The 288,358-nt window shown below is 41.4% G+C and overlaps 1 pseudogene; it reads right to left on the reverse strand.

Annotated features, from left to right (window-relative positions):
- Positions 1 to 63,181: 63,181 nt before the first annotated feature.
- Positions 63,182 to 192,546, reverse strand: LOC148022722 (autophagy-related protein 16 pseudogene; annotated as a pseudogene).
- Positions 192,547 to 288,358: the final 95,812 nt, after the last annotated feature.

Consider the following 288,358-nt stretch of genomic DNA (forward strand, 5'->3'; position numbering starts at 1 on the left):
AATAGTCCGTTGACAATAATAATATAGTCCATTGTAAAAAATAACAATGAACTAAAAATATTTTCTTACAAATGTATGATAGTTTACAAGGGATTACTATACAAGTGAGCCTCAAGTGAGCATGCTTGGTTATAAGAGCAAAGGTCATAAAGTACATAATGGTCAATTATATGCAACTAATAAGAATGCACAGGGGACTTGGACATTGAAGGAGAAGAGATGCATGTAGCTGTAGCAGGTGAAGCTATGCCTTCAACACCTAAGGCAACCAAAGCATGAAAGAAAGGAAAAAGGACTTCTAGAAAGGATGTCCCTTCTCTTAAGAAAATCTCCCAAAAAAAGAATTAGCTTTATGCCATTTCTTGTAAGCCCTCGTGTGTATAAATCATGGAGATGATTGACAAAAATTTGCCACAAAATTTGTACATGTATTTTATATTGATAGTAAATAGATATTTTCTTTAGTATCATTGCATTGTATATTCTTCTCTCTCCTGGTTGATATATGCATTTGTTATTATGATATAAAAAAATACTAATTTGTTCTTAAGTTGGAACACAAATGAGCGTGGTAGTTCAATATCTTCATTATGTAAATCCATCCTCACTTGATGTAGTATACTTGATGATCTAACCTTTAGGATTGCAATAATTTTCTAATTGAAATTAACATCAAGATCCACTATAGGATCTTTGCTAAAATTATTAAGATTTTGTTATAAAGCAACCAACCTGCCACCAACATAATACCATCTACTATAATAAAATCCATGAATGAAATTTGGAGTAGCATTTGTATATTTACAAGCTATAGAGTCTTGATCTATCTTACACATAATTTCTCCTTCTATCCTAGTATCCCATCCCTCATCATCAAATTATGTGACATAATCATATGTCAATCACTTCATTGAAAGCATGGCCTTTGATCTTCTTATCTTAGCATTAGAAAAGAAGTCAACAAATATATTCATAGGCATGAAGAAAGTAACTTTTCTTAGCCTATGTGAGATATTATCTCAAAAAATATTTTACATCTATAGCCCTCATTAGTAGCTGGACTTGGCAAAGGCCACTCAAACCTTGAAACATTAGGCAAAGCAAGGGGGGGTATTAATACCCATTGGCTCCATTACATGGAGACAATATAAGAATGGTGATAAAAGAAATATCCCATTCTCTGCAAAGCTCTGTCTTCTTTCTATTTTTGTACCTTTCTTCTCCAATTGAACCATGAAACACATCAATAATATCAATAATAGACTCAATCGATTACCATTCCTCAAGATGAGAGGGATAGATATCTACATTTCTTCTTTAATTGAACCATGCAACACATCAGTAACATCAATAATAGACTCGATTGACTGCCATTCCTCAAGATGAGAGGGATAGACATCTACAAGACAAACAAATAAATGTTATAATGGAATATATTAAACCATGTTTAAGGAAAGAAAAACTTTTAAAGTCAAATGCTTACAATTTGGTCTATGTTGTAATGTGTCCACTTGTTATCTTCAGGACACGTCTTAGCAGTCCATCGGAAATGACATCTAGAAAGCTCTACCAGCACTCGCATGGAATGTTACGGGTTTGCGATCTAGGGCTTTTTGCGTCTGCCACGTAGTGGAAGTATTCCAGCCGTTCCCACTTAGGATTGACCTAAATTAGGGTTTTCCTATTGGTCATTTCCTAACGGCAACTAACGTCAAACCCAAGCGAACTACTTTACACAGAAACGCCAAGTTCGAAGTGGATTCACGCTGCAGTTGGTTCAAGGAGAATGGGAAACAAGAGGGATGCGAAGTTCAACATCTCTGCCATAAGGCATAGTCCCATTCCGTTCCCCTAAAACAGTGTAAATCGGGATCAATTATAACTCCAGGTCGATGCTTTTGTTGTTCGTATTCTTTCACGATCTTCTTGCTGTCCATCGTGATTTTGAGAAAAGTTCCCGGCCAACCGGGACCCCCCCATCCGTAGGACGGACCTATGGCCACATCCACCGCACTTTCCTTGGGTTGTTTTAGTTATTTAATTACCTAACACATTTAGTTGGACATGTAACAATCAGATTCTGCTACTTCTTCAAGAAATTGACATCAACAGCTATTTGCCGATATTGTTCGGAAATCATGTCGGTGTAGTGCTTTATCATATCCTTAACTTCGCCAAGGACATTAGATGCACTCAACTCATAGCCTTGATCATCTATCCGTCGTTCCATTGGCCTAACAATTTAATTGGGCATTGGTTGTTGACTCACAGGAACAATATTAGGGTTTGAAACTTGTCCTCCAACATTCGGTAGAACCAACTGACTAGCCATAGGCATAATCACACTGGGAGGAGCTGGCAGCAAAGGTACATTTTGAACCATGCTTCCTCTCCCATTAGGCTTATTCATAGGCATCCCTTGACTTCCATTTATCAATGGTAAATTGCCTCGAGGTACTAAACCCGCATTGAGATTTATTCAAGAGGAGTAGGCCATTTGTAATTGTGACTCTACTCCTTCTGTGTGCGCGATGGCGGTGTCTATATCAGCCAAAGCCACACTGCTCAATTGTATCTAAATATTGAAATCCAATCTATGCAAGAAGTATTGCGATTGGGCAATCGGTGGAATAGGAATATAAGTTTGTAACTTACGAAACACTTCCTTAAGCTTCTTGGCATAGGCTTACACATTCTCATGGGGGTCTTGGCATGTTACATTCAAAACAAGTAACCAGTATTGGCTACCTCTTTCAGGGGTATATTCTCCTCGAAAAGCTGCATAAAATTGGTTGATTGCAGTTATGGTTCCAGTCTCTATGCTATGATACCATACCGCAGCCCTTCCTTTTAACGTCATGTTAAAGAACATCGTAAGATGTCCCTCATCTTGGATACAGTAATTAAACATTAATCTTTGAAATTCACAAATGTGAAACTCCCCATCTTCTTCAGCTAACCCATTAAAAATGGGCAAAGGAACTCTTAAAGATGGCAAATCCGGCGTCCCTGCAGGAATTGCAATGGGTTGTGCCATGGCGACAATCGGATTGACAATAGGAGTTTGGACTGATAGAATCACATCCCCACTTGAATTGGGTTGACTTGGTGGAAGAAAGGAGGAACTTACACTTCCTCCTGTACTTTAAGGACTATGTGCAGCAGTTGGGTTACTAAGACCACTGCCTCTTATGCGTATCAGGCTACTCCTTTGAGGAGAATAGCAGTTGGGTTACTAAGGCCACTGCCTCTTATGCGTATCGGGCTACTCCTTTGAGGATAATAGCAACTTACAATCTCCAATCGCCGTCTAGCCCTCTCAGCACGTTGTGCTTTTGGTATTTCGGCTTGACGGTCCTTGTCAGAGGACATAAACCAACTTTTTGGGTCCCTAGAAACCCTAGATTCAAGAACCACCACTTATTGGTAGCTCCCAGCAGACGCACCATTGATGGGACCTCAAATGGGCCGGCACTGGCTATGGCACTAGATGGACCTCATACTCATAACAGACAAACACACCCTCACGGCCTCGCGGACCAAGAGCGCCAATCTACTACTAAAAGACAAACTGCCCTAAAGCCTAATCTATGCATTTATAGTTTTATAGTTTTGTAGTCCAACGTTTCCCTTTTTATAAACTCCAGAGAGGGAGAACCCATACACATTAGCAATAAATACCACGATAATCACATACATGGGAGCAATCTCTTAGTAGAAACACCGCGGCCCCACTGCAGCTCTCCTACATCACTGGGATTGGCCCCTTGATGCGCTACTGAACATATAAAACAAACGAACAAACTCCACTCTTTGATTTCAAATCCAAGAGATATATCATGTTTCCTCCCACAAGAAACGAACGTCTATTCTACAGCCTAGGATGCCTTTCCACACTCAAACATGGGTCATTGTCCTTGAAAACAGGTGCTATGCATCTAGGGTTCTTTTTATTTCGATACCATGATTGTCATGCACATGCAAAGTGAATGATTCTAAAGTTCTCAAACATCATTTTAAAATCAGCAACGTGCTTGTGCACAAACAGGCATTTAATGCTTATTCACTAATGCATTGCGGCGATGAAAGGATAGCACCGAGATACCTCTCATGCACTATCCTCTTAATTAACACAACACGGAATCTATGACATGATGTGCATAAGAAAATCAGCAACAATCAGCACGCAAATCACACCATTCAAACATCCCAACCCCCTATGTTTAGGTATTGCTTTCGTTGCATAGGTGTAGAGGTTCATTTTGTCATGTTTTGATGTATAAAAAGCAATAAATCACAAACTTTAACAAGGAGATAAGGCAAACTGAGGCCAAACCTCATGCTATACCACTACCATACATCCACAAATAATAATTATATTTTTTCTTATTTTTCCAAGATATATTTCTATATTTTCCCTTATTTTTTCCATTTTCTTGATTTATTGGGCAGTAAAATACACTATTTTCTGGTTTTTGTTATTCCCATCACTTCAGCATACTAACATTCAGTTTATCTTCCATATTCCCCCCATGGGAACACCTTTCCCCCACCTGAAACAGAAAAACTACAATTTTACCACTTAAAAACTACATTTCAGGTTTTCGAGAATTAAATAAAGCATGTAAATCAATGCAAAATCAATATTTTCTTTAGTATCATTGCATTGTATATTCTCCAAAAGGCTCCAAAAGCCACCCCCCTTTTGGTCCTCTTAATGTCCACCTCTTCATATCTTGCCCAATTTGTGGCCCTGTCCTTGTCCTGCATCCGATTCGAGCTCTGAAAAATCTTGGGCGTTTGGCTTGACATCCCGCACTGACTGGCAACTCCTGGCATCCTGCACGGTAGTCAAAAAAATTATCAAAAATCCACAAGTGTCGCTCAGGCGCCTTTTAAAAGTTGTCTTTCACTTGGTGCTTAAAATCGTCCAAGCTGCAACCGCCGCCTTCGATGTTAAATATTTTTCCCCTAAATTTTGGATTTTTTGGCGAATTTTAGGCACATCCTGGGCTGAAAACTCCGCTCTCACCAAAAAATTAAAAAAAATAATATTTGTATTTGTGAATGTGTGCTAAGACTGAGTCATGAGGTCTAGCCTAAGCTCACTCATATCTCTATGTTAAAATGGGGTTTTATTGCTTTTATATAAATGAAAAATACATTTTAAAAATGCTCTAAACCTACCATCGAATGCACAATCTTAAGCAGTAGGCAGAAGGGGAATGTTACGTACTTAAAAAAAGCTAAAATTTGAAGTTTTTTTTATGCATGGTATACAGGATACATGTGGTTTAAAATTGAGAGGGTCCAGAAGCATAAGAATGCTCTGTACTGGCCCTAAGCAATGCAACAATCTCGATTAGAAGAAAGGCATAAAAAGAATTTTTCTTGCACCTTCGGATTGCTCATTGTTAACGAATATACTTGTTTGAGCACTATACATCATACACAATTACATTGCATGCACCATATGGTATCATCCTTGATGCAGAGCAATTTGTTTCATGAATGATAACCTACATTGATTATGAGGTACCCTAAGCTATAGCATGAGTAGTTTGTTTCCTTTCGAAATATTCAGTGAGGACTATCCATTACCTCCTAGATTGGTTCATTAAAAGAGTGCAGTATGTGTCAAATGTGCTTTATGTGTTCATGGTGCATCGTGGGGCCAATCCTCTAGGTGTAGGAGAGCCATAGTGGGGTCACAACAATTAGCCGAGGGATGCTTCCTTTTTTTGTGCTTACATGGTCTATAACACTGATATGGACTCTGTCTGGGGAGTGTGGAAAAGATTATCCATTGGATTACAATCCATACAAATGCAAAGTTCTGTATTCGAGGTTAGGGTAGTATACTCCTAGACACCCTTGGCCATGAGGCCATGTGGGATGGTTTGATGTGTGTAGTAGAGGCCCACGACTAGTGCCATAGAGCCAATGTGGGCCTTTTTTTAGGTCCCAACACTAGATCTCTCGTGGTAGTAGTGATATTGCATGGCTATCAAATGCAAGGGGCATGAAAATAGATTATTAAGGCATTATACCAATGAGATCAATGATTGAGATACCTGGAAAATAAACAACTAAAACTTACTATTGGAGGGCAAGAAGGATAGAGTCAGTAAACTCCTCATTGTTAGGGCAAGCAAGCACTTCAATATCCACCGCATTTCGCTACACAACCTATGGTCACTATCCTTTCAAAGATACAACTGCCCTGGGGGGGTCACTACATCACCCATCATCACCAAGTACTCGTTTAGGATGAGGTTGAGCTCATTATTGAAGGCAAGTTCATCCTCCATTAGAATCCGTGGATGTCAAGAAGCTAAGGTGGAGGCAAAGGTGCAAGAAGGTGTTAGTGAAGAGGGGGAAATTACAAATTTGGGGCCCACACTCGTCAAGGACGATTGTAGATGGTGGGGCTCAACTTGAAGTGACTTGTCTTTGGGGGGACTCCTCCTTGGGGGATTATCTTGAAGGGGCTCCTCCTTGGGGGACTTGTCATGGAGGGGCTCCTCCTTGGTGGACTTGGCATGGCAGGGCTTGTCCTTGGGGGACTTGATGTGGAGGGTCTCCTCCTAGAGAGGCTCATCCTGAAGGGAATCGAGAGACTCAAGGTGGTGGGGCTAGGGCTTGTGGGCATGGAGGAGATCAACATGATGGGGCTTTGTGTAGAGAAACTTGGCCTCAATGTGGGAGGACCCATCCTTGAGGGGTTCCTCTTAAAGGGGCTTTTCTTGGAGGGCCTCTAGGGGTAAGACCTAGAGGGGCTTGGAGTGGTGGGACAAGACCTAGAGGGGCTTCGAGTGGTGGGGCTTGTCATAGAGGGGCTGAGAGGCTGAGAGTAGTGGGGCTTGTCCTGAAGGGTGTGAAGGGGCTCAGCAGCGTCATGGGAATCAGGGTGGGCAATTCTTGAGGCAATTAGGCTAGTGGGGTCACATCTGAGTCTTGGCCTATTGAGCCACCGTTCTTGCTCTCTCTAAGCACATATCCCTCTCATGCAGGATGAGGGATCTTGACTTCGATCGCCAAAAGTGAACAGGTAGGACAACAAGAATTTTTTGCATGCGTTAGTGTGAGATATAAACAGTGTGAGATATAAACTAGATTTAGTTGTCTATCATATATCGTAGTTGCATGTGGTGCAAACTATTGAAACCTCTTAGCATGATAGTCACCTTGTGAGCATGGGGCTACAAAAAATATGTGCCCTTAAAAAATTCCACCGGGAAGTTCTTTGAAATCTCCTAAAGATATAGAATTGTAGATATGCTTCATCTCATGTTAGTGCCCAATTCCTCACAAATTTTGCAAGCCAATCTTTGGAAGTACAAGCATGGTATTATAAGCTGCATGCAATTTTCTATCTTTCGTAGCTCTCCAAGCACTGTCGAATGAGCCTAGTATCTTATGCACCTCGAGCGAGATGGAGGGATCAGGCCTAAACCAAAGACCAAAGAGAGTCACTATCAAGCAAGAGAGGCTGCTAACTTACACTTACAAACTACACACTACTTGGTGTTGACTCTCAAAGACAATAACACCGGATGAGGGCCACCATCAAGGGATATAGGCTTTTCCTTGCAATAGATAGCCACGTATCACTTGGTGGTGACTCTTGAGGACAATAACATCATACGAGGGTCACCAGCAAAGCAATGGATACTTTCCTTAATAGTGGGTAGCCACACAGTGCTTCGTGATGACCCTCAAGAATAATTATAGGGGAAAAAGACTACCATCATGGGATAAAGGCTTCCCCTTGCAAATTATGGCCAGTGGTAGCAACCATGAAGAGATTTCATGGGCCACCATTGAACAAGAGGCTTCTCCTTGAAATGGGTTGTGAGGGAGGCTTCCATTGTGGCAATGGTTGGCCACACACTACTTGGTGGGAACCATCAAAGTCAAAAACAAGGGATGAGGACCACCATATCAAACAAGGGACGTAGCCCATGGAAAATGGGTTACCGTTGCTTTCTCGGTGATGTCTCTGAAAGACCATCTACCAATGTGAAAACATATTGTGAGGACCATTACCATGGGGGGGGAGAGGGGGAAAAATATCAAATATGAAGTGCTTGAGGATGTTTCGTAAAATCAAAAGATGGCCTTACTAGCAAATAGATCATCACAAAATTAGTGCTATAGTGGCAGAATCTCTTTATTAGGAGGTCGATTCTCAGTGACCTAGTGCTCCTTTTTGAGGCAAGCTCAATACAAGGGCTTAGGTGAGAGGTAGAGTAGAGGAGCAATGAAGGTGAGAGTAACAAGTCTATAAAATACATACAGAGTCCAATTTGGAGGAGCTATTGTAATAACTAGTTTATGAGGTGAGAATAGAGTATTTACATTAGTATGTTAAGGGTGTGGGAAGCTTATAATGAGTATTTTTGCATTAATAGAGAATTTTTTTAGTAGGGACATGATGCAGGGCACTGTCAAAACACGTGCATATATTTGGGTCATTGATCCCCACTCTTTATGATGCCAGGAGGCATATTCCACAGTGGATTCCGTGAGGTTTTGCAGTGGATTCTGTAAAATTATATTTGTTGCCGGGGCTCATACACAAGATGGATTCCTTGTACAAAAAGTTGATTGGGATGCTTGTCCTTTTCAAGCGTCTTGTTAATTTAATGTGCAAGTGGGTGATTCCATAGCCGGTGATTCCACAAAATACATATTTAAATTAATGGATGTTTATGAGTTTAGAGTGCGCACTCATAATAAATTAAGGTTAGGATTAAGTTCCAACCAATTTATTTATTTTTTAGCTGAAGACTGCTAGATATTCACTTTTGTTGATTTAATTTTATTATTTTCTAACAATTTTGAATGCTTCAGTTGATGTGTAGAGCAGGTAGCGGTGGTGTTGGGAAGTATTGGGCGATAATGTGTATTCAAGTTATTTAGAAGAAATTATCATTTTAATGGGCGCGCATCTTAGGCGTGGTGCTAATACTTATTTTGACGTGCTTATTTATTGAAGCGCCTGACATTTATTTATTATTTTGTATGTGCATGGATGCACGATTTAAATATTTGTTATTGGACATTGTATTTGGGCACAGCTCAACTCTTTGGGCGCCCAATCGCTTTAATTCAACTAAAGCGTGCTAATTGTAAATTGGGCTATTTTTTGAGCTTGGAGATGAATAATATATCAAATACATGCTTTGTGGAGCTCTCACATAAGGCATGAGGGGAGATTGTACCCAATTAGTCTTTTGCTTCATGTTGTGCAAGTCTTCTCTCTTGTTTTTTGTGAAAAAATAGAGTTCTTTTGTTCTTGGGGACCTTCTAGCGCTCACTACGTATGCATACAACATCCGATCTGTGCACCACTTTATTGATCAATTTGAGTTGTTGATCCTTGTGAGAGATAGTATTGTGACCCACTACTGCCATCATTGAGAGAAAGGGAGATAGAAATTAGAATCCTAAAAAGAGGTGCCCCTATCATTATAAGTGTCATTTAAAGAGGGACCATTGATCGTATATGTGTGAACAATTTATGGTTTAGGGTATGCCTCACACTTGTGCTTTCTTGACCTCCTTTGATCATGTCTAATCTTTTGCACTTGGTGCATCTACTTTCATATTGCTTCTGCTTCATGCTTGCTCCATTTTCCTTGCTTCCTCAACATAGTAGATCAAGGAACCAATCCATCAAGTGATGAAGGTTGGATCTTTGTGCAAGGTGCCATTTAACAATGTAGCAAGTGTGGGCTACTTCTAACTTTATGCTATTTCTAATTTTGAGTGTACTAAGTTAGAGGTTATTCTACAAATTCTAGGGGTTAGGGGATCCCCATGCATCAAGATTGCATGGATCACTTGTTTTTGACCTATGGATGCACTGAACACTGCATGGGTTAACCCTCAAGTGCACTTGAACACAATATGGAACACCACCAAGCGAGGGAGGATTCTCTTTAGGCTTGAGAACTCCAACATCACTTCGTTTTGACCCTCCTATGTAGTAAATGCAATATGGGTCACCATCAAGCAATGGGGGCACCTCCCTAGGCTCAAGAATCCCTACATTACTTGGTGTTGACCCTCATGTATACTTGAATAAAGATGTTGATTATAGAACTGGAGGAAAATAGAAGGTTTTCATTGTTTCCCGGATTCCTTGTTGTGGATGAAGGCAATACAATCCATGTTTTTGGGACTTGTGTTGCTTGTGGAGAATCGTTAGTCTTTGCCTATGTGTTAGGTTCTTTCATCCTAGTTTGCAAGGATCGGTACCACCCCCCTATATTTCACTATCTATGTGGTGGATTCTTTCATCTTGGCTTGCAAGCACATTGGTACCACCCTATATTTCATTGCCACTCTCATAACAAATGACACTTGTATGAAAGATAGAAACAATCATCAAATCTCAAAAGTGGCCAATAGTTGGGATCACCAGGGATATATTCAGGAGAGTAAGTAAACATTTTCTTCTTTCTCATACTGTCTGCCTTATTCATCTATTCCTTCTTTTCTATGGGTCATCTTCTTGAACTTTTTAGATTGCAAGGCTAATATGGTGTATGTAGAAAATCATGCTGTGAACAAGGACCCAAAGGGTCTTGGACATGACTTTGGTGATGTCAAGGAAGAGGTGCTTGGAGACCCAAAGCAAGCAATGATTTGGGTGATGCAAAAATGCATGCAAAAATACCCACTAAGCATGCTATCTATGAAGAGTAGAAGGGGAAGCTAGAAGAAGTGAAGGGACCGTACATGGTTCCTATCTTTGGAGAGCGTACAAAAATGCCCACTAATCTTATTGTTTTTGAAGAGGAAAAGGGGGATTTGGAAGGAGAGGAGGAGCCTACTACAATTCCTATCTCTAAAGAGAAAAAGTGGAAGAAGGGGGAGCCCACCATGGTTCTTGAAAATGAGGAGAGAATAGGTGAAGTTAATATGTAACTTTGCCACTTTTGAGTTCAGTTATTTGTTTAGTCTCTTGCATGTACATAATTTTAAAACTTATTTTGTAGCCCTAAGATCTGGGTGGCTGATAGGAAAACTAGGCTTCCAGTGATGTTCTTGCAACCAAGGGTAGATTAATAATCATTGATTTCAATGTGGTTCTCTTAAAGAAATCAAAAGAACCTTCTAAATAGGACTAATTGTTGGAGGGTCCAAACTAATCCGGATTAATGAGGATTATTACTGTATGGTGACGCCTAGAGCCAAACAACTCTTGTTTTCATTGGGAGCCAAAGGAAGTATCATGGTTTGGAAATGTTGCAGCCAAAGCTAATGCAGATTTAGTCTCTATGCATCCCCTACACATTGGAAAATGATAAAATTATTATAGATAAAGCTACTTGGAGGCCCTCAATATTTTTGTGTCATTCTATAGTCTTCCTATTGATTCAATCTTATGTTCCTATTTTCATATGAGAAAACGTATTCTCTCCAGAAGATTGTGAAGTGTGGCCAAAGAGTTTTTGCCAAATCCCTCATGTTGTTGCTAAACATTGGAAAGAGCTTACCAAAAGTGTGAAAAAATAATCCTCAGTTCAATGCTAGCAACACCATAGTCTTGGAGGATTGTCGCCACAAGTCTCTAAAGAATGAATATGAAAAATCTTTAACTATCCATTCCTATGTGCTAGAGGTTGAGCCCTATAGCACTCCACCATATCTAATGGATACTATTAAGCCCTAGCTTCAAGGGTCGATCGAAGATCCCTACCCACTAGCCTATAGTAGGAAATATCCCATGTATGACATCAAAGATGACTTGTCTCTAGAGGTGACAAATTACTTCATTCAGAAGGAGGGCTATTTATATCAGCTTGAAAGGAAAAATGTATGAGTTTTTCTAGGTGGTTCTATGGTCATTAGTGTGAGATCTCTTCCTTGGTCAAAATTGGCTAAGGTGCTAGTTGCCAATCCCAACCAGGTCTTTAGTTCTTGTACTGCATCCACTACATTTCTAGAAGATAGAGTGTAGATAGCATGTCAATAGGACTCTTGTTGTAGTAAAAGTGCTTTGTTGTATGATGTTATATGGAGTTTAAGTTAACTTTCCCTGTGAAGAGAGTGTGCCAAGCATATAGTCAATTGTTAGAATACTTCCTCATAGGTTCTATTGGCTCCTTCCTCCATTCGATCGACTGTAGTATTTAGACTTGTCCCAATTGTATTATAATCCCATGAAGGCTACCTTCATCTATGCTTGCGTTTTATGAGTTGATATCCTTACCTTTTTCTCATCTAGCTAATCCATAAGATCTATGATCTAGGCTTGGCTAATTTCGTTCCTTTTTCTTATGACCTCAATTTCTTGGTGATGATTATCTGGTGATTCAATATTATGGGTGAGAATACATGGTGATCTCCAAGATTTTATAAATTTAAATGTTGATTACGGTATTGTAATATATACTACAATAAATATCAGGCACTATGAGATAATTAGAGAATTAAAAATCCACATTCTCCATGTAGGCACTAGATTGTGTGATTATATTGTGATTATGTGGTGATACAATGTTATGTGTGGCGATAGGTTTGTGATCTTAGGGTTTTTAAAAATGTTAATATTACATGCGGTATCTTGGGGAGTTATGTTGAGAAGGTAACCATCGTATTGATATCGCATGTTGTCGTTTGTTTGGTGGTGAGCTATGTATGTTAGCTATGTATGTTGTGATCCCCGCATGGGTCACCATCAAGTGAGATGGCTCCATCATAGTAGTGGAGGTTTTTCCTACCACTTGGTGGTGACTCTTGTGGGTGGCGAGGGGATGAGAATCATAAGTATCAAGTGTGATATGATGTTGTGGGTGGCTATAGGTGATGATCTCCTAGTTTTTAAAAATATCAATTTCGACTATGGTATCTTAGGGAATTATGTTGAGGAGGTAACCATCATGTTGATATGACCCATTATTGCTTAGTGGTGACCTTCATGTGCTGTGAACCTCGCACAGGTCACCACCAAGTGAGAGAGCTCCATCGCAATAGTGAAGTTTCCTTCTATTGCTTGATGGTGATTCTCATGGTGGGTGGCAAGGGTGAGAACTAGAAGTGCCGAGTGTGATACGATGTTGCAGTGTCAAAGGGTTTTTTTTCAAAAGGTTGTACCCATTGGGGATCAGAGATAGAAGGAAGTAGAGATAGGAGATGGAAGAAAAGAAAAAGAATAGACAAGAGATAAACACGACAAAGACAAAGCATAATGAATTTAATCAATATGTATTGATAGAGCCTTAAATCCTTTGTCTGGCACTACTTGGAAGTAATCTCTAGGCATTAGATCTGTTGAAGCTCCTTCATAGACCAAAAGTGTGCATCAAAATATTAGCTTCTTCTCTACTACTCGGAACCCAAATCTGATGGCTTCGTTAGCTTTGAAAGGGGGTAAAACCCCAAGACACCTGATCAGGGATCTCCTAGATCACTCATTTTTCCTCTCCCAGTTCAAAGTGAAGTTTCTAGCCTGCCAACAATGATCGTGACACGCATGATTTTGCCCATTTGTCTTTTTTTATGAAAAATCCAATAGCTAGCTTAAAAAGTAACTTACTTTTTGCATGCCATCCTAATCTAGAATTTTTTCTAAAATTTTCAAATTTTTACAATAAATAATATAAAGAATAGGTTAAAATGATCCAAAAATCTAGTATTTTTGGACCATTCATGCCACTCACACTAGTACTAATGACTCAGATCACATTGACTCTCTTGATCAATAAGAAAGTCAGATGATGATACACTTCAGGGTTTTTCACACTATGTCCGTGTAGTGGCACGACATCCACCCCCTCTCAATCTATACATCCTCTGATATGTGCCAAAATCCTAGTTGTCATCAGATTTTGAGTTCTCCTCATCCTCTATAACCATATCCTTTGCTTTGTCATCTTCCATATCTTCTTATATTAGCCCTATATCTTGGCAATTATTTTCTTCCAATCTTGGCAACTCATAGGCATTAGATTCCTGCCTCTTGAATAATTTGATTCTTTTCCCTACTACTGAAAGTTTATGGGTGTCCCATCCAGCTCATTCAATGCATAAGTAGCATTATCAAATACTTGTCTTACCGTGTAGGGTCCAAACCATCTTTTGGAAACTTTACACATGGTACTATGTTGGTTGTCTAAACTAATATCATAAAAAAATACCCAATCCCCATCTTGTATAGTTCTTAGTCTTGGTCTATGTCTTTTGTCAAACGGTTTCTTCTTCTATATCCTTGCTGCCCTTAATTTTGCAACTGTTGCCTCTATGTCTTCTAACTTTCTTTCGAGTTGTCTAATGAACACCATATTGGGAAATATAGGAATTTCCGATAAGTTTGGTACACATGGTCAAATCTTGGATTTGTCATAACTTGAACACTATAACTCCAAATTAAGCACTCTATAGCTCAATAGATTCAATTTTTCAAGCTCTTTCCAATTATATAGGTCACATCACATGGTTTTGAGGAACTTATGGACATGTTATCCGTGTGCCACCTTTTTATTATTCAAAAAATGAAAATTGGGAGATTCCCAAACTCACTAATATTGTATTAATGCGCAAGACCAAAAACTCCTCTTGATTCAACTCCTCCAAGGTAGCACACTCCATGTGACTGTCATCTCTTCTATCGGAATGATAGGTTTTTGACCATACATCAATTCTGCAAGCATATATCGTATAACAACACTATGAGTTGTTTTGTTAGCCCACAATGCATGAGGGAGCAATTGTGGCCACTCTTTTACCTTCTCTCCATATGCTTTTTCCAATGCCTTCTCATTTGACACAAAGACTTGTAGGCATTGTGACTAAATCCACCACCCACTTAAAATGAAGAGGCAATGGATATGTGGGCTGCAATCCATCTCGATGTCTCACAGATGAATACATTTGACATGTCGTAAATGTTTCCACAAAGTGAGCAACATCGTTATGCATACCCTTCTACCAATATCTTCCTTTGATCTTTGCAAAAGTACCACAAACACCTCTATGGCTAGCCCACAAGCTTTCATGAAATTCTTGCATAACATTTACTTGTGAAGCTCTATTGCCCAAAACTCGCAACCGCATACCCTGTTTCTTTTTATCATGTTTCCATAAGTATCCATCCTTTAAGAAAAACTCATAGGCTTTCCTCTTGATCTTCATAAACTCCTCATCTGAGCATTCATCTCTCTTTGTTAATGTATTGAGGCATTAACCAATTCTCAGCCACTTTCCTGCATATTCGTCTTCCAAAAACACTTCTACACAAGATGAAAAACATCTAAAGTGTCTTCTCTTTGTTGTCCAATATTCTGTTAATGTTGTAGCAACACCTTGCTTTGCTAAATTCACTCTTACAACATTTTTAGATGCAAGAAAGTCATCTTCTTCCTCCTCATCCATCATCCCATCTTCATTCTCATAGCTGCTCGAGATAACATGTTTGCTACTAGGTTATCTCTTCTTGAAATTTAGGGTTCAAAGATTTGGTGTACTCAATCCAATGGAGTATAGCAATGTCCGGGGTAGTACAACTAGTAACCATACCCAATACCAGCAAACAATGAGTCTCAATGACTACAAGAGTACCCATAAAATACTCCTTATTGCATTTAAGGACTGTCACAATTTCCCATAATTCTCTTTTTACCGATGGATACCTTCTCTATCGTTTAGTCAATACTTTAGTACCAAAGCGTATTGCATATCTTTTCCCTTCCTCATTATCTTGCCCAATTGCCCATCCAATCCCGATTGGATTCTATTAATAGTAATAATGATAGGCTTTCCATGTGAATAGTTAGCCTTTCTCAATATAGGAGTAGATTTTAAGAGCTACTTCAATTTCTTCATTACTTTCTGATGCTTCCTTTCCGAATGAAATCTCTAACCTTTCCATAGAAGGTGATATAGAGCATTAGCTACATGTGCAAAGTGAGGAATCCATATCAAATAGAATACACATGCACCCAAAAATCTACGCACCTCTGATACATTCATGCATACATCTTGCATTCTATCAATCCCATCTATTTTTGCTGGTGATGGTCTATGCCCATAGGGCCCACACATATGCTAACAATCAAAACCTCTTCAACTCCAAAGACAGACTTTTTTCCAAAAAGAGTTAAATGCACCTCTTCTAGACACGTCAAAATCCTCTCACAATCCAAAATATGGTATGCAACAAATTGTCTACATCCATGAGCATCCATCTCTTCATTCTTTTCATCCACTGCACACCCTCTGATTGGAACATCATCCAAGAAGGGCATTGTCAATTGTGGTATAAAATCCCTGAGTACCCTATTCATACCATTTTTCATGTGTGCCACTGAGTTTGTTGCACCTTGTGGGAGAGTACACATCCGTACTAACTCCAAGGGAGTCTTCATGGTTGTGATATCCCTGCTTTCAACTGCAAGCTTAAACTGATCATATCTTGGGTAAAGATCACCCAAAGAATAGATCACTCTTCCTACAAAAGCCCCTCCAAATTCATCAACCACAGGACACGCACCCATATTTCTTATGGTTACTTTATTGACCGGTTGCATGTCTTGAATAAATCTCAAAGCCCCATTCTTTTTGGACATAGTAAACCAACATTTTGAGTATGGGACTGAAGAGGGCTCCAAGATCTTCATGCAAATGTTTTCATTTACTAAATCCATTAGCTTTGGCAAGTAAGCTTTAGGCACTAGAATAGGCCTCAAGTTCCATGGTACATGTGCCATAGTAAATATTACCATAGGAGAGACAACATTTGGATCCACACAACCTATTTCAGTTGCTTGAAATGCAAATTCCTTTCCATGCCTAGCCAACATCAGCATAAAACAGTCTCTTTCATCAGCAGGCAAAAGAAGCCCTTCTGCACCAACTTTCAATTTGTGTAATGTTTCAGATGTAAACTGATGACCCATATCTTTAGGATCCCATAAGCTTGGCTGCCTTGACACTTTTTCATACATACCCTCACATTGGTGGAAGTGGCAAAGCAATTGGTTTCAAATTTTTTTCAATTGTCTTATACTTTGTCTCCACAAGTTCTTCAACCTATTGTAATTCTTCTTGCTGAGCAAACAATGCTATAACATCATACATGTCCAAAGAACATACTGACAACACTCTGTTTTTAGCCTCATTTTCTATATGTATAGTTGCTGAAATTTAAGTCATAGTGTCATTATTAATCAGCCCATAAAAGATCCTTGAAATGCCCTCATTTTTAGCTAATAGTCTCAATGCTCTCAATTCCTTAGTAGCCCGTTTCATAGATATGCGTTCAGCCTTGCACATAGCTTCCATAGGCTTAAACCAACACGAAGTGTTTGGTGTAAAATGACAATAACCACTAGTAAATACATGCTTCATTCCATCAAGAGGCGAGTACATCCTTTGAACAACACTACTATAGCCCCGCATTACAAAAGTGATTAATAAAAATCCAGGTCTTTGAATTCCCTTGCATTTGGAGCCAAAGGAGACTCTCAAAGCGTATCCTGATTTTTAGGATAATTAACACAAATAGTAAAAAATTGGACTACTTTCCTCCCATCCTTGCTTCTGACTCTTGCATAAGCAGAACCATCATCAAGCACCTTTGCTTCCATATGCACTCTTGTAATATAGGGCTGTCCCAAAATCACTGCATACGTGGAATTATCTTGCACAAAAAAGTATTGCTCTTCTTGCACATCACCAATCGTCACTTTTACATTAGGACATGCATCATAGAGCTCTCCTGAAGAATTATTAGCAGCCCTCATATGCCAGCCATGATCAGTGTCCACATGCCATGCACCATTTTCATACAATCTACGCTCAATGACATTTATCTCAGACCCATGGTCAAGTAAAGCAACACAAGGAGTTTCACATTCCCCTATTTTCACTATCATTTCAATGGTATCCCTGGCCCAATGATTTCTTGTGTAGGAATAAATCCTAGAGTCTCTTCCCCATATGTTGCATCTGCCTTACTCCACCATGAATATTGCTACAAGGCAATGCAGTTTCAACCACTTTCTTCTCTTTTTCAAATGCTCTCCACTGCTGATTAGTAGCATCCTGCATAGATAATAATCCCATACTTACTTCATGCTCATATTCACTCCGAATACCTAACAAACCAATTTCCTCTTCAAATTCCAGCAATGCACTAGTGGTACCACTAAGAAACTAGCACTTCCTCTTAATTATGTCAATGATCTCATTATGAAATTCTTGCTTGGCAATGCCGAGTATCTCTGCCAAGGTGAATTCCACCCGACTGTTTAAGATCCCTTCTTCAAGAACCTTCTTAAGATCTATGGTTGTATCAATGTTAGATTGCAATGTATACCCTGGCTACTTGCCCTTCTTTTTGCCCTCTTGTTTGCCATCTTGCTTTTGCTCTTGACTGACCTCTTCCATAACATGCTCAGGAGGTGGCTAATTTGTAGGATTAGGTTGATCCAAACTTCTTCTTGTCACTCTTTTAGATGTCCCTACATTATCTTCATCTCTCTCTCATTTCTCTTCCACAAGTACATCTGTGTTTTGTACCTTTGCTGAATATGCATACACTGAATATGCATATACCGGTGATTCCTAGCCAGTTATGTCATGAATGTCTTGCCTTGCATGAAACTTTTCACTATCAGTAACCTTTCTCTTTTCAGTTGCATTGTAATGAAGGAGACCTAGGAGAGAGAAGGAGAGAAGGGAGAGACTGCAGAAAGGAGAGAGAAAGAGGGTGATGAGGAGAGAGAAAGACTAGGAGTAGAGAAAGAAAGAAAGAAACAAAGTTATATTAATGTCTTCTAAAGACCAAAACTGGCCTATGAGACAAACTGTGATACAACTGATGAGGTCCAGCCATCCAAAATAAAAGTGCTGAATGAAAAGCTAAAAACTGGAAACTGAAAATACGGTGCTGTGAGTGCGATAAGTGTCGTATATGTGTATGTGCGTATGTAGCTCTAGTACTCCAGATAATGGCTACAAAAGGGGAACAAATGTCGGCTGTGATAGGGGAACAACTGTTGGCTGTGATAAAGTGGTGCAATGTGTATATGTAACAGATGCAGGGAGATATACTATCCTAGGATGTAGTAGCAGTCGTCGAAGTCACTAATAGCAGGTGATCCCTCCTAGATGCAGGATGTGGTACATCGACGGTGGAGAAAGAGCAAACTGGAGATCTGAGATCCAATGTGTCGAGTGTCGTCGGATCTCAGTCTGCTGTCGATGTAGATCAAGAATCCTCCGGATCTCTTGTCGGTGTGGCCATGGGGTTCGAAACCCCCGGATCCTCGTGCGGCGTCGGGTACGCTGGTCCTCATCCTGCTGTAGTGTGAGCCCGGAGGTCTGACTGGAGGCTGGTATAGTAGCTCTCACTCTGTCTGTCTAAAAGAACTGTGTAATAGTCGTCTGGGTGGGCCCCTCTCTGACTGGGACCCGCTGTGTGCTCTGCTCTCTGATGTGCCATGCCTCTCCCAAAAAACGGCCAAATGATCTCTGATCCATATCAGTCATACATCCTTGAAGTGAGCTGCTCAATGTGTATCTAGATCTCAACTCTGAGTATGCCGGGCATCTGAGAACAAAATGCTCCTCATTCTCCACCTCTGATCTGCAAAGGGGGCATATCCTCTCCTCCCGTGGGATGCCACTGGCTCTGCCACTCTCAATCATAAGCTGATGTGATGATACCCTGAGCTGTCCAATAAGAACTCTCAATCGATGTGGCATATAGATCTGCATATATCTCAGAATATCTATGAATCCCTGCTCTGATATGCTCAAGAACTGTGTATAATAATGTGCCATCTTCGATGGCAGTGGCTGTGTAGGGCTGACCCATGTCCTCTGTATATAAATATGCCATATCTCCTGTCTGATGACTCTGTTCCTCTCAGAGAGAGAGAGGGTGTAAGTGGGAGCCTGAGTATCATATAGAAGAGGTGGGAGTCTATCAATGTCCATCCCATGTCTGTCAAACCAAGCTCTAGTCTGTGCATACCGTGATGTGGTATCCCCCGCTCGAGCCATCTCCTGAGATGCCATATATGCTCTATATGCAATGCGATCTCTGTCCATATCCTGAAATCTGTGTAGGAAGCAGACTGTCTGAAATAATGCCTCGACTAGCATGGGCGGTGTGGCAAGCTCTGCTCGCACAATGTCATGTGGGACTGAGGCCTTGCTGCGAATCAATCTAGATATCATGATCACTTGAGGTCTCTCCATCAATGTTCATACATAATCGGCAAGGCCTGGCCCCCATATAGCTGCTCCATACATCAGTGCTGGAGTGACTAGAGTATCAAAGAGCCACCCCTTGGTGCGGGGCTCCTGGAAATGTGCCTGATGACACTGTCGCTGCATAAGAGCCAATGCTGAGTATCCTCTAGTGAGGCGGTCATGAGCTGCTTGTGTCATCGAGAAAGTCCCTGAAGCTGCTGTAAAGGTGACTCCCAAATATGCATATGATCCAGTGACCTCAATACTCCCTCCTGCTGCCATGAAAATACTCTGTCTGCGTATCTGAGCTGATGTATAGAATATAAGAACCTTGGTTTTACCAAGGTTCACTGTCATGCCTCTCTGTATGCAAAAATCATCCAATGCTAATAAATGTTGTTGTAATCCCTAAGCTGAGTCTGAGACCAACACAATGTCATCTGCATATAGTAAGATATGAACTGTGGCTCCACTGAGATCTATACCTCCACCGGCTCGCTGTTGAATAAACTCTGCTATCTCATCAATGTATAGCCCAAATAGAGTCGGTGAGAGTGGGCATTATTTTTTCACACCAATAGTGCTCACAAGGGGATCTGATATACCTCCCGGACATCTAACTCTGCCAGTAACCCGCTCATATAGTGCATAAATACCCCACATCATGTCATCATCCACCCCCAGATCAAGTAGGCGTCTGAAAAGCCTCTCTCTCGGAACCATGTCAAAGGCTTTGCGGAAATCCACAAAGCAATAGAGAGAAAGACAAGAAGAGGAGAGAGAAATGGCTGGCAGCCATTGAACAGCCCAAGGACAACACCTAGTCTACCAAGAGAGCAGGCCTCATGGTGGCATCTACAATGCCCGTGCCCTCAAAAATCTGCAAGTAACACCTTCCTCTCAACAAGAAACCATGCTCACACACAAGAATCCAGCACACAAGAAATATAACCATAATCTTCATTCTCACTCTCTCCTTCTTCCATGGAAGAGATAAAGCAAGAGAGCACAAGAAAGGAAAGAGAGCAAGAGTTGTGCCAATGGAAGAGAGAAAAGAAGATACGTGCAAGAAGCTAGATAAAGGAGAGGAAGAGAAGTTGTAACTCCCCAAACCACCTTTTTCCACAAATTGCATGGCTCTTCATTTCCACCTTTTCATATTCCTTTAAGGGTTTTTTTTACATGAGCATTCTTAGACCTTAGAAATGAGGTCTATGAACATTGAAACATTAAAACCTTTCAACTTTTGCAAACACACACACTACTTCTCATTCTCATGGCTTTACAATGCGGACCCACTAAAATACCATGGCAAATTACAAAGAATATTATCAATGATAGTTGCTTGATTTTTCTTTTTGCCGATGTAGACCACATTTTGTGCCTTTTTCTTGCATAAATTTTGGGTTATCAGCCATGGAAGGACACGGAAGAAGGTGAAAGGACAGATGTATATTTAACAAAATGGTACCATGCCAGTGTCCTTCACACCTTTTATACCTAGGTCAGTGTGACACTAGGTATTTCCCTCCATTACAATCCATCCTTGCTTGGATCTTTTTGTCCCAAAAACAAAGGGATTTATTATATGGGTAAGGAAATTGTAGTGGAGAGGATATGGGACTCTATGTAGGTGTACAAAGATATTACAATCTCCAAATCTTCATATGGTGGGTTATGTATATGGCTGCAAGCATACTATGAGATGAATACATCAATTGTGGAACCATAGGATGATGACTTGATGCATTCTTCTGCAATCATGAATTGCAACCTGATAGAATAACCATGCTGTCCTATAGACCCTGCTGTAGAAAAACTGCCATAAGTTTTGGTAGGCTGAACCAAACCAAGCGTTTAATAGCTCTATAGAAAGCTCTTTCAGTGTACTATTAGCTGATGTAAGTGGTATACATATGTAAGCAATTCAGAATTTTCAAGAGCTCAAAACAAAGAGCTGGTAGGAAGCAGACTGCAGTGAGACAGGGCACTTAACTTGCATCCTTTGCATCCAAAGATCATCATGAAGATATGAGGATTAGCCAAGATGCTTACTAACCTACATAGAGTTTTGTGTCTCATACTAACTCCTTACTACATTCCAAGCCTCTGACGCTTTGGTTGTTTGCTGAATCAAAGTCAAAACACTATCAGAACAGCTTGTAACTAAGGCACACAATGCATCTACATTCCTTCGTTTCCAAGCTCGTAGAAGATCTGCATTCGGAGGAATCATCACACTAGGATTTGATGGGTCGGGGGTAGGCTATGGTTCTGCATCAGTCCCTAGCACACTCTCCAGAAGCTCATAAGAATCAAGGATAGTTGTAATTTTGAACTTCCACAAGGTGTAGTTTGTACCATCTAACTTGCCTTCGCTGAAGGTTGATGGACGAATCCTCAGTGTTTGAATAGCCGGTACAGCAACACTACCTCTTGCACCGCTTCCGAAAGTCGACATATTTTCTCTTTGCTGTTGAAGCCTTTGCCTCTTGCACGCTCTCCGATCTCTAGAGCCCCTTGGGCTATGATACCATGTAAAATATTACACGTTGCAGCGAACAAAATCTGAGAAAGAGATAGAGAGTACACAATAGATAAGAGGAGAATCAGTAAATTCTTTAACTTCAAACAACTCATACAAAGATGGCTCTGTCCACCCGTGCACTTCCACTGTGTGAAGCTTAGATGGCGATCTAGACAGAAGATAGGTGAAGAGCTTAAGGCTAGCTGGAACAACAACTCTGACTGGGTGAAAGATGAGTGAGTGATGGCTACGAAGGGGTTTAGCTTTTATAGCCTGCGAAGGTCGTTAGGTCCCAACCTACCATATGAGCCTCCACTACTCGGCCAAGGAATATTCCAGGGAATATTCCCTTTACCATCGGGCCGGGGGGGCTGCCCCCAGACCCTTGCCAGGGGGGCCGCTGGCCCCCCTGGGACCCCCCAGCCAAGGGCCTTACCACACAACTCAATGCAATGTGCCTCGAGTTGCTACCAACTTAACCTCTCCATCTAACACAAAGATTAGACCCACAATGGTCACCTTTTTGCCATCCGGTCACATAGACCTCATCTGATATACAAGTCAGGACTCCACCAATGTCTGGGCTCACACTTGGCTTCTCCTCATAATGGGGGCCTTACAACTTTGAGCACCATGGATCATTGGTAGCACCTAATGAGGGTGGGGCATTGATCATATCTAACACTATCTATTCACAGAACCATCTGTATTGTGTTTCACCTTATAAACCCACTTACAGCCAATTGCACTCTTACCTTTAGGCAAAGGTACCAATTTCCATGTAGCATTTTCTTCCAAGGCATCCATTTCTTCATCCATGGCTTTCTCCCATTTTTCTTTTCCCATGGCTTGCTCAAAAGAAGTGGGTTCTGGTTCCTGTATCACTTTGACCATATAGGCATAGTGAATGGCTATAAATCCATCATATTTCAACCTATCCATAGGATACCTAGCTTTGGTAGACCTACGCAAAGTAGGTTCACTCCTAGGTGCTCTCAAAACATCCCTGGTTTTCCTTACTCCAGGTGTAACAATAGAAGGAATACCCAACTCATCATCAATGCTCTGTTCTGAGCCATTGGATTCACCATCCACATAAGAATGACCTGCATTCACATCAAACATGGGCTGATCTACCTTCTCTTTTCCTTTTCGTGATACTTGAATACCACTATCTGCATTGCTTTGAGAAGATTCTCCTGATCTCAATCTGCCTGTCCATGGCGAAGAATGTGAACCACTGCTAGAGGACGTTCCAGGTCCACTAATATTTTGTGACTGCTGCTGTGAATTCTTGCAGCATTACCATTTTGTGCATCTACATCATCAATCACATTTACTGGTTTATACCAGCTACTCATCTCATCAAAAACAACATCTCTGCTCAATGTAAACTTACGAGTAGAAGGGTTATAGCATCTATACCCTTTCTGCAGAGAGTAACCGATAAATATGCACTTCTCAGCTTTTGGATCCAACTTGGATCTCAACTCATCTGGCACATGAACATAGACAATGCAACCAAAAATATTCAAATGAGAAATATCTACTTTCCTACCAGTATACCTCTCCTCTGGAGTCATCCCATGTATTGCTGCAGTGGGAGTCCTGTTTATTATGTAGACTGCTGTAGCAACTGCTTCAGCCCATAAAAATATGGCAAGTCTTTTTCGTTGAGCATGGCACGAGATACCTCTCCAATATGCCTGTTTTTCCTTTCTGCAATTCCATTTTGTTGTGGGGTATGACTGCATGAATATTGCTGCTTTATGCCATGCTCCTGCAAGAACCTTGCAAACTCATTTGAGAGATACACTCCCCCTCCATCTGACCTTACGCATTTTATTTGCAGGCATGTTTCTTTTTCAACCATAGCTTTAAGAGTTTTGAAATGCCCAAAAACTTCACTTTTCTTTTTTATAAAATACACCCAAACTTTTCTGCTATAGTCATCAATAAAAGTGATAAAATAATGACAGCCTCCAAGAGATGCAACTTTAGTAGTCCACACATCAGAGTGGATTAATTCCAATGGCTTCTTACTCTCTTGAACATGTCTAGGAAATGGTTTCCTTGCCTATTTTTCAAATTGACAGGCTTCACATACCTTATGCATTTCTGCAACCTTGAATTTAGGCAATCCTGCAACAATATTTTGGGCCTGCATTGATTTAAGTCGATGTACATTAACATGACCAATGCGTTTATGCCAGATATTAATATCTGCAACTACACCGGTCCCATTTGCAAACATTGCTGCACTCAATTCAGGCATGTCTGCATCCAACGTAAACATTCTGCCCTTCTTCTTTCCTTTTTCTTATCAAGTGACCTTTATTTTTCATATCCTCAACAAAGCATCCATGAGGATTAAATCTGACCTGCAAGCCCTGCTCAACCATTTGACCAATAGAAACCAGATTCTTGGCGATATTCGGGATATGAAATACATCGGACAGGTATTTCTTTTTCCCATCCTTCATAGACAAAGGAGTTTTTCCAATCTGCACAATAAGATGTGCAGTATCATCACCAGTCTCTACAAATCCTGGTTTTTCCATTTTCCTTGCAGCCTCCATCCATTCTGCATGACCTGTCATGTGGTTTGATGCACCTGAGTCAACATACCATATATCATTTCTTTCTTCTGCACTTGTCACATAATTGTTCATGTGCTGCACCATAAACAAATGCTCATTTCTATCATCACCCTGTCTACTAGAAGATGCATAATTCCCTTGTTGCAATTTTCCATTCATGATGTCATTCTGCTTTCTATAGCAGCTTTTAGCCATATGACCCATTTTACCACAGTAGTAGCATTCAACATTACTGTTTGCATTTTGGCCTCTTTGCCATCCACCGGGACCTCTTTGGCTCCCCCTGCCTCTAGAGTTACCACGTCCTCCTCCATAGGACTGGTTTTCTTGAGTTTGCTGCATATTCTGATTTCTACCACGGCCTCCAGATCGGCCTCTTCTACCTCTGCCTCTACCTCTTCCACCATTTGAGTAGAAGACAGCTTCTTTTGAAGTTCCTCCTGAAGAAGATGCACCACCATTTCTCAGCTCCTCAGAAATTAGAAGAGCAATCAACTCCTCAAAATCAGAAAATCTTTCACGGATGGAAATGAATGTTCGGAACTGTGCATAATCCTTTCCTAGACCATTCAAGGTCATCGAAACTAAATCATCATCTTCCACTCGCGACCCAATGGAAGCAAATGCATCTGCAATCTTCTTCACCTTCATGTGGTAGTCATTGATGCTCATATTTTCTCTTTGCACATTGTGCAACTCTTGCTTGAGTTGCATTTTCTTGGCTTGCGTATTTGTGCTATACATTTTTGACAAAGTATCCCATGCCTCCTTTGGCGTACTTGCATCTTGAATATGCACAATCATAGAGTCTGAAATGCTAATAGACAGCCAGTATATAACTTTCCTGGCTCTCTCATGCCATGCTTTAAATGCCTGCATTTGCTGTTGATTGGGAACATCAGGAAAAACTGGTTCTTCTTCATTTCCTGCAACAAATTCCCAATATCCTTTTCCCATAAGGAAATTCGTCATTCTGAACTTCCATGCTTGGAAGTTCTTCTTGTCAAGCTTTTCAGTGACAATCTATGAAAGAGAATCAGACGCCATTACAGAACACTGCAAAAAATTCTGTCACTGCAAAGAACACAGCTTCAGTCTCACAAGGGCAAATCTGCAAAACTGACGAAAGTGGTATTTGACCACACAGTCACTTCCTAGTGATGATTTTGCATCAATAGGCAACAAGGATGATTTTGTAACTCCCAATGTCTTTGCGCACAGGCATATGATGCAATTTCTATAGTAACTTTTCACCGAGCTGTAGAACAGTGGTCGCACAGCATAAAACTGGGCCTTTTCCTGAGTGCATGAAGAAAACTTCCGCCTCCAAAATAGGCCCCGAAATGGCCTCAAATCAAAAAAACAGAGCATATACTGCCCTCTTGCTACACCGCGAAGGGCGTCTCAATCTGAGACAATGCACTCTTGCACTTTCCGGTTGTGCTACCTACAGAGACTTGCTCCCAAAACAGAAAAATGAAAGCAACACTGGTCCTCTTACTAGAACACCGAGAACTTGGTTTGCTTTCTTGAGCTCCTTACTACGAACAAGGCTCTGATACCATGTCAAGATTGTGGGAGAGAAGGAAGGAGTCTCACTTGTAGCTTTCTTGCTTGCACAATGGGGGAATACACACATAGGTGGAGGCTGAAAACAGTTTTCCTCTTCTTAGTTGTGTAAGCCAAAAAAACTCGAGTACATAGAAATAGAAGAACCCTATATATGGGTCTCAGACCAAACTCAACTAACTAAGGTGGCATACTAACTGAGCCACGAACTAGAGTAGATAAGGATAGCTGTCATCTAGCTATTATTCATGGGCGGTGTACCAACCGCATCTACAATTGACAAGTCAGTGACATAAATGCATAATGGTCACCCTGGCATATCACGAGTGGAGCTCGATATCTCAACAGTTCGGTCCTAGGGTTTCCAAACTCCATTCGAGTTTTAGCATTGGGTCGAATGATCCTTAGGGTAGAAACCCTAGATCGTTGTTTGCATGAGCGTCCAATTGACCCAAACATTCCGTGAATGTGGGTAGGACCTTTGGGTTTGAGGGTTTTGACTTGGCAACTAAGTGCGAAACTAAGCCAAATCCTTAATGTGCTAAACCGTACTTAGCACTTGGGGTGTTTATCGTATCGACTGAACCATGCCTATACGAATCACTTTCGGGTTAGGTGATTTAGATAATTTGATCTACTTGTCTTGCGACAAGGACGAGCCTTTCCTAGAGATGATAAACTTGATCTAAAGGAGAAAAATAGTTGCAAAATGTCACAATACATGTAAACATGCGATTCATTGCTTCTACGCATCATAAGATCCACAATAACCCTATCTTTTCTTACTAAAGTCAAGATGCATGATAACTTGAAGAGTAACTTACATAGGGCCTACTAGGATTTTCATCAAGGAATAATGCCTACAACCTTTTGTCTAAGTATTTGAGTTTCATGCTTTGATAAACCATGCAACCTTTCCTAAATGCAACTCTTGATGAATGAATTTTTTCACATGATGAATATGCAACAAGCAACCCTTTCCTAGCTACAATGTAGTTGATGAAGTTCATGCAAAGTGAATATTATAGGACTAGTGTTGACTTATTCCATTTCCAAGCATCTTTTTCATGCAACTTGCAATGACCATTGTTTCATTTTCATGCCGTGCAACGGACGTTAACAATTCCTTCCATGCGAGTCATAAATAAGAAAGTTATTGACCAAATGCAAGATACCCTTTTCCTTCATGGCCAATGTACTTAACAATTTCCTAGGCAATATGCGTTATAGACTTCCACTTTGAAAATGCACGACAAGGCAATTTGCGATTAAGTTCATAGGGCGAGTAAGTGATAAATTTGGAGATGTAAATGATCCAATTGCATGATATGCACCAATCCCTATCCATCGTTTACAGAGATACTTTTGCAAATGTACTTTTATCACTCCTACATGAATTAACGATAAGCATAAAAATGCATTTTTCCCTATGGAATTAAATGTGTTTAAAGCCTTTCTTATACGTGGGATTAAATTCATAAAACCTAGACTTGTGGATCCGTGGTGATGTCCACGTGTAAGTTCGGGGAAGAACCTCTCACGAGTGCACCTTGCGACTTCTTGGGAGCCATCGTTATGCAGCATACTTTTGTTGCAACTGCTTCCCTTGAGTTATACGTGCGTCCCGAAGACTTATGGTCTGTGAATTTATTCTCCTTCGTGGGATCAAACCCTTGAAAGCTTGGATTTTGAACCCCGGGAATGAGATGTATGCACAAGGCCTAAGGAGGCTGGGATTTTTTCCCTCGGGGTCAATTTGTGTGCACAAGGCCTTAAGCCTTGCCTTTAGAAGCTTCCAAGAGGCTTCTAGGAAGCTTCTGCTTCCCTACGAACCATGTGGGAAAAAAAAATCCAATGATTGGGGAAGGAAATTTTTTACAACGTAGGGGGTATTGATCGATGGTGATGGTGGCGGGAGTATGTGCAGCAGCTGGCATAGCAGGGCGGCCTGTACCTCAACGGTGAATTTAGATGTGGTGGCAGTCATGACGCCTCTCCCTCACTCTGTTCGTCTCAGCTCTCTAGCATGGCAGCCTTCTCCTCCAACAGCACAGCCACCTCCTCTTTTCTCCCTCTTGAGCACAACGCACAGCCTTTCCCTCTCTATCCTCCTGTGTCCAGAGCTAAGGGGGGGAAAGGGAAGCCACCACGTGGCTGGTGCATGGCTCTCCCCCCATACACCAACTTCACCTCATCACCTCCTTCTCCCACTCCCTTCCCTCTAGCCATGCATCGGCTAGGGGAATTAAAAAAATTTGCTTAATTTGCATCATTATCCATTTTTCCCCCTTCAAAAAGGGTGTTTCCTCGTGGCTTTCATGGTCTTAAACCCTGGCCTCGATTTCACAATGCGGAGGCCTTTTTTTTTGCACGTGCGGGGTATGGATTAAGCTACTGGTAATTGCGATGTGGGAGCTAACCTTGCAAGGTTTTTATGTGGCGTGCAAGGAGTCAAGTTTAACATTATTTTTGAGCGGAAATATTACATTCTCTCCCCCTTGGAGGAATCGATATGTCCTCATCTCGAGAAGAACTGGGGGTATTGTTGGTTGAGAGTACCTTCATCTATCCAAGTGGCATGCTCCTCGTGATAATCTTTCCACTGGATGAGACATTCCCTCAAGGTTCTGGATCTCAACTATCTCTCCCTAACATCTAAGATCCTGTCAGGCCGTAGCTCAAGGACTTCTTGGCTAGGCATTACAACTTGTTGGTCATCAAGTACATGGCTACGATTAGGAACATACTTCTTTAGTAGGCTGATATGAAATACACTATGAACCTTTAGGTTCTCAGGGAGTTGTAGTCTATAAGCATTGGGTCCTAGGCACTTGAGGATCTTGTAGGGTCCACAATACCTTGGACTTAGCTTCTTGCAATATCCTAAGGATAGGGAACTCTTCTTTGGGTGTACGCAAATTAAGACCATGTCTCCTTCCTCGAAGGTTCTACCTTGACTTTTCAAATCCGCATATGCCTTCTGTCTATCCTTGGCAGCTTGGATGTCCTACCTTATTAACTTCATTTGATCATCCATATCTTCTAGCATCTACCTTGAAGCTTCAACCCTCAAGGTTGGATTTGAGAAGTTTAAATGACTTCAATAGTCATGCCCATACAATTCTTGAAAAGGGATCATCTGAATGCTTAGTTGGTAAGAAGCATTGTAGGCAAACTCAACTAGTGGGCAAGTATTGAATCCACCTTTTTGGTTCAGGGCAGCAGTGTGCCCTTAACATATCCTCAATGACTTGGTTGACTCGCTCCATTTGACCATCGGTTTGGGGATGGTAAGATGTACTAAAACAGAGTTGAGTCCCAATGGCTTCAAAGATAGCTCTCCAGAAGTGTGATGTGAAGAGAGAATCACAATCACTAATGATTTTTCTAGGCAACCCATGTAGCTTGAATATCTCCTCGATAAATAATCTTGCAATGTGTGAGACTTTATAGTTTGTCTTAATAGGAATAAGGTGTGCAACCTTAGTGAGCATATCCACCACAACCATAATGGAGTTGTATCCTCCCTGAACTTGGGGTAGGCCAATAACAAAGTCCATATTGATGAATTCCCATTTTATTTGGGGAATGTCAAGTGGTTGCAACTTTCCTGGCATTTTGACATGTTCGGATTTAATACGTTGACAAGACAAACACTTAGTGACATATTTGAGAACATCATCTTTAAGCCTCTCCCAATCGTAGCTCTTCCTGACTGCATTGAGGGTCTTGGTATAGCCAGGATGTCCTGAGAAAGGGAAATCATGAGCATATCCACCACAACCATAATGGAGTTTTATCCTCCCTAAACTTGGGGTAGGCCAATAACAAAGTCCATATTGATGAATTCCCATTTTATTTGGGGAATGTCAAGTGGTTGCAACTTTTCTGGCATTTTGACATGTTCGGCTTTAATATGTTGACAAGACAAACACTTAGTGACATATTTGAGAACATCATTTTTAAGCCTCTCCTAATCATAGCTCTTCCTGACTACATTGAGGGTCTTGGTATAGCCAGGATGTCTTGAGAAAGGGAAATCATGAGCTTCCCAAAGTATCTTTTGCTTGAGTGACTGGCTTGCCGATATACATTATCTCGTTCTATAGTAGACAAGTCCACTATTGATAGAGAATTCGTGATATTTAGCATGTAGTTTTGGGTCTTGATCCTTGATAGGGATATCCCTTAACATCTTCTGATAGGTTGGATCATGGCAAGCTTCTTCTCTAGCTAGCTCAAGTATTGGGTTGTTTGGCATGGATACCTTTGTGGCTAGAGATCTAGCTGTTGATGGGTTTTGCAAGATTAGAGAATTAAGGAATGCCTTGCGACTAAGTGCATCAGAAACTACATTCTCCTTTCCAGGTCGGTATTTGATTTCAAAATCATACTCCTCCAGCACTTCAATCCACCGACGTTGCCTCATGTTGAGTTCATTTTGGGTAAAGATCCACTTGAGACTTTTATGATCCGTCACTAGGGTAAACTTGTTACCTAGCAGGTAGTGTCTCCAAAGCTTGAGAGCATGGATGACAGCTAAGAGCTCTAGATCATGGGTAGCATAATTCCTCTCATGGGTCTTTAGTTTCCTTGAAGACTATGCTACAGGATGACCTTCTTGCATAAGCACACATCCTAGGGCAAGTGTGCTAGTATCAGTTACTACTTCGAACTCCTTACTAAGGTCCAAAAGTTTGAGGATAAGTGTTGATACCAAACTTTGCTTTAATCTATCAAAGCTAGATTGTTCGGCAGTTGACCATGCAATCGATGTTTTCTTCTTCAGTAGATCGGTCAGAGGTGCTACAATCAAAGCATAGTTTTTGATAAATACCTTGTACCATCCTGTCAATCCAAGAAAACTACGTATTTCTTTGACAGTTGTTGGAATTGGCCATTCCAGAACATCTCTGACTTTGGCTGGATCCACTGAGATTCCTTCTATTGACACAATGAATGCCATATATTCAATCTGACATTTGAAGAATGCACACTTCTTCATCTTGGCATAAAGTTTGTGTGCCCTCATTGTCTCAAGGAAAATCCAAAGCTGGGGTTCATGATCTTCTTCTTGTTTGGAGTAGACTAAGGTAACGTCGAAGAAGATGAGTATGAAGTCATCAAGATATGGCCTAAAGATATCTTGCATTAACTTGTTGAAGGTGGCAAGTGTGTTTGTCAGCCCAAATGACATGACTAGGAACTCAAAGTGTCCATATCTTTTGTTGAATGCCGTCTTTGGGATATCTTCTTCCTTGATCCTTATCTGATAGTCACCAGACCTGAGATCAATCTTGGAGAAGATCTTTGCACCTTGAAGACGGTCAAGAAGTTTATCTATTCTTGGAATAGGGTACTTGTTCTTAATGGTTGATTGATTCAACCCTCTGTAATCAATACACAGTCAAAGTGTTCCATCCTTCTTCTTTTGGAATAGCATTGGAGCTCCCCATGGCGAACTACTGGGATAGATGTAGCCCTGATCTAACAGCTGCTTGAGTTGCTCCTTCAGCTCAATTGCTTTTGGGATGGACATCCTATATGGCCTCTTTGCGATTGGCGCAGCTCCCAGCACTAGCTTAATCTCATGATCAACTTCCCTTTGAGACGCAAGTTCTATCAGCTCTTCAGAAAATACGTCAGCATACTCCTTTAGCCAAGAAGGTTCTTCACTAGACTCCTGACTCTGATCTAGCTTATTGAGCTTAATGAAGTAGACAGGTAGTCCCTTCCTAACTCCCTTTATCATCCGAGATGCTTTGGCCAATTGAATTTTTGGCTTTCCAGCCTCTCCTTGAGTTGTGACCAATTCCCCTTCAGAGTTTCGAAAGGAAACTTGGCCCTTTCCACAATGAATGTGGGCGTCATTGGGTTTAAGTCAATCCATTCTGAGCAAACACTCATGGATACCTAAGTTCATAACCCTGAATCTGACCGAAGTCGACTTTCCTCCCAGTAGGAATTTCACATGAGGTTATGCTTGGGCAATAAGTTTCCTTACGTTAAAACTTGCTAAGCGTTTCTCTTAATAGTTTAGCATGCCCAATTCAGCTTTTAGCCAAGTGACCTAGTCACTGAACCTTTTTTATCATTACTTAGAATCAAGACAATCATTGATTAAAAAAAGTCTTATTTCCATTCATATGGGCATAGCCCTTTCGGATTACAATTATCCTTGGGGCGATGGAACAAGCTAATACATTAATCCAAGGAGAATAAGATGTTGTTGCATTCATGTTTGCGTGAGCCTCAACAAAGAAGAATAGCTTCAAGATCTTTAAGTCCTCCATCCACTTGATTCTCTTCAAGTTAATTTGAAGATATGCAAGTCAGTGGGCAACTATGTAATAGATCCCTGAAACACCCATCCATCTCCGTTCCATATACAAGGGTGAAGGATTGTAAATGCAGTCTAGGATATTCATCATATCGAGCCTTCGTCAATAATCCGAAGCATGCATCGTGGTCATAAACATGACCTGGAACACCACGAACCTGTTCCATGCTTCATGACTCTGCAAGACAGCATCTCGATAAGTAAGGAATGTTCTTAACAGTAACATTTGCTTTACTTCTTCTTATTAAGTTTTCTTATAAAGAAAGATCCTTTGTTGGTTCGCTCTAATACTGTAACGTCTCCACCTGTTCCCTTACAGGACACGATTTAACAGCCCATCGTAAAGAGGGTCTAGAAGGCTCCGCCCGACACTCCCATGGAATGTTACGGGGTTTGGGATCTAGGTCTTTCCGAGTCAGCCACATAGTGGAAGTATTCCGGCCATTCCCACTTAGGATCGTCGACCTGAGTCAGGGTTTCTCCTAATGGTCAATTTTCTAAAACGACAGCTAGCGTTGAACCCCAGGCGAACTACTTTATGCAGAAACGTCAGGGTCGAAGTGGATTCATACTACACTTGGTTCAAGGAGAATGGGAAACGAGAGGGATGCAAAGCTCGACCTCTCTGCGTGTAAGGCATTGTCCCATTCCGTTCCCCTAAAACAACATAAATTGGGTTCTAGTAACCTAGATTCTAGGTAAATGTTCCTTGCTGTTTATTTCCTTCGAGTGAAGTTCCCTGTTGTCCATTTCGTTGAGAAAAGTTCCCAGCCAACCGAGACCACCCATCCGTAGGATGGACCTATGGCCACATCCACCGCACTTTCCTCAAGGTTGCTTTAGTTGTCAAATTACCTACCACATTTAGTTGGACATGCATAAAAAATCTTCCTTAATCAGCTAGTTAGACACTGGTTCCTTCACGTAATCTTAGCACTTGACATAGAAAAACAATGTCAAACAAGTTCCTTTTCAACAGGTTATCTTATTTATCTTTGGAATACATCCATAAAGTCTAGCCCGTAGGCTAATCCATAATCTACCCAAAGGCCATTCCATAATCCGCCCGAAGGCTATCCAGCAATCCACAGGAATTTCTAATCCAAGATTCCACTCGTAGACTAGTATACGGGCCTCGATATCCAATCCTGAGTCACATTGGCCTCTTGTGCAGGGTCTTGAAGGCAAGGGATCTACGGCCAAAGCCCCCACTGGCACCCAAGCGTCCTCCTGCTCCAAGTAGTGTCCAACAGAGAGACTTCTCGCGGTGGGCTCGGTCCACATTCCCGCCGTGGCTAACAACCCCCTTGGTTAGGGTCAGGCAGAGAGTCGTGGGTAACTAATGCTGCCTCTCCCTTCAGGCCTTCAACCTGAAGCATTAATTAACTTTCCATCTTTTAGTTCTTTGAGCAAACAATGCAAATAGTGCTCCTAAACTATTACAAGCACAATCAATCCAGTGGTTGTTTATTTGGCCAACTGCTAAGGAGTTGAATCCTTCTTTCCAAATGCATCCAACATTCGATCTGGGATCAATTGCAACTTGGCAAGATCCCCCAAGGGTTTGTTTGTTCGCCCTTATGTCCTTGGGTTAGGGCCATACCCTATTAACCCAAATTAACCAACACCTTAATGTTTCTTAAATTAAGACGGTGAATCCTGGCGACCATGTCGCTCTAACTTGAATGATCCTTTGCTTACCAACTTCCCTTAACTTGGCAAATCAGCCCAAGAAAGGTGATGTAGCAGGATGACTACTCATCCTCTTGCAAGTTAGACTTGCGCTAGCACTTGCCAACCTTATTTCAAGGAATGGCAAAATCTATCTTGTGATTAAACTACAAGGTTGTGCGATGTTGCAATTTGTTGCACAAGTGTCGCTCTTATCTCACGGGATAATTTCACCCATTGAACGGCATTTCCTGGTCAAGGAATTTTGTTTAGACAAGATGCATGGTTTGGGGTATCTTATTACCCAACCCTAGTGGTACTAGGCCGACTAGGGTTTCCAAACTCAATTTGAGTTTTAACATTGGGTCAAACGATTTGCGATTAAGTTCATAGGGTGAGTAAGTGATAAATTTGGAGATGCAAATGATCCAATTGCATGATATGCACCAATCCCTATCCATCATTTACAGAGATACTTTTGCAAATGTACTTTTATCACTCCTACGTGAATTAATGATAAGCATAAAAATGCATTTTCCCCTATGGAATTAAATGTGTTTAAAGCCTTTCTTATACGTGGGATTAAATTCATAAAACCTGGACTTGTGGATCCGTGGTGATGTCCACGTGTAAGTTCGGGGAAGAATCTCCCACGGGTGTACCTTGTGACTTCTTGGGAGCCATCGTTATGCAGCGTACTTTTGTTCCAACGGCTTCCCTTGAGTTATACACGCATCTCAAAGACATGGTCTGCGAATTTCCTCTCCTTGGTGGGATCAGACCCTTGGAAGCTTGGATCTTGAACCCCAAGAATGAGATGCATGCACAGGGCCTAAGGCTGGGATTTTTTCCCTCAGGGTCAATCCATGTGCACAAGGCCTTAAGCCTTGCCTTTAGAATCTTCCAAGAGGCTTCTAGGATGCTTCTGCTTCCCCACGAACCACGTGGGAGAAAAAAAGCCAATGATTGGGGAAGGAAATTTTTGACGACGTAGGGGGTATTGATCGATGGTGATGGTGGCGAGAGTATGTGCAGCAGCTGGCACAGCAGGGCGGCCTATAGCTCAGCAGTGGATTTAGACGTGATGATGGTCATGGTGCCTCTCCCTCACTCTGTTCGTCTCAAATCTCCAGCGTGGCAACCTTCTCCTCCAACAGCATAGCCGCCTCCTCTTTTCTCCCTCTCGAGCACAGCGCGTAGCCTTTCCCTCTCTATCCTCCTGTGTCTAGAGCTAAGGGGGGGTTCTTATAGCTCAAGGGGGGGAAAGGGAAGCCACCATGTGGCTGGTGCATGGCTCTCCCCCCATACACCAACTTCACCTCATCATCTCCTTCTCCCACTCCCTTCCCTCCAGCTATGCATCGACTGGGGGAATTAGAAAAATTTGCTTAATTTGCATCATTATCCATTTTCCCCCCTTCAAAAAGGGTGTCTCCCCGTGGCTTTCACGCTCTTAAACCTCGGCCTCAATTTCACAATGTGGAGGCCTAAATTTTTTTGCACGTGGAGGGTATTGATTAAGCTGCTGGTAATTACGATGCGGGAGATAATCTTGGACATGTTTTTACGTGGCATACGAGGAGTCAGGTTTAACATTATTTTTTAGCAGAAATATTACACCTTCCTCCACATGTGTGGATCCCCCCCCTTAAAGGCTTATATAACATCAACCTTAATCTTGGGGGGAGGAGCCAGAGGAGCTGCCACCCTACATCGTGCTGCCACCATCATCCCCATGTCACAGGCTACTGCCACTTGCCACGTTGCGCCACGCCCCCTCCGTCCTCACCACCATCATCATCATTGTCTTCTTCGTCGTCATCCTCCTCCCTTTCCAATCATTTCCCCCCTCCACGTCATTCTGTTGTGGAATAGAAGCTTATTGGAAGCTATTTTAGAAGCTTCTAAAATAAGGCTTCTATAAGCCTTGTACACACGGCCTTCCCCAGGTTTCTTAAAATCACTTCTTGTAAAGGCAATTCCTGCGCGAGGGGGAGTAGGCGGTTTTTTGAGGCTGATTTGCCAAAGCTTGGAGGAAGTTTGGAGATCGCATAAAGGGAAGGACAAGTTTGCGAAGTCAAGGATCTACGTCATCGATGGCTCCAAAGCTAAAGACGCGAGGCGCACACGTGGGAGCCTACAACCCAAGTTCACGTGTGGACAACACCTCGAACCTCAATACCTAGGTTTTTTAAAATTGATTCTCACATGAAAAATAATGCATTTAAGCATGTCTTTAATTCACAAGTTAAAATACATTGGGAAATTTATTCCCTTGGATGATTTACAAGAGTTAGTGTGTGTCGTGCATTTAGGTTTGCTTGCATTTCCAAGTTGCAATCCCAAATGCATATTGCATAGGTTAAAAAGATGGAATTTTCTAAAAGCATCCTTGGTTTCCTCGCAAAAAGAAACAGCGCATAATGAATTTAGATAATAATCTCCTGGTTGTGATTTGTACAAGATAATCATTCACGTCCATTAGATGATGTCCAAGCAGTTGCATGCATGAAGGGATCTATGTACCTTGCAAGTTGCATGTGATGTTAATTACATCCTAGGCTGGGTTAAGTGCTATAGCACGGATTAAGTCAATAATAGTCATATGACATTCATCATGCATGGACTTCTTTATCGAATGTTGTATTGAAGAAAGAATGCATTTCATATTAAAACTTGAATTCAATGCATTAAGCGAAGGGTTATGAGTATAGTTCTTGATGAAATTCAACGTAGGTTTTATACGAGTTAGCCCTAATCTTGTCAATCATTATGATTTAGGAAAGGAGAAGAAATGATTCTTATACATCTTATAGTTGCATGAAAGGAAAAGTTCATGAATGGCATACTTGCATGGAATGTTGTATCTTGAATTTATTTATGTACATCTCTTAGGAAAAGTATTTATATCTCTTCTAAGGAAATATCACCTCTTGTCACAAGACAATTAGATCGATTAGGTAATTTTCTTGCAATAATGCAACTCAAACGATGATTACCTCAATGCACTAGGTAGAGTTAAGTCGCGATAAAATTCTGCTTAGTATCACAGTCGGGAAACCGACTTAATATTTCCAACCTCAAAGGTCCTACCCACATTCACAGAATGTTAGGGTTAGCTGAACGCCTATACAAGAACGATCTAGGGTTTTACCCTAAGGATCAATTAGTCAAATACTAGACCTCCATATGAATTAGAAACCCTAGGGGCAAACGTTGTCGGTCTAGTAGGGTTAGGGTTGGGTTGGGTCAAGAGGACTCCCAAACCCTACGACTTGACTAAAGGTATTCTTGACCAAGGATCTGTGCGATGGGAGAAAGGATCCCACAAGTTAGGTGCGACACTTGTCTCCTATGCAATAAGTTGCAACGTCACATGGCTTTGTGTTTAAATCACAAGATAGATTTGCCACTCCTTGGAACAAGGTTGGAAAGTCCTAAGTAAAAGTTTAATTTGCAAGAGGATGAGTAGTCATCCTACTACATCACCCTTCCTTGGGCTGATTTGCCAAGTTAGGGAAGTTATGTATTGCCTAGCAAGCAATTGACAAATCAAGTTAGACAAACCCTTAGGGATCTTGCCAAGTCGTAATTGATCCCGGATCAAATGCTAGATGCATTCCAAGAGAAGAATTCACACCTTAGCAGTTGGCCAAATAAACGACCACTAGATTGATTGTGTTTGTACAGTTAGGAGCATTGTTTGTACTTCTTTGCTCAATGAACTAAAGCTGGAAAAATAAATAATGCTTCAAGTTGAAGGCATGGAGGGAGAGGCAGCATAAGTTACCCCCAACTGTCTTCTTGACCGTATCCAAGGGGGTTGTTATCCACGCCAGGTACGTGGACTGAACCCACCATGAGAGGTCTCTCCGTGGGTGCTACTTGGAGCAGGAGGACGCTTGGGTGCCAAGGGGGATCTAGCCGTAAATCCCTAACCTTTGGGTCCTGCACAAGAGGCCGACGTGACTCAGGATGCCCGCATACTAGTCTGTGGGTGGAAACTTGGAATAGCGATCCCTGAGGATTGCTGGAATAGCCTTCGGGCCGGATTATGAAATTGCCTTTGGGTGGATTATGGATTAGCCTTCGAGTTGGATTATATGATGTATTCCAAAGACGGATAAATAAAGATCAAATGTTGAAAAGGAACTTGTTTGACATTGTTTTTCTATGTCTGTGCTTAAGTTACGTGAAGGAACCGGTGATTAATAGGCTAATTAAGGAAGCTATTTTTTCTTGTCAAACTAAATGTGGTAGGTAATTAGACAAGTAAAGCAACCCTAAGGAAAGTGCGGTGGATGTGGCCATGGGTCCGTCCTACGGATGGGTGGTCCTAGTTGGCCGAGAACTTTTCTGGAAGGAAATTGATAGCAAGGAATGATGACCTAGAATCTAGGATACTAGAGTCCCGATTTATGATGTTTTAGGGGAACAGAATGGGACTATGCCTTACGGGCAGAGAGGTCAAGCTTTGCATCCCTCTCATTTCCCATTCTTTTTGAACCAAGTGCAATAGGAATTCGCTTCGACCCTGACGTTTCTGCGTAAAGTAGTTCGCCTGGGGTTCGACACTAGCTACCGTTCTAGGAATTTGACCACTACGAAAACCCTAATTCAGGTCGATCCTAAGTGGGAATGGCCACAATGCTTCCGCTTCGTGGCAGACTCGGGAAGACCTAGATCGCAAACCCCGTGACTTTCCGTGGGAGTGTCGGGCGGTGCTTTTTGGATTCTCTTCGTGATGGGCTGCTAGGAGTGTCCTTCAAGTAGACAGGTGGACACGTTACATTTCTGAAGTTTCTTGTCCCAAAGGTTGCAGAAAAAAAAACTAATGTCTAGATGATACCTCCTTCTTTCTATGACCTGGAGCCTTGAATGTTGCACAACTCTCCATAGTTTGTACATCAAACAAATTATGTAGGTCAGCCTTGCCACTTCTTAAGACCATTTGACTAGTGCGTGACAATGAAACAAAGGTTACTCCTTGTGCATGTGTTGCAATTTCATTGGCTAGTTTTTCTATCCATATGTCCCACAAAGGAAAGTTTCCATCCACGTGGCCAGAGCATATCAAAGATGCATTAGAGGTCAAGCACAATGCATTGCAATTATTGTGATAAAATATAGTATTAAAACCATAGCCTTTGTGAAGATCCCAAAGTTTTATGGTCCTGTCATGAGCTGCACTGATAGCTCTTTTACTTGAAAGTTTGTTAATATCTAGTACACAAACTTTCTCAATGTGACTAGTTAGTAAATGTCAGATTCCTCCCGACAAATGGATGTCCCATAAATAGAGCTTGTGATCACTACTAGCTCCAAGGACAAACTTGTTGTCAATAGGAAAAGAAATATCAAGCACAATGCCTAAATAGCCTAAAAGAGTGGTAAGTAAGATGCCTGAGTTTGTAATGACCATTAGGGGAAACCCTGATTCAGGTCGGTCCTAAGGGGGAACGACCAAAATACTTCCACTAAGTGGCAGATGTGGGAAGTCCTAGATCACAAACCCCATAACATTCCATGAGAGTGCCGAGAGGAGCCTTCTAGATCTTCTTTCCGATGGACCGCTAAGACATGTCCTGAAGGAAACAGGTGGACACATTACAGTTGGTATCAGAGCAAACCAACGAAGGATTCGTTTTTAAGAAATCTTAATAAGAAAAAGTAAAGCAAATGTTGTTGTTCCAAACATTTCCTTACTTTCGATGCTATCTTGTAGAATTATGAAGCATGGAACAGGTTCTTAGTGTTTCGACTCATGTTTATGACCGCGATGCATTCCCCGTTTTATCGACAAAGGGTTGAGATGATGAACATCCTAGAGCGTATTTATAATCCATCGCCTTTGTACATGGAATGAAGATGGACGGGTGACTCATGAATCTACTATATAGCTACCCACCGGTTTGCATACCTTCAAACCAACCTAAAGAGGATCAAGTGGTTGGAAGACCTGAAGATTGTGAAGCTATTCATTTTTGTGGAGGCTCACATAAACTCAACTTTACACATTCAAGGTCGAAGGGTTGAGATGAACTCATATGTAAAGAAAACTTTATCCAGGCGCAACCCCAGGTACAGATTCCCAATTCGCCTCCTACATCAAGTACTATCGTAATCCAAAAGAAGAAGTTTCTTCTCAAGAAGATTAAGCCGCCTGAATTTGATGGGAAAGGCAGGTCTATCCAAGCGGATGCTGAAATTTGGATAGAGTCTATGGAGGATTACTTTGAAGCAACCGGTACTACACCCACTAACTAGGCTATGCTGGCCAAGCTGAAGCTCACTGGTGAATCCAGGCTTTGGTGGAAGCAATGGTGCAGAGATCAAGGGATCGCAAAAGGATCCGTTACCTGAGAAAAACTGAAGAAAGCTGTGCAAGGAAGATACTTACCACCTGCATATCGCACGCAGAAAATGAATGAATTCTACGAGTTAAAACAGTTGGGACTCACTCTTGACTCATACTACTCTAAATTTGTCTCACTTCTTGAGTATGCACCACAAATGGACATGACACAGCAGGTGTCAAAATTTTGTGCTGGTTTAAACACACCAGTGAATACCCATCTTGAATCTATGCGTCTATCAGATCTACACGATGCACTCATTCGAGCCACACATATAATTCAAGAAGTGCATGCTAGGCCAAGAAGTAACAAAACTTGGTCTTATAATGACCCAAACAGAGGAGCATTTAGGCCTTAAATGAAGAGAGTTCAAGGTCAGAATCAGGGACAAAGAAAGAAAGCAAGGACTAATAATGTCAACAACTTTGTCCCTACCCAAAGCAATGGCCGAAACCTCCGTTGTTTCCACTGCAACGATCCCGGTCATTTCAAGGGGCAATGTCCCAAGCTTGGAGGAGGACATCGTCAAGCACCTTTCCAAGGAATGGGCCGCGGCCAGGGAGCCACTACCTAAGGCAAAGGAAGAACCGCCTATGTTTCCAACAAGGAAATGTGCAAAGAAGAATATCTGACAATGGAAGCAGAGTTTGAAAGGGCGACAGTCCCAGCCGCTCTTCACAAGAAAGGGCCAAATTGCCAGTTCTCGGTGATTCAGACACCGTGCGGACTATCAAGTTAAAGGTTTCAAGACCTTGATTGATTGTGGTAGTACACATTCCTTTATCTCACTAGCTTGTGCAAGAAAATCAGGAATAGCCACAGTAGAAGCACCTACCTTGCTTGTGGAGTTAGCAAATGGTCGTGAAGTCATTTGTACCAGGCAAACTGCTAAGGTGGAATTCTTTCTGGGAGGAAAGATGACTTTGGTCAAATTCAGAGTCATGAAAATAGGCATCCATGAGTGTCTACTCGGAATGGATTGGCTTAAACCTAATGACACCCAAATTCATTGTGGAAAGGGCCAAATTTTCTTTTGAAACTCTAAAGGGGAATTGGTCACAACTCAAGGTGAGGCTGGAAAGCCAAAAATTCAATTGGCCAAAGCATCTTGGATTATAAAGGGAGTCAGAAAGGGACTACCTGTCTACTTGATTAAGCTCAAAAAGTTAGATTAGAAGTAGAAGTCTAGTGAAGGACCTTCTTAGCTAAAGGAATACGTGGATGTATTTCCTAAAGAGTTAATAGAACTCCCACCTCAAAGAGAAGTGGATCATGAGATCAAGTTAGTGCTAGGAGCTGCGCCAATTGCAAAGAGACCTTATAGAATGTCCATCCCGAAAGCAATTGAGCTGAAGGAACAACTCAAGCAACTACTAGATCAGGGCTACATCCATCCTAGCAGTTCACCATGGGGAGATCTAGTACTATTCCAGAAAAAGAAAGATGGAATGCTTCGACTGTGTATTGATTACAGAGGGTTGAATCAATCAACAGTCAAGAACAAGTACCCTATTCCTAGAATAGATGAGATTCTTGATTGTCTTCAGGGTGCGAAGATCTTTTCCAAGATTGATCTCAGTTCTGGTTACTATCAGATAAGGATAAAGGAAGAAGATATCCCAAAGATGGCCTTTAACACAAGATATGGACACTTTGAGTTCCTAGTTATGTCATTCGGGCTTACAAATGCACCTGCCACCTTCAACAAGTTAATGAAGGATATCTTAAGGCCATATCTTGATGACTTCATGCTCATCTTCTTCGACGACACTCTAGTCTATTCCAAACACGAAAAAGATCGTGAACCCCAACTTCGTATTGTCCTTGAGACAATGAGAGCACATAATCTCTATGCTAAGATGAAGAAGTGTGCATTCTTCAAGTGTCAGATTGAATATCTAGGATTCATCGTATTAGCGGAGGGAATATGAGTGGACCCAGCCAAAGTCAGAGATGTGCTAGAATGGCCAATACGAACAACTGTTAAAGAAATACGCAGTTTTCTTGGATTGACAGGACGGTATAGGGTCTTCATCAATAACTACGCTTTGATTGCAGCACCTTTGATGGACTTACTGAAGAAGAAAACATCGATTGCATGGTCAACTGCCGAACAAACCAGGTTTGATAAATTGAAGCAAAGTTTGGTACCAGAACCTATCCTAAAACTTCCACACCTCAGTAAGGAGTTCGAGGTAGTATTTGATGCTAGCACACTTACCTTAGGATTTGTGCTCATGCAAGAAGGTCACCCTGTAGCATACTCTTCAAGGAAAATGAAGAGCCATGAGAAGAATTATGCTACCCATGATCTAGAATTGTTAGCTGTCATCCATGCTCTAAAGCTTTTGAGACACTACCTGTTGGGTAACAAGTTTACTCTAGTGACTGATCATGAAAGTGTGAAGTGGATCTTTACCCAGAACAAGCTCAACATGAGGCAACGTCGGTGGATTGAAGTGCTTGAACAGTATGACTTTGAAATCAAATACCGACCTGGATAGGAGAATGTAGTTGCCGATGCACTCGGTCACAAGGCATTCCTTAATTCTCTAATCTTGCAAAACCCATCAACAGCTAGATCTCTAGCCACAAAGGTGTCCATGCCAAACAACCCAATACTTGAGCTAGCTAGAGAGGAAGCATGCCATGATCCATCCTATCAAAAGATGCTAAGGGAGATCCCTATCAAGGACCAGGATCAAAAGCTAAATGCTAAGTATCATGAATTCTCTATCAATAGTGGACTTGTCTACTATAGAACGAGATTATGTATACCGGCAAGCCAGTCACTTAAGCAGAAGATATTGTGGGAAGCTCATGATTCCCCTTTCTTAGGACATCCTGGCTATGCCAAGACTCTCAATGTGGTTAGGAAGAGCTACTATTGGGAGAGGCTTAAAGGTGACGTTCTCAAATATGTCACTGAGTGTTTGTCTTGTCAACGTATCAAAGCTGAACATGTCAAAATGCTAGGAAAGCTACAACCACTTGACATTCCCAAAATGAAATGGGAATTCATCAATATGGACTTTGTCGTTGGCCTACCCCCAGTTCAGGGAGGATACATCTCGATCATGTTTGTGGTTGACATGCTTGCTAAGGTTGCACAACTTATTCCAGTAAAAACAAACTATAGAGCCTCAGACATTGCAAGGTTGTTTATCAAGGAGATATTCAAGCTATATGGGTTACCCAGAAGAATCATTAGTGATCGTGATTCTCTCTTCACATCACATTTTTGGAGAGCTATCTTTGAAGCCATTGGGACTCAACTCTATTTTAGTATAGCTTACCATTCCCAAAATGATCGCCAAACGGAGCGAGTAAATCAAGTTATCGAGGATATGCTTAGGGCGCACTGCTATCGTGAGCCAAAAAGGTGGATTCAATACTTACCTTTGGTTGAATTTGCCTACAATGCTTCTTACCAACAAAGCATTCAAATGACCCCTTTCCAAGCATTGTATGGTCATGACTATCGAAGTCCCCTAAACTTGTTAGATCCGACCTTGAGGGTTGAAGCTTCAAGGCAGATGTTGGAAGAGATGGATGACCAAGTAAAGTCAATAAGACAGGACATCCAAGCCGCCAAGGATAGACACAAGGAATACGTGGATTTGAAGCGTCAAGATAGAATCTTCGAGGAAGGAGACATGGTCTTCATTTGTGTATGCCCAAAGAAGAGTTCCCTATCCTTAGGAGATTGCAAGAAGCTAAGTCCAAGGTATTGTGGACCATACAAGGTCCTCAAGTGCCTAGGACCTAATTCTTTTAGACTGCAACTCCCTGAGAACCTAAAGGTTCATAATGTATTCCATATCAGCCTATTGAAGAAGTATGTACCTAATCCTAACCTTTTACTTGATGACCAACAAGTTATAATGCCTAGCCAAGGAGTCCTTGAGCTACCGCTTGATAGGATCTTAGATGTTAGGGAGAGACAACTGAGATCCAGAACCTTGAGAGAATGCCTCGTCCAGTGGAAAGCTATCCCGAGGAGGATGCCACATGGATAGATGAAAGCCTCTCAACCATCAATATCCCTAGTTTATCTCGAGATGAGGACATCTCGATTCCTCCAAGGGAGAAATAATGTAATATTTCTACTGAAAATATTATGAGGCCGTGTGAAGTCTCGGGAAAATGACAATGCTAGCATTGTGGTCACGGACGGTGCGGTCTTTAAATGGTACACTCTCCATTGGCATAAACGAGACAAAAGTAAAAGAACCTGCTTATTTACATGTGAACTTCCTCTTGGGAGGAGGCCAAAAGGATAATTGATGGATATATGGCAAATTTGTTAATAGCCTTCTTCCCCCCAACCGAAGGCCGTGCTGGAGAGGAGAAAAAAACCTAATTTCCGGGGGTATAAGAGACCACTTGGGAAGGGCAATAGAAAGGGGGTTTTAAAGGAACCCGAGGGTTAGAATGAACTTTTGTGGAAATTGCAATAGGAAAGTGGGCTTAGGGAGCCCCCTTAGAAGCTTCCAAAAAACTTCTTGGAAGGTTCTGTAACCGTGATAACTACACGTGGAGGAGGAGAGGAGACGACTATTGGCGACGGCTTATAGGTGGCAGGCGGCAGATTAATGGTGGTGGCAGATCCTTCTGTGGCAGCTCCTCCTCACGACCCAGCCCATGATGGCTTCCTTCTCCCTCTTCTCATGATGTTGTGCTCGCCTCTCTCCCTCTCGTGGCCTGGCAGCGTCCCGACCTTCAGCTCCTCCCTTACTCACCCCATAGAGGGGGTATTTATAGGGTAGGGAGAGGAGACCTCTCTCCGTATGCGGCCAGTTGCATGGCCCCTCTCTCTACAATGACCTCCAGCAAGGGAGCTGAGTAATCTTTGCTTCACTCCCTCCCCTCTAGCACGGCCTTCGGCTAGGGGGAAGAAGGCTATAAATTTTTTTTCCATATATCCATCAATTATCATTTTGGCCTCCTCCCAAGAGGAAGTCCATATGTAAATAAGCGGGTTCATTTACTTTTGTCTCATTTATGCCAATGGAGAGTGTACCATTTAAAGACCGCACCGTCCGTGACCACAATGCTAGCATTGTCATTTTCCCGAGACTTCACACGGCCTCGTAATATTTTCAATAGAAATATTACATTCTCTCCCACTTGGAGGAGTCGAGATGTCCTCATCTTGAGATAAACTGGGGATATTGATGGTTGAGAGTGATTTCATCTATCCAAGAGGCATCCTCCTCGGGATAATCTTTCCACTAGACGAGGCATTCTCTCAAGGTTCTGGATCTCAGTTGTCTCTCCCTAACATCTAAGATCCTATCAGGCCGTAGCTCAAGGACTCCTTGGCTAGGCATTACAACTTGTTGGGCATCAAGTACAAGGTTAGGATTAGGTACATACGTCTTCAATAGGCTGATATGGAATACATTATGAACCTTTAGGTTCTCAGGGAGTTGCAGTCTATAAGCATTAGGTCCTAGGCACTTGAGGACCTTGTATGGTCCACCATACCTTGGACTTAGCTTCTTGCAATCTCCTAAGAATAGGGAACTCTTCTTTGGGCATACACAAATGAAGACCATGTCTCCTTCCTCGAAGATTCTATCTTGACACTTCAAATCCACATATTCCTTCTATCTATCCTTGGCGGCTTGGATGTCCTGTCTTATTGACTTTACTTGGTCATCCATCTCTTCCAACATCTGCCTTGAAGCTTCAACCCTCAAGGTCGGATCTAACAAGTTTAGGGGACTTCGATAGTCATGACCATACAATGCTTGGAAAGGGGTCATTTGAATGCTTTGTTGGTAAGAAGCATTGTAGGCAAATTCAACCAAAGGTAAGTATTGAATCCACCTTTCTGGCTCACGATAGCAGTGCGCCCTAAGCATATCCTCAATAACTTGATTTACTCGCTCCGTTTGGCGATCATTTTGGGAATGGTAAGCTATACTAAAATAGAGTTGAGTCCCAATGGCTTCAAAGATAGCTCTCCAAAAATGTGATGTGAAGAGAGAATCACGATCACTAATGATTCTTCTGGGTAACCCATATAGCTTGAATATCTCCTTGATAAACAACCTTGCAATGTCTGAGGCTCTATAGTTTGTTTTTACTGGAATAAGTTGTGCAACCTTAGCAAGCATGTCAACCACAAACATGATCGAGATGTATCCTCCCTGAACTGGGGGTAGGCCAACGACAAAGTCCATATTGATGAATTCCCATTTCATTTTGGGAATGTCAAGTGGTTGTAGCTTTCCTAGCATTTTGACATGTTCAGCTTTGATACGTTGACAAGACAAACACTCAGTGACATATTTGAGAATGTCACCTTTAAGCCTCTCCCAATAGTAGCTCTTCCTAACCACATTGAGAGTCTTGGCATAGCCAGGATGTCCTAAGAAAGGGGAATCATGAGCTTCCCACAATATCTTCTGCTTAAGTGACTGGCTTGCCGGTATACATAATCTCGTTCTATAGTAGACAAGTCCACTATTGATAGAGAATTCATGATACTTAGCATTTAGCTTTTGATCCTGGTCCTTGATAGGGATCTCCCTTAGCATCTTTTGATAGGATGGATCATGGCATGCTTCCTCTCTAGCTAGCTCAAGTATTGGGTTGTTTGGCATGGACACCTTTGTGGCTAGAGATCTGGCTATTGATGGGTTTTGCAAGATTAGAGAATTAAGGAATGCCTTGCGACCGAGTGCATCGGCAACTACATTCTCCTATCTAGCTCGGTATTTGATTTCAAAGTCATACTGTTCAAGCACTTCAATCCACCGACGTTGCCTCATGTTGAGCTTGTTCTGGGTAAAGATCCACTTCACACTTTCATGATCAGTCACTAGAGTAAACTTGTTACCCAACAGGTAGTGTCTCAAAAGCTTTAGAGCATGGATGACAGCTACCAATTCTAGATCATGGGTAGCATAATTCTTCTCATGGCTCTTCATTTTCCTTGAAGAGTATGCTACAGGGTGACCTTCTTGCATGAGCACAAATCCTAAGGTAAGTGTGCTAGCATCAAATACTACCTCGAACTCCTTACTGAGGTGTGGAAGTTTTAGGATAGGTGCTGGTACCAAACTTTGCTTCAATTTATCAAACCTGGTTTGTTCGGAAGTTGACCATGCAATCGATGTTTTCTTCTTCAGTAAGTCCGTCAAAGGTGCTGCAATCAAAGCGTAGTTATTGATGAAGACCCTATACCGTCCTGTCAATCCAAGAAAACTGCGTATTTCTTTAACAGTTGTTGGTATTGGCCATTCTAGCACATCTCTGACTTTGGCTGGGTCCACTCATATTCCCTCCGCTAATATGATGAATCCCAGATATTCAATCTGACACTTGAAGAATGCACACTTCTTCATCTTAGCATAGAGATTATGTGCTCTCATTGTCTCAATTACAATACGAAGTTGGGGTTCATGTTCTTTTTCGTGTTTGGAATAGACTAGAGTGTTGTCAAAGAAGATGAGCATGAAGTCATCAAGATATGGCCTTAAGATATCTTGCATTAACCTGTTGAAGGTGGCAAGTGCATTTGTAAGCCCGAAGGACATAACTAGGAACTCAAAGTGTCCATATCTTGTGCTGAAGGCCATCTTTGGGATATCTTCTTCCTTGATCGTTATCTAATAGTAACCAGAACTGAGATCAATCTTGAGAAAGATCTTCACACCTTGAAGACAATCAAGAAGCTCATCTATTCTAGGAATAGGGTACTTGTTCTTGATAGTTGATTGATTCATCCCTCTATAATCAATACACAGTCAAAGCTCCCCATGGTGAACTGCTGGGATGGATGTAGCCTTGATCTAGTAGTTGCTTGAGTTGTTCCTTCAGCTCAATTGCTTCCAAGATGTACATTCTATAAGGTCTCTTTGCAATTGGCGCAGCTCCTAGCACTAACTTGATCTCATGATCCACTTCTCTTTGAGGCGTGAGTTCTGTTAACTCTTTAGGAAATATGTCTGCATATTCCTTTAGCCAAGAAGGTCCTTCACTAGACTCCTACTTCTGATCTAACTTGTTGAGCTTAATCAAGTACACAGGTAGTCCTTTTCTAACTCCCTTTATAATCTGAGATGCTTTGGCTAATTGAATTTTTGGCTTTCCAGGCTCACCCTGAGTTGTGACCAATTCCCCTTCAAAGTTTCGAAAGGAAATTTGGCCCTTTCCACGATGATTGTGTGTGTCATTAGGTTTAAGCCAATCCATTCTGAGTAGACACTCATGGATCCATATTTTCATGACTCTGAATTTTACTAAAGTCGTCTTTCCTCCCAGAAAGAATTTCACCTTAGTAGTTTTCCTGGTACAAATGACTTCGCAACCATTTGCTAACTCCACAAGTAAGGTAGGTGCTTCTACTATGGCTATTCCTAATTTTATTGCACAAGCTAGTGAGATAAAGGAATGTGTACTAGCACAATCAAGCAAGGTCTTGAAACCTTTACCTTGATAGTCCGACGGTGTCTGAATCACCGACAATTAGAAATCTGGTCCTTTCTTGTGAAGAGCGGCTGGGATTGTCGCCCTTTCAAACTGTGTTTCCATGGTCGAGGGATCTTCTTCTTCGCACATTTCCTTGTTGGAAACACAAACGATTCTTCCTCTACCTCAGGTAGTGGCTTCCTGGCCACGACCGTTCCTTGGAAAGGTGTCTGGCAATGTCCTCCTCCAAGCTTGGGACATTGCCTCTTGAAATGACCGAGCTCGTTGCAGTGGAAACAATGGAGGTTTCGGCCATTGCTTTGGGTAGGGACAAAGTTGTTGACATTATTAGTCCTTGATTTCTTTCTTTGTCCCTGATTTTGACCTTGAACTCTCTTCATTTGAGGCCTAAATTCTCCTCTGTTTGGGTCATTATAAGACCAAGTTTTGTTACTTCTTGGCCTAGCCTGCACTTCCTGAATTATATGCGCAGCTTGAATGAGTGTGCCCTGTAGATCTGATGGGTGCATAGATTCGAGACTGGTATTCACTTTTGTGTTTAAACTAGCACAAAATTTTGACACCTAGTGTGTCATGTCCATCTCTGGCGCACACTTAAGAAGTGAGACAAATTTAGAGTAGTATGCGTCAAGAGTGAGTCCCAGCTGTTTTAACTTGTAGAATTCATTCATTTTCTGCGTGCGATACGTAGGTGGTAAGTATCTTCCTTGCACAGCTTTCTTCAGTTTTTCCCAGGTAAGGGATCCTTCTGCGATCCCTTGATCTCTACGCCATTGCTTCCACCAAAGCCTGGATTCGCCAGTGAGCTTCAGCTTGGCCAACATAGCCTGGTTAGCAGGTGCAGTACCGGTTGCTTCAAAGAAATTCTCCATACTCTATTCAAATTTCAGCATCCGCTTGGACAAACCTGCCTTTCCCATCAAATTCAGGCAGCTTAATCTGCTTGAGAAGAGACTTCTTCTCCTGGATTACGACAGTACTTGATGTAGGAGGCGAATTGGGAATCTGTAGCTGGGGTTGTGCCTGGATAAAGGTTTCTTAAGGTTATTACTCGTTAATCGTTATGATTTATATTTCATCTTCATTTCAGCTATCAACCAAGCAATCTAGCCACTTAACTTTTTATCAATTCTCATCGACAAAATAGACATTGATAAAAAGAAGTCTCATTCCATTTATATGAGTCTAGCCCTTTCGAAGTACAACATTTCCTGAGATGATAGAGCAACTGTTACATTTAGTTTGGGGAGAACAATGTTGTATTACATTTATCTATGGAAACTAGATAATAGTATGGTTTTGGGTCATGGATCTTCAAGAATCGGTAAGTCATCGAAATATTAGGGTATCCTTTCCTTTGAAACCCATTCTTATCATAACGACCCAACACCTTGATCCTGTCAACGGGGATTACATGGATCACTTCCTCATATACATATAAGTTCACCTCAATCCTCGGACCTCGAATATGTAAAGTTGAGTTTATGTGAGCCTCCACAAAAATGAATAGCTTCACGATCTTCAGGTCTTCCAACCACTTGATCCTCTTTAGGTTGGTTTGAAGGTATGCAAACCGGTGGGCAGCTATATAGTAGATTCGTGAGTCACCCGTCCATCTTCGTTCCACGTACAAAGGCGATGGATTATAAATATGCTTTAGGATGTTCATCATCTCAACCCTTTGTCGATAATCCGGGGAATGCATCGCTGTCATAAACATAACTCGAAACACTAAGAACCTGTTCCATGCTTCATAATTCTGCAAGACAGCATCGAAAGTAAGGAAATGTTTGGAACATCAACATTTGCTTTACTTTTTCTTATTAAGATTTCTTAAAAACAAATTATTCATTGGTTCACTCTGATACCAACTATAATGTGTCCACCTGTTCCCTTCAGGACATGTCTTAGCAGTCCATCGGCAAGAAGATCTAGAAGGCTCCGCTCGGTACTCCCATGGAATGTTATGGGGTTTGCAATCTAGGACTTCCCGCATCTGCCACTTAGCGGGAGTATTCTGGCCGTTCCCACTTAGGACCGACCTGAATCACGGTTTTCCCTAATGGTCATTTTCTAAACGGCAATCAGCGTCGAACACTGAGCAAACTACTTTATGCAGAAACGCCAGGGCTAAAGTGGATTCACGCTGCACTTGGTTCAAGAAGGAGAATGGGAAACGAGAGGGATGCAAAGCTCAACCTCTTTGCCATAAGGCATAACCCCATTTCGTTCCCCTAAAACAACGTAAATTGAGATTATTATAACTTAGACTCTAGGTCAGCACCCTTTCTGTTCATGTCCTTTGAAATGATCTTCTTGCTATCATCATGATTGAGAAAAGTTCCCGGCCAACCGGACCACCCATTTGTAGGACGAACCCATAGCCACATCCACCGCACTTTCCTCAGGTTGTTTTAGTTATTTGATTACCTACCACATTTAGTTGGACATGCATCAATCAGCTTCCTTAATTATCCCATTAGGCATTGGTTCCTTCATGTAATCATAGCACTTGACATAGAAAAGCAATATCAAACAAGTTCCTTTTCAACAGCTTATCATATTTATCTTTGAAATACATTTATAAAGTCCAGCCCATAGGCTTATCCATAATCCTCCCGAAGGCTATCCAGCAATCCACAAGGATTACTAATCCAAGATTCCGCCCATAGACTAGTATGCGGGCCTCGAGATCCAATCCCAAGTCACGTTGGCCTCTTGTGCAGGGCTCGGAAGGCGAGGAATTTACGGCCAGAGCCCCCTGGTACCGAAACGTCCTCCTGCTCCAAGTAGCGCTCAACGGAGAGACCTTTCGTGGCGGGTTCGGTCCACCTTTCTAGCGTGGTTAACAACCCCCTTTGGTTAGGGTTAGGCAGATAGTCGAGGGTAACTGAGGTTTCCTCTCCCTTCAAGCCTTCAACTTGAAGCATTAGATATATTTTCATCCAAAGCAAAATAGTGCTCTCTAAACTGTTACAAGCAAATTCATTTTGAGTGGTCGTTATTTTGGCCAACTGCTAAGGAGTGAATCCTTCTTTCTGAATGCATCTAGCACTCGATCCAAGATCAATTGAGACTTGGCAAGATCCCCAAGGGTTTGTTTGTTAACCCGTATGTCCTTGGGTTAGGGCCGTACCCTATTAACCCACCGACTTAACCAATACCTTAAGTTCTATTAGCAGTAAATATGTTATTCCAAATTACTGGTTGGTCTTTTGCTTCCAAGCAATTATCTAATCCCCTTATCTTGTTTCTTTTTCCAAGAAAGGTGCTATGTCAGGATGACTACTCATTCTCTTGCAAGATAACTTGCACAAGAATATGCGAATCTCATTCCGAGAAATTGGCCATTCCCTTGTGATCTAATCACAAGATCATTGTCAGTCCTAGGATTCCAAATTCAAACCGAGTTTCATCTTTTTAGCGAGCGATCCTTAGGGTAGAATCCCTAGATTGTTTCTCTCAAATAGGTCCTATTGTCCCTACATTCTGTGAATGTGGGCAAGTCTTTAGGGATAAAAGAGTTCCAACTTGGCAATAAGTGCGACTAGGTCACGCCCTCAACGTGCTAAATCCTAGTTAGAACTTTGGGATATGTTGCATCGATTTAACCTTTCCTAAGCAATTTTTTCACGGTTTTAGGTGTTTATAGTAAACCAATTTACTTGTCTATTCATGAAGATATTGTCTTGATCATATAGGGGAAAAACTAATCGCATTACGATACCATTCTCATAAGCACACAATTTATTGCCTACGTATGATTAGATTTACAATCCCTAACTTTTAAGATCAAAGCATAAGTTAAGTTATGGCATAATTCCTATTGATCCTTCTATAACATAAAATCAAGATTCATGCTACTAAGCTTTATGGTTTTATGTTTAAAACAAACCATGCAGCCTTTTCCTAGTTTCATTTCTGAATGAATTATTCGCATGCTGAATTTACACAACATTTTGTAACTACCTCCGTAATTGATTGAGATTTATATCAATTTCCTAGAGATTAATCTACTTCATGTAGCCCTAGAATCATTTCCATGCCTTGCAAATTCCTACGGTTATTAGCAACTTTCTTTAGTGAATCATTGCGAAGAAAAGATGTCTAATAATGCGACATGCGACTTATACTTTCCATGCATAATCGAAGTGTACAACAATAAATTCGACTTTGTGAAGATGATCATTGGTTGATGTAATTTCGTTACTTTGCAATGCATATAAACAATTTGCTAAGAATGTATAGATATCTTATGTCCTTCTTTCATTCATTCCTTTGAAAAATAAAAATGACCGATTCTTCGATTGTGAGTTATTTTCCCTAAGATAGCCAATGTTTTTCATTTGTAAAAGTGCATCTTACTTTCATGAATTAACTATGCATAATTACAATATTCTGACATAAATCAAAAATAGGAAGAAAACATGGACTTGTGGATTCGGTGAAATATCCACATGAATGTTAGGAGATGATCCTCCTGCGGTTGGGCCTTGTTCCTTTTTAGGAGCCATCGCATATTCGACCTTCTTGCCTTGGCTGCAGACTTATGATCTTGGCCCTTCTCCCTCGCACGCGCAATTCCCTTTGAGAATTAGCTTCCTTGACCGATGCTTCATCTTCTGGACTTGGGCTTTGGAAGACCTTATAGGCTTGTGGGAGTTGCAATAGGAAAGATGGTTTTTGAATCCGGCGGTTAGGGTGAACTCGAGGAGAACCAATGAAAGGAGGGTTTAAAACTTGCTAATACGGCTTGAGTGGGAATGTCATGGGAGCCTTTAAAGAACTTGTGTGGGGGGAAAAATCCACGGAAGGGTTAAAATTGGCTTGTGGAATACAAGGGGAGGATTTAAAAGGAAATGGGGATTTAAGTAGCCTTGTGGAAATGCTATGAAAAAAGCTTAAAAATCTGAGCTAGGTGACTTTTGGGAAAACCAAGGGCCGAAAGGGTTTAATTCTCGGGGATGCAAGGGGAAAAAAAACCTAATTTTCGGGGGTATAAGAGACCACTTGGGAAGGGCAATAGAAAGGGGGTTTTAAAGGAACCCAGGGTTAGAATGAACTTTCGTGGAAATCGCAATAGGAAAGGAGGACTTAGGGAGCCCCCTTAGAAGCTGCCAAGAAGCTTCTTGGAAGCTTCTGTAATCGTGATAACTACACATGGAGGAAGAGGAGACGACTATTGACGATGGCTTATAGGCGGCAGACGGCGGATTAATGGCGATGGCGGATCCTTCTCTGGCAGCTCCTCCTCACGGCGCAACCACGATGGCTTCCTCCTCCCTCTTCTCATGACGTTGTGCTCGCCTCTCTCCCTCTCGTGGCTTGACAGCGTCCTGACCTTCAGCTCCTCCCTTACTCACCCCATAGAGGGGGTATTTATAGGGTAGGGAGAGGAGACCTCTCTCCCTACTCGGCCAGTTGCATGGCACCTCTCCCTTCAATGACCTCCAGAGAGGGAGCTGAGTCATCTGTGCTTCAATCCCCCCTTGCATCCCCGAGAATTAAACCCTTTCGGCCCTTGGTTTTTCCAAAAGTCACCTAGCCCGGATTTTTGAGATTTTTTCATAGCATTTCCACAAGGCTATTTAAATCCCTGTTTCCTTTTAAATCCTCCCCTTGTATTCCACAAAGCCAATTTTAACCCTTCCGTGGATTTTCCCCCCCACACAAGTTCTTTAAAGGCTCCCATGACATTCCCACTCAAGCCGTATTAGCAAGTTTTAAACCCTCCTTTCATTGGTTCTCCTCGAGTTCACCCTAACCGCCGGATTCAAAAACCATCTTTCCTATTGCAACTCCCACAAGCCTATAAGGTCTTCCAAAGCCCAAGTCCACAAGATGAAGCATCGGTCAAGGAAGCCGATTCTCAAAGGGAATTGCACGTGTGAGGGAGACAAGCCAAGATCATAAGTCTGCGGGCCAAGGCAAGAAGGTTGAATATGCAATGGCTCCTAAAAAGGCAAAAGTCCCAACCGCAGGAGGATCATATCCTAACATCCATGTGGACATTTCATCGAATCCACAAGTCCAGGTTTTCTTCCTATTTTTTATTTACGTCGGAATATCGTAATTATGCATGGTTAATTCACGAAAGTAAGATGCACTTTTACGAATGAAAAACATTGGCTATCTTAGAAAAAATAACTCACAATCAAAGAATCTGTCATTTGTATTTTTCAAAGGAATGAATGAAAGAAGGACATAAGACATCTATGCATTCTTAGAAAATTGTTTATATGCATTGCAAAGTAACAAAATTACATCAACTAATGATCATCTTTACAAAGTCGAATTTATTGTTGTACACTTTGATTATTCATGGAAAGTGTAAGTCACATGTCGCATTATTGGACATCTTTTCTTTGCAATGATTCATTAAAGAAAGTTGCTAATAACCATAGGAATTTGCAAGGCATGGAAATGATTCTAGGGCTGCATGAAGTAGATTAATCTCTAAGAAATTGATATAAATCTCAGTCAATTGCGTAAGTAGTTATGAAAGGTTGTGTAAATTCAGCATGCGAATAATTCATTCCGAAATGAAACTAGGAAAAGATTGCCTGGTTCGTTTTAAACATAAAGCCCTAAAGCTTAGTAGCATGAATCTTGATTGTATGTTATAGAAGGATCAATAGGAATTATGCCATAACTTAACTTACGCTTTGATCTTAAAAGTTAGGGATTGTAAATCTAATCATACGTAGGCAATAAATTGTGTGCTTACGAGAATGGTATCGTAATGCAATTCGTTTTTCCCCTATATGATCAAGACAATATCTTCATGAATAGACAAGTAAATTGGTTTACCCTTAACACCTAAAACCACGAAGGAATCGCTTAGGAAAGGTTAAATCGATGCAACATATCCCAAAGTGCTAACTAGGGTTTACCACGTTGAGGACGTGACCTAGTCGCGCTTATTGCCAAGTTGAAACTCTTGTATCCTTAAAGACCTACCCACATTCACAGAATGTAGGGACAATAGGACATATTTGCAAGAAACGATCTAGGGATTCTACCCTAAGGATCGCTCGCTAAAAAGATGAAAAAATCGGTTTGAATTTGGAACCCTAGGACCGACAATGTCGGCCTAGTGCAATTAGGAACAGATTGTTATGAAGACACCCTAACCCTGTTTCCTATCTAATCATGGTTTCATGATTAGAAGATGCCTTTCGATGGGTAAAATAATCCCATGGATTTTGATGCGACACTTGTGCAACAAGTTGCAGAGTTGCATGATCTTGTGATTAGATCACAAGGGAATGGCCAATTTCTCGGAATGAGATTGGCATATTCTTGCGCAAGTTATCTTGTAAGAGGATGAGTAGTCATTTTGACATAGCACCTTTCTTGGGAAAAGAACCAAGATAAGCGGATTAGATAATTTCTTGGAAGCAAAAGAACAACCAGTAATTTGGAATAACATATTTACTGCTAATAGAACTTAAGGTATTGGTTAAGTTGGGTTAATAGGGTACGGCCCTAACCCAAGGACATATGGGTTAACAAACAAATCCTTGGGGATCTTGCCAAGTCGCAATTGATCCCGGATTGAGTGATGAATGCATTCGAAAAGAAGGATTCAGTCCTTAGCAATTGGCCAAAATAACGACCACTGGAAATGAATGTGCTTGTAACAGTTTAGAGAGCATTGTTCTGCTTTGTTTGCTCAAGGAATTAAAGGATGATAAGATATCTAATGCTTCAAGTTGAAGGCTTGAAGGGAGAGGCAGCCTCAGTTACCCTCGACTGTCTGCCTAACCCTAACCAAAGTGGGTTGTTAACCACGCCGGGAAGGTGGACTAAACCCACCGCGAGAGGTCTCTCCATTAAGCGCTACTTGGAGCAAGAGGACGTTTGGGTGCCAGGGGGCTCTGGCCATAAATTCCTCGCCTTTCGGGCCTTGCACAAGAGGCCAATGTGACTCGGGATTGGATCTCGAGGCCCGCATACTAGTCTATGGGTGGAATCTTGGATTAGTAATCCCTGTGGATTGCTAGATAGCTTTCAGGTGAATTATGGATAAACCTACGGGCTGGACTTTATAAATGTATTTCAAAGATAAATATGATAAGCTGTTGAAAAGGAACTTGTTTGACATTGCTTTTCTATGTCAAGTATTATGATTACCTGAAGGAACCAGTGCCTAATGGGCTAATTAAGGAAGCTGATTGATGCATGTCCAACTAAATGTGGTAGGTAATCAAATAACTAAAAAAACCTAAGGAAAGTGCGGGGATGTGGCCATGGTTCTGTCCTACGGATGGGTGGTCTCGGTTGGTCGAGAACTTTTCTCAATCATGATGACAACAAGAAGATCGTTTCAAAGGACACGAACAGCAAGGGTGCTAACCTAGAGTCTAAGTTATATTAATCCTGATTTATGCTATTTTAGGGGAACGGAATGGGGCTATGCCTTATGGCAGAGAGGTTGAGCTTTGCATCCCTCTTGTTTTCCATTCTCCTTGAACTAAGTGAAGCGTGAATCCGCTTCGGCCCTGGCGTTTCTGCGTAAAGTAGTTCACTAGGGTTCAACGCTAGTTGCCGTTTAGGAAATGACCATTAGGGGAAACCTTGATTCAGGTCGGGTCCTAAGTGGGAACGGCCACAATCTGCTACGTGGCAAACACAGGAGGTCCTAAATCGCAAACCCCGTAACATTCCATGGGAGTGCCAAGCAGAGCTTTCTAGATCTTCTTTCCGATGGATTGCTAAGACGTGTCCTGAAGGGAATGGGTGGACACGTTACAAGCACCTCTATACTCTGCCTCAGTACTAGAGAGGGCAACTGTAGGTTTCTTCTTATTGCTCTAGCTGACCATACTACTACCAAGGGAAAATGCATACCCACTAGTAGATCTCCTGTCATAGGTACTTCTTGCCCAATCAGCATCTGTATATCTTATAAGCTCCAAAGGCTTACCATGCTCATAGAATAGACCATAATCTAATGTAGTCTTCACATATCTCAAGATCCTCGTCATTCCATCCAAGTGCGGCTTCATAGGCTTCTTCATGAATTGGCAAATCGGTCCAACTGAATAGCTAAGATCTAGTCTAGTAATGGTAAGGTAAATTAGGCTACCCACCATTTGTCTATACATAGTGACATTCTCAATCTCATGACCAACATCTGCAAGTAGCTTAACATTTTGTTACAATGGATTGCTCAAATCTTTGCAATCCAACATACCATACTTGATTAACATATCCTATGCATATTGCTTCTGCAACAACCAAGTACCATGAGGTGTAGAGACAACCTCAATCCCGAGGAAATACTTCAATTCACCCAAATCTTTGACCTGAAATTCAACATGTAACATTTCCTTGATCTCTCCAATTCCTGTGACATCATCACCTGTAATGATCAAGTCATCCACATAGATGGCTAATACCGCATAACCAACCCTTGTCTTCTTTGTGAATGATCAGCCTTGCCGATAATGAAATCAAGTTTCTGTAAGCATGCACTTATCTTAGCATTCCAAGCTCTAGGTCCTTGCTTCAGTCCATATAATGCTTTCTTTAATCTACACATATATGTAGGAAAATCTGGATGTACATAGCCCTCGAGCTAATGCATTTGTACTTCCTCAACCAAATCACCATTGAGAAAAGTATTCTTCACATACATCTGATACATACTCCATCCTCTAGATGCTACCAAAGCAATCACTGTCCTCACGGTTGCCATTTTAGCAATAGGGCTGAATGTTTCCTCATAATCAAGACCATATTGTTGTGCATACTCTTTTGCCACAAGTCTTGCCTTGTATCTTTCCAATGTGCCATCTGATTTGCACTTCACTTTGTATACCCATTTGCAACCAACAAAAAAGTTTCCTTTAAGAAAATCAACCAAATCCCAAGTGCCATTTTCAGTCAATACTGAATATTCCCCATCCATTGCTTTACACCAATGATCATCCAAAATAGCTTCAAAAAACTTTGTGGGTTCCTTGAAGCTAGTGACTTTTACCGTATATGCATAGTGCCTAACTGTGTAGCCACTATATGTAAGCCTATCCATAGGCTTCTTGACTCTTTCCGATCTCCTCAACTGAGGTACAGTATGAGACTCTCCTCTCTCATGAGGTGGTACATATCTATGTCTCATGCACTAGGAGTCACAATTGATGAAATACCAAACTCACTATCCAAGCTGTCAGTGCCACGTGAATCATAACCACAAGTGAGTGGCCCTGTAACATCATCAAGTTTGCCTTTGCCTTTGCCTTTATCCACATTTCTCCCCCTCACTAACATACTCGTGTCAGTGGATAAAGATGCTGAAGTCCTCAATCTACTTGTTGTCCAAGTACTAACTGATATAGTAGCATCTTCATAAGGCCTAGAAATTTTTGCGCTTTCATTTGTACCTGCATGTACATAAGTCTCCTGAAAAACATCATCGTCATTCAATAAGGTGATCTTATTCTCATGCCATGATTTCAACTCATCAAATACCACATCTCTTGAGATCAATGTCTCATGAGTAGAAGGATTATAGCATTTTTACGCTTTCCTATCTTGTGCATACCCAGTAAAGATGGTCTTTTCTACCTCTGGATCAAGCTTCTTCCTCTTTTCATCCGGAACATGCACATATGCCAAGCATCCAAAAAACTTAACATGGCTAATGTCCCACTTCATCCCATAAAGCCTCTCATGAGAAGTCACCTCATGTATCCCTACTATTGGTGTACAATTCATGACATACACTATAGTCATTACAGCCTCTGCCCAATATGCATTTGGTAGGCTTTTCTCATTCAACATGGCTCTTGGTGATTCCATGATCACCTTGTTTTTCCTTTCTACCACCATTTTGTTGTGGTGTGTACATGCATGTCAATTGCCTTTTAATCCCATGAGCTACCAAGAAGTGATCAAAGTCTTTAGAAACATATTCTCCACCACTATCAAATCTCAAGCAGAAGATGTAGCAAGCCAATTCTTTCTCTACATGTCTCTTGAAGTCCTGAAAAGCATCCATGACATGATTCTTGTGCTTCAGCACATACAACCACGTGTACCTACTATAGTCATCTATGAATGACACATAGTAACGTGATCCCCCAAGAGATGCATTCTATGAGGGTCCCCATACATCGAAATGTAGAAGCTCTAATGGTCTAGTAGTATGCTTACGTGCCTCATAAATGGAAGCCTTGATTGCTTCCCAAATTGACAAGACTGACATACATGTTCCAATTCCACATGCTTGAACTTAGGAAGTCCAAATACAACTTGCTTATGCTACATATTCTTCAGTTTTTGAACATTTACATGACCGATCCTTTTATGCCATATCTCAATGTCCCTTATTGCAGCATTGTCATGTGAGTACATAACAGCATTCAATGTTGGAATTTTTGTATCCAATGCAAACTCATCGCTAAAGGAAAAAGAAATGGCAGAGAGGAAGCAGAGAGCAGCCAAACGATGGACAAGATGAACGTGCAGATACAAAAACCTAGAGGTTGAACACAAAGAGACTAGCCTACTTGCATCGGTACAAGGTTGATCATAGCATGTACGCCTTAGTTTGGGCCTTCGATGTGCTTCTGATAGGCCGCACCAGCTTTGCCACAAGGACCGCATCGTCGGCCTCTACACAAATCCCTCTTATGCTACTCTCACTGGTCCAACCTTTTTCATTACAACTGAAGCCATTTATCCCTTGGAAAAATATGATTGGGATGTTATTTCACAGAACAGGACCATTGTCAAATACATATGTGCTGATAGACATGAGATCTAAGAGATGTCATTGTGGAGACAGTTGAGAAACTCAAACCAGATGTCCTGGTTATGGGTAGCCATGTTTCCGACCCAATCAAATGGGCGCTCTTGGGTAGTGTGAGTGATTTTTGTAGCCATCATGTCAAGTGCCATGTTTAGATAGTGAAAAATCTTGAGTCATCCTCATGAGTGCAATTTTGATTTCTTCTTGTCAGTTCTGAAATCATATTACAATTGAGAGAGAGAGATGGACAAAAGGCACAAGCTCAAAGGGTAGCATACATGCTCCCTCTCATTCCATTTCTTCAACATAGTCTAAAGTCAACTATGTGTACTACACACATACAAAACCAAGTTACCTAGTACTAACCATGGTTAAGTCAATATGACTTAACTTTATTCAACTAAGGTAGGCCTATGAGCTTGAACCTCAACAGTCCTTTGTGTAAGTGAGGCTCTTTTTCCATTGCAGTTTTCACTATTTCAGAGTGTGTAAATTCACCTAATTCAGAAACTCCCATTGTAGTGCAAGCTTGCAAACAAACATAAGTGCATCCACAATGACATATTCTAGCTACATTTATTTGAAAACAATGAGCACCTCATTATCAAGACCATGTTCACTATATCCTGCAATCAATGTAGTCAATGAGATTGTATTTTGAACTGATAGCTTCTCAAGCACACAGTGTGCTGCTTTAATCAAACCACATTTGTAGTACATGTCCATTAATGAGCTTCCCACATAAAGCTCTCTATAAACTCCTTTGCTGGTTATTTCAACATGCAAAAGATGGCTAAACCCTAAATCTTTTGTAACACCAACAGCTTTTAAGCACAAAAGAAAAGTGATAGAATTGGGACACTTCAAAGTGACTTTGCACTGGTGGATGCACAACGTCATGACATCCGCCCCTTCCAAACTTGCACATCCTCCAAATGGGCCAACTTGTTTACCACTTGCAGTATTTTTTCCACCAAGATCATATGGGTAATCTTCTGGATAATATGACAAGTATGTAAGTTGACATAGATTATCACAGCATCCTCCTAGATCATATGGACAAATCAAAGTGGGTATGCTTCCATATATCATCACAGCATCCAAATCTTCTTTGGCTAGTTGTTCATCAAACAATCCCGTGAATCCAAATTCTCTTTCCTCCTTCAATAGAACAAGTCTTGTTTATGCCTTGACCACATTGACATTTATATCCATATCCATCTCCATAAATGGCATAAACATTGGCAAATCATCATCACCCCCCTTAATGTAAGAAGTCTCATCATTCTTAAGTAGCACATTTGATACAATAACACCTTTTGTAATATGAATAACTGCTTATACAACATTTGTGCTAGTTGAAAAATCCTTTAGAACCTCTGCAAGCATATGCATCAACTCTTCATTATTCTCTTGTCCCAATTGCATTAAATCTGATTTGTCTTTACACTGATGTTACTCTTATCATCTAGAATGAAAAACCTCTCTAAAGCTTCATCGAGAAGATCCAGAAGCTCCATGTCTTCCTTCACTGCCAAAGCTCGGGGAAGTTACTATATGTATATCCTCTATGTCGCATGTGTTCAAGGCCTATTTATAAATATATTCAAATCTATTTTATTCCCCATAAATGCCATGACAATGTTTGGACTTCCATGTTTTTGAAGTTCCTTGACCCAAAGTTTTCCAAAAAAAAAAAAACTACTGGCTAGTTGCTACCTCCTTCTTTCTATGACCTGGAGCCTTGAATGTTGCACGAATTTCCATAGTGTGTACATCAAACAAATTATGTAGGTTATCCCTTCCACTTGTTAAGATTGTTTGACTAGTATGTGATAGTGAAATAGAAGCTACTCCTTGTGCATGTGCTGCAATTTCATTGGCTAGCTTTCCCATCCGCTTGTCCCACAAACCCAAGTTGTCATCTATGTGGCCAAAGCATATCAAAGATGCATCAGAGGTCAAGCACAATGCATTGCAATTACTGTGACAAACTATAGTATTAAAACCATAGCCTTTGTGAAGATCCCAAAGTATTATGGTCCTATCATGAGCTACAATGATAGCTCTTTTACTTGAAAGTTTGCTTATGTCCACTACATAACCTTTCTCAGTGTGACCAATTAGTAAATGTTAGATTCTTCCTAAATGGATGTCCCATACATAGAGCTTGTGGTCACTGCTATCTCCAAGGACAAACTTATTGTCAATAGGAGAATAAATATCAAGCACATCACCTAAACAGCCTGAAAGAGTGGTAAGTAAGGTGCCTGATTTTGTATCCCAAAGTTTGATAATCCTATCATCTCCACAACTCACAAGATATCATTTTTATGTTCAAAAAGTGCCACACAAAATTCCCCTTCATGGCCTTGTAAAGTGTATCTCAAAGCTGTTGGGATTCTCAATTCAACATAGTCTTCAGCCCCTATTTTACTATGCCTAACAATGCCATCCACATGTTATCAAGCGAGCTCTTCCAGCCTTCCTACTTTTAATCTTGCTAGAAGATCCTCATACATAGCATTTGCCTCGATAAGACATTCAGCATCTTGCTTCTTCTATGTCATCCACCAGTTTATTTTCATAGATAACCAAATCGAGTGCACTTGATCTTGCCTCCAATGTTGATTCTAGGTACTCTAATTTCTACCTATATCACTGAAGGTCTACTTGGCATTGGTCAAGAAGTGATGTTTTTTCAAATCATTGTACCCTCAACAACTTAGAACTCATTACCTCTTCCACAACCTGCTTTGAAACTTGTGATTGTGCAACCAATGCCAATACAACTAAAATCTGGATGTTTACAAGCAACAAACAATACTTTGAATTGGGAGAAGGAGTGATCTAAAAGAATTGTCACCGGGCATCGTGGGGTTTTTCCCCCCCTTTTGGAGCCAATGAAACCATCAAATTTGCAGTTTGAGTAGTAGAGAAGAAGCTATTGTTTTGATACACGTTTTTTGTCTACAAGGGAGCTCCAAGAGATCTAATGCTTGCTTCTATGTAATGCTAGACAAGGAATTTGTTTATCTTCTCAGGTGCTATCAATACATAGTTCTTTCATTCACTGTGCTTTGTCTTTATCTTGTGTACCTCTTGTCTATTATTTTTATTCTCTTATATCTCCTATTCTCTACTTCCTTCTATCTCTTATCCCCGGTGGATATGACCTTTCAACTAAAACCCCTCTGACATTGGTGAACACGATATGGAGGGTCATTGGAAGGAAAGACAGGATGGGAGAATCTTCAAGCGAAATTTCTAGTGATGTTTTGCAACAATTAGTGGAGAATATGAACATGCTTATGTAGATACAACAACACCAACAGGGAATGCAAGCTTCTGCTCAAACAGAAACTATTGTGATAAATTCTCTGCTAGTAATAGAATGTGAGATGAAGTTATTTAATGGAAGAAATGTATCTACATATTAACATACCTGTGCTCAAAAGATAGAGTAATTTGAGGTAGCTCAACTTGTATGAAGCCAGTATTTTATATGAGTCACTATACATGAATTGAAAGCACAAATTACTGAATTGTACATGCATGATGCTAACTAGACAGCTTTCAAGAATAAACTCAAGGAAGAATTTTACATTGAAGACATCAATTTGATTACCTGCAAGACTTTCTAATAGTGGGTTCTACAATCCAATAAGGGTCTTGTGGCTAATAACTACAGAGTTATTAACAGAATTTGAAAGTCGGTTTGAGCAATTAGATCTTGTAGAATAGGAAGCTCTTGCAAGTCAGAAAATTTAATTGTTTCTACAAGCAGCAAATCCTAAGCTTCAAGAGAAGCTTGATGATTTATTAGACGATCAAACTAAAAAGACAGGGCTTAAAATAGAGTGAAGATATGAAAAGGAAGTTGTTACTACACTGGTGAAAAAGCATATAAGAAAAGAAAGATTACATGTATTTGGCTTGCCCACTGTTAACGACAAAACAGTTGATGTATCTAGTAAGCCACCCACTTCTATGACTAACCAGTAAGAAAACATGGAAGAAGAAGAAGAAACCAGCAAGAAAATGTTTTGGCCTCCATCTCTCTTCTTGTATCTTGAGTGAGCTTCTCCTTGTGTATTCTGTGTGTATTCGGCGTAGCATCTTGAGCAAGTCCCCCCACCACGTGATTCTTGACATGGTATCAGATCTGCACCGCTGAATGAGGCTGTTTTTGATGGCTAAAGTAAAGGAGAGGAGCCAAGGATTCGAGCAAGCAAGCAATGGGTAAGAAGCTCTTCCATTCTCTACTTTTTCTCTTGGACAGTGCCTTTGGAGGCACCAGAAGCAAGGCAAAGCAAAAATCTCAGATTGCAGTGAAATTTGGTGTGTGAGAAGAGCGCTGTGAATTATGCAGATATGCCCTTTACGGATTTTCCACTGCTATTTTGGCCATCCGAAGTCATTTCAAGCCCCGTTTTAGACTCGTAAGGTTGTGGACACCAGTTCGAGATACCCTGCAATTTCAGCTGTGTCTGCCATATACAAGTGCACAGGTTACAAATTTCAGATCTATAAGTTCAAAGGTGTTTACCAGCAAATAAACACAAGGTTTATCTGCAAACTGGTTGTAGATTGCATGTATTGTTGAGCAGACAGTGAAAAAGGCTGTCTGGTGTATTGCTGTGCACTACAGGTCGAGGGTTGCACAAGATTTGCTTGTTTTTTGGTATTAGTTTTGTGATAATGGCAGAGAACAGTGGAAACCCTATCATTGAGAAGCTCGACAAAAACAACTACCCTTCATGGAAGTTCTCTGTCACGAACTTCCTTATTGGAAAATGCCTCTACAAGTTTATTTCAGGTAAAGAAAAGGAGCCGGAGGTGAGTGATCCTCCAACTACAGAAGAGACAAAGGCACGGAAGAAATGGAATGCAAAAGGAAAAAAGGTCATGTATTGGTTGTTTGCAGTAATTGACAATAATATGCTGGGACATATTAGAAATGCAAAGAATTCATATGCAGCTTGGACCATACTTGAAAGTATGTTTTCCGTAAATACAAAGGCATGAAAGATTCAACTCAATGAATATATTGAAGAAAGGAAAGATGTCTATCAATGGGTATGCACTGAAGGTAAGGAGCATTGCACATGCCTTGGCAGCGATTGATGCAATGCCCGATGATGATGATTTGGTGTCGTCTACCTTGGATGGACTTAACAATGAAAAGGATTGGAAGTCTTTTGTAACTTCCGTATATATCAGAAAGCCATTTCCGAATTTCGATGAGTTAGTCTTCCTTATGATCACTGAAGATATCAACATGCAGAGTGAGACATCTGAAAAAGGTGGTGAACAGGTCCAAGCTTTCTACTCCAGTTCAAAAAGGGGACATGGCAGGTCCTCTTCAAGAGGCCATGGTACAGGACGTGGTAGTGACAACCAGTAAAATAGATTGAATCAGCAATTTGGCAATATGCAAGTTTCAGGAGGTCGTGGTAACTTTAGAGACAAGGGGAGCTTTAGAGGAAGAGGTGGATGGCAGAACAGAAGCTCTAACAACTCTGGTATTGTGTGTCACTACTGTGGCAAAACAGGTCATATTGCAGCCCAATGTTATGCTAAGAAATATGATATTCGCAGTGGTAAGTTGCAACAAGGAAACTATGCATCGTCTTCACGATAGAATGAAGAAAACAATGAACGTTTGTTTGTTATGCAACATATGCTGAATGATGTTATAGGAAAGGGAACACATGATGATGTTTGGTATGTTGATTCAGGTGTATCCAATCATATGACCAGCCATGTAGAATGGTTTGGAGAGATGTAGGATTTGCAAAATATAGGTTATGTGCAGACGGATGATGATTCATGCCACCCAATTTCACATATTGAAAAAGTTTCCTTATCCTTACATGATGGTACGACAAAGAGTCTTTCAGATGTATTACATGTGCCATCTATTACAAAGAACTTGGTTTCAGTCTGTCAGATGGTAGAGCAAGGGTTGCAAGTCAGATTTAATGCAAAGGGCTGCTTTGTAGAAGACTTCAATGACAAGTGCAAGTTGGTTGCAAAGGGAAGTAGAGTTGGACATATGTTTACTCTAGATGCTTGAATTCCTACTATGAATGCTGCTATGTATGCTAAAGGAAAAGGTGTTGTTGTAGATATTAAAATTTGGCACAAATGCATTGGACATGTAAATGTACAAAGGCTGAAATTAATGCAGTCCAAAGGGTTGGTTACAGGTTTGCCTACATTTAGAGTTGTATAATTTCATAAGGTATGCAAAGCATGTCAGTTTGGTAAGCAGGCAAGACAACCCTTTTCACATGACAGAGATGTAAGCAGAAATATCCTTGATGTTGTGCAAACAGATATTTGGGGGCCTACACAAAATGTCTCTCTTGGAGACAGTTCATACTTTGTCACATTCATTGATGATTGTTCTAGAAAGTTGTGGGTATATTTTATGAAGGAAAAGAGTGAAGGGTTTGAGCACTTTAGAACTTTCAAGGCTGTAGTTGAAAGAGAAACAGGCTTGAAAGTAAAGTGCTTGAGGTCAGATAGAGGGGGAGAGTATCTCTCAAATGAGTTTAGTGATTTTCTGAGGTCTCATGGGATAAAGAGATAGTTCACATGCATGTATACCCCACAGCAAAATGGGGTTGCAGAAAGGAAAAACAGGCATATTACAGAAGTTGCACGCGCCTTGATGCCTGAAAAGAATATGCCTAAGCATTTTTTGTCTGAGGCTGTTCATACTGTTGTTTATATTATGAGCAGAACTCCCACAACTGCAGTTCATGGGATGACTCCTGAAGAATGCTTTGCTGGCAAGAAGCCTGATGTACCGCACTTGAAGGTATTTGGTTGTGTTGCATATGTTCATGTGTTAGATGAGCTACGGAAGAAGCTTGATCCAAAGTCAAAAAAATGTGTCTTTATTGGATATTCTTTAGAGCAGAAAGGGTATCACTGTTATAATCCTGTCAAAATGTAAGTTCGGAGTGAGCAGGGATGTCATCTTTGATGAAATGAGAAGTTGGTATGATCTAGTGGTTATGCATTGGATGATGATGATGATCATGACACTCATGTGCAGGCTCAAAAGCAAGAATCACAGACTCTTAGTGGATCAGAGACATCATCTGGTAGTCCTTGGTCTGGGAGACTAAAGAGTAGCTCTATATCTTCAGGTGCATCTAGTAGCACTACAGGTAAAGACAAAGGAAAGAATAAAGTGTCAGATGGAATTGATGCATTTCTTGATGGAGACTCCAGTGGCTCAGAGAGCTTGGAATGGAATTGATGCAGTTCTTGATGGAGACTCTAGTGGCTCAGAGAGCTTGGATGATGAGCTTGGTATTCCTTCTGTCAGGACACCTGGTGTAATAAGAGCTCATAGTAATGTAAAGGCTCCATTGAGTGATCCAGTGGTACATAGATCTAGCAGGGTCAGATATCCTGTTAAAAGATTTGGTTTTGAAGGTTATGCAGCTCACCATTATGCTTATATGGTGAAACTAGTTGAGGATGTTGAGCCCACTTGCTTTGAGGATGCTGTTGGTCATACTCATTCAGATGCAGCAATGGATGAGGAGATGGCTGCATTAGAGGCCAATCAGACTTGGGATCTAGTATCATTGCCAAAGGGAAAGAAAGCTATTGGATGTAAGTGGGTTTATAAGATTAAGCACAAGGCAGATGGTTCTATTAGTAGGTACAAAGCTAGGCTAGTTGCAAAGGCTATGCCCAGACATATGGCATAGATTATGAAGAAACCTTAAGTCCAGTTACTAAGATGGCAACTATCAGATGTGTGATTGCTTTGGCAATAGCCAAAGGTTGGAGGTTGCAGCAAATGGATGTGAAGAATGCCTTCTTGCATGGTGATTTACAGGAAGAAGTGTATATGGATCAGGCAGCAGGTTATGAAGATTTAGAGCATCCCACATATGTGTACAGGTTGAAGAAGGCGCTCTATGGGCTCAAGCAAGCACCTAGAGCATGGTCTGACAAGATCAGAGAGTATCTTGTAAATATTGGCTTTTATGTTTCTGATGCTGATCACTCACTTTATGTGAGAAAGGGAGATGCAGGTTTGGTCATCATAGTCATCTATGTGGATGATTTGATTATTACAGGTGATAGTGATAGTGGGATTGCTGAAGTTAAAGACTTTTTGAAGAAGAAGTTTGAGATGAGGATTTAGGTGAGCTAAGATACTTCCTTGGTATTGAGTTGATCAGATCTGATGATGGTATATGGCTATCCCAAAGATAGTATGGCTTGGATATGTTGTCCAAGTATGGTATGACAACATGCAAACTACTTTCAGTCCCATTGGAGCAGAATGTAAAGTTGAGTGCTGATGTTGGGGATGAGATAAAAGACTCTACTATGTTCAGGAGGATAGTGGGGAGTTTGATCTACATGACCATTACAAGGTCAGACTTGAGCTACGCTGTTGGTCTTGTAAGTCAGTTTATGCAAGTACCTAGAAAGCCACATTTGGATGCAGCTAGATGCATATTGAGATATGTGAAGTCCACATTACATTATGGACTTTTCTATGAGGCAGGTACAGATGTACAGGTGTTTGGATACACAGATGCAGATTGGGTTGGTAGTATGTCTAATAGAAGATCTACTAGTGGATACATGTTCTCTCTTGGTAGTGCATCAGTTACTTGGAGCAGCAAAAATAAATCTACAGTTGCTTTGTCGAGTACAGAGGCTGAGTATAGAGGTTCTGCTGTTGCAGCATGTGAGATAGTATGGTTGCAAAAGTTATTGGCTGATTTAGATGTGCAAGTGGAAGGTCCAGTTGTCATTTATTGTGACAACATAAGCAGTATATAGTTGGCTAGGAACCCTGTGTTCCATGCCAGGACAAAACATATTGAGGTACACTATCACTTTGTGAGAGAGAAGGTACTAGCAGATGAGATTTACTTGGTGTATGTCAGCACATAGGATCAGATAGCTGACATCTTCACAAAGGCATTGGGTATAGAGAAGCTTCAAAATTTTTCAAAGCTTACTTGGAGCTTGAGGGGGAGTGTCATTATGGACCGCCTGGTTAGATGGGTCTACACGTCTACACTTAGCACATCAGTGGTCATTATGGCTCTCACATGGCCACTAACTCATTAATTATTATATTCAGGTTGTTACACCTATTTACAGCTGGCATAGTTATAGTGCCAGTCAACTAGTGTAGTCACTTATGCATTGTTTGACTTAGTAGGCCACTTTCCTTTATGTTGTATCTTATCTATACTTTGTGTACATTCTAAACTGTGTGGAAGAAGAAGAAGAAACCAGCAAGAAAACGTTTTGGCCTCCATCTCTCTTCTTGTCTCTTGAGTGAGCTTCTCCTTGTGCATTCTATGTGTGTTCGGCGCAGCATCTTGAGCAAGTCCCCCCACCACGCAATTCTTGACATTGTTCCCAATGTTAGGTAGAAAGATGTATTAGATGAATTGCTCAAAGGCATGCAAGATATTCAATTGAAGATTGCAAAATTGGATGAGAAAAGACAAGAGGAAAGGGGACGGGCAGCAGTCCCCAAACCAAGGAAAAGATGTATGTGGTGTGATAGTTTACAACATGAAAGAAAGGATTGTGGTGCTTATCAAGATGACAGCTCATCTTGTGGAAAGACGGCAAGATTGATGCACAAGAAATAGGATTTCTTCTTGCTTTGAATTTTGGAAATGGAGGTATGCAAAAGTTGTTGGAAGACTTGACTGTCCGAAATGCTAATGCGATTGTACATGCTTTTACTTTTGGTCCACAATTGGATGGAATGCCTGGCCAAGTGATTATTGGATCAAATACTGCAATATGGACACATGCTTTGCATGCATCTGAAAATAGAAAAGTTACTAATAGTGAAATGTCTCATCAAGCAAGACATTCATGACATAATTAGTTCATAATAACTGATAGATGCAAATTTAGTTGACTCATATTTAGCAAAAATACAAAATAAAAATATACTTGTGGAAGAGAAACAGAAGAGAGATAAAGATAATGCATGGGTATGTAAGAGAGTGACAAAAAGAAGTGTGGATCCACCTAAAGTTGCAAATCAGCCATCTCCCATGCATGTTATGGAAGAGGTTGGGCAAAGAACAGAAATAGGATACCAAGTAAGAGGGAAAATAGTTGGGATATAAGTTGCAGTTTGATATTGAGACAGTGACGGATGCCTTGGAAGATCCTATAATGGAAGAGTCACCCATTGCATTTGTAGATTTTATTAATGCATCTGAAGAGGTTTATGAAGCTCATGTTTTACTTGATGCAGGGACTCATAGGGAGATTGGTGAAGTGTTGGATATACATGATTTGCAGGATACAACTATTGTTTATGAGACTGTTCATGAGCTTGAGGATATGCCTTTAGAGGATGTTAGATGTAATGCTCCACATCTAGAAAATGTTTTGGATGCTTTGTCATTGGGAGCCTTAATAGACAATTCTAAGATGCTTCAAGATATGGACTACTTCACTATTTTTTGTGATGGTGAGAATGTCTTGGATGCAAGTGAGGCTTAGTTTATGTTTGATGTGGTACAAAATAGTCAATATAAGCAAATTTCTATGCATTGGACTTTGAAAGAGTAGGCATGTTGCTTTGTATTTGTTGATAGGTGCATTGATAGCCTATATATGGAGATTCAATAGCCTCTAGTATATGATGCACACCCAAGGCCTGATGACTCTAGAGTGGATGCTTGGTATTGTATTAGAGTTGTGAAAATGCTAGCCATTTTGATCTATGATCCATGGGGATACCTTCTTATATGCATGATAACTGACAATTTGACATTATGGGTGTTTGACCCGGGTGGTGCATCAGTGGCACATACGAGAGGATGTGTAGGTTCACAAGAGGTGGATGTCGTGCCACTACACAGACACAGTGTAAAAAACTCTAGAGTGCATTATCATTCGGCTTTCTTATTGATCTAGAGATTCAATGCCATATTATTCATTAGTGTCAGTCTCCATAGTATGGATGGTTCAAAAATACTAGATTTTTGGACAAGTTTAGCCTATTTTTGATCTTTTGGATATTATTTCTTGTAAATATCCTTAAAAACTATTAAAAATTTTTAGAATAGGGTGATATGCAAAAAGCAAGTTATTTTTTCAACCACTTTTGAAGATTTCATGAAAAAAGAAGGATTGGCAAAATCATGTGTGGTGCGATCACAGTTTACAGGCAGCAAATAGCACTCTGAACTGGGAGAAGGAGTGATCTAGAAGAATTCTCATTAGGTGTCCTCGAGTTTTACGCCCCTTTCAAAGGCAATGGAACCATTAGATTTGTGGTTTGAGCACCAAAGAAAAATATACTATTTTGATGCATGTTTTTTTAATCTATAGAGGAGGTCCAGGAGATCTAATGCTTGGAGATTGTTTTTGAGTAGTGTCAAATAAGGAGTTTGTTTATCTTCTCAAGTTCTATCAATACATAGTGCTTTGTCTTTATCTCCTATTCTCCACTTCCTTCTATCTCTTTGATCCCCAGTGGATACAACCTTTTGACTAAAATCCCTCTGACAATGGGATAATATTAACTCTTCAAATCAAGATTCACAACCTGCACCTACTATTGTTGACGATGACCTTGGAATTGAACTTTATGTTGATCTTCCAATTGATAATGAGCATGGTACTTATCATGTTTATGATGCTAATATTCTTGAGAATGCTCTCAATATTTGTGAAGACCATGTCTCTTATAGTGATGCCATGTCATCCCCACAAAAGGAACAATGGCAGGAGGCCATGGAAGCTGAGTATGAATCTCTTCTCTTTAAAGATACATGGGTTCTAACTGAGTTACCACGTGGACATACTACAATAAATAAAAATGGATTTATAAGACTAAAACAAAAGCAAATGAAACATTTGACAAATTCAAAGAAATGATACTTGCAAAAGATTTCTCACAAATTGCAAGAGTTGATTATCAATAAATTTTCTCACTTATTTTGTGTATTACCAATATTCGGATCTTGTTAGTTTTTGCTATTGAGTTTGATTTGGAGATTCACCAGATGGATGTGAGAACTACTTTTCTTAATAATGATTTAAAGGAAGAGATATACATAGAGTAACTAGAGGGATTTGTAGTCCAACATAAGAAAAATATTGCTTGTAGATTTCATCGTGCACTCTATGGTCTCAAATAATCTTCATGAGCTTGGTATCAAAAGATTGATCTCTTCCTTATAAAACAAGGTTTTACCTCTTATTCTTTAGATCCTAACTTACATATCAAGCACTGCAATGATAGTTTTTTATTTTTGCTCTATATGTGGATGATATCGTGCTTGTTTCTAACAACCTCAACTTCCTTCAACAAGTAAAGAAGGTTTTATCTTCTCCATTTGACGTGGTCCATCTTGGAGACATACGAGAGACATACACTCATGTCTTGGTATTCATATTCAATGCTATCGAGAAAATAGTTTTTTATTATTGTGTTAAAAAGTGTTCATTGAAGATATTATTTAGAAGTTTGATTTGGGTTTTGCACATCATGCTAGTACTCCTTGTCTTGTGAGCTCTACCAAAAACTCTCACTTTCTACAGAATGATGGACAATTAGCATTACATCAACCTTATGCTAATCTTGTTGGATGTCTTCAATTTGTTGGCTTAAATTCTCACCCTGATATTCTTTTTGCTACACAATTTCTTGGACAACATCTAATTAGTTAGTTCTCCATGCCTTAAACATTGGATTGCAACTAAATTACTTTTGAAGTATTTGAAAGACACTAAAGATTTTGGGTTGGTTTATCTGTGCTAACAAAACTCTGATTCTCTACATTCACTTCAACTTTTGGGTTATATAAATGAAGATTGGGTAAGCTCTCACTTATCTATGTGTTTACAAGTGGCAACTGTTTCTTTATCAATGGTTCTCTTGTTTCTTCGACTAGCAAGAAACAACATTGTGTTGTTGTTTCTACTACTACAGAGGCTGAATATGTAGCTACATCTTTAGCAGCTCAAGATTTAGTATGGCTTTGACAAGATCTATTAGATATTGGTCATCCTTCTCTCTCTAGCACGCCACTTTGATGTAATAACCAAAGTGCTATTAGTCTTTCTAAAGACTATGTTCAGCATAACAAGTCTAAACATGTTATAGTGCATTATCATTATGTTTGATATGAAGTAAAGAAAGGCATGATCATGATTGAACATTGTCCAATTGATGAGATGATTGTAGATATATTCACCAAATAACTCAATGAAGCACACTTCACTCTACTGCGCTCAAAACTTGGAGTTGTCTTAACTTCAATCTTTGAGAACTAATCTACATACTCCTTATAGACACCATACACTTCACATATGCACATAAATCTCAGACCTCTTGGTCATCTTTGTACATACATAGTCAGTTTCACTTCACATGCATGGATTCACTTTACATGCACACAATAATCCTTCTTGATCATGTTTGTACATTTTTATATAGGAGCTTGGGTTTTTCCCCTGTGCTCCCAAAGGGTTTTTTCATTGGTAGCTGGAGACCTTTGTTTGAGTAGGGGTGTTGAAGCTATATATAGCTCATCCTATCTAGACTAGGTCTCACCTATATATATGTAGATTGTGATCAACATGATATAGTTTTGGAAATGTAAATGGTGTGTTTCTTCTCTCTCTATCATGTCTCTACATTTCAACAGAAGAAGGTTTGATTTCTTGTATATCTTCAATATATGGATACTTGTTCTTTAGATATAATACAAGAGAAGAAGACAAAGAATATGGCAAGCAATGATAAAGAGGTTGAAAAGAAGGAAAAAATGCTTCAAGAGGATGTTGAGAACCAATTAGTGCAGAGATTTGATTTTTCTTTGTTTAAAAGTGAGAACATTACAAAAGTGAGAAACATGTCCTCTTGAATGTGTCCCAGCATTTCCCAGTTACCTCATAAACAAAAATATATATGTATTGCTAAATTATATTTAACACCTTTTTTATCCTAGAAAAGATTACTACTTGGCAATCCTTGCAGCATAGGGTCAAAATGATAAGAATTGTATAGGTTATGAACATGAATTGCTAGCAAGTCTTGGTGTTGAGGGAGAGAAATTTCAAGACATCTTTATAGCCTTACATTCATGTATTAATTAGATCATGGAATATGAAAAAGAGAGGCTACCTCTACAGAGGAAGATTTCTTAGAAATTCAGTAGATACTTGGTATTGATAACATGGGATATGTGGAGAAATTGAGTCTCCATTATAAGAGAAACTAAAAAGTTTAATAAATCTTTATGATGATTGTCTTCTTAAATAAGATGAAAGCCCTAAGGTATGGAAGATAATTCTAAGATATCCATTGTGCTTTATATTAGAGTATGTTATGCATTATAGACAAATATTATTGGATATTTATCTATTGACATCTTACACTATTATGGTTTATTGTGCAGATAGAATTTTAAGATGCAAACATCTTTCTTGGAAGAGCCAAGGGCTCAAGGCCATTGAAGCTTAGCAAAATTCAAGGCCTTGTTCATTATATTGGAAGCTTAAATAATCAAATAGTTGCAATTTATCATAGTAAGTTGTCAAGCTCTCCAAGCTTGCCAATGATGGCTTTCAAAGCTATCTCCAAGGTGATTGGATTAGAAGTTTTCAATAGAGTATTAGATAAGATATTTTTGGTGGAGAAGGAAGAATTTGTAAGAGTCTTTGGCTTCATGCTTGGATATAGTGGATCTAGAGCATGATACTTTGGAGTTATTGGCTCTTATGTGCTCTCCCATCTAGGAGATACCAATAATTTGAAGCTCCTTCCAAGCTATAGAAAACAAGAGTTCTTGAAATGTAGAGGTCTCATTGAGTGGGATTAAACAAAAGTTTCCTCTAGAGGACCTAGTGAATTGTTTGAAACTAAAGACTCTTCTACAAAAGAGTGAGACTAAAAGATGTCAAGGGTTTCTTAAAACTCATCTTTTTCCATCTCTTTGTCTAGTTTGTAACCATTATGAAAATATTGCTTTTCATAAGAGATTAAATATCCCTATTTTTTTATTTGGGTGATAGTTTGTATAGTCCTTACCAAAGATTATGTATTACTTGATGCAGTTGTGCCTTTGAGCTTGAATTTGTGCTAAATTTGTCTGTAGAACCATTGGAAAACCACTAATAAATTATTTACTTTGTATCTTCCACCTCCATGTCTTGTGTGTCTAAGGTATTTTGTTCTTTCTTGATAACGTGATCCATACGTTGTGTTCACTAGAGAGATAGAGAACCATATTTCTTGATAAAATATGGAGCATGGTTGTATAAAATATTATGCATAATTATCAAATAAACAAATTCTATTAAAAAACATTATATGAGTCTGACAATAAAGAGACATACATATACAAACTTCTTACCATATAGTGAGTAAAGTATTGATTACCTCAAGCTTTTGTCATTACCTCTATAAAAAGGCTCAATTGGTTTTAGAAGTCTTTGAGATGATCATCATTCCATTCAATTTTATCACAATAAAAGAATGCTTTGTCTAGTGTTTCCCAAACATGGGCTTTTCTATTCCAAGATTGTATATTATTAGCATGATCTTTAACTACATTATGTAGGGATTTTCACTAATTGTATCTAATAATTGAGCCACCATTCCTAGAGTTTATCTTACCAAGTCTCCCATGAAAGCCTAGTAACCTTCTTACCTTCATTCTAGTAATAGATGGCTATAGAGGTGAACCACCAAGACCCACGGACTGCTTATTATTCAAGCGTTCCAAGCCGAGCACTAATGGCTACCTCTCACATAGCTGATGCACTATCTCTCTCTAGGAGTGTAGTGAGCTTACCTCTCCATGCCCGATCGAGTTGCCTCCTCTCTTGAGCACTCCGGTAGCTTCACGATCCAAGTGCAAGCTTCAAGCAAGCTCGATCCTCAAGCTCCACGATGCATGCTCCATTTCCACAAGCAAGAGAAGAGAAGAGAAGAGAAGAGAATAAGAGAGGAGAAGATAGAGAGCTTCTCCACCACAATCTCTCACCCTCACATACTCACTCCCTCACACTCTCGCACTCCCTCCCTCAAGCACAAGCTCAAGCAAGCAAGAACAAGAAGAAAAAGAATAAGAGAAGAGCTAATTTTGGCCACACAAAAGAATGAGCTTCTCATTCACTTTTCAACTTTATATACAAAACCCTAAATCCCTTTTGGGCGGGTGGCATCCTCTTATCCCCTTTATTACATGGCTCGTAGTGGCCTAGGCTCTTTTTCCCATTGTCCCCCTATCTTCCTAGTTTCCTTCCTACTGCCCATCTACGTTTACAACTTTCACCGGGTGAGAGCACGGGTGCTCTTAAAATAAATCATGGTGCGCCTTGTGCTCTTTTACAAAAGTATTGACTTGCGCTTTTTCTTGTGTGCCTTTCTTCTTGATTTAGGACTTTCTACATTTCTTGTGTTTCCATATTTCTCTTGGTGCACCTTCATCTTCTACTTTAGATTTTCTAGATTTTCCACCTTGTTCATCTGAAGGTTAGCATTACCCCCTCCTAGACGAGTGCCAGTCCCATGGCACTCACCATCATAGGTAGCAGGCTTTGGCATGCACCGAAGATATGAGTGGAAGGGACATCTGTGGTTTGTGGAGGAGGAGTTTTGGTGGTAGTGCAAATGAAGGTTGTTGGGGGCACATTGTTGGCTTGACTGGTTGGTGATAGGGTTGTTGAAGTTGGTGATAGGGCTGGTTTTAGTTGGGAGGTGCACTCATGGGCACAGGTGTTGATGTCAGGGGATGCTGCAGGCGACGATTCTTTGGTGGGCTTGTATGATGATAAAGGATAAGAATTCAAAGTTGAGCATTGATGAAGAGCTAACTGTACTTTTGTTGGAGTCTTCAATACCTACAATTGAAAAACCTCTCATATGTGGTCTCTCCCTGAGGGTAGTGCTAGTCTTCTGATCGTGCACAAGACGTAGTTTGATAAGTTTCAGAGATAGATCAAACTCTAAGAGTATTGTCCTACACTTGAGGACCCAAATTATGTAAAGATTGTGGTGCAGATATTATGTGAGTACACGTGTATACTTAGATATTATGTAGTTGTATGGTTCCTCGTAGCAATGTGTGGATGAAGCAAGGGTTCAATGGGGTGGAAAAAATTGTCGATGTTGAGGAGTACACTCAAAGGCTTCTTGAGACATTATTTGTTCTTTTGACCATAGGACGTAGAATAATTGAACTCATTGACACCGAGATTAGATTGCGGAGGTCAAGATTAGATTTGATCAGGTTGTGGGGGCCTTCAATATCGATGGTGGTTGATCACCATTGTTAAGTATACTTGGAAAAAGAAAAAGGGAGTGCACTACTTGGGGCTACATCCACCTCACTGCACAATGTTGCATAGTGTTCATATTAGTAAACTGGGAGTTGGTCGAGAACTGAGGGAAGCCTATGGTGTTGTCCCACACTTGAGGACCTAGTTTGTGTACAGGGGAGGTGCTGTGGGTGTCACTTAGGGAGACATATCTAACCATAGGTGAGCACAAACTCCCTAGGTGCGTCTTGCCCTTGATGTGCCCTAAGTGTGAAGTAGGGGGGTAGGAATGGCTAGGGGGTTAGACACGGAGCCGGTTGACCAAGGCCACCGGACATGCCTAACCTGAGGGCCCCTAGGTGCAATGTTTGTGGCACTTTGATATACATGAAAAAGCTCATTCTTTCTTTCCTTTTTCTTTGTGTGAGTCTTTGTTTGTTTGCTCTTCTCTCTCTCTCTCTCTCTCTCTCTTTCTCTCTCTCTCTCTCTCTCTCTCTCTCTCTCTCTCTCTCTCTCTTAGAAATGCATTGGGAGGGGGCATGCTAGACATCATCCTGATGCTCTACAGTAGTTACATTCCGAGGGGGCCTAAGAGATTTACAAAGAAATGCATGGCTTGGCATGGATCCCTTTTCTCTTCTGATTATACTTGTTGTGTCCACGGAGGGGGCTTGGTTCTTGCACTCGTTCTTTCTTTCATTAATCTAATTTAGAGTCACACCCGTCTTCGTGGACCAACTCTAGTGGCTCGTGTTGAGGCAGCTGTATTTGTTGTTTTCGCTCACCAAGTCCCCCGAGGGCTTAGGTGTCATGGCATGGAGTCTATGCTACAGGGATGTGCCAGCTTGTAGGCTAAATCTTTGATTCCCCAACAAACAAAAAGAAAGTATCCCCTTATGCATGTATCGCTATTTTCTTAAGGGAAAAAAACTCGGGAAGGAACGAAACCACCTTCTTACATATATAGCAAGAGGCGTATGCATAACATGTCGTCTTACCAACCTATGGGTCCATGATAATAATGATAGATGGGTCTTGGCTACTCTTCGCATTACTCATATCAACCATCACCTTCCATATAACACGTGGTCTAATAACATTCCCTACAAATGAGCAGGTCCTATCTCATTATCAATAGCAACATCTCGACTAGGACAACAGTTGAAGAAGAGGTCCTCTTCATAAGCAAAATTGGCCAGTGAATCCGCAAACTGATTCTAAGAACGTGGAATCAGCTGAAGAGATACGCTCTCAAATTCATCAAGTAGGGTTATAGCAGTCCGATGATACATACAAAGGATAGGATTCTGGATTGTATATGTCTCATTGAGTTGATTTAAGATCAGCTGGGAATCCCCTTTTACAAACAACTGCTGAATACCATCTTTCTTGGCAATATTTAGTCCCATAATCAAGGCTTTATACTTCGCCATGTTGTTAGTGAATCCTACCTCGAGATCTCCCTGAGATAAGCAGCTAAATTCATTGTAACTCTATGTCCGGGAATCTCGGATAACTACTCCAACACTCCCTTTTTTATTAGGGCCCCTGGATGCCCTATCAAAATATAATGTGTACGTCCACAATGGGTTTACACAACGAGCCATCTAGACCTCCCCTATTCGTAATTATGATAGTCAAAATTGAACATATTGAGAGGATGAACTAATGGCTCCATCCCACCTTATTCATTAAAGACTACAGGGACACTCGTCAAAATCTGCAAGCAGTAATGACAGAAGACCGTAATCTCCAAAACGAATGTCCTGTCGTCTTGCTCAATGACGTTATAGCCTTTACTCCACCAGATGAGCTTTCCGTGATGATATCACTGCTCTAAGTATGGATGCTCCAAATAAGGGATCAATCGACCCATCAACCTCTATCGTTGTTTCCTTGCAGATGTCTGATCAATCACGCATAGACCTACAAGGCACTTATGTCATTAGCGCAGTCAGAAATAATAAGGTTTGATCTTATTAAGATTAACCTTATTCTTAAACTCCACACCCTCAAGATCTACCAATATTGTTGTGGATTTATTCTTCCCGATCTTGACAATCCTATAAGGACCATCCCATTTGGGCTCTAGCTTTCCTAGAAATAATTCTCTACACACATCATAGTACAACACTAGCTGTCCTTTCTTGAAAGTGTATTTTTTTGCTTTTAGATCATGGAGCTACTTCATCTGACGCTTGATCACCACCTAGTGTAGTAAGCTTTGCAATTTAATCTCATCGGAGGTATGCCAAAGTCGTAAAGCACTCTAAGAGGGCATCCCCGTTACCCAAAGAATGATTGATCGCGAATCTTATCGTCGAAAACTTGACCTCTAGAGGTAGAATGCACTCCTCTCCATATACTAGCTTGAATGGGGTGTGACCAGTAGCTCGTTTGAATGTCGTATTGTATGCCCACACTACCACATACAACTGTTTGTCCCAATCTCATTTCTTTTCCAATACTACCTTAGACAGAATGCCCACAAGCTTCTTGTTGATACTCTTGACCTGCCCATTGGCTTGTGGGTTATAGGGGGTTGTTTTATTGTGGTTGATATGCCAAGCCTTAGTCATGCTTTTTATCACTTTGTTCAGAAAATGCGTCCCCCTATCCAATACTATTTCTTTTTTCAGACCAAATCAACATACTATTTTCTCTAATAGAAAATTTGTGGTTTACTTTGCATCATCTTTCCGTGTTGCACGTGCTTCCGACCACTTAGTAAAATAATCAGTCTCTATGATAATATATATTTTCTATGCAGTGGACGACGGAGTAATAAGGCCCACAAAGTCGATCCCCCACTTCTCAAACGGAAGGATTGCGATAATAGGAGTGAGTAGTCGCTTCCTATTCTCTCGGCTATCATGTCATTGCGACTAGGTGATACCACTTCTCTTCCCACATCTACACTAAACAACAACTAATGCTATGCATGGTAGCTGCTAAAAAGATACAAAAAATTTCGTCCCTCTTCACTGCTTTTAGCACATGTTCTCTTGCAAGTTCCTGCTTTACATCCTCGAAGGCCATCTTACAAGGGTCACTCCACATAAACAAACTGTCGAAGGATAACAAATTTGTCAATGGCAACATTCTTTCTGCCAAAGCGTTTATGAACCACCGATAATATCCAATTGATGAGAGAAAGATGTGGACTTATTTGGGGGTGTGTGGTAGACTCATGGGGACTATAGCTTTGATCTTTTCAAGATCCCCGTCGCAATCCCTACCAAGATAACTACATGGCCCAATAGGAGCCCATAAGGTATGCCAAAAATGCACTTCCTCGAATTGAGAACTATGCAAAATTGTTTGCATTGCTTTAAATTTTTTTGTAAAATAATCAACTACCTTTCTCTCACATTGGCTGCCCCTAAATCATCAATAAATACCTTCAGCTCCTCAGGGGAAATGTCACCAAAGGTCTTATTGGTAGTTTGTTACCAAGAACCAGGCACATTGCATAGACCAAATGCCATTACATGATATGCAAAGGTCCCAGAGACTGTTATGAATATCGTTTTGAGCTTATCCTCTTTTGCAATTGCCATCTAATTATAGCTAGTCCATGAATGAATATATCTCCTTACCCGCCAATTGATCCAGAATCTGGTCGATAAAGGGCAGTGGGTAGAAATCCTTAACTGTTTGCTTATTTAACTCTCGAAAGTCCACACACATCCAGATTTGATTATTTTTCTTCTTCTTGATCACAACTGGTGAACACCATTCAGTGTGCTGCACAGGGAATATCAAACCCGCTTTCGTAATTTCTATAACTCCTCAAACATCCCATCTTGCAACTCAAACAGCATACACCTGACTTTTTGTCGCACAAGATGGCTTCTTTCCTTCAACAGAATTGTATGGATAACGAGGCTGGGAGGAATGCTCCTAAGTTCATAACTCCAAGTGAAAATATTGTGGAACTCTTGGATCAGAGTGACATAATCCTCCCGTTCCTCCACACTAAGCATAGACCCTAGCTTTATTGGCCGCTCATTGTCTGGCATACCAAGGTCTATCTTGATAACATCTATTTCCCCTATTCTAACTTGAGCTTCTAATGGCTTATTCAGCGTTACTTGATAGATGTCTTCTGTGTGGTCGATCCCTCTTTGGATTCGTCAGTCGACGATATATCACTTGCAGACACATCTTCCATTGTCTCTAGCTCTGTAGAGCAGACAGGGGAGCTTGCTCACTTTGAGGTGATTCAAGATATGCATTGACTACCACATGTCTAGCACCTCTGCCAAATATCAATCTACTAGTGGGTATATCTACTTGACACTCTGCTTGCAAAATCCAAGGTCGAACAAGCAATACTTGGTAACCTAGATGCCCTACAAATCGGATTACCCTAAAGTCCAACAGACATTCTACGTTGTCAACTATCACGTGGACTTTAGTAATGTAGCCCTCCAACTGTCTCAGACTATCATCAGCCATTCTAAGGATTGTAGAGGCATTTTTTTGAATCGCAAGACCCAACCTCCATCAATTAAGAACTCATAATATTAACAGAGGATCCTATGTCAACGACAACATTATCCACTAGAATCCCATCAACATAGGCTTCAACCCTAGGGCAATGTTTTTCGGCATGTTCAAACCAGTAATCCCTTACCTGCCTTATTCTTTGGGTACTCCTAGTGATAGCTTGGTTAGCTGCAAGATACTCAGGTCTGTTTTAACATCGCAAAGGGAGCTAGCTAAATCAAATTCTTGATAATTTGCTAAAGCTCACTTCTCGTGCCAAACCATCCGCTCTTTAGGATGTTATACCGACTTTATTGCCTCTTTTTCAACTCTCATCTTCTTTCTCGACACCTCTTTATCTCTCTTAGCATTAGTCTTGATCTCTATGGGCTTCAGAGGTCCCCCTTCCTTGTCAAGATTTAGAACTTGCATTCCTATATCATCCTGCCTAGGGTTTCTATCAATCAGTTTTACATTATCTTTATCGCCTTCTCTATTTTTTTAGCCTCTTGTTATGACACATAGTCTAGAAGCTTTAGTGCCATTAACTTGCATAGCCTCGATAAAGCTTACCCCACTACCGCCTAGAAGTTCTTTGACAGTAGCCTTACCCCTTTCGAGTATTTGTTTTGGCCCATCATCCTACTAAAAATTACTTCCTTGCACACGATGATTAACAGGTCCTGGTTACCAACTGCCTTGCTCAAGAGAAGTGATCTTGCTCCAACATGTGGCTGCTAAATGGCTGGGTGGACTTCCCGCAAATATTTCACTTGACATTTGGGCAATTACATGGATAATGTTGTCCACCACACCATTTGCAATATAATCTAGAGGGTGCACCCTCTTCACGACGTCAACTCCCTATCAGATTTTGTTGTTTCTTTAAGAAATTAACATCAATGGTGATATTGTTCAGGGATCATATCCGTGTAGTGCTTCATCATTTCCTTGCCATTTGACGAACTCGACTCATAGCCCTGATCGTCTACCCGTCGGACCCTTGGCACCCTTGGCCGCACAATTTGATTAGGCATTGGTTGCATTGGTTGCTGACCCAGAGGAATGACGTTAGGGTTCGCTGCTTGGCCTCCCACATTTGGAGGCATTTGACTAGCCATAGGCATAGTTACACTAGGTGGAGCTGGCAATGAAGGCACATTCGGCACCATGTTCCCTCTCCCATTAGGGTTGGCCATCCCTATCCCTTGGCTTCCACTACTATTGATCGGTTACGAATTATTTTTCAATGCTAGACCCATATTGGGATTGGTTCGAGGAAAAACTACTACTGCCAAGAGGCAAGAGCCTCCCCTGACTCGTACCACCATCGTCTTGCATGATAGTGGTACCTGACAAAAATCTAGTTCTCTTGCTGGAAAAGGGAAATCCCTCAAGGAATCCTTATTTTGTTGATGATTGATACAAACGGTCATGAACTGGACAACTCTCTTTCCATCCTTGCTTCAGATTTGTGCATAGGCAGACCCATCATCCAAAACTTTAGTCTCCATCCGAGACTCAACAATAAATGGCTGCCCCAAAATAATAGGATAAGAACAAGAGTTTTGTACAAAGAAGTGATAAGACTCATCCACATCTCCAATAGAAATCTTCAAATTCGAACAAGCAACATATAAATCTCCTGCAATGTTGTTGGCTGCATGCATGCGCCAACCATGATCCACATCAAACGGCCATCTACTAGTATCATATAAACCTCACACTGTGACATTAATCTCATATCCATGATCCAAAAGAGCAACACAAGGAGTCTCTATCTTGCCAAGCTTGACTACAATCTTTGTAGTCGCACGAGCCCAATGACTATGAGAAAAATGGCTATGAGGCACCAATCTAGGTGCATCTTTGCTCTCATCATACTGTACGGGACGAAGCAAAGTATGAAGAGACTTCTTAGATTGCATACATAGAGCTCTATTTGTAGACTCCTCAATATTCTCCTCATTGGAATCAACCTCCTCAATCTGAAACCCATAGAGAATAGCCTCGGCAACAGCTAAAGCCTCTCAATGGATCATATCCTACGTTTGCTCTTCAATAACTTATCGTTTTCTTTTTATGATGTCGATGATAACATCATGAAACTCTCTTTTGGAAATCCCCAAGACTTCCCCAAGAGTAAATTCAATTTTTTAATTAAGAGTTCAATCCTCAAATACCTTTTTCAAGTCTATGGTCGTCTCAATATCGGATAGCTTCTTGAATCCAGGTTGCTTTTTTGACTTTGAATCCTTTGTCTTTGGGGCCTTCTAATCTTCTTGTACTTTTGGCTTCTGTATGTCGACCATACTCTACTCTAGTTGTCCTAAGAAGAAGGCTAAAGAACTGGTTCACTCCTCCTAGTTACCGTCTTCAATCTTTCAAGTTGATCATTATCTCTTTTCTGCTTTTCTTCAATAAGCACTTCAAATCCTTGAGATTTTGCAATGTAAGAATAGATAGAAAAGACATCTACACAATCATTCCATCCAGTCCCTTTTCTGATTGCATCTCCTATGGATGAAAGTTTGGATGTTGAAGCTTTACCTTTCTTTTTTGCATGCAGTGCATAAGACCATAAAGGAGACTTGTCCTTTGGCACAACTGCTCCAATTGAAGACCATAGGCAGTAGTTTCTCTTGCCAGCTCGTGCTTCACATCAAAAGAGCATAAAAGAGATTCCTCTAATAATTTCTTCATACCTCCTTTGCCAAAATTGGTTTTAAGCGGTTGCTCTTTATCTCCAAAACATATCATCCTATCCTTCCAAACCACCAATTTCAGTCTTTTCACCTCTTCAAATTGAGAGTCCTTCCGCTCATGGTCTGGACTATCGCAGCCTATGCAATGGCAAACACGATCATTTTTGGAAGAATTTATAAGAGTGGAAGAGGATGGGGCAGAAATTGGAAGTGGTTGTTGTTCTCTTCTGGTCATCTTAATTTGAAGATCTTTCAAGTTCTTTGAAATTTCTTCCACCATGTCTTTGATAGTCAGTTTGGCAGATGGTCTGACGACCGCAATAGGAATAGGAATAGGCATAGACACAGGATGAGAAGTAGGAGAAGAAGTGTAAGGAGCAGCAGGAGAAGAAGTGGAAGGAGCAGCAGGAGAAGTTGAGGTAGGAGAAGACATCGCTAGAGGTGTTTGCATGTGGTTCTGCAAGCGAGCCTTCCATCTCCGCCTCTTCGTCAATGTGGAATCTGCATCAATAACGTCCTGCCAATCAGTCTTCAATCCCATAGGTTGCATACAGTCTTCAAGAAGCTCTCCCAACTCGTCCTAAAGTGCATGACTGCAAGAATAACTCCACTTTCTCCGAGTTTCGGGCTCTTTGCTCAAGTGTATCCAACTGGTTGTAACGTTCTTCAAACTCTCGCAATAACTCGAGAGCAACAAGTCCTTTATTGGGCTAATAGACCCACTCTCTCAACATCTTCCATGTAGCAATACCATAATCTTCCAAAAAATATTCATCTTTGAGCACCTTCTTGAAGACATTCTAGTTTGAGTCTTGCACAAATAAATCAATCACACTGACCTGCAAAGTAGGTGTGAGAAGTCGTAGGAAATAGTTGCTCTAGTTGGTAGGAACTCCAAAGAAGTGCATCTCGCTTTCAAAATATTTAAGATAGGCTAAGACATTCTGACCATCAAATAATTTACGCTCACTTACCATGGCCTCGATTGCTTTGGTTGCACCATGTGTATGCTCTTGTTCTTGATGCAACATTCGCTATTGATCCAATTGTTGTTGATGTAACTGCTGTTGCTGCTGCATAAATAACTGTATCTACTGATTTTGCATCATAATGGTCGAAGAAAGAGTTTGCAAAAATTCTTCATCTCATCGGTCGAAAAGGAAGAAGCACTCAATGATGAAGTGGGTGGAGTATTCAAAGAGTCTCCCATCTCAACGATTCAAAAGCAACGCTTTCACGTCAGGTTCACCAGATGTCACACAAAATACACATAGGAGTTCATGAAAGTCGCTCGAGTGCAAGGATGCTATACAAGATGGGAGCAAAGGATGAAGAGTAGTCAACTCAAGACAAATACATGGAGTAAGAAGAATGGTTAGGATACACATTCAATCAAATACATATGCGGGCAAGGTAAGACAAAGTGGGGTTACAAGGAATACAATCTTCACAATACATCATTTTAGCTTAGATGAGCTTGATCATGTTCATGTATGAAGAGTTCAAGACTAGGATTACACCTAAAATTTAATGATTTTGCTTCTATGGCTTGACACAATGAGGTGTTTAACAATGATAGATCAAGAAAAGATCCTAGGAGACAAGTTCAAGCTACAAAACAATTCCTCAAGGTCTTGGAGGTCTGTAAGCCCTCTCCCAAGTTACAACTCCAACAGAATTCACTATAGTACATTGTAGATTGACAAGCTTGCAAATGAACTAAGTAGTCATAAAGTACAATTCTAAGGTTAGGTGTTGGCTCTAGTTGACTGCTTTCACGTCCTTCAATAGATGATTTGTCTTTTGCTGTGATACCGTCGGATATCCTCATGAGTGATGCTACTCCTTGAACATAAGACACAATTATTTATAGCACTAGCACTTGATTTCCTTCCCGACTTCTTCAATCTGCGTTTTTTATGAAATTGAAGCCCGCTATACACAAAGTTGCTGGTTTTGTCTGCGGGAGCACTTGCCATGATCAACATGTTGTTTTTGCACCTCTAGATCTTCCCTAGACTATGACTGCAGCTTATTAGCCAACGACCTTCATGGTTCCCAGTCATAGTGGCCTCCCCTGTAAACACAAACAAACTTAAGCCTACTTTTCCACCAACGTGAGCTCCCTGGATCAGGTTATCGATGTCAAAGCATTCGAGAGTTCCGACGAGCTCCTTCTAATCGGAGATTGTACCTTCATGCCCAAAATTTTGCCATCCTTTGCCTTCTATTGTTCTTCATAGTATCATCCGACAACAAAAACAATAATCCAAGAGAAATCACGCTAAGCTTCCTTACACCAAAGAAAACTCCCTCTCAAAAGTTTAGGTCACCCTGTAGTCCGTGGCTCCTCATAATCTCCTAAGTTCACTCGTACCCCGATGTTAATCAGTTAACTGCTCTTTGTAGCTTTCCCATATTTAACAGGCATGGATATGCAAACGCCTTGTCACAAACATGAACATGCCCATCCTTTTTTTATAGCAGGCAGGTCTGTAGGCATCCCAGTCTCAGCATCATCTGCTCTTCCCAATCTGGAGCACATGGTCCGAAAAGCTTGTAGCTTTTCTTATTAATGCTAAGGCTTTATAAAAAACATCTATTCTCTTCTATCGTTATCCTGTCCTGTTGATGTTTCTTTCATACTAGACTTGTAAAGTGAGGGATAAAAGGAATTCTAAAACTTGTGATTATGATCTTTTTGTGAACCTCCTCTACTTGCATTCAAGCTTTTGCTTGAGTCACTGGCATTGCTTTTCTTCAAAACATCATTTCCCATGAATTCCCATCACAAGAGAAGAGTGTTTAAGATGGTTTATGAAGGGAGTATCCTATAGTGGGTGCAATGTTCCTTTTATTTTTGAGACTTATTGTGGAAACACTTGTCACATCTGAGCTTGATGAGATTCCATAAGTTGTAGCATCATTGTCTGCAATAAATGGAAGATTATCTATCCAAATAAGCTACACTGTCATCACTTCCTGCCTTGAGTCATGCATTGTGCCCTAGCAAGGAAATATTATTTGAAACAGATCTTTGTGCTCATCCACTCATGATTCGAGAAATTTTGCAAGTGATGCAACCAATCAAGCGATGCTCCCATACAAAAAATTATGAAAACATTGAAGAAATTAAGCCTAGCTTGTTAAAATACTGAGAATGCATGCTATGGAGGATCACTGATGAGCAAATAGACAATCATAATGAGGCAGAAGCATTGACAAGGAAGAACAACTAATATTATTCAAGCATAATGCAAGTAAAACTGATTGATAATGACTGGTAGAATGAGTGTGGTGATGATTTCCTTTTATAGGCTTACAGTAGGTGGTATTGCTAGGTGGAGATAGGTGGAAAGGGACCATGGTATTCAACAACCATGGTTATAATAAACCATGCATGCATGACCTAGTCTAAGACTTTATTTGCAGTCTGTTTCTTTGCCTTGTTTGTCCCATACAAAGAGGTTGTGGTGGATGTGATTGCACATTTCTCACACCCCACATCAAAAAAGACACTGAGTATATAGAGGTTGTTATGAGTAGAACCTTGCTAAGTGTACACATGGAAGAAAAAAACCAACCATACAAAGCTAGAGGCTGTTATAAGGCCTCACTAAGTGTGTAGAGGCTACATGAGGAGTTTTAGGAGCTTATGGTGGGAGCATAAGGCAAGTCCACATGTTGAACTTTAAAACAATCTATCATCAGAAAATGAGCTACAAAAGAGGGACTGGTGAGTCTTATCCTTTTGATCTTGGGTTTTTTCTTCTCCTTCTTCTTCAATGTTGTCTTCAACTTCTTTGACTATAGCAAGATATGCTCTTTAAGACTTTTTCTTAGCATAGCAAAATTTCTCAATTTGTCTAGGTTTCTTACAAAAGTCACAGACTACACTCTTCTTCCCTTTCACATAGAGGAGTTGTTAGTCTCCTCTTGGGATGCTTGTTTCTTCTTTGTACTTGATCTTCTTTTCCTCTTCCAGGAGAGAGGCTTTGATGTCCACAAGTTTTGGCTTTGGCATTTTGATTAATGTGGTAGACATATTGTCAAACTTAGGTGGAAGACTTTTGAGAAGCACTCCAATGCAAATGTCTTCATCCATCTTCAAGTTGATTCCTGCAAGTTGTGTCAACAAGCTTTCCATATAATTTAAATGAGTTGCAAGTGAGGTATTACTTTGCATGTGGAGCCTAAAAAATTCAATTAGTAAACCATATTTTGAGGATTTTGAATGAGCTCCAAATAGGGTTTCTAATGGATCCCATGTTGCGTACGAGTTTTCACAATCATCATGAATGTAGCTATCATCAAGTTCGAGCTTGATAATAGCTTGAGCCTTATCATCATTTTTATCCCATACAACTGAAAGTGCAACTTCCCTTTATTTCTTCTCTTGACCACTTGTGATTGACCACAAGCCTTTTTTCATTAGGATCAATTTGATCCTAGTTTGCCATGTATGGAATCCAACACCATTGAATTGGGATGTCAGTGAGTCCTTGCCCATTTTGAGATTGCAACATCAGTAGCAAATCTGCTCCAAACAATTCTAGTTTCGATTGAGCACAGGTGCTAAGAATCACTAGGTGATTAGTATCAAGAGACACTAGGAAATTTAGTGACCATGATGCCCTTGAAGTTGGAATCTTCAAGATTTGATGCAAGTCCAAGTCTTCTCCTCCTTGATTTGATGCTAGATTTGAAAAAAAAAAAGTTTTGATTATAGGAAAAGCTAATTGTGTAAACTGACATTAGTGCTAAAAGCACTAGATGAGTGTCCATGAACACTGTTTCTTGAAATGCTTGAGAATCTTGTTGTTGAGAAACTTGTTAAGATCTCCTCTCCTTGCTGGTAAATAACTTGAATGCTTTTTGAGGACTGAGTGCTAGAGTAGATTAGAGAGTCAGTGACTTGATTTGAGCCACAAGAGTGAGAGAAGGAAGTGAAACAAGAGCTTGAAGCTTGGTAGCTATGGAGTCTACATTAGAGTTTCAGGGGGCATCCTAGTTTTTCACCTCCTGTGAGGTGAATACTTGATCATATCCAAAAATTTCTTGATAGAAATGAAGCTTAGGAAGCATGCTATCAAAGCCCTATGATGTTCGTCAGCATTGTGATGTGTGCAGGAAAAATCGATCGTATGAACATCAGATGGCGTAGAAATGGCAGTGACTGGATGATGGTGCAATGCTGGAACATGGAGTCAACAATGTCGTGGTTTGAGGTGATGAGTAGGAGAACCCTGAGTCAGGAGTATTTTCCTAGAAGAAACTACGAGCTAAGATGGCCTGGATTGGGAGCTTCAAGTCCTCCACTGAAGGTGGGTAGGCATGGAGGTAGGTGAGAGATCCAAGGAAAAGTGGAGGGAGCCAAAAATTTAATTTGAAATGACTCAATTAGTAGTCTAATGACTCACTAACTTAGAACCCACTCTGACACCATGTTAAAATACTGAAAATGCATGCTATGGAGGATCACTTATGAGCAAATAAACAATCATAATGAGGTAGAAGCATTGATAAGGAAGAACAACTAATATTATCCAAGCATAATGCAAGTACAAGTGATTGATAATGATTGATAGAATGAGTGTGGGGATGAGTTTCTTTTATAGGCTTATAGTACGTGGTATTGGTAGGTGGAGATAGGTGGAAAGGGACCATGGTATTCAACAACCATGGTTTTCATAAACCATGCATACATGACCTAGTCTAAGGCTTTTTTTGTAGTCTATTTCTTTGCCTTGTTTGTCCCATACAAAGAGGCTATGGTGGATGTGATTGCACATTTCTCACATAGCCTAACTACATGTGCTCATACATCATGAAAATGCAAACACAAAAGATACACACAATGGAAAATAAACTCATAATGATGTTGACTAAAGAATTCAAAATCCTAGCGAAAAACTCCGCCCTCACATTCACATTGGTAGCCACGCAATGTCATGCCAACGGTTTGTGATACAAATTGCGACGCCAATAGCGATGCGTGCCCTTAAATTTGCAATGCTAATAGCGATGGTTGCAGAGAAAAAAAAATTGTGGCAGGGCAGCAAGCTACCCTGCCACATGTAGCACTATGTGCTGTATTTACATTCTACAAAGGGAGAACATGTAAAGTGTACAATAGTCCTCAAAATGAAGGCAAAGTGTACTTGAATCCACAAGACTGATACATAAAATAAATACAAGATCTCTTAATGAAAGCGCTCATGGAAACATGGCAAGATACAAAGGATGATAATAACATAGTGCATAGAAAATGCCTACATAAATCACAAGACCAAAAAAAAAGAGGATGTATGCTCCACAAATCCAAGCACAATCTATAGATCCTCACCATCTGAAAGCTCATCTCAATGCAAAGGAGCGTCGAAAGGACTCTACAAAAAATGAAACAACTACACATTGGTCGACCATACAATAATGCATTTTAATTAAAAATAGTAACTACGGACAAGAAAGATGAGTCACTTATTGGGCCGTCGCGTGCATACAATCTATCCATCAATGGAGTAAGACTGTTGTTGCACGGGATTTGTGTGGGGGTTCGTGAAAGTCACTCGCCGTAGGGACACTAAGCGAGATGGAAATTCCAAGAAGAATTCCAAGCAAACCTTATATCTAAGATTTTATCGTAATTGTGTTCATATATCAAACATGAAGAGAAATATGATCCCTTGTTTGGATGTCGATGTGGATAAGATAAAGAATACTTATACATGGCATATTAGCTCCATCTCTTACACAATTTTAAGTTGCTTATGGCTTCTTTGCTCCCATGTAAAGGAACAACATGACATCACTCCTTATCATAAGTATCAAACATAAAGTTCAGTGACCTTATGCTTAATTTTTATCATCCAACCAAGCATAAGTGCATACACTTAATAACTCATGTCAAGACATTAAGTTCGAACCAAAGGTTGCAGCTTTCCTTCTGATAAACATAAGAATAAGAATGGAAGGCAAAGTAGTAATATTTGGAGAAGGAATTAAGGTCATAAGGAACTAATCAGCCTCTTTGCTGATCAAGAACATATTGCAAGTCTAATCGAGGTGTTGCCATGAGAGTAATAACAAGCCACTGTTGCATAATAAATGGTGCTCATCAATTGTTGAGAGTGGAAAAAGACTAAATATTTTACTGATTTTTGTTGTTTTTGAGGTCTGAATGGTTAATTTTTTATGGATTTAGAGTGATGTATGGTTGTTAATGGAAGTGTTTGAGAGTGTATGATTATGTTTTGGAAGTTCATGATGATTTTTAGCAGAAATATGAGGGTTTGTGATGTTTTGATAGGTTCTGTTGAGGTTCTGATTGGTTTTGATACCTTCTATATAACTTCTGTTTTGTGCTCATTTTCTTCTATATGAAGCATGGATTGATGATTGATGAAGGTTGAAATATTTTGAAATCTTATTGAATAGTTTTTGATATTTTGGAATGGTTTTAGTATGAGTTATGAGGATATGATGTTCTCTGATGACCTTCTGTAACCCTCTATAAACCTTCTATAGAGCCTCTGTCTCTGTTCTGTCTCTGCTCTGTTCTTGTTTTGTTCTGTTCTATAGATCTTCTGTAAGTGTTTTGTGGAATGTATGTGTGACTTTGAAAAAGTTTTTTAACTTTTGGAAAGGATGGGTCTAAGTTCAAAAGAGCTAAAGCAAATGGAAAAAGTAGCTACTGAAGACTCAAGAGAAGACTAGAGTAACAGTGACAATAGTGAGCTATGAAGAGACACTGTAGTGGCTTTGGTGCCTCTTCGCATCAGACATACCTCTTGAGAGGTGTATCCATGACCTAAGAAGAATTATTGAGAGTCATTATTGAGTATTTTAGTGAGGAGATGATGTACTATTGAGAGAGAGAGAGAGAAAGAGAAAGAGAAAGAGAGAGAGAGAGAGAGAGAGAGAGAGAGAGCTAGAGATAGCCAATTCTATCAAAACAGTGTAACTGTATATGAGAGATTGAGAGAGAAGACTATGAAGACATTGAAGATGAATAATATGTAATTGATTTCCATTAAAAAATGGTGTATTCCTTTATGTTCCTTGTTCTATTGATGGATTCTATGAAGATGTTGAAGATTATGATTGATTCTATCAAATCAGTGGGAGATATTTACTATGATGCTACGTGACGATTTGCTACAGTAGAATTCCTTTTTCCTTGGTTTTCCTCTTGAGACTCCATGTTTTTGGTGCGCAGTGGGGAAACTTGCCATCAACAAGCATCAAAAGAGGCTGAAAATGAAGGAAGTGATATTGCCAAGAAGAGGAGAATTCAATGGATGTTTGCAAAGTTCCTTCTTCCATTGAAGAGTTGGAGATTCTTATTATCAAAGCCACTTTCCACAAGAAGTTCATCCCACATTGGTGGAAACATATTACCATCATGATGCAAGCTCTATGTGGTGGATTGTTTCCTCTTCCTGTTGAAGTAGCAGAAACTTGCATCTTGGTGGCAAATTGTTTGGGAACAAACTGAAGAGTAGAAGCAGAGAGAATGACTATTTGTAGAAGATTTGGTATTCATTGAGAAGTTTCCAGACATCATCAAGTGGGAGATCGTGAAGAAGCTTCAGGAGTCGTGGTCAGTGGAGGTTCACGAAAACAAGAAGGAAAAGAGTTGGAATTTATTCGTGGATGCTCAACAGCAAGATACGTGGGATGCTTGGTGCATTGACAATCTTCTATTTGTCCAATTAGCAACCCATTGGAAGTTGGTAGACAGAGTATTTTTCACAACATACATTGTTGAAACCCTTAGAAGCTCGCATTATTATGATGGCACAACAACAATCCTAAAGAAGAATGAGTTTTGATACTTTCAGAACGGAATATCTCCCTCTCTGTAGTGGTTTGAAAGCCGAATTCAGGGATGTTGAAAAGAAGGAAGTAGAGGAGATGTTGGCCAAAGAATTCCCTAGAGACTGAAACCCCTCTCTGATTCTATTCTGTTGAGTACTGAACAACTTGTTGGAGCCAAGCCCCTGATGAATGACACAATCAAGAGGCAAGCGTTAGAACAAGTCCGAAGGTACGTAATAAGAGAGAAGGCAAGAATCAAGGCTGAGAATGAGCTCGCATTAGAAGCCTCCTTTGACACCCTAAAACCACTCTTTACAGAAGTCCCAATGGCAACTCAAGGTCCCCTTCCTAGTCAGATTTGTCAGAGAAATATTGATGACACTCCAGCAAATGTAGTCTCATTGCCAAATTTTAAGGGAGAGTACAATGAAGACCTTGATCCTTATGTAACAAAATTTATGGTAACATGTGTGGCTAACAATGCTAGAACCCCTGAGAATTGGTTAGCGATATTCCCCGCTACTTTCAAGGACGCGGCATTTTAGTGGTATGAGAGACAATCAGCATGAACTTTTGGCACATGGGACGACCTGAAGTTGGCCTTCCTCACTAAATTCAGGTGTGAAGGTTTTGAAGAGCGGATGCGAGAGGAGTTCATAAACCTGAGTCAGACCTTTGGAGAAAGAGTAGAAGCTTATGTCTCGCGAATGGAATTCATCCTGAAGAGATGGACTAACCATCATTTGGACGAAGGCATTCAGAAAGGAGTGTTCCTTAGAGTCCTACAACCAGAAGTTCGCAAGTTTGTGGAATTGAGAAGACCAGTCAATTTGCAAGCTGCAGTGGAAGGTGCAAGATTGTATGATGAAGTTGAAGCAAGGTTGTCAATGACTCCAAGAAGAGGAGTCTTACCTCCTCCCATGCTAGGAATGGTATACCCACCAAATGCAATCCCAGGGACAGTTTTCTACCCCTATCCCCAAATGCAAACAATGTCGCAGTATAATGTACCTAATCCACTATGGTCGCCACAGACGATAGTGCCTCAAATGATGGTTCAACCACCACAACAATAGTGGCCTCAAACAGTTCCTCCAATGGGGACTCAACAACAGTGGAACCCTACCAACTAGAATCAACAATCCCAAGTCTCAGCAGGAGCTCTGAATCAGAACCAGAATAGAAGACCTTTTGGATCAACCCAACCAGTGTATGCAGTAATTACAGAAGCTTCCCAAAACCCTACTACAAGTACTTCAGGAGGTGAAAATCTGAAGGACTACTTATACAACTCAATTGCAAGTATCAAGAAAGAGCTTATGGATGTGATTATAGAGCAGCTTCAGACGTTGAAGGTGAATACCGCCAGTATATCCACTCCTACGGAAGCTGAGAGAGATATGATGCGTTCTAATACATGGTGCAGAAAGTGTCATCAAGTGGGACATTTAGTCGTAGAATCTACCCGAAAACCAACCATTCCTGGAGCCTTCTGTTCTTATTGTTTGCGAAAGAACCATATAGAGGATATTTGCTCTCTGAAAGAGATGTAGGAGCTAAGATAAAAGGATGAAAATGCAAGATTCAACTTACTAGAATCCAAAATGACAACACAGGATATTGGACCAAAGCCTAGGGATTTTGATCCTAATTTCGATCCAAGGAGGTTTCCCTCTCAAAGTTACAGAGGACGACAGTTTGATGGTGGTCAGAGATCAGAAGTGAAATGTTACAGGTGTGGAGAAAAGGGTCATATCTCCTCGAATTGTCAGAACCCTAGACGCTCTGTGAAATACAAGCCCTTATGTAGCCGATGCAAAAGAGAAGGCCACACTACAAAAGACTGTCCAAGTCCAGCCCCTGTAAAGGCCAATAGCACTAATAGCCAACAGAAGATACAAGAGCCTGCCTCTAATTTGTTAGAGTTGGAAGTTGCCACTGTCACACACTCCAAGAAGAAGGAACCAGTTGTTCAGAACAAAAATAATTCTCCTGCTAAGACTATGAAGTTTAACCTGCCAACAGAGGGACAGAGTAGTACAGGACAGAACAATGCAGTACACAGCATTGTAGTCCCACAGAGAGTCACAAAGACAGTCCTAGAAACATGACTAGAGGTTTAGAGATAGACGATACAGAAGAAATTCCAAAAACACAAGAAGTGTCAATGCTGCAATTGCTAGAAGAAAAAGGAAATATGAAAATGGGTGTAGTCCCATTCCCCAGCAGGCTGGAGAAGCTTGTGGATCCTATCAAAGATTATGACTTGGTAAAATACCTAGACACTTTTAAACCAAATTTAACATTCTGACAGTTGCTGATGGTGTCTCTCAGCTGCCAAAAGAAATTCAAAAGCATCTTGACAAGAAGACGCGGCCTAAGGATTGCTTCCCCAACAACAACAAAGTTCAACAGAGGCCTAGAGCCTGTAAAGGAAGTAGACGTGGCTAACGCCTTCCTAGATCTTGGAACCCCAGAGATTAGTGTATGGATAGAAGGATGGTTTATTTCAGATGCATTGATTGATGGAGGCTCATCAGTAAACATAATGACGGATGTGACAATGAAGGACTTAGGGTTGCAAGGAATTCAACCTACATAATGGCTTATCAAATTGGAAGACCAAAGCAGAATTAAACAGTTGGGCATCCTCCCATACATAAAAACAACCCTTGCAGGAAAAGATTACTAGTTGGCCTATCTGGTGGTTAAACCAAATTATTATGAGACCTCATACCCTCTGCTATTGGGAAGACCTTGGCTTTTTGAAGCGAGAGCCAAGACAGACTGGTTCAAAGGAACCCTAACCCTAGGTAGAGGACCCAACAAAGTGGTGTTGAAATTGTATGGATCGGCAAAAGGCAATGGATCCACATCCATCAAAGTCATAACTAACTCCTCCAATGAGGTAATAGATGGTACATCAGGAGACGAAGAGGCTATTAAACAGATCTTTCCCAAGAAAAAAGAGGCACAGTCCCTAACAGTGGGCACTCTAAGCCAACTACCAAGGGAAGCAAAGTCCCTATCCCTAGGAGAATACCTCCTACCTCAACTAGAATTAACTTCTGAAATCACCTTTGACAGCGAGATAGAAGCATGGATGTATTGTTCTCCCTGTTACATAGCAGTCAAGAAACAGTAAAACAGAGACAGAGCCAGAGATAGAAGCAGAAGCAGAAGCAGACGCAAAGGCAAAAGATCTGTTCTTCTCCTATAGAGCCTCTACAAAAGCAGAGACAGAGCCTATAGAGGAAGAGGATGAAAATGATGAGGAAGAAAATGAAGCAAGATATGAATGTGCAAATGAAGAAGATCCTCTGATAGCAGAAGATCTTGTTGATGGCCCTATAGAGACCTTAGAGGCTGAAGATCTCAGGGTGTTGGATGGAATGACTATGGTTCCATTTGGGTGACCAATGGACCACAAAGTATGCAAAATCTGCATAAGCAATGGATTAAAGGCATAAAAATTAAGTTCACCAGTGGCTCTTGTCGCCCTGACCATTTAGTACAGAGAAAAGAAGATGATGATGCCCCCTGCCAACAGAAGCCAAAGCTATCAAAGCCTCGGCTTCTAGAATGTCCGCGCTATGTGACATTCTTGGATGCATCCTCTGAAGATGAATCTCGAAGTCTAGAGGAAATCACCACTCACACAGAAGCAAACAAAGTTCTGATACCCTTCCAGCAATCTCAACAGACAAATGAGTCATCTGTTCAGAAGGAGAACACTGGTTCTAGTGAAACATCAAAGATGACACTACTCTCTTGAAAGAGTCAGACATCTATCCAGAAGCAATCCTGGGACATTTATCCGTGAAGTGGAAGGTGAAAGGCAAGTAACGTTCTTGGATACTGACGGTATTGAACGTCACCTGAAAGTGGGTCTCAATCTTTTAGAAGAAGAACTAGTGGTCCTGCAAGATCTATTAAAGGAGAACTTAGACGTGTTTTCTTGGTCGTATAAAGATCTAAAGGGGATTGATCCCACAGTATGGCAACATCACATTGACCTAGAGCCCGATGCCAAACCTATAAGGCAAAGACAAATGAATATGAATCCTAATTATTATACTCTGGTGAAGGCTGAATTATTAAAACTTCTTGAAGCCGAGTTCATTTATCCCGTGGCTAACAGTGAATGGGTTTCACCCATTGTGGTAGTACCCAAGAAGAACGGGAAACTTCGAATATGTGTAGACTTTTGAAAGCTGAACTCGAAGACGAAGAAGGATAATTTCCCTATCCCTTTTACAGACCAACTATTGGACACAATGGCAGGTCATGAGCTCTATTCCCTCTTGGATGGATTCAATGGATATAACCAAGTCCAAATTGCAGAAGAAGACCAATCCAAAACAACCTTCACCACAGAATGGGGGGCCTATGCCTACAGAGTGATGCCATTTGGGCTCTGTAAGTAATGCTCCTGCCACCTTCCAACGAGTAATGATGGCTGCCTTCTAAAACCATATGCATTTTTTAATTGAGGTGTATCTTGATGACTTTTATGTCTATAGCTTGATTTGAGAGCATTGGGGACACCTAGAGAAATGTTTTGACAGATGCCGAGAGTATGGGATTTCTCTCAACCCCAACAAATTTGTCGTTGGTGTCTCATCAGGAGTTCTTCTGGGCTGTATTGTCTCTGCACAAGGGATTGCAACAGACCCGCCAAAGATTGAGAAGATTGCTGCCTTGACAGCTCCAGCAAAGCTCAAGTAATTTACACATTTTGCAACCAAGGCAGTCCCTTTGCACAAGCTCCTAAGGAAAGATGCGGATTTCCTTTGGATTGATGACTGTGAAGAAGCCTTTAATACCCTAAAATAGTGCCTTATCCAAGCACTTATCTTATAGCCTCCTGATTGGATGAGGAGTTTCATGTGCACACAGATGCATCAATCAAAGGGCTAGGTGTTGTTCTATGTCAAAAGGGCCCCTCTAAATTAGATCGACCAATATTTTATGCAAGTTGAAAGGTCATTGATAGGGAACGTAACTATAGAGTGATAGAGCTTGAATGCTTAGCAATGGTGTATGCACTAGAGAAGTTTCGACACTATCTACTGTCAACACATTTCAAGTTCTACGTGGATCATGAAACCCTGTCCTTCCTAATGAACAAAGCAGATGTTAAAGGACGACTGATGAGATGGTTGCTCCTATTCCACGAGTTCAATTTTGAAGTGGTCACTAAGCCTGGCCGTTCCCATGTCCTAGCCGATCATCTATCACAGATCCCTCGAACTGTAGAAGAGAAACAGGATGATCCAGACCTTCACGATGCTTCCTTGTTTCTAGTTGAAACAGTTACTCCCTGGTATGTAGACATAGCCAACCTCCTGGCAACTCTACAGTATCCTCCTAGCATCTCAAGTCGTGAGAAGAAGAAGCTTCTATTAGAATCAACCCCGTACACCTTGCTAGGCAGTGCACTAAACAAGAGAGACAAAGATGAAGTGCTGTGAAGATGTGTTGCACGGGATGAAATCGGTATGGTATTGAAAGCATGCCATGACGAACCATGTGGTGGACACTTCGCAGGAGAAGTGACAACCAGGAAAGCTCTATTGGCAGGATACTGGTGGCCGATCCTCCATAAGGATGCATATGATTACTGCAAGAGATGTGATGCTTGTCAGCGAATGGGAAAACCCACCAAAACAAGTGCCATGCCATTGCAACCCATTCTTCCCCTAAAGCCGTTTGAGAAGTGGGGAATTGATTTTGTAGGTCCCATTGATCCACCCACCATATGGAAGCAGAACAGATACATCTTAGCATGTACGGATTATGTCACAAAGTGGTGTGAAGCTAAAGCTCTGAAGCGGGACGATGGTAACAACATAGCCCTGTTCATGTACAAGAATATTATCACCTGTTTTGGCAGTCCCTTTGAGCTGGTAAGTGGCAGAGGTACTCATTTCCTTAACAAAATCATGGAGGAGCTGACAGAGTTGTGTAAGATCTGCCATCGTAAGTCCACTCCTTACTACCCTAGAGCCAACAGCCAAGTTGAAGTCACCAATTGCATCCTTTGCTCAATCCTGACAAGAACGATTGCCGCACATCATCACGACTGGGACAATCGACTTACAAAGGCCCTCTGGGCATATAGAACCTCCCGTAAGGTAACTACAAGACATACCCCTTTCCAATTAGTATATGGTACAGAAGCCATCTTCCCTACTGAACTGGAATTGCCCTCTTTGTGAGTGGTAGTTAAAGAATGCTTGGGAGATGATGAGTCACTGCAATGCCACCTCCTACACTTGGAATGCTTGGATGAGATACGGCAGATGGCCCTACAGTATATGGAAACCACTCAAGTGTGACGCAAGGCCTATCATGATAGTTTCATCAAGCAAAAGGATTTCAAAGAAGGTGATCTTGTCCTAGCCTATGATTCAAGATTTGGAAAGTTTCCTGGCAAGCTTCAACAATGTTGGATGGGCCCGTACAAGATACTTGCTGTCAATCCTAATGGCTCTGTTCAGGTGCAGACCGTTCATGCCTCTAATGATCCTTTCCTGATCAATGGCTATCGTCTAAAGAAGTACTTCCCTCCCTAGGGATCTTGACAATCACAGTCGACCTACCCTTTCCCTTTTGGGTGTCGCACTATCTCTTCGTGCTTTTAATAGCCCTTATGATTCTCCTCATGTTAGTCCCATAACGGTGGCGAGGTTGGTCCTGACCCATGGTATTTCTACCATTCTCTTTCTTAAAGGAAAAAAAAAGGGAAAAGAAAAAGAAAAAGAAAACACAAACAAAACTGTTATGGGAGAAAATGAAGAAATTTCCTATTATAACAAGCCTCATTCCAAGAAAAGGTGGAAACACCCTTGGGTGGGAAGCTGACTGTGAAAAAGGTGGTAACACCCTGTAGTTCAAGATAGCTAATTCATCACCAACAAAACCTTTCCAACAAGTAATTTGAAGCCACCTCCCTTGGTGCACTGTCTCTGCAATATCAATCCGTCTGTCCTTCTTAACCGACGACCTTTCTTACAAATCATTGAAGTAGGAGACTTGTTGGCTGCCTCCTGTAACTGATGGTTCTTCAATCAATTATTGAGAGGTGAGGATTGAGGGACATTACGACAATTGGAGTCAGGTACATTTCTGTTTCCCTCTGCGCCCACGAGATGGGTCTCTGCCATCGTCACAGGACACACCACTCTGTTCAGTGCACTGCACTACAAGGCTCCCTAGCCTTCCTCCTTGCACCTATGCCAGACGGGTTGGATGCACTGATGCACCATCAATTGTGCACCATGGCATACTCCCCCTATACCACCCCCTTGTTGATTCCCCAATCGGGTGTGAGATCTGGGTTTCCATCGATATTACCTTAAGAGATGTAAGTTATGGGGCAAGCGATTGTTCTCTCATTCCATTTGAGTGCCCGTGAGTTGCATGACTCTCCTTCGTCAACGACACCTCCCCCGATGGGATTATCAACCAGCTACCTCTCTGGGTGTTGCTGCATGGTTCCTACTATGCTAGCTGAATGCTAGAGCGAGCAGTGGTACCTCTCTTGCAGCCAACTCCAACCCTTCTGTAGCAGTGACGGTTCATTCGACCATACGCGAAACAGGCCAAGTGTTCCTAACTCTACTTTTCTGTTTGCAAGTGTATATGATGTCTTAAGTGTGCACTTGGTTGACAAGTCCGTGGCCGTGTCAATCAATCTACTCTATCTGTTAAGGTTTTAAGTGTGGGGACACATCCCTACACGTCTCATGTGCATATCCCTTGCATATGCCTCAAGTTGATCATGCATGTATACCATGACCTCTTTCTGCGCTCATGGGGTCCCTTTTCCACCCACCTGTCTAACTTTCCCCCGCCCTTTGGGGCGTTCCTTCCCTATTTCCCTTTATCCCTTGTTTTGATGTTTTGAAAGTGAATGCATCCTACGTTCACCAGAATCCAGATCCAACCTTACAACCTTGTTTTTCCCTTCAAACTTCCCATTTTTCCTTTTTACTAACTCCTATTCCGACCGATGGTTCTTGAGTTATTAATTTTTGACGCAATTCTTGCTCATTGGATATATTTCCATGTGAACACATCCTTCTCGCTTCAAAACAATAATCTAATGTACCAGCCCTGTCCTATGCCTTCCCTTGGGCACATTTCCTTTTTTTACCCTATCCTTTCGTTGTAACGGGTTGTCTGTTATTAATTTTTGCGAGTTTTCATGTCTTTTTTGTGCATTATTTTGCCCTTTTTCCATGTGAACCTACCCTACTCTTTTTGGAATTCCATTTTGACTGGATCCCCTTGTCTGGCCACCCTTATTGCATAAGTTTTCTTTTTTCTCTACCCTATTTCGACATCTGCATTTTTTGTTATTAATTTTCATTGGTGTTTTTTGCATCATTTTCTTGTTTCTTTCATGCGCACGCCTTCGAACCCCATCCGACCTGCGATTTGATATGATAGCCCTGACGATTATATTTTTCTAAACATTTTTTCTTTTTACTATCCTCTATTCTGGGGCATGAATCATTCCATATTAATTTTCGAATCCCTTTTCTAGTACGATTTTTGGGTTTTTTCCATGTGAAAACCCTGTTTTTGCCTCGAAACCCATGTCGCATTTTTTGATCATCTTTCCCTCATCTCCCGACACATTTTTCCTTTTTACGATCTTTCGATCCGATGTACGGTGTGGGTTTTATTAATTTTTCTTCCTCTTGACGTGTGGTCGCGTCTCTCGTGTCGCGCGTGAATGCGCATGTTTTTTGGTTTCAACTCCTCAGGCCGCCCTCGTGGCCTCTGTGCCTCGTGTGTCGTCATCCCTACCCCATCTGATTCCGCCAATTCAATTTTTTTTTACTCCCGACCCGTGCGCAGTGCGCTCACCTTTTAATGGATTTCAAAATAGACACACACCCAAGCAACAAAAAACAAAAACACTAAAAAAAAAAAAACACACACACACAAACAAAAAAACAAAAACAAAACAACAAAAAAAAACAAAAAACAACACAACCAATTTTAAAAAAACCAAAAAACAACAAACAAAAACATCCAACACAACAACACCAAAATCCATAAAGAAAACAACAAAAACAAACAAAACCACACACACATTACTAACCCACAACCCACCACAAAAAAAAAAGCACAAAAACAAAAAACTCAAAAACAAATAAATAAAAAATAAAACAAAATAAAAAATAATTAACAAAAAAAACCAACCAACAAACACTTTTTAAAAAAACAACAAACACAATTACTCACTCCATTTTTTGTTAAACCACACTAATTAAAAAACAAAACAAAAATAACAACCGAAAAAACAACATTAAAAAATAAAAAATCAACAAAAAAAAACACAAGTAAAATAAATACGAAAAATAAACACCAAAACGTAACTTTTTAAAAAAATAACACACAAAAATTAAAATATAAAAAAAACCAACTTACATGTTCTTTCGGTCGCACCCTCCCTTCCTCCTCTCCCACAATCCTCTCCCTTGCCTCCATCGCCTCGTTGTTCCCTTCCCTCCCTTGCCTTCACAATTGCCCTTCCTCCTCTTCCTCACCTTCGCCACCCCTCCTCTTCCTCGCCTTCTCCACCCCTCCCTTCACCTCATCGCTTTCTCCTCCCCTCATTGCTGCCTTCGCCACCCCTCCTCTTCCTCGCCTTCTCCACCCCTCCTCCTCCTCGCTTCCTCCTCCCCTCCCTCCACCTCATCGCTTCCTCCTCCCCTCGTTGCCACCTTCACCACCCCTCCTCCTCCTCGCCTTCTTCGCCATCTCCTCCTCCTTCTCACCCCCTCTCCGCCGCCTCCTCTTTCTCCTCCTTCCTCTTTATTCCTTCTCCTAACCATCCTCTAGTTAGTTAACTAACTTATTTACTTAACTAACCTAATTTACTTAGCTAACCTAATTTACTTCGCTAACCTAACTTACTTAGCTCACCTAACTTTCTTAGCTAACCTAACTTACTTAGCTTAACTAGTTTACTTAGTTAACCTACATGACCTAGTTAACTCCCCTACCCCTCAGTCACCTAACCTACCTTGGTCACCCTACTTTAACCCCCATTTTCACCTCACCCCAGTTTCCCCCCTTCGAGCCCCCTTTCCTACCCCTACCCCACTCTACGCCCACCTTCCACACATAGGCCCCTTGCTACCCGGTGGTTCCGTGTCTACGTGTATTCGCGCGGGCGTTAAGGTGTGCCTGTGCGTACGGGAACTGCTTGCGGGTGTTCACGCTCGAAGACGAGCGTTTGGTCTTCTCCGTGCCTTGGTGCGTGCCGTCCCCAAGCACACACAGTTGTTCACACGCAGCCCGAGTATCTCTTTTGATTTTCCACAAACCCAAGAAAAAATACCTAAAAACACTTAAAAATATTAAAAATTTCATTCTAACTCAATTAAAAAAATAAAAAATACAAAAAAATTGTTCCTAAATTGGGTAATTTTTTGGTTGAACTTTTTGAGTATAATTTAAAGAATTAATTGCAAAAACATTAATAATATTTAAAATCCTTTTAAAATTCACTAAAATTGAAAAAAAATCATTAAAAATCCCTAAAAATCAGAACTAAATTCAAAAAATCACAAAAAATTCCATCGATGCATTTGAATGCTTTTAGAATATTTTCTAAGCTGAAAACACCCTGGCACATGATCATCCTATTATTTTTGGACCTAAATGATAAACTTTTCATCTAAATTCATTAAAAAAAATCTATTTTAAATTCCAAAAATAAGCTGCGAAATTACAAAATAATTAAAAAATTATAAATCCATTGTTGAAGCCTGATGGTTTCACTTCTGATAAGGTTTGCATGATACCCTAATAAATTTAATATTTTAAAATAAAAAATATACAAAAAAGATAAAAAATCAACATAAAATACAAAATCAAAACACATTTAAATTACAATTTAAAAAAAAATACTAATAAAAATCTCACCCAAATACTAATTAACATTTTCTAAACCAAATGTGATCCCATTAACATTGCCTTGATATATTTTTTAAATATTAAGGTGTTTTTTTTTCCAATATGTGGTTTTTACTTTTTTGATTGGATTCCTTGTATTTGGAACTACTCAGTGCGCTCTCAGTCTCTTGCATACACACCCCTACTAGGTATCTATTTTTCGTGCTTTATTTATTTTTTGTCATCCTTTAACCACAGTTAATTGTTAAAATGAACTTTATTCACTCACTTTTCCATGCACGCTCGCGCTAAACACATATTTTTCTAATAACTTAAAATCAACCCGCCGTTCACTTTGCACGTGCTACATGCACTTCAGAGGCACTTAAATTTTAAATAAAAACGAACCAATCGTCACAAAAATGTATGCGCTGAAAAATAAGAGCGCTTTAGACACATTAAAATTTTTAATCAATGAATATGCATTTAGAGACGTGATTTTGGGGATCGCAGTCTGGGTTTCGTTAAAAGCACCGTTTCACATTAATAAATTGTAACTAACAATTTAAAAATGAGCTGTTGTTTTCTTATTAAGGTTTACAACCTAATAAAATTTCAACCATTGTTAATAATTCCTTTAAATGAACCCTTCACTAAAATCATTCCCCTCACTGCACTTTTTCTTCTTTTTAAGAAACACCATTTCACTATTTGTCCAAGGAGCTCTTCACAGCTTCCAAGATGGTGTTAAAAGGGGTTGCCATTAATTGGAGTACTTACCTTCTTACGAAGATGGACCAACATTTGTCAAAGTGACTAGAGGGAATGTTACCAATGTAACCTATGGTTCATATTTATATGCTTTCTTGACATATTCGAGCCTTAAGAAGGGTGTGCTTCCTCCTCCTCCATCTGATCAAGTCTCTCCCCCTCCACCTTCAGAGGATTTAGAACCCATTGATATAGAGGATCTTGATTCCCCTCCTCCATTGGTCATTCAGCGGAAGCGCTTGAAGTGTGTAGCAGAGAAAACTCCCCCAGTCATTCCCTCAATAGTTCCTGCTACTTCTGGAAGTGACCTCCCTGCCTACCTCACATGCAACAACTTATTCAGGGCACATCGAGAGGGTTCTTTGGAAATATTAGTTCCTTTGCTAAACAGTTTAGTATCAAGGGATGCCATTCCTTTCCTTTTAATGACATCCAGAGTTCTATTGAACTCTCAGTGACAACTTGTGTTCAATAGTTATATGCTTCTTTCTATGAAGAATTGATGCAATCCAAAGACCAGATGCATAAAACAACCACAGAGTTAGCCTCTGCTAAAGACACTCTTGCCGATCTCTTTAAGCAAATGGAGCAGTAGACACAAATGATTGAGACCTAGAGAGAAGAAATATCTTCTTTGAAAATTCAGTTAGCAGAGGCTCAATTAGAGGTCACTAGAGTTTCGGAAGAGAAAGAGAACATGTCTAAAGAAGCTCAAGAGTTTAAGACTCTTTTAGATACAAAATTGTGAGCTTTGCAGATTGCTCATAATACATTGGAATCCCAAGCTTCCCAAATTAAGTAGTTGCAGGACCAACTAGCGCAGTCACGGTCCATTCCTCCAAGCCCCAGTGTTCCTATGATTCCTTCTATATCTCAGCAGGACTTGGCAGTTCTCGACAGACAGGCCACATTATGTCCATTGTTTCAAGCTAAAGTGGAAAGATTGCAACCTAGGATGGATTTATTATGGTCTACATTTGAGAAATTTCAGGAGTATATTCCTCCAAACCATTCCTTTTTTGTCCACTATCACAGCTGCAGAAGTTGGCCTTCTATATTAAGCTCTCAACAATGGATCTCCCTCTTCCAAAGGATGGTTGGAGTGGGGCTTGGTCTTTTGATTTGTTGACAGAAGTTGTCCATATGGTCTTTGAAGATTCCATGACGACGGATACCATGTTGCTGTCTTATATGTATCTACGAGGTGATATGTTAATTTCAGATGATGTAGATCTGGCTTGGTATGTGGGGGATATGGTTTTATAAGCTGCCTTATATGTCAACTATTTGGAGTTGAGGATAGATGACATACATGTTCCAGTGCTATTCTTCTAAAGTGGCTACTTGCCCTGACACTTCATGGCATTCAATGATTGATTTTATAGTCCTGAACCAATGCCATAATACAGCTTCTGCGTTTGGGAGCAAGTCTTTGCAGGTAGCACAGTCAGAAAGTGCAAGAGTGCATTGTCTCAGATTGAGACGCCCTTCCCGGTGTAGCAAGAGGGCAGTATATGCTGCGGGACAGGGATTTGGCCCTTAGTTGCCTTGTTTTTTTGATTCGAGGCCATTTCGGGGCCTGTTTTGGAGGCGGAAGTTTTTCGCACACAGTCAGGAAAAGGCCCTGTCTTTTGCTATGCGACCACTATTCTACAGATCAGTGAAAAGTTACCATAGAAATTGCATCATATGCCTGTGCGCAGAGACATTGGGAGTTACAGAATCATCCTTGTTGCCTATTGATGCAAAATCGTCACTAGAAAGTGACTGTGTGGTCAAATACCACTTTTGTTAGTTTTGCAGATTTGCCCTTGTGAGGCTGAAGCTGTGTTTTTTGCAGTGATAGAATTTTTTACAGTGTTCTCTAATGGCAAGAGTTACATAATGTGCAAAGAGAAGGTATGAGCATCAATGACTACCATATCAAGGTGAAGAAGATTGCAGATGCACTTGCTTCCATTGGGTCGCCAGTGGAAGATAATGATTTAGTTTCCGTAAACTTGAATGGTCTAGGAAAGGATTATGCACAGTTTCGAACATCGATTTCCATCCGTGAAAGATTTCCTAATTTTGAGGAGTTGATTGCTCTTCTAATTTCTGAGGAGCAAAGAAATGGTGGTGCATCTTCTTCAGGAGGAACTTCAAAAGAAGTTGTCTTCTACTCAAATCCTGGAAGAGGTAGAGGCAGAGGTAGAGGAGGCCGATTTGGAGGCCGTGATAGAAATCAGAATATGCAGCAAACTCAAGAAAACCAGTCCTATAGAGGAGGACATGGTAACTCTAGAAGTAGGGGGAGCAAACAGCAATGTTGAATGCTACTACTGTGGTAAAGTGGGTCATATGGCTAAAGACTACTATAAAAAGCAGAATGACATCATGAGTGAAAAATTGCAACAAGGGAATTATGCATCTTCTAGTAGACAGGGTGATGACCAAAATGAGCATTTGTTTATGGTGCAGGACATGACCAATTCTCTGACAAGTGCAAAAGAAAGCAAGATGTGTGGTATGTTGACTCAGTTGCATCAAACCACATGACAGGTCATGCACAATGGATGCAAGATGCAAGGAAAATGGAAAAACCAGGATTTATGGAGACTGGTGATGATACTACACATCCTATTGTGTAGATTGGAAAAGTTCCTTTGTCTATGCAGGATGGGAAAAAGAAATACCTGTCGGATGTATTTCATGTCCCGAATATCACCAAGAACGTGGTTTCTGTTGGTCAAATGGTTGAGCAGGGCTTGCAGGTCAGATTTAATTCTCATGAATGCTTTGTTGAGGATATGAAAAATAAAGGTTGCTTGATAGCAAAAGGAAAGAAGAAGGGCAGAATGTTTACGTTGGATTTAGACATGCCTGCCACAGAGGCTTCCGATTTGCGAGCCATTACAAAGGATAAAAGGTTGAAGAAGGTGATAGGGATAATGTAAAACCTATTGAGATAAACCCTAAACAGGATGATAAGGGGACACAAGTCCTTAATCTTGATGTGGAAGCTGATCCTCTAAAAGCTGCTGATGGCAAAGTTGATCCTAATATGGTGCTAATTATCATGACTTAATGTTTGCACATGGGACCGGTGTAGTTGCAGATATTGTTATCTGGCATAAACGCATTGGTCATGTTAATGTACAATGACTTAAATCAATGCAAGCCCAAAATATTGTTGCAGGATTTCCTAAATTCAAGGTTGCAGAAATGCATAAGGTATGTGAAGCCTATCAATTTGGAAAACAGGCAAGGAAACCATTTCCTAGACATGTTCAAGAGAGTAAGAAGCCATTGGAATTAATCCACTCTGATGTGTGGACTACTAAAGCTGCATCTATTGGAGAGTGTCATTATTTTGCCACTTTTATTGATGACTATAGCAGAAAAGTTTGAGTGTATTTTATGAAAAAGAAAAGTGAAGTGTTTGGGCATTTCAAAACTCTTAAAGCTATGGTTGAAAAAGAAATAGGCCTACAAATAAAATGCCTAAGGTCAGATGGAGGGGGAGAGTACCTCTCAAATGAGTTTGCAAGGTTCATACAAGAGCATGGCATAAAGTAGCAATATTGATGTAGTCATACCCCACAACAAAATGGAATTGCAAAAAGGAAAAACATGCATATTGGAGAGGTATCTCGTGCCATGCTCAACGAAAAAGGCTTGCCAGATTTTTACTGGGCTGAAGCAGTTGCTACAGCATGTGAAAAATGCGGGATCTAGAGCATGGCAAAACCGAAAGCTATGGAGGATGAAATGAGAAGTGTGGACTCATGATGGAGAAGACAAGGACACTGTTTGTTACACAAGTGAATTAGGTTCCAAGATTGAGACTTGGACTCATAAACACAATCTTGTGTATGTGGACAATGACATTGACACTTCACTGAAAAGAAAAGAGTACTATCATTACATTAAGAAAAGGAAGCAAGTACAATGCTTTATAGGAAAGTAGGAAACTGCAGTAGGCACCATTGTGCATATGGGATAAGTTAGCCTGCATATCCTTGACCCTGAAGCTCCATACAAAGAGGCTGTTTTAGTGAGTGTGATTGCTGATTCTCAACACCCCTCCTCAATCACAACTAGAAAGGCACAAAGTGTGTAGAGGCTGTAATGAGAACCACCTGCAAAGTGTGGGCATACCACAAACATGGCAAAACACCAGAGGCTATCGCAGAAAAGGCTAAGTGTGGGTACCATAAACATGGTGGACATCCAGAGGCTGTAATAGGGGCCTCACAAAGTGTACAGGGACTGTAATGCCAAGTTACATAAGGAGTTTACAAAGCTTATGGCAGGAAGCATTAGGGCAAGAAAATACAAGGCTTTTAAAACAGTCTATCAGAATTATGAGAGTACAAGGACTGATGAGTCTTGTCCTTCCGATCCTGGTGGTCTTCATCTTCATCTTCTTCTTCCTTTGCTCCATTTTCTTCTTCTTCTTTGACTGCGACTAGATAGGCCTTTTGGGATCTCTTTCTTGCGTGGCAGAACTTCTCGGTGTGTCGGGTCCTTTTGCAGAAGTCGCAGAAGAGCTGATCCTTCTTGCCTTTGTACCTATTGCCAACATATAATGCATGCTCATCTCTAGAGGTACTTGGTTCTTCCTTAGTTTTTAGCTTCTTTTCCTCTTCTAACAGTGATGCCTGGATATCAACAAGTTTAGGATTTGGCATGTTGATTAAAGTTGTTGATACATTATTATATTCAGGAGGCAAACTCTTAAGTAGAACACCGATGCAAACATCTTCATCCATTTTAATGTTGATTCCTGCAAGTTGGGTTAGGAGTCCTTCCATGTAATTGAGATGTGTGGCAAGTGATGTACTGGACTTCATTTCAAGTCTGAAGAACTCAATCAAGAGACCATACTTTGATGATTTAGATTGTGCACCAAACAGGGTGTCAAGTCTTTTCCATGTATCCTGTGAGGTCTCACAGTTATCCACATGGTGGATATAACTGTCGTCTAGCTCCAGTTTGATAATGGACTGGACTCTGTCATCATTCTTTTGCCAAGTAGTTGCAAGGTCCGCGTCCCGAGGTTTCTTCTCTTTGCCATTTATGGTGGTCCATAGACCCTTTTTCATCAAGATGAGCTTGATGCGGGTTTGCCAGGTGTGGAACTCGACTCCGTTGAATCTTGCATTAGGGTTTCTGGGGGAAGCCTGGTTTTTTGCTGATTGCAGGAGCTACAGTGGATCATTTTCAAAATTTTTTATATGCCTAGGAAGCTGACCTCATGGGCTATCAAAGCCCCATGATAATCGTCAACATCGTGGACTGTATGCAGCATGCAGGCAGCTCAAACGAATTCGGCGCAGTTCAGGACAGGTTTCCGCAATTTCTGCAATGCTGGAGTCAGGGCGCAGTAATGCAGTCGATTTTTGGGGAATAAGATTCTTTACGTTAAAAACTTACTAAGCGTTTCTCACATTACATTACAAGCCCAGTTCAGCTTTTAGCCAAGTGACCTAATCACCTACTGTGTACCAACACTTACAGCCATGACAATCATTGATAAAAAAGTTTATTTCATTCATATAGGCATAGCCCTTTCAAGTACAATTATTTTTGGGAAGATGGAACCAGCTGATACATTAATTTGGGGAGAACAAGATTGTGATACATTCAACTATGGGAACTGAGTAATAGTATGGATTGGGATCATGGATTTTTAGGAATCGATAGGTCATAGGAAGCTTAGGATATCCTTCCCTTTGATACCCATTCTTTTCATAATGTCCCAACACCTTGATTCTATTGGCAGGGATTATTCAAGTCACTTCCTCGTACACATACGTGTTCTTCTTGACCTTTCGACCGCCGACATGTAGGGTTGCATTTGCGTGAGCCTTGACAAAGATGAACAGCTTCACGATCTTTAAGTCCTCCATCCACTTGATTCTCTTCAAGTTGGTCTGAAGGTACGCAAGTCGGTGGGCAGCTATGTAGTAAATTCATGAATCACCTGTCCATCTCCATTCCACATATAGGGGTGAAGGATTGTAGATGTGGTCTAGGATATTCATCATACCTAGCCTCCGTTGATAATCCAAAGCATGCATCGCAGTCGTGAACATAACCTAGAACACCAAGAATTTGTTGCATGCTTCGTGACTCTGCAGGCTAGCATCGATAAGTAAGTAAGGAAATATTCTTAACATCAACATTTACTTTACTTCTCCTTATTAAGTTTCCTTGTAAATATTAGATCTCGTTGGCTCCCTCTGATACCAACTGTAATGTGTCTACCTGCCTACTTGTAGGACACGTCTTAGCAGCCCATCGGGAAGAGAGTCTAGAAAGCGCCGCCCAGCACTCCCATGGAATGTCACGAGGTTTGCGATCTAGGTCTTTCTGAGTCTGCCACATAGCAGAAGCATTCCGACTGTTCCCACTTAGGATCGACATGAATCAGGGTTTCCCTAATGGTCAAGTTTCTTGGAGGTAACTAGTGTCGAGCCCCACACGAACTACTTTATGCAGAAACAACAGGGTCGAAGCGGGTTTATACTGCACTTAGCTCAAGGAGAATGGAAAACGAGAGGGATGCAAAGCTCAGCCTCTCTGCTTGTAAGGCATAGTCCCATTCCATTCCCCTAAAACAATATAAATTGAGACTCTAGCTTTCTAGATTCTAGGTCATCATTACCTTGCTGTCAATTTCCTTGAGAAAAGTTCCCGGCCAACTGGGACCACCCTTCTGTAGGACGGACCCATGGTCACATCCACCACACTTTCCTCAGAGTGCTTTAGTTATCTAATTACCTACCACATTTAATTTAATAAGTAAAAACAGCTTCCTTAATTAGCCAATTAATCACCGGTTCCTTCACGTAACTTAAGCACTGACATAGAAAAACAATGTCAAGCAAGTTCCTTTTCAACAATTGATCTTATTTATCAGTCTTTGGAATACATCATATAATCCAGCCCGAAGGCTAGTCCATAATCCGCATGAAGGCTAATCCATAATCCACCCGAAGGCAATTCCAACAATCCTCAGGGATTGCTATTCCAAGTTTCTACCCGTAGACTAGTATGCGGGCCTCGAGATCCAATCTCGAGTCACGTTGCAAGACCCGGAGGTGAGGGATGTACAGCCAGAGCCCCCCCTGGCACCCGAGCGTCCTCCTAATCCAAGTAGCACCCATGGAGAGAGCTCTCGTGGCGGGTTCGGTCCACGTACCTAGCACACTAACAACCCCCTTGGATAGGGTGAGGCAGACAGTTGGGGGTAACTGATGTTGCCTCTCCCTCCAGGCCTTCAACCTGAAGCATTAATTATTTTTCCACCTTTAGTTCCTTGAGCAAAGAAGTACAAACACTGCTCCTAACTGTACAAACACAATCAATCCAGTGGTCTTTTGTTTGGCCAACTACTAAGGTGTAAATCCTTCTCTCCAAATGAATTTAGCATTTGATCTGAGATCAATTGCGACTTGGCAAGATCCCCAAGGGTTTTGTTGTTTGTTTACCCTTTTATCCTTAGGTTAGTGTTTATACCCTGTTAACCCAAATTAACAAATACCTTAGGTTGCCTTACATTAAGGTCAATAAATCCTAGACAACCTCATTACCCTAACTTGATTGGTCAATTCCTTGCTAGGTAATTCATAATTTCCATAAATTGGAAAATCAGCCTCCAAGAAGGGTGATGAAGTAGGATGTCTACTCATCCTCTAGAAATTAGACTTGCACTTAGAACTCGCCAAACTTGTTCTAAGGAGTAGCAATACCATTTTGTGATTTAGACACAAAACCATGCGACGTTGCAACTTGTCGCACGAGATAAGTGTCACTCCTAACTTGTGGGATTATTTCTCCCATCACACCATATTCCTTGATGAAGCGTCTTGAGTAGAGGAACAACTCCCTAGAAGAAATTGTGGGCTGAAATGGCCTGGTTGAGGAGTTATTGAAGCTCCAAGTAAGGTAGGTCCTATCTGGCTATGGCAGACACAGAGAAGAGATTGAGAATTTTCACAATGCTGAGCTCTAGATGGTCAAATCTCCTAGATTGATGTGATACAGGGAAGCTTTGTGAGTTGGGGAATACTTTTCCAGAAGGAAGCTCCAAGAGATTTGACCTGTGGAGTGAGATATAAGCAGCTCAATCTGACAGGGTGCTGTTGGCTATGGCTGCCATGGAAGCTTCAGTGAGAGTAGAGTTGGGAGATGAAGTCATGAGCTGACATTGAGCTAGACTGAGGTTGAGAGGAATCAAGAGAGGCTAAAAAAGCAATGCCATGTCCAACTGGGCTCTGATACCATGTGAAAAATGCGGGATCTAGAGCATGGCAAAACCGGAAGCTATGGAGGATGAAATGAGAAGTGTGGACTCATGATGGAGAAGACAAGGACACTGTTTGTTACACAAGTGAATTAGGTTCCAAGATTGAGACTTGGACTCATAAACACAATCTTGTGTATGTGGACAATGACATTGACACTTCACTGAAAAGAAAAGAGTACTATCATTACATTAAGAAAAGGAAGCAAGTACAATGCTTTATAGGAAAGTAGGAAACTGCAGTAGGCACCATTGTGCATATGGGATAAGTTAGCTTGCATATCCTTGACCCTGAAGCTCCATACAAAGAGGCTATTTTAGTGAGTATAATTGCTGATTCTCAACACAGCAGTCTACATAGTGAATAGGACTCCCGCTGCACCAATACATGGGATGACTCCATAGGAGAGGTATATTGGTAGGAAACCAGATATTTCTCATTTGAAGATTTTTGGTTTCATTGCCTATGTTCATATGCCAGATGAGTTGAGATCCAAGTTGGATCCAAAAGCTAAGAAGTGCATCTTTATTGGTTACTCTCTGTAGCAGAAAGGGTATAGATGCTATAACCCTTCTATTCGTAAGTTTATAGTGAGCAGAGATGATGTTTTTGATGAGATGAGTAGCTGGTATAAACTAGTAAATGTGATTGATGATGTAGATGCACAAAATGGTAATGCTGCACAGAATTCACAGCAGCAGTCACAAAATATTAGTGGAGCTAGAGTGTCCTCTAGCAGTGGTTTATATTCTTTGCCATGGACAGGCAGATTGAGATCAGCAGAATCTCCTCAAAACAATGCAGATATTGGTATGCAGGTTTCACGAAAAGGAAAAGAGAAGGTAGATCATCCCATGTTTGATGTGAATGTAGGTCACTCTCATGTGGATGGTAAATCAAGTGGCTCATAACAAAGCATTGATGATTACACCTGGAGTAAGGAAGACTAGGGATGTTTTGAGAGCACCTGGGAGTGAACCTACTTTGCGCAGGTATACCAGAGCTAGATATCCTATGGATAGGCTGAAATATGATGGATTTACAGCCATTCACTATGCCTATATGGTCAAAATGATACAGGAACCAGAACCCACTTCTTTTGAGCAAGCCATGGGAAAAGAAAAATGGGAGAAAGCCATGGATGAAGAAATGGATGCCTTGGAAGCAAATGCTACGTGGGAATTGGTACCTTTGCCTAAAGATAAGAATGCAATTGGTTGTAAGTGGGTTTATAAGGTGAAACACAATGCAGATCGTTCTGTGAATAGATACAAGGCAAGATTAGTAGTTAAGGAGTATGCACAAACATATGGAATTGATTATGAAGAAACATTCAGTCCGGTTGTAAGGATGGCAACCGTAAGAGCAGTCATTGCTATGGATGCATCAAAGGGATGGTCTTTACATCAGATGGATGTAAAGAATGCCTTCTTGCATGGTGATTTGCAAGAAGAGGTCTATATGGAGAAGCCACCAGGTTATGTGCATGCTGTTCATCCTGAGTTTGTTTGCATGTTGAAGAAAGACTTGTATGGCTTGAAACAAGCATCTAGAGCATGGTCTAACAAGATAGGACAATATCTTGTCACTATTGGCTTTCAGATTTTCAAGGCAGATTTCTCACTTTATGTGAGAAAAACAGAGAAAGGTATTAAGCTACTTGTCATTTATGTTGATGATTTGATTATGATAGGTGATAGTGATGAAGATATCCTTCATGTGAAAATGCTATTGAAGTAGAAGTTTGAGATGAAGGATTTGGGAGAGCTGCATTATTTCTTAGGCATTGAGGTGATTAGATCACCAAGTGGGATACGTCTCTTGTAGAGGAAGTATGGATTGGACATGTTGTCCAAATATGGGATGACAGGCTGTAAGCCTATTTCAGTTCCTTTAGAGCATAATGTGAAGCTGAGCGCACCTGTGCATGTGAGCTTCTGGAAGACCCTACTATGTACAGATGCATAGTAGGAAGTTTGATTTATATGACTATTACGAGGCCATATTTGAGCTATGCTGTTGGATTGGTAAGTCAGTTTATGCAGGCTCCAAGGAAACCGCATTTGGATGCGGCTAGATGCATACTCAGGTATGTGAATTCCACTTTGCAGTATGGACTGTTTTATGAGACTGGGGTTCAGATATAGTTGCATGGATACACTGATGCTGATTGGGCTGGTAGTATTTCTGATAGACGATCTACCAGTGGATATGTGTTCTCTTTTGGAAGTGCTGCAGTCACTTGGAGCAGCAAGAAACAGCCTACAGTTGCCTTGTCGAGCATAGAGGTTGAGTATAGGGGTGCATCAATGGCTGCATGTGAGGTAGCTTGGTTGCATAAGCTACTTTATGATATGCATTAGATTACAGATGGGCCAGTTGTCATTTATTGTGACAACATGAGTAGTATAAACTTGGCAAATAACCCAGTCTATCATGCTAGAACATAACACATTGAGGTGCATTATCACTATGTGCGGGAGAGGGTTTTACTAGGTCTTATTGATCTAGTTTATGTCAACACAGACGATCAGGTAGCTGACATATTCACGAGGCATTGGGCGCAGAGAAGCTGCGCAAGTTCAGAGACCTGCTTGGTGTGCAGGAATTGGGATTGAGCTCGAGGGGGAGTGTTGAGATATCGAGCTCCACTCGTGATATGCCAGGGTGACCGTTGTGCATTTATGTCACCGACTAGTTAGCTATAGACGCGGTTGGTACACCACCCATCAATAATAGCTAGATGATAGCTATCCTTATCTACTCTAGTTTGTGGCTCAGTTAGTATGCCACCTTAGTTAGTTGAGTTTGGTTTGAGACCCATATATAGGGTTCTTCTATTTCGTTGTACTAGAGTTCTTTTGGCTTACACAACTAAGAAGGGGAAAACTGTTTTTAGCCTCCACCTTTGTGTGTATTCCCCCATTGTGTAAGTGAGAAAGCTACAAGTGAGACTCCTTCCTTCTTTCCCACAATCTTGATGCCTTTGAGGTCGGAAATATTAAGTCGGTTTCTCGAGTGCGATATTAGGCAGAATTTTTAACGCGGCTTAGCTCTACCTAGTGCATTGAGGTGATCCTCGTTTGAGTTACACCATTACAAGCGATTTACCTAATTGTTCTAATTGTCTTGAGACAAGAGGTGATCTTTCCTTAGAAGAGATGCAAATACTTTTCCTAAGAGATGTAAATAGATTCAAGATACAACATTCCATGAAAATATGCGATTCATAGACTTTTACCTTCTTTGCAACTATAAGATTTACAATGACCATTTCTTTTCCTTGCCTAAGCTATAATGATTGACAATTTAGGGCTACTCATATAAACCCTACGTCGATTTACATTAAGAACTATGCTTATAAAGCCTTTGTTTAATGCATCGAATTCAAGCTTTAATATGAAGTGCATCCTTTTCTAAATACAAACTTTGATAAAAGAACTCCATGCATGAGCGAATACCGTGAGTTTAGCATTTAATTAATCCCTCCTTTAGCACTTAACCCGACTTAAAATGCAACCATCTTCGCGTGCAATTTTTCCATGCATTGTGACCATTTGGACATCATTCAATGGGCGTCTACGATGATTTTAGACGTGAAACACAGCTAGGAAATTGTTACCTAAATGTATTATGCGCTGTTCTTTTTTTGGGTGGCAATGTAGGTTGCATTTAGACAAATCCATCTTTTTAACCTATGCAATATGCGTTCAGGATTGCAACTTGGAAGTGCAAGCAATTTCAAATGCACGACATGCACTAACTTCGTAAATGAATGAATAGATGCATTTAAATTTTCCTAAAAACCATCATGCTTAATGCATCCCCTCTTATGCGAGAATACAATTGGAACCTAGGCATGAGGACTTGCAGCATTGTCCACATGTGAACTCGGGTTGGAGGCTCCCGCTTGTGCGCCTCGCGTCTTTAGATTTGGAGCCATCGATGACGTAGATCCTTGACTCGGCAAACTTGTCCTTGCCTTTATCCGATCTCCGAACTCCCTCCAGGCTTTGGCAAATCAGCCCTAAAAACTGCATACTCCCCCTCGCGCAGAAATTGCCTTTACAAGACGTGGTTTGAAAGAAAATTGGGGGAAGCTGTGTAAACAAGGCTTATGGAAGCCTATTTAGAAGCTTCTAATTAGAAGCTTCTATACTTCTGCCCAGGACAGAATGATGTGGGGGGGGGGGGGGGGGATGATTGGGAAGGAGGAAGACGACGACGAAGAAAACGACGATGATGATGATGGTGGTGAGGACAGAGGTGGCGTGGCGCAGCGTGGCAGCAACCCTGGCGGCGTGTAGGCTGTTGAGATATCGAGCTCCACTTGTGATATGCCAGGGTGACAGTTGTGCATTTATGTCACCGACTTGTTAGCTGTAGATGCGGTTGGTACACCGCCCATGAATAATAGCTAGATGACAGCTATCCTTATCTACTCTAGTTCGTGGCTCAGTTAGTATGCCACCTTAGTTAGTTGAGTTTGGTTTGAGACCCATATATAGGGTTCTTCTATTTCTATTTACTTGAGTTCTTTTGATTTACACAACTAAGAAGAGGAAAACGGTTTTCAGCCTCCACCTGTGTGTGTATTCCCCCATTGTGCAAGCAAGAAAGCTATAAGTGAGACTCCTTTCTTCTCTCCCAAAATCTTGACATGGTATCACAGCCTGGTTCGTGGTACGAAGCTCAAGAAAGCAAACCAAGTTTGCGGTGTTCTAGTAAGAGGACCAGTGTTGCTTTCATTTTGCGAGTTTGGGAGCAAGTCTCTGCAGCAGGTAGCAAAGCCGAAAAGTGCAAGAGTGCATTGTCTCAAATTGAGAGACCCTTCGCAGTGTAGCAAGAGGGAAGTATATGCTGCGGAACAGGGATTTAGCCCTAAGTTGCCCTGTTTTTTTTATTCGAGGCCATTTCGGGGCCTGTTTTTGAGGCGGAAGTTTTCCGCACGCACTCACAAAAAAGCCCTATTTTTTGCTATGCGACCACTATTCTACAATTCAGTGAAAAGTTACTGTAGAAATTGCATCGTATGCCTGTGCGCAGAGACATTGGGACTTACAGAATCATCCTTGTTTCCTGTTGATGCAAAATCGTCACTAGGAAGTGACTGTGTGGTCAAATACCACTTTTGTCAGTTTTGCAGATTTGCCCTTGTGAGGCTGAAGTTGTGTTTTTTGCAGTGACAGAATTCTTTGCAGTATTCTATAATGGCGTCTGATTATCTTTCACAGATTGTCACTGAAAAGCTCGACAAGAACAACTTCCAAGCATGGAAGTTTAGAATGACAAATTTCCTTATGGGAAAAGGATATTGGAAATTTGTTGTAGGAAATGAAGAAGAACCAGTTCTTCCTGATCTTCCCAATCAACAGCAAATGCAGGCATTTAAAGAATGGCATGAGAGAGCCAGAAAAGTTATGTACTGGCTGTCTATCAGTATTTCAGACTCTATGATTGTGCATATTCAGGATGCAAGTACGCCAAAGGAGGCATGGGATACTTTGTCAAAAATGTATAGCACAAATACGCAAGCCAGGAAAATGCAGCTCAAGCAAGAGTTGCACAATGTGCAAAGAGAAAGTATGAGCATCAATGACTACCACATGAAGGTGAAGAAGATTGCAGATGCACTTGCTTCCATTGGGTCGCTAGTGGAAGATGATGATTTAGTTTCCGTGACCTTGAATGGTCTAGGAAAGGATTATGCACAGTTTTGAATATCCATTTCCGTCCGTGAAAGATTTCCTGATTTTGAGGAGTTGATTGCTCTTCTAATTTCTGAGGAGCAGAGAAATGGTGGTGCATCTTCTTCAGGAGGAACTTCAAAAGAAATTGTCTTCTACTCAAATGCTAGAAGAGGTAGAGGCAGAGCCAGAGGAGGCCGATCTGGAGGCCGTGGTAGAAATTAGAATATGTAGCAAACTCAAGAAAACTAGTCCTATGGAGGAGGACGTGGTAACTCTAGAGGCAGAGGGAGCCAAAGGGGTCGTGGTGGATGGCAAAGAGGCCAAAATGCAAACATCAATGTTGAATGCTACTACTGTGGTAAAGTGGGTCATATGGCTAAAGACTGCTATAAAAATCAGAATGACATCATGAATGGAAAATTGCAACAAGGAAACTATGCATCTTCTAATAGACAGGGTGATGACAGAAATGAGCATTTGTTTATGGTCCAGCACATGAACAATTCTGTGACAAGTGCAGAAGAAAGCAACGAAGTGTGGTATGTTGACTCAGGTGCGTCAAACCACATGACAGGTCATGCAGAATGGATGCAGGATGCAAGGAAAATGGAAAAACTAGGATTTGTGGAGACTCGTGATGATACTACACATCCTATTATGCAGATTGGAAAAATTCCTTTGTCTATGCAGGATGGGAAAAAGAAATACCTATCGGATGTATTTCATTTTCCGAATATCACCAAGAACCTGGTTTCTGTTGGTCAAATGGTTGAGCAGGGCTTGCAGGTCAGATTTAATCCTCATGGATGCTTTGTTGAAGATATGAAAAATAAAGTTCGCTTGATAGCAAAAGGAAAGAAGAAGGGCAGAATGTTGACATTGGATGTAGACATGCCTGAATTGAGTGCAGCAATGTTTGCACATGGGACCGGTGCAGCAATGTACAGCGACTTAAATCAATGCAGGCCCAAAATATTGTTGCAGGATTGCCTAAATTCAAGGTTGCAGAAATACATAACGTATGTGAAGCCTGTCAATTTGGAAAACAGGCAAGGAAACCATTTCCTAAACATGTTCAAGAGAGTAAGAAGCCATTGGAATTAATCCACTCTGATGTGTGGACTACTAAAGCTGCATCTATTGGAGGCTTTCATTATTTTGTCACTATTATTGATGACTAGCAGAAAAAGTTTGGGTGTATTTTATGAAAAAGAAAAGTGAGGTTTTTGGGCATTTCAAAAATCTTAAAGCTATGGTTGAAAAAGAAACAGGCCTACAAATAAAATGCCTAAGGTCAGATGGAGGGGGAGAGTACCTCTCAAATGAGTTTGCAAGGTTCATGCAGGAGCATGGCATAAAGCAGCAATATTCATGTAGTCATACCTCATAGCAAAATGGAATTGTAGAAAGAAAAAATAGGCATATTGGAGAGATATCTCGTGCCATGCTCAATGAAAAAGACCTGCCAGATTTTTACTGGGTTGAGGCAGTTGCTATAGTAGTCTACATAATGAACAGGACTCCCACTGTAGCAATACATGGCATGACTCCAGAGGAAAGGTATACTGGTAGGAAACCGGATATTTCTCATTTGAAAATGTTGGTTGCATTGCCTATGTTCATGTGCAAGATGAGTTGAGATCCAAGTTGGATCCAAAAGCTGAGAAATGCATCTTTATTGGTTACTCTCTGCAGCAAAAAGGGTATAGATGCTATAACCCTTCTACTCGTAAGTTTACAGTAAGCAGAGATGTTGTTTTTGATGAGATGAGTAGCTGGTATAAACCAGTAAATGTGATTGATAATGTAGATGCACAAAATGGTAATGCTGCACAGAATTCATAGCAGCAGTCACAAGATATTAGTGGACCTGGAGCGTCCTCTAGCAGTGGTTTACATTCTTCGCCATGGACAGGAAGATTGAGATCATGAGAATCTTCTCAAAGCAATGCAGATAGTGGTATGCAGGTATCACGAAAAGGAAAAGAGAAGGTAGATCAGCCCATGTTTGATGTGAATGCAGGTCACTCTTATGTGGATGGTGAATCCAGTGGCTCAGAATAGAGCATTGATGATGAGTTGGGTATTCCTTCTATTGTTACACCTGGAGTAAGGAAGACCAGGGATGTTTTGAGAGCACCTGTGAGTAAACCTACTTTGTGAAGGTCTACCAGAGCTAGGTATCCTGTGGATAGGTTGAAATATGATAGATTTATAGCCATTCACTATGCTTATATGGTCAAAGTGATACAGGAACCAGAACCCACTTCTTTTGAGCAAGCCATGGGAAAAGAAAAATGGGAGAAAGCCATGGATGAAGAAATGGATGCTTTGGAAGCAAATGTTACATGGGAATTGGTACCTTTGCCTAAAGATAAGAATGCAATTGGTTGTAAGTGGGTTTATAAGGTGAAGCACAATGCAGATGGTTCTGTGAACAGATACAAGGCAAGATAAGTAGTCAAGGGGTACGCACAAACATATGGCATTGATTATGAAGAAACATTCAGTCCGGTTGCAAGGATGGCAACCGTAAGAGCAGTCATTGCTATGGATGCATCAAAGGAATGGTCTTTACATCAGATGGATGTAAAGAATGCCTTCTTGCATGGTGATTTGCAAGAAGAGGTATTGATGCCAGGAGGCATATTCCACGGTGGATTCCGTAAGGTTTTACGGTGGATTCCGTAAACTTAGATGACCGGGGCTCATACACAAAGAGGATTCTTTGTGCGAGAAGTTGATGGGGACGCCTGTCCTTTTCGGGCGTTTCATTAATTTAGTGTGTACATGGGTGATTCCATAGCGGGTGATTCCGCAAAATGCATATTAAATTAATAAACGTTTATGAGTTTAGAGTGCGCACTCGTAATAAATTAAGGTTAGGATTTATTTCTAACCAGTTGATTTATTTATGTAGCTGAAGACTGCTAGGTATTCACTTTTGTCGGTTTAATTGTATTATTTTACTAACGATTGTGAATGCTTCAGTTGATGTGTAGAGATAGTAGCAGTGGCGGAGGAAAGCATTGGAGTCTAGCGGGTATTCGACATTTGGACTATATTTTGATAGGCGCCACCACGCCTATATTTTGTTATGTCTATTGAGACATCGATTATTTATTATTATTTTGTATGCGCTTATGCGCCCGGATATGTTATTTCTATTTGGACATTGAGATTGGGCGTGCCAGACACTATGGGCACCGTCCATTAGCTTTATTTTCCTATTTTTGTAGAAAGCAAACTCAAAAGCTAAAAAGCTTGTCATATTTTTGTAATTGGGCTATTATTGAGCATGAAGATTGGAAATATACATAAAATACATGCTTTGTGAAGCGCTCACACAAGGCATGGGGGAGATTGAACCCAATTTGTCTCTTGCCTCTTGTCGTGCATGCTTTTACATGGGTTTTTGTGCAAAAAGGTAGAGTACTTTGTTCTTGGGGACCTTCCGGGATTCACCACGTGAGCTATCTGCGACCGATCTGCGCACCAGTGGTATCAGAGCGGAGCAGAGATCAAAAGCTTCCAATCGCTACCAATCTCGGGCGAAGGCGGAGCTCTAGGAACAAACGGCCTCTACAGTCAATCTCGTCGCGAACCGTCGATACAGGCAGACTTCTGGCGATCAAGAACCGCTGTTTCCACTGTCAGATCGCGAAGGACCAAGCTCTGCAGGCGGAGGACCACGTAATCATCTCCATCAACAAGTCGTTGAAAACCAGTGAGAAAGCTCTTAATCCTCTTCACTAAAAGCTTAATTACAAAGCTTTAAGAGCTTAAAAGAAGCTTAAGCTTCTCAAAATCATCTCGAAGTAACAGAAGACCTTCCCGAAAATCTCGCGCGGCCAAAAAACGACCCCCCCCCTCACGAAAAAAAACGGCGGCCTGTTTAGTCCACCATTAAGCTTAAGCTTAATTCCTTAGGCTAAATCACACAACTCTCTGTAAGTTACACAGGTTCGACAAGTTCTTAAACTTTGGGTCTCGCACTTCTGAAATCAAGTTCCGCAAGTCGACGGTAATCAAGTTCTGCAAGTTCTGCAAGTCGGCCTAAGTCCAGCAAGTCAACAACTCTGCAAGTTTGCTAAGTCTGCAACTCTGCAAGTCAGACTAAATCAGAACTGACTAGTGCTTAAAACTCATAGAAGACTTGTTCGTATGCAAAAACTCTGAACTGGAAAGTTGTTCGCAGCAAGCTGTTCTACCTACCTACAAGTTCCTTGAAGTACTTTCAGCAAACGGAGACAGAAATATTGCAGAATTTCTGAAAATTGAAGAAGAAATACCCAAAAATACATAGCCTTGTAACCCCAAATTTGAGCTACGCTCATCCCGCTAACCTGATTTTGAGTGAGAAAGGTTTGTTGAGTTTTACAGGATGACTACCCCACATATGGATGATCCTATGGCTAAAGATGACCTACCCGAGCCTACCATGGAACAAAAGCTGGATCTTATCATGCTGCAATTGGAAGAAGAGCGAAGGGCTAGGCAAACCTTGCAAGTGCAATTGACAAAGCTACAAAGAGCGTCCACCGATAAAGAAGAACCTCAAGCTGAAGATTTGATTCGCCGTACCATCGACGCCACCCTCGAAGCACAAACCATTCGCAAGGAATCCAAGATAAGTAAACGAAGTTTCAAGTTCCGCACTTTCAATGGCATAAGAGAAGGAAAGACTGTTTTATCATTCATTAGCCAGTTTGATGACTATTTCCATGAGGAAACTTATCCCGAAAAAGATAAAATCAAGTGTGTTACTAATCATCTGATAGACAGAGCATCACTTTGGTGGACTGTAGTCCGCAAGAGTATAGAATGTCCTGCTACATGGGAAGAATTCAAGAAGAAGTTCATGCAAAATTTCCTTCCACCGCAATTTCATGAGAAGGCTATCAAACAATGGGATTTACTTCAACAGCGAGATCGTGAGCCTATTACACAGTATACAGAGCATTTTTGGAATGCACTCCTACAGCTACGCATGCTTGAAGACGTACCAGAGACGACACATAAGCGGAAGTATATGTCTGGACTTCTTGGACATTACTACGCTGAAGTGAACATGTTCAAGCCTGCTACCCTTGAAGATGCCATCTCCTTAGCTCACGATACTGAAGATAAGTTACGCGGAAGAGATCGACGACCACAGCCATTCCAAGCAAACGGTAATTATGGATCTAAACAATTCAATTCCAATTTCAGAAGGTTTAATCCAGGTCGTTTCTCATTACCATCTTTCTGCAAGAATTGGCCTAAACCACCTGCATTACCATCCACTGTCAATTCAAATTCTAAGCCTATTCCACAAGCAAATCCAAATGTACCCAGACTTCCAGCCATTGCAAATAATGTGACCAAAGCCAAGCCAATAGTATGCTACAAGTGTCACCAGCCAGGGCATCTCGCAGCAAATTGTCATTCAAAGAAGCCATCAGCACATATCAACTACCTTGGAGCCATGGACGAAGAAGAGCATGAGGATATGCCAGATTTCACTGAAGAAGAGGATGATATTACTACTACTTCCGACACTTTACCAGGTATGCCTACTTCACATTCATTGTTGACTATGAAATGTATGGTGCATGGAAAAGAAAGAACTATATTGCATGATGACGGTAGTACCCATGACTTTATTTCAGCAAAATTGGTAAAGGAATTAAAATTGCATACTGTACCTACGCATTATCGCATAAAAGCTGCATTTTTAGGCACTAGGTACAATGGCACACAAGAAGTTCAAGATTTAGAAATTCAAATTGGTCCATACATTGAAAGAAGAAATTTCTTAGTTGTCCCATTACAGTCAAGCGACATTATTCTAGGAATGCCATGGAGACACCAACATAATCCCAATATAGATTATTCCACACACACAATGAATATTAATTTTCAAGGAAAATCTATTACATTATTTGGTATGCATGCATCTCATATTTTTCCACTGCTTTCGCATACTCAAGCAAAACATGCACTACGCAAGAATACTAAATCATATCTCATTTGGGTGAATGAATTGCATGCAAAGAAAAATCATATGCACCCTAGGCATAAGGAATTTCTCGCATATTTTAAGGACTGTTTTGCAGAAGACCTACCACCAGGTTTACCTCCATCACGTCCAGAAGACCATAAGATTGACCTAATACCTGGCACACAACCACCTTGCAAAGCCCCATATAGGCACAATCAAATAGAGCAAAAAGAAATCCAGAGTCAAGTTGAAGAATTACTAAATAGAGGCTTAATTCGACCTAGCAGTTCTCCATTCGGTGCACCTGTGCTCTTAGTCAAGAAAAAGAATAATACTTATCGTATGTGTATTGACTACCGAGCATTAAATAAGATCACTGTAAAGAATAGGTATCCTATACCTAGAGTTGATGACCTTATGGACAAACTGCAAGGATCTTCTATATTTAGTAAAATTGACCTTAAGTCTGGATATCATCAGGTGAGGCTAGATAGATCCGACATATTTAAGACTGCATTCAGGACACAGTTTGGCCATTACGAATTCTTAGTCATGCCATTTGGATTAACTAATGCACCTGCCACTTTCAGTAGAATGATGAACCGTATTTTTCTAAAATATCAGTATTGTGTGATTGTTTTCTTTGATGATATTTTAGTATTCAGTCAAAGTGAAAAAGAGCATTATGAGCATTTATCATTAGTTTTTCAATTACTGAAAGAAAATCAATTGTTTGCAAATCCTAACAAGAGTGAATTCTTTAAGACAGAAATAGAATATCTAGGTCATATTGTATCAAAAGAAGGAATTAAAGTTGATCCTAAGAAAATTGATGCAATATTGCATTGGCCTATTCCTAAAAATGTACATGAACTACGCTCATTCCTTGGTCTTGCTAGTTTCTATAGGAAATTTGTACGTAACTTCTCATTACTTGCTTTACCATTAACAAAACTTCTTAAGAAAGGAATTGTTTATCAATGGACTGAAAATCAGCAGAAATCCTTTGATTTACTCAAACGTGCATTAACTGATGCCCCTGTTCTACAATTTCCTGACTTTAATAGACCATTCTTTCTAGTTGTAACCGATGCTAGCGGATCAGGAATAGGAGCCGTATTAATGCAAGACAACCATCCAATAGCATATTCTAGTTCTAAGTTGAAACCCTCTAAGCTTAAATATTCCACTTATGACAAAGAACTTTTAGCAGTTGTACAAGCATTAAAACAATGGAAGCATTATTTAATGGGTTCAGAATTCATGATAAAGACCGACCAGCAAAGCATTAGACATCTACTTAGCCAACCCCAAATTTCTGACCGTCATATCAAATGGGCTTCCTTCATTCAAAGTTTGCATCCTATCATTCAATACCAACCTGGAAAAGAAAATGTAGTTGCCGATGCATTGAGTAGAAGACCTGCAATTCATAACATTTCTATCATATCTTTTGATTCTTTGATTGCTATGAAAGACACATATCACCACGATATTACTTTTCATTCTGATTGGCAAAAATTAGTTCAAAATAATTTCATTCCTGTTGATTCATTGTCATATAATGATGGATTTATATTCTTTGAAAAGAGACTGTGTGTTACTATTCCATTCCGATCTTTTGTTTTGAATGAAATTCATTGTCCCCCATATCAAGGTCATAGAGGTATCATTTCTACATTACGCATGTTAACTGAAGATTTTTATTGGCCGCATATGGATGCAGATGTATCTAATTTCGTTTCTGAATGTTTGATTTGTCAAAGAATAAAGAGACATCATGGTAAACAGTATGGATTATTAATGCCTTTGTCTATTCCATCTAAACCTTGGGAACATATATCTATGGATTTCATTACTGGTTTACCAAATACTAAATCTAACCATGACATGATTTGGACAATTGTAGATAGATTTAGTAAGCAAGCATATTTCATTGCATGTAAGAAAACTTTAACAACATCACAAGCAGCACAGTTATTTTTGAAAACTGTTTTTACTAACCATGGATTGCCAAAAGTGATTATTTCAGATCGAGATTCTAGATTTTGTAATAATTTTTGGATTACACTGTTTGCAAATCTAGGCACAAAGATTGATTTCTCATCTGCATTTCATCCAGAAACAAATGGACAAACAGAAGCCACAAATAGCACCATTTTAGATCTTTTACGTGCATACACTATCTCTAAACCTCAGACATGGGATACTCATTTACATTTATTACAGTTTGCATACAACAATACACCACACACATCTACAAAGAAAGCACCTTTTGAAGTTATTTATAGATATAGATTATCTACACCTGTTGCATCTTTGTCTAATAGAATACAGAGTGCTGATGATATTGCTGTTATGCATAACACTATTTTTGATGAAGTAAAGGATATGATTGCTAAAGCCCAACAATCATATACCAAACAAGCCAAGAAGAAAAGACAAGCTATGAATTTCAAAGTTGATGATTATGTTTGGCTTAGAATAGAAAAGCGTAGACTGCAAAGTGTAGATAGACATCCAGTTGTCAAATTAGCTCCTAGATTCTATGGACCATTTAGAATCATTCATAAGATTAATGACAATGCATTCAAGTTAGAGTTGCCATCTCATTGGAAAATTCATAATACATTTCATATTAGTTTATTGAGACCATTTAGAGGCCAATTACCTATCCACCCTGTCTATGAAAACCCACCTTTACTAGAAGAAGAGACTGAAATACTTGAACCAGAAGCCATTATAGACACTGACTACATGACCACTAGAACTGGCCGAAGGTATTCTAGATATCTAGTGAAATTTAAGAACCATCCTGTAAAGGAAGCACAATGGATGCACGCTAGAGACTTAAATGCTTTCCCCACTCTGTTAGCTCCACATTGAGCTAATAGCAATTGAGGTCAATTGCTATCCCACCCCGGGGGTATGATGCCAGGAGGCATATTCCACGGTGGATTCCGTAAGGTTTTACGGTGGATTCCGTAAACTTAGATGACTGGGGCTCATACACAAAGAGGATTCTTTGTGCGAGAAGTTGATGGGGACGCCTGTCCTTTTCGGGCGTTTCATTAATTTAGTGTGTACATGGGTGATTCCATAGCGGGTGATTCCGCAAAATGCATATTAAATTAATAAACGTTTATGAGTTTAGAGTGCGCACTCGTAATAAATTAAGGTTAGGATTTATTTCTAACCAGTTGATTTATTTATGTAGCTGAAGACTGCTAGGTATTCACTTTTGTCGGTTTAATTGTATTATTTTACTAACGATTGTGAATGCTTCAGTTGATGTGTAGAGATAGTAGCAGTGGCGGAGGAAAGCATTGGAGTCTAGCGGGTATTCGACATTTGGACTATATTTTGATAGGCGCCACGCCTATATTTTGTTATGTCTATTGAGACATCGATTATTTATTATTATTTTGTATGCGCTTATATGCCCCGATATGTTATTTCTATTTTGACATTGAGATTGGGCGTGCCAGACACTATGGGCACCGTCCATTAGCTTTATTTTCCTATTTTTGTAGAAAGCAAACTCAAAAGCTAAAAAGCTTGTCATATTTTTGTAATTGGGCTATTATTGAGCATGAAGATTGGAAATATACATAAAATACATGCTTTGTGAAGCGCTCACACAAGGCATGGGGGAGATTGAACCCAATTTGTCTCTTGCCTCTTGTCGTGCATGCTTTTACATGGGTTTTTGTGCAAAAAGGTAGAGTACTTTGTTCTTGGGGACCTTCCGGGATTCACCATGTGAGCTATCTGCGACTGATCTGCGCACCAGGTATATATGGAGCAACCACCAGGTTATGTGCATGATGTTCATCCTGAGTTTGTTTGCAAGTTGAAGAAAGCCTTGTATGGCTTGAAGCAAGCACCTAGAGCATGGTATGACAAGATAGGACAATATCTTATCACTATTGGCTTTCAGATTTCCAAAGCAAATTTCTCACTTTATGTGAGAAAAATAGAGAAAGGTATTATGCTACTTGTCATTTATGTTGATGATTTGATTATGACAGGTGATAGTGATGAAGATATCATTCATGTGAAAATGCTATTAAAGTAGAAGTTTGAGATGAAGGATTTGGGAGAGCTGTGTTATTTCTTGGGCATTGAGGTGATTAGATCACCAAGTGGGATACGGCTCTTGCAGAGGCAGTATGGATTGGACATGCTTTCCAAATATGGGATGACAGGCTGTAAGCCTATTTCAGTTCCTTTAGAGCAGAATGTGAAGCTGAGCGCACCTGTGCAGGTGAGCTTCTGGAAGACCCTACTATGTACAGACGCATAGTAGGAAGTTTGATTTATATGACTATTACGAGGCCTGATTTGAGTTATGCTGTTGGATTGGTAAGTCAGTTTATGCAGGCTCCAAGGAAACTGCTTTTGGATGCGGCTAGATGCATACTCAGGTATGTGAATTCCACTTTGCAGTATGGACTATTTTATGAGACTGGGGTTCAGATATAGTTGCATGGATACACTGATGCTGATTGGGCTGGTAGTATTTATGATAGACGATCTACCAGTGGATATGTGTTCTCTTTTGGAAGTGTTGCAGTCACTTGGAGCAGCAAGAAACAGCCTATAGTTGCCTTGTCGAGCACAGAGGCTGAGTACAGGGTGCAGCAATGGCCGCATGTGAGGTAGCTTGGTTGCATAAGCTACTTTATGATATGCATCAACCTACAGATGGGCCAGTTGTCATTTATTGTTACAACATGAGTAGTATACACTTGGCAAATAACCCAGTCTATCATGCTAGAACATAACACATTGAGGTGCATTATCACTATGTGCGGGAGAGGGTTTTACTAGGTCTTATTGATCTAGTTTATGTCAGCACAGAGGATCAAGTAGCTGACATATTCACGAGGCATTGGGCGCAGAGAAGCTGCGCAAGTTCAGAGATCTGCTTGGTGTGTAGGAATTAGGATTGAGCTCGAGGGGGAGTGTTGTGATATCCAGCTCCACTCGTGATATGCCAGGGTGACCGTTGTGCATTTATGTCACCGACTTGTTAGCTGTAGACGCGGTTGGTACACCACCCATGAATAATAGCTAGATGATAGCTATCCTTATCTACTCTAGTTCGTGGCTCAGTTAGTATGCTACCTTAGTTAGTTGAGTTTGGTTTGAGACCCATATATAGGGTTCTTCGTTTTCTATGTACTTGAGTTCTTTTGGCTTACACAACTAAGAAGAGAAAAACTGTTTTCAGCCTCCACCTGTGTGTGTATTCCCCCATGGTGCAAGCAAGAAAGCTACAAGTGAGATTCCTTCCTTCTCTCCCACAATCTTGACATAGGCGACGTGGCAGCAGCAACAATGGCATGGGAAGGATCACGACTCCTCTCTCTCTTTCCCAAGCTTCAAGGGGTAGGTCTTATAGGTAGGGGGGGGGGAGATAGCCACCCATGTGGCTGGCTTGCATGCCTCCCCTCCCTCATGCTTCTCCAACACAACTCCTCTTACACCCATACTCCCTCTCCCCACCATGCATCGGCTGAGGGGAGAAGATTAATAGTAAAAAAATTTGCAAAATTTTGTCCATTATTCATTTGCCTTTTCCTATGAAGGGTGTTCCCGCGTGGAACTACGGGTTTCAAGTCTCGGCTCTTGTGCTTCATGCGGGCTAGAGTTTATTGACGCGCGTGCAGAGTAAGCACTTAACCACCAACATGTACCGATGCGGGAGATTATTTTAGTTTGCTTTTTGTGTGGATTACGGGTCTTCAGTATTTTGTAGCGGAAATATTACACCTCACCAGCGCTTTGTCTCTCCTCCTCCTTCCCCATGCGCCCGCTTCGCCCACTCGGTGCCGACGTCTTCCTCCTCAGCGTTTTCCTCCACTTCCACTTCTCTCCGCCATCGCATGCCTCCTCCTCCTTCTCCTCCTTCTCCTCCTGCTCCTCCTCCTCCTCCGCCGTGCGACAGCCAACCCCCCTCTCTCCACCCTAACCACCCTGGTTAGTTACACTAACGTTAATTACCCTAACTAACCATAGTTATGCTAACTAACCATGGTTCCACTAACTAACCCCTAGTTAAATTACCTAACCCCTAGTTAACCTAACTAACCCCTAGTTAAATTAACTAACCCTAGTTAACATTAACTCACCCATAGTTAGACTTACCTAACCCTAGTTAGCCTTACCTAACCCTAGTTAAACTTACCTAACCCTAGTTGGACCTAACTAACCTAGTTAGCCTTAACTAACCTTACTTACACAGACTACCACAGCTTAACCTCGCTAACATTACTTAAACATATTAAATAGACTAATATTACTTACACTAACCTAACTTAACAAACTAAACTCACCTAACTAACCTAATTGGTTTAACACACTAAACTAACTTAATTGACTTTCTCAGACTAAGCTAACCTAATTCACTTAACCTACTCTGTCACCTAATTCACTTAGGTTACCCCCTTATAGCCCCCATTTCTACCCTTTCTCCTCTGTTGTCTTTCCACTGTGTATGGGTGTGCTAGTGGGCGTTCACGCGCGAGGACACGCTTTCGCCTTGTCCGTGCGGTGGAGTGTTGCAATCACACGTTCACACACAGTCATCCTCCATTGTTTACACGCAGCTCGGGTACCGCCTTTTATTTTCCAACCTGCAAAATACATAAAAATGCATAAAAATAAACATAAAACACATAAAAATTTCAAAAATTCATTAAAATTCATTTATAATTCAAAAAAATTACATTAAAATTTCTAGAAATTTTCCAATATTGCTAAAATCATTTGGAATATTTTCTAAAGTGGAAATTCAAGAAAATAAATTATAAAAATTTCAAAATTTGAAAATTCATTCAAAAATACATGTAAAATGAGTAAAATTTTAAAAATTAGTAAAATTCAAAAATAAATCCAAAAAATTTCTCAAACCTCCTTGCCCCTTTTGCAAATAAATTCTCAACTAGAAATGCTTCCATAAATGGCAAAATATTATTTGAAGCCAAAAACCCTAAATTTAATACTTCACCTCACGAAAATTCATTTTAAATTCCAAAAAAATCAATTGAAAAATCATGGATAAAATCAAACACATTGTTGACACTTACTGGATTGCTGAAATTCCACCTTTACACTTCACAATATATTCATGTGTCCTATATCCTGATTTAATTATTCGAAAAGAATAGAAAAAAAAAACAAATAAACCAAAACCAAAGCATATACACAATAGAAACACGCCTAAAATATAGTTGAATAAAAAAAAACATAAACAAATAAAAAATAAAAAATAAAAATAAAATAAAAATCAACAAAAACACTAAGGTGCTTTATTTTTTCTAGTGAGTGGTATTTTTTTTTTTAACTAGATTCCTTGCATTTGGGGACTACTCCGTGCGCCTTCAGTCCATTCCATACACACCCTTACCAGTTATTTATTTTTTGAGCTTTATTCATTTTTATTATCCCTTAGCCACAATTAATTGCTAAAATGAACTATATTCACTCACTTTTCCACGTGCATTTGCGCTAAACACACAGTTTCTAATAATTTAAAAAATCAACTAGCCGTTCACTTTGCACGCGCTACGTGCGCTTAAGAGGCATCTTAATTTTTAATAAAAATGAACCAGCCGTCACAAAAAAGCACGCACTAGCAAAAAACCGCTCCACATCACCATTAATTTCTAATTAATGAATTTGCATTTAGAGACCCTAATCTGGGAATCGTAGTCCGGATTTCGTTAGAGCACCATTTCACCCTAATATATTGTAATTAAATTTTAAGAAGGAACCGATGTTTTCTTATTAAGGTTTATAACCTAATAAAATGCTACCCATTGTTAATAATTTCTTAAAATGAACCCTTCATTAAAATCATTTCCCCTCACTGCACTTTTTTCCATTTTTTAATAAACACACTTCTTAGGATGGGCGCGTAAAGTCCTCTTAGTTGAAAATATTGGTTAAGGTTATGGTCAGGTCTTGATTAGATTTTTATGGTATTATGATTTTCTTATGTGCTACATTACGGGTATGATTTGCAGTCTCTTTTTCTTTCTTGCATGATACGGGATTTTGGGTGCCTGCTTATTGCATCGCATGAAGTTTTCGGTCGCATATGTGTAGAGGTCATGCCGATTTTTTTTTAGGATGTGGGTTGTTTGGGGTGATAAATTGGTTTGTTACGTTTGTGTGTGTCCTTCTTTTGATTGATTTCTTTTTTATAACTATTTTGGTTGTTTTGCAAGCATTCTTTGTGATTGTCTATGTTGTGGTGTGTGTGTTTTCCATTTGAATGGTGCCTCATGCTCCTCCTCCTATCCAATATGTCCCACTGATTAGTAGGGATCATTCTTCCCTACTAGCTTTTGAGCTGATAGCGAAAGCAGGACTTGCGACTTTCGTGGCTGCTTCATTCCCATTGATTCCAAATGATCCATCCCTGTGTGATGAGTTTCTTGTATCATACAGCAAGAATTCAGTCTTAGTTCATGGTGCTTCCATGGTGTTGACACCCCGAGGGTTAGGGAAGGCTTTGTCTCTTCCCTACAAAGGAGAGCCCTTTGTTACAACTAGACAATTATTCTCCAACGATGAGATTTTCAAGCTGTTACAGAAGCAGACCAAAGAGATTCTGGATGTCAAGAAAGTGATCAACACTTCAGGCGTATCTTTTTCCATGATCACTGATTCTCTTTGGAAGTTAGTCTGCCAGTTTCTCCAAGACATGTTTATGCCTGCCAAAACACCATCTCATTACTTGTCCAAAGAGCTATTCACAGCTTCCAGGATGGTGTTAAAAGGGGTGGCTATTGATTAGAGTACTTACCTGCTTACAAGGGGATGGACCGACATTTTTTCAAAGTAACCAGAGGAAATGTCACAAATGTCACTTATGGTTCCTACCTATACATTTTCTTGACATACTCAGGCCTTAAGAAGGGTGTGCTACCACCTCCTCCATCACATCCAGTACCTCCCCCTCCACCTTTAGAAGAGTCAGAACCTATTGACATAGAGGATCTTGATTCCCCTCCTCCACTGAAGCATGTGGCATATAAAACTCCCTGAGTTATTCCTTCAGTCACAATTCCTGCTACATTTGGTAGTGACCTCCCTGCTTACCTCACATGTAATAATTTATTCAAGGCACATAGAGAGGGTTCTTTGGAAATATCAGTCCCTTCACTGAACAGTTTAGTGTCAAGAGATGCTATTCCATTCCTTTTTAATAACATCCAGAGTTCGATTGAACTTTCAGTGATGACATCTTGTGTTCAACAGCTGTAGGCTTCTTTTTATGAAGAACTGATGTAGTCCAAAGACTAGTTGCATAAGGAAACCTTAGAGTTAGCCTTTGCTAAAGGCACACTTGTAGATCTGTTTAAGTAGATGGAGCAGCAGACCCAAATGATTGAGACCCAGAGAGAATAAATATATTCTTTGAAGGTTCAGTTAACAGAAGCTCAGTCAGAGGCCACTAGAGTCTCAGAGGAGAAAGAGAGGATGTCTAAAGAAGCTCAAGAGTTTTAGACTCTTTTAGATGTAAAATTGTCAGCCTTACAGACTGCTTATAACACAGTGGAATCACAAGCTTCCCAAATTAAGCAGTTGCAAGACCAACTGGCACAATCACGGTCCGTTCCTCCAAGCCCCAATGTTCCTATGATTGCTTCTATCTCTCAGTAGGACTTGGCAGTTCTCTAGAGACAAGCTACATTGTGTCTATTGTTTCAAGATAAAGTGGAAAGATTGCAGTCCAGGATGGATTTGTTATGGTCTACATTTGAGCACTTTCAGGAGTATGTTCCTCTGGACCATTCTATCTTTGTCCACTATCAGTTGTGCAGAAGTTGCCCTTCTATATGAAGCTTTCAACGATGGATCTTCCTCTTCCAAAGGATGGTTGGAGTGGGGCTTGGTCTCTTGAGTTACTGACAGAAGCAGAAGTGGTCCGTATGGTGTTTGAAGATTCTATGACAACGGATACCATGTTGTTGTCTTACATGTATCTACGAGGTGATCTTTTGATTTCAGATGATGTAGATATGGCCTAGTATGTGGGGGATGTGGTTTTGCAAGTTGTTTTGTATGTCAACTATTTGGAGTTGCGGATAGATGACATGTTCTAATGTTATTCTTCAAAAGTGGCTACTTTCCTTGACAATTCATGGCGCTTGTTGAAGGTAAGGCACCTACGTGTGCATGATAGTGCAACAACTATTGGTAGAAAAGATAGTCACCCCTACCTTTGGCAATATCAAATAGAACCTCAAAAGGTCCTTCGTGCAAGCAATAACAAGTTAAATCCACATCATAATCTTGAATTCTTATTCTATTCCTTAATTTGTATCTTGTATTATAAGAATTCTACTCTTGGAATGGACCAGTAGACCTCTATTAATGAATAGTCTTGTAAGATTTGATGAAAACTTTGACTAAAAATGAATAAATATATCCCCTTTGATGAGGGGGTTAGTGAAAGTATCATCAAGAGAGATCTTTAAGGGTGTCCCTATCATAAGATATGTTTAGGTAGGGAAGCTCAAGAGAGAGTTTAATGTGAGAAAATTTAGTCTTTTTGAATAGTTCTCTCTTGAAATAAGAGAATATTCACTCTTGTTAATGCTAAATAAAGGCACTATAAATGAAAGGTTGGAAATATACAAATTAATCAAATCAATGGTTTGAAAGGATCCCACTTGTATCTAGATTGAGACTTTTGGAAGTCGCAATGATGCTTTTTTTTTTTTACAATAAGCAAAATCTCCCAAAGATTCAAAAGCTTTGAGAACTTTTGTTGAACATTGTAATAGAGATGGGTGTCAATAAAATAAGTGATTTCTAGACTATAGAGGGAAGCACATAATGAGGGCCAAAAGTAAGAACCTAGACATATGGAGTGAGGGAGAGAGGTTGGGACTCTAAGAGGAAAATATAGCTTTATGAGATGTTCCTTGGTTTGCTAGAAGGCAATAGTTATGTGTATTCTATTATATGTAGAACACTAAGTTTCCTACAATAAAAGAGACTATACAAAACAAAACCTTAAGATCTTAGTATGTTTCCTAGGAAAAAGCATTTTAGATATTAGAATCTAAGTAAGAGTATAAAAAAGACAGATAGTTAAACCAAAGAGATCTAGAAAGAGAAGGAGTCCTAAAGACCATAAAATTATCTATCTATTTCTTATCTTTCAATCCAAGCATATAATGGATAAGAAAAGAAAAAAAAGGTTCTCACCATATCCTTTGTGTTGTTGCATCCCCGTCATTTTACACCACTCAAACAAAGTCTTGTTAGCTCAGCTTTTTAATGTTGTCTATCTAGATACATGTTCTCAATGTCTTTCTTCCCTATATGAATACATGAAGTGGGATCTCACACTCAACCGCCAAGACCCACAAACCGCTTATTGTTTCAAGCGTTTCAAAAGTGAGCTCTAATGGCTATCTCTCACCTAGCCTTCATCCTTCCGATCCTACAAGTGTAGTGAGATTCCCTTGATGCTCGAATGAGTAGCCTCCTCCCTTAAGCACTATGATAGATCCATGATCCATGATGCGAGCTCAAGTAAGCTCAATCCTCTATCCACAAGCTCCATCCACCATAGCCATGTGCATGAGATAAGAGAAGAGAGGAGAAGAGAAGGGAAGAAGAGAGGAGAAGATGGAGAACTTCTCCACCACGGTCCCTCACCCTCACACACTAACTCCCTCACACTCTCACTCTCACTCTCACTCTCAAGCACAAGCACAAGAATAATAAAGAGGAAGAGAAGAGAAGAAGAAGAGAGCTACTTTTGCCACACACTGAGAATGAGCTTCCCATTCATTTTTTGAATTTATATACAAGCCCTAAATCCTTTGGGCACCCATCCCCTTTTTTACATAACTGGGTGTCTTGCCAAGTCCTCTTTTCCTATTCCCTTCTATTTACCATATCCCTTTACCTATGCCTATCTAGATTTTAAAAATCGCACAGGACAGAGCCTCACGCTCTTTTACAAAATTTTAGGGGTGTCGTTCAAAAAATGCACCTTCCGTCTTTTGCATTTTTCAGAGGTTGCCTTTGTGCCTTTTTCCTTTTCTCCTTCTTCTTGACTTCACTGGGTCCACATTTTGGAAATTTCTTGGTTTTATTATTACTTTTCCTTTTTCTTATTTCACATTGCGGTTTACATTACCCCCCTCCTAGTTAAGTGCTAGTCCCCCCTCCTAGTTAAGTGCTAGTCCCATGGCACTTGCAGTTCTTTCTTGATGAGAGCTTGGTGAGTTGAAGGGTGGTCACTTGGGTCGATAATGGAGCCTTGTGGGGATTGGTAATGGAAAAGAAGCTTATCAAATGATTGAGGTGGTGGAGGTTGAGGGTATATTGAGTGAATGACAGGGCGTTTGAGGTCGATGGTTGGTCACCTTCATCTTTACTTGAAAGAAAAAGAAAAGTGCACTACCTAGGGGATGTGTCTACCTTATCATGCGGTGTAATGTACTCGTGCTAGTGGGTATTGTTCCACACTTGAGGACCTTGTTTGTGCATAAGGGAGGTGCGATGGGTGAAACTTAGGGAGATAGGTCTAACGATAGGAGTGTGACCTCCCTAGGTATGTTCTACCCTTGATGTGCCCTAAGCGTGAAGTGGAGAGTCAAAAGCGACTAGGGGTTTAGAGATGAAGCCAGTCGATTGAGGCCACTGGGTGCACCTAGCTTGAGGACCCCTACGTGTAGTGACTGTGGCGTTCATGTAGTGTGTTTCTTGCTTTCTCTTGTGATTTTCTTCTATGTTTACTAACTCTTTTTTTAAAAAAAGTAACGAAGAACTAATCTTCATTATCATGGTCATGAGAAGAAGCTGGGGGCTTAAGGGACTTGCCAAGGAAGACTCTTCCCTGCATATATAATTTTAGGTTCATTTCAACTTGGAGAGGAGTTTTGGACAAAAATGGGTGGATGCACCTAGTGAAGCAGTTGTCGTTCATGTTCTCTAAGAGGGCCATGCAAAAGGATGGTAAGAGGGAAACTCGCATCATCAACCTAGCTATGGCACAACTATCTATGCCAACATTAAGATAAAAAAATTGAGGTGGGAGGTGGTATTCTTGTGGTGTGGGATCCTACTTAAGTAACACTCTAAGTAATATAAGATAGTTAGAAGTAGTGATAAAGGCAATATTTGGGCAATAAGTGAGCTCATTAAGAAAATGGGCAATGGACTCCTGTAAGTCATTCTCGAAGAAGGTCAAGGCGTCCTCCATCTTGGTGGAATCTACATTGTATATCTTCAGGAAATCATATCTGTCGTGGATGTCAAGGTTGAAGTCCACCCCTACCCTTCTCGAATATGGCATGTATGTGGGGTTTTTTCTCTTGAAGGATAGTATGTTGCAAAACGACATCTAGGCGTCCATGTTGCCATCCCAGTTTCTCCTCCTCCACTTTGGTTGGGACTTGTAGCCTTTCACTATCCTGGGCACCTCCATGACTTTGTTCTCCTAGTAATCAAATGCTTCCATTCCCCACTGCATTGGATTCTTCTCCCTCTCTTGGTTCAACCTCTCACCAAGCCTTCCTCCCACACTTATCACCTCCTCTGCCAGTTTTATTGATAGCACTTTGCATACTGTAGAGGGGAATTTGAAAGTGAAGTCAAAGGGTCAGCGGCCATTCTTTTTCTTGTCCCACCTTATGAGCTCTACATTCCAATTCACTCAGGAAAACAATATTCTTGTGTTGGAATGGGTGCTTCTGGGGCTACTATGGGTTGGGTTTTTTATCTTCTTCTTGCCCACTTCCTCTTGATTTTTTCTTTTCTCTTGGCAGTGATATCCACCTCTTGTTGCATTTCTGATCGTGGAGAGGGAGGTTGCAGGACTAGCTCCTCGTTTGGTTGCCCCATTTCAAATTCTCGCACTAATTCAGAAAGTGGCCTTTGCATTTCATCTTCTCTCCTGGGATCTTGTAGCTCTCCTTTCTTGAATTCTAGCTGGTCCACATCTTGGACCATTAGCCCTGCCCTCCAGGACATAATTTCTTTGATCTTGTGGGCTTAGGCTGGTCCCTTCTCCTTATTACGCTTGAGCACATAGTGCATGCCTTATCGCTTTGTGGGCGATCTTTAACTTTTTCTCTAGTGTCTCAATAGCCTCCTCCTCTTTTGATTGTGTGACATCCAAGATAGTGCTGATGAGGAAGGCACATTGTTGGGATTCCAATCTTGTTTGTTCAACCTCTTCCCTGCTTTCCACTAACACTCTATTCCCTTTTGCAAAGGGCTAGGAGGCTCGCAAGGTCTTTCATCTTCTTTCACTCTTCGTCACCCATTCATGGTATCTTTGTTTCATTTCCTATAATCTTTTGTTATCTCTTTGAGCTAAGGCCACTATGGTTGGTTCTTTCTCTTTCCACTTTTCGGTTATTTTCTCCTTCTCCTTCTTCAAGCATTCAATATCTCTCTCCAATCTCCCTTGCTCTTCCATCTCCATCAATAGTCCACATGTCATTTCATCCATCTGTCTTTGATGCTCTTCTCCTTCTTGAAATTTCACTACGTCTGTTGCTACTACGAGCCAACCCATGGCTTCTTGGATTTTTTCCATCCACCTTGTTAGCTCTTCATTGTGCACAATTTTTAGTTTGTACTATCTTTGTAGGCCGATCAACTCCCCTGATGCTCTTCCTCAAGCCCTTTTCTCCACTTACCTTCTTCTTCTTCTTCTTCTTTTGCCTTAAAATTTGCCTTCAACTCAATTATCTCTCTTTGATAGCATGCCAGTTGGCAATTTCTCTTGAGTTGGTAAGTTACTAATGTCTCCTTATTAGCCTCCAACTCAGTTATTGCTATCTTCTTATCCTCCTTTGATTTCTCTAGCTGTGAGAGAAGCTCTTTGATGTATTTGTCATAGTCTATGGAAGGCGGCACGTGGGGATGGAAGTGGTGGAGACCTCTATCTTTTGCCATTTGGGGTCTTGTCTCGACTCGGCATCTGCAGTTTCTAGTCCCTTAAGTTGAGTCACTAGGGTTTCTGCACACACATCCAAGGCTGTCTCCTATGCCCTGTCCAGGAACTGCACCTAGGCCATGAGATTGATGGCATCTACCCTGGGCATAGTGTTTTGGGTAGTTGTGGTAGCTAGGGTAGTCGGCATGAGAGCAGGTGAGATTTGGTGAAGCAAGCCCTTGCCCTTGCCTTTTGCCATTGGGGGTGGTATGATGTTTGGTACATGGGCACTAGCTTCTCAGCCTTATTCTCTAAAAGGGCTCATGTCATCCAACTCCTCCTCCCTTTAGCGCTACTCTACCGACATGTGGATGGCCCTAGCCATGTCCTCATCTTCTTTCCTTCTAATATCTTTGGCCTCTTCATTTTCCTTTCTTTTTCTCTCCTTTTATGCCTTGAGCAAGTCATCTTGGTGTCATGGGAATGTTATGAGTCACTACACTCGCATCTACTCCTTTCAGATTGCCCAAGCAAAGATGTCTATGTATTCTCGTAGTAACACAATGAGATTTGCTTCTTCTTGCTTGGTTAGGTTGTCAACTACTATGAAGACAAGTCGCGGGGCTTTTTCCCTTCTCTAGCTAGGTTGACTTCCTTGACCTTGGCAAGCCCTTCTATGGGTTTGTTTGCTTTTCCTTGCCTCTTGGCACCCAACAAGATCACTGCTCTATCACATTTCTTAAATTTTGTGAATCTCTTTGTTGGTAGATCTCGTGGTTTTTCCTACACCTCAAAATTTGACTCCCTAGATTGTCTCTTTCTTTCCTCCTTCAACCATCCGTGCCTTAGGTGGACTGGCAAGTCCCCCTTGGTGCATTTGGTCTTAGGTGGTCAGGGTATTTTGGGGTCACTATCTGAGCTTACTTTTGATTCAAAGTCAACTCCCTGTCTTTGATGGAAGAAGGAGTCTCACCTAGTGGTCATAGCTCCGAAGGTGATCCGAGCCTTAGCGATGTGGCACTTGGTCGGGTGAGCCCTGCCCATTTGTAGTCAATTGTTCTTGTGTGCTCCAACCACATGTGATCACACTCCATTCACATGATTTCTCTCTTGATTCTAAAGGTGCTCTCTTTTTGCAGCATGGGATCTACTCATATTTGCTCAATCTCATGTCCATCATTGTCATGCTCTATCATGTCAATCTCTTCTTTATCTATCTGAAGGGACAACAGTCTTTGTACTCCTCATTCGAACTATCCTCGTCCAACTACTCGTCATCTCCTAGGTTTCTACACTCCTTTTACTTCTCATTTGTGACCAAGGACCAATTGTACATCAGGTTCAGATCATGTATCTTGGTCCATTTCCACTTGGATTCATCCATGAGATCCTTGAGGGGCGGTTTAAGATTACTGACTGGGTTGCCACCTAGCTTGTCTGTTAAGCACTCTAAGATCTTGTGGAGCTCTTGCTTGTTGTGTAGGACATGGAATGTGATAGGGTTGGGCTAGCTACAAGAGCTTCTAGCCATCATGCATAAAGGTACTAAGGGCTTTATACGTGGACTTATTAGTTGCCTTAGTGGCTTGCTTGTATTCCTCCTCATTTGTCTGAGAATGACTGATCAATCATGGCTATCATGTGCATCCAATCCCCTCATCCTTAGGACAAGGGATATAATTTGTTAGGGGCCTATAAGATTTCCTAACTTGAGCTTCACCCTTCAGCATGGTGGAGATGGTATCTAGGGTGATTGGTATGGTCTTCCAAGTATCCATCTCTACCCTTGTTGCTTTCATTTGATTTCCCAAAAAGATCAATTTGTTTCACTATTCTTCTATAACTCGTGCATTCCACATCTAGGGTTGGCCTAGTAGGATGTCGTAGTCTACCCCCTTTATGATGATGAAATCAACTGAAAACTAGACTCCTACGATCTTCAACGGCCAATTCTTCAACACCACGAATGGCTTAACTTTCATCCCATTGGCCAGTGTTACATTGAACTTAGCATTCTTGACAAGTAGGTTACCACAAGCTTGGAGCACTTTGAGGCTAAGTATACTGACTTTTGCCCTCATGCCTATGATTCCTTTCCTTGTAACGTCTCACAAAGCCAGGACAGGCAACACCAAGTCAATCTCTCCTGCAAGTACCTTATCTCTCACAAAGTGATAGTGCACCTCAATGTGTTTCGTCCTAGCATGGAATACTGGATTTCTAGCTAGTTGTATGCTGCTCATGTTGTCACAATGAATGACAAATGGACCATCTCCCTGCAAATCCAAATCACCTAATAACTTTTGCAGCCATACCACCTCACATGTTGCCATAGCAACACCTCTGTACTCAGCCTCTGTACTCGATAAAGCAAATGTAGGTTGCTTTTTGCTACTCCATGTAACTACTATACTACCAAGGGAAAACATGAATCCACTAGTAGATCTTCTGTCTGACATGCTACTAGCCCAATCTACATTTTTGTATCCAAAGACCTGTACATCCTTACTTACCCCATTAAAAAGTCTATAATGTAAAGTAGACTTTACATACCTCAATATACGTCCAATTGTATCGAAATGAGGCTTTCTAGGCATCTACATAAATTGACTGACAAGGGCAATAACATAGCTCAAGTCTGGCCTTGTGATAGTCATGTAAATAAAACTCTCTACTATCCTCCTGAACATAGTAGGGTCTTCTATCTCATCCCCAATATCAACACTTAACTTCACATTTTGCTCCAATGATACTGAAAGAGGCATGTATAATGTCATACCATACATGGATAACATATCCAAGCCATACTGCCTTTGGGATAGCCATATACCATCATCACATATGATCACCTCAATACCAAGAAAGTATCTCAGCTCACCCGAATTCTTCATCTCAAACTTCTTCTTCAAGAAGTCCTTAACTTCAAGAATCCCATTGCCAGTGTCACCTCTAATAATCAAGTCATCCACATAGATGACTGTGATGACCAAACCTACATCTCCCCTTTCTCACATAAAGTGAGTGATTAGCATTGAAAATACAAAATCCAATATTGACAAGATACTCTCCAATCTTGTTAGGCCATGCTCTTGGTGCTTGCTTCAGCCCATAGAGTGCCTTTGTTAACCTCCTACACGCATATGTGCGATGCTCTAAATCCTCATAACCTGTTGGCTGCTCCATATACACTTCTTCTTGCAATTCACCATGCAAAAAGGCATTATTAACGGCCATTTGTTTTGCAAACTCCAACCTTTGACTGCTGCCAAGGCAATCACGCATCTAACAATTGTCATCCTATAGCAACTAGACTAAATGTCTCTTCATAATCTATGCCATATATTTGAGCATACCCTTTTGCAACCAGCCTAGCCTTATATCTATTAATGGAACCATCTACATTATTCTTGACTTTGTAAACCCCCTTAGAACCAATATCTTTCTTACCCTTAGCCAAGGGTACCAAATCCCAAGTCTTATTGGCTTCTAATGCAACCATCTCCTCATCCATTGTGCTGCATTCCAATGAGCATGACCAACAACATCCTCAAAACAAGTGGCCTCAATATTATCAATTACCTTCACCATATAAGCATAATGGTGAGCTGTATAATGTCCAAAACCAAATCTTTTAACATGATATCTAACCTTGCTAGACTTGTGTACCAATGGATCACTCAGTGGAGCCTTTACATTACTATATGCTCTCTGTACACTTGGTTTCCTGACTAAAGGAATACCAATTTCATCATCCAAACTCTCTGAACCTCTAGAATCTCCATCAAATCCCAAATGACTAGTAGATGCATCATTACCATCCAACATTTTCTTCTTTCCTTTTTCTTTGCCTGTAACACTTATAGATCCACCTGAAGATGTGGTGCTACTCCTTAGTCTCCTAGACCAAGGGCTCAGCGTAGGTGTAGTACTAGATGATGTTTCTGGTCCACTAAGACTCCGTGATTCTTTCTTTTCTTTTTGCACATAGCTATCATGTTGAGATGGCAAGCTCAATACTGTGGACATTGATGATGGACCGCATGGCTAGATGAGTCCATACATCTACACTTAGGACTTTGGTGGTCATTATGATACTCACATGGCCACTAACTTATCACTTATTATATTTAGTTTGTTACACCTACCTACAGCTGACAAAGATATAGTGCCAGTCGATTAGTATAGTCGATTATGCACTGTTTAACTTAGAAGGCCACTTTCCTTTATGTTATATCTTATCTGTACTTTCTGAACATTGTATAGTGTGTGGAAGAAGAAGAAGAAACCAGCAAGAAAACGTTTTGGCCTCCATCTTTCTTCTTGTGTTCTTGAGTGAGCTTCCTCTTGTATATATGGTGTGTGGTTGGCGCAGTAGCTCAAGCACATCTCCCCATCACATGATTCTTGACATTGTATTAGAGCCACTCCATGAGAGGCTAATTTCGAAGGCTGAAGTAAAGGAGAAGAAGCAAGGTTCGAGCAAGCAAGAAACGGGTAAGAAGCTCTCCCATTCTTCCACTCTCTCTTTTGGATAGTGCCTATGGAGGCATCGGAAGGAGGGTCGAGAAAAAATCTTAGATTGCTGTGAGATTTGGTGTGCAAGCATTTATTTTGGGTGTCTCAGGCCGTTTCAAGCCCTGTTTTAGAGCCGCAAGGTTGCAAACAATAGTTTCAGGGTACACTATGATTTCGGTTGTATTGACCGAAAGTGGGTGCGCAAGTTACAGATTGTGAATCTGTAATTTTTGAGGTGTTTACAAGAAGCAAACATAAGGCTTATCTGCAAACAGGTTGTAGATTACATGTACTATTGAGCAATCAGTGAAAAAGGTTGCTTGTGTATTGTTGTGCACGTGTTGTGAAAGATTGCAGAAGACTAGCTTGTTGTGTTGTATCCTTGTTGTGATAATGTCAGAGAATAGGGAAAATCCCATTATTGAGAATCTCGACAAGAACAACTACCCTTCATGGAATTTTTGTGTGACAAACTTCCTCATTGGAAAGGGCCTTTATGAGTTTGTCTCAGGTGAAGAAAATGAGCCAAATATGGATATCCCTCCAACTGCAGATGAGTTAAAAGCATGGAATGCGAAAGACAAAAAGGTGATGTACTAGCTATCTACAATCGTTGATAATACTATGCTGGGACATATTGGTAATGCAAAAACTTCACATGCAACTTGGACAATTTTTTAGAGCATGTTTTTAGTAAATACAAAGGTATGAAAGATTCAACTCAAGCAAGAGTTGAATGCCTTGAAGAAAGGAAAAATGTCTGTAAATGAGTATGTGTTGAAGGTGAGGAGCATTGCAGATGCTTTAGCAGTGATTGATGCAATGTTGGATGATGATGATCTGGTTTTATCCACTCTGAGTGGCCTTAACAATGAGAAGACATGGAAATCATTTGTTACTTCAGTATATGTATGGAAGCCATTTCTAGATTTTGATGAGCTAATCTCTCTCATGATTACTAAAGAGATCAATATGCAAGGTGATTCGTCTAAAACAAATAGTGAACAGGTCCAAGCATTTTACTCGAGTTCAGGAAGGGGACATGGTAGATCCTCTTTGAGAGGCCGTGGTATGGGATGTGCTAGCAATAACCAACAAAACAGAATCAATCAATAGTTTGGTGAAATGTAGGTTTTTGGAGATAGAACACAATATTAGTGAGTTTGGGAATCTCCCAATTCCCATTTTTTGAATACTAAAAAGGTGGCACCCGAATAACATGGCCATAAGTTTCTCAAAACCATATGATGTGACCTATCATTAGAAAGCACTTGAAAAATGAAATCTATTGAGCTATAGAGCGCTTGATTTGGAGTTATAGTATTCAAGTTATGACAAATCCAAAGATTTGACCATGTGTCCCAAACTTATGGGAAATTCCCATATTCCCCAATATGGTGTTATAGAGGAAACTTTAGAGGAAGAAGTGGATGGCAGAATAGAGGTTCTAGAAATCCTGCTATTGTTTGCCATTATTGTGGCAAAACAGGCCATATTTCAGCCCATTGCTATGCAAAGAAGGATGATATTTGTAGTGGTAAACTGCAACAAGGAAACTATGCATCGTCTTCACGACAAAATGAAGACAAAAATGAGCGTCTGTTTGTTATGCAGCATATGATGAATGCAGTTACAGGAAAGGGGACACATGATGATGTATAGTATGTCGATCCACGTGCATCTCATCATATGAACATTCGTGTTGAATGGTTTGGAGAGATACAAGACTTACAAAAACCAGGTTATGTGCAGACGAGTCATGATTCCAACCACCCAATTTCACACATTGCAAAGGTTCCCTTGTCCATGTATAATGGCCAGACAAAGAGTCTGACCGATATATTACATGTGACATCAATTACAAAGAATCTAGTGTCTGTTGGCCAAATGGTAGAGCAGGGGTTGTAGATCCGATTCAATGCAAAAGGTTTTCTTGTAGAAGAATTTAATGATAAGTCCAGGTTGGTCACAAAAGAAAGTATTGGCCGAATGTTCACTTTAGATATTAGAATTTCTGCAGTAGATGCTACTATGTATGCTAAAGGAAGAGGAGTAGTTGCAGATATTGAAATATGGCATAAACGTATTGGACATGCAAATGTGCAAAGGCTGAAATTAATGCAATCTAGAGGATTGGTTACAGGGTTGCCTTCTTTCAGAGTTGCAGAATTGCATAAAGTCTGTGAAGCATGCCAGTTTGGTAAGCAGACAAGACAACACTTCTCGCATGATAGAGAAGTGAGCAGAAATATACTTGATGTAGTACATACAGATGTTTGGGGGCCTACACAAAATGTATCTCTTGGTGGCAGTAAATACTTTGTCACATTTATTGATGACTGTTTAAGGAAGCTATGGGTATACTTCATGAAGGAAAAGAGTGATGTGTTTGAGCACTTCAAATATTTTAAGGTAGCTGTTGAAACAGAAACATGCTTAAAAGTTAAGTGCTTGAGATTAGATGGAGGGGGAGAGTACCTCTCTAATGAGTTCAATGGCTTCTTGAGAACTCATGGGATAAAGAGGCAATTTACTTTCAGGTATACCCCACAACAAAATGGTATTGCAGAAAGAAAAAATAAGCATATTGCAAAAGTTGCACGGGCATTAATGGACTGAAAAGAATATGCCCAAAATTTTTTGGTTTGAGGCTGTCCATACTGCTCTCTACATTATGAACATAACTCCCATAGTTTCAATTCATGGGATAAATCCTAAATAATGCTTTACTGGCAAGAAGGCTGATGTATCACACTTGAAGGTATTTGGATGTGTTGCATACGTTCATGTGCCAGATGATCTATGGAAGAAGCTTGATCCAAAGGCAGAAAAACGTGTTTTTATTGGATACTCTTTAGAGCAGAAAGAGTATTGATGTTATAACCCTGTCATAGGTGAGTTCAGAGTGAGCACGGATGTTATCTTTGATGAGATGGGCAGCTGGTATGTACCTACCGGTGATATATTATATGATGATAATGATTAGGACAACTATGTGCAAAAAGAAAAACAAGAATCACAGAGTCTTAATGGACCAGAAACATCATCTTGTACTATAACTATAGTGAGCCCTTGGTCTAGGAGACTAAGGAGTAGTCCCACATCTTCAGGTGGATCTATAAGTGTTGCAGGAAAGGACAAAGGAAAGAAGAAAGTGCTGGATAGTAATGATGCATCTACCAGGCATTTGAAATTTGATGGAGATTCTAGTGGTTCAAGGAGTTTGGATGATGAGCTTGGCATTCCTTTAGTCAGAACACGAGGTGTACAAAGAGCTCATAGTAATGTAAAGGCTCCATTGAGTGATCTCGTGGTACGCAGATCTAGCAGGGCTAGATATCTTGTTAAAAGAATTGGTTTTGAAGGTTATGCAGCTCACCATTATGCTTATATGGTGAAACTAGTTGAGGATGTTGAGCCCACTTGTTTTGAGGATGTTGAGCCCACCTATTAAAAGATTTGGTTTTGAAGGTTCTGCAGCTCACCATTATGCTTATATGGTGAAACTAGTTGAGGATGTTGAGCCCACTTATTTTGAGGATGTTGTTGGTCATGCTCATTGGGATGCAGTAATGGATGATGAGATGGCTACATTGGAAGCCAATAAGACTTGGGATTTGGTACCCTTACCTAAGGGTAAGAAAGCTATTGGCTATCAGTGGATTCACAAATTCAAGCATAATCCAGATAGTTCAGTTAGCAAGTATAAGGCTAGACTAGTTGCAAAAGGCTATGCTCAAACATATGGCATAGATTATGATGAGACATTCAGTCCAGTTGCTAGGATGGCAACTACTAGGTGTGTGATTGCCTTGGCAGCAACCAAAGGTTGGAGTCTGCAACAAATGGATATTAAGAATGCCTTCTTGCATGGTGAATTGCAAGAAAAAGTGAATGAGAAGCCAACAGGTTATGAGGATTTAGAGCATCCCACATATGTGTGCAGGTTAAAGAAGGAACCCTATGGGCTAAAGTAAGCACCTAGAGCAAGCTCTGATAAGATTGGAAAGTATCTTGTCAATATTGGATTTTGTATTTCTGATGCTGATCACTCACTTTATGTGAGAAAGGGAGATGCAAGGTTAGTCATCGTAGTCATCTATGTGGATGACTTGATTATTACATGTGACAATGACAATGGGATTGCTGAAGTTAAGGACTTCTTGAAAAAGAAGTTTGAGATGAAAAATTTGGGTGAGCTAAAATACTTTCTTGGTATTGAAGTGATCAGATGTGATGATGGTATATGGCTATCCCAAAGGCAGTATGGCTTGGATATGTTATCCTAGTATGGAATGACATCATGTAAGCCTCTTTCAGTACCATTGGAGCAAAATGTGAAGCTGAGTGCTGATGTTGGGGATGAGATAGAAGACCCTACTATGTTCAGGAGGATAGTAGAGAGTTTGATTTACATGACTATCACAAGGCCAGACTTGAGCTATGCTATTGGCCTTCTCAGTCAGTTTATGTAGATGCTTAGAAAGCCTCATTTGGATGCAGTTAGACGTGTATTGAGGTACATGAAGTCCACTTTACATTATGGACTTTTGTATGAGGAAGGTAAGGATGTACATGTCTTTGGATACATAGATGTAGATTGGGCTAGTAGCATGTTAAACCGAAGATCTACAAGTGGATTCATGTTTTCCCTCGTTAGTACAACAGTTACATGGAGTAGCAAAAAACAACCTACAGTTGCTTTATCGAGTACAGAGGCTGAGTACAGAGGTGCTGATATGGCAACATGTGAGGTGGTGTGGTTGCAAAAGTTATTAGGTGATTTGGATGTGCAGGGAGATGATCTAGTTGTCATTCATTGTGACAACATGAGTAGCATACAATTAGCTAGGAATCTAGTGTTCCATTCTAGGACAAAACACATTGAGGTGCACTACCACTTTGTGAGAGAGAAGGTACTTGCAGGTGAGATTGACTTGGTATATGTCAGCACACAAGATTAGATAGTTGATATTTTCACAAAGGCATTGGGTGCAGAGAAGCTTCGAAAGTTCCAAAGCTTACTTGGAGTTGCAAATATAGAGTTGAGCTTGAGGGGGAGTGTTGAGATGGCAAGCTCAACACGTGCGGACATTGATGATGGACCGCCTGGCTAGATGAGTCCTCACGTCTGCACTTATCATGTTGGTGGTCGTTATAATACTCACATGTCCACTAACTTATCACTTATTATATTTAGTTTGTTACATCTACCTACTTAGAAGGCCACTTTCCTTTATAGTGTATCTTATCTATACTTTGTATGAATTGTATAGTGTGTGGAAGAAGAAGAAGAAACCAGCAAGAAAATGTTTTGGCCTCCATCTCTCTTCTTGTGTTCTTGAGTGAGCTTTCTCTTGTACATACAGTGTGTGTTTGGCGTATCAACTCAAGCACATCTCCCCATCACACGATTCTTGACATATCATGATCATTATCATCATCTAATACATCACCAGTAGGTGCATACCAATTGCTCATCTAATAAAAAATAACATCCTTGCTCACTCTGAACTCACTTGTGACAGGGTTATAACAATGATACCCTTTTTCCTCTAAAGAGTATCCAATAAAAATACATTTTTTAGCCTTTGGATCAAGCTCTTCTGCAGGTCATCTTGCATATGAACATAAGCAACACAGCCAAATACTTCAAGTGTGATACATCAGGCTTCTTGCCTATAAAGTATTCTTCGGGGGTCATTCCATGAACTGCAGTTGTGGGAGTTCTGTTCATAATATAGATAGCAGTATGAATAGCTTCAGACTAAAAATGTTTTAGTATATTCTTTTCAATGCTTGTGCAACTTCTGCAATATGCCTATTTTTTCTTTCTACAACCCCGTTTTTCTATGGGGTATACCTACAAGTAAATTGCCTCTTTATCCCATGAGTCCTCAAGAAGCCACTAAACTCATTAGAGAGGTACTTTTCCCCTCCATCCGATCTCAAGCACTTAACTTTCAGGCCTGTTTTTGTTTCAACAACTGCCTTGAAGATTTGAAGTGCTCAAATACATCACTCTTTTCCTTCATGAAATATACCCATAGCTTCCTTGAATAGTCATCAATAAATGTGATAAAGTATTTTTTACCACCAAGAGATATATTCTATGTAGGCTCCCAAACATCTGTATACACTACATTAAGTATATTTCTACTCACTTCTCTGTCATGCGAGAAGGGTTGTCTTGCATGCTTACCAAATTGGCATGCTTCATAGACTTTATGAAATTCTGAAACTCTAAAAGAAGCAACCCTATGACCAATCCTTTCGACTACATTAATTTTAGCCTTTTCACATTTGCATGTCCAATCATTTATACCATATTTCAATGTCTGCAACCACTCCTTTTCCTTTAGCATACATAGTACCATCCATTGCAGGAATTCCAGCATCCAAAGTGAACATACGGCCAACTCTACTTCCTTTTGCGAGACCAATATGTACTTATCATTAAAGTCTTCTACAAAGCAACCTTTTGCATTGAATCAAACTTGCGACACTTACTCTACCATTTGGCTAACAGACACAAGATTCTTTGTGATTGATGGCACATGTAATACATCTGTCAGACTCTTTGTCTAGCCACATACGGACATGGAAACCTTTCCAATTTGTAAAATTGGGTGGCATGAATCATCACCCATCTGCACATGACCTAGATTTGGTAAGTCCTACATCTCTCCAAACCATTCAACATGACTATTCATATGATTAGATGCACCTATGTCGACATACCATACATCATCATGTGTCCCTTTTCTTGAAATTGCATTCATAATATGTTGCATAACAAACAAACACTCATTTTTGTCTTTATTTTGTTGTGAAGATGATGCATAGTTCCCTTGCTACAATTTACCACTGTGAATATCATCCTTCTTAGCATAACAATGTACTGCAATTGACCTATTTGGACACAATAATGGCAAATAATAACACAATTTCTAGAACCTCGGTTCTGCCATCCACCTCTTCCTCTAGAGCTCCCCCTGCCTCTAAAGTTTCCTCGGCCTCTTGAAACCTGCATTTCACCAAATTACTAATTTAATCTATTTTTCAAGTTATCCCCAACACATCCCATACCACGGCCTCTCGAAGAGGATCTACCACGTCCCCTTCCTAAACTTGAGTAAAATGCTTGGACCTCTTCACCATTTCTTTCAAACAAGTCACCTTGCATATTGATCTCTTGGTAATCATAAGAGAGACTAGCTCATCAAAATCTGAAAATGGCTTCTATACGTATACAGAAGTGACAAATGATTTCCATGCCTTCTCAATATTAAGGCCACTCAAAGTGGATGAAACCAAATCATTATCATTAAGCATTGCATCAATTTTTTATACTAAAGCATTTGCAATGCTCCTCACCTTCAAAACATACTCATTCACATACATTTTCCCTTTCTTTAAGGTATTTTGAGTTGAATCTTTTGTGCCTTTGTATTTATTGAAAACATGTTCTTAAAAATTGTCCAAGTTGTATGTGAAGTTTCTGCATTCTTGATATGTCCTAACATAGTATTATCAATTACTCTAGATAGCCAATACATCACCTTTTTGTCTTTTGTGTTCCATTCTTTCCATGTCTTTAATTCATTTGCAATCGGAGGGATACTCAGCTCTGGCTCCTTTTCTTGACCTGAAACAAACTCATAAAGGCCCTTTCCACAATGAGGAAGTTTGTCACATGGAAATACCATGAAGGGTAGTTGTTCTTGTCGAGCTTCTCAATAATGGGATTCCCATTGTTCTTTGCCATTATCACAAAAAACAATACAACACAGCAAACTAGTCTTCTGCAACCTTTCACAACAAGTGCGTAGCAATATACCAAGCAACCTTTTTCACTGATTTTTCAATAGTATATGTAATCTGTGACTTGTTTGCAAATAAAAATTATTTTTGCTTCTTGTTAAACACCTCAAAAATTACAAATTCGAAATCTATAACCTGTGCACCCACTTTTGGTCAATACAGCTAAAACCATAGCATACCTTGAAACTACTATCTATAACCTTGCAACTCTAAAACAGGACCTGAAATGGCCTCAAATTCCCAAATGAAGTGCATGAAAGCCCTTAAGGACATATTTGCAGAATGTATAGTGCTCTTCTTGTACACCAAATCTCACAACAATCTGAGATTTTCACTTTACCCTGCTTCCGGTGCCTCCACAGGCACTATTGAAGAGAGAGTGGAAGAATGAGAGAGCTTCTTACCCGTTGCTTACTTGCTTGAATATTTCTTCTTTCTCTTCACGTTAGCCTTCAAAATCAGCCTCTCTCAATGGAAATGCTTTGATGCCATGCCAAGAATTGTGTGGTGGGGGGACTTGCTTGAGCTGTTGCACCAAACACACACTATATACACAAGAGGAAGCTCACTCAAGAACACAAGAAGAGGGATGGAGGCCAAAATGCTTTCTTGCTAATCTATTCTTCTTCTTCCACACACATTACAATATAATTAAAGTATAGATAAGATACAACATAAAGAGCATTTAAGTTACTATGCTATGGTAGTGATATGTTGTCTTGCTTCATCTGTGCTTAGGTCATAACATGTAACAAGATGGGTGTAGCCTCTCCATCGAGTGTTTCAATTCCGAATAGCCCCAACGGCATTGATGGCATGATTGTTGAACTAGAGAATGGTTTTCTTCTAGGGAAATCAACAAACAGATGGGTGATTCCACACTTTGAGCATCTAAGGTCAACCTTCTCTCTATTGGCTTGCTCCCTCTTGAGGCATCACAAATGCCCTATTTGATTGCAAGTCCAACCTCCTAGGCCCCTACCTCTACCTCTTGAGGCAGCGAAAAGAAATGTGCCCTAGTTGACTGCAAGTCATTGGATTGGCTCTCGGTTCTGCCCTCTTAGGCCCCTACCTCTATCTCTACCTAACGTCATCACCAACACTGGTTGATAGTCCATGAGCGTGGGATTAATCTCCATTCTAGGGATGGCCATTTTCATGTCGTTAGGTGCCGGAAGAGCCAATGGGACTCCTCTTCCAAAGAAGTTTGGTGGCATATTCCCTAGGTATTGCTGGTTGTATTTTTGAGAGTATGGAAATCTCCTTGGTGTAGCCTGCAATACATGGCCTCATGGCTAAACCTACCACAATTTGTGCAAGATCGAGATCTAGGGTCCTGAAATTTTGCTGAAAGGTGACTTCCACTGCAATGGACGCACTGGACATGTGGGTGCGTAGGTCTTCTCACTATCTCCTACAACCTTGCTAGCTCCATTTTTATATGTGCTAGCTCTTGGCTTGGGTCAACAGTTTTCTATTTATCTCGGATGCTTGGGACTCACTACTTGCCAGATGTCACGGTTCTATCTAAGGTTCTTGGACTTAGCATCGTCTTGATTTGAGTTCCTAAAGTTTCTCTCTTTGAGCTAGTCATCCAGTTGTATGGCCTCTTTGAAGACCCTAGCTAGCATGACTCTCGGCAAACTTGAGTTGCTTGCCAAGGCCTTGTAGAGTTCCTCACTACTACAAATTCCATTTACAAAGATTGTGGAGACTGCTCTCTCAATGGTTCATTCGTTAGTCGAGATTCTCTTAAAGAGTCCGCACATGGGTAATGTAATCCATAAGGTCCTCCTTGTCCTTTTGCTTGACGTTCAGTAGCCTAGCTATGATATTGTCAGAATACCCAACCTTAGAGAACCTCTTGATGAAGAGATTCTTGAGGTTGTTGAAGTTGTTGCGTTGTGCTACGTCTAAGTTGGTGTATCATGTCCTACCCTTGTCACCCAAGAAAGGATGAAGGCTTGCAAACATTGGACAATGTACATGAAGCCGTTAGCCTCGTAGACTTGCTTGAACTACTCGACAAAACTGTACGGCAAGTCATTGCGTGGCTAGCATTTGTCTAGTTATTTTGTGATTGTGGGGATTTTAGACTGGCTATTGGAGCCCTGGGTGACTCCTAACCCTGTGACCAATGAGGTTGCTAGGGCTGGTGCACTTTGCTCTGCAGACATATGCCTATGAGCCACTTTGTGGAAAGCTTGCTCAATGTCAAGTCAACCGGTAACTCTCTCTCCCTTTCCACGTTAGGTCTTGTATGATTCCTATTGGCTAGAGCTAAAATACACTGGACTTCTCACATCTTGATGACTTGCTGCAACTTCCTAGTCTATTGCTCATGGTTGTAAGCTACTATCTTTTGTAGCGTTTGCCGTGCTAATCTCCTCTCCTCCTCAAAGTCTGCTATGATGTCTTCAGATGGCCTACCATGGTGGTCCATCCTAGTTTGTAAGTCATATTTGTTCACCATTTGTTGAATGTCGATATGGAAATCTCCCAAGTCAAGTTCAAGTCAAGCTCGTCATTCTCACAGTTGGAGCTGGATCTTGGAATGCTTGTGGCTTGTTGCTCCACTAGGCTGTTGATGAGGCTGATTAGGTTGGGTTGTGTTGCTCCTCCAATGCTACCAATCCTTCGATGCCTCTCACATTTTGTGAAGGCTCCCTCTTAGTCCTACTACATGGGGTTCTCAATCATTTGTCTAAGTCTAAGGGTCACCTCGTATTAGTGGGTTTGTTCCACTTGTTATGTCTGATTGTGTTCCTTCTTATTACAAACAATCCTCAACTTACGTTCACTCAAGGTGTGCATTGTGATCTTTTCATGCACGGTGCAAAATCAAGCTTTCAGCTTTCAAGTGCACTTCAAGTGACAAACAATATGGGGTGCAAATGCAGAATGATGAATGAAGTTCTTGCTCTCCCCTTATTTTGTTTTCAGCCAAATATGACTCTAAGCATAATTGCTGACCGCTCCTATGGGTTCACTAGGGCCTCTATTGAATCTCTTGACTTGGTTAGGTGTAATCGGGGTCTATAGGTCAATTTGGGGCTCTAAATGGGTAGATAGCTAACGGGTTTGCTAACTGTCACTTTTAGATCATCAGGTTGCACTTTTCGTGGGGGAGTCGGGAGGCTCCACGAGCTGTCAATGCATCTAGAAGGCTATCAAAAGGTTTCACTACTACGAGAGGTACTCTACCTAGCATGGGATGTGTTGAATCTATAAATTTTACATGTCAGATACTAGTATGATTTGCAAGTGTCTGATTTGTAGGTATCTGATTATTAGAATTAGACTGTCCGATTTTGGATGGTCTGATTGTCCAATTTTGATGTATTTGATTGTCTAATTTTTGATGGTCTGACTATCCAAATCAAATGAGTCACTTGTCCAATTGAACAGGTTGGGTGGTGTTCCAGTGATCCGATTATCCAGAATCAGATGTCTGTGTCTGATTCTAGGAATCAGACTCTATCAAGCGTGTTCAATTCCAACGACTACGGTTCCAATCAAGATAGAAATCACATCGATGGAAAAAATTTAGGCATGCCCAACCACACAAATTTCTAGAATGCAAGAATAGATAAGGGGCAAGGTTTTTATTATACCTAATGTGGCAGGAAAACACCCATACATGACGATCGACTCTCTCTTCTCTCTTCTCTCTCTCTCTCTCTCTCTCTCTCTCTCTCTCTCTCTCTCTCTCTCTCTCTCTCTCTCTCTCTCTCTCTCTCTCTCTCTCTCTCTCTCTCTCTCTGTCTCTCTCCCCCCCACTCACACTACTGAGACTGAAACTAAGCCTTCACCCTCTCTTTTCCTTGGGTTTAAAACCCTCATTGTAGTGCTACCCAAGTATTTTCCCATTCATTCTCTTGCCTATGCAATGGATTTCAACCCCTTTTTCCCCTTGTTTTGGGCCTGTTTACAAAGCAACCCTAAAGCGACTCACTTCAATTTCTTGGTCCTATCCTACTCTAAATATGCAATAAAAATCAAGGCTCAAGTACTAACATGATTTATCCTACTTGCGTAATCATTAGAAACTCAAAATAGTTACTTGCTTTGAAGATTAAACTCCCAAATCTCATTCCTACATATCAAGCAACAATTCGGGAATGAAACCTTATTTTGATGCTTGATTTGAAGCATGTAAGTGCTCAAGCTTGAATCCATTGGTCCTAGCAAAAAAAACCAAAATGAAGTGGGAGCTCATGCTTGACCGCTAAGACCGACGGATCACTTATTGTTTCAAGCGTTTCAAGCAAGCTCTAATCACTATCTCTAATCACTATCAAGGGATGCACTATCCTAAACACTAATCACTGTGCATATGTAGTCACTGTAGTCCAATGGATGTTCCCTTTTTCCTGTCTCTTCAAAGGGAGATTATACATATATCGGCATTAAATGCCACATATCACAGACACAAGGGCACCCCACTGGCTGATTGCCATGGCCCTACCACAACTCTCCTACATCTTGGGGATTGGCCTCTCGATGCACTGCTTCCACACTTAGACATATTTGAAACAACCTCCCCTCTTAGTGACAAGATATTTAACGTTCCAGGAATGCACTTATCCTCACTTATCCATCCCCTTTAACCCACCATCTAAACCTACAGTCGGGTTGCGCGCTCTCTCTACGTAGGTCAAGTCCTAAAGAAACCAAGTGCTATGCATCCACCAGCTTATAAATGATACTATTTAACGATGCTTAATAAAAATGTGTATATGATTAAGTGCTCAAACAATTGGAAAATAGCCTCGTGCATTGTGCAAATCCATTCTTTTCATGTTTCTATAATCTAACGCATAATCGCCGTAATGAGAGAAGACACCGAGCCTTACACTCATGCTATACTTCCCTTTATTTAACTTAACGTCATCCTATATGAATAATGCAACAAATACATTAGATTTTACAACATATTTCAATGCTCAAACTCCCCTCTCTCCCTACCGTTTAGAGTTTTGCTTGCGGTGATAGGTAAAAGGGTAATTTCATGTGTATTTCACACGAAATAAGCAATAAATACTCACAAAAACATATAAATGGGGATAACCTAAGGAAACCCTTCATGCTTTATCCTCATTATACACTCATAGACACATCCATAAATTTCCATAATTTTCCTCGTCCATTCCCTATTTTTTCCCTTTTAAAGAGCATTTTTTCTCATTTTTCCTTATTCTTCCCTATTTATTATCAATAAAAATGAAATAAAATTAGAATTAATTTAGACTTGTGGCTCTTAGTCCTTAAACAGCAAACATGTAGATTTTATTGGTGTTTTATTTCATGCTTTTCCCATTTTAAGCCCAAAAAACCCCATTTTTTCTCTAAAAACCATGCTTTTAGGGTTTTTTCAATTTATTTCCCACACTTTAAGTGTATATTTTCTGAGTTTTTTATTATGAAAGACTAAAATCAACAGCAAACAACATGTCCATCAATTTTTAGCCCATGTGAACATTACAAACCTCATCAAATGTGAAAAAAAAGCCATTTTCTTTGTAAAAATGACATTACCATGTATTTTTTATTATTTCGGGTTTTAAAACTTGTTGGGGCTCTCCAAACCAAGCCCCGTTTAATGCTCAGCCCACCTCCACACTGCAATCTTCAGCCCACCTTCAACTTGGAAGCAATCCGGTACCACGAGCATTCACCAACCGGGCTTCATTCTTCTTCACACGTAGGAACTGTACCTTGTAGGAGAGAGAGAGGAGAGAGAAAGACTGAAATGTGATCTCTTGAACCAGGCAGCCATTTGAGGAACGGAGTGGAGTGATGGAGGGCGAAGATAAAGAGTATCTCAGGCATGTAATCGGTTGGGAAGGTTGTTTGCAGCCCCCATATCCCATTTCTTCTCCCCAAATGATAGCTCCAACTTCTTCTTGGCGTGAAAACTCAGCCGCCTTCTTCTTCCCTAAAAAGATTTTTTTTTTTGATTGGGCCCCCTTCAGGGAGTCCCCCAAGGGTCATGCCCTTTGGCATCCCTTAAGTCCCATTTCCACTTGACTTTAGTCTTGGCCTCCCGAGTACTCCCTCTTCCGCGTCCGGTGTCCGAATTACAATCCGAAAATTTTTGGCCTTTTTTCTTGAAGTCCCCCACTGTTGGGTATCTCCCAGGGTCTCATCTGACATGCCAAATAATTATAAAAATTCTCCAACTGTCGTCAAGTGGGACTTTTAAGCATTTTTTGGGAATTAGTGCTTAAAATCCTACTGATTGCCACCGTCGCCTTTGACGAAGTCTATTTTTCCCCTGAAATATGGAATTTTTGGCTATTTTTAAGCACTTCTTGGCATAAAAAATCATCTGTCATTGGCGACCACGGGATAGGGCGACTTAGCCCGTCAAATCCCACAAATAAATCTGCACATAAACACAACCACTAAGAGCATCAAGCTGATACAAAATAGATACACAACAAAACACAACACAGCTCTCACCCTACCCCCTTGTCAAAATCAAGGCATGAAATCCACGAGGAGTAGGCCTAGCATAATCTGACAAAAAGTCGAAAGCGAGTCACTAACCAATTGCTCCAATGCAGTCAAGCTAAAAACAACCATCAAAGAGGTAATCCTCAGTGGTGGTCTGAACTACCTACCTAACTAAGGATAACTCAACTAGGAGCTCCTACTAGGTGAGGACTCCTATCGCCTAATCAAAAAATATTTTCTTTTAGCACATTGGGTCTTTAGCCTCTTATTTTCCATACTCAGGCATGTAAAAAGGAGGGAGCTGAGCGTAGTGACCCAAGGAGAGCAAGGCATCGGCCTTAGGTCTTGTCTCGGTACCCAAGAACCTACCAAGCCCGTGCAAGGCAACACTTAACCCTTTTCTAATGCTCACTTTTGTTTTCGCTCCAACCTTCTTTTATTCTTTGTTTTCCAGCTTGAAGCTACCCCTAGGAAGACAAGGCATCGGCCCTGGGTCTTGCCTCCTTCCTAGGCACCTACCAGGCCTTCGCAAGGAGATAAACAATAGCTCAAAGATTTTTCTTTCTTTCCATTTCTATTTTTATAGGGGTTAGAACCCCTTTTTACACACCTCCGTATATTCATATATTGTCTTTCAGATATTTAGGGTTTTGTCTCTTTCCATCATTATTTTTAGTAGGCTTCCCTAACTGCCTCACAACTAACAAGAACTCCTAGAATGACTGCCTAGCAGGTCAACAGAATAGGGTCACTAGAACTCCCATCAGAAACAGGTCTTACAATGCCTCATAATACCTTACAGGAGACAATGACTACTCAGACCTCCCCCAAACACACAGAGCCTAATCCTGGGACTTCATGCCTCGAGTACCGATCCCCAACAAACAAAAGAAAGTAACCCTTACACACATATATCATTAATTGCTTAAGGAAAAAGACTCAGAAAGGGGACGAAACCACCTGGAATGGCCACAAGAAAACTCCTTCACAGTAAAGGTTCCCTCTAGTGACTTCGTTAACCTATATAATGCAATCACTACAACAAAAAACCATTAACTGTACCCACACCAAACAGACAAATGGCCTTATGGGCCTAAAGAAATACCACATTTCACTGCAAACTAGCTGGCCCTATTGGCCTAAAGAAACAGATCATTAAAACCTGAAAATAATTGGCCCTCTTGGCCTAAAAAAGAAATAGCACATTTCACGGCAAACTAGTTGGCCCTATTGGCCTAAAGAAATAGATAATTAAAACCTGAAAACAAATGGCCCTCTTGGCCTAAAGAAATCAAGCAAAACTGCTCATATAGATCCCTCCTTGGAAGAAGGCAGAGATAAAAACACACGATCTACCCCAAGGGGAAAGACAGGGCACTCAGCCCTAAACTAAATGCATCAAGTTATGATCCATACCTCCTGCATATACAGCAAGAGGCATATGCATAACATGTAATCGAATCAACCTATGGGTCCAAGATAATAGTGGTAGATGGGTCTTCGTTACTCTTCTCATTACCCATATTAACCATCGCCTGCCATATAGCGTGTGGTATGATAACATTCCCCACAAGCGATCGGGTCCCGTCTCATTATCAATAACAACATCCAGACTAGGACCACAGTTGAAAAAGAGGACCTCCTCATAAGCAAAATTCACTAATGAATCCACAAACTAATTCCAATAACGTGGAATGAGTTGAAGATATATGCTCTCAAATTCATCAAGTAGGGTCATAGTAGTTCGATGGTACATACAAAGGAGAGGATTCCGGACTATATATGTCCCATTAAGTTGATTCAAGATCAACTGGCAATCCCCTTTTACTAACAATTGCCTAATGCCACCTTTCTTGGCAACATTCAATCCCATAATCAGGGCTTTATACTGCGCCATGTTGTTAGTGAATCCCATCCTGAGATAAGCAACTAATTTCATTGTAACTCTACGACGGGGATCTCGGATAACTACTCCAATACTCCCTTTTCTATTAGACCCCTTGGACGCTCCATCAAAGTATAACGTGTACGTCCACAATGGGTTTACACAGCCAGCCATCAGGAACTCCCTTATTCATAAGTATGATAATCAAAATTCAACATATTTAGAGGATGAACTGATGGCTCCATCCCACCTTCTTCATTAAACTCAATAGGGATGCTCGTCAAAATTTGTAAACAGTGATGGCAGAAAACTTTAATCTCCCACACAAAGCTACTATCTTCTTGCTCAACCTTGTATCCCTTGCTCCACCAGATAAGCCTCCGCTGATGATATCCTTGCTCTAGATATGGGTGTTTCAAATAAGGGATTAACCATCATGTCGATCAGTTTAAGCTCTCCTGCAGGTCTCAAATCAGCCCTAGCATGGACCTGCAATGCATTTAGCGTGATAGCATATTTAGAAATAATAAGATTGAATCTTATTAAGATTAACCTTATTCTTAAATTCTACTCCTTGTATATTAACTAATAAAACCGTGGACTTATTTTTACCTATCCCAGCTATCTTGTAAGGGCCATCCCATCTAGGTTTCAGCTTTCCTGGAAATAGCTCCCTTCACACATCGTAATACAAAACTAATTGCCATTTTTTAAAGGTATACTTCTTCGCCTTTAAATCATGCAACCACTTCATCCGACGTTTATCTATCTCCTGGTGCAACAAGCTCTACAATTTGAGCTCGTCCAAGTGGACTATAGTCGTAAACCGCTCAAATAAGGCATCTTCATCACCCAAAGAATGATTGATTGCAAATCTTATGGTCGGCAACTCAATTTCTAAGGGTGAGACACACTCCTCCCTGTAAACTAATTTGAATGGGGTGTGGCCAGTGGCTCGTTTAAACGTCATATTATACACCCAAACTGCCACATATAATTTTGTATCCCAGTCCCATTTCTTTTCAGAGACTATCTTGCATAGGATACCTACAAGCTGCGATATCCTCTGTAGTGGACCCTTCCTTAGATCCATTGCTTTATGACGTCTCACTATTAGATGGGTTGTCTACTTTTCTAGTTCAATGGAGGATAAAGGAGCTCTCTCACTCTGAGGAGACTCAAGGTAAGCATCCACTATTACATGATGGGCACCTTGACCTAAAATCACTCAACCAGCAGGTATATCAACTTGGCAATTTATTCGTAAAATCTAGCACCTTCCTAGCAGAACTCAATAGCTAGGACGTCCTACAAACCTTACCACCCTAAAGTCCAGATAGCATTACACGCTTGCCATAGTAACATGGACTTTAGTGATGCAATCTTCCAGTTGTCTTAGACTATTATCTGCCATCCTAAGAAGCGTGGTGCCATCTTTTTGAATTTTGAGACCTAGCCACTCCATTAAATTTGAACTTATGATATTAACGGAGGATCCAGTGTCCACGATAGCGTGCTCCACTAATATTCCATCCACATATGCTGGAACCCTAGGGCAGTGCTTTTCAGCATGATCAAACCAATCTTCGCCCAGTATAGCTATGCCCAAAGGTTCTACTACATACCCAATACGCAGGATTTTCTTGAATTCCTTGCGTACTCCTGGAGAAAGTTTAATCAATTGATGGAGATTCACATCTGGTTTGACTTCGCAAGGAGAACTTGCTAGGTCAAAGTCATGGTAATTAGCCAAAGTTCTCTTCTCGCGCTAGACCATTATTTCCTTTGGTTGTTGGACCGTCAGTTTAAGTGTTTCATTTTTTACTTTTGTCTTCTTTCTTGGCACCTCTCTATCCTTCTTGGGATCTACTTTATTGTCAACAGGCCTTAGAGGTCCACCTTCCATATTCGGATTCAAGACTCCCTTTTCCCTATCATCCTACTTAGGGTTTCCTTGACAGGTTTTACAATTCCTTTATCACCCTCTTTAATCTTTTGCCCTCTTGTTACGGCTCGTAGATTAGAAGTTTCTGCATCATTGACACGTACAGCCTCAATAAGGCTGACTCCACTGCCATGAGGCAACTCTTCTACAATAGCCTTTCCTTGTTGCAGTATTTGCCTTGGTCCCTCATCTTGCTAGATATTATTTCCTTGTGCATGATGGTTAACTGGACCAGGTTTTTTACTTCCTTGTTGGAGAGAACTGATCTTCCTCCAACAAGTGGTAGCTAAGTGGCCACACTTTCCCAAATATCACATTTGACATTCGGGCAATTCCCAATGGAAATGTTGGCCACCACACCACTTACATCTAAATCTTGAGGGGCCACCCTCTTCGGGGCATCGACTCCCTATCAAATTATGTTGCTACTTAAGAAAATTGACATCCATAGCTATTTGTCGATACTGTTCAAAGATCATATTGGTGTAGTGCTTCATCATGTCCTTAACTTCGTCAAGGACATTAGAGGCACTCAACTCGTAGAGCGATCATCAGTTTATCGTCCCATGGGCCTAACCACTTGATTAAGGATTGGCCATTGACCTACTGGGACCACATTAGGATTCATTATTTGGCCCCCACTATTTAGTGAGGCCGTTTGACTAGTCATGGGCATAGTCATGCTAGGTGGAGCTAATAACATAGGCAAATTCGGCATGATTCCTCCTCTCCCATTCGCGTTTGACATGGGATCCCCTTGACTCCCATTGGTCAAGGCCAAGTTATTACCATTCCAATTCATCCTTGCTGCATAAGCCGCTTGCAAGCACGACTCTACTCCTTCTTCTTGGGTAATAGCAGTGTCAATGTCGGCCAAAGCAACACTACTTAACTGCACATGGATATTAAAATCCAATCCATGTAGGAAATATTGTAGCTGGTGGAATGGGGATATAAGTATTTAATTTACGAAGAACTTGCTTTAATTTCTTAGCATAGGCATGGACATTCTCATTTGTCTCTTGGCGTGTTACATTCAAGACACACAACCAATATTGTTCACCCTTATCAAGGGGCAAACTCTCTATGGAAAGCCGTAAAGAATTGGACACTGCTAGTTATGGTTCCGGCTTCAAGACCGTGGTACCATACTACCGCTCTTCCTTTTAACGTCATGTTAAAGAACATCATTAGGTGTCCTTTATCTTGGATTGGATAATTAAACATGAGTGTTTAAAACTCCTTAATGTGGAGTTCTCCATCTTCTTCTGCTAACCCATGGAAAATGGGCAACGGTTGTGCCATGGCTACAACCGGATTGACAACAGGAGTTTGTGTAGGTAAAACTACATCCCCACTTGTTGTGGGTTGATTAATTGGAATTAGGAAAGTATTAAGACTTCCACTTGCACTCAAAGAGATACTCGTAACAATTAGGTTTCTAGAACCACTACCACTTATGCGCAACGGGCTGCTCCTTTGAGGAGAATAACAACTTACAATCTCCAACCGCCATCTACCCCTCTCAACACATTCTGCTTTTTGTATTTCAGCTTGACGGTCCTTGTAAGAGGACATAAACCAACTATTTGGTCCCTAGGAACCCTAGATTCGAGAACCACCACTTGTTGGCAACTCCTGGCAGATGCACCACTGATGGGACCTAAAAGGGACCAGCATTGGCTAAGGCACTAGCTAGACCTCATGCCCTCAACACACAACCCCACCTCACGACCTCACGGACCAGGAGCGTCTATCGAGGGATACATTATCCTAAACACTAATCACTGTGCATTTATCCTCAGTAGTCCAACAGATGTTCCCTTTTCTCTGTCTCCTCAAAGGGAGATTATACATATATCGGCATTAAATGCCATATATCACAAACACAAGGGCACCCCACCGGCTGATTGCCATGGCCCTACCGCAGCTCTCCTACATCTTTGGGATTGGTCCCTCGATGTGCTGTTTCCACACTTATACATATTTTAAACAACCTCCCCTCTTAGTGCCAAGCTATTTAACATTCTAGGAATGCACTTATCCTCACTTATCCATCCCCTTTAACCCATCGTCTAAACCTACAGCGAGGTTGCTCGCTCTCTCTATGTAGGTCAAGTCCTAAAGAAACCAAGTGCTATGCATCCAGGAGCTTGTAATTGATACCATTTAACGATGCTTAATGGAAATGTGTATATGATTAAGTGCTCAAACAATTGGAAAATAGCCTCGTGCATTGTGCAAATCCATTCTTTTCATGTTTCCATATACTAACACATAATTGTTGTAATGAGAGAAGACACCAAGTATTACACTCATGATGTACTTTCCTTTATTTAACTTAACATCATCCTATATGAATAATGCAGCAAATACATCAGATTTTACAACATATTTCAATGCTCAAACTCCTCTCTCTCCCTACCATTTAGAGTTTTGCTTACGGTGATAGGTAAAAGGGTAATTTCATGTGTATTTCTCATGAAATAAGCAGTAAATACTCACAAAAACATATAAATGGAGATAACCTGAGCAAGCCCAGTCAATGTCTGAGGATGAGGACGAAGAAGCAGTAGAACCAGCCTACCTAAGCATAACGGTCAGTGCCAAGCAAACGCACACCTTCAATGCATTGATCGATGAGGGATCTAGTCTTAATGTCTTAACTCACAATCATTGAGCATCATAATTGCAGCCCACCGATGCCAAACTCAATCCATACGGGGGCCGATCATTTGCACTCTTGGGAAACTGCAAGGCTGCAGCCTCTATCGAGTTTGAAGTCATACCAATGATCTTCTATGTGTTTCCAAGCACCAAAGATGCAAGTACAGAATCACTATTTTTCGGGTGCACATTTAAAAGCAAGCTCATTGTAATGTCAACTATGAGTCCTAGTGTATCCACCTCACCATAGGCAATGTACGTATAGTCACCACTTTCAGTAAGGGCTCCACGAGTCCTTAAAATTCCGCAAAGCCACCGATAGAGAAACCCACCTCTAAGTCTAAGGAGGGGGGTCATGACTTGCCACAACCCGCCAAACCTAAAGACCTACAAATCGCTCAAGCCAAAAATAAGACACCTGAAACAAGGCTTCAATTGATACCTAAACATCAAGGCCTGCCACCTAGAGGATGACACCAATGGCCCCACAAGAGTAAGGCCCCACACTTGAAACCTAGGAGGCCATGCCGAAACTATAAACATCTATGTACGGTCAAAGCCGTGATGGGTCTCCAAGACCTTATTGAAAGCGCATGGCTACTATGCAGGTAACATCTAGATCTAGGTACTTAAAGTCTAAATGACCAAAGGCCCTACTCAAATGCCACCCTCAAGCTTGACCACATAAAACATCAGGATAGAAATGCCAGGTTTCCTCCCACACAAGTGGGAAAGTCTACACAAGCATAGGTGAAGGGATAAGGAAACTTGAAGGGAATAAGGAGAAGTCATGTTAAGCTCACGTCGTAGTACCCTCGGAAGGCGTGAGGAGGCATCCGTCCAACACCATTGCCAATTTAAAAAATGGATCCGTCCATCTACCATTCTCCAAGAAGGATCCATCCAACGGGATCTTCAATTTCAAGGGATAGATCCACTCAAGGTTAGCATTAGGGAGGGATCTGCCCCAACTTTATCTTCAATTTCAAGGGCCAATCTATCCACCACAATCCCCTATAAGGGCTTGTATACAAATTCAAAAAAGCCATTTGGCTAGATCCATCCTACCTTCCAATAACTACCCCCATCAATGCCATGGGACTAGGAGGGGGTAATGTTAACCATAGCACAAGAAAAATAAAAAAAAGTAGAAAAGCGCAAGTCGGGAGAAAGGAAATAGGACACAATGGAAGAAGTAGGAGAAGGGAAATGGTCAAAAGGGGAAAGGCAACCTCAAAAGCTAAGTTAAAGGAAAAAGCAAATTTTTAAATGCAAGGCACTCCTAAAACATTTTCTAAAAGAGCACTACGTTTCCTCCTGTGCAAATTATAAAGGTCAGTGGGTGGTAGAAAGAAAGCTAGGAAGATAGGAGAACAATGGGAAAGAGGGCGGCCATGTAAAAAAAGAGATAAGGGGATGACTGCCCAAAAGGGATTTAGGGTTTTGTATATAAAGTTGAAAAGTGAATGAGGAGCTCATTCTTTGGTGTGTGGCAAAGTGGACTCATCTTCTTCTCTCCTTCTTGCTTGCTTGTGTGTGCTTGAGATAGGGAGAGAGAGTGTGAGGAAGTGAGTGTGTGAGGGTGAGGGATCAAGGAGAAGAAGCTCTTTATCATCTCCTCTCTTCTTCTATTCTCTTCTCTTCTCTTTTCTCGTGCATGGCTACTATGGAGGATGGAGGTTGAAGATGGAGGCTTGAAGTTGCTTGAGCTCGCATCACAAATCATGGAGCTACCGGTGTGCTTGAGGGAGGATGCAACTCTTTTGGGCATCAAGGTAAGCTCACTACACCCCGGTAGGATGAAAGGTGCATCGGCTAGGTGAGAGATAGCCATAGGTGTTCACTTGAAACACTTGAACAATAAGCGGTATGTGAGACTTGGTGGTTGAGCACACCTCTACATAACACTTTGGGAATCCATCATGGCATTGTGCTAACTCTTTGTCGACATTTTTTGTGATATCATAGAATATCTGTCTCCTTTTGCGGAGGGCTTGCTAGTATTAGCAATGGGATGAGAGTTATGAGATTCCTGGTTTTTTTTTGTAGGACTAAGGGACTTTGCATTGAGGGGCATTTTCTTTCTACTTATGCTTCCAATAGTTTTCTAACAACATCATGACTCTCTTCCATTGAGTTTCAATCTAGGGTAGAAATTGATTGCTTAACCTTATCTTGAGCAATAGCGAGGTTGCTTTTGCTAAAGATCATGATGATTTTGATGATAGATAGGGTCAAGTATATGAGATGTGCCTCATAGTATATATTGCACTTAGTTACATGTTTAAAGGTTAGCCAAGTAAGATTTCCTTCTCAAAGCTTGTATTTGCCTAGAAGAGAGTATGCTAATCCTCTGTAAAGACTAACTATAGTGTTTGTGGGCACTCATTCGGGTTGTCCTATGCAAGTCCAAGCATAAAAGGTGAGGATACTATAATCAGATCCTTTATTGATGAGAGCTTCAATGATGTGCTCTCCCTTTGTAATTAATTTGACCCTAAGATAGGTAGTGAGATTAGCTCATCATCTTTAGGGCCAATGATGATAGCCTTTGCCATATAAGTAGCAATTTTAAGGCAAATAGATGTAGGGAAATGCTATTGGTTATTGCACGTTCTGGACGTTCATGATGCATGGATATAAACTCAATGAACTGAGGGTTCTTAGCATCAATTTGCGGCTTTCGATAGTAGTAGGTTACATGATGGCAATTCGAATAAGCTCTAGGCTTTTAAGGTTGTGACATGAAGTTGGGGTGGGTCATGAGATGACTATATGGTGGTTGGGTTTTGTCTCATTTGGGCACATGGAATTTGCACTCTATCTTGTAGTTGGTTCGTCATATTGTGAAGTTACTCATTCCTAAATTTTTCTACGATGTTTGTGAGATAGTTAGACTTTTGGTCGCTCAGATTTTGGGATCGTGACATCATTGCGTACAAGTTTTATATGGAGAAGAATTTAATGTAGCCATGAAATTATTCAAGATTTTGTGGCGATGCTATGGTTTCTCAGTTGTGATGAGGACAAGTAGTTGAAAATGAAAGAGAGCTCATGAGGATTTAGGCATTTCTACCTCCAAGAAAATTGTTGACCTCTTGAAAACAATGGTTGCATTCCTCCTTCTAATTATGTGCAAGCACACAATGAATAAGCAAGCTTTCGATTCTTTACAAATACTTGTGAATTGTTAACAACTTACAATACTTAAATCGAGTCAATAAAGGTTATTACGATCGTGGTATCTGTTATGTTCCTTGGCTCCTATGCTTTTGATTGCCATTGAGAGTATATGGTTGGGCTTTTAGGCCCCTTCACTCTGCACTATCCAACATCTTGTTCAAGTCTACACCTAGAGGGTTACCTACAACACAAAGCCTTCATGTGCAATGGTGTGTCCTAAGTGGATGTGAGTATAGCTAATGTAGTGGGTAGTCTTGGCATGCAAGTGCACCATGTGTGTGTATTATTGGGTTTTGCATGTAAACATAGTGCAAGTAGCTATAGAAGAATGGCAAGTATGGAAGTTGTGATGCAAGTATGAGGGACTAGCATGTAGTTTAGAATCGTGTAGGGAATGTGTGCTTATCTACTCATGCACATGCAAATGCACAAAAAGCCCTAAAATGCATGTGAATGGCCCTATTTAGCATTGGTGCAACTACTTGCTAAATGCCCTATGACTATGAATATGCAATTACATGTACGTCTAAGGTGCAAGATGTGTCAAGGTGTGGTGACTATATACATGTGTGGGTAATGCACAATGGATTGTAATGCAAGTGCTAAATGTGTACAAGGCATGCCTAAGATGCTATGAGTGTACTATGGTGAAGTGTCGCAGATGCCACCATGTGAATGATTGCACACATGTGTATGGATATACACATGTGCATTAAGATATACATGGCTACACCTGAGTATGTGAATGCATGCATGTAGGCAACACCACATAGTGCGCTATGCATTGTGGGTGTGTGGATGCAAGGGTATGAATGCACTTTATGCATTTATGAAAGAAGATGTATAGTGGCATGTGGTTTAATGCAAATAGGATTGCATATGTGTTTAGTCAGATGTACACAAATACATACATGTGCAACCAAACAAGTGGAGTGTGTAATCGGCTACATAGTGAGTGATAGTCGACTACACTTGACTACATACATGGTGGTCCTTTCTAGTAGTGTAGTGTAGCAAGGATGGATGCAAGGTGACAATACATGCACCATAAACACTCTAGATGAAAGGATTAAATAGGTGTAGATGCATTGTGCATAATTGATTAGATGCTACATAGTGTGCACTCGACTATATGCAATTGTGATTGACTACACATAGTCGCATACATGTGAATGACTACATGTGGTGTGTAATCAACTATACATGATCACGTACATGTGGTCGGCTACATGTAGTGTTTGGTCTTCTACATGCGGTCGCTTATGTCCGATTGGCTACACACAGTATGTGGTCCACTACACAAAATCACCTACATGTGGTCACCTACATGTGGTGTGCAATTGAGTACATCTAGTTGCCTACACATGCTATGTGATCGACTATATGTGGTTGCCTACATACAATCACCTATACATGGTGTGCGATTGACTACATGCGGTCGCTTACCTGAGGTCAGCTAGATATAGTGTGCAGTCGACTATATGTAGATTCAAACTACGAATGCACAAGAAAATACAAATGTACAATGTGAAATGAGGGATGCATAAGTGAATATGCAAGTATGAATGAGTGCACTGCTATATACATGGATGCACATGTGTACGGTCAAGCACACTGTGTGTAGCTGGGTACAAAACACTGAAATGGATGCACTATGTGGGGTGATGGATGTAGCTAGTTTTGTGAAAGCACATGTGTATGGATCGTGTATGGTTAGGTGCACATGGATATACACATTTGTAGTCAAACACACATGTGGGTGTAATATGAAGCACATGAGTTATCACCCCAAATAGACGACCTTCAAATTCTAAGGGGGTGTGTGTGCGTGTGTTAAGTTTTGGGCATTGCAAGGATGGTACTATGTGTCACCATTTGTGTGTAAGGGGTATAGGTGTTTAGATTGTGTGTATGTGTGTAGTAAGTGTGTGTATTTTGTGTCTAGGTGTATACGTTTATGTGTATGTATGTATGGAGTAGTTTCTGTGCAATGTGTGTGTGTGTGTGTGTGTGTGTGTGTGTGTGCGTGCGCGCGTGCATGTGTGCGTGCGTGTGTGTGTATGTGAAGGGGTGAGAGGTGTGTGTGCATATGGGCTAAATGTGTGTAATGTGCACATGGTGTGTATTTTTAGTATATAGAATGCATGTGAGTAGATGCAATTTGTATGTGTGTGTGTGCTTAATGTGTTGTGGAGGCAAGATTCATGCGGGATAGGGTTTGTGTGTGTTTTGTGTTGTGTGTGGGGGTGTGGGTGTGGTGCATGTGGGGTGGAGGTGTGCCATTTGTGTGTGCAATGCATGTGTAGGTGTGTCAATGCCTGTGGTGAGAGGGTGTGTGCATGTGTGTAAATACAAGGCTAATGGCTTCTAATTGAGCTGTTTTTGTGAACGAGAGAGAGAGAGAGAGAGAGAGAGAGAGAGAGAGAGAGAGAGAGAGAGAGAGAGAGAGAGAGAGAGAGAGAGAGAGAGAGAGAGAGAGAGAGAGAGAGAGAGAGAGAGAGAGAGAGAGAGAGAGAGAGAGAGAGAGAGAGAGAGAGAGAGAAAGAAAGAAAGTTATATTAACGTCTTCTAAAGACCAAAACTGGCCTATGAGACAAACTGTGATACAACTGATGAGGTCCAGCTATCCAAAATAAAAGTGCTAAATGAAAAGCTGAAAACTGGAAACTGAAAATACGGTGCTGTGAGTGTGATAAGTGTCGTGTATGTGTATGTGCGTATATAGCTCTGGTACTCCAGATAATGGCTACAAAAGGGGAACAAATGTCGGCTATGATAGGGGAACAACTGTCGGCTGTGATAAAGTGGTGCGATGTGTATATGTAGCAGATGCAGGGAGATATACTATCCTAGGATGTAGTAGCAGTCGTCGAAGTCGCTAATAGCAGGTGATCCCTCCTAGATGCAGGATGTGGTACATCGGCGGTGGAGAAAGAGCAAACTGGAGATCTGAGATCCAATGTGTCGAGTGTCGTCGGATCTCAGTCTGCTGTCGATGTAGATCAAGAATCCTCTGGATCTCCTATCGGTGTGGCTGTGGGGTCCAAAACCCACGGATCCTCGTGTGGCATCGGGTACGCTGGTCCTCAGCCTGCTGTAGTGTGAGCCCGGAGGTCTGGCTGGAGGCTAGTATAGTGGCTCTCACTCTGTCTGTCTGAAAAAACTGTGTAATAGTCGTTTGGGTGGGCCCCTCTCTGACTGGGACCCGCTGTGTGCTCTGCTCTCTGATATGCCATGCCTCTCCCAGAAAATAGCCAAATGATCTCTGATCCATATCAGTCATACATCCCTGAAGTGAGCTGTTCAATGTGTATCTAGATCTCAACTCTGAGTATGCCGGGCATCTGAGAACAAAATGCTCCTCACTCTCCACCTCTGATCTGCAAAGGGGGCATATCCTCTCCTCCCGTGGGATGCCCCTGGCTCTGCCACTCTCAATCATAAGCTAATGTGATGATACCCTGAGCTGTCCAATAAGAACTCTCAATCGATGTGGCATATAGATCTGCATATATCTCGGAATCTCTATGAATCCCTGCTCTGATATGCTCAAGAACTGTGTATAATAATGTGCCATCTTCGATGGCAATGGTTGTGCAGGGCTGACCCATGTCCTCTGTATATAAATATGCCATATCTCCTCTCTGATGACTCTGTTCCTCTCAGAGAGAGAGAGGGTGTAAGTGGGAGCTTGAGTATCATATAGAAGAGGTGGGAGTCTATCAATGTCCAGCCCATGTCTGTCAAACCAAGCTCTAGTCTGTGCATACCATGATGTGATATCCCCTGCTCGAGCCATCTCCTAAGATGCCATATATGCTCTATATGCAATGCGATCTCTGTCCATATCCTGAAATCTGTGTAGGAAGCAGACTGTCTGAAATAATACCTCAACTAACATGGGCGGTGTGGCAAGCTCTGCTCGCACAATGTCATGTGGGACTGAGGCCTTGCTGCAAATCAATCTAGATATCATGATCACCTGAGGTCTCTCCATCAATGTCCATACATAATCGGCAAGGCCTGGCCCCCATATAGCTACTCCATACATCAGTGCTGGAGTGACTAGAGTATCAAAGAGCCATCCCTTGGTGCGGGGCTCCTGGAAATGTGCCTGATGACATTGTCGCTCCATAAGAGCCAATGCTGAGTATCCTCTAGTGAGGCGGTCACGAGCTGCCTGTGTCATCGAGAAAGTCCCTGAAGCTGCTGTAAAGGTGACTCCCAAATATACATATGATCCAGTGACCTCAATACTCCCTCCTGCTGCCATGAAAATACTCTGTCTGCGTATCTGAGCTGATGTATGGAATATAAGAACCTTGGTTTTATGAAGGTTCACTCTCATGCCTCTCTGTATGCAAAAATCATCCAATGCTAATAAATGCTGCTGTAATCCCTGAGCTGAGTCTGAGACCAACACAATGTCATCTGCATATAGTAAGATATGAATTGTGGCTCCACTGAGATCTATACCTCCACGGGCGTGCTGTTGAATAAACTCTGCTATCTCATCAATGTATAGCCCAAATAGAGTCGATGAGAGTGGGCATCCTTGTTTCACACCAATGGTGCTCACAAGGGGATCTGATATACCTCCCGGACATCTGACTCTGCCAGTAACCCGCTCATATAGTGCATAAATACCCCACATCATGTCATCATCCACCCCTAGATCAAGTAGGCGTCTGAAAAGCCTCTCTCTCGGAACCATGTCAAAGGCTTTGCGGAAATCCACAAAGCAATAGTACAATCTTTGTTTCTTCACTCGTGTCTGGTCGATCAGACAACACAGAGAGAGAGAGAGAGAGAGAGAGAGAGAGAGAGAGAGAGAGAGAGAGAGAGAGAGAGAGTGTGTGTGTGTGTGTGTGTTGAAAGTGGTTCATAGAGAGAGAGCATGTAAGTGTGTTAATAACATTTACAAATTCCTAAAATTAATGCATTTGTGGTGGTCATGGTGGTGCAAAAACTCAATCATGGTGATGCCAAACAAGCTCCGAATGGTGATTATGATTTCAAGCCATGTCTATGCCTTAAGTCGTAGGATATGTACAAAATTTTTTAGAACTTCCAAGTCAAGAAAAGATCATATTTTGGACATGGTGGTATACACACACCACATACGCCCACTCATTTATAGTGCATATAGCGTTCACCTGCACATTGTGCATCCACTCATATCCACGTGTGCATCCTACATCCAAACTGTGCATTGTAACCACATTCTAGACACTCTTGTGCATTCGTTCATCCTAGTATTCCCCCGTATGCATTTGATTGCACACGTGTGCATCCATGTGCATCTGACCATATACATGTGCTTCCACAAAACTAACTCCATCTGTCACCCCACATAGTGCACCCATTTCACTATAGTGTACCCACTTACACACATAGTGTGTTTGACCATACACATGTTCATCCATCTACATAGTGGTGCACTCATCGACACTTGCACATTCACTTATGCATCCATCACCTCACATTGTGTATTCATGTATTCTTGTGCATTCTTAGTTTGAATCACATTTTAGTGCATCTACATGTGGTCCACCACACACTACATGTAGCCAACTGCACATAAGCAACTGTGTGTAGTCCAACACACACCATGTATAGGCGATTGCATGTAGGCGATCGTGTCTAGTCTCACACACTACGTGTAGAACACATAGGTGACTCCATTTAGGAGACCACACACTATGTGTAGCAGACCGTACATAGGTGACCACGTATAGTCCAGCACACACCACATGTAGCCATTCATACATAGGCAACCATATGTAGTCGACCACACATTGCATATAGCCAAGCACACAATGTGTAGCACCTATCAATTATGCATAATGGATTTGCACTTATTTAATCCTTTCATCTAGAGTGTTCACAGTGCATGTATTGTCACCTTTCATCCATCCTTGCTACATTACACTAGTGGAAAGGACCACCTTGTATGTAGTCAAGTATAGCCAATTGCACACTATGTGTAGCTGACCACACACTGCATATGTATTTATATGTGTGTATCATTGAACACACACATGTACATATTGCGTATGTATTCATCTACATGTCACCATGAATCTGTTTGCATAAATGTATAAAGTGCATTTATACCTTTGTATCCACACACTCATAGTGTGCAGCACACTATGTATTGTAGCCTATACATACTCATGTGTAGTGGTGTGTATATTAATGCACATGTGTGCATACATACACATATGTGCAATCCTTCACATGCTTGCATCTGTGACCCTTCACTATAGTGCACTCGTAACATCTTAGGCATGCCTAGTACGCATATAGCACCACCCACATTGAACTCCATTATGCATTACCCACACATGCATATACCCACAACATCTTTACACATCTTGCACCTTAGACGTACATGTAACCACATATGCATCGTTCTAGGGAATTTAGCAAGTAGCTGCATCAATGCTAAATAGGCCCATTCACGTGGATTTTAGGGATTTGTGTGCATTCACATGCACATCAATGAATAAGCTTATATACCCTGCACAAGTGTAAACTACATACTAGCCCTCATACTTGCATAAAAAATTCCACACTTGCCAGCTATGTATAGCTACTTGCTCTATGCTTACATGGAGAACCCAATCATACATACACATGGTGCACTTGCATGCCAAACCTACCTAGTTCATTAACTACACTCACATTGTAATGTGTCCCCCTGTCCACTTGAAGGACACATCTTAGTAGCCCATCGGAAAGACCTAGATCGCAAACCCCGTGACATTCCTTGGGAGTGACGGCGCGGGCGGCGCTTTCTAGAGTCTCTTCCCGATGGGCTGCTAAGACGTGTCCTTCAAATGGACAGGGGGACACGTTATAGTTGGTATCAGAGCAAACCAACAGGATCTAATATTTACAAGGAAACTTAATGAGGGGAAATAGAGCAATGTTGCCGTTAGGAACATTTCCTTACTTACTTATGGATGCTGGCATGTAGAGTCGCGATGCATGGAACAAATTCTTGGTGTTCTAGGTTATGTTTATGACTACAATGCGTACTTCGGATTATCAACGGAGGCTAGGCATGATGAATATTCTAGACCCTATCTACAATCCTTCACCCTTGTACATGGAACGAAGATGGACAGGTGAATCAAGAATTTATTACATGGCGGCCCATTGACTTGCGTACCTTTGAACCAACTTGAAGAGAAAGTGGATGGAGGATTTAAAGATCGTGAAGTTGTACATCTTTGTTGAGACTCACGCAAACACAACCCTACATATCGGCAGTTGAAAAGTTAAACAAAACAAGTATGTGTACAAAGAAGTGAATCGAGTAATCCCTGCCGATAGAATCAAGGTGCTGGGACGTTATGAGAAGAACGCGTATCAAAGGAAGGGATACCCCAAGCTTCCTATGACCTATCGATTCTTGAAAATCCATGACCCCACTCCATATTATTACTCAATTTTTGTAGCCGAATGTAACACAATCCTATTTTTCCCAAGTTAATGTATTAGCGCGTTCTATCTTTCCAAAATAAATGTACTCGAAAGGGCTATGCCCACATGGATGAATAAGATTTTTTTTATCACTATCTGCCATGGTTGTAAGTGGTGGTAAAGGAGTTAAGTGATTAGAACACTTGGCTAAAAGTTGAACTAGGCATATTAATGTAATGTGAGAAATGTTTAGCAAGTTTTAACGTAAAGAATCTTATTGCCCAGACACAACCTCAAGTGCAGATTCCTAGTCCAATCCCTATACTAAGTACGGTTGTAATTTAAGAGAAGAAGTTTCTTCTCAAACAAATCAAGCCATCTGAATTCGATGGTAAGGGAAGGACCGTCTGAAATGACACTGAGGTCTGGATCGAATCCATGGAGGATTACTTTGAAGTAGCAGGTATTGCACCTGCCAACCAAGTTATGCTCGCTAAACTGAAGCTTACGGGCGAAGCAAGACTTTGGTGGAAACAATGGTGACCAAGGGATCTCGGGAGGGTTAGTTACCTGGGAGAAGCTTAAAAGAGCTGTGCAAGGGAGCTTAAAAGGTTAGACTATCCCTGGATGCATACTATTCAAAGTTCATCTCTCTCTTAAAGTACGCGCCACAAATGGATATGACACAACAGGTGTCAAAGTTTTGTGCTGGGTTAAATCCACCCATTAACACCCACTTGGAATCAATGCGTCCAATGGATCTACAGGACGCACTAGTTCGAGCTGCACCCATAGTACAGGAGGTGCAGACCAAGACAAGGAATAACATGACTTAGTCTTACATGGACCAGAACAAGGGGATGCTTAGATCTCAGACCAAGAGAGCGCAAGGCCAAAACCAAGGACAAAGGAAGAAAGCTAGGGTGAATGATGTCAACAACTTCACCCCTACACAAGGTAATGGCCGCAATATCTGTTGCTTCCATTGCAACGAGCCCGGTCACTTTAAAAGGCAATGTCCCAAGCTTAGCAGAGGACAACGACAAGGGCCATTCCAAGGAGCCGCCCAAGGCCAAGAAGCCACCGTCATAGACAGAGGGAGAACCTCCAATGTTGTCAACAAGGACCTCGGTGATGAAGAAGACCCATCCATGGAAGCAGACATTGAGAGGGCAACGGTTCACGCCGCTCTTTACAAGAAAGGCCCGAATCGCCAATTCTCGGTGATTCAAACTCCATCAGATTATCAAGGTAAAAGCTTCAAAACCTTGCCTCATTTCACAAGTCTGTGCAAGAAAATTAGGAATAGCCACAAAAGATGCACCTACCTTACTTGTGGAATTAGCAAATGGTCGTGAAGTCTCTTGTACCAAGCAAACTACTAAGGTGAAATTCCTACTGGGATGAAAGTCGACTTCGATCAGATTCTGAGTAATGAACTTAGGTGCCCACGAATGTTTGCTCAGTATGGATTAGCTAATACTCAATGATGCCCACATTCACTGTGGAAAGGGCCAAGTCTCCTTTCGAAATTCTGAAGGGGACAACTCAAGGAGAGGTTAGTAAGCCAAAAATTCAGCTGGCAAAAGCAACACAGATAATAAAAGGAGTTAGAAAGGGCTTACCTGTCTATTTGATTAAACTAAATATCAAAATCAAGAATCGAGGGAAGAATCTTCATGGTTAAAGGAATACGTAGACGTATTTCCTGAAGAGTTGACAGAACTTCCTCCTCAAAGGGAAGCCGATCACGAAATCAAGCTGGCACCAGGGGGCCGCACCAGTCGCAAAGAGAACATATAGGATGTCCATCCCAGAAGCGATTAAGCTGAAGGAGCAAGTCAAGCAACTGTTATACCAAGGCTACATCCTTCCTAGCAGCTCACCATGGGGAGTTCCAGTGATGTTCTAGAAGAAGAAAGATGGAATAGTTCGACTATGCATTGACTACAGAGGGTTGAATCAATCAACCATCAAAAATAAATACCCCATTCCAAGAATAGATGAACTTCTTGACCATCTTCAAGGTGCAAAGGTCTTCTCCAAGTTAGATCTCAGGTCTAGATATTATTAGATAAGGATCAAGGAAGAAGATATCCCAAAGATGACATTTAGCACAAGGTATAAACACTATGAATTCCTAGTCATGTCATTCAGGTTGACAAATGCTCCTACTACCTTCAACAGGCTAATGCAAGATATCTTTAGGCCCTATCTTGATGACTTCGTACTCGTCTTCTTTGACGATACCTTAGTCTACTCTAAGCAGGAAAAAGATCATGAACCCCAGCTTCGCATTTTCCTTGAAACAATGAGGGCACATAAGCTTTATGCCAAGAAGAAGAAGTGTGCATTTTTCAAACGACAGATTGAATATCTGGGATTCATTGTATCAGCGGAAGGAATTTCAGTGGATCCAGCCAAGGTTAGAGAAGTTCTGGAGTGGCCAACACCAACTTCTGTCAAAAAAATACATAGTTTTCTAGGATGGTACAGGGTCTTTATCAAAAACTATGCTTTGATTGCAACACCTCTAACTGATCTACTAAAGAAGCAAGTATCAATTGTATGGACACCTGCTGAACAGTCCAGCTTTGACAAACTAAAGCAAAGCTTGGTATCAGCACCCATCCTGGAACTTCCTGATCTTAGTAAGAAGTTTGAAGTGATAACTAACGCTAGCGCACTTGCCTTAGGATGTGTACTTATGCAAGAAGGTCATCCCATAGCATACTCTTCAAGGAAACTGAAGAGCCATGAAAGGAATTATGCTACCCACGATCTAGAGCTACTGGCTATCATCCATGCTCTCAAACTTTGGAGACACTACTTGCTGGGTAACAAATTTACCCTAGTGATGGACCACAAAAGTCTTAAATGTATTTTCACCCAGAATGAGCTCAATATGAGGCAACATTGATGAATTGAAGTACCGGAAGAATATGACTTTGAAATCAAATACATGCCTGGAAAGGAGAATGTAGTTGTCAACACACTCAGTCGCAAGGCATTTCTGAATTCTCTGATTTTGCAAGATCCATCAACAGCAAGATCTCTAGCCACAAAGGTATCCATGCCAAACAACCCAATTCTTGAGCTAGCTAGAGAAGAGGCATGTCATGACCCAACCTATCAGAAATTGCTAAGGGAGATCCCCATCAAAGATCAGGACCCGAAGCTACAAACAAAGTACCAAGAATTCTCTATCAGTAATGGACTTGTCTACTATAGGACAAGATTATGTAACCTAGCAAGCCAGTCACTCAAGTAGAAGATACTTTGGGAAGCCCATGACTCTTCTTCCTCAGGACATCCTAGCTATGCCAAGATCCTTAATGCGGTCAGGAAGAGCTATTATTGGGATAGACTCAAAGGTGGCGTTCTCAAATATGTCATAGAATGTTTGTCTTGTCAACACATTAGGGCCGAACATGTCAAAATGCCATGAAAATTGCAACCACTTGACATTCCCCAAATGAAATGGGAATTTATTAGTATGGACTTTGTTGTTGGTCTGCCCCAAGTTTAGGGAGGATACAAATCCATTATGGTCATGGTAGATATGCTCACCAAGGTTGCACATCTTATCCCTGTTAAGACAAACTATAAAGCCTTAGACATCGCAAGGTTATTCATCAATGAGATTTTCAAACTACATGGGTTACCCAGAAGAATCATTAGTGATCGTGACTCTCTCTTCACATCACACTTCTTCATTCGCGTACATCCAAAGAAGAGTTCCCTAGCCTTGGGTGAATGCAAAAAGCTAAGTCCAAGGTATTGTGGACCCTACAAGATTCTCAAGTGCCTAGGGCCTAATGCTTATAGACTACAACTCCCTGAAAACCTAAAAGTTCATAATGTATTTCATATCAGTCTATTGAAAAAATATGTGCCAAACCCTAGTCACATACTTGATGATCAACAAGTTGTAATGCCGAGCCAAGGAGTCCTTGAGCTACAACTTGACAGGATCTTAGATGTTAGGGAGAGGCATTTGAGATCCAGTACCTTGAGAGAATACCTCATCCAGTGGAAAGATTACCCCAAAGAAGACGCCACTTGGATGGATGAAAGTACTCTCAACCAACAATATCCCCAGATCTTCTCGAGATGAGGACATCTTGATTCCTCTAAGGGGGAGAGAATGTAATATTTCCGCAACAAAATATTAACGACTCTAGGCCTCATGAAAAAGTGGTTCAAAGTAATCTCCCACAATGGAAAAACCTTGGGGTAAGTGCCCCTTCCGCATGCATTAACAAACACCAGCCCTTTGTCGTGTGTAGGAAGTTGTGGCTCAAAAGTCGTAGTTCACCGCAGGAACACCCCTTCATGAGAAAAAAAAGGGATAAGAATTGCAATTTTTTTAAACATTAAACTCCCTCCCCTTCAGCCATTGCATGGGGAGAGAGGGAGTATGAGTGGTGGAGGGGCATGGGGAAGAGGCATGCAGCCCGCCACTTGTGTGGCTACCCCCTTCAAGCAATATTAACCCTCCCTCCCAAGCTTGAGGGGAGGGAGAGGAAGGGATCGTGGTGGTGTGCTACTCACCTGCTGCTGCCGCCTTCTACCTACTGCCGCTAAGCTACCGCTGCCACCTTCATCATCACTATCATCATCATCATCATCATCACCTCCCTCATCACCCAAAGTACAGGAGTGGACAATGCCTCAAATTCAAATACCCAAGTTTCGAGAAATATTTTCGCATGGAAAGGATGCATGAAGCATGTTTAATTCTCGTAGGGACATTTTAAATGCATTTACTCATTCGATTTCCAAAGCTTAGTGCATATCGAGTAGTTGCAATTGCTTGCACGTCCGTGGTCAAGGGTAGTTGTAATTCTAAACATATAATGCATAAGTAAAAAGACAAAATTGTGCAAAGGCATCCTTGTTGCATCGAGAAAAGGAGAGGGCATATAACACGTAACGCACTTATGTAATGTCCAAATAGTCGCAATGCATGGAAAGGATTTATGAACTTTGCAAATTACATGCGATGATAGTTACATTTTAGGATGGGTTAAGTGCTCAAGGAAGGATTAAATCAATAATGGACTCATGGCATTTGCTCATGCATGGAGTTCTTTTATCAAATTTTGAAATTGGGGAAAGGATGCATCTTGATTAAAATGCTAAAGCTTGAATTCAATGCATCAACGTAGGGTTTATAAGAGTTAGCTCTAAATGTCAATCATTATAATATAGAGCAAGGGAAAGAAAGATCACTGTAGATCCTTTAGTCGCATAAAGGCAAAAAGATCTTTGGTCTTGAAACTACATGGAATGATACATCTCACTCGTCTTGCAGTTACTTACACCTTTTAGAAAGTATTTGCATCTTTAAAAGGGAAGATCATCTTTACTCATGGGTTGGTTAGATCAACTAAGTAATTCGCGTATAATTGAATAGCTTACATGAGAATCATAAAGGTATGATTAGATAGTATATGAGGATCACCTCAATGTGCTGGGTAGGGTTAAGCTATGATAAAATTCTGCCTAGTATCACACTTGGGATGCCGACTTAATACTTCCAATCTTAAATATTCTACCCACATCCACAAAATGTTAGGATTATTTAATTGCTATGCAAGAACGATCTAGGGTTCTCACCCTAAGGATCGGTTGACCAAATGCTAGACTTCCGTAAAAGAATCTAGGAACCCTAGGGCCAAAACGTTTATCGGCCTAGTAGGGTTAGGGTTTGGATTGGGTCAAGAGGACTCCCAAGCCCTTATCTTGATCAACGGTATTCTTGATCAAGGAATACCGTGTGATGAGAAAAATAATCCCACAAGTTAGGTGCTGACACCTATCTCATGCAACAAGCTGTAGCGTTATATGCGCTTGCGCCTAAATCACTAAATAGAACCCCTACACCTTAGACCAAGTTTGGCGAGCTCTAATTGCAAGTTAAATTTCCTTGACCTTTCAAACATGCAACTAAGTGCAATATAGACTATGAGGCACATTGCATATACTTGACCCTACCTAGCATCAAGGTCATCATGATCTTTAGCAAAAGAAATCTAGATATATTGGAAGCACAAGATTGAAAGCAAAGACCTCTCAATGCAAAGTCCAGTGGTCCTAGCAAGAAAACCCAAGCATCTCATAACTCCCATCCCATTGCTAATACTAGTAGATATAGATCCCCTTGCAAAAAGAAAAAAAGATCCTAAGATACCGCTAAGAATGTCAATGAAGGGTTAGCACAATGCCATGATGTGTTTCTAAAGTATTCCTACATGTTCAAGGGTCTTACACAGCAAATTGATAGATTTGGTTGCCCAAACAACCTACATCACCACCTCTGTCACTCATAATCTAGACAAATCAATGGAAGCGACCTGAACTTGGAACATGGCCTAGGTTAAAAGTCATTCAAGAAATTGAGCAAGCTAAGACAGAAACCAAAAATCTAAACTTCACCTATCAAAAAAAGGAGATAGAGCCTAACATTGAGGTACAACCGCATAATGCAATTTTCAAAGCCAACAAGGAGGTGATGATAATACCTCATAAGATAACAAACCTAAAAGAGGAGTCAACAAAGACTCTAAAGCCAACAAATCATTACCCGTAAAAACAGATCTAGAGAGAATACAAAACACACAAGAGTCCTTTAACCTCAAGAATCCTTCCAAATAGAACCAGGATCTAAGATTGTAGTTGCCCTCAATTGCTACAACCTCTAAATCAATTGACTTACCTATTACTACTTCCCATCTCAAGAAGTAGACTTGCAAGAATTGTACTTCCTAGCTGTAGACCCACCAACCCCACTAAGGAAAATATGCCTACTACCTCAAGAAAGAGTCCTACTAGAACCAACCCACTGAGCCCTAGAAAGTCACCACATCTCAAGTGTAACATTCTCGAATCTAAAACATGCATTGTTTATATGAATCTCCTCTTAGGAGGCAAAAGGTTAGGATAATGGCAAAAAAAAAAATCCCCTTATCCCCCTAGCCGATTGTCATGCTAGAGGGGAGGGGAATAGCAAGTATGAATAAGCTCCTTGATGGAGCTTGCATGGGGGGAGAACCCCGTGCATAATGACGCATGGGGGAGGGAGGATCCCCTCCCCTCACCTATTTATTCTATGCCATGGGGGAGAGGCTACAGGGTTCATGCTGTAAATTGAGAGGGTGGTCGTGAGTGGAGAGAAAGGAGCCAACTCTCTGATGGGAGTCCGTGTCATCGGTGTCGTGATCTGGGAGTCTATGTCGTCGGTGTCGTTAAGAGAGGTGGAGGCATCAAGACTCTGAAGAACACCAGTCATGTTAGGAAAGCCGCCACTGTCGTTCGCTAGGCCGCCATCAAAGTTGCACGCCACCGCTACCGCCAATCAAATCCCAATTGGCCTCCTTCCACGTGGGCTTCTGCAATCACCAGAAGCTTTAGAAGCTTCTTGGAAGCTTCCAAGGTGGGCCTCCTAAGCCCCCTTTCATATCACATCCCCCATACAAAGTCTTTCGTGTGGGCTTCCTCCTAGCCCTTGTACTTGTGGGCTTAATAAACCCCCCCCCCCCCCCCCCCCAAAATCCAAAGGCCCGATTGTGGGTCTCATACCCCTTTTTCTTTTTCCCCCTTTTGCCCACCTAGTGCATCCTAAGACTACCCCCCCCTCGGGATCAAATAAAAAAGCTCGATTTCCGTGGCTTTAATAAGCCTTACTCTCAAAAGGTTTTCCTAACCCCCCTTCCTGGGATTTAAAACCCTTCCCGTAGGTTTTTCCCCCCACATATCGTTTTAGGGTCCTTTAAGCCCTTTTTTTTATTACAAAGTCCCTCAAAGGCTTATCTTAACCTCGCGATCCCTTAGAACCCTCTTCCTATTGACCTTCGCAAAACACCCTCTTTTCCCCCTTTTTGCATACCACAAAGTTACTTCCTTTTCTCCCTTTCCGTGTATACAATTTGCACCGAAGCTTCTACGAAAGGAAGGAAAAATAAATTCATAAAGGACGGTGGAATTACAAAGGGAGTTTTGTGTGCAAAGGAGACGGCCAACATCATAAATCTGCATCCAAGACTGAAAGGCTGCATTCGCGATGGCTCCTAAGAAAGCACAAGGTGCAACCGCAAGAGGATCGTCTCCTAACATCCATGTGGACATTTCACCACAAGTCCAAGTTTTTTTCTTCCTAATTTTGATTTACGTTGTTATAATTCAATCGTGCATGGATCATTTTTGGAGATAAGATGCATCTTTCAATTTAAATACTTTGACTAATTTAAAAGAAATAGCTCACGATGGAAGAATTCGGTCATTAGTATTTTTCAATAAAACGAACAAAATAAAGCAAGCATAAGATTTCTATGCATGTCTAGCAAGTGGGTTTTGTGCATTAAATATATTAATTAATGCCCATCTTTACAAAACGGAATTATGATAGTACACTTTAGCATGGAAGGAATAAACCGCATATCACATTATTGAACATATTTTTCGAAATGATTCATTATAGAAAGTTGCTAGCAACCATAGGAAATTGCTAGGTCTGCATGAAGAAGATTTACCTCTAGGCAAGTGGCCGAAAAACTCAAAATCAACGAAAGGTTGTGTAAGTTCTGCATACAACAAATTCATTCGGAAATGAAAGTAGAAAAAGGCTGCATGTTTTAGCATGAATCTTGTTTGCATGTTATAGGATGATCAATTGGAATTAGGCTATAACTTAACCTATGCTTTGACCTTAAACCGAAAAGTTAAGGTTTGTAAATAAACTTACACGTAGACAATGAATCATGTGGTTACGGAAATGGTAGCGTAATTATCTTCAAGAATAGACATGTTAAATTGGTTTAAACCTAAACACCTAAAACTGCGAGGTACTCGTTTAGGAAGGGTCAATTCAATGCAACATATCCCAAAGAGCTAACTAGGGTTAGCGCGTTGAGGACATTACCTAGTCACTCATATTACCAAAGCTAAAACTCTTATACCCCAAAGACTTGCCCACATTCACGGAATATAGGGACATTGGAACATACCTGTGAGAAGTGATCTAGGGTTTTTCCTAAGAATCTCTCCCTAAAAAAGATGAAACTCGGAACCTTAGGACCGACAATGTCGGCCTAATACAATCAGGAACGGATTGTTATATCTAATCATGATACCGTGATTAGAAGACACTGTTGATGGGTAGAATAGTTTCATAATCGATGCGACACTTGTGCAACAAGTTACAGAGTCACATGATCTTGTGATTTGATCACAAGGGAATGGCCAATTCCTCGGAATGATATTGATAGTATCTTACACAAGTTTATCTTGCAAGAGGATGAATAATTGTCCTGATATAGTACCTTTCTTGGGTAAAGTGACCAAGATACGGGGATTAGATTTTTGCTTGGAAGCAAAGGACTAATCAATAAATTGAAATAGTATATATACTGCTAATAGCACTTAAGATTTTTGTTAAGTTGGGTTAATAGGGTACGGCCCTAACCCAAGGATACAAGGATCAACAGTCAAACTCTTGGGGATCTTGCCAAGTCACAATTGATCCCGGATCGAGTGATGGATGCATTTGGAAAGAAGGATTCACTTCTTAGCAGTTGGTCAAATAACAACCAATGGAGAATGATTGTGCTTGTAACAGTTTTAAGAGCACTGTTTTGCTATGTTTGCTCAAAGAATTAAAGGATAAATGGATATCTAATGCTTCGGTCCTGAAGGGAAAGGCAGCTTCAGTTACCCCCGACTGCCTACCTGACCCTAACCAAGGGGGTTGTTAACCGCGTTGGGAAGGTGGATTGAACCCACAGCGCGAGAGGTCTCTCCGTTGAGCGCTACTTGGAGCAGGAGGATGCTTGGGTGCCAGGGGGGCTCTGGTCGTAAATCCATCACCTTCCGGGCCCTGCACAAGAGGCTAACGTGACTCGGGATTGGATCGCGAGGCCCGCATACTAGTCTACGGGCAGAATCTTGGATTAGTAATCCCTGTGGATTGCTGGATAGCCTTCGGGTGGATTATGGATAAGCCTACGGTCTGGACTTTATGTATTTCAAAGATAAATATGATAACCTCTTGAAAAGGAACTTGTTTGACATTGCTTTTCTATGTCAAGTGCTATGATTACGTAAAGGAACGAATGCCTAACAGGCTAATTAAGTAAGTTGATTGATACATGTCCAACTAAATGTGTTAGGTAATTAAATAACTAAAACAACCTGAGGAAAGTGTAGAGGATGTGGCCATGGGCCTATCCTACGGATGGATGGTCCCAGTTGGCCGGGAACTTTTCTAAATCACGATGGACAGTAATAAGATAATTCAAAGAACACGAACAACAAGAGCATTGATCTAGAGTCTAAGTTATAAATGATCCCGATTTATGCTATTTTAGGGGAATGGAATGGGACTATGCCTTATGGCAGAGAGGTTGAGCTTTGCATCCCTCTTGTTTCCCATTCTCCTTGAACCAAGTGCAGCGTGAATCCACTCTGGGCCTGGCGTTTCTGCGTAAAGTAGTTGGCTCAGGCTCGATGCTAGTTGCCATTAGGAAATGACCAATAGAGAAAACCCTAATTCAGGTCGGTCCTAAGTGGGAACGTTCGGAATACTTCCGCTACGTGGCAGACGCAGAAAGTCCTAGATCGCAAACCCCGTAACATTCCATGGGAGTGCCGGGTGGAGCTTTCTGGACATCCTTTCTGATGGACTGCTAAGACATGTCCTGAAGATAACAGGTGGACACGTTAAGTTGGTATCAGAGCGAACCAACGAAGGGTTTATTTTTAAAAAATCTTAATAAGATGAAGTAAAAAAAATGTTGTTCTTCCAAACATTTCCTTACTTTCAATGCTGTCTTACAGAATTATGAAGCATGGAACAAGTTCTTAGTGTTCCGAGTCATGTTTATGACTGTGATGCATTCCCCAGATTATCAACAAAGGGTTGGGATGATGAACATCCTAGAGCGTATTTATAATACATCGCCTTTGTACATGGAACCAAGATGGACAAGTGCCTCAGGAATCTACTATATAGCTGCCCACCGGTTTGCATATTTACAGACCAACCTAAAGAGGATCGAGTGGTTGGAAGACTTGAAAGTCGTAAAGCTGTTCATTTTTGTGGAGGCTCACGTAAACTCAACTTTACATATTCAAGGTCAGAGGGTTGAACTGAACTCATATGTATATGAGGAAGTGACTTGTGTAATCCCCGCCGACAGGATCGACAAAGTGTTGCGGCGCCATGAGAAGAAATGGGTTCCAAAGGAAAGGATACCCTAATCTTCCAATGACTTACCGATTCGTGAAGATCCATGACCCAAAACCATACTATTATCCAGTTCCTGCAAGATTGCAAGATTTGCACTACATTTCCTTTACAAGAGTTGGTTGAATATGAAGCATTGCAGAATGCAATCAGTTTGCATGGTTTTTTTTAAGTTTCCCATGAGGTACACTCTATGCTTCAATCTCCAACTGAGATGATTCATTGGTTTTTTGTTGAGCTTGAAAAGGAGAAAAACAGTCAATGTTGCAGCAATTGAAGCTTTGCTTGTTATTAATCGGCTTCAAGAGGAGAAAGCATTACTACGCCAGGAGGTTTCTCAATTGAGGAATGTAATACATTTCCAAGTTTCTCATTGTTTTAAAGTCATTAATAATCTTGAGGAAGTTGTTATGCAGAAGGATAATCAAATTACTTATTTGCAAACACAATTGGTATTTTCTCCTCATTCAAGTCAAGATGTTATTCTTGAGGATCTCTTTGCATTGAATGATTAGGTTGTTCTGCAAACCAGGCCCTGTTTGATGCTTAGCCTGTCTTCACATTGTCATCTTCAACCCACCTTCAGTTTGGAAGCAATCCGATACCATGCCGGACGAGCATTTACCAATCGGGCTTCATTCTTCTTCATATGCAAGAATTGCCCCTTGCAGGAGAGAGAGAGAGGAGAGAGAAAGACTGAAATCTGATCTCCATAACCGGGCAGCCATTTGACATGCCGTCTAGAGAGATGGAGAGCGAAGATCAAGGGCATCTCAGGCATGTAATCAGTTGGGGGGGTTGCTTACAGCCCCCATAACCCATCTCAATCACCTTCTCCTTGCTCACGCGAAAAAAACAGTGCCCCCCCCACAAATTTTATTTTATTTTTTGGGCTCCCTAAAGGGAGCCCCCAAAGGTCATGACTTTTGGACCATTCACACTTGCCTTTGGTCCTTGGTGGTGCACAGATCAGATGTTGTATGCTCGCCTACTGAATCCCGGAAGGTCCCCAATAACAAAAGAACTCTACTTTTTGCACAAAACTCAAGGTAATTGGGTGCAATCTCCCCCCATGCCTTGTGTGAGCACTCCACAAATCATGTATTTTTATGTATTAATCATCTTCAAGCTCAAATAATAGCCCAAATTACAAAATCGCACGCTTTTGGCTTTTGAGTTTGCTTTAGCACAAAATAGAAATAAAGCTAAGGGACAGGCGCCCAAAGAGTCAGGCATACCCAATACAATGTCCAAATACAAATATCATAATTGTGCGCCCATGTGCATATAAAATAATAAATAAATATCCAACGCCTTAATAAATAGGCACGACAAAATACAGGCGCCATGCTTAAGGTATGTGCTGTCGAAGGGTTTTCGAAAGCAAAGTCGCGTCCACGGAAGACCTTGACTAATTTCGTGATAAAAGATCAACAAATATGCGAAGAGGACAGGCATTCCCAGCATACGCATTCCACATTATTATTCAATGCATTATCTTTGTTGGTGTCTTTTAGAGAAGAAAAGATCCCATTCTCTATATTCAAATAGCCAGTTCTTTAACTTGACTTTGCTTCACTAGCCAATCTGAGACTGACCTTACAAGAAGCACAGAAACCGTGTCTAGTTTAACAGCAACTTGAATGTGCAGAACCAGAAGCTTATTGTATTCAGTTTAAGTCCAGAAAAGCCTCAACATTCCATGCTGCCCATAATCAGTAACTGCTAGTAATGGAATGGCAAACCTTGGTGAAAACCATGGAGTTTATCTACAATACACAGTCTTGTCAACCTCTGCACATATGGATAAAAGCCAGATGTCCCTCATCTACTTTGCTTGTAGAAAATACCATATTTCCACATCACAACGACAAAAAAAACTTCTGTTCGATGCGTATAAGTTTCTAACATCTGCTTAGCATGAATGTTCCTTTTGTCTTATCACCAGTAGAGGCCCAACAAACACCATTGAAGTTATCAGAATCAGTATTACAGCTACTCTTCAAGGCTCCAAATGTGACCTGCACCACTCGTTTTGACAGAGAAACTGTAGATATTGGCAAATCCCATAATACATGAAGTTACTGATCCACACAGTTGAATGGAAAACCAGTCTTTGAAGCGCTCCTTCGCTTACAACAAGGTTTTTTGAATTGTAAAGCTGACAGACCAATAGCAATGCATCACTGGTCACCCAACAAATAGTGTTGCATCCACTGATGAATCATCGATTAATCACCATGAGGGACGCAGTTGATCAGGACACATTAACCATCATCACGAGTCCATGAAACATGATTGCAGACACAATTGATTGCAATTATGAGGCGACAGAACTAGATCTGGGATCAACACACCTTTCTCAGGCAAAGTGGATTGTGAAACCTCCTTATGCTCTGCCAGGTTTTTCTTTTACCCCTATTCGAGTTTCCTTCTTCCACAAACAGCCGGCCTCATAGCACATAACCACAGCCCAAGCTCTAAAACACATATCAACAGGCACATTTTCCATGGTGGTTTGCAATCAGATTTGTTTACATATGCAGAGATAAAACTGATCCTGGCATCCTCTCTGACAGTGAGTATGGAAATGTCTTGTAGATAAATTTTTTTGTTCTCCCCGAAGCCTGGAGCTTTGATGGTACAAACCTTCAAGCCTGCACGAAGTTTGTCGACATTTTGAATGATCTGAATGCCAATCTTTTGGTCGAAATTGGCAGATTTGAGCTTATCCAGCTCCCTTGAGGCATATAACAAAGCAACACCACTACCTGGCACAATACCCTTATCAACAGCAGCTTTTGCTGCATTCAATGCATCTGTCACACGATCTTTTTTTTCTCGCTAACTTCCACCTCACTAGCCCCACCAATCTTCAGAACAACAACACCACCAGACAATTTAGAAAGCCTCTCTTGGGCTTTCTCCTTATCATAGTCTGATGTAGATACACTTCATGCTACAAACATCCTCCTCTGTCATATCGTCCACACAGCACACAGTAGGGTTCACCTGGAGCTGCAAAGCGTTAATCCTTCCTTCGCATAACTACATCATCTACAGGTTTGCAAGAAGCCACATGCATACGATCATCCTTTCCAGGTGGCTATGTACATGTTGTAATATCTCTCAAATGCTTTGTCGAAACAGAACTGACAGCACAGCAGTTCACTAATATCTGTCACATCACACGTCGGCTTGCAGCACTTTACCAAGCACTAAATCTTATATGAATACATGCGCCTATGTGATAAATGCTGCAAAAGATGCTCCATCAAGTGACCCATCACAAATAACACAATCACAATCCATACACATCACAAGATTTGAGCGCCTTCGGCAAACACTACACTCTGCATTCAGAGAATCAGCTGCGATCCTCCTGCATCTATTGTATAAATGCCATAGTTCAGAGCTGATAGTATTTTCGTCTGGATCATTATCAACTGGAATCAATTATATGTTAAGAGACTGCTGCCTCGAATCATCCAATGATGCTTGTCATAGTTCCAACAATCTGGCTTAAGCTCTGGAAGCTGAAGTGCCCCTCTTGGTGTGGCCAAGGAAACAAATTCAGATGAACCATCATTGACTTCCTCTGCACACTTGATTGCCTGCTCTCGTAAAAGCTCCTCCTTCTCCTGCCTGTTTTCCTTCGACCTCCACGCTCACAGGGCGTCATCCTTCTTTTTTCTCTCCCTCCAAAAAGCTCACATTTAAAAATAGCCATACATTTCAAAATAGCCTTCCCAACAATAACGTGTATCAAATGACAAAAAGGTATAGCACCACTTGTAAACATGGGTCTGCCCAAATATACGGTCATGTTCCATAAAGAGCATCTCTCTAGCACCTCCAGGAATCAGAACATAGATACAACCATCTTTTAATAAATCACAAAAAACCTTTCTTGAAGCAGAAACTAGTCCCAACCAAGTCCATATGTATCAAAAACCACACTACTTGCCAGACCCTTAACATTTCAACTGCAGAAACCTCCATTGCAAAATCCAAGGTAAATGGTAATTGATCTTCTAGTGCTTCTGAAACTCATCCAAACTTCCCAAACATTTCCATTACTATGCTTCCAAACTTCTCTCCACTATACTCGCATGCAGAAAATAAATGTAAACACAACGACTAAGTATGTACAAAGTAACAAATGTCACACACACAATATTTTGGTGAATTCCACACCTCGAATGCACAGCAATACGATATCCACCCCCTCTAATCCTGCACATCCTCTAGATGGGCCAACTACCCATGATCGTTATCATCAAGATCCACAAACACATGAATCTCTTCATTATGCATTTCCGGTATATCAATAAGATTATATGTCGTATCATCTGTCTCTTCCATTGGAATTTCTTCTCGTTGCTCTTCTCTTGCAAATTCTTCCAATCCATAATCTTCATCATCTCTTTTCTTGAAAATCTTGATTCTTTTTCCAGCAATAGGCACTCTAAGCATTGTCCCATCCAATTCTGTCAGCTCATATGTTGCATTATCAAAGACATGTTTGACTATGTACGGCCCAAACCATCTTTTCACCATATTCCGAAGTGGAGAATACTAATTTTCAAGGCTGCTATCAAAGACTAATACCCAATCTCCCTCTTCTATTGCTCTAGGCCGCAAGCGATGCCTGCTGTCAAACCTGTCCTTATTGCTTAGTGTAGCAACCTTCAACGTGTCAATAGCTAGCTGAATATCCTCTGGTCTTCTCTCCAACTGCCGAATCCGAAGAGCTAAGAGCTCCTCTCTCGTCAAATCCTCCTGCCAAGGTAAAACTGACCAAGTCAAAGCACAAGTCTTAGTCGGCATAACCGGTTTCTAACCATACATCAACTCTGCGGCGGGCATATATAACACTGTAAGTCGTATGATCAGCCCACAAAGCAAATGGTAGAAGTCTCGGCCATTCTCCAATTCGTCCTCTGTATGCTTTGGCTAATGCTTTCACTATTGGTGGATGCCCTCTTTCACTCTTCCCATTTCCCTCTAGATTGTATGCTGTGGTTAGAGCCAACTTGATTCCTAGTTGAGATAAAAACTCTCTAGCTTCATCTGCATCCAGTTCACCGTGATCTGCAGTGATCTTACCCACACAACCATACCTGCAGAAAATGTCTTCCAATAAGAACTAGTGGTCTTCGTTCTCAAAGATCTGCCCTCAACATGATTGGTAAGATCCTCCCTAGCCAAAACAATATACCTCATCTTCCATAGACCCATAGGCATAGTAACTAAGTCAACTAACCACTTATAATGAATGCATAGCGGATAGGTCGGATGAAGCTCATCTCGATGACGCACTACCGAATACATCTGGCAGTCCCTGCATGTCTCTACAAGGTGAGAAACATCTCTATACATGCCTTTCCACCAATATTTCTCCTTGATTTTCTCATAAGTAGCCCACACTCCTCTATGACCAGCCCAAGGACTCTCATAAAACTCCCTCATCACCTGTAACTGTGTCTCTCTATCGCAGACAACCCGCAAAGGTAATCCACCTCTTTTCTTCGGATGCTTCCAAAGAAATCCGTCCTTGAGAAAATAACCATAGGCTTTCCTTCTGATCTTCTTGAACTCTTCATCTGTCCATTAATCTCTTTTGCTTAGTGTACTAAGGTACTTGCCAATCTGCAACCAATCTCCAACATAGATTTGTTCTATGAAAGCCACAATGTCATAGACATGGCAAACATGATCAACCATAGTGGCTGAAATTTCTGCATCATCCTCTTCTACAAGTAGAGTCTCCTCATCATCATATCTGGCTCTAGACAACATATCTGCCACTGGATTATCCTTCCCTGCTATGTGTTTAAATTCTGGATTTAATGACTTGATGTATGCAATCCATCTCAACATAGCTATATCTGGAGTAGAGCAACTCGTAATCATACCAATCAATGGCAAGCAATCTGTCTCTACCACAACTGAAGCTCCAATAAAGTACTCCTTGTCACATTTGAGAGCCGTAACAATCCCTAGTAACTCCCTCTTGATTTGCGAATATCTCCTCTGTCTCTCGTTTAGGACTTTGGCCCCAAACCGAATAGCATACCTGTTTCCATCTGCATCATCTTGATCCACAACCCAACCTATGCCAATTGGACTAGTGTCAACTGTCAATACAACAGGCCTTCCGCAACTATAATCCGCTTTCCTGAGAGTAGGAGCAAACTGCAATAACTTCTTCAATTTCCGCATGGCTTTAGTGTGGCTCTCATCCCAATAGAATTTCTGCCCCTTTCGAAGCAGCTAATATAAACAATCTGGGCTTTAGTCTGGCTCTCATCCCAATAGAATTTCTGCTCCTTTTGAAGCAGCTAATATAAACAATCTGCTATGTGTGCAAAATGAGGTATCCAAATCATATAAAACACACAAGCTCCAATGAATCTCCGTACCTCTGAAGTGGTAGAACAATACTCCGTAATCTTGCCTATAGCATCCACCTTATCAGGTGAGGGTTTCCTGCCATAATACCCACACATGTGTCCAACAATGACAACCTCATTCACTCCAAAAACAGATTTTTGCCCTGATAGTGTCAAGTTCACTTCTTCTAACTTGGCCAAAATCTTCTCACAAGCTGAAATATGATCAGCCACAAAGTATCTGCATCCCTGCTCGTTTAGACTCTCATTCTTCTCTTCTTTTGCACACCCCTTAATGGGCACATCATCCAAGAAAGGCATGGTAAGCTGAGGTATGTAATCACGAAGGACCTTATGCATGGCATTCATCATATGCGCAACAGAATTAGTGGCACCTTGAGGCAAGGTACACATCCTGACAAGCCCAATAGGAGTTCTCATGGTGGTTATGTCCCTGCTTTCCAAAGCCAACTGAAACTGATCATATCCTAAATACAAATCACCTAAAGAATAGATGGCACGTCCAGCAAATGCTTCTGCAAACTCATCCACAACTGGACCTATATCAACATTCCTGATAGTAACTCTGTTTACTGGCTGCATGTCCTCTATAAATTGGAGAGTACCATTCTTCTTTGGAACTGTAAACCACTTGTTTGAGTATGGTGCAGATGAAGGCTCAAGAATTCCCATCCTGATTTTCTCATTCAATAAATCAATCAGCTTTGGCAGGCGTGACTTAGGCACTGGAATAGGTCGGAGGTTCCATGGAATATGAGAAATAGTAAAGATCACCATAGGAGCAACAATATCCGGATTCACACATCCAATCTCATGTGGGAAAAAAGCAAACCCCCTACCATGTCACTCAAGCATCTCCTGAAAGCATTGCTTCTCTGTGGGTAGCAAGAAATCACCATTTCCAATTTTCAATTCAGCAAGAGTCTCTGCTAAAAATTTATGGCCAATATGCTCCGGATTCCTCAAAATTGGCTGTTTGGCAGCCCTCTCTATTTGCTGATCACTATCAGGTGGAAGCGGTACAGCTACCAGCTTCACCTTCTTATCCACATTCTTGTATTTCTGTCAACCCCGGCTTCATTATGCTCTTCTGCATTGCTCAAATCTTGCTGTAAATCAGCAATTCTGCACTCCAATGGCTAAATATCCTCAGCCCTCTGCTCTATGGATTGCATAGGAACAGCCCTAAACTCTGGATTCTGAAATATTTCAGCAGTAAACTCTGTTGGCTGAAAGTTTTTAGCCCTCTATGTCTCTGTAAGCTGATCATAATCAGCCGAAAACTCTGTTTGCTGAATTTCTTCAGCACTCAATACTTTTTGCTGAATCACCTCAGCCTCTGACTCAATCTGTGACACAAAATCTGCAATTTCATGAAACATGTCCAGGGATTGCACTAATACATTACTGTGACAACTCTGTATATCAGTTTTCAGCATATCTTCCATCTCTTCCATCATATCTGTACAAATCATACTGTCATACATCCCATCTATGTGCTCATCATCCTCTAAAATTCCTGCATTTTTCAAAAATTTCTCCTTCCTGCATATGTACTGCCTGGCAGCTCTAGGCAACTTAGAAGTCTTCTGATAGCTCATTGAACTGTTTGCTGAAATCCCAACAAAACCGGAAGAGAAAACACTGCTCCCAGAAGGCGAGAACTCCAATCTCCTTTGCTCTATACCATCGTCGTCTCGCGAAACGGCGGTACCTAATGAAAACCCGAATCTCTCACAGTGAGCAAAGGTGCATCTCTAAGAGTATCTCTGTTTCTAACATGGTTCACACACACACTCATAAACTGAACTGCTCTCATGCCATCTTTACTGCGAATCCGTGCATAAGCAGATCCATCATCCATTACCTTTGTTTCCATGCGCATCTCTGTGATGAATGGTTGTCCAAGAATTATGGGATAAGAGCATGAATCCTGCACAAAGAAATGGAAATCCTCCTCTACATCTCCAATAGAAACCCTGACACTGGGACATGCAGCATACAAATCACCTGCAGTGTTGTTGGCGGCTCTCATACGCCACCCATGCTCTACATCTATAGGCCATCTGTTACTCTCATAAACTCCACGAACTATGAGATTAATCTCTGAACCATGATCCACCAAAGCAACATAAGGCACCTGTTTCTCTCCAATTTTTACCATCGTCTCTATAGTTTCCCTATCCCAATGACTCCGCGAAAAGTGACTACGTGGTATCAAGACAGGCTCATCAATTTCAGCATAATGCATAGGCTGAACCCTCTTCTCTATCTATGGAAAAACAAAAGCATTCTCAACCGAAACCTCATCCTCATCCTCATCCAACTCCCCAATCAAAACTCCCTGTGTATCAGTATTAGACAATGCATGTCTTTTCCTCTTCAGGACCTCCTGAAACTGATCTTCAAACTCTCTTTTCGAGATGCCCAAAACCTCAGAAATAGTGAAAGTCACCTCACTGCCAAGTATCTTGTCATTAAAGATTTTCTTCATGTGCGTAGATGTCTCAATATCGGACATCAATCTAAACCCTGGCTGCTTTCTCTGTCTAGGCTCTTGTCTCTTCTCTTTCTTTTGAACATCTTCCATCTGTCGATCTGGCCCTGGTCTCAAAGACGGTCCTGTAGTAGTAGGTGGAGTAACAAACTCACCCCCTCTAGTCTTTTTAGATGCACTTGGATTTTCTTCATCCCTCTTACGCTTCTCCTCAACAAGTACATCTGCTCCCTGAGACTTAGCCAAGTAGGCATAAATAGAGTACCTGTCAACAGGCAAATCCCAACCTGTCTCTGATCTGATGCTAGAGCCTGCACTAGTCAAAACAGTTTGCTAAATTTTTCCCTTGTTTGCAGTCTCCATATCATAAGTCCATAGTGCTGACTGATTCTCTGATCCCTTCTCAATCTGAACTCCATATGCAGAAGCATCTCCTCTAGCTGTCACATAAGAAGTACGCGTAGCCATGTCATCCACTAACTTCTTCATTCCGCCTTTCCCAAAGTTGGTAGCAAGCGGAGCTCCTCTTTCAGTCAACCAAATCTTACCATCTTGTCCCCAAAATACCAAATTCTTCCTCCTTGCATCCTGAAAAGATTCACAATCCCTGCAATGCTGATGGTCCGTACTATCACACCAAATACATCTCCGATCTCTCCTAGGTGCACTAGGAGCACTCCTAGGTGCACTAGGAGCATTAGAAGAAATAGTAGGCGCAGTCGAAGCAAACTGCTCTTTCAATTTTCCAACCAACTCTGCTTTAACTAACTTCAGTGTCAAATCCGTTGTGCCTTTGATTATGTCATCAAGAGAGGAAGGCACCGATGGAGCAGATGGTTTTGGAGCAAAAGGTGCAGGCATCAGTCGTGGAACAGGAGGAATAGGAGGAGTAGAAACAGTAGGCACTGGCATAGGCCAAGAAACTGGCTGAGGAGGAGAAGAAATAAAAGGGATAGAAGCAGGCATAGGAGCAGAAGACGGTGTCAGTGTCACAGAACCATTCTGTAAGCGGGTCTTCCATATCCTCCTCTTGGTCAAAGTCCAGACTGCATCCTGGGCATCCTGCCAATCCGTTTTAAGTCCCATAGGCTTCGTGCGGTCCTCAAGAAGTTCTCCCAATTCTTCTTGAAGAGCAGGATCTGCAGCTTGCAAGAAAAGCTCAACTTTTTCAACATCCAATGCTCTTTGTTCAATGGCATCAAGCTGACTATACTTCAAATTCTCGAATCAACTCTAAAGCAGCTAAACCTTTGTTTGGCATGTAGACCCACTCTCGGAATGACCGCCATGTAGCCATCCCAAAATCCTCAAGGAAATACTCTTCTTTCAGGGCCTTCTTAAAATCTTGCCAATGTGTATTTTGAATAAAAAGATCAGTCACTTTTTCCCTCAAGGCGGGTGTGACAAGATGAAGGAAGTACTTACTCATAAGTCCAGCTGGAACTCCAAAAAACCCCATCTTGATCTCATATGTCTTCAAATATGCTGAAACATTACGGCCATCAAATAGCTTCTTCTCATTCTCAACTACTTCAATCGCCTTAGTCGCGCTGTTTGCATTCTACTGCTCTGAATATAGTTGCCTTTGCAGAGACAACTGTTGTTGATGCAATTGTTGCTGCTGCTGCATATACAATTGTGTCTGTTGATTTTGAAGCTGCATATACATGGACATATTCTGCAAAATCTGATTTAGATCATCTATTGAAGTACTTGACGCAGTAGTCATTGATGGAGCTGAAGTAGAGGACGCAGTTGGAATTGTAGAAGAGGCTGAAATAGATGCTGAAGTATCTCCCATCGTGAAATTTCTGCTGCGCTTTCACGTTGGGTTCACCAAAGATGTCGAAGGGTTTTCGAAAGCAAAGTCGCGTCCACGGAAGACCTTGACTAATTTCAGGATAGAAGATCAACAAATATGCGAAGAGGACAGGCATTCCCAGCATACGCATTCCACATTATTATTCAATGCATTATCTTTGTTGGTGTCTTTTAGAGAAGAAAAGATCCCATTCTCTGTATTCAAATAGCCAGTTCTTTAACTTGACTTTGCTTCACTAGCCAATCTGAGACTGACCTTACAAGAAGCACAGAAACCGTGTCTAGTTTAACAGCAACTTGAATGTGCAGAACCAGAAGCTTATTGTATTCAGTTTAAGTCCAGAAAAGCCTCAACATTCCATGCTGCCCATAATCAGTAACTGCTAGTAATGGAATGGCAAACCTTGGTGAAAACCATGGAGTTTATCTACAATACACTGTCTTGTCAACCTCTGCACGTATGGATAAAAGGCACATATCCCTCATCTGCTTTGCTTGTAGCAAATACCATATTTCCACATCACAACGAGAGAAAACACTTCTGTTCGATGCGTATAAGTTTCTAACATCTGCTTAGCATGAATGTTCCTTTTGCCTTATCACCAGTAGAGGCCCAACAAACACCATTGAAGTTATCAGAATTAGTATTACAGCTGCTTTTCAAGGCTCCAAATGTGACCTGCACCACTCGTTTTGACAGAGAAACTGTAGATATTGGCAAATCCCATAATACATGAAGTTACTGATCCACACAGTTGAATGGAAAACCAGTCTTTGAAGTGCTCCTTCGCTTACAACAAGGTTTTTTGAATTGTAAAGCTGACAGACCAATAGCAATGCATCACTGGTCACCCAACAAATAGTGTTGCATCCACTGATGAATCATCGATTAATCACCATGAGGGACGCAGTTGATCAGGACACACTAACCATCATCACGAGTCCATGAAACATGATTGCAGACACAATTGATTGCAATTACGAGGCGACAGAACTGGATCTGGGATCAACACACCTTTCTCAGGCAAAGTGGATTGTGAAACCTCCTTATGCTCTGCCAGGTTTTTCTTTTACCCCTATTCGAGTTTCCTTCCTCCACAAACAGCCGGCCTCATAGCACATAACCACAGTCCAAGCTCTAAAACACATATCAGTAGGCACATTTTCCATGGTGGTTTGCAATCAGATTTTTTTACATATGCAGAGATAAAACTAATCCTGGCGTCCTCTCTGATAGTGAGTATGGAAATGTCTTGTAGATAAAATTTTATGTTCTCCCCGAAGCTTGGAGCTTTGATGGTACAAACCTTCAAGCCTGCACGAAGTTTGTCGACATTTTGAATGATCTGAATGCCAATCTTTTGGTCGAAATTGGCAGATTTGAGCTTATCCAGCTCCCTTGAGGCATATAACAAAGCAACACCACTACCTCGCACAATACCCTCATCAACAGCAGCTTTTGTTGCATTCAATGCATATGTCACACGACCTTTTTTTTCTCGCTAACTTCCACCTCACTAGCCCCACCAATCTTCAGAACAGCAACACCACCAGACAATTTAGAAAGCCTCTCTTGGGCTTTCTCCTTATCATAGTCTGATGTAGATGCACTTCATGCTACAAACGTCCTCCTCTCTCATATCGTCCACAGAGCACACAGTAGGGTTCACCTGGAGCTGCAAAGCGTTAATCCTTCCTTTGCATAATTACATCATCTACAGGTTTGCAAGAAGCCACATGCATACGATCATCCTTTCCAGGTGGCTATGTACATGTTGTAATATCTCTCAAATGCTTTATCGAAACAGAACTGACAGCACAGCAGTTCACTAATATCTGTCACATCACACGTCGGCTTGCAGCACTTTACCATGCACTGCATCTTATATGAATACAGGCGCCTATGTGATAAATGCTGCAAAAGATGCTCCATCAGGTGACCCATCACAAATAACACAATCACAATCCATACACATCACAAGATTTGAGCGCCTTCGGCAAATACTACACTCTGCATTCAGAGAATCAGCTGCGATCCTCCTGCATCTATTGTATAAACGCCATAGTTCAGAGCTGATAGTATTTTCGTCTGGATCATTTTCAACTAGAATCAATTATATGTTAAGAGACTGCTGCCTCGAATCATCCAACGATGCTTGTCATAGTTCCAACAATCTGGCTTAAGCTCTGGAAGCTGAAGTGCCCCTCTTCGAGTGGCCAAGGAAACAAATTCAGATGAACCATCATTGACTTCCTCTGCACACTTGATTGCCTGCTCTCGTAAAAGCTCCTCCTTCTCCTGCCTGTTTTCCTTCGACCTCCACGCTCACAGGGCGTCATCCTTCTTTTTTTTCTCCCTCCAAAAAGCTCACATTTAAAAATAGCCATACATTTCAAAATAGCCTTCCCAACAATAATGTGCATCAAATGACAAAAAGGTATAGCACCACTTGTAAACATGGGTCTGCCCAAATATACGGTCATGTTCCATAAAGAGCATCTCTCTAGCACCTCCAGGAATTAGAACACTGCTACAACCATCTTTTAATAAATCACAAAGAACCTTTCTTGAAGCAGAAACTAGTCCCAACCAAGTCCATATGTATCAAAAACCGCACTACTTGCCAGACCCTTAACATTTCAACTGCAGAAACCTCCATTGCAAAATCCAAGGTAAATGGTAATTGATCTTCTAGTGCTTCTAAAACTGATCCAAACTTCCCAAACATTTCCATTACTATGCTTCCAAACTTCTCTCCACTATACTCGCATGCAGAAAATAAATGTAAACACAACGACTAAGTATGTACAAAGTAACAAATGTCACACACACAATATTTTCGTGAATTCCACACCTCGAATGCGCAGCAATACGACAGCGCCCATCAAAATACAAGTGATAACTCGAATACACGCTATCCTCCAATGCTTTCCTCGCCACTACTGCTATCTCTACACATCAACTGAAGCATTCACAATCGTTAGTAAAAGAATACAATTAAACCGACAAAAGTGAATACCTAGTAGTCTTCAGCTACATAAATAAATCAACTGGTTAGAAATCAATCCTAACCTTAATTTATCACGAGTGCGCACTCTAAACTCATAAACGTTTATTAATTTAGTATGTATTTTGCCAAATCACCCGCTATGGGATCACCCATGTACACACTAAATTAATGAAACGCCCGAAAAGGATAGGCGTCCCCATCAACTTCTCGCACAAAGAATCCACTTTGTGTATGAGCCCCGCTCAACAAAGTTTATGGAATCCACCGTAAAACCTCACGGAATCCACCTGGCACGGAATCCACCGTGAAATATGCCTCCTGGCATCACTTGGCCTCCCGGACATCCTATCTCCTGCATCCAGTACCTGAATCGTAGTCCGAAAAATCTTGGGCATCCATCTTGAAGTCCTCCACTGGCAAGCATCTCCCATGGTCCTGTCTGACATGCCAAAAAATTATGAAAATTCATCATCTATCGTCAAGTGGGTCTTTTAAGCCTTTTCCGGGCATTGCCGCTTAAAATCGTACTAATTGCCACTACCGCCTTCGAGGAAGTCTATTTTTCACCTAAAATTAGGAATTTTTGGCTATTTTTAAGCACTTCTCAGCATCAAAAATAATTTGTCACTCTCTTTCTTCCAAGGGGTGGTTCATGTGGGAAGAATCAGAAAGAGAATCAAGTGGTGAACGCTTGTTTGGCATGGTATCGGATCACTCCTTAATCGATGGAGGGATAGAGTTGGCTATTCGGAGGTGGGCTGAGCCTTGAATGAGGGCTGATTTGCAGTCCCGCATCATATTTTAAAACCCGCAAAGAAGGAAAAAAACAGTAACTCTATTTTACAAAGGAAACATTTTTTATTTTTAATTTCTGATTGAGCCAATGTTGTTCTTATGGAGTGAAAATTGGTATACATGCTATTTACTATTTGTTCTATGCTGGCATAGTGAAAAAATGGGAAAACATAAAGTCAAAATGCTAGAAATAATTTTTAGAAACGTGTAAAACATGGTTTTTATGAGAAAAATAGATTTTTTTGGTGTTTTCAGGTGGGATAAACCAATACACATGGGATAAAATACCAATAAAATCTATATTTCCACTATTCTAGGAATCAAGAGCCACAACTCTAAAAATATATCAAAATTTTTATTAGAAAAATAGAGAAAAATGAAAAAATAAGGGAAAAATAGGAATATGCCTCAAAAAATTTAGGAAAAATATAATAAGTGGTTGTGAATGTTTGGGAGTGGTAGAGCATGAGGTTTGGCCTTAGTTTGCCCTATCTTTTTGTCACAGTAAGTGATTGATTGCTTTTTATACATTAAACCATGACAAAACAATCTCTATACACCTATGCAACGAAGCAAAACCTAAAGAATGAGGGGGAGGAGGATTTTGTGCAATAGTTTGAGGACTGAAATAATACAAATTCTCATTGATTTTTCTATGCATAGCATTTAGGAAATGACCTATTTGGAAATAAGGGATCTAGTAGCACAAGGTCCGCTTTAGTGCTAGATTCTTGCAATGAAGCATATACGTATTAGTTGGAATTCATGAAAAGATTGTTTGCATACCAGTACATAGGCTAATTTCAAAACATAACTGTTTATATATGATGAGATATCCACTATTACATTGATCATATATATATGGTATCAACTCCTAGAAATGCATAGCAATTGTTGGGAAGTGCTAAGGTTGGGGAGTACCCCAACCTGAAACGCCAACTAGAGGCCATTGAGAAGGGGAAGGAGTGGGTAAAGGAGGCCCAAGAACACCTGAAGGATGCTGAGCCCATCTTAGAGGATGAGATTGAGGATCTCTTCATCATAAGTATGCCAGTCTTACCCCCTTGACCAAAATCGAGAGATGCGATTGTGCCACAAGCAGTACTACTTAGGAAAAGTCTTAACACTACGGGCCAACAAATCAGTCACAGCCATTGGCTAGGACAATCCGGAATAGGAGAAAGACGAGCAACCAACGGCCTCCTCACCACTCTAGTGACCACCCCTATGACGTTAAAGCTTGGGAGATCTGCTTAGGTAGCATCCAACCCTATGGCAAGACTTGGAGCAGTGGACTGAAGGATCACAAGAGCAAGCTGATGCAGACCTACAAGAACATGATGTAGTGATGCATATACTAAGTTTGATATTGCACTCTGTGCTTAAGTCCTTGCACATTAATGCTTTTTGGGAAGGCATCGAGATGCATGTGGTCTTACCGATCTTAGCCCTAGGTGACACAACATGGAAAAGGATTGTAGACATAGGGGCAGGAGTTAGTGTACTGAGCCACGTAGTGCTCTAGACTTGGGGCAACCCACCTGTCAAGACTACTAGGTTCAATGTCACACTAGCTAATGGAATGAAAGTGAAGCCATTCGGGGTACTAAACAATTGGCTAGTGAAAATTGCAGGAGTCCAATTCTCAATTGACTATATAGTCATGAAGGGAGTGGACTACAATATCCTATTGGGCCAACCCTGGATGTGCAATGCCAGAGTGATCGAAGATTGGGGGAATGGTCTTATCTTCCTAGGCAATAGAACAGAAGCTATAAGGGTAGAAATGGACTCCTGGAAGAATACAACAATCGACCTCGATGACATTTTCGCGATGCTTAAGGGTGATACTTAGATCAAGAAATCCTATGGGCCCCTGACTAACTATATCCCATGTCCTGAAGACAAGCAAGATAGGATGCATGTCCTTGCTCGCATTGACCTATCATTCTTAGACAATGAGGAGTACAAGCATGCCATCAAAATGATTGGAAAGCCCAAGGGTACACCCTCGGTACTAGTTTGCATGATGGTAGAAAATCTTTACAGAATACCCAACCCTGTCACTTTCCAAGTGCCAAACAATAAGAAGGAACCCCAAGAGATTTTAGAGTATTTGACTGGCAAGCTAGTTGGCAATCCAACAGCAAATTTCAAGCCTCTCCAACATCTCTTAGATGAACCAAGGTGGAAATGGACCAGGGTGCATGACCTAAACCTCATGTACAATTGGACCCTAGTCCTCAATCAAAGACAGAGACATACCAAGACCTAGGAGACGATGAGCAATCAGAAGAAGATGCTTCCGACAATGAATATGAAGGCTACCACTCCTTCAGTGATGAGAGTGAGGGTGAGATAGATACCATACAATACGACACTGAACGACGAGAGATAGAACAGATCCAAGTAAACTCCAAGCCACAAAGAAAGAACACCTTCAGGATAGAACGAGGGGTCATGCACGTGGATTGTGACCGCACTTGGCAACATATAGAAGGCATAGACTTTGAACAAGTAGTCCTAACCCAACCAGGTACCACGCAGTGCTTAGAAGAGAGTCACCCTTTGAGCTACGACCATCAAGAGAGACTACCTCTTCTAAAAAAGTCGGGGATTTTGATTCTGAGTCAGAAGTGAATTCAAAGAGTGACCCAGAAATACCTAGGCTTCCAAGACTAGACATACCAAGGGGGACCTACCTATCCACCTGAGGTGCAGATGGTTAAAGGAAGAAAGGGAAAAATAGCCTTAGGATGCATGAGCAGACAAACAATGGAAACCACAAGACCTCCCTAAGAGATTTACAAAGTTCAAGAAGGGTGATAGGGTAGTGATCTTGCTGGGTGCCAAACATCAAGGGCAAGCAAGTGAACCCATCGAGGGACCTGCCAAAGTCAAGGAGGTGAACCTAGCCCACGAAGGGGAGATACCTTGACGTGTCTCTATTGCCGATGACTTGATGGAGGAAGAGAAGACGCGTCTCATTACTCTCTTGCAAAAGTATATAGACATATTCACTTGGTCCTTAGAAGAGCTCAAGGGGGTAGATCGAGTATAGTGACTCATAACATACCCATGACGCCAGATGCAATGCCGGCCAAGCAGCGACCATACCCTATGAATCCAAAACATGCTCATGCAGTCAAGGAAGAGATTAACAAGTTAATGAGAGCGAGATTCATCTACAAAATTGAGCACACAGATTGGGTGTCACCCATAGTCATTGTAATGAAGAAAAATAGAAAGATTAGAGTGTGTGTCAATTACAAGAAGGTGAACGCTTCCACTAAGAGGGAAAACTACCCATTGCCGTATATCGAGTACATGCTCGAGAGAGTGGCAGGCAAAGAGGCCTACAGTTTTCTAGATGGCTTCTCTGGATACAATCAGGTGCAGGTGCATCTTGACGATAGGCATAAGATTGCATTCTCCAATGAGTGGGGTGTCTTTGCCTACATAGTCATGCCCTTTGGGTTGACTAATGCTCCAACAACCTATCAATGCCTTATGTGCATTATATTTAAAGACATGCTCAAGAAAGAGTTAGAATTCTTTGTAGATGACTTGTGAGTTTACTCGACCTGGAGAGAACACTTAGACAAACTCTGAGAATTCTTTGAACGGTCTCACCTATATCTTCTCTCTCTGAATCCCTTCAAGTACCAGTTCTGGGTAAAACACGGATGTATCCTAGCGCACGTGTTGTCAAAGAACAGCATTGACAGGTCATACAGGGTATTATCGGCAGTTTGTGTTGAATTATGCATTGATTGCTAGACCTTTGTACAAACTCTTGATTATATTAGAATGGACTGAAGAATGCCAACTCGCATATGAGGAATTGAAAAATACTCTGACTACATCATCGATTCTACGAGTCTTAGATTGGACCATTATTTTCCACGTGCATATTGATGCTTTGAAATTTGTTGTGGCCAACCTGGAGACTATCCAGTGAGCTTTGCTAGTAGACAACTCACTGAGACCGAGATAAATTACTGGACGACAGAAAGAGAAGGTCTAGCCATGGTATTTGTCATGAAAATTTTTTGGTATTATTTATTAGCCACACCTTTCACTTTCTTTGTGGACCATCAAGCCTTGCTATATTTAGTAAACAAACCTTGTGCTACGGGATGCATATCTCAATGGCTCCCGTAGCACAAGGCTAGCTATATAGGCTAGGGAAAGATGGATTGTTACGTAGATGCATATGACAGCATGAGATGCACGATGCGCTCTCAGAGGTGCACAACAAAATTACTGGAGGACACTTCATTGGAGATACGACAGATCGCAAGGTGCTGTAGTCTCAACTGTGGTGGCCCACAATTTCTCGCAATGCGACACGATTCGTTAAGCACTATGATGATTGTCAGCGGATAAAGGTCCCAATTCGCAAGGATCAAATGGAGCTAACCCAAATAATTTCATGACAACCCTTTGAAAAATGGAAAATTGACTTTATAGGACCCATTAGTCCTGTGGCACAATACTTGCAAGCCAAGTACATCATTGTATCCCACTGACTATCTAATGAAATGGGTAGAAGTAAGAGCTATGAGAAAGAATGATGCTAGAATGACTGCCAAGTTCCTATGGGAGCAGGTAATCTCACGATTCGATTGCCCCATCGAACTGGTTAGTGACCAAGACACATACTTTATTAATGAAGTGATTGCGCATCTTCTATTTACCTTTCTAATCATCCATCTGAAATCCTCACCATACTACCCTCAAGAAAATGGCCAAGCGAAATCCACAAATAAAATTCTAGTAAACATCCTGACCAAGGTAGTCTCTACTTCGCGTAGTGACTGGGATAACAAGTTGATGGTAGCCTTATGGGATTACCACACAGCCTATAAGACAACTGTAGACCAGATGCCTTTTAGGTTGACCTATGGAACTGAAGCAATTCTACCTATAGAGTTCTTTGTTCCTAGCATGAGGATCGCACTTCACGAATGATAGGAAGTGAAGGAGGCATGGATGGAACGTCTAGTTGAACTCGAATGCCTCTCAAAAACTCAACTTCTAGCTACCCACGCACTCATATGCAGGAAAGCATGATGCAAAAGCTCATTTGACAAGCATGTCAAGCACCGTGACTTTGAACAGGGAGACTTAGTGCTCTTGTACTCCATTATAAGGGGCATAAACAGAAAATGAAATTTAAAGTTCTAGGGCCTTTCAAGGTTCATGCCATCAGCCGAACTGGTAATGTTGAACTTGAGACTCTAGAAGGCGAGGGCATAGGCTTCTTCAATGGCAGTCGAATAAAAAAGTACTATCCTCCCACGCATCCTCTGCATGAACCACCAATGTTAGAACCTCCTATCAAGGTATGAGTAGCCATAATCACGGAGATTGATGATGAAAATGAGGAAGTAGTAGAACTTGCTTACCTCTGCATCATGGTCACTGCTAAGAAGACATGCACTTTCAACACCTTGATCGATGAGGGAGAAAACTTCAATGTCTTAACCCATGATCATTGGACCCACCTTGGCAAACCACAATTATAACCCACTATTGTCAAACTAAGCCCATATGGGGGCCGACCATATGCACTCCTAGGAAAGTGCAAGGTCACAGTTTCTATCGAGTCTGAGAGCATACCAATGATCTTTTATGTGTTGCCAAACACTAAAGATGTAGGCATAGAGTCGTTGCTAGGTTGAACCTTTAAAAAGAAAGCTCACTGCAATGTCAATTATGAGTTGTCGCGTGTCCACCTAGCCATTGGCAATGTCGACATAGTAACAGCTTTCAACAAGGGTTGCATGACTCCTACGAGATCCGCAAAGCCACCGGTAGAAACACCTATAGCCAAGTCTAAGGAGGGGGTTTGTGACTTGTTTCAACCAGCCAAGCCTCTATGCCAGCAACTCACTAAGGCAAAAGCTAATGCCCACGAACCCCAGTTTAGTTGGGTACCTAAACATCAAAGCCTGCCACTGAGGAGCAATCAGTTATGCCTTTTCAAGGCTAAGAATGCAACCTCAAAACCTAAGAGGCCAAGACAAAGCTACAGACAACGACGTACGGTCAAGCCACGACGGGTTCCTAAGATCCTATTACAAGCGCAAGGCTATTATGAGGATAATGCTTGGATATGGATCCCTAAGGTTAAAATAGCCAAAGGCATTGATTAAACACCGCCCTCATGCTTAACCATACCCAACCATACAACGTGTCAAGGCCTAGAGCCGCATAAGCCTCCAGACACCAAGCCCATAGACTTACAATTGATTAGGCCCATGAAGACTGACCAAGTCTATTGGCTCAAATCTCAGCCTGCTACTCCCAAACCCATACCACGTAACTCTACCAAGACTGAAGAAGCCACATTTGCAAGTAGAAGTGCCCCATTGGTAGTCCAATCCTAGCCCTCGTTGTGCAAGGGATCCAAATGCAATCTCAAGAACAACCAAAATGGCAACCATCTATTGCCAAACTCTCTAGTTCTGTCAAACCCCAACCACCTGCAGGCCTGAGACCCTCCTATGAGTGGAAATCATTTTTTATACTGGCCACAGACCTAGCTGAAGACATAGGGGATGACATGATTGCTTGCCTTAGATACTTAGATGCCACATTTATGTCGCTAGCTCTGAGCTACAATTGCTTGGACTTGGACTTGTCGCAAGAGCCCTTAGCAACCAAAGTCCGTATGATGCCTTGTTCATGGGACACATTCAAATCCGCATTCGTCAAAGTACCCCACTCATCTTTGTAGACTTGCTCAGCACTGAGGTATCTAGAGAGCAAGCCATCAACCATCATCTCATTACATCATACGATAAGCAAACTACTTCTGCTATCACTAACCAAGAAATCGAGGAGTTGAAACAGCTTGCTGAAACCAAATCCCCATTCTTACAGAATTGGTACGCTCTTCGATTGCAATGGGAACTCGAAGGATGCCAAATAATGACCAACACTCAGCAGTGATGCGCAATCAAGACATCAAAGTATGACCCAACTTATGTCACTCCAAACTCGTATAGGGTGTTAACAATTATTTGTGGCCGACCCATGGAAGAGCACATCAAAGGACACCCTTACCTTGATTGATCAAGGAAGAGTTACATATTGCTAGCCATGTCGATTTCAGCAACTTTTTAATGGATGTTCTTACTTACATCACACAAATAGGTAGCCAATCCTTCGATCCGGATGACGAAGTTGAGTTGGAGTACAATCTACACTTCTATGTGTAAAGAATTGTGTGGTGGGGGGACTTCCTTGAGCTGCTGCGCCAAACACACACTATATACACAAGAGGAAGCTCACTCAAGAACACAAGAAGAGATGGAGACCAAAAAGTTCTCTTGCTGATTTCTTCTTCTTCTTCCACACACTATACAATGTACACAAAGTATAGATAAGATACAACATAAAAGAAAGTGACCTACTAAGTCAAACACTGCATAACAGACTACATCAATCGACTGGCGGTATATCTTTGCCAGCTATAGGTAGGTGTAACAAACTAAATATAATAAGTGATAAGTTAGTGGCCATGTGAGTATCATAATGATCACCAACGTGCTAAGTGTAGATGTGTAGACTCATCTAGCCAGGCAGTCCATCATCAGTTGAGCTTTCCATCTCAACGCTCCTCTTCAAGCTCAACTCTATTATCTCTGCAACTCCAAGTAAGCTTCAAAACTTTCGAAGCTTCTCTGCACCCAATGCCTTTGTGAAAATGTCAGCTATCTAATCCTATGTGCTGATATATACCAAGTCAATCTCTCCTGCAAGTACCTTCTCTCTCACAAAATGATAGTGCACCTCAATGTGTTTTGTCCTAGCATGGAACATTGGATTCCTAGTTAATTGTATGCTGCTCATGTTATTACAATGAATGACAACTGGACCATCTCCCTGTACATCCAAATCACCTAATGACTTTTTCAACCATACCACCTCACATGCTTCTTTAGCAGCACCTCTATACTCGGCCTCTGTACTCGATAAAGCAATTATAGATTGCTTTTTGCTACTCCATGTAACTGCTGCACTACCAAGAAAAAACATGAATCCACTAGTAGATCTTCTGTCTGACATGCTACTAGCCCAATCTGCATCTGTGTATCCAAAGACTTGTACATCCTTACCTGCCTCATAAAAAAGTCCATAATGTAAAGTAGACTTTACATATCTCAATATACATCTAACTGCATCCAAATGAGGCTTTCTAGGCATTTGCATAAATTGATTGACAAGACCAACAACATAGCTCAAGTCAAGCCTTGTGATAGTCATGTAAATCAAACTCCCTACTATCCTCCTAAACATAGTAGGGTCTTCTATCTCATCCCCAACATCGGCACTCAACTTCACATTTTGCTTCAATGGTACTGAAAGAGGCTTACATGCTATCATACCATACTTGGATAACATATCCAAGCCATACTGCCTTTGGAATAGCCATATGCCATCATCACATCTGATCACCTCAATACCAAGAAAGTATCTCAGCTCACCCAAATCTTCCATCTCAAACTTCTTCTTCAAGAAGTCCTTAACTTCAGTAATCCCATTGTCACCGTCACTTGTAATAATCAAGTCATCCACATAAATGCTTATGATGACCAAACCTACATCTCCCCTTCTCACATAAAGTGAGTGATTAGCATTAGAAATAAAAAATCCAATATTGACAAGATGCTCTCCAATCTTGTCAAACCATGCTCTAGGTGCTCTTTTTAGCCCATAGAGTACCTTCTTTAACTTGCACACATATGTGGAATGCTCTAAATCCTCATAACTTGCTGGCTGGTCTATATACACTTCCAAGATTTAGAGGAGATGGATTGAATTTCAATGGGGAAAGCTTAGGCATGCCCTTCATTTTGTGTCCCTTTTGTTTGGACCTTGGAGACTTCTTTTTCTTGGTGGTTGCCATTTTCTTGCGTTTGCCCTTCATTATTGCCTATCCTTTGGAATTTTTAGCTGGGAGAGGGGAATCTAGGTCCACTAGTATAATTTCCCTATCTAAAACTAGTTTAATACACCTCTCCCATATCTACCATATGTATGCCTCAAGGTAGTCTCTGCATTGTAACAAAGCACACAAGTTATTTGAAGTAGCAAGAGACTTTCACTATAAAAAGGATAAAGCATAGGAGACTTATATTCATCTCCTCTATATTCAGTAACTTTGAATCTATTATCCTCAAAGCATTTGAAATCACTCTCTCAAGTCATAACTATGTATATCATTTTGCAATGGGACCTCTTGAAGTAGAAACTTGAAAGGTCTATGAGGATCATCAATGCTTTCAAACCTAGTGTGGAAGTGGGTAGTAACAAGTCTAGAAGCACTGCACATATTAACTTATTAGCAAATATTATAAACTTTATCCAATAAAGATAAAATAAATAGTATTTGTTGACAATACATCTTTGATTGGCCATGGATTCTTGAAGAGAATTCATTAAAATGACCTCTCTTGCATGAATGTCGACATAGATTAGGCTCCAATGTCCGCTGCAAACCAAAATACAAGTGAGAAATAATAATCCTAAAGACAAATCATCAAGAGATAGAATGTTGAAGAAAGTACATTTCAATATATGGAAAAAAAATATGATGGGTTGTGACACTATCGAAGTCCTTAAAAAACCTTGCAATATTTGAATCATATTTTGAAAACAAATCCACTGAGAGAAGTGGATCAATAACAAATATACTCTTAGCAATATTAATGCTAAGAGAAGCAACATATGCCCTGTATAAAAAGTAAAGAATGAATAAGAAAATGAGTAAAATATAAGGACCCTTGGAAAAATTCATTATAAATAAAGAGAAGCGAAATAACTTACCTCAAACAACAATAAACTATTGAATCTGTTAGTTGAGTATCCTTTTTCTCAAATAGGATCTTATCCTCTAGAGAAATACTAAGGTAGTCTTCTTTCTCAGGACTAATACAAACATTCATGACCATTTGGTCGTAAACTTTACCCATCCTCTCGTAGTTCACTAGGCCAAGAGTCAAAATATTTCTCTGCTAGATCAGATCCTCATTTTCTATTATCTCTTTCCTTTTCTTGTCCATGAAAAATTCTTTCTCACTTGCAACCCTTGTAGGATACAAAGGGTAACCTCTTCAATCTTGCTATGCATTTCCAATAGTTGATACCATATATATATGATCAATGCAATAGTGGATGTCTCATCGTGCACAAACAGTTATGTTTCGAAATCAGCCTATGTGCTGGTACGCAAATAGTCTTTTCATGAATTCCAACTAATACGTATCTGCTTCGTTGCAAGAATCTAGCACCAAGGCGGACCTTGTACTACTAGATCCCTTATTTCCAAATAGGTCATTTCCTAAATTCTAGGTGCCCGCTAAGAAGGAGCTCGAAGAGGAGCGCAATCAAGAGCTTGCGGGAGCAAAGCCAGAGAAGAGGATGAACCTCTAATGCTCGAGCAGCACTCCGACATCATCTGTGAACAAGCATTGGTGGCCACATTGTGGAAGGTGAGGCCACATTTTCAACCCCAACAATTAAAGACTCATCTACACCCCACTCCTTTAGAACCAATTCATGAGGTCGAGCACCACCAAAGACAAACATCCTTTTCTTAACAGATCCACTATCTGGTGTGATATCTACAACTTGAGACCGTGGTTTTAGATTGAGTCTTGGCCTCTCACTCTTCCAAGGGCATCATGCTTGCAGCCCCACTAGCTTCATGAATGGTTGAGCTACTACGGATAACACGAGGAGTCAACAGCCTACTTCAGTCAAGGCCATTCGCTGATGGTCCAACAACTGAGGGGTTGATGGTGCAGCAAATTTCTCATTTGGGGCAGAAATTATAAAGCATTGAGCACTTGGCACTTCAGTAACTAAAGAGGTAGTTTTACCAGACACTTTCTCCTCCTCATTCAATTCAGATGTTTGCTGATGCAACTTTGCAAATCTATTTCCTACTTCAAGAAAACAAGGTAGTAATGTGTCTCTTGAGTCCAATGCATTTCGAGCAACATGCTGCCAAATATTTTTGAGCTTGTCCTGGGATAATGGCTTGAGCAAGAATCCCATATTCCCAAGAGAAATTGATTTCACCATAATGAGCATATTTTCTATTATTACTCTTCCTACCCCCTTCTCATAGCCATGGTCTTCAGCGTTAAACCCCAGCTCCATGCACTCAATTGGTCCCACTCTTGATCTCCTTGGCTAACATTTCATCTTCTCGGCACTTCCCAAAACCCTATTGTGGGCAACAACCATGGCAGCTATGAAACCTTCAAGGGAGCTCAAGGTACACTGAAGACCCTTCAATTTCTTGTCCTAAGAGCCTTGGGAGCAGCCAACAAGCTTCAACAAGTGCAAGCCACAAGAAATTGAATGCTCCATATGACCATGGGCTGCAAGAAGGAGGATAACCATGAATTCCTGGGAGTGGGCAGTCACTACCATTTCCCCAATCTTAAGCAAGGTATGTCTCATGGGTCTTGGTCTCTCTTCATCAACCACTTGTTGAGCCCAACCTCTTGCTTGGAGAGATTAAAGAATTACATGAATTCTTATTTAGGTTGAAGCTATGGATCACCTATTGATTTCCTTCTTTCATTATGCACTTCTTGAAATGCATGCATGACTCAGCACACTTCAAATTTCTTTCCTATTAGGCTAAGAATTTAGCTCCTAATCCATAACCATGCTTGGTCTTGATTCTTGATCATTAAGCCAAAAATTGTAAAAATGGGTAAGTGATGCAATCAGTGAGTCATTGATTTGGAGAGGTAACCCCTTTCCCCATCCCATTTTCCTTATTGATCATGCACATCATGAAAAGCCCAATCCTCAATTTGTAAATGCATATCATGTTGATTGCTTAATAATGAATGTCTACCATGTATATTCTGCGTGAGAAAAAGCCTTATGCCAGGTGAGGTGGCAAGATAAAAGAGGGGTGACCCCCCCTTGCCATCAAAGACCCTGAAGGGGTACACAAACCGGCCCGGGGGGAACTTTGCCCACCTCCCGGTGATCCGAAGCCCAAAATTGTTTGCAGATGCACATACTCTAAATTGATGGCCCAAGCCCCAATCATTGACATCCAAGCAGCTTGCACATGTATGGACAAAAAATGTATGACTTGATGGATGTATAGTGGATGTATGCAGTGGGAGATAGGTGTACCCTATCTCAGCTCTGAAAAGTCAATTACAACAAATTTTGCATATTTACTGTGAGAAATATTTTTGCATGGCCTCCTAGAGGGGATCAAGGGCTCTGTTTAGAATTAAGAGGTTTGGAAATCAAAGCTTCCTAGCTTGAGATATTGCAGTTTTGTTATAGGGGGTTCGGTGGAGTGCACCCAGTATGGTAGGTCATAAGGGTGAAGCCAAGACCCAGGAGGACTTCCAACGCGAGATCAGAGATTCCCATGCACCTATGAATGCTCTGCCCAAGAGGATCGTGAAGACATACTTGAAGAAGGTGCCCCCAAGACGGACCTTTTTGCTATGCTTAATGACACACTATGCCAACATGAGACCCATCATGATAAGCGGCATTGAGAGCTAGAACAACACCATAGGGAGATGCAAAACTGCCAAGATCAGCATCATAGCGAGATGATGGTTAAGGTGGACTTTCTCATAAAGCGCATCGGCACCCTCATCTCCACCCTCTCACCCTCCTCACCTCAGCCCAAGGAGCATGGTCCTCACCGTGAGACCAATCACCCTCCCCCTTGGAGACATGATGTGGCCAGTAAGGTTTTGGTAGCACCCATGGTTTCCCCCATAGCACCTATGAGCTGGGTGAGCCCTCTATGTGACATGATGAACCCATCCTCCCATCACTTGGGGCGAACCCTTCCAGCCCATCCTTGGGATAGCAGCTCCCTTGTAGTGGAAGCTATATGCAAGGGCAAAATGCAAATTTTGGGTAGCATAGTATGTAGGGTGCACATGGGGAGCATGCACATTGCAATGGGCAACATGCACATGGTAGTTTTGGGCAGCAAGGCACTAATGTTCACTTTGGTTCTCATGTATTGCATGGGCAGCATGGAACTTTTGGGCAGCAAGGCCCTAATGCAGGTGCACATGGGTAGCATGGAAATTTTGGGCAACAAGGCCCTAATAATCAGTTTGGCCCACATGTAATGCATGGGCAGCATGGCACCCAAGGACATTTTGGTCAACAAGGTATGTATGGGCATTCTCACGGACATTATAAGTACCATGACCATTGGTATGGATTCGATGTGCAAAGGAAAGTGCATGTGCCTACTTATGGTCAACATGCATATGATGATTGTGAATATTTTGAGCAGCATGCATCTGATGACTATGTATGTTCTTATGAGCTACAATCTGGTCACATACATGGACAACCATCTAGACACCACTCTGTACATGGACAACATCATGCAAATGTATATGAGTATGTACATGGGGAGCAACAATCATTATCGGCAAACAATGGAGTGCTTGATATCATCAACTACTTGATCATTACTATCAACAATGTGTGCATCCTTATGAATCACATGATACTTCTCAAGAATGATGCCATGATGAAAGCATCTCATTGCTGCAGGCTCATGAGCAAGTGCCCCATCAGCCCAAGTCCCTTAACTTTAAATTCCCATTAGTAGCCATGCATGTGGCACTCATGAACATTGACTACCTAGGGATTGATGCAGTGAATGTTGTAGTGATTGCAGCCTCATCTGCTCTAGTTCGACTTGGTCTAGTGGTTCCAAATGAGTTTATGGACAAGTCAATGCATGCTATTGTATGGGTCAATAAGGATCTCGTGCCACCATCAGTGCTTGAAGATGACACTATGAATTACTTCTATGATGCAACTGGTGTATTGGATCACAATTATCCTTTTGACCCTAGTGGTAGTGCGTGACCCATGCTTATATGGATGACCCTTGTGCTCTTGATGCTTAATATGTAGGTTACCCATTTGATCCCAAGGAATGGAATGGTCTTGGAAAAGCCCTACCCCGATCAGCATTTCACCAGTGCAGTTCTATCCCTACTTCAAGGGTGCAATTTTGACTTAGCAGTAGCTAAATTTGCCCTAGTCTGCATTGCAGACAACTGTAGACAGCACACTATTTTAGAACAATTGTTACCCTATATTAATGACAGACAAGTGTCACCTATATAACTTGAGAGTATGCTTAATGAGCTTCATTTTGACATGTCACACCCCTCAATTGGAGCTGCCCATAGGACATTATGACCAGTTTTCTCTAGCATGCCTATTCTAGACAACATGTTGTTCACTGTTTGTTAGCCCCTAATTGTCAATAATTGGAGGCCAAACTTATACACTATCAACTTGCACATGTCGTATACATCATGTACACATTTGTATGTCCCAATTCCACATGAGATTGTACCTTCCCATACCTATATTCTCCTTTGTAATGCTTAGCAGAGCAGTACTCTATAACCCCCCCTTCTGCTGTGAGCCATAAGTCCTCTTTTTGTTTTTGAGGGAAAAAACCTTTAGGGTCGAGATGGAATGTAAAAGATTGGAGATAGATAGGTAGGATGCCGGTTAGCATGGGAATACCCAGTTGTACTAACGAGGTATATAAGGTGTTGAGAGACCCAATTAGGGCATCAGTTTATCATTATTCAAGTCTCTTTTACCCTTCCTTCCAACTTTCATGGCTTCCCTTCTCTTTCTCTCTCTTTTCATGTCTTTCTCTCTCTCTTCTTTCTCCTCTTTCTCTCTCCTCTGTGCAATCTCTCCTTTCTCTCCTAGGTCTCCTTCATTACAAGAATTGTCATCTGTGGTTTAAGGTGTTTTTGTAGCACTCTCTGTGCTAGAGACAACATTTGTTTGGGTTGGAGATGTGAGCCCTTCCCTTTTAAGATTGAGTTGTCTCTTTTTCTTCATTTCTTTGTATTCTTTTTGCCAATTATAGTTTCGTTCATCATCGTGAGTCCTTCAAGGTTGACTCCTCCCAATTGCCTTCATTGTGATGAGTGATGGCATGCATAGAAATAGGAATGTTTTCTTCATATGAAGCATTTTTTATGGTGAATAGACTCAAGGATATCAATAGCACAAATTCTTGCCTTGTGGTATAAACAATCTAAGGACATGTGTATAATTATGCATTCAGGGCAGCATTGATCAACTTTTTTGGCTATGACCTACTCTTGTTTCTGTGGACACCTCAAGGAAATGTGTCCTGGATGCCCATAATTCTAACAAGCAATGGGTTCTCTAGTTGGAAACATGCCTTGTCTGTGGCCTTATCCCAATATCATAATGGCATAGAGTGGTAGTTTATCAAGATTGGATGTCCTTAATTATCATAACAGACAAAGGGATTCATATATTCTCCATCTTCCCTTGGCTCTTCAATGAAGTGGATTGGGCATCACTGGTGAGCACATGCATGACAATGAACGATGAGGGTCTATGTATACTACAAGGGTTGATCTTGGCTCGGTAAGCGGCTACTTTGTGATCTAGGGGGCTAAAAAAGCCAACTATGGAGTGAATGTTGAGATGTTGAGCTCTACATGAGCTAGCATCCACTATGTGCCTTAATGATGTGGCAAGTTATTACTCACTAGCATGTTTGGTTACCAATATGAGGATACGCTAGAGATTCTATAGCAAACTTACACTAACATAGTGTATCCTTGGTTATGGCACATTTATTGTGTCGCCTCTTCTTTCCTTAGCAGCTTTAAGCTTAGTGATCACACGTACACATGTTGTGGTACTTTCATATTAGTGTTTTATCATGTTGTAGGCTTAGTTATTTTGCATAGAAGAAAGAGCAAACCAACCTCACCAAGTACTTTGTGATAGCTTTGTCATTCGGTCTCTTAATTGGAGGGAAATGCTTAAAGAAGCCCTAGACTTTAGAGACATAATCTCTTATACTTTGCTCTTCTGCTTGCTCAATGTTCATCAATCAAACAATTAGGTTATCTTCGTTAGCCAATCTCAATAAAGTGGTTGATGAACAAGTCCTTGAGTAATGAAAATGAGGCCTTCTCAATGGTGTCTATCCTTATGAATCATGTGTGCCCCTTTTATCCTAAGCACAATCCGAATGCTTGTGCCTACTTGGCATCACCAACGAGGTTTTTAGCCTTGAATACTTGCTCCAACTTTTTGATGAAACTATAAGGAATATCATTAGCTCAATAATTGTTTAGTTGTTTTGCCACTAAAGAAATTTTTGCTTGATCTCGATTACTGGGCATATATCCCATTCGCATGAGGATGGGTTGTACAAAATGGGTCCCTAACTACAACCTATTTAAGTAGACAAAGAGAATGTCACTATAAAAGATTTGATAATGAGACTTGCGAGGATCTTGTGACTCCAGCATTTAATAGCATTCTTCTAATGCTATCCATTCTAACATGTATACTTGCAAGTTGTTGCTAAGTGTCCTTGTTGATGTCTACTAGTTGGTTGAGCATGGTAGTTCCTTGGTCCTGTAGTTCTAGAAGCTTTCACCCCATATTCTTGAAGTCATATTGGACACATCAAACTAGGTAGTATTTTGGAAGGTATCTAGGGCCACTTTTGAAAAACATTTGACGCCTCCCGTGTAGTTCTAGTTGTTGCCATGGTGCTTTGTCCGTTTCCCATTGCTTCTAAGTTTACAGGCTCAATGACTTGGTCTATCAGCTTTGCGATTAGGGTGTTTTCTATGTCAAGTAATTCTATCATTCGGTTTGGGCTAGGACTTTTGCAAGGGGAGACAAGGTTTGGAATCCACTTCTTAAACACGCATACACTAGTCGAGTACATGGTGTTTTCACTAGTTCATCAATAGTTTAACTTTTGGAATTTGGTTGTCAATTTGGTTTGGCTTTTTTTATGTTTGAGGGTCTCATTCATTTGGATGTGCACTTCCTAAGTGCACATTCTAGGGATATGGTGCGCAGGGTTTGAGGATGACTATGCTTGGATGAGTTGTTGGAATTATTGCATGGGCCTTAAAAAAATAAACTCTTGTCCAAGAATAGGATATGAGGTTTCTAAGGATGATAGCTAGCCCTAGTGCGGTGCCTAATGCATGTGTTAATAAGGTCAAGTTGCATGATGTTGTCCTTGGTAACCTTAGAATATGCCTAAAGTTGTGTTACAAGACATGATGGTATTCTGCCTAAAGGAATAAATGATTGTTGTGCACTGAGTGTTGGTGGATTCCATAAATGGATGTGTTTATCAAGGTATACTTATGTATATATGCACGTGCAAGTGGGCCTATATGCTCAAGAGAAACACGGATCTAGATCTAGTTAGCTATGGTGGACGCAAATCAAACACACGATACATTATCAAAATGAGAGATTGTAACTCAAGTGTTCCAAGATAGATTAGCTTGGACTCATAAACACAATCTTGAGTGAATCAAATTGATAGTGCGATTATATTGAAATGAGTGTCAAGTACATGCTTATATAGCCTTTTTGGATAGTACCACTCTTCCTCTCTGTGCATATGGGATTTTAAACATCTCTTCTGGAGCATACAACTTTTGTCATCTCTCTTATACAAAGCCTCTTATAGGCATACATCATTTGATTTCTCAACATCTTTCTGCACATAGTTGTCCTAATCATTATCTTCATCCAAAAAACATCACCAGCAAGTGTATACCAACTTCCCATCTCATCAAAGATAACATCCCTGCTCACTCTGAACTCACCTGTGGCAGGGTTAAAACAGTAATACCCTTTCTACTCTAAAGAGTATCCAATAAAAACACATTTTTCTGCCTTTGGATCAAGCTTCTTCCATAGCTCATCTAACACATGAACATATGCAACACAACCAAATACTTTCAAGTGCGATACATCAGGCTTCTTGCCAGTAAAGCATTCTTCAAGAGTCATCCCATGAACTAAAGTTGTGGGAGTTCTATTCATAATATAGACAACACTATAGACAGTCTCAGACCAAAAATGTTTGGGCATATTCTTTTCAGCCATTAATGCCCGTGCAACTTCTGCAATATGCCTGTTTTTTATTTTTGCAACACCATTTTGCTGTGGGATATACTTGCAAGTAAATTTTCTCTTTATTCCATGAGTCCTCAAGAAGCCACTAAAATGATTAGAGAGGTACTCTCCCCCTCCATCTGATCTCAAACAATTCACTTTTAAGCATGTTTATGTTTCAACAGCTGCCTTAAAAGATTTGAAGTGCTCAAACACATCACTCTTTTCCTTCATGAAGTATACCCATAGCTTCCTTGAATAGTCATCAATAAATGTGATAAAGTATTTGCTGCCACCAAGAGATGCATTCTATGTAGGTCCCCAAACATCTGTATATACTACATCAAGTATATTTCTTCTCACTTCTCTATCATGCGAGAAGGGTTGTCTTGCCTCCTTACCAAACTGGCATGCTTCACAGACTTTATGCAATTCTGCAACTCTAAAAGAAGGAAACCCTGTAACCAATCCTCTGGATTGCATTAATTTCAGCCTTTGCACATTTGCATGTCCAATATGTTTATGCCATATTTCAATATCTGCAACTACTCATTTTCCTTTAGCATACATAGCAGCATCCATTGCAGAAATTTCAGCATCTAAAGTGAACATTCAGCCAACTCTACTTCCTTCAATCTGCACTTATCATTAAAGTCTTCTACAAAACAACCTTTTGCATTGAATCAGACCTGCAACCCCTACTCTACCATTTGGCCAACAGACACTAGATTCTTTGAAATTGAAGGCACATGTAATACATCTATCAGACTCTTTGTCTGGCCATCATACAAGAACAAGGAAACCTTTCCAATGTGTGAAATTGGGTGACATGAATCATCACCCATCTGCACATAACCTGGGTTTTGTAAGTCCTGCATCTCTCCAAACCATTCAACATGACTGGTCATATGATTAGATGCACCTGAATCAACATACCATACATCATCATATGTCCCCTTTCCTGTAACTGCATTCATCATATGCTGCATAACAAACATACGCTCATTTTTGTCTTCATTCTGTCATGAAGACGATGCATAGTTTCCTTGCTGCAATTTACCACTACAAATATCATCCTTCTTTTCATAGCAATGGGCTACAATATGGCCTATATTTCCATCATAATGGCAAACAATAGCAGAATTTCTAGAACCTCTATTCTTCCATCCACCTCTTTCTCTAGAGCTCCCCTGCCTCTAAAGTTTCCTCTACCTCCAGAAACCTGCATTTTACCAAACTGTTGATTGAACCTGTTTTAGTGATTATCGCCAGCACATCCCCTACCACTACCTCTCGAAGAGGATCTTCCACGCCCCCTTCATGAACTCAAGTAAAATGCTTGGATCTATTCACCATTTTTTTCAGACGAATCAGCCTGCATATTGATCTCTTCAATAATCATGAGAGAGATCAGCTCATCAAAATCTGAAAATGGCTTCCGTACATATACTGAAGTAACAAATGATTTCCATGCCTTCTCATTGTTAAGATCACTCAGAGTGGATGAAACCAAATCATCATCATCTGGCATTGCATCAATCACTACTAAGGCATCTGCAATGCTCCTCACCTTCAAAACATACTCATTGACAAAAAAATTTCATTTCTTCAAGGCATTCAACTCTTGCTTGAGTTGAATCTTTTATGCCTTTGTATTTACTGAAAACATGCTCTCAAAAATTGACCAAGATGCATGTGAAGTTTCTGCATTTGTGATATGTCCCATCATAGTATTATCAATTACTACAGATAGCCAATACATCACCTTTTTGTCTTTCGCATTCTAGTCTTTCCATGCTTTTAACTCATCTGCAGTTGGAGGGATACCGAGCTCTGGCTCCTTTTCTTCACATGAGACAAACTCATAAAGGCCCTTTCCAATAAGGAAGTTCGTCACACGGAACTTCCATGAAGGGTAGTTGTTCTTGTCGAGCTTCTCAATAATCAGATTTCCACTATTCTCTGCCATTTATCACAAACAAGGATACAATACAGCAAGCTAGTCTTCTGTAATCTTTCACAACACGTGCACAGCACTACACCAAGCAACCTTTTTCACTGATTGCTCAATAGTACATGTAATCTACAACTTGTGTGTAGATAAACCTTATGTTTGCTTCCTACAAACACCTCAAAAATTACAGATTCGCAATCTGTAACCTGTGCACCCACTTTCGGTCAATATAGCCGAAATCGCAGTGTACCGTGAAATTGATGTTCGCAACCTTGTGGCTCTTAAATGGGGCCTGAAACGGCCTCAGATGCCAAATCTCACAACAATCTGAGATTTTTGCTCGACCCTGCTTTCGGTGCCTCCATAGGCACTATCCAAGAGAGAGAGTGGAAGAATGGGAGAGCTTCTTACTCGTTGCTTGCTTGCTCAAACCTTGCTTCTTCTCCTTCACTTCAGCCTTCGAAATCAATCTCTTAGTGGTTCGGCTCTACTACTATGTCAAAAATTGCGTGGTGGGGGGACTTGTTTGAGGTACTGCGCCAAACACACACTGTATATACAAGAGGAAGCTCACTCAAGAACACAAGAAGAGAGATGGAGGCCAAAACGTTTTCTTTTTTATTTCTTCTTCTTCTTCTTCCTTACACTATACAATGTACACAAAATATAGATAAGATACAACATAAAGGAAAGTGGCCTACTAAGTCAAACAGTGCATAACCGACTACACTAATCGACTGGCGTTATGTCTTTGCCAACTATAGGTAGGTGTAACAAACTAAATATAATAAGTGATAAGTCAGTAGCCATGTGAGTATCATAATGACCACCAACATGCTAAGTGTAGACATGCGGACCCATCTAGCCAAGCGGTCCATCATCAATGTCCACACGTGTTGAGCTTGTCATCTCAAGATGTGTCTCTGTCTGTCTCTATCTTTGTCTTTGGCTCTACTTTTGTCCTTTTGATAGCCATGTAAGAGGGAGAATAATACACCCATGCCTTTATCTCATTGTTAGAGGTGACTTTCAAAGTCATTTCACGTTCAGGAAAGAGGTATTTACCCATTGACAAAGACTTTACTTCTTTCAAGGGTTGGCTTACAAGTGCCCATTGTCAGGAACTATGCCTTTGTTTTCTTGGGAAAGATATGTTTGATAGATTTTTTATCTCTTGACGTGTCATCTATTACTTTGTTGGAAGAGTCTGTTAAGAATTCAATGGAAGTGGATCCATAACCATTTTGCATTCCATGCAACTTTAGCACCACTTTGTAGGGTCCTCTACCTAGGGTTAGGGTTCCTTTGTACCAATTCTTATATGCCCTTGCTTCAAAAAGTAATGGTCTTCCTAGTAGCAGAGGGTAGGAGGTCCCATATGAATTTTTTTAAATCACAAAATAGGTCAACCAAGAGTCTCTTCATGCAAGGGTTGTCTTCACATGTATGGGATAATGATCAAAAGATTAATTTTGCCTTGGTTTGCTAGTCTAATAAGCCACTATTGTATACCTTGCAAGCCTAGATCCTTCATTGTCGCATCTATCATTATGTTTATTGATGAACCTTTGTCAATTAATATGTTTGCTATAAAGCATCTCTTAATCAACATATTGATCTCTTTGCTGCCAAGATCCAAGAAGGCATTAGCCACATCCACTTCTTTCACCCGCTCTCGGGCTTTGTTGGACTTAGGGACAGTGGTAGGAGCAATCCTTAGGCCTCCTCTTCTTATCAGTACACTTTTGAATTTATTTTGGCAACAACATCAACAATTATCGAAATGTTAGGTTTGGTTTAAATGTGTCTAGGTCTTTGACCAAGTCATATTCTTTGATAGCATCCATGGGCTTCTCCAGCCGGCTAGGAAATGGGGCAAACTCTACTTCTATCTTCTCTCTTTCTTCCAAAAGTGACAACATTTTCACTTCTTCTATTACTAGAGGTACTTATACATCCTCTATCTCTTGGACCTATAGTCTTATCTCTATAACTATATCCGTATCCTTTTGTGCTACTATGGATGGCTCTATACTGTACAATTTTGTTCTATATCATTCTGTTTCTCCTTGGGAAGATAAAACTTTACTATTTTGGTAGAGAGAATGTTCTCTTTTGGAACTATGGGTTCTCTTTTCTTGGCACGTGTCATTGCGGAAGCTTCCAATTCCACCAAGTTAGAGGCAAGTTCTTGGGTCTTCTATTGGGTATCGGGGGTAGCTTTCATAAGAGCCGGACTCGGACAGTCACTTTGCAGTGTGGATTTCTCCTTTGTATCTACTGCATAAGGGTTTATAGTCCATAGACCTTCACGGATTTGGGCATTTTGGTGATATATGAACCTTTTTCTCACATTTGTAACACTCAACTTCTGATCTCTAGCAACCGCCAGACTGACATCCTCTGTAACTCTAAGAGAAAAACCTCCTTGGGCTGAAATTAGGACCAAACTTTCTAGGCTTTGTTGTGATATCCTAACTGGTCATCTTGGATTCCAACAAGTTGAATCTTACTTCCTCATCTTTCTTTCTTCTTTCATGTATCTCCTGAAGAAAGTGAATATCCTTTGTATGGTTCTTCCTTAAACAACATACAAACAAAAGGCTCCAAGGATGGTTGGTTTTTAGGTGCATTCAACGGCTAGATGTCATGCTCTTGATGGAACTTTTTATACCATGTATTAGATTGCATCACATCTCTTTCACCTCCTGCAGGTTTGGATATATTGGCAATATTCACATTTAGTATTTGTAGCTAATCTGTAATCACATCTATCAACTCCTTGATACTTGTGATTGAATTGGACAGATAGTCATTCAAATTTTCTCCTCTTGGTGTAGTAATAGGTTTTAGGAAGCTTGTGTGATCACTACATAGACTGGTTGGGTTGATCTAGAGGGTTTTCTATTTTGATTCTGATTTAGAGCTCCTGTTGAGATTGGGGGTTGTTGGTTCTAGTTTTTGGTAGGGTTCCACTATTATTTTTGGGGCGCCATTGGGATAATTGTTTGAAATCATTGTTGTTTTGGTTGAACCATCATTTGAGGTACCGCCATCAGCAGCGGCCATTGTGGATTTGGTGCACTGTGCTGCAATAGTATTTGCATCTGAGGGTAGGGGTAAGAGGAATAGTCTCTTTGACTGTATTTTTGGTAGGTATACCATTCTTGGCATGGGAGGAGGTAAGACTCCTCTTCTTGAGGTCATCAACAGCCTTGCTTCAACTTCATTATACAGTCTTGCACCTTCCAATACAACTTGCTTGTTAACTGGTCTTTTCAATTCCACAAGTTATGAACTTCTAGATATAGGCCTTTAAGAAAAACTCCCTTTTGAATTCCTTCATCCAAGTGATGGTTAGTCCATCTCGTCAATGTGGATTCCATTCTAGAGACGTATGCTTCCATCCATTCTAACTTAAGTTCATGAACTCCTCTTGCATCCACTCTTCAAAGCCTTCATGCTTGAACTTAGTGATGATGAGGAAGGCCAATCATCCCATGAGCCAAAAGTTCTTGCTACTTGTTTCTCATACCATTGAAACGTCGTGCCTTTGAAAGTGGTAGGGAATATTGCCAACCAATGCTTGAGGGTTCTGACATCGTTAGCTACATATGCTACCATGAACTTAACTACATGAAGATAAGGGTCTTCATTGTACTCTCCCTTAAAGATGGGTGACATGACTACATTTGTTGTCCTATCATCAATATTTCTAGGATGGATCTAACTAGGAAGGGGACCTTGAGTCGCCATGGGGACTTCTACAAAGAGTGCCACTAGGGCATCAAAGGAGGCTTCTTCTCTGTTCGCTTTTTCTTAGCTTTGATTTTTGCTTTCTCTCTTCTCACATACCTCTTGACTTGCTCTAGTGCTTGCCTCTTAATCATGTCATTCATTAGGGAGTTATCTCCACCCAGTTTCTATGTACTCAACAAAGTAGAATTAGAAGGGCTTTAGATCTGGAGGACTCTCTTGCCAATATTTCTTCTACTTTATTATTTTTAACATCTCTGAATTTAGCTTTCATTTCACTACAAAGTGGAATATATTTAGTTCTGAAGGTATCAAAACTCATTCTTTTGGTGGGCATCATTGTGGTGCTATCATCATAGTAATGCCAGCTTCTAATGGTTTCAACAATGTATGTTATGAAGAACACTCTATCTACCAGCTTCTAGTGGGTTGCTAATTGGAAAAATAGAAGGTTGTCAATGTACCAAGTATCCCACATAGCTTGCTATTGAGCATCTACGAACATATCCCAACTCTTTTCTTTCTTGTTCTTATGAACTTCAACTGACCACGACTCCTAAATCTTCTTCACGATGATCTCCCACTTAATGATGTCTGGAAACTCTTCAATGAGAGCCAATTTCCCATGGATGCTCATTCTCTCTGTTTTTGTTCTTTAATTGGCTCCCAATCAACTTGCAACCAAGATGCACATCTCTGTTGCTTCTTCAACAAACCAGGGAGAGGAAATAGTCCACCACATAGAGCTTGCATCAAGATGGTAATATGTTTCCGCCATTGTGGGATAAATTTCTTGTAGAAAATGGCTTTGGAAATGAGAATTTTCAATTCTTTAGTGGTAAAAGTAACTTTGCAAGCATCCATTGAATTCTTCTCCTTTCAACAATACAATTTCCTTCATTTTCAGCCCCTTCTGATACCTATTGATAGTGGAATTCCTCCGCAGCACACCAGTCATGGCGCCCCAAGAGAAACACCTAGAAAACAAAGAATCTACTATAAGAAAATATATCATATATCATCACCAATAATGTTCTCCATATTTTATGTGACCACAAGGAGAAAAACAATACCAATTTTCTAATATCTTCATGCAGCTTCATATAATAATTATCCCATGGATCTATCACAACAAACTCCAACACATTCTTCATATTCTTCATCAAAAGAACAAAAGAACACAAAGAAATGCTCCATTTTGAATGGAAATCATCACATAGAAATCATCTTCTCTAATGTCCCTGCCCACCCCCGTATAGGACCCCCTTCCTAATAATCAAATTATTTGAATTTTTAAAAAAAATCTTTTTCCCTTGTCATCATCGATAGGTGGCAAGGAGGAAAGAAGGGGAAGAGGATGATGTTGGCATGTTGATAATGACGAGGGAGGGGGGAGCTACAATAATAGTCAATGAAGCCGGAGTACTAGAGGACGATGATGGAGTTGCAGATGATAATGTTAAGCATGATCAAGGAGTCAACGATCATCACGAGGCTCATGGTGAAATCGCTGGGGGGAGGGGCACACGTGTGCCACCTCACTCCCCCCCCACTATTCTTCCCCCCCCCTCCCCCCCCATAATAAACCTCCCTCTCCCTTATAAGACTCTCCCCCTCCTTAAGCGAGAGGTACCACCCTTGCCCCCCTTTTGCTACCATGGGATAGAGAGAGAGATCCCCCCTTGCTACGAGCCTGAGGTAAGAAGAAGAAGAAGAAGAAGAAGAAGAGGGAGAGAGAGAGAGAGAGGAAGAGAGAGAGGAGAAGAAGAAAAGACGAAGAAGAAAGGGGAGAGAGAGAGAGAGAGAGAGGGATAGAGAAGGTGAGAGAGAGGGAGGAAGAGAGAGAGAGAAAGCGGGTTACACAAAGGGTGAGAGAGTGAAGGAAGAATAATCCACAGGGTTCCCTTATCTTCCCCTCCATAGAGGGTGTCCACAAGCATTCCTTCTCTCCTGTTGGTTGTAGATGCATACCCCGTTTACACATGATTATCCTTCAACCGCAAGCTCATCTTGCTCCCCAACTAGTCCTCACTAATCGAGTACAAGACGTGGAAGTCTTGTGAAAAAGCACGTCAAAAAGAGCAGATTGGGGATGCCACCCAAACAAAAATTGTCACACACAGATGGCAATCCCTCAACAAGCAACGAAGCCTCGGGAGAGGGCGTCATTGCCAACCCGCATGCGATACCGGTCGTAAGTAATGTATTTCCAAATTAATAGATGCTTTCTTTGATTTCTTGCATGAGGAGCATTAGAACTGTATTATGCCACATGAGAATAGGACATTAAAAAGGAAAAACTGTATCGCAAGTATTTGAAGGATTGAATTTCCCAAATGCATGTACAAAGAGAATTTAATTGTATTTAGATGCTATGCAATGAAATCATAAACAACATTTAAGGCTTCAAGCATGTTCTTGCAATAGTAGGTGCATTTTCCTTGCTTTGAAGGTATATATTGCAATTTCCATGCCTGAAGGATTGCATGGCAACTAGCTTAGTCTAGAAAAAAATTGTTATTGAAGATCTAGACCTTTGCCGAATTCTTGCTAATAGCTCATGCTGTTAGATTGGGAATCTTGATGTTGTGCTTAACTAGTACTACAGATAAATATCATAAGGATTAAAGACTAAGATGCATTGAGATCTAGCGACTATGTTTATCAATCCTATTCGGGGTTGGGCTAGATGAAACAACAACCTTAGGGCAAGGGAAGAGCTCAAGGATTAGGAAACCCTAAGTCAAAGGAAAGAGTGAACTTGTTGGAAAGAAGCTCAGGTTATCGATCAATGTAAGTGATTAATAGAACTTACATCTTGTATAGCATTTGAAACATTAGCATATGCCCTACCCAAAGGAAGGAAGTGTTAAGTAAATTTTGCATAAGATTGCCTAGATCCCAAGGGGGAGATCGAATACGTGATGGAAAGGTTATCACGAATTTCCTTGCAATGTTTGGAAAAGAGTATCATTGTTATGTTGATTGATCAAACAACGTTTTAAATGCTTTTACATTCAATTGATTGTTGTGTTGTGGTTTGGATGACTAATCCAAGTGCTTGTAATTGTTGGAAATTCATGGCAAGGGTCTGTGATGACAAGTTTCCATGGGGAATAAAGGAATGTTTTCCTAGAAGATTGTAATATTTCCGCGCACCCTGTACCGCAAATATTAACTTCCCGCACGCCGTGTAAACCCTGTGCAAGAGTATTCCCTACTTCGTGATTATTGGTAACCTAATCCACACCATGCACGCTCGAAAATGAGGTCTCCACGTCGAGAATTAAAGGCCGGGGTTGAAGACCGTAAAACCGCGGGGAAACGACCGCTTGGGAAGGGCAATTGGATAAATTCAAGGCAAATTTTTTATTATTATCCCTTCCCCCAGCCGATGCATGGCTGGAGGAGAGGGAGTGTGGGGGGGAATGGCCAAGAGGGAGTGAAGTGGGACTGCATGAGAGGGAGTCCTCCACGTGTGTGGAGGCCCTCTTCCCCACCCCCCATGCCTATATAAACACCCCTAGCAAGGGGGTGTGCTGGAGGAGCTGTGGGAGAGGAGCTGGGAGAAGGACGGGCCGTACAGAGAGAGGGAGGGCTAGAGGAGCTGGAGGAGGTGCCGACGTGAAGGGAGGAGGCCGGCTGAGAGGAGAAGGAGGTCGCCGTGGAGCGCCAACGCTGCCGCCAGTCCGCCATCGCTGCCGCCCAGACTGCCGCAGACCCACCGCCTGGATAACGACCCCCCCCCCCCCACGTGTTCTGTAGAAGCTGAAGCTTCTTAGAAGCTTCTTTAGAAGCTTCTAAGGGGGGGGCCTCCTTAAGCCCCCTTCCCACCACATTTCCCAAAGGGCATTCATACCCCTCCCCGGGACTTTGAAGAGGAGGAGGTGAAGGCCGTAAAGAACCCAAGACCCTTCGAAAAAGGCTTTCGCAATAAGTCTTTAAAGCCCTTTTGCCGCAAGCGACATCCCGTAAAGAAATCTTCCGCCTACGAGGAAAGGCAAAGGTCGGAAGGTTGCATGCCAAGGCAAGACACTCCGTAGACCACAAAGGCAAATCGGAAGTCGAATTTACGCCTACGATGGCCCCAAAAAGATCACAAGGTGCGACCGCGGGAGGCTCATCTCCGAATATACAAGTGGACATCTCCCCGAGTCCTCAAGTCCAGGTTCTTTCGAGTTATTCTCGCATGATTAGGCGCGCTTAGCTCATAAAGGAAATTGCATTTTTACGCTTAATTTTAAAGCATATGGAAATTGGAAAAAAACACATTTGATAAAGCATCTCTTGAACATTAGGCAAGATTGAAATATGTCATGAATTTGAACGAGTTATCCACCTTAGAAGGCTAGTTGCATGTAGTTTTCGTACCTTATCAAAGTAATGAGTCTAAACTTAGGCAAAGAAATGGAATTTATAAGTGCATTCTCTTTTGTCCTAGACATGGTAGGAATAAGCGTGTGCCGCATGTTAGGCAACATCCTTCTCGTAATGATTTCATGAGGAAAGGTTAGCACCATAAAGTATTATCCGAAAAGAAATAATAGAGTACGAAAATGATCGTATGGACTAAGTTAACATTAGCTTTAGTTGGTATAAACTTCGTTAACTACATTATAGCTAAGGGAATGTTGCGTATCGCATAATCATCATGCGATAACGCCATTCATCAGAAGCCGCATTTAGGAAAGGTTGCATGGTTCGTCAAAGCATAAGATTCGGAAGTATAGACTATAAGGTTGTAAGCATGATTAATTGATGTAAATCCTAGTATGTCTTAGGAAAAGTTAACTTCCAGATTATCATGCGGTTTTTGCTACACCAAGGAAAGATAAAGTTATCATGAACCATGTGATGCGTAGAAGAAATAAATCGCATGTTTACGCGTATTGGTAATTATTATTCTCCGTTAGATTTAGTTATTGCCTTTAGAAGGATCATCCTTGTCGCAAGACAAGCATAATTGAGTTGACTAAAGTAATCTAAACCACAAAGATTCGTATGGGCATGATTGAGTCGATATGATAGGAATCCCAAATGTTAACTAGGGTAATTCGACCTAGTTTACACTGGTTGCCAAGACAAAAACCGCAAATCTAAAGATCTTACACACGTTCACGAAATGTCGAAGCAATTGGATGTTCATGCATGAAATGATCTAAGGTTTTATCCCAAGGATCATTCGAAATGATGAAACTCCGACGGAGTTGCCTATTTCTAGGACCATGGGCCAACATAACTAGGAATGGTTTGGAGGATACCCTAAAACCCTGTTACTCGGCTGGAGGTAAATTCCGTGATCGGAAAACGCTAAACAATGGGTAGAATAATCCCGTGGAATAGATGCAATTCATGTGCAAAAAGCTGCAACTTTGTATAGACTTGAGATTTGCCCACAAGAGAGTTTTGTCATCTCTCGAAATGAGGTTGGCAAGTTATTGAAAGAATTTAACTTACAAGAGGATGAGTAATCATCCTGTTACTCACTTTTCTTGGGGGATAACTGCCAAGGAAAAGGAAAGGTTAGGTGTTTTCCTTGAAGCAAATGACCAGACAATAAACTAAAGCGACATGGTCGCTGGAACCTACCACAACAAACCTAAAGTATGGGTAGGGTATGACCCTAACCCAAGAATGATAGGAATCTTGCCAAGTTGCAATGGATTCCGGATCGAATGCGGGTTGCATTTGGAGAAAAGGAGTCACTCCTTAACAGTCTGCCAGCTAAACGACCACTGGAATTTGATTGTGCTTGTAACAGTTTAGGAAGCACTGTTTGCATTGTTTGCTCAATGAACTAAAGGACGAAAACATATCTAAATACTTCAGGTTGAAGCCTGAAGGGAGAGGCAGCTTCAGTTACCCCCGACTGCCTGCCTGACCCTAACCAAGGGGGTTGTTAGCCGCGCCGGGAACGTGGACCGAACCCGCCGTGAGAGGTCTTGCCGTTGAGCTCTACTTGGAGCAGGAGGACGCTTGGGTGCCAGGGGGGGCTCTGGCTGTAAATCCCTCGCCTTCCGAGCCCTGCACAAGAGACTAACGTGACTCAGGATTGGATCTCGAGGCCCGCATACTAGTCTACGGGCGGAAACTTGGATTAGTGATCCCTGGTGGATTACTGGATAGCCTTCGGGCGGATTATGAATACGCCTACGGGCGGGAACTCCTTGTATTGCAAAGATAAAAGGATAAAATGATAATAAAGAAGTTGTTTGGCATTGTTTTCTTTATGTCCTGTGATAAGATTACGTGAAGGAACCAGTGCTTAACAGGGTTAGTCAAGGAAGCTGTTTGTTATATGTCAAACTAATGTGGTAGGTAATTACATAACTAAAACAAACCGAGGAAAGTGCGGAGGATGGACCATGGGTCCGTCCTACGGATGGGTGGTCCTGGTTAGCCGGGAACTTTTCTCAAAGTCTTCGACGAACAGAGAACGATCGTCATCCCCAAAGCAAGTAACGAGAACGATGACTTGGAATTAACTATTACCCGATTCACGCTGTTTTAGGGGAACGGAATGGGACTATGCCTTATGGCAGAGAGGTCGAGCCTTGCATCCCTCTCGTTTCCCATTCTCCTTGAACCAAGTGCAGCATGAATCCGCTTCAGACCTGGCGTTTCTGCATAAAGTAGTTCGCTCGGGTCTGACGCTAGTTGTTACTAGTAAATGACCAAACAATTCCGGTCGATCCTAAGTGGGAAACGGCCAGGACACTTCCGTTACGTGGCAGACGCGGAAAGTCCTAGATGGCAAAACCCGCAACATTCCATGGGAGTGCCGGGTGGAACTTTCTAGACAACCTTTCCGATGGACTGCTAAGACGTGTCCTAGAGGATTCTAGTGGACACGTTACAAAGATGATATTAGGTTGTTTGCCTTGATTGTGCTTGATTCTTAATTGGGTTAATTAAGGAATGATATTTTGTGTGGGTGGATCATCTCCAAGGTCACACCGCATCTCAACCCTAGAGGGCATTGCTTGATTCAGGGGCCAAATGTTGAATGGTTAAAAGGTCAACCACAGAAGTTGTGTCTCACTCCTAGATTGCTTGGGGTTAGTTTAGCGATGGCGCGTAGCAATGCCCCAAAGGGAAAAAAAATAGGCCAAAACCCGAGCACAGGTTCATTTCGTGCATTTTTGTTGATCGTTTCGAGAAGGAGAGCGAGAGAGAGAGCGACCGTCGTGAGAGAGGGAGAGGAAGAAGGCTTGCTCTGCAACTGCTGTAGCAGCCACCACCGCCACCGTTTGCGAAGGAGAGGAGGAGCCTTCATCGCGAAGAGGAAGAGGAGCAGCCAAACCCTTGCCATATCTCATCGGTGAGTCCATTCTCTCCTTCTTTTGCTTATTAAGGTTTTAATTCTCTCCTTCTTTTGCTTGTTTAGGAGAGGAAATGAAAGAGAAAGAGAGAGGGAGGGAGAGAAAGAGAAAGAGAAAGAGAAAGAGAGGGAGAGGGAGGGGGAGGAAATGAGAGAGGGAGAGAAAGAGAAAGAGAGGGAGAGGGAGAGGGATGGGGGGGAAATGAGAGAGGGAGAGGGAGGGAGAGTGCATTCTCTCTCTCCCTCTCCCTTTTGCTTTTATAATTTGTGTATATATATTGAGAGAGGGAGAGGGAGAGGGAGGGGGAGGGAGGGAGAGGGAGAGGATGGAGAGGGAGGAAATGGAAGAGGGAGGGGGATGAAATGAGAGAACGAGAGAGAGGGAGAGGAAGGGAGAGAGAAAGAGAGAGGGAGAGAAAGAGAAAGAGAAAGAGAAAGAGAGGGAGACAGAGGGGGGGGAAATGAGAGAGGGAGAGAAAGAGAAAGAGAGGGAGAGGGAGAGGGAGAGGGAGGAAATGAGAGAGGGAGAGGGAGGGAGAGTGCATTCTCTCTCTCCCTCTCCCTTTTGCTTTTATAATTTGTGTATATATATTGAGAGAGGGAGAGGAAATGAGAGTGAAAGAGAGGGAGAGGGAGAAAATGGGGGAGGGAGGGAGAGGGGGAGGGAGGAAATGGAAGAGGGAGGGGGATGAAATGAGAGAAAGAGAGAGAGTGTGTGTGTATTCTCTCTCTTATTTATTTAATTTGTGTATAATTTGTATATAATGAGAGAGGGAGAAGAAATGAGGGAGAGGGAGAGGAGAAAGAGAGTGAAATTAAAGAGAGACAGAGGGAGGAAATGGGAGAGGGAGGGGAGGAAATGAGAGAGAGAAAGAGAGGAAGAGAGAGAGGAAATGAGAGAGGGAGAGAGGGAATGAGAGAGAGTGAGTGTATTCTCTCTCTTTTTTATTTATTTTTTGTATAATTTGTATGTAATGAGAGAGGGAGAAGAAATGAGGGAGAGGGAGAGGAAGAGAGGGAAATTAAAGAGAGGGAGACAGAGGGGGGAGGAAATGAGAGAGGGAGAGAAAGAGAAAGAGAAAGAGAGGGAGAGGGAGAGGGAGAGGGAATGGAAGAGGGAGAGGGAGAGGGGGGAGAGACGAAAACATAATAGGGAAATGAGAGAGGGAGAGGGAGGGAGAAGAAATGAGAGAAGGAGAGGAAGAGAGCAAAAGGAAATGAGAGAGGGAGAGGAGAGAGAAAAAAAAGAGAAAGAGAGGAGAGAGAAAAAGAGATAAGATGTTAAACATAATAGGCAAATAGAGCAAGAGAGGGTGTGGGTGAGGGTGAGGGCGAGGGAGGGAGAGGAAATGAGAGAGGGAGAGGAGAGAGAAAAAGAGAAAAAATATTAAAAATAATAGAGAAAGAGAAAAAGAGAGGGTCAGGGTGAGGAAGGGACAGGAAATAAGAGATGGAGAGAAAGAGAGAAAGGTAAATGAGAGAGGGAGAGGAGAGAGAGAATGAAATGACAGAGGGAGAGGAGAGAGAAAAAAATGAGAGAGAGAGAGAGAGGAGAGAGAAAAAGAGAGAAAAACCATTAAACCTAATAGGGAAAGAGAGAAAGAGAGGGTGAGAGCGAGGGAGAGAGAGGAAATGAGAGAGGGAGAGGAAAGAGAAAAAGGAATGAGAGGAGAGGAGAGAGAAAAAGGAATGAGAGAGGGCAAGGGAGGGAGAGGAATGAGAGAGACAGAAGAGAGAAAAAGAGAGAGGGAGGGAGAGGAATGAGAGGAAGAGGAGAGAAAAAAGGAAATGAGAGAGAGAGAGGAGAGAGAAAAAGAGAAATATGATTAAACTTAATAGGAAAAGAGAGAAAGAGAAGGTGAGGGCGGGGAGGGAGAAGAAATGAGAGAGGGAGAGGTAGAGAGAAAACGAAATGAGAGAGGAAGAGGAGAGAGAAAAAAATGAGTGAGAGAGAGAGGAGAGAGAAAAAAAGAAAAAAATTAAACCTAATAGGGAAAGAGAGAAAGAGAGGGCGAGGGCGAGGGAGGGAGAGGAAATGAGAGAGGGGAAGGGAGAGAAAAAGGAAATGAGAGAGAGAGGAGAGAGAAAAATGAATGAGAGAGGGCAAGGGAGGGAGAGGAATGAGAGAGAGAGGAGAGAGAAAAAGAGAGAGGGAGGGAGAGGAATGAGAGGGAGAGGAGAGAGAAAAGAAAATGAGAGAGAGAGAGGAGAGAGAAAAAGAGAAATATCATTAAACCTAATAGGGAAAGAGAGAAAGAGAGGGTGAGAGCAAGGGAGGGAGAGGAAATGAGAGAGGGAGAGGTAGACAGAAAACAAAATGAGAGAGGGAGAGGAGAGAGAAAAAATGAGAGAGAGAGAGAGAGGAGAGAGAAAAAGAGAGAAAAACCATTAAACCTAATAGGAAAAGAGAGAAAGAGAGGGTGAGGGCAAGGGAGGGAGAGGAAATGAGAGAGGGAGAGGAGAGAGAAAAAGGAATGAGAGAGAGAGGAAAGAGAAAAAGGAATGAGAGAGAGAGGAGAGATAAAAAGAGAAATATCATTAAACCTAATAGGGAAAGAGAGAAAGAGAGGGTGAGGGCGAGGGAGGGAGAGGAAATGAGAGAGGGAGAGGAAGAGAGAAAACGAAATATTATGTGCTAGGTACTGAGTACTAGATACTAAATACTAGTGTTCTATGATACTATATGCTAGGTCATAGAAAAAGAGAGAGATGGAAAGAGAGGATAACAATCTAAGAAAAGAAAAGAATGATAACAAAAACAAATTGTTTGTTGTAACGTAGACAAAATGGAAAATGAAGAAGGTCCTGTTGTTCAAGATCACGAGGTGTATTTTAATCAGCATGTCCCATGTCCTTGCTCTCAATGCAAGTTGGAAATTAGACGAAAATGCCAATTGTCTATAGAACACGTATGATGATTTGGCGAGTTTCAATCTGAGATCATTGATCAGGCAATTGTAGATTTTTAGCAAACGGTAATTTGAAGTTAATATCAATCATGCATTGTACTCGCAAGCTAATTGAATACCATATACAATAAGATTGGGTCTTGCTGGCAAATTTTCTATCCATGGAGGTGATGTATTGTCCCAAGGGGGAGTGCACCCTTTGCAGCAAATTAGAAGAGTACGTGGGCATGCAATGGATGGAGTGCAGGAGCCAATCCACCACTCGCAAGGCCAATCTATACCATTAATGCCAAAGGAGACAAGCAACCTTCCAGACTTACCTACAATCTTGGAGCCTCAGATGGAGGCAATGATCAATGCATTGATTCCCATGGATGTCGAGACTTCTGATCCACTTAGAGAGGAAGCATCCATACCATTATATGATGGGTGCCGAGTATCTCGGCTAAAGACACTGCTTGCACTCTCAAGTGTGCAAGCAAAATATGGGTGGAGCGATACGAGTGTGACCGAGTTGTTCAAATACCTTGTATATACGCTTCATTGATTTTTTTTTTTCGGCACTATTATTACAAAAATTTGTGCTTTTTCAAGGTGTTTTATGATTTTTTTCAGGTTATTGAAATATCATATATTACTACTTGCAAATACCATACCTGAGTCTCGTGATGATGCACGACATGTTTTACGGAAGCTTAGCATGGACTACAATAACATCCATGCATGTATCAACGATTGCATACTGTTTCGAGGAGAATACGAGACTATGGAGACATGTCCAAAGTGTGGTGCTCACAGGTATCGACAGGACTTGCAAGGGAAAATCATCCCTCAAAAAGTTCTCAGACACTTTCTGCTTATCCCCCGCATAAACCACATGTTTCGTACGTCCAGCATGGCGAGCTTGACAACGTGGCATGCGCAAAATAGGTCCACGGATGGAGTTCAACGAATATCAGCAGATTTGCACACATGGAGCCACATTGACTCTACCTTCCCAGGCTTTTTCCGAGAACCAAGGAATCTTCGGCTCAGTCTTGCAATGGATGGCGTGAACCCATTCGGTCAGCGCTCAACTTCTTACAGTGTGTGGCTTATAGTCCTTGTCAACTACAATATCCCTCCATGGCTTTCTACGAAGAAAGAACATCTCATCCTTAGCTTGCTTGTCCCCGGCCACTACAAAGTAAAAAATATGGACCTGTATCTTTGTCCATTAGTCGATGAGCTTAAGATTTTGTGGGAGGAGGGGGTCACCGTGCAAGATATGAGCAGGCGCGATGGTCGATGGTCAGCCAATATTCGGGCCATTCTCATGTGGACGATGCATGACTTTTCGAGATTGGGAGAGTGCTCAGGTGAGCAGGCCTCCATTCTCGCTGGTAATATCTACATTTTATCTCGTCTCAAGAAAGTATTTACTAGGTCGTGGTGTTGGAACAGGTCTGGTTACCTCACGTTATCATGCATGTCCGTTGTGCGGGCCACAGTTAGACTCCCGAAGGTCACGAACCATGAAGAAGATGGTATATCAAGGATACACAGCTTTCTTGCCAGAGGATCATGAACTCAAGGAAGGTTTCCTTGGATGACCTCCAACACGTATGAACCCCGCAAGCTGGTACGAGCTGAAAACGATCCACGCACAGAATCACATCCAAATGGAATGCGGCGGTTCTCAGTTTTCTATGACTTGCCATATTGGACTCACTTACAGGTCAACCACTTGTTGTATCCCATGCATATTTTCAAGAATGTGGGTAGCTTGTCATGGGACCACATCATAGGAAAGAGAGACACTATAGGGGCATGAATGGATTTGAAGGAGTTAGGTAAGATGGAGGTGCTTTGGCTGCAGTCGAGTGCTGATGGTTGTCTGCAGCTTCCTCGCGCTCCTTGGGTTTTGTCCACTAAAGAAGAGCGCATTGTGAAGCAAGTAATCAAGTCTATCTGCACTCTGACAGGTATGATGCGTTCTCTCAGGTCCGCATTTTCTAAAGACAACCAATTATCAGGGCTAAAATCCCATGACTGGCATAAGATATGTCAGGTTTGTACTATGAATGGATTGTAATTACCGTGGGCATTTTGCTATTTGGAATGTAGCCATTATTCATAATCTTTCTCATTTTTGGCAGTTTGTACTACCGATCGTGATCGCAGGATGTCTTACTCCAGAAATACGCGAGGCCATTTATAGGTTGTCGACTTTGGTGCAATGGATCTCACAGAAGGAGATTAATATGTCCTCTATTGAATCCGCGAGGCGGGGAGCAATGGAGATGGTCTGTCTCTTTGAGAAATACCTGCCCACCAGCATGCTCACGATACAAATCCACCTTCTTGTGCATCTTGTGGATGAAGTGGAGATTGCTAGACCTGTCCATACACGATGGATGTTCTTCTTGGAGCCCTTCATGAAAACCCTGAAAGGCTTTGTGCGACAATGAGCTCAGCCAGAAGGTAGCATGGCCGAAGGTTGGTTGGTGTCTAAGGCACTAGTGCATATTTCATAATGGCTACCAACGGTGGAACCACACAATGAAATGCTATGGTCATTGAAGGACGATGATAGACTGATTGGAGATGTGGTGGTTGGAAATGGGGTAGAAAAAAGAATGGATGCCTCAATGGAAGAGAAGGTGAATCGCTTTTGTATGTTGCACCATGCCTCTATGGAGACGTGGCTCGCCAAGTACCAGATTGCTAGGCAAGATCGAGAGGAAGCGCGAGTTGAATTCCGACATAGTACGCATCATCGATCAATTTGATATCCCAAAGGTATGGAGGAGATGCTACGGTTTATGTCAATGCGATGGTTGCATGGAGCTTTGGCCGCACCGTCTTGCGAAGGGACAGAGGTCTCAATGGAGGAGTGGGAATTCTCGAGGGGATGTAGTCCAAAGGTGATGAGGGGTTTAGAATTTTTCGTATCTAAATTTTATACGCGACATCTAATTTGAGTGTTTCAATGTACAGTACAAAATATATAGTGCAGGGTGGTCGTGTGGATGGCATTTTCGCGTGGAGCGTATTGACAAAATGCCCTCCACAATGGACTGTGGTATCATGGCAAGGTTCGAGCAAGAGAGCCGGCGATGAGCAACGGATCCAAACACGGTTGTGGATGAAATAGAGTATTTTGGAAACTTTCAAAGTATTGTTACGGTGGATTACCATAGCTTCTCCATGATACTATTCGATGTGTAGTGGTTCAAAGTGATACTGGGAGGAGCTGGAGCAACAGTTCGATGAGGTCCATCTGGATTTCTCGAAATACATTCCGAAAAAAAATGGACGGATTTGTGTGACACCTTTGCGTTGCCAGCCCATTGTGAACAGGTGCATGGACTCATTTGCTTGCTAATTGTATTACAACATGGTTTGTGTCACAATGGTTTGAACTCTCTTATATGTGTTTGTGAACATGTAATCTTCTATCCAAACCCGTGACAACCTCGATGGTAGTATGTTATACCTTCAACTCCCCGAAGTGTGAGAGTATATGATCAAAGCGATGTTCCGAGCATAGATAAAGATAATATGCAAATAGAGAGGTCGATATTGCAAGGGGTGGAGGCCATCGAAAGCTTGGAGCCAGCATCGGCTTACAATGATGGAAATACAGGAGTCCAAGAATTCTTTGAGAACGAGACGGACTCATTCTTTTGTGGTGACATGTCTATCGACCTTCTAGTGTATGCGGAGTTGTGTCAGGAGATTAACGTGGGACCATAGGATACTTCATACTTGGAGCATCCACTTACTCAATTCATTGACCAATCACTCATAAGGGTACATAACATATATATTTTAAGTGAGATTTTTTTTAAATGATTTATATTACTGTGCTTTGTATGATTTAAATTGATTATTCTAACATCAATTTTTATCTGTGTAGGTGACATTTTCAAGATGAGTGGAGGGATGAGCGATGAGGAGTTACAGGACATCTTTGCATGAATGTCTCCAGACCAGATTGCAAGATTCAGAAAGATGGCAGACCAAGATCTGTCTCGATCTTTGTTAGGGTACTTTGCTAGATCTGCTTCAGCGCGATTGGATGCTTCGGCTTCGAGCAGACGAGCTCAATGCTCACAACTTGGGCCAGAGGGAGGGAGTACATCGAGATCAGGGGGATGCTGCAGAGATACAGAGGTAGTGACCCCGCGGTTGACACGGGATACAGGTGCGACTCCTCGCTCTCGTGGCCCTTCCAGGGAGCATGCCTCAGGCTCAGGTGGATACTGTGGAGACATGGATGTAGTGTCTCCATCTCGTCGTTCAGCTAGAGGTGCGTCACCTCCATGATTTGTCACACCTATTGGGATGTCTACTCCAGTTACTCCAGATTTTGCATAGTCGTCAGCAGATGGCACCCCTGTGGGTGCCACTCTGAGAGATATTACCCTCGTCGATACACCGAATGCACAAGGGTCTCCTAGATATGCCCATGAGTGTGGACGCAGATGGGAGAGAACCCATCTGAGGCAGACTCCAGGGGGTTATGGATATCTAGTTGATAGTAGGTCAGGAGCCATCATCATGAATGATGAGGGGAGGAGGGTGATGGCTCGCATGAGAGAGTTGTGCCAACAAGTTTTTTGGCACAACATCTTGGATCATTGGAAGAACATATCGGAGGGGAGCAAGGACTACATAGTAGCATCCTTGCACGAGGAGCTTTCGGTGCCAACCTCAGTAGATAGATTCTCTATGGGCTGGATGATGGATTGCCTGCATGCATAGATGTCACATAGATGATCCGACGCACGCAAGGCAATCAAGAGTGGGGCTGCAAAGCCCGAGTGGTTAGATGCAGACGACTGGCATCGACTGAGGGAGGAGCCTATAGATTCTCTAGGACGTTGGAGTCAGTAGCACGAGGCAGTGAGGGCACGACTCGAGGTCGGAGTGGTCCATCATCTTGGGAGTTGCGGCCACAGGACATATTTGGAGGACTTTGTAAGTTTTTCTTTTGTTTTGCTTGTTTATTTTTTTGAAATATTCTTTGTACTGACAATCATGTTTCTAACAGTTAGCATTTTATTTTCTTTGCAGCACTCCATTACAAATTGTGATCCGACTGGCCTTGAGACTCGATATGCAGAGGGGCACGGTCTCACTACATTGATTGACTGATTGTATACACGCAACGGCCCTGTAAGTCACTCATCTTTCTTGTTCGTAGTTACCATGAGATATTTGAATGCATTATTGTATGGTGGACTGATGTGTTGTTTCTTTTTCTGTAGAGTCTGTTCGATGCTCCTTTGCGGCAAGACGAGCTTTCGGGGGATGAGGATTTGTAGCTCGCCCTTGGATCCTTGGAGCTCACACACCTTTATTTTTGAGTCACCTGATCTATGTAGACATTTTCTATGTATTAGTGATATCCTGTCATGATTGTACCAATCTCTTATTATGCGATCATGTATTTATTTCATGTATCACTTTTATGATTTCAGTATATATTGTTTTTGTTTGCAAGCACATTGTACACAGTTGTGAGAAATGCAGGATCTAGAGCATTGCAAAACCGGAAGCTATGGAGGATGAAATGAGAAGTGTGGACTCATGATGGACAAGACAAAGACACTGTTTGTTACACAAGTGAATTAGGTTCCAAGATTGAGACTTGGACTCATAAACACAATCTTGTGTATGTGAACAATGACATTGACACTTCACTGAGAAGAAAAGAGTACTATCATTACATTAAGAAAAGGAAGCAAGTACAATGCTTTATAGGAAAGTAGGAAACTGCAGTAGGCACCATTGTGCATATGGGATAGGTTAGCCTACATATCCTTGACCCTGAGGCTCCATACAAAGAGGCTATTTTGTTGAGTGTGATTGCTGATTCTCAACACCCCTCCTCAATCACAACTAGAAAAGGCAAAAGTGTGTAGAGGCTGTAATGAGAACCACCTACAAAGTGTGGGCATACCACAGACATGGCAAAACACCAGAGGCTGTCGCAGAAAAAGCTAAGTGTGGGTACCATAAACATGGTGGACATCCAGAGGCTGTAACAGGGGCCTCACAAAGTGTACAGGGACTGTAATGCCAAGTTACATAAGGAGTTTACAAAGCTTATGGCAGGAAGCATTAGGGCAAGGAAGTACAAGGCTTTTAAAACAGTCTATCAGAATTATGAGAGTATAAGGACTGATGAGTCTTGTCCTTCCGATCCTGATGGTCTTCATCTTTATCTTCTTCTTCCTTTGCTCCATTTTCTTCTTCTTCTTTGACTGCGACTAGATAGGCCTTTTGGGATCTCTTTCTTGCGTGGCAGAACTTCTCGGTGTGTCCGGTCCTTTTGCAGAAGTCACAGAAGAGCTGATCCTTCTTGCCTTTGTACCTGTTGCCAACATATAATGCATGCTCATCTCTAGAGGTACTTGGTTCTTCCTTAGTTTTTAGATTCTTTTCCTCTTCTAACAGTGATGCCTGAATATCAACAAGTTCAGGATTTGGCTAGTTGATTAAAGTTGTTGATACATTATTATATTCAGGAGGTAAGCTCTTAAGTAGAACACCGATGCAAACATCTTCATCCATTTTAATGTTGATTCCTGCAAGTTGGGTTAGGAGTCCTTCCATGTAATTAAGATGTGTGGCAAGTGATGTGCTGGACTTCATTTCAAGCCTGAAGAACTCAATCAAGAGACCATACTTTGATGATTTAGATTGTGCACCGAACAGGGTGTCAAGTCTTTTCCATGTATCCTGTGAGGTCTCACAGTTATCCACATGATGGATATAACTGTCGTGTAGCTCCAGTTTGATAATGGCCTGGGCTCTGTCATCATTCTTTTGGCAAGTAGTTGCAAGGTCCGCGTCCCGAGGTTTCTTCTCTTTGCCATTTGTGATGGCCCAGAGACCCTTTTTCATCAAGATGAGCTTGATGCGGGTTTGCCAGGTGTGGAACCCGACTCCTTTGAATCGAGCATTTGGAGAGTCTTTTCCCATGTTAGACTTACGGGAACAGTAGCAAATCAACTTCAGAATTATTAGGTTTGAGCAGCAGAAGAGTTGGTTGAGAGATACAAGTGCTAAAAAACACTAACTGAGTGTCAATGAATACCAAATCTGCAAAAGTCTTTTACTCTTTTAAAATCCAAGTGATCTTCCCCTTCTTAATTTGATGCTGATACCTTCAAATCTGAGTGACAGTACTTTAATGAACTTCAGAGAGTATTGCTTAGTGATTAAAATCACTGTTGATAACTTCAGTGAGAGAAACAGTGAGAAATGTCAGAATTTTGAAGCTTTGGCTATGGCTTCTGCATTAGGGTTTCTGGGGGCAGCCTGGTTTTTTGCTGATTGCAGGAGTTACAGTGGATCATTTTCAAAAATTTTTATATGCCTAGGAAGTTGACTTCATGGGCTATCAAAGCCCCATGATAATCGTCAACATCGTGGACTATATACAGCACGCAGGCAGCTCGAACGTAAGCAGGCGCAGTTTTGACAGATTTTCGCGATTTCCGCAATGCTGGAGTCAGGGCACAGTAATGCAGTCGATTTTTGTGCCAGGATGAATTGCCTTGAGTAGAAGAACAACTCCCTAGAAGAAATTGTGGGCTGAAATGGCCTGGTTGAGGAGTTATTGAAGCTCCAAGTAAGGTAGGTCCTGTCTAGCTATGGCAGACACAGAGCAGAGATTGAGGTTTTTCACAATGCTGAGCTCCAGATGGTCCAATATCCTTGATTGATGTGATATAGGGAAGCTTTGTGAGTTGGGGAATACTTTTCCAGAAGGAAGCTCCAAGAGATTTGACCTGTGGAGTGAGATATAAGCAGCTCAATATGACAGGGTGCTGCTGGCTATGGCTGCCATGGAAGCTTCAGTGAGAGTAGAGTTGGGAGATGAAGTCATGAGCTGACATTGAGCTAGACTGAGGTTGAGAGGAATCAAGAGAGGCTAGAGAAGCAATGCCATGCCCAACTGGGCTCTGATACCATGTGAGAAATGCGGGATCTAGAGCATGGTAAAATCGGAAGCTATGGAGGATGAAATGAGAAGTGTGGACTCATGATGGAGAAGACAAAGACACTGTTTGTTACACAAGTGAATTAGGTTCCAAGATTGAGACTTGGACTCATAAACACAATCTTGTGTATGTGGACAATGACATTGACACTTCACTGAAAAGAAAAGAGTACTATCATTGCATTAAGAAAAGGAAGTAAGTACAATGCTTCATAGGAAAGTGGGAAACTGCAGTAGGCACCATTGTGCATATGGGATAAGTTAGCCTACATATCCTTGACCCTGAGGCTCCATACAAAGAGGTTGTTTTCTTGAGTGTGATTGCTGATTCTCAACAACAGTAGTGTAGAAACTATTTTGTATGGCTCTATAAAAAAGAAAAATTCCCTGTTATCACTGTCGCTATTAGCGTCGCAAATTTTACTGCTCGCGTCGTTATTGGCGTTGTTATATACATTGCAAACTATCGCTATCAACGTTGGTATCAGCGTCACAAATGCGATGCTGATACCAACGCCAATACCGACGCTAATAGTGACGGTAATACCGACTATTCTATAGCGTTGCCAATAACGATTCTTTTTGCGATGACGGGGGAAAATTTTGTTATTTTCATTTTCGTCGCTTTAAACGTTGGTATAAGGCCTATATCTTGTAGTGTTAGGGGACTAGAATGGGACTATGCCCTACGGGTAGAGAGGTTGAGCGGCGTATCCCTCTCATTTTCCTGTCTCTTTGAACCAAGTGTGGCATGGATCTACTTTGGATTGGGTATCTCTACATAAAGTAGAATGTCCAAAACCCGATGCTAGAATGTTGTTAGGAGACCTTGACCCCTAGGAATTCAAATTTCAGGTTGATCCTAGTGGGTTCGGCTGCAAACATTCCGTTGCAAGACGGACTCGAGAAACCCTAGGAAACAAACCCCATGGCATTCCATGGGAATGCAAGGCACCGTTGCCTAGACTCATCTCTCGATGGACCCATAAAAACATGCCCAAAAAACCGATATGTGAGCACATTAGAGTTGGTATCAGAGCGAAACTTTATAATCATATGCGATTGTTTAATGCATGGCTCATAGACATATCCTAAATAGAATAACCTAAGTGGTATGGTTTGATTGTTAGGCATGTTTTGCACCCATGAATGCTAACATGCAAGAGAAGAAATTCCTTCTCAAGAATATTAAGGCACCTGAGCTTGATGGAGAAGGGATAGATGTCATAGCAGAGACAGAGATATGGATTGAGTCAATGGATGATTATTTCTCTACTTCATGAACTACTTTCTCCAATCAAGCAATGATAGCCAAACTTAGGTTAACTGGGCAAGCTCGGATATGGTGGAAGCAATGGTGCAAATATCAAGGTGTTTTTGAAGCCCCAGTCACTTGGGCTTAGCTAAAAGATGCTGTACGAGGATGATACTTTCTGCCAACCTACCAGACTTTGAGGATGAATGAATTCGTCAAGCTCAAGCAGTTGGAATAAACCCTGGAAGCTTACTACTCAAAGTTTGTAACCCTACTAAAATATGCACCACCTATGGATATTACCTATGGATATTGCACAACAAGTATCCAAGTTTTGCCATAGCCTAAACACTCCTCTAAACCATCGTCTTCAAGCAATGCATCCAACGGACTTGCAAGATGCATTACTTCGAGCAAAGCCAATCATCCAAGAACATAAACTGGGCAACTAAGACAAAGAGGACTCTCAAGATTAGGGCAAGAGATGCCACACGTGCAGAGAGATAGGGCACATCAGTAGGAGATGTCCCTAACAATTGAAATGAGGCTGGACACATCCAAGCAGACTATCGTGACTTAATCCCGGAAGACATCGAGCCTCAAAGGAAACAAAGCTATATAAGCACAGTCTATGGATATATAGAGGAGTCAGATGAAGATGAGGACCTAGTGTTGAGATATCGAGCTCCACTCCTGATACGCCAGGGTGACCGTTGTGTATTTATGTCACCGACTTGTCAGTTGCAGACGCGGTTGGTACACTGCCCATGAATAATAGCTACATGATAGCTATCCTTATCTACTCTAGTTCGTGGCTCAGTTAGTATGCCACCTTAGTTAGTTGAGTTTGGTTTGAGACCCATACATAGGGTTCTTCTATTTCTTTGTACTAGATTTCTTTTGGCTTATACAACTAAGAAGAGGAAAACTGTTTTTCAGCCTCCACCCTTGTGTGTCTTCCCCCATTGTGCAAGCAAGAAAGCTTCAAGCGAGACTCCTTCCTTCTCTCCCACAATCTTGACATGGTATTAGAGCCTTGTTCATGGTAAGGAGCTCAAGAAAGCAAGCCAAGCTCGCGGTGCTCTGGTAAGAGGAGCAGTGTTGCTTTCATTTTCTGTTTCGGGAGCAGATCTCTGCAGGTAGCACAGCCGGAAAGTGCAGGAGTGCATTGTCTCAGGTTGAGACGCCCTTCGCGGTGAAGCAAGAGGGCAGTATATGCTGCGGGAGAGAGCTTTAGCCCTTGGCGACCTTGTTTTTTTGATTTGAGGCCATTTCGGGGCCTGTTTTGGAGGCAAAAGTTTTGTGCACGCACTCAGGAAAAGGCCTAGTTTTATGCAGGGCAGCCACTGTTCTACAGGTCGGTGAAAAGTTACTGTAAAAATTGCATTGTATGCTTGTGCACAGAGACATTGGGAGTTACAGAATCATCCCTGTTGCCTGTTGATGCAAAATCGTCACTAGGAAGTGACTGTGTGGTCAAATACCACTTTCGCCAGTTTTGCAGATTTTCCCGTGTGAGGGTGAAGCTGTGGTTTTTGCAGTGACAGAATTTTTTCCAGTCTTCTGTAATGGCATCTGATTCTCTTTCACAGATTGTCACTGAAAAGCTTGACAAGAACAACTTCCAAGCATGGAAGTTTAGAATGACAAATTTCCTTATGGGAAAAGGATATTGGGAATTTGTTGCAGGAAATGAAGAAGAACCAGTTCTTCCTGATGTTCCCAATCAACAGCAAATGCAGGCATTCAAAACATAGCATGAGAGAGCCAGGAAAGTTATGTATTGGCTGTTTATCAGTATTTCAGACTCTATGATTGTGCATATTTAGGATGCAAGTACGCCAAAGGAGGCATGGGATACTTTGTCAAAAATGTATAGCACAAATACGCAAGCCAGGAAAATGCAGCTCAAGCAAGAGTTGCATAATGTGCAAAGAGAAAGTATGAGCATCAACGACTACCACATGAAGGTGAAGAAGATTGCAGATGCACTTGCTTCCATTGGGTCACTAGTGGAAGATGATGATTTATTTTCCGTGACCTTGAATGGTCTAGGAAAGGATTATGCACAGTTTCGAACATCCATTTCCGTCCGTGAAAGATTTCCTAATTTTGAGGAGTTGATTGCTTTTCTAATTTCTGAGGAGCAGAGAAATGGTGGTGCATCTTCTTCAGGAGGAACTTCAAAAGAAGCTGTCTTCTACTCAAATGCTGGAAGAGGTAGAGGCAGAGGTAGAGGAGGCCGATTTGGAGGCCGTGGCAGAAATCAGAATATGCAGCAAACTCAAGAAAACTAGTCCTATGGAGGAGGACGTGGTAACTCTTGAGGCAGGGGGAGCCAAAGAGGTCGTGGTGGATGGCAAAGAGGCCAAAATGCAAACAGTAATGTTGAATGCTACTACTGTGGTAAAATGGGTCATATGGCTAAAGACTGCTATAAAAAGCAGAATGACATCATCAATGGAAAACTGCAATAAGGGAATTATGCATCTTCTAGTAGACAGGGTGATGACAGAAATGAGCACTTGTTTATGGTGCAGCACATGAACAATTCTGTGACAAGTGCAGAAGAAAGCAATGATGTATGGTAAGTTGACTCAGGTGCATCAAACCACATGATAGGTCATGCAGAATGGATGGAGGATGCAAGGAAAATGGAAAAACCAGGATTTGTGGAGACTGGTGATGATACTGCACATCCTATTGTGCAGATTGGAAAAATTCCTTTGTCTATGCAGGATGGGAAAAAGAAATACCTATCCGATGTATTTCATGTCCCGAATATCACCAAGAATCTGGTTTCTGTTGGTCAAATGGTTGAACAGGGCTTGCAGTTCAGATTTAATCCTCATGGATACTTTGTTGAGGATATGAAAAATAAAGGTCACTTGATAGCAAAAGGAAAGAAGAAGGGCAAAATGTTTACATTGGATGCAGACATGTCTGAAATGAGTGCAGCAATGTTTGCACATGGGACCGGTGTAGTTGCATATATTGATATCTGGCATAAACGCATTGGTCATGTTAATGTACAGCGACTTAAATCAATGCAGGCCCAAAATATTGTTGCAGGATTGCCAAAATTCAAGGTTGCAGAAATGCATAAGGTATGTGAAGCCTGTCAGTTTGGAAAACAGGCAAGGAAACCATTTCCTAGACATGTTCAAGAGAGTGAGAAGCCATTGGAATTAATCCACTCTGATGTGTGGACTACTAAAGCTGCATCTCTTGGAGGCTGTCATTATTTTGTCACTTTTATTGATGACTATAGCAGAAAAGTTTGGGTGTATTTTATGAAAAAAAAAAGTGAAGTTTTTGGGCATTTCAAAACCCTTAAAGCTATGGTTGAAAAAGAAACAGGCCTGCAAATAAAATGCCTAAGGTCAGATGGAGGGGGAGAGTACCTCTCAAATGAGTTTGCAAGGTTCCTGCAGGAGCATGGCATAAAGCAGCAATATTCATGCAGTCATACCCCACAACAAAATGGAATTGCAGAAAGGAAAAACAGGCATATTGGAGAGGTATCTCGTGCCATGCTCAATGAAAAAGACTTGCCAGATTTTTATTGGGCTGAAGCAGTTGCTACAGCAGTCTACATAATGAACAGGACTCCCACTGCAACAATACATGGAATGACTCCAGAGGAGAGGTATACTGGTAGGAAACCAGATATTTCTCATTTGAAAATTTTTGGTTGCATTGCCTATGTACATGTGCCAGATGAGCTGAGATCCAAGTTGGATCCAAAAGCTGAGAAGTGCATCTTTATTGGTTACTCTCTGCAGCAAAAAGGGTATAGATGCTATAACCCTTCTACTCGTAAGTTTACAGTGAGCAGAGATGTTGTTTTTTATGAGATGAGTAGCTGGTATAAACCAATAAATGTGATTGATGATGTAGATGCACAAAATGGTAATGCTGCACAGAATTCACAGCAGCAGTCACAAAATATTAGTGGACCTGGAGCATCCTCTAGCAGTGGTTCACATTCTTTGCCATGGACAGGCAGATTGAGATTAGGAGAATCTTCTCAAAGCAATGCAGATAGTGGTATGCAGGTATCACGAAAAGGAAAAGAGAAGGTTGATCAGCCCATGTTTGATGTGAATGCAGGTCACTCTTATGTGGATGGTGAATCCAGTAGCTCAAAACAGAGCATTGATGATGAGTTGGGTATTCCTTCTATTGTTACACCTGGAGTAAGGAAGACCACGGATGTTTTGAGAGCACCTGGGAGTGAACCTACTTTGCGCAGGTCTACGAGAGCTAGGTATCCTATGGATAGGCTGAAATATGATGGATTTACAGCCATTCACTATGCATATATGGTCAAAGTGATACAGGAACCAGAACCCACTTCTTTTGAAGAAGCCATGGGAAAAGAAAAATGGGAGAAACCCATGGATGAAGAAATGGATGCCTTGGAAGCTAATGCTACATGGGAATTGGTACCTTTGCCTAAAGGTAAAAATGCAATTGGATGTAAGTGGGTTTATAAGGTGAAGCACAATGTAGATGGTTCTGTGAACAGATACAAGGCAAGATTAGTAGTCAAGGGGTATGCACAAACATATGGTATTGACTATGAAGAAACATTCAGTCCGGTTGCAAGGATGGCAACCATAAGAGCGGTCATTGCTATGGCTGCATCAAAGGGATGGTCTTTACATCAGATGGATGTAAAGAATGCCTTCTTGCATGGTGATTTGCAAGAAGAGGTCTATATGGAGCAGCCACCAGGTTATGTGCATGCTGTTCATCCTGAGTTTGTTTGCAGGTTGAAGAAAGCCTTGTATGGCTTGAAGCAAGCACCTAGAGCATGGTCTGACAAGATAGGACAGTATCTTGTCACTATTGGTTTTCAGATTTCCAAGGCAGATTTCTCACTTTATGTGAGAAAAACAGAGAAAGGTATTATGCTACTTGTCATTTATGTTGATGATTTGATTATGACAGGTGACAGTGATGAAGATATCCTTCATGTGAAAATGCTATTGAAGCAGAAGTTTGAGATGAAGGATTTGGGAGAGCTGTGTTATTTCTTGGGCATTGAGGTGATTAGATCACCAAGTGGGATACAGCTCTTGCAGAGGCAGTATGGATTGGACATGCTGTCCAAATATGGGATGACAGGCTATAAGCCTATTTCAGTTCCTTTGGAGCAGAATGTGAAGCTGAGCACAGATGCAGGTGAGCTTCTAGAAGACCCTACTATGTACAGACGCATAGTAGGAAGTTTGATTTATATGACTATTACCAAGCCATATTTGAGCTATGCTGTTGGATTGGTAAGTCAGTTTATGCAGGCTCCAAGGAAACCACATTTGGATGCGGCTAGACGCATACTCAGGTATGTGAAGTCCACATTGCAGTATGGACTATTTTATGAGACTGGGGTTCAGATACAGTTGCATGGATACACTGATGCTGATTGGGCTGGTAGTATTTCTGATAGACGATCTACCAGTGGATATGTGTTCTCTTTTGGGAGTGCTGCAGTCACTTGGAGCAGCAAGAAACAGCCTACAATTGCCTTGTCGAGCACAGAGGCTGAGTACAGGGGTGCAGCAATGGCTGCATGTGAGGTAGCTTGGTTGCATAAGCTACTTTATGATATGCATCAGTCTACAGATGGACCAGTTGTCATTTATTGTGACAACATGAGTAGTATACACTTGGCAAATAACCCAGTCTATCATGCTAGAACAAAGCACATTGAGGTGCATTATCACTATGTGCGAGAGAGGGTTTTACTAGGTCTTATTGATCTAGTTTATGTCAGCACAGAGGATCAGGTAGCTGACATATTCACGAAGGCATTGGGCGCAGAGAAGCTGCGCAAGTTCAGAGACCTGCTTGGTGTGCAGGAATTGGGATTGAGCTCGAGGGGGAGTGTTGAGATATCGAGCTCCACTCGTGGTACGCCAGGGTGACTGTTGTGTATTTATGTCACCGACTTGTCAGTTGCAGACGCGGTTGGTACACCGCCCATGAATAATAGCTACATGATAGCTATCCTTATCTACTCTAGTTCGTGGCTCAGTTAGTATGCCACCTTAGTTAGTTGAGTTTGGTTTGAGACCCATACATAGGGTTCTTCTATTTCTTTGTACTGGAGTTCTTTTGGCTTACACAACTAAGAAGAGGAAAACTGTTTTTCAGCCTCCACCCTTGTGTGTCTTCCCCCATTGTGCAAGCAAGAAAGCTTCAAGCGAGACTCCTTCGTTCTCTCCCACAATCTTGACACCTAGAGCCTACCACATCTTATCAGGATTATTAGAAATCCTAGAAATTTTATCAAAATTTAATAAAATTATATTGGGAATAAACCTGTAATATTTCCGTGTACCCGTACCCCAAATATTAACTTTCCGCACGCCGTGCAAACCCTGAGCAAAGGGTATCTCTTGCACTGAAATTATTGGCAGTGTAACGTGTGACCCGCGCGCATGAAATAGGGTCCTCTGCAATGGTAAATCGAAACCGGGAGTTCAAAACCGCAAGCCGCACGAAAACACCCTCTTGGGAGGGACAATTTTAATTAAATTAGTGCAAATTTTTTTTACTATTATCCCTTCCCCCAGCCGATGCATGGCTGGAGGAGAGGGAGTATGGAGGGGGGGATGGCCAAGTGAGGTTTGCATGGGGAAGCTCTCCACGTGGGTGGAGACCCTCTTCCCCACCCCCAAGGCCTATAAAAACACCCCCTAGCTAAGGGGGGTGTAGGGAGGAGGCTGTGAGAGGAGAGGGAGGAGAGGCCGTGAAGAAGGAACTGTGAGGAGGCTAGGGAGAGCCAGGGCCGTGCAGAAGTGGACGGGCCGTGTGATAGAGAAGGGAGGTCGCCGCCGTGCTGGTCGCCATGGGAGTCGCCGCCAGCTGCTGTAGCTGCCGCCGCCAGTCCAGTCCGCCGTTGCTGCCGCCCTGTCCGCCGACCAACTCAGGCCGCCGCCACGCTGTCACGAACCCCCCCCCCCACGTGGACCTGCTGAAGCTCTTGGAAGCTTCTTAGAAGCTTCTAGGGGGGGCCCTCCTTAAGCCCCTTTCCCACCATTTTCCCAAAGGCCCCTTCCCAAGGGTCCTTTCCCACCACCTATCCCGAAATCCCCTTCCCACCACAATTCCGAATAAGCCATTAATACCCCCTTCCCGGGATTTGAAGAGGGGCCATAAGGACCCCACTAGACCGTCGGAAAAAGGCTTCATCGCAATAAGTCTTTAAAGCCCTTCACCGCAAGCGACATTCCGTAAAAGAATCTTCCACTTACGAGGAAAGGCAAAGGCCGGAAGGTTGCATGTCAAGGCAAAACAATCCGTAGACGAGGAAAGCAAATTCAGAAACCGAACCTACGTGTACGATGGCCCCGAAAAGATCCCAAGAGGCGACCGCGGGAGGCTCGTCTCCGAATGTGCAAGTGGACATCTCCCCGACTCCACAAGTCCAGGTTCTTCCGTGTTAATTCCGCATAAGGAAATGATTAGGCGCACTTAACCCATAAAAGGAAATTGCATTTTTCGCTTAAATTTCAAAGCATATGGAAATGGGAAAGAAATACATCTCTTGAACATTAGGTAAGATTGAAATTGTCATGAATTTGAACGATTAGAAGGTTAGATGCATGTAGTTGGTACCGTTTCAAGGTAATGAGACTTAGGCAAAGAAATGGAATTTATAAGTGTATTATCTTCGTCCTAGACATGGTAGAAATAAATGTATACTGCACATTAGGTAACATACTTCTCGTAATGATTTCATAGAAAAAGGTTAGCATCATAAGGTATCATTCGAAAAGAATTAATAGAGCACTAAAGTGTACGTACGGACTTGCAAATAGCTTGTAAGTTGGAATAAATTAACACTAGTTTTGCATGAGTTTCATCGACTACTTCGTAGCTAGGAGAATGTTATAAATTGCGTAGTCGTCATGAGAAAAATGTCATTCATTAAGAGCCGCAATTAGGAGTAAAAGCATAAGATGCCAAAGGGTAAAGAACAAGGTTGTAGGTACGACTATTGATGTAAGACCTAGAAGGTCCTAGGAAAGTTAGTAGCCAGATTATCGTGCACCAAGGAAAGATAAAGTTATCATGGATCATGTGATGCGTAAAGGCAATGAATCGCATGATTACGCGTGTTGGTGTAGTTGTAAGTATTGTTACTCGTTAGATTTAGATTATTACCCTTGAGAAGGATTATCCTTGTCGCAAGACAAGCATAATTGAATTGACTAAGTAATCTAAACCACAAGGATTCGTATGGACATGACTGAGTCAATATGATAGGGATCCTAAGTGTTAACTAGGGTTTAGTGCAATAATAATTCAACCTAGCTTTAGGCAAAAACCGTGAATCTAAAGATCCTACACACGTTCACAAATTGTCGAAGCAATTGGATGTTCATGTATGAAATGATCTAAGGTTTTATCCTAAGGATCATGATGAAACTCCGATGAAGTTGCATATTTCTAGAACCATGGGCCAACCTAATTAGGGGTGACTTGGGGGATACCCAATAAAAACCCTGTTACTCGATGGAGGTAAACTCCGTGATCGGGAAACGCTAAGTAATGGATAGAAGGATTCCGTGGAATAGATGCAATAATTGTGCACAAAGCCGCAACATTGTATAGTCTTGGAATTTGTCCACAAGAGAGTTTTGTCATCTCTCGAAAATGAGGCTGGCAAGTTATTGAAAGAATTTAACTTACAAGAGGATGAGTAATCATCCTGTTAACTCACTTTTCTTGGGAAGTAATTGCCAAGGGAAAGGAGGATTAGGCGTTGCCTTGAAGCAAATGACCGACAATAAACTAAAGCGACATGGTCGCTGGATCCTGCCACAACAAACCTAATGTATTGGAAGGGTATGACCCTAACCCAAGAATGATAGGAATCTTGCCAAGTTGCAATTGATTCCGGATCGAATGCGGGTTGCATTCGGAGGAAAAGGAGTTACTCCTTGACAGTTTGCCAGCCAAAACGACCATTGGAATTTGTTTGTGCTTGTAACCGTTAGAAAAGCACTGTTTGCATTGTTTGCTCAATGAACTAAAGGAGGAAAACATATCTAAATACTTCAGGTTGAAGCCTGAAGGGAGAGGCAGCTTCAGTTACCCCCGACTGCCTGCCTAACCCTAGCCAAGGGGGTTGTGAACCGCGCCGGGAACGTGGACCGAACCCGCCGTGAGAGGTCTCTCCGTTGAGTTCTGCTTGGAGCAGGAGGACGCTTGGGTGCCAGGGGGGGCTCTGGCTGTAAATCCCTCGCCTTCCGGGTCCTGCACAAGAGACTAACGTGACTCGGGATTGGATCTCGAGGCCCGCATACTAGTCTACGGGCGGAAACTTGGGATAGTAATCACAGGAAGGATTACTGGATAGCCTTCGGGCGGATTATGAAAGCGCCTACGGGCGGGAACTCCTTGTATTTCAAAGATAAAAGGATATAATGATAATAAAGGAGTTGTTTGGCATTGTTTTCTTTATGCCCTGTGATAAGATTACGTGAAGGAACCACTGCATAACAGGGTTAATCAAGGAAGCTGTTTGTATATGTCAAACTAATGTGGTAGGTAATTACATAACTAAAACAAACCGAGGAAAGTGCGGAGGATGGACCATGGGTCTGTCCTATGGAAGGGTGGTCCCGGTTAGCCGGGAACTTTTCTCAAAGTTTTCTACGAACACAAGATGATCGTCATCACCGAAAAAGTAACGAGAACGATGACTTAGAATTAACTATTACCCTATTCACGTTGTTTTAGGGGAACGGAATTGGACTATGCCTTATGGCAGAGAGGTCGAGCCTTGCATCCCTCTCGTTTCCCATTCTCCTTGAACCAAGTGCAGCGTGAATCCGCTTCGGACCTGGCGTTTCTGCGTAAAGTAGTTCGCTCGGGTCTGACGCTAGTTGCTGCTAGCTAATGACCAAACAGGAAAACCCAAATTCAGGTCGATCCTAAGTGGGAACGGCCAGGATACTTCCGCTACGTGGCAGACGCGGGAAGACCTAGATCGCAAGTCCTGTAACATTCCATGGGAGTGCCGGGCGGAGCTTTCTAGACATCCTTCCCGATGGACTGCTAAGACGTGTCCGGAACGATTCTAGCGGACACGTTACAAAACCTGACTCTTGTAGCTATAGTTAACTCAAGTAAAATGGGTTGCATTACTTGAACCATTAAGGGTCGTATAGTAGACACATGGTGGGTCCTAACCTACAGGCCCTAAGCCCCATTAATGCTTGTCTTCCCCCAGTTCTTCCTGTAATATTTCTGCTGAAAATATTACGAGGCCATGTCAAGTCTCGGGCAAATGACAATGTCGGCATTGTGGTCATGGACGGTGTTGTCTTTAAATAGTATACTCTCCACTAGCCAATCGAGACTAAGGACTAAGAAAACTGCATATCTTCACGAGAACCTCCTCTTGGGAGGAGGTCAAGAGGATAATATTGGATTTATTGCAAATTTTTTTAATCCTCTTCCCCCTAGCCAAAGCATGGCTAAGGAAAGAGGATGGGGCCTATGTTGGGAAATAGGAGAGGTGGAGGAAGAGGAGCCATGCGGGCACCGCATGGGGGAGGGAGGCCTTACCCCCTCTCCCCATAAATACCTCCCCCCTCTAAGTCCATGAGGGAAGGGGAGGAAAATAATATCGTGAAGCTGTTAGAGGGAAGGAAGAGGCCAAGGATCGACGCCGCGAGGCCGTGAGAGGGAGAGAGGTGAGTCACACTGCTTTGAGTGCACCGTGAGGGAGGAGGATTGCTGCCGAAGATCTGCCACGGCCACCATTTCGCCCCTCGTTTGCCAACAAATCTGTCAGTAAGATAGTCGCCTCCTCCTCCACATGTAGAAATCACGGCTATAGAAGCTTCCCAGAAGCTTCTTGGGAAGCTTCTAAGGGCCCTTAGGAAGCCCCCCTTCTTATGGGCTTTCATAAGATGCTTTCAAGGTGGTTTTTATAATCCCAACACCCCCCCGGGTTTAAAGCAACCCTTCCCATGGGATTTCCTATACAAATCCCTTTTTGGGCCATTTACCCCGGGCTCTTCAAAACCCCTTTTTCCTTGCATCCCTGGAAATTAAACCCTTTCCGCCCTTGGTTTCCCCAAAAGTCACCTAGCCCGAGTTTTTAAGCCTTTACATAGCATTCCACAAAGCCATTTTTAAACCCTTCCGTGGATTTCCCCCACTCAATTTCTTTAAAGGATCCCATGGCATTCCCACTCAAACCGTATTAGCAAGTTTTACACCCTCTTTCATTGGTCCTCCTTAAGTTCACTCTAACCGCCGGATTCAAGAACCATCTTTCCTATTGCAACTCCCACAAGCCCATAAGCTCTTCTAAAGCCCGATTCGGAAAGATGGTGCAATCGGTCAAGGAAGCCGCATCTCAAAGGGACTTTCGTGTGCGAGGGAGACGGGCCAAGTTCATAAGTCTGCGGCCAAGGCAAGAAGGTCACAATGGCCCCTAAAAAGGCAGAAGGCGCAACTGCAGGAGGATCATCTCCTAACATCCATGTGGACATTTCACCATAAGTCTAGGTTTTCTTCCTAATTTTGATTTACATTGTAATATTACGATTGTGCATGGATCATTTATGAAATTAGGATGCACTTTTTTGATTAAAATACTTTGGCTAATTTAAAGGAAATATCTCATGATTGAAGAATTCGGTCATTGGTATTTTTCAATGAAACGAACAAAAAAAGAGCATAAGATCTCTATGCATTCTTAGCAAGTGGTTTTTATGCATTGCAAAGTAACGAAATTAGATCAACTAATGACCATCTTTACAAGTTGAAATTATGGTAGTACACTTCAATTATGCATGGAAAGAATAAATCACATGTCGCATTATTAGACATCTTTTCTTCGAAATGATTTTTTAAAGAATGTTGCTAATAATCATAGGAATTTGCAAGGTATGGAAATGACTCTAGGGCTGCATGAAGTAGATTAATCTCTCAGAAATTGGCATAAATACGTAAGTAGTTACGAAAGGTTGTATAAATCCAGCATACAAATAATTCATTTAGAAATGAAATTAGGAAAAGGCTGCATGGTTCACATAAAACCCTAAATCTTAGTAGCATGAATCTTGATTGCATGTTATAAAAGGATCAATAGGAATTATGCCATAACTTAACATACCATTTGATCTTAACCAAAAAAGTTAGGGATTGTAAATCTAATCATATGTAGGCAATAATTTGTATGCTTACGAGAATGGTATCGTAATGTAACTAGTTTTTCCCCTATTTGATCAAGACCATATCTTCATGAATAGACAAGTAAATTGGTTTATCCTAAACACCTAAAACCGCGAAGGAATTTCTTAGGAAGGGTTAAATCGATGCACCATATCCCAAAGTGCTAACTAGGGTTTAGTATGTTGAGAACGTGACCTAGTCGCACTTATTGCCAAGTTGAAACTCTCGTATCCTTAAAGACCTGCCCACATTCACAGAATGTAGGGACAATAGGACATATTTGCAATAAATATTCTAGGGTTTCTACCCTAAGGTTCCCTCGCTAAAAAGATGAAACTCGGTTTGAATTTGGAACCCTAGGACAGACAATGTCGGCCTAGTGCAATCAGGAACGGATTGGATATGAAGACACCCTAACCTTGTTTCCTATCTAATCATGATTTTGTGATTAGAAGACATCGTTTGCTGGGTAAAATAGTCCCATGGATTAGATGCGACGCTTGTGCAACAAGTTGCAGAGTCACATGATCTTGTGGTTTGATCACAAGAGAATGGCCAATTCCTCAGAACGAGATGGGCAGATTCTTGCACAAGTTTATCTTGCAAGAGGATGAGAAGTCATCCTGACATAGCACCTTTCTTGGGAAAAGTGACCATGATAAGGGGATTAGATAATTGCTTGGAAGCAAAAGACCAATCAGTAATTTGGAATAACATATTTACTGCTAATAGAACTTAAGGTATTGGTTAAGTTGGGTTAATAGGGTACAGCTCTAACCCAAGGACATACAGGTTAACGAACAAACCCTTGGGGATCTTGCCAAGTAAAATTGATCCCCGATCGAGTGCTGGATGCATTCGGAGAGAAGGATTCACTACTTAGTAGTTGGCCAAATAACGACCACTGGAAATGATTGTGCTTGTAACAGTTTAAAGAGCACTGTTTTCTTTGTTTGCTCAAGGAACTAAAGGTTGAAAAGATATCTAATGCTTCAGGTTGAAGGCTTGAAGGGAGAGGCAGCCTCAGTTACCCCCGACTGTCTACCTGATCCTAACCAAGGGGGTTTTTAGCCTCACTAAAAAGGTGGATTGAACCCCCCACGTGAGGTCTCTCCATTGAGCGCTACTTGGAGTAGGAGGATTCTTGGGTGCCAGGGGGAGCTCCGCTTGTAAATCCCTTGCCTTCTAGGCCCTGCAGAATAGGCCAACGTAACACGAGATTGGATCTCGAGGCCCGCATACTAGTCTACGGGCAGAATCTTGGATTAGTAATCCCTGTGAGTTGCTGGATATAGCCTTCGGGCAGATTATGGATAGCCTTCGGGCGGATTATGGATAAGCCTACGGGTTGGACTTTATAAATGTATTCCAAAGATAAATATGATAAGCTGTTGAAAGGAACTTGTTTGACATTGGTTTTATATGTCAAGTGCTATGATTACGTGAAGGAAACGGTGCCAGACTAATTAAGGAAGCTATTTGATGCATGTCCAACTAAATGTGGTAGTTAATTAGACAACTAAAACAACCTGAGGAAAGTGTGGTCGATGTGACCATGGGTCTGTCCTACGGATGGGTGATCCCGGTTGGCCGGTAACTTTTCTCAATCATGATGGATAGCAAAAAGATCGTTTCAAAGAAAATGAATAGCAAGGGCACTGACCTAGAGTCCAAGTTTTAATAATCTCGATTTACGTGGTTTTAAGGGAACAGAATGGGACTATGCCTTATGGCAGAGAGGTTGAGCCTTGCATCCCTCTCATTTCCCATTCTCCTTGAACCAAGTGCAGTGTGAATCCGCTTCGGCCCTGGCATTTCTGTGTAAAATAGTTCGCTCGGGGTTCAACGTTAGTTGTTGTTTAGAAAATGACAATTAGGGGAAACCCTGATTCAGGTCGGTCCTAAGTGGGAATGGCCAGAATACTTCCGCTACGTGGCAGACGCGAACATTCCTAGATCGCAAACCCCATAACATTCCATGGGAGTGTCGGGCGGAGCTTTCTAGATCTCTTTCCAATGAACTGCTAAAACGTGTCTTGAAGGGAATAGGTGGACACGTTATAGTTGGTATCAGGGTGAACCAACAAAGGATTTGTTTTTAAGAAATCTTAATAAGAAGGTAAAGCAAATGTTGCTGTTCAGAACATTTCCTTACTTTCGATGCTATCTTGCAGACTTATGAGTTCTTAGTGTTTCGAGTCATGTTTATGACCGCGATGCATGCTCCGGATTATTGACGAAGGATCGATATGATGAACATCCTAGACCGCATTTACAATCCATCGCCTATGTACATGGAATGGAGATGGATGGGTGTTTCACGGATCTATTACATAGTTTCCCATCGACTTGCATACCTTCAAATCAACTTGAAAAGAATCAAGTGGATGGAGGACTTAAAGATCATGAAGTTGTTCGTCTTTATTGAGGCTCATGCAAATGCGACCCTACAGGTCGGAGGTCGAAGGGTTAATCAGAATAAGTATGTGTATGGGGAAGTGACTCAAGTAATCCCCACTGATCGAATCAAGGTGTTGGGACATCATGAGAAGAATGGATATCAAAGGAAAAGATATCCTAATCTTCCAATGACCTATCGATTCCTGAAAATCGATGACCCCAATCCATACTATTACTCAGTTCTTGTAGCTAAATGCAACAGCATCTTATTCTCCTCGAATTAATGTATCAGCTTGTGCCATCGCCCAAGAATAATTGTACCCCGAAAGGGCTATTCCCATATGAATGAAATAGGACTTCTTCTTAACAATGATTGTATTGACTACGAATATTGTTAAAGAAGTAAAGTGACTTGGTCACTTGGCTAAAAGCTGAAGTAGATATGTAATGTAATGAGGAAGTCTTACTAGGAGGGAAAGTTGACTTCGGTCAGATTCAGGGTTATGAATCTAGGTATCCATGAGTGTTTACTCGGAATGGATTGTCTTAAACTTAATGACGCCCACATTCATTGTGGAAAGGGCCAAATTTTCTTTCGGAACTCTAAAGGGGACTTGGTCACAACTGAAGGAGAGGCTCGAAAGCCAAAAATACAATCGGCCAAAGCATCTCGGGTTATAGAGGGAGTCAGAAAGGGACTACCGGTCTACTTGATTAAGCTCAACAAGTTAGATCAGAAGCAGGAGTCTAGTGAAGAACCTTCATGGCAAAAGGAATATGCGGACATATTTCTTGAAGAGTTGACAGAACTCCCGCCTCAAAGAGAAGTGGATCATGAGATCAAGCTAGTGCCAGGAGCTGTGCTAATTGTAAAGAGACCTTATAGAATGTCCATCCCGGAAGCAATTGAGCTGAAGGAACAACTCAAGCAACTGTTAGATCAGGGCTACATCCGTCCTAACAGTTCACCATGGGGAGCTCTAGTACTATTCCAAAAAAAGAAAGATGGAACTTTTCGACTGTGTATTGATTATAGAGGGTTAAATCAATCAACTGTCAAGAACAAGTACCCTATTCCTAGAATAGATGAGCTTCTTGATCGTCTTCAGGGTGTGAAGATCTTGTCCAAGATTCATCTCAGGTCTGGTTACTATCAAATAAGGATCATGGATGAAGATATCCCAAAGACGGCCTTCAACACAATATATGGACACTTTGAGTTTCTAATTATGTCATTCGGGCTTACAAATGCGCATGCCACCTTCAACAGGTTAATGTAGGATATCTTTAGGACAAATCTTGATGACTTCATGCTCATCTTCTTTGACGACACTTTAGTCTATTCCAAACAGGAGGAAGATCATGAACCCCAACTTCGGATTGTGCTTGAGACAATGAGATCAAACAAGTTGTATGCTAAGATGAAGAAATGTGCATTCTTCAAACGTCAAATTGAATATCTGGGATTCATCGTATCAGTGGAAGGAATCTCAATGAATCCGGCCAAAGTTAGAGATGTTCTAGAATGGCCAATACCAACAACTGTCAAAAGAAATATGCAATTTTCTTGGATTGACAGGATGGTATATGGTCTTCATCAAAAACTATGCTTTGATTGCAACACCTCTGACGGACTTACTGAAGAAGCAAACATCCATTGCATGGTCAACTGCCAAACAAACCAGCTTTGATAAATTGAAGCAAAGTTTGGTATCAGCACCTATCCTAAAACTTTTAGACCTCAGTTAAGGAGTTCGAGGTGGTAACTGATGCTAGCACACTTTCCTTAGGATGTGTGCTCATGCAGGAAGGTCATCTTGTAGCATACTCTTTAAGGAAACTGAAGAGCCATGAGAAGAATTATGCTACCCATGATCTAGAAGTATTAGCTATCATTCATGCTCTAAAGCTTTGGAGACACTACCTGTTGGGTAACAATTTTACTCTAGTGACTAATCATAAAAGTCTCAAGTGGATCTTTACCTAGATAGAGCTCAACATGAGGCAACATCGGTGGATTGAAGTGCTGGAGGAGTATGATTTTGAAATCAAATATCAACCTGGAAAGGAGAATGTAGTTGTCAATGCACTCAGTCATAAGGCATTCCTTAATTCTCCAATCTTGCAAAATCCATCAACAACTAGAACCCTAGCCGCAAAGGTGTCCATGGCAAAAAACCCAATACTTGAGCTAGCTAGAGAGGAAGCATGCCATGATCCATCCTATCAAAAGATGCTAAGGAAGATCTCTATCAAGGACCAGGACCAAAAGCTACAGGCTAAGTATCATGAATTCTCTATCAATAGTGGACTTGTCTACTATAGAACGAGAGTATGTATATCGACAAGCTAGTCACTTAAGCAGAAGATATTGTGGGAAGCTCATGATTCCCCTTTCTCAGGACATTCTGGCTATGCCAAGACTCTCAATCCAGTTAGGAAGAGCTACTATTAGGAGAGGATTAAAGGTGACGTTCTCAAATATGTCACCGAGTGTTTGTCTTGTCAATGTATCAAAGCCGAACATGTCAAAATGCTAGGGAAGTTGCAACCACTTGACATTCCCCAAATGAAATGGGAATTCATTAGTATGGACTTTGTCATTGGTCTACCCCAAGTTCAGGGAGGATACAACTCCATCATGGTTGTGGTTGACATGCTTACTAAGGTTGCACACCTTATTCCAGTAAAGACAAACTATAAAGCCTCAGACAATGCAAGGTTTTTTATCAAGGAGATATTCAAGCTACATGGGCTACCCAGAAGAATCATTAGTGATCGTGATTCTCTCTTCACATCACACTTTTGGAGGGCTATCTTTGAAGCCATTGGGACTTAACTCTGTTTTAGCACAGCTTACCATCCCCAAACTGATGGGCAAATGGAGCGAGTCAATCAAGTTATCGAGGATATGCTTAGGGCACACTTCTATCGTGAGCCAAAAAGGTGGATTCAATACTTGCCCTTGGTTGCGTTTGCCTACAATGCTTCTTACTAACAAAGCATTCAGATGACCCCTTTTCAAGCATTGTATGGTCATGACTATCGAAGTCCCCTAAACTTCTCAGATCCAACCTTGAGGGTTGAAGCTTCTAGGTAGATGTTGGAAGAGATGGATGACCAAGTAAAGTCAATAAGACAGGACATCCAAGCCGCTAAGGATAGACAGAAGGCATACGTGGATTTGAAGCGTCAAGATAGAATCTTCGAGGAAGGAGACATGGTCTTCATTCGTGTATGCCCAAAGAAGAGTTCCCTATCCTTAGGAGACTGCAAGAAGCTAAGTCCAAGGTATTGTGGACCCTACAAGATCCTCAAGTGCCTAGGACCTAATGCTTATAGACTGCAACTCCCTGAGAACCTAAAGGTTCATAATGTATTCCACATCAACCTATTAAAAAAGTACGTACCAAATCCTAACCATGCACTTGATGACCAACAAGTTGTAATGCCTAGCCAAGGAGTCCTTGAGCTATGGCCTGACAGGATCTTAGATGTTAGGGAGAGACAACTAAGATCCAGAACCGTGAGAGAATGCCTCTTCCAATGAAAATATTATCTTAAGGAGGATGCCACTTGGATAGATGAAGGCACTCTCAACCATCAATATCCCTAGTTTATCTCGAGACGAGGACATCTCGATTCCTCCAAGGGGGAGAGAATGTAATATTTCTGTTGAAAACATTACGAGGCCGTGTGAAGTCTCGAGCAAATGACAATGCCGACATTGTGTCATAGATGGTCGGTCTTTAAACAGTACACTCTCCATTAGCCAATCGAGACTAAGGACTAAGAAAACTGCATATCTTCACGAGAACCTCCTCTTGGAAGGAGGTCAAGAGGATAATATTGGATTTATTGCAAAAAAATTTATCCTCTTCCCCCCAGCCGAAGCGTGGCTGAGGGAAGAGGATGGGGGCTATGTTGGGAAATAGGAGAGGTGGAGGAAGAGGAGCCATGCGGGCACCACATGGGGGAGGGAGGCCTTAGCCCCCTCTTCCCATAAATACCTCCCCCCTCTAAGGCCGTGAGGGAAGGGGAGGAAAATAATATCGTGAAGCTGTCAGAGGGAAGGAAGAGGCTGAGGATCGACACCGCCAGATCGTGAGAGGGAGAGAGGTGAGCCACGTTTCTTTGAGTGCACCGTGAGGGAGCAGGATTTCTGTCAAAGATCCGCCACGGCCACCATTTTACCCCTGGTTCGCCAACAAATCCGTCAGTAAGATAGTCGCCTCCTCATCCACGTGTAGAAATCACAGCTACAGAAGCTTCCTAGAAGCTTCTTGGGAAGCTTCTAAGGGCCCTTAGAAAGCCCCCCTTCTTATGGGCTTTCATAAGACCTTCCAAGGTGGTTTTTATAACCACCCCCTGGGGTTTAAAGCAACACTTCCTGTGGGATTTCCTATACCAATCTCTTTTTGGGCCATTTACCCCAGGCTCTTCAAAACCCCTTTTTCCTTGCATCCCCGGGAATTAAACCCTTTTGGCCCTTGGTTTCCCCAAAAGTCACCTAGCCTGGGTTTTTAAGCCTTTTCATAGCATTCCACAAAGCCATTTTTAAACCCTTCTGTGGATTTCCCCCACTCAAGTTCTTTAAAGGCTCCCATGGCATTCCCACTCAAACCGTATTAGCAAGTTTTACACCCTCTTTCATTCGTCCTCCTTAAGTTCACTCTAACCTCCAAATTCAAGAACCATCTTTCCTATTGCAACTCCCACAAGCCTATAAGGTGTTCTAAAGCCCGATTCCGAAAGACGGTGCAATTGGTCAAGGAAGCCGAATCTCAAAGGGAGTTTTGCGTGCGAGGGAGACGGCCCAAGATCATAAGTCTCTGGCCAAGACAAGAAGGTCGAATACGCGATGGCCCCTAAAAAGGCACAAGGCGCAACCATAGGAGGATCATCTCCTAACATCCATGTGGACATTTCACCACAAGTCCAGGTTTTCTTCCTAATTTTGATTTACGTTGTAATATTACGATTGTGCATGGATCATTTATGGAATTAGGATGCACTTTTTTGATTAAAATACTTTGGCTAATTTAAAGGAAATAGCTCATGATTGAAGAATTCGGTCATTGGTATTTTTCAATGAAATGAACAAAAAAAGAGCATAAGATCTCTATGCATTCTTAGCAAGTGGTTTTTATGCATTGCAAAGTAACGAAATTAGATCAACTAATGACCATCTTTACAAGTCGAAATTATGGTAGTACACTTCGATTATGCATGGAAAGAATAAATCACATGTCGCATTATTAGACATCTTTTCTTCAAAATGATTTTTTAAAGAAGGTTGCTAATAATCGTAGGAATTTGCAAGGTATGGAAATGACTCTAGGGCTGCATGAAGTAGATTAATCTCTCAGAAATTGTCATAAATACGTAAGTAGTTACGAAAGGTTGTATAAATCCAGCATACAAATAATTCATTTAGAAATGAAATTAGGAAAAGGCTGCATGGTTCACATAAAACCCTAAAGCTTAGTAGCATGAATCTTGATTGCATGTTATAAAAGGATCAATAGGAATTATGCCATAACTTAACATACCATTTGATCTTAACCAGAAAAGTTAGGGATTGTAAATCTAATCATACGTAGGCAATAAATTGTGTGCTTACAAGAATGGTCGGGTAATGCAACTAGTTTTTCCCCTATTTGATCAAGACCATATCTTCATGAATAGACAAGTAATTTGGTTTAACCTAAACACCTAAAACCGCGAAGGAATCGCTTAGGAAGGGTTAAATATGTAATAACTCCAAAATCCGAAATTCCCATATGAAAGCCCTCATAGGGATAAAATTCTTTTGATTAAGCAAATTTTTTTAAATTATTTCCCCTCTCCTCCAGCGGACTGTCGAGCTAGAGGAAGACGGAAATAGCAAGTGAGGCAAGCTCCTTGCTGGAGCTTACCTAGGCAATGGGGCATGCCCATGGACGCATGGGGGAGGGAGGATCCTATCCCCTCCCCCTATATAAATCATGGCTGCTAGTGGCTATGGTAGCCTTGGAAGGGAAGGACGAAGGAGCCGAGACCCTGTGAGTGTTGTGAGGAAGAAAGAGGACATCTTCGCGCTGTCACCGCTGTGAGAGGGAGAGGAGGAGTTGAGAGTAGGCACTGCAAGTCGACGCCAGGAGGGCGCTGTCTTCCATTAACTGCGCCCAGCCACCTGGTCGTCACCACCATCCGATAGCCTCCAAATTCCCCCTATCCCCCCACGTCTAGAAGCTTCTAAGGGCTTCGTAAGCCCCCTTTCCCCCCCAAAAGAAGTTGACCTTAAAGATCTTATCCCCCCCCCCTCCGTGTGTTTTAAACCCTCCTTAGGCTCCCTTCCCATGGCCTTTGGGACTAACCCCTAAATTTTTCCCCTAAGGGCCCTTAGGCCCCTTTCTTATAGCCTTTAAGGCTCCTTTTTTCCCCCCTTAAAATTCATCGCTAAGGGCTCCCTTAGGGTCTCTTTTCCCCCCCTTGGAATTTCTCCCTTAGGATCTTATAAAGCCCTTTTCCCCCAAGAAAGGATTTTACCCAAAAATCCCTTGAGAGGCTTAAGTGGTCTTTAAGGCTCTCCCCTCCCCCCCCCCTGAAATTTCCCCTTGAAGCTCTATAAGGCCCTTTTTCCCCCAAAAGATTTTACCTTAGGCCCTTTTTATACCTTTTATTTACCCCCTATTCGTGTGAATCTTTATAAGGCCATTAAGCCTTTCCCATGGCTTTAATGGGTCTTATTCGCGAGAGATTTTGAAAACACCCCCTTTTTGTCAAAATCCCTACTTCAAGGAGGAAGCCTTCGAAAACCACTTCCGACGGACAATGCAAGTTATCGCAAAAGGGAGCCACGGTGGAATTTCAAAAAGGAGTTGCAAAGCTGCATCCACGACGGAAAGGCTGCCTTCACGATGCCTCCTAAGAAAGCCCAAGGCGCAATCGCAGGAGGATCATCTCCTAGCATCCACGTGGACATCTCACCCCAAGTCCAGGTTTCCCTTCCTCATTTTTATTTGGTATTGTTATAATTCAATCGTGCAAAGGATAATTGTTGGAAATAGGATGCATTTTTTTTCCGTCTTAAATGCTCTAGAAAAATTAGCTCATGATGGAGGAATTTAGTCATTAATATTTTTAATAAAACAAACAAAATAAAGGGAGCATAAATGCATTTCTAGCAAATAACTTTATGCATTGCAATGAATTAAAATTAGATTAATGTCCATTGTTATAGAACAGAATTAAAATAGTATACCTTGTTTAAACATGGAAGTATAAACTGCATATCGCATTATTAAGCCATATCTTCTTCGCAATGAATCATCATGGGAAGTGCTAGGAATCCTTAGGAAAGTGCAAGGCATGAAATGATTCTTATGATGCATAACTCTAGGCAATTATCGGTTGTCAACTGCATAAATTATCAAGTAAAAGGTGGCTTGTTTAGCATGAATTTTGTTCGCAAGTTATAGGAAGATTAGTTGCAATTAACCTAACCTATGCTTGACCTTAAATCGATAAGTTAGGGTTGAAAATCAATTTAGGCGTAGACAATGAGTCATGTGGAAATGATAACGTAATTATCTTCTAGAGTTAAACAAATTGCATAAACCTAAAACACCTAAACCGTGGAGTACTCGTTTAGAATGAGTTAAACTCTAAGAAATTCACTAGGAATTAATACATGACCTAATCGTACGTATTGCTGAAACTGAAACTCCTATACCTTAAATACTTGCCCACATTCATTGAATGTAGGGACAGTGAAACATATTTGGAAAGTGAACTAGGGTTTGTCCCTAAGAATCTCACGAGATGGAACTTGGAACCCTAGGAGACTGATGACGTCAGCCTAATGTAATCAGGAATAGATTGTTTCATGACTCCATTCGATGAGAAGAATAGTCTCATAGTTCGATGCGACACTTGTGCAACAAGTGCGGAGTCATATGATCTTGTGATTGGATCACAAGGGAATGACCAATTCTCGCAATGAGGTTGGTAGGTCCTTACGCAAGTTATCTTGCAAGAGGATGAATAATCATCCTATTAAAGTATCTTTCTTGAGTAAAGATAATTGTTTGGAAGCAAAAGACCAACCAATAAACTGAAATAATCTATGAACTTAAGGTTTGACCAAGTCGCGTTAGTAGGGTACGCCCTAACCCAGGATATAGGGGATCTTGCCAAGTCTCAAGTCATCCCTAATCGAGTGCTAGACACATTCAAAAGGAAGGATTCATTCCTTAGCAATTTGCCAACAAAAACGACCAATGGAAATGTTTGTGCTTGTTACAGATTTAAGAGCACTGTTTGGCTTTGTTTGATCAATGAATTAAAAGATAAATGTATATCTAATACTTCAGGTTGAAGGCCTAAAGGGAGAGGCAGCTTCAGTTACCCCCGATTGCCTGCCTGACCCTAATCAAGGGGGTTGTTAACCACGCCGGGAAAGTGGACCAAACTCACCGCAAGAGGTCTCTCCATTGAGTGCTAGTTGGAGCAGGAAGACGCTTGGGTGCTAGAGGGGGCTCTGGCCGTAAATCCCTTGCCTTCCAAGCCCTGCACAAGAGGCAAATGTGACTTGGGATTGGATCTCGAGGCCCGCATACTAGTCTACGGTCGAAAACTTGGATTGGTAATCCTTGTGCATTGCTGGATAGCCTTCAGGCGGATTGTGGATAAGCGTACGAGCTAGACTTTTCGTATTTCAAAGATAAATATGATAACCTGTTAATAAGGAACTTGTTTGACATTGTTCTTCTATGTCAAGTGATATGATTATGTGAAAGAACCAGTGCCTAACGGGCTAATTAAAGAAGTTGATTATTAAATGTCCAACTAAATGTGCTAGGTAATTAAATAACTAAAACAACCGGAGGAAAGTGCAGTGGATGTGGCCATAGGTCCGTCCTACGGATGGGTGGTCCCGGTTGGCCGGGAACTTTTCTCAAATCACGATGGAAAGTCATTAAGAACACACACCACAAAAGCGTTGACCTAGAGTTACAATTGATCCTGATTTACATTGTTTTAGGGGAACAAAATGGGACTATGCCTTATGGTAGAGAGGTTGAGCTTGGCATCCCTCTCGTTTCCCATTCTCCTTGAACCAAGTGCAGTGTGAATCCGCTTCGGACCTGGTGTTTCTGCGTAAAGTAGTTCGCTTGGGTCCGAAGCTAGTTGCCGTTAGGAAATGACCAATAAGAAAAACCCTAATTCAGGTCGGGTCCTAAGTGGAAACGGCCGGAATACTTCCGCTACGTGGCACACGCGGAAAGCCCTAGATCACAAACCCCATAACATTCCATGGGAGTGTTGGGCGGAGCTTTCTAGACATCCTTTCCAATGGACTGCTAAGACGTGTCCTGAAGATACAGTGGACACGTTACAAAATTGATGCAACATATCCCAAAGTGCTAACTAGGGTTTAGCACATTGAGGACGTGACCTAGTCGCAATTATTGCCAAGTTGAAACTCTCATATCCCTAAATACCTGCCCACGTTCACGGAATATAGGGACAATAGGATATATTTGCAAGAAACGATCTAGGGTTTCTACCCTAAGGATTGCTCGCTAAAAAGATGAAACTCCGTTTGAATTTGGAACCCTAGGACTGACAATGTCGGCCTAGTGCAATCAGGAATGGATTGGATATGAAGACACCCTAACCCTGTTTCCTATCTAATCATGATTCCGTGATTAGAAGACATCGTTCAATGGGTAAAATAGTCCCATGGATTAGATGCGACGCTTGTGCAACAAGTTGCAGAGTCGCATGATCTTGTGGTTTGATCACAAGAGAATGGCCAATTCCTCGGAATGAGATGGGTAGATTCTTGCACAAGTTTATCTTACAAGAGGATGAGTAGTCATCCTGACATAGCACCTTTCTTGGAAAAAGTGACCAAGATAAGGGGATTAGATAATTGCTTGGAAGCAAAAGACCAATCAGTAGTTTGGAATAACATATTTACTACTAATAAAACTTAAGGTATTGGTTAAGTTGGGTTAATAGTGTATGGCCCTAACCCAAGGACATACGGATAAACAAACAAACCCTTGGGGATCTTGCCAAGTCGTAATTGATCCTGGATCGAGTGCTAGATGCATTCGGAGAGAAGGATTCAGTCCTTAGCAGTTGGCCAAATAATGATCACTGCAAATGATTGTGCTTGTAACAGTTTAGAGAGCAGTATTTGCTTTGTTTGCTCAAGGAACTAAAGGTTGAAAAGATATCTAATGCTTCAGGTTGAAGGCCTGAAGGGAGAGGCAGCCTCAGTTACCCTTGACTGTCTACTTGACCCTAACCAAGGGGATTGTTAGCCACGCCGAGAAGGTTGACCAAACCCACCATGTGAGGTCTCTCCGTTGAGCGTTACTTGGAGCGTGAGGATGCTTGGGTGCTAGAGGGGCTCTGGCCGTAAATCCCTTGCCTTCTGGGCCCTGCACAAGAGGCCAATGTGACTCGGGATTGGATCTCGAGGCCTGCATACTAGTCTACAGGTGGAATCTTGGATTAGTAAGCCCTGTGGATAGCTGGATAGCCTTCAGGCAGATTATGGATAGCCTTCGGGCGGATTATGGATAAGCCTACGGGCTGGACTTTATAAATGTATTCCAAAGATAAATATAATAAGCTGTTGAAAGGAACTTGTTTGACATTGCTTTTATATGTCAAGTGCTATGATTACGTGAAGGAGCTGGTGCCTAAGAGACTAATTAAGGAAGTTGTTTGATGCATGTCCAACTAAATGTGGTAGGTAACTAGACAACTAAAACAACCTGAGGAAAGTGCAGTGGATGTGGCCATGGGTCCGTCCTACAGATGGGTGGTCCTGGTTGGTCGGGAACTTTTCTCAATCATGATGGACAGCAAAAAGATCGTTTCAAAGGAAATGAATAGCAAGGGCGTTGACCTAGAGTCTAAGTTATAATAATTCTAATTTACGTTGTTTTAGGGGAACAAAATGGGACTATGCCTTATGGCAAAGAGGTTGAGCCTTGCATCCCTTTCGTTTCCCATTCTCCTTGAACCAAGTGCATCATGAATCCTCTTTAGCCCTGGCGTTTCTGCGTAAAGTAGCTCGCTTGGGGTTCAATGCTAGTTGCAGTTTAGAAAATGACCATTAGGGGAAGCCCTGATTTAGGTTGGTCCTAAGTGGGAACAACTAGAATACTTCCGCTACGTGGCAGACATGGACAATCCTAGATCGCAAGCCCCATAACATTTCATGGGAGTACCGGGCGGAGCTTTCTAGATCTCTTTCCGATGGACTACTAAAACGTGTCCTGAAGGGAACAGGTGGACACGTTACACTTCCAAAATGAGGACATCTTGAGTTGTCTAAGGGGAAGAGGATGTAATGTCCCCACCTGCCCTCCTATAGGACCCCCCCTCCGTAGTAATCCAATTATTTTAATATTTTTAAAAAAATCTTCTCCCCCCCGTCATTGCCAACATGTGATGAGGGGGAAAGAAGGGTGTAACATGTCCACTTGTATCTTTAGGACATGTCTTAGCAGTCCATCGGAAAGGATGTCTAGAAAACTCCGCTCGGCACTCCCATGGAATGTTACGGGATTTGCGATCTAGGACTTTTCGTGTCTGCCACGTAGCGGAAGTATTTCGGCCGTTCCCACTTAGGACCGACCTGAATTAGGATTTTGCTTATTGGTCATTTCCTAACGGCAACTAGCATTGAACCCAAGCGAACTACTTTACGTAGAAGCGCCAGGTCCGAAGCGGATTCACGCTGCACTTGGTTCAAGGAGAATGGGAATTGAGAGGGATGCCAAGCTCAACCTCTCTGCCATAAGGCATAGTCCCATTCCGTTCCCCTAAAATAGGGTAAATCAGGATCAATTTTAAATCTAGGTCAACGCTTTTGTTGTTCATGTTCTTTGACGATCTTCTGGCTGTCCATCGTGATTTGAGAAAAGTTCCCGGCCAACCGGGACCACCCATCCATAGGATGGACCTACGGCCACATCCACCGCACTTTCCTCAGGTTGTTTTAGTTAATTAATTACCTAACAAATTTAATTGGACATGTATGAATCAGCTTCCTTAATTAGCCCGTTAGGCATTGGTTCCTTCACGTAATCATATCACTTGACATAGAAAAACAATGTGAAACAAGTTCCTTTTTAACTAATTTTTAAAACATTTATCTTTGAAATACATAAAATCTAGCCGAGTTCGGTCCACCTTCAGGGTGGGATTAACAACCCCCTTGGTTAGGGTCAGGTAGGCAATTGGGGGTAACTGAAGTTGCCTCTCCCTTCACGCCTTTAACCTGAAGCATTAGATATCCATTTATCCTTTAATTCATTGATCAAACAAAGCAAAACAGTGCTCTTAAATTTGTAACAAGCACAATCATTTCCATTGGTCGTTATTGTTGGCCAACTGCTAAGGAGCGAATCCTTCTTTCCGAATGCATCCAACACTCGATCCGAGATCAATTGCGGTTTTGCAAGATCACCTATATCCTGGGTTAGGGCGTACCTTATTAACCCAACTTGATCAATATCTTAAGTTCATATGTTATTCCAATTTCATGGTTTGTCCTTTGCTTCCAAGCAATTATCTTTACTTAAGAAAGATACTATATTAGGATGATTGTTCATCCTCTTGCAAGATAACTTTCGTAAGAATTCGCCAACCTCATACTGAGGAATTTGGCCATTTCCTTGTGATTAGTTCACAAGAACGTGTGACTCTACTACTTATTGCACAAGTGTCGCATCAAGCTATGGGACTATTTACCCTTCGAATGGAGTTACGAAACAATTTTTTCTTGATTACTTTAGGCTGACATTGTCAGTCCTAGGGCTCCACATTCCATATTTTTAGCGAAATATTCTTAGGGAAAAACCCTAGATCACTTCTCAAGTACGTTCCAATGTCCCTACATTCCGTGAATGTTGGCAAGTCTTTAGGGCATAGGAGTTCCAGCCTTGGCAATACGAGCAACTAGGTCATGTGTTAACTCCTAGTTAATTCTTTGGAATTGGATTAACTCTTCCTAAACAATTCCCTTCACGGTTTTTAGGTGTTTAGTTTTAAGCCAACTTGTTTAATTCTTGAAGATGATTACACTATCATTTCAATAAACACATGACTCATTGTCTACGCGTAAGTTGATTTGCAACCCTAGCTTTTCGGTTTAAGATCAAGCATAGGTTAGGTTATAGCCCAATTCCAATTAATCACCCTATAACTTGCGAACAAGATTCATGCTAAAACATGCAGCCTTTTACTAATAAATATGCAGTTGAAAAATGATATTTATACCAATTTACTAGAGTTATGCAACCTAGGAATCGTTTCATGCCTTGCAATTTCCTATGGATTATTAGCACTTTCCATAATGACTCATTCCAAAGAAGATATGTCCTAATAATGAGACATGCAGTTTATACTTCCATGCCTAAACGGAGTGCACCATCTTAATTCCGTTTTGTAAATGTGGACATTAATCTAAGTTTAGTTCATTGCAATGTATAAAACTACTTGCTAGAAATGCATATCAATTTTCTGCTCACTTTATTTGTTCGTTTTATTGAAAATACTAATGACCAAACTTGTCCGTCGCGTAAGCTAATTCTTTCAAACTAACCAAAATATCCAAGATGAAAAATGCATCCTATCTCCAAAAATCATCTACGCACGTAAAATTATAACAACGAAAAAATAAAAATTAGGAAGGAAAACCTGGACTTGGGGTGAGATGTCCACGTGGATGCTAGGAGACGATCCTCTTGCGGTTGTGCCTTTGGCTTTCTTAGGAGCCATCGCGAATGTAGCCTTTCTATTTTGGATGTGGCTTTGTGAACTCCTTTTTGAAATTCCACCGTCCTTTATGAGTTTTCTTTTCCTTCCGTTCGTAGAAGCTCTTTGACGGGATACTTCTATGGAGGAGGGGAGAAACTACGGAAAGGGTTCAAAACCCAGCAAGGGGGTGTTTCAAAATCCTCCGCGAGTAAGGCCCATTAAAGCCACAGGAAATGGCTTAATGGCCTTTTAAAGACTCACAAGAAAAGGGGAAAATAAAAGGCGTAAAAGAACCCTTTGGATATAGGGGATTGTGTATGGGGAAAAACGGCTTAAAGAGCCCTTAGGAGGGGATCTCGCATGTGGGGGGAAAAAGAAGGGTTTAAAAGAGGCACATGAAGGCCCTTCAAGTCAAATGTCAAAGGGAGGGGGGGGGGGGGAAGGGGGCTTAAAAAAGCCCTTAGGAGGGAATTTTTGACTGGGGGGTGTTATATGAAAGGGTTAATAGGCCACATGAAGGTGCTTCGAGGAAAATTTAAGGGGGGGAAAGGTCTTATAAGAAGGCCTTAAGTAGACCACGTGAAAGGGGGGCTTCTAGAAGCTATAGAAGCTTCTGAGCTTCCTGGTGGAGTCGTGAGACCTCCACGTGGCGGAAAAGAAGGTGTTGGCGATGACTTCACGACTGTTCTCCTTCTCCACGGCAGCATGGTGGCGCCCACCTTCACGGCAGCTGGTTTCTCCTTCTTCTCCAGGCTGGTTTCCCCTTCTTCTCTAGCTGGTTTGCCCACAGAGTCTTACTCTCTCCCTCTATGCAGTTCGACGGCATCTCATGGCAGTGTACCCTCATCATCCCACCATCCCCGATTTAAATAGGGGAGGGGAGGGGATCCTCCCTCCCCTGCATGGCTTCACGCATGCACCCATAGCCTTAGCAAGCTCCAACAAGGAGCTTGCTTATACATGCTATTCCCCTCCCCTCCAGCACGCCTGTCGGCTAGGGGGTAAGGGGAATAAAAAAAAATTCCATTATCCAAATCAAAAATTATCCTTACTACTTATAAAGGGGGTTCACACGTGCTATTGGAAGTTCGGTATGTTACACTCTCCCCCCCTTGGAGGAATCGAGATGTCATCATCTCGAGAAAAACTAGGGATATTGATGGTTGAGAGAGCTTTGATTTATCCAAGTGGCATCCTTCTCAGGATAATCTTTCCAGTGGACGAGGCATTCTCTCAAGATTCTGGATCTCAGTTGTCTTTCCCTAACATCTAAGATCATGTTAGGCCTTAGTTCAAGGACTCCTTGACTAGGCATTACAACTTGTTGATCATCAAGTACATGGTTAGGATTAGGTACATACTTCTTCAATAGGCTGATATGGAATACATTATGAACCTTTAGATTCTCAGAGAGTTGCACTTTATAAGCATTAGGTCCTAGGCACTTGAGGATCTTGTACAGTCCACAATACCTTGGACTTAACTTCTTGCAATCTCCTAAGGATAGCGAACTCTTCTTAGGGCGTACGCGAATGAAGACCATGTCTCCTTCTTCGAACACTCTATCTTGACGCTTCAAATCCGAGTATGCCTTCTGTCTATCCTTGGCAGCTTGGATGTCCTCTCTTGTTGACTTTATTTGGTCATCCATCTCTTCCAACATCTGCCTTGAAGCTTCAACCCTCAACGTTGGATCTGAGAAGTTTAGGGGACTTCGACAGTCATGACCATACAATGCTTGGAAAGGGGTCATCTGAATGCTTTGTTGGTAAGAAGCATTGTAGGCAAATTCAACCAAAGGCAAGTATTGAATCCACCTTTTTGGCTCACGATAGCAGCGTGCCCTAAGCATGTCCTCGATGACTTGATTGACTCGCTCTGTTTGGTCATCTGTTTGGGGATGGTAAGCTGTGCTAAAGCAGATTTGAGTTCCAATGGCTTCAAAGATAGCTCTCCAGAAGTGTAATGTGAAGAGAGAATCACAATCACTAATGATTCTTCTGGGTAGCCCATGTATCTTGAATATCTCCTTGATAAACAATCTTGCAATGTCGGAGGATTTATAGTTTGTCTTTACTGGAATAAGGTATGCAACCTTAGTTAGCATGTCAACCACAACCATGATGGAGTTGTATCCTCCCTAAACTTTGGGTTGACCAACAACAAAGTCCATACTGATGAATTCCCATTTCATTTGGGGAATGCCAAGCGGTTGCAGCTTCCCTGGCATCTTGACATGTTCAGCTTTGATACATTGACAAGACAAACACTCGGTGACATATTTGAGAACATCACCTTTAAGCCTCTCCCAATGGTAGCTCTTCCTAACTGCATTGAGAGTCTTGGCATAGCTAGGATGTCTTGAGAAAGGGGAATCATGAGCTTCCCACAATATCTTCTTCTTAAGTGACTAACTTGCGGGTATACACAGCCTTGTTCTATAGTAGACAAGCCCAATATTGATAGAGAATTCATGATACTTAGCCCGCACCTTTTGGACATGATCCTTGATAGAGATCTCCCTTAGCATCTTTTGATAGGCTGGGTCACGGCATGCATCCTCTCTAGCTAACTCAAGTATTGGATTGTTTAGCATAGATACTTTTGTAGCTAGAGATCTAGCTGTTGATGGATTCTGTAAGATTAGGGAATTAAGGAATGCCTTGTGATTGATTGCATTGGCAACTACATTCTCTTTTCCAGGTTGGTACTTGATTTCAAAGTCATACTCCTCCAGCACTTCAATCCACCGACGTTGCCTCATGTTGAGCTCATTCTAGGTAAAGATCCACTTGCGACTCTTATGATTAGTCACTAGAGTAAACTTGTTACCCAACAGGTAGTGTCTCCAAAGCTTTAGAGCATGGATGACAGCTAGCAAATCCAGATCATGTGTAGCATAATTCTTCTCATGACTCTTCAATTCCCTTGAAGAGTATGCTACCGGATGACCTTCGTGCATGAGCACACATCCTAAGGCAAGTGTGCTAGCATCAGTTACTACCTCAAACTCCTTATTGAGGTTTGGAAGCTTTAGGATAGGTGGTGATACCAAACTTTGCTTCAATCTATCGAAGCTAGTTTGTTCGGGAGTTGACCATGCAATGGATGTTTGAATCTTTAGTAAGTCCATCAGAGGTGCTACAACCAAAGCATAGTTTTTTATGAAGACCCTATACCATCCTGTCAATCTAAGAAAGCTGCATATTTCTTTGACAGATGTTGGTATTGGCCATTGTAGCACATCTCTGACCTTGGCTGGGTCTACTGAGATTCCTTCCGCTGATACTATGAATCCCAGATATTCAATCTGACGGTTGAAGAATGCACACTTCTTCATCTTAGCATACAGTTTATGTGACCTCATTGTCTCAAGGACAATCCAAAGTTGGGGTTCATGATCTTCTTCCTATTAGAATAGACTAAAGTGTTGTCAAAGAAGACGAGCACGAAGTCATCAAGATATGGCCTAAAGATATCCTGCATTAACCTGTTGAAGGTAGTAGGCGCATTTGTAAGCCCAAATGGCATAACTAGGAACCCAAAGTGTCCATATCTTGTATTGAAGGCCGTCTTGGGGATATCTTCTTCCTTGATCCTTATCCGATAGTAACCCTCAATCTTGGAGAAGATCTTTGCACCCTGAAGACGATCAAGAAGCTCATCTATTCTAGGAATAGGATACTTGTTTTTTATAGTCGATTGATTCAACCCTTTGTAATCAATACATAGTCGAAATGTTCCATCCTTCTTTTTCTGGAATAGTACTGGAGCTCCCCATGGTGAATTGCTAGGACGGATGTAGCCCTAATCTAGCAGTTGCTTGATTTGTTCCTTCAGCTCAATTGCTTCTAGTATGGACATTCTATAAGGTCTCTTTGCAATTGGCGCAGCTCCTAATACTAGCTTAACCTCATGATCCACTTCTCTTTGAGGTGGGGGTTCTGTCAGCTCTTCAGGAAATACATCCACATATGCCTTTAGCCAAGAAGGTCCTTCACTAGACTCTTGCTACTGATCTAACTTGTTGAGCTTAATTAAGTAGACAGGTAGTCCTTTTGTGACTTCCTTTATAATCCGAGATGCTTTGGCCAATTGAATTTTTGGCTTCCCTGCTTTGCCTTGAGTTGTGACCAATTCCCCTTCAAAGTTTTGAAAGGAAATTTGGCCATTTCCACAATGAATGTGGGCATCATTAGGCTTAAGCTTTCGAGTAGACACTCATGGATACCTAAATTCATGACTCTAAATTTGACCGAAGTCTTCTTTCCTCCTAGAAAGAATTCCACCTTAGTAGTTTGCTTGGTACAAGTAACCTCACGACCATTTGCCAATTCCACAAGCAAGATAGGTGTATCTACTGTGGCTATTCCTAATCTTTTTGCACAAGCTGATGAGATAAAGGAATGTGTACTATCAGAATCAATCAAGGTCTTGAAACTTTTATCTTGATAGTCTGACGGTGTTTGAATCACCAAGAATTGGCGATTCGGCCCTTTCTTGTGAAGAGCAGCATGGACTATCGCCCTTTCAGACTCTACTTTTATGGTCGGATCTTCTTCTTCTTCGCACATTTGCCTATGGGAAATGCAGGCGGTTCTTCCTCTGCCTCGGGTAGTGGCTCCCTGACCATGGTCCATTCCTTGGAAAGGTGCTTGGAGATGTCCTCCTCCAAGTTTGGGACATTGCCTCTTGAAGTGACCGGGCTCATTGCAGTGGAAACAGCGGAGGTTTCGACCATTTCTTTGAGTAGGAACAAAGTTGTTGACATTATTAGTTCTTGATTTCTTTCTTTGTCCCTAATTTTGACCTTGAACTCTCTTCATTTGAGGCATGAATGCTCCTCTATTCGGGTCATTATAAGACCAGGTTTTGTTACCCCTTGGTCTAGCCTGCACCTCCTAAATTATAGGCGCAACTCGTATGAGAGCGTCCTGAAGATCTAATGGATGCATAGATTCGAGACGGGTATTTAGTGGTGGATTTAAACCAGTACAAAATTTGGACACCTGTTGGGTCATGTCCATCTGTGGGCATACTTAAGAAGTGTGACAAATTTAGAATAGTATGCGTCAAGAGTGAGTTCCAACTGTTTTAGCTCCTAGAACTCATTCATTTTTTGCATGCGATATGCAGGTGGTAAGTATCTTCCCTGCACGGCTTTCTTCATCTTCTCCCAGGTAACGGATCCTTCCGCGATCCCTTGATCCCTACACCATTACTTCCACAAAAGCTTGGCCTCGCCGGTGAGCTTCAGCTTGGCGAGCATAGCCTGATTGGCAGGTGCAATACCAGCTACTTTGAAGTAATCCTCCATGGATTCAATCCAAATTTCAGCATCTGCTTGGATGGACCTATCTCTCCCATCAAATTCGGGTAGCTTAATCTGCTTGAGAAGAAACTTCTTCTCCTGGATTACAACAGTACTTGATGTAGGAGGAGAACTGGGAATCTGTACTTGGAGTTGTGCCTAGACAAAGATTTCTTAACATTATTACTCGTTAAACGCTTTGATTTATATTTTGTTTCCATTTCAGCTATCAACCAAGCAATCTAACCACTTAACTTTTTATCAATTCTCATGCACAATCAGACATTGATAAAAAGAAGTCTTATTTGTATTTATAGGGGCATAGCCCTTTTAAAATACAACATGTCTTGGGATGATAAGCCAATTGTTTACATTTAGTTTGGGGAGAATAATGTTGTATTAAATTTATCTACAGGAAATGGATAATAGTATGGTTTCGTGTCATGGATCTTCAAGAATCGGTAAGTCATTGGAAGTTCAGGGTATCCTTTCCTTTGGAACCCATTCTTCTCATGGCACCCCAGCACTTTAATCCTATCGGCGAGGATTACACGGGTTACTTCCTCATATACATATGAGTTCATATCAACCCTCCGACCTCGAATATGTAAAGTTGAGTTTACATGAGCTTCCACAAAAATGAACAGCTTCACGACTTTCAGGTCTTCCAACCACTTGATCCTCTTTAGGTTGGTTTGTACGTAAGCTATATAGTAGATTCCTGAGGCACCCATCCATCTTTGTTCCATGTATAAAGGCGATGGAACATCATCTCAACCCTTTGTCGATAATCAGGGAATGCATCGCAGTCATAAACATGACTCGAAACACTAAGAACTTGTTCCATGCTTCATAATTCTGCAAGACAGCATTGAAAGTAAGGAAATATTTGGACAACAACATTTACTTTACTTTATCTTATTAAGATTTCATAACAACAAATCCTTCGTTGGTTCGCCGCCCGGCACTCCCATGGAATGTTACAGGGTTTGCAATCTAGGACTTTCCGTGTCTGCCACGTAGCGGAAGTATTTCGGCCGTTCCCACTTAGGACCGACCTAAATTAGGGTTTTACTTATTAGTCATTTCCTAACAGCAACTAGCGTTGAGCCCAAGAGAACTACTTTACGTAGAAACGCCAGGTCCAAAGCGGATTCATGCTGCACTTGGTTCAAGGAGAATGGGAAATGAGAGGGATGCCAAGCTCAACCTCTCTGCCATAAGGCATAGTCCCATTCCATTCCCCTAAAACGACGTAAATCGGGATCAATTTTAAATCTAGGTCAACGCTTTTGTTATTCGTGTTCTTTGATGATCTTCTGGCTGTCCATCATGATTTGAGAAAAGTTCATGGCCAATCGAGACCACCCATCCATAGGACGGACCTATGGCCACATCCACCGCACTTTCCTCAGGTTGTTTTAGTTAATTAATTACCTAATACATTTAGTTGGACATGTATCAATTAGCTTCCTTAATTAGCCCGTTAGGCACTGGTTTCTTCACATAATCATATCACTTGACATAGAAAAACAATGTGAAACAAGTTCCTTTTTAACAGGTTATCATATTTATCTTTGAAATACATAAAGTCCAGCCCGTAGGCTTATCCAGAATCCACCCGAAGGCCCCGCCCGAAGGCTATCGAGCAATCCACAGGGATCACTAATCCAAGATTCTGCCCGTAGACTAGTATGCGGGCCTCGAGATCCAATCTCGAGTCAAGTTAGCCTCTTGTGTAGGGCCCGGAAGGTGAGGAATTTACAGCCAGAGCCCCCCATGGCACCCAAGCGTCTTTCTTCTCCAAGTAGTGCTCAAGGGAGAGACCTCTCGCGGTGGGTTTGGTCCACCTTCGCGGCGCGGTTAACAACCCCCTTGGTTAGGGTTAGGCAGGCAGTCAGGGGTAACTGAAGTTGACTCTCCCTTCAGGCCTTCAACCTAAAGCATTAGATATCCATTTAATCTTTAATTCATTGATCAAACAAAGCAAAACAGTACTCTTAAATATAACAAGCACAATCATTTCCATTGGTCGTTATTGTTGGCCAACTGCTAAGGAGCAAATCCTTCTTTCCGAATGCATCCAGCACTCGATCCGGGATCAATTGTGGTTTGGCAAGATCCCCTATATCCTTGGTTAGGGCATACCTTATTAACCTAACTTGATCAATACCTTAAGTTCATATGTTATTCCAATTTATTGGTTTATCCTTTGCTTCCAAGAAATTATCTTTACTTAAGAAAGATACTATATTAGGACGATTGTTCATCCTCTTGCAAGATAACTTTCATAAGAATCTGCCAACCTCATTCCGAGGAATTTGGCCATTTCCTTGCGATCAATTCACAAGATCATGCAACTCTAATACTAGTTGCACAAGTGTCGCATCAAGCTATGGGACTATTTACCCTTCGAATTGAGTTACGAAACAATTTGTTCCTGATTACTTTAGGCTGGCAATGTCAATCCTAGGGCTCCACGTTCCATCTTTTTAGCAAAAGATTCTTAGGAACAAACCTTAATTTAGGTCGGTCCTAAGTGGGAACGGCTGGAATACTTCTACTACGTGGAAGACGTGGAAAGCCCTAGATCACAAACCCTATAACATTCCATGGGAGTGCCAGGCGGAGTTTTCTAGACATCCTTTCCGATGGACTGCTAAGACATGTCCTGAAGATACAAGTGGACACGTTACAAAGGGGAAAAGGATGAAGTTGGCATGTTGATGATGATGAGGGAGGGGGGAGCTATATTAATAGTCAACAAAGTTGGAGTACCAAAATACGATGGCGGATTTGTAGATGATAATGACGAGCATGATAAAGGAATCGTCAATCATCACAAGGTTCACCATGAAATCGATGGGGGGAGGGGCACACGTGTGCCACCTCACTCCCCCCACTATCCATCTCCCCCCCATAATAAACCTCCCTTCCCCTTATAAAACCCTCTCCCCCCCCTTAAGCGAGAGGTACCACCCCTTGCCCCCATTTTTCTACCATGGGATAGAGAGAGAGACCGCCCTTGCTATTGGCTTGAGGTAAGAAGAAGAAGGAGAGAGAGAAGAGAAGAAGAAGAATAAGAAGAAGAAGAAGAAGAAGAAGAAGAAGAAGAAGAGGGAGAGAGAGAGAGGGAGGAAGAGAGAGAGGAGAAAAAGAAGAGAAGAAGGAGAAGGGAGAGAGAGAGAGAGAGAGGGAGGGAGAGAAGGGGAGATAGAGAGGGAAAGATAAAGAGAGAGAGAGAGAGAGAGAGGGAGAGAGAGAGAGAGAGAGAGAGAGAGAGAGAGAGGGTGACAAAAAGGGTGAGAGATTGAAGGAAGAATAATACAAGGGGTTCCCTTCTCTTCCCCTCCGTAGAGGGTGTCCACATGCATTCCTTCTCTCCCATTGGTGGCAAACCCATACCCCATTTCTGCATGATTATCCTTCAACTGCAAGCTCATCTCGCTCCCCAAGTGGCCCTCGCTAATCGAGTACAAGACACAGAAGTCCTATGTGAAGCACTCTAAAAGAGAAGAGATCGAGGATGGCACCCAAGTGGAAATCATCGCACCCAGATGGAAATCCCTAAACAAGAAACGAGGCCTTGGGTGAGGGCATCACTGCCAACCCGCATGCGATACTGGTCATAAGTAATGTATTTCGAAATTAATAGATGCTTTCTTTGATTTCCTGCATGAGGATCATTAGACCCGTATTATGCCACACAAGAATAGGACATTGAAAAGGATAAACTACATTGCAAGTATTCAAAGGATTGAATTTCCCAAATGCATGAATCAAGAGAAGTTAATTGTATTTAGATGTTATGCGATGAATTCATAAACAACATTTAAGGCTTCAAGCATGTCCTTACAATAGTAGGTGTGTTTTTCTTGCTTCAAAGGTATATATTGCAACTTGCATGCCTAAAGGATTACATGGCAGGTAGCTTAGTCTAGAAAAGAATCATTATCGAAGCTCTAGACCTTTTCCAAACGCTTGCTAATAGCTCATGCTGTTAGATTGGGAATCGCTTAACTAGTACAAACAATGATCATGTGGATTAAAGACTAAGATGCCTTGAGATTGGTGTCCCATAGCGACTAGGTTTATCAATCCTATTCAGGGTTGGGCTAGATGTAACAACAACCTTAGGGCAAGCGAAGAGCTCAAAGATTAGGAAACCCTAAGACAAAGAAAAGGCCAATGTTTTTGTACTTGTTGGAAAGAAGGTTGGGTTAGTCGATCAATGTAAGTGATTAATAGAACTTACGTCTTGTATAGAGTTTGAAAACTTAGCATATGCCCTACCCAAAGGAAGGAAGTGTTAAGTAAATTTTGCATAAGATTGCCCAGATCCCAAGGGGGGAAAGTAAATACACGATGGAAAGGTTATCGCGACTATCCTTGCAATGTTTGGAAAAGAGTACCATTGTTACGTTGATTGATCAAACAACGTTCTAAATGCTTTTACATTCAATTTATTGTTGCGTTGTGGTTTGGCTGACTATTCCAAGTGCTTGTAAATGTTGGAAAATTCATGGCAAGGGTTTGTGATGACAAGTTGCCATGGGGAATAAAGGAATGTTTTCCTAGAAGATGATATTAGGTTGATTGCCTTGATTGTGCTTGATTCTTAATTGGATTAATTAAGAAAGGATATTTTGTGTGGGTGGATTATCTCCAAGGTCACGCCGCATCTCAACCCTAGAGGGAAATGCTTGATTCAGGGGCCAAATGTTGAATGGTTGAAAGGCCAACCACAGAAGTTTTGTCTCACTCCTAGATTGCTTGGGGTCAGTGGAGCTCTGGACACCCCTTGCTAAGTCTAGGACAAAGTTGTAGACTGCCATGAGCCCAACGTCTAGGGCATTGGAAGATCCTATTCTAGATAATGGATGGAAATTGTGGTGCCATGTGATTTGGACCAATTTCTTCTGTAGGGCAGAAGGGGTACTTCTATTGGACAGAAGTGAATATATAATTTCTCTTATATGGGCAAGAGACAAAGATTAACTTGAAGATAAGTTAAGAAACTTGTTTGTCAAAAGGACTGCTTGCTTCGCATTCGTGTCTGTGCCATAAATTACGCAAACAAACCCCCTTCCTTAAAAGGCCTAATTAAGGAAGCTGATTTTGAATGTCACGCATAAATGTGATAGGAGCTAATTAGAAAAATAGAGCTATCAAGGAAAGCGAGTGGGCAGAACCCCGACGGGTCTATCTTATGGCAGGGTGGTCCCAAAGAACTGGGAGGATTCTCCAAGGTACTACAGTCATAGGACCTTTAGTTATTATTAAGTTAGAACCCAATTCATGCCGTTATAGGGGATTGGAATGGGACTATACCCTACGGGTAGAGAGGTTGAGCGACGCATCCCTCTCATTTCCCATTCTCTTTGAACCAAGTGGTGGCATAGATGTCTTCATATTGGGTATCTCTATGTAAAGTAGGATGTCCAAAACATGGTGGTAGAATGTTGTTAAGAGACCTTGACCCTTAGGAACCCAAGTATCAGGTTGATCCTAGTGGGTTCAATGCAAACATTTTGTTGCGAGGTGGACTCGGGAAACCCTAGGCAACAAATCACGTGACATTCCATGGGAGTGCCAGGCGGTGTCACCTAGAATCATCCCTTGATGGACCACTAAAAACGTGCCTGTAAAATGGGCACGTTACATCTTCAATAGTTTCATAGTCTTTATAGTCTCTCTCTCAATCTCTCACTCATAGATACATTGTTTTGCATAGATTTGGCTATCTTTCACTCTCTATCTCTCTCACACATTCTCTCTATCAATAGTACATTGGAATAATAAATAATAATCATCCATAACCCCTCTTTTATAGTGGATAATCCTCCCAAGAGGTATTTCTAGATATGAAAGGTCACTAGAGCCACTCTAGTGTCCTTTCATAGCTCAACAATGTCATTATCACTTTAGTCTTTACTTGAGTCTTGAATAGCTACTTCTTCCGCTTCTTTGAGCTATTTTAAACTTATATTCATCTCTTTCCAAGATTATAAAAGTTCCCCAATCTACACATCTGTCCAACAGAACACTTATAGAGGCATACATAACAAAAATAGAACAGAGACAGAGGCTCTACAGAAGCTCAAGAGAGGCTCTATAGATCCATACAGACAGTCATTAAAAAGCCTTTAGCTCAACTAAAACAATTCAAAACCATCAAGAATTATTCAATAAGCTTCCAAACACTCTCAAAATCCATCAACCATTATTACATCCTCTCATATAGAAAGAAATAAGAACAAAGCATAAGCTAAATAGAACTGATCACAACCAATCAAACACTATTAGGACATCAATAGAACATTATATCTTCAGTGGAAAAACATCATGAGATTCTCAAACCTATTTAACCTTATCCAAAATACTCTCAAATAATAATCAATCATCATTCAAATCATATAAAAATCACCCAAAAATCTAACAAGAAAATCCTAAAACATAGTCATATCAACCCTCAACAATGCTCTAGAATCGAGAAATTTAGCTGAGAGATGACTCCCACCACAATGCACACACTGCATGTGGAATCACACTGGACTTCTCATGATATTTTGTAGCTTGGAAAACTCTAACTTCAAGTTATTTATTTCTTGGTTTTGGTCAATATTTTTTCCCTTATCCTAGATGCCATGGCTTGATTGATCACTATGAATTGAGGTTCTCTTAGTATTCCTAGAGGTGATGTTCTCTTATAGGGTGACTCTTGAGCTTCTCTCTCTCAATAATTCATCCACACATATTGCATCTTCAAATGGCTAACATGTCCCTTTACAGGTTCGCGTTACTAGCTAGGGCCTTATAGAGCTCTTCATTTTGGATTCCATCGATAAACACAATGGAGAATACTCTCTCATTGAGCTATCATTGAAATTCTCTTGTAGTGGAAACTCCTCACGTTAGTGACATAGTCTTGGATTTCCTCCTTGTATTTTTGGTTGACATTCATCAACTTGACAATGAGGTTGTTTGAGTAACCTACTTCAAAAAATCTTTTAATGAAAAGATCTTGAAGGATATTGAAGTTGTTGCACTGAGCATTGTCTAGGCTAGTAAACCAAGTCCCTTCTCTCCTAGATAGAGTCCAAAAGCTTGAGCATGCTGAGAGTGAGGTCCATGAGACTGTTTGCCTTACACACTTGCTCAAGTTGCTCAATGAGGCTATAAGGATCATGGCCTATCTGATACTTCTCAAGTTGCTTTGCAATTGTAGGTATCTTGGTCTAGATTCTAATGTTTGGTGTGACAACTAGCAATAAAGTTGCTAGGACTGCTCCACTTTGCTTTGTGAAAGTGTTATCTAACAACTTCTTTGTGAGGAGCTCACATAATGTAAGATCAACCTCTAATGCTCTCTCCCTATTAGCGTTTCCTCCAACTCTACCTACCTCCTACGAACCATTGGACCTTGTTAAGATCTATTTCTTGGTGTAGTCTTTGAGCACGTTGCTCATGGTTGTAGTTGGCTAAGCATTGTAGGGCAACTCTTCCTAGCCTCATCTCCTCTTTGAGATTAGCTATGATTTCATCTGTGGATCTCCCATGGTGTGCTATTTTTGTTTGATGGTCGTATCATGATATGAGTTGCTATATGCTGACTAGAAAATCCCCTAGGTCTAGATCTTGGTTGTCTATGTTCATGCTAGCACTTGCCATATTGGTGGTCTCTTGAACCACTAAGGTGTCAATGAGAGTGATTAGGCTGGCTAAGGACACATCTCTAATTGTGGTCCGTTCCTCTCTTCACTTGGTTACTATGTGGTATAAGACTATTCGCTTCTCAGTGTTGGGTTTCTTGGTTTGTCTATGTGGTCTAGGGATGTTGCAAGTCCTACTGGTGGCTTTGTTTCTTAGCTTAATTACCTTTTAGTGTGTTCCTTGTTAATGAAATCACTTCATAGATTTACACTTACTCACACATTTGGATGGTGTAGTGGAAGGTAACGTGCACAATCAGGCTTTCACTTTTCTCATGCATCTAAGTGTCTATAATGCAATGTGCAACCTTTAATGAAATCATTCACACACCCACCAGGCAGTCAAATAGTGTCTCTACTAGGTAGCAAGCTACAATTGATCAACTAATTTGATCAACTCTTGGGCTTGTTCATAACGTTGGTCAGCTCTATAGTCACATCATAGGTCTAGGATCCCAACTAGGGTCACTTGATATTTAGCTCATACCCTTGGTATGTTGGGGGGGCGGGTCTAGATGGTCCCTAAGAATGTGTTCTAGTTAAGGTATTCTTCCTATTAGAATCCTCTCAGATCACTCCTTGTCTCCTCTTCCTATTCGGAGTGTTGTTTGCTGCTTGAAAACTATGATTGCCCACAGTGCAAATTCAGGAGCCCTTCTTCTTTTAAAATGATA

Source organism: Lygodium microphyllum, chromosome 16 (assembly GCF_053477565.2).
Source record: "Lygodium microphyllum isolate KBCC chromosome 16, Lygodium_microphyllum_v1.1.10, whole genome shotgun sequence".
NCBI classification, from domain to species: Eukaryota; Viridiplantae; Streptophyta; class Polypodiopsida; order Schizaeales; family Lygodiaceae; genus Lygodium; species Lygodium microphyllum.